The 288,358-nt window shown below is 39.1% G+C and overlaps 3 protein-coding genes and 1 pseudogene across 9 annotated transcripts; 2 read left to right on the top strand and 2 right to left on the bottom strand.

The window, feature by feature from the left end:
* Nucleotides 1–84,074: 84,074 nt before the first annotated feature.
* CD4H9orf57 (chromosome D4 C9orf57 homolog) lies at nt 84,075–92,695 on the top strand. Its single transcript, XM_042964399.1, has 4 exons — nt 84,075–84,197; nt 84,407–84,465; nt 89,230–89,379; nt 92,262–92,695. Exons 2-4 carry the CDS (start codon nt 84,417–84,419, stop codon nt 92,384–92,386), a joined length of 324 nt encoding a protein of 107 aa, XP_042820333.1. The 5' UTR covers nt 84,075–84,197; nt 84,407–84,416; the 3' UTR covers nt 92,387–92,695.
* A 15,463-nt stretch (nt 92,696–108,158) lies between these two features.
* Nucleotides 108,159–214,637, bottom strand: CD4H9orf85 (chromosome D4 C9orf85 homolog). 3 transcript variants are annotated; one of them, XM_042964763.1, is made up of 4 exons: nt 214,585–214,637; nt 177,260–177,366; nt 150,324–150,437; nt 149,401–149,808 (listed from the first exon to the last, which is right to left on the bottom strand). In XM_042964763.1, exons 1-4 carry the CDS (start codon nt 214,627–214,629, stop codon nt 149,661–149,663), a joined length of 414 nt encoding a protein of 137 aa, XP_042820697.1. In that variant the 5' UTR covers nt 214,630–214,637; the 3' UTR covers nt 149,401–149,660. The 3 variants fall into 3 exon arrangements, with proteins under 3 accessions (XP_042820698.1, XP_042820697.1, XP_007077552.1); XM_007077490.3 differs by lacking the exon at nt 214,585–214,637 and adding an exon at nt 214,227–214,416; XM_042964764.1 differs by lacking the exons at nt 149,401–149,808; nt 150,324–150,437; nt 214,585–214,637 and adding exons at nt 108,159–108,250; nt 214,227–214,416.
* A 175-nt stretch (nt 214,638–214,812) lies between these two features.
* On the top strand, nt 214,813–267,924 carry ABHD17B (abhydrolase domain containing 17B, depalmitoylase). 5 transcript variants are annotated; one of them, XM_042963844.1, is made up of 5 exons: nt 214,813–215,413; nt 216,460–216,534; nt 259,260–259,729; nt 263,576–263,755; nt 266,374–267,924. In XM_042963844.1, the coding sequence occupies exons 3-5, from the start codon at nt 259,263–259,265 to the stop codon at nt 266,591–266,593; spliced, it is 867 nt and encodes a 288-aa protein (XP_042819778.1). In that variant the 5' UTR covers nt 214,813–215,413; nt 216,460–216,534; nt 259,260–259,262; the 3' UTR covers nt 266,594–267,924. The 5 variants fall into 5 exon arrangements, with proteins under 5 accessions (XP_042819778.1, XP_042819777.1, XP_042819779.1 ...); XM_042963845.1 differs by lacking the exon at nt 214,813–215,413 and adding an exon at nt 215,590–215,645; XM_042963846.1 differs by lacking the exon at nt 214,813–215,413 and adding an exon at nt 216,171–216,372.
* Nucleotides 232,225–233,846, bottom strand: LOC122233242 (annotated as a pseudogene).
* Nucleotides 267,925–288,358: the final 20,434 nt, after the last annotated feature.

The following is a 288,358-nucleotide window of genomic DNA, read 5'->3' as shown; positions in this document are numbered from 1 at the left end:
CTCCTCTCCCTGCAAAACACACACACAGTAACGGAAGCACCACAGGACCAAGGCTCTCTCTCTCTCTTTTTTTTAATGTTTATTTATTTATTTGGGGGGTGGGGAGGAGCAGAGAGAGAGAGAATCCTAAGCAGGCTCCACGCTGCCAGTGCACAGCTCATCACAGAGCTCGATCCCACCAACCCGTGAGATCATGACCTGAGCTGAAATCAAGGGTCCCACACCTAACCGACTGAGCCACCCAGGCCAACCAGAGACCAGGGCTCTTATGCCTAGAATGGTGCCTGGGGTTTCTTACATGTTTACTGAATAAATGTATGCATGTTTTTTTTTTGGGGGGGGGGGGGCAGAGCAATAACCTGAGATAAATATCTATTGTGGCTCTTACCTAAAGGATAAGGGTTTCTCATTTCAGCGTACGAGCAGGCTTTCTCTGAGTTGCTGCTATTATGACGCGGGGCCAGTTTACATAAATGATTCGTTCCCCTCTCAGGTCCTTCACCCTGAGGAAACTGTGGTCCCAGGACACTGAGGTGGCTGGTCACCCTACCAGGGACTCAGAATTAGGAAGCCCTGAAGCTGAGAGCATCGTGCTTGCCTCTTAAGGTTGCCACGTTAGTCCTTTGTCCCTGTCATTTTGTCCTGATTCTGCAGACTCGCACACCTTCCCTGTAGGTCCAACAGCCAGCACAGTGAAAACATCCTCTTGACTCAGGCTTGGATACATATGAACCTCAGAAGGAAAAGTGAAGAAAATGTCAGGATTTCTGTGTAAAAAAGGAGTCCATTCAATGTTTCCAGAAGAGGTACTGGATCCCTAAAACAGATACGGCTAATATGTTATTTGTAATGAAAGCAACCTGAGTGACCAACAATAGAGACAAGTTTACTGGAATATTATGCAGTTATTAAAAAGCAAGGAAATATTTAAAACAGCCACATGGCAATTACATAGAAGATGGTAAGTTTTTTAAAATATCATTTATGGGGTGCCTGGGTCGGTCTGTCATTTGAGCGTCTGACTCTTGACTTCAGCTCAAGTCATGATTGTCAGGGTCATGAGATGGAGCCCCGAGAGTAGCTTGGTGCTGGGCATGAAGCCTACTTAAGACTCTTTCTCTCCCTTTCCTTCAGCTCTTCCCCCACTTGATCTCTCCTCTCTCTCTCCCTCTCTCTCAAAATAAAATAAAATAAAATAAAATAAAATAAAATAAAATAAAAACGTCATTCATGCTATGGTTACAGTCATGAAAAGCCTATAGGCGTATATGCTAAAATTTAAAAGGTATACCAAAACAATGGATGTCATTCTGTGGAGGTAATGGAATTGCTAGGGAATTTTGTTTTGATGTTTGTTGACATCGTTATGTGTGGCTTCTGGAATGAGTAATGATTGTGTAGCTTTAAATACAGTTAATCTTAAATAGAAGGAATGGGGTGGGGGGGGGGCACCTGGGCGGCTCAGTGAGTTAAACTGCCGACTTTGGCTAAGTCACGATCTCATGGTTTGTGAGTTCGAGCCCCGCGTTGAGCTCTGTGCTCACAGCCCAGAGCCTGGATCCTGCTTCGGATTCTTTGTCTTCCTCTCTCTCTGCCCCTCCCCTGCTCACACTCTGCCTCTCTGTCTCTCTGTCTCTCTCTAAAAAATAAATACACATTTAAGAACATTTTTTTAAATAGAAGGAGTGTACCTAACACCAGCACTCCTCAGGGATTATGTCTTCCAAGCAGTACTGACTTCTGCTCCAATTCCCAGCCAAGCTGTAGGGCCTGTGCTTGGGATCCAGTACCCTCAGCTCAGCCAGGTTCGGGAAGTTTTGGCTTCCCAACTAATCTCATCTGTTCTCCATCCTCATCTTTTACGCTGCTGGTCCCCCTGCAGTTTTGACTCTCATCTGGGCTTCCCCACGAAAATGTTCTCAAGGCCACTGAAGTTTGAAGGAAGAAAGGAGCGCAGAACTTTCATATTCACCTTTGAAACGTAGACCAAGCCCATCACAAGACAGCTTCTGGTTAATATGACTATTGCCTGGCCAGGCAAAGCATGTGACCGATGGTATTTATTGTGCTTCCAAAGTCTCAAGGAAATAGCAGTTTTTTTCTTCAGTTCTTTCGATAGCCCACATTCATATTCATGCAGTATTAGAACTGAAGTTATTATTCATGTACATTTCACTGCTATTTTCTAGTATCACTATTCAGTTTCTCAAAAAGAAATCCAACAATGGTGTGCACTTTCAGAGTCCTACCCTCACATATCATTTCTTTCCAAAGAAAGGAGATGCTCCTTGGTATGGAGGCTTCCTGAAGCTCTCGCTGCTTCTTTGGGCTCTTCTCCTTCCGTATCCCACATACTCTGCGTCTACTTTGCTCACGATCTCTGCCTGAAGTGCCCTTAATGCCACATTACACCGCACTTGCCTTATTCCACTGCCCACTCTCCCTGGCTAAATCCTTCAGCCTAATCGCCCCTTCCCAACTCCCTCTAGAAAGCCTTTACACCTCCTCTCTGTCTCAAGTACTAAGTGCTCCTTCTCTGAGTTCGCAGGGTATTATCGTTATTCTTTTATTAGTCTATCTTCAGTAGAAGATTGTGTTCTCCTGAAGGACCGTATCTTCTTCCTTTCTTTCTCTGTATCCCCTTAACACAGTGTGTGGACAGTAGGAAGTACTCAATAGCCTTATATAAATGTTGAATTTCAAGTGATGGCTCTATTGCTTACATTTTAGTGATTAAAAAAATCTATAGAGGGCGTGTGCTAATGGCAATCAGTTCATTGGGAGTAAAGGTTAAGAAAGAGCTTTATTTTACTTCTTTAGTTTTCCAACATTTCATATGAAAATTTTCAAACACACAGAAAAGTTGAACAGCTTCCTTTCTTAAGATCACACTTCTTCTATCTCAAATGGAGCCAAGTGGTCTCAAAACTCCACAACCACTGAGAGGGACCAGTATATTCTAAACCTCTAACTGCCTGAGGCAAAGGATGGGACCATAGCACGATCAGTTTTACATTTTGTTCACTTTATTAGTATCATCATACCCACAGCTACTCAATCTCTCCTGCTAGATAGAACTTGACTGCTGAAAAAGGCTTTCTCTTCTACTTCCTTATTCTGAGCCTCACAACAAATCTATAGAGTAGGAAGTTTAAGCATTTAGGTATGGAGAAACCGAGGTTGGCATGCCTGTCTAGTTAGTATAGGATGGACGTGGGTCTCCACACCAGTTGTTCTCATACATTGCCTCCATACAGTAAACTGCAAAGAATTTTCCATTCAATTTTGTCATGACGACGTCACTGCATTGTGGGTTGTCATTTACAACTGTCACATTGTACATGATTTCCCAACAGTTGCCAGTGACACACAGATCTACCCTGAAGTGAAGCCAGTGGACCTTGAGAAGAACAGTCCAATCATCACAGGTCAGTAAAAACGATGCAGTGCGAATAACTCATGTTTTCATGAGGCACAGTGAAGGACAGGCGGGTTAAATGAGAAGTCACTTTCCTCTTCCAGGCAGGAGAGAAGTTGTCATTGCACAGTGAAATAGATGCCTGCCTATTTTATTTATTCTTCTTTTGTAGCTAAATCTATCAGTTTCCATGGTGCCCCATGTTCACCATGGAAACTCTGACAAGCTTGTTATGCTTCACAGAAGAAAAAAAAAAAAGCACACCAAAAATCCAAGATGGGATAAATGCAGTCCTTTTAAAATTGTGTTCTTCTGAGTAGGAAGACTTGAAAGATAGCAAATCATAATGATCTCGATTTTCCAGTTCTTAAGTCAGAAGGCAGGTTTGCATTCCCATCAAAGGAGCATCCTTGGCCCCCCAACTATTTTATCTGTGTAGCAGTAGTTATGTCTGTGACTGTCTCACTTCTGCATTTCCTGGCAACAGAGAGGTGGTTCAGTCCTCATTTCACTGATTTTTAGAAGAATATTGCGCTAGTCCCCATATATTTGTCCCGTTTGTCCATTCAGCATTTATTGGAAATCTGTATTAGGAGAGATGCTATGCTAAGCACCGTTGATAGGACAATATGTGAAACAGATCTTGTCCTGCCTATATGCAACTTACACAATTCTTTCTTGAATAAGGTTTTAGGCCAGGCTCATGCAGGAAGATTTTTTTTTCCTGGATAGAAGGCTTTCAGTATCATGTAAGTGGTTATCTCCATCACCTACTCATACTGTTGATTGATCCTCAAAATCAGGTAGTACCTTAGCAGAGTTTAGTTTATGCACTTTCTCTCCATGACAGCAAGCTCAAAGCAAATACTAATGACCTGCTGTTACTCTGTCTACATTTCTGCCCAACATGAATTATATTATCCAACATTTAATATCAAGGGATAAGCGCTAGATAGAATCACTATCTCTAGGTTCCTATCCAGCACAGCCACTAGCCAATGATGTCTTGGAAAGTCATTCCACCTCTTCTGGCCTTGGTTTCTTCTCGTGCAAGATAGATAGAAGGTCACATCTTACTACTGGTTCCATATTTCTTTATTCTCAAGGACTCATTTTTTTTTTATTTCTCCTACTCAAACCTTAAGTTTTAAAACATTCATCAAGACAAGATAGACACTTGATACAAGTAACTATTGAATGAATTATTTCCCCATTTTTCATGAATTAAAGACCAAATTGATTACCAATCAGAACTTGTCATCAATATGAACAGTCTAGTATCATCACGTTGATAATTAATTTAAACCTAATGCAGATGTAACATTTTATTTAGCCCATGCAACCTATCTCAAGTTGGACAAATTCTGTTAGGCTTTGTGAATTGTTAAAAATAGCTTAAGGAACACAGTTTTGAATTTGTAGAATAATCCTCCCGAGTATCCTGGTCCTGCAGGTTGATAAAAACCCAAGTATGGCAGAGACTCATTGACATGATTTCACATGTATTTTGGGAACTAGTTGTCCATTTTTCCACCTTAAACTAGAGGAGTTTACACACATCTAACGTGCCACACGAACAGCTAAGACCCAGAGGATGAAATGAATCCTATTTAGGTGTTAATTCTTGAGACCACAGAGGAGGGTTGGTTCTCCTCAAAGATATCGATGAGCAGCTCAAGTGGCCTGAGCTGGCATGGGTTCCGGAGTTGGGGAGACACTGGCTGCCACTAGTCACATGATAGTGGATGTACTGAGCACTGTTGAATGCATGGGGAGGCCACGGGAGCCATGCCAAATGTGAGCTCTACTCTCGCAGAAAGCCAAATATTATCATCCTTAGAGGAGCTACACAATTAGTGTCCTCAATCTCATCTGGGAATGAAAGTCTAACTGAAACCCAACTTAAATGACAAAGAAATGGTGTTTTTAAAGAAAAAAATAAGTTCTGAGGTATTCTTTTTTTTTATTTAAAAAATTTTTAATGTTTATGTATTTTTGAGAGAGAGAGAGAGAGAGAGAGAGAGAGACAGAGCAGGGGAGGGGCAGAGAGAGAGAGACACACACACAGAATCCGAAGCAGGCTCCAGGCTCCAGGCTCCGAGCTGTCAGCACAGAGCCCGACGCGGGGCTCAAACTCATGAACCGTGAGGTCATGACCTAGCCGAAGTTCGAGGCTCAACTGACTGAGCCACCCAGGCACCCCTGAGGAATTCTTATGGTGTTATTTAAATACGTAAAATTAAACATATTTCAGAAACTGTAACAGCCAAAAATTCCTTTCTCTATGCTTATTTCTAAAGGGATGATTTTTAATATCATGCATAAATGAAAGAATTTGTCATTTACGGAATATTCTTCCATATGACATGCAAAAGCCACTAATTATATTTGTGACAAAAAAATAGCCCTCATGGGAGGGGGAGAAGCAATTTTTGCTGTTGCTTTTATAAGTTTGGTTTGTGTTTTCAGAATCCCTTGTGCAATGGAACATAATGACTCAGTAAATATTAAAGGAATTAATGTTACATTATATACATTAGCCCCCCCACCCCCAATGCAGACCCATTCAGTTTTCCCTCTGGAGCATTAAAATTGCTGTAGTGTACATAATACTAGAATATTCCATGAAATGAAGAAAATGAAAAAATGTATGAGACTATGGGCTGAAAGTGGTAGAAGATGAGGTCAAATGGATTAAGCCAAGAGAGAATATACAACCTCACACAATCAAAAAAATCCATGGTCACACTACCTTGTGGCACAGCTTGCTTGCAGGTTAATCAATGCCAAAGCAGCCAGTGGTGCTCCCCTCCTGTCTCTCTCTCTCTCTCTGTGTATGTGTCTCCATCTCTCTCTCGCTCGTTCTCCCTCCTTCCATTCTCTGGCATCTTTCTCCTCGATGGCAGCAACCACTGTAGACTTTATACTCTCTCAAATTCAAGTAAGGGCAAAACCAAGCAACATGTTTCCCAAATTCCAGGAAAACCCAACACAAAAACTCATTTTTTTCCTTATTTACCCCAATTAAGCCAATGTCTTTTCCTCAAACCATCAGTGGAACAGACCAACATAAAATGCGATGTCATGACCTGAGTCACAAGCTCCATCAAGCACAGGAGCTGAATGTGGGGAAGGGGGTAGTTATTTAGACAAATTGAGATAAAGTGTCCTATAGAAGGCGAATGGATTCTGGGTGGCAAAAACAGCAGATTTTATTAAGGTGTGATGAGTACTAGTTTCTCTACTCAAAGTTATTAATTTAACTCAGTGAAATGGTAAGTGCGGACATAATTAGCAATATAACAGGCATGTGGTGCATCTGGGTGGCTCAGTTGGTTAAGCACCCGACTTCAACTCAGGTCATGATCTCAGGGTTCATGATTTCAAGTCTTGCATCAGGCTCTGGGCCGACAGCTCAGAGCCTGGAGCCTGCTTCAGATTCTGTGTCTCCCTCTCTCTGCCCCCCCTTTCTCTCTCTCTCAAAAATAAATAAAAACACTAAAAAAAGAAAAAAAGAAATATAAGAGGCATAAATATTGCAAAAGTATAATGGAATACATGATGCACTTGAAATAATTACAACATGTTTTATCTTCCCTGAACAAACTTTGTGCTTACCACAGGGAAGATAATGTGCCATGTGTTGTACAGGATATAAAAATAAGTATGGTATGGTCCCTGTCCTCACGCTAAGAACGACAAGTGTAAGGGACCTTTTAAAAATAAAGTGCATAGGCAGGCACCTGGCTGACTCCATTGGAAAAGCACGCAACTCTTGATCTTGGAGTTGTAAGTTCAAGCCCCATGCTGGGTGTGGAGATTACATAAAAATAAAATCTCAAAAAAAAAATTTAAATTAAATTAAAGTACATAGTAGAACTACTCTTAATTTTTATTTACGTACTGCCCTTACCTTAGAAGGACATGAAGACACAGATCTGAGTCACAGTTCAGCTCCCATGACTTAGAAAAAAAGCCATTTATGATTTGTGATACCAATAGGAATTTCTCCATTTGCCATGCACTTTACATTATGGAAATTATAGTCATTTCTAGATATGGAATATATTGATATAGTTATTTCAGTGGCCTAAAATACATAGCATGACAATGTCAATCTGATCATTAATCTTCACTGTCTTTACCTATCCTTCACGCCAACCTGAAGTTGGTAATAAAATCTAGTAAAGCTGCAAAATTTTGGTTCAAATGAGCCACCACAAGAAGCCCTGCTTTGATCATTTCTGAGGGTCAAATATTTACTTCTTAATCTTTTTCTAATTAAAAAAAATTTTTTAATGCTTTATTTATTTATTTATTTATTTATTTACTTTGAGAGACAGGGCGCGCACACATGCGCTAGCCGGGGAGGAGCAGAGGGAGAGGGAGGGAGAGAATCCCAAGCAGGCTCTGATGCAGGGCTCAGTCCCACAAACTGTGAGATCACGATCTGAGCTGAAATCATGAGTCAGATGCTTATCCAATTGAGCCTCCCAGGCAATCCTTTACTTATTAATCTTAAGATAAAGTGCTAGGAAGAGGAATGGCAGGCTATGCGTGGTTTGCATTTTTTTTTTTTTCATATACCTCAGGGTATTAGGATAGGGGGCTATGCTCATAAAAACAACATATGATGAAACTCATGGAAAGGTGCCGTGATATCAGTGTTTCATAAGACCTAACAAAGACTTAACTCTATAAATTATCCTCCTTCCTCAGTAATTAAATATGGTTGATTTTGCTGTTGTTGTTGTTCAATGAGCTGGGTAAGTTGCCACTTCCCACCCTTAGCCAATGCCCTATGCTCTCATTCATTTAGTCAGCAAACATTTGTTGAGCCCCTACTATATTCTAGGCCTTCAGTTGGGCCCTGGGAATCAAAAGAGTAAAAAGACATGGTTCTCACCCTTAAGAAGTTCACAAGATAGTGGTGTAAATAGGCAGATGTGTTAGCATTGCTAAACCATACATAGGGCTGCCTCTTCTCCCCTCAACCCCTGCAACCCCATCCACCCACCACAGAGCTCTGAGGACTGGGTCTGTCTCCTTTACCACTGTGGCCACAGGGCTTAACACAGCATCTGGCATATTGTAGATACTCAATAGATGTTTGTTAGATGCATCCAGTACACTGGTAAAAATACACATGAGATATAAATCTTTTCAAAACTTCTTATTGATTCCTGTCTCAAAAGAGTAGATATACATGGAGAGAAGTGGGTCTGGCGCAGTGATCCTCAACCAAGAGTCGTCTGCTCCCTAGGGGGCATTTGGCAGTGTCTCATGACATTTTTGGCTGTCACAGTGGGAGGTTCTGCAAACATCTAGTGGGTAGAGACCTGGGAGGCTGCTAAACACCCTACAATGCACAGGACAGCCCCCACCACAAAGAGTTATCCATCCAAAGTGTCACTAGGTCTGAGGTTGGAAATCTTTGTCTAGAATAAAATCTTCAGCCATAGGATCTTAAATGTCTAGTGATCTTTAAGCTACTGGAAGTTACATTTCAAAGTAAACTTCGAGCTGGAGGTTGCATTTCAAAATGTCACATAATTTGTCGTAGTTTGACTTTCTTGATTAAGAAAGAAGAAATCACTTCTATCCCACATGTCACCCCTCCAGGATTTGAAAATGGTGGTGATTGTCCTAGCCTTTTTTCCCTACCATGTTCATCATTCCACTATTCCTCAAGGCAATTAAGAATTGTAAATAAAGAGTATATTAAAAAATACAGGATATTAGCAATGGGTGGAACATAAGATGTGTTTAGATGATGGGTCATGAGATGATTTTAGCTATCTCACAGACACTGCATAAACAGCATTGAATTATATATAATTATAGTGAGAAAATTACTTCCATTTGAATTTTTCAATCCTTCCTAAGTCAAGAAGACCTTCTCAGGATGGTACTGAAAGGCTTAGTAACCCCCCAGGTTTCCCCTTTTTAACAAAGAGAGAGACTGCAGAGTTAGAACCTTCTAAAGGCAACAGTATCTAGGTAGAATCCAACATTATTTTGTTTATAATGTATTTATGTTTATGGTTTCTTCTTGTTTATGGCAAGGGGTGCTGGTTTTTCTTTTATAGATTTGGCTGGTTTCTCACTTATGGTTTTGTACACAGTTCTCTAGTTAAAGTTTTAAAAAGTGAGACTTCTTGAAAATTTAAGTAAATTACAAAACGGATACACAAATTGGGCAAAATCAATATAGACGCCATGTGTAGTATCTAAAGTTGGGGAAATTATGGCAAACTACAGTCCTCGAATCAAACAAATGAGTAGTCTGATCTTGACTCTACTACTTCTGCATTAGATGCTCTTGAGGGAGATATTTAGCCCTCTGAACTTCAGTTTTCTCACATTGAAATGGAGATGTGATAATCCCTAGTTCATTGAGTTATTGTATTAATTGAGGCAATGGATGTAAAATGTCTAGATAATAGTAGATGCCTAATAAATGTTAATTTACTTCTCTACTCTTACCCATATCAGCTCATTCCCATCCACACATTGTTCCCTTCTGTGAGTAGTGCCCTCTAAGAGCCTGGTGTAGTAGTGTGGATATGAGCTTTGGAATTACATCAATCTGAGATCAAATCTCAGCTTTACTGCAAACAACTTATGAAACTCTCTGACGTTCATTTGCTGCCATTTTCTTTAAAAGGGCTTCACTGGGATATTGTGGGTTTGGATGACACCTAGCACCTTACCTGGTGTGGGGGATAAGCTTAGGAATCCCCCGGGCTTGCACCAATGGGTTAACAAGGCATAAAAAAGTACAAAGTCATAAATGCTCTCACCCGAGTTTGGGTAAACCAGATTGGCACTCCAAGAATAGGGGTGTCCAAAGGCACCTCAAGAATAGGGAGGTGAGAAGGTGCCAGGAATAGGGAGATGCAAAGGCACCCCAAAACAGAGAGGGGGTGCAGAGCCCCCAGAATAGAGAGAGGCCAAGGCCTAAAATAGGAATGGTGCAAAGGTGCCCAATACATAGGTGTATGAAATAAACAAGATTAGATATTCAGGGTGGAAGCACCCCCAATTTAGTACAGTTTAGCAGAAAAGCTGCTTTCACAGGAGGATAGGGCCAGGTTAGGTAAATTGGTGAATTGGACTATGGACCACTGGGCTGCAGCAAAGCAGCCCAGAGGGGAGATGGTTAACAAAAGAAAAGGTGCCTTGTCAACCCTGAGGTTACTCCCCTACCTGTCTCATCCCCTAGGCTAGCTAACATAGACAGAGGTGCTGCCTCACTTCTGCCATTAACAACCATCTGCCCATCTGCCCAGCGCCAGGATTTTGTTTTATATTGACCCAAACCCCAAATACTGTATATCTTCAAAACCCCCTTTTTCACTCACGTCCCCAAGTTACCGTTAGCAGTTTCTTTGTCTCCTTGTACACGCCCATCATGTTTGTAAGCCTTCTGATCTGAATAAATATGGGGCAAGGACCCTTATTCGGGGCTCTTGTCTTTTCTGGACACCAGTCATCTCTTGCTTTAATCCTGCATCTGCTCTTTTGCTGGCCAAAAGAGAACTTTAGACTTAGAGTCTACGACAGATGGTGATCCCAACGTGACTGAAGGGAAGGGGACTATGGGCCAATGTGGGCAGAGAGCCGACGTTGCTAGGAGGTGCGACACCTCGACTGCAGGACACCGCGGAACAGTAAAGGAGCTCCAAGGGAAAAAAAAAAAAAAAAAGAAAAACGCACTGGGTACAGTCTCTACCTGACGAGGTAAGGGATAAAGGGAAATTATATTAGGGTTCGCTACCGCGGAACTTTTTGAGAGATCTCCCATGGGAAACTCCCTGGCTCCCTCCCCAGCCCCTGACTCCCTACAAAAGTGCTATATTCGAATTCTTCAGTCCCTAGGAGAGACAGCAGGGGCTATTCTAAATTATAAGGCTCTCCTTAGATTATTGGCTGTCCAACAAAATTGCCCTTGGTTCCCAGAACAAGGAACTTATGATCTTGAAGTGTGGGAATGAGTAGAAAAAACAATGAAGGCCAGGTATTCTAAAGAGGCTAATGTCCCCCCTAAAGTAATCCTCACCTGGTCCATTGTCTGCACTGCCCTTCCCCTCTTGAGCTTGGACAGTGCATACAAAGATGCAGAGTTATCTAAAAAGGAGGAAAAACCTCACTCCCCCATACTCAGATTGTGCCTCTGGCTCCTTTACAACGCGAAGATACTCCCCCTCTCCCAAAAGGGTGGGACGATATTGATATCAAGCCTCTGAAAACCTCATCAACAGGCTCTGATAAGGTCCTTACCCCAATACCAAAGTGCCTTAAAAAAGCCCATAAGCAATGAGAAAGAATGAAATATGGCCTTTTGTAGCAACGTGGATGGAACTGGAGAGTGTTATGCTAAGTGAAATAAGTCACACAGAGAAAGACAGATACCATATGTTTTCACTCTTATGTGGATCCTGAGAAACTTAACAGAAGACCATGGGGGAGGGGAAGGGGAAAAAAAAAAAAAGAGGGAGGGAGCCAAACCATAAGAGACTTAAAAACGGAGAATAAACTGAGGGTTGATGGGGGGTGGGAGGGAGGGGAAAGTGGGTGATGGGCATTGAGGAGGGCACCTGTTGGCTTGAGCACTGGGTGTTGTATGGAAACCAATTTGACAATAAATTTCATATTTAAAAAAAATAATGGAATAAAATAAAAAGCCCATAAGGCCGGTAAATTACAGCTGTTTCCTGTTGTCAAGCAAAATGGACAATATGTCCATGAAGGCCTGCCCTTCCAAATGGTAAAGGAATTACAAAAAGCAGCTCAGCTATATGGCCTTCATAGCCCTTTTACAATCGGCATTTTAGAAAATATTCATGGCACTCATTCTGTGTGTGCCTGGGACTGGGGCTCTCTTATGAACATCATTCGGAGCCCAGCCCAGTATGCTGTCTGTGCCCAAGAGTTTCATGATGTTTGCGTGACTAGTGCTATGCAGAACTTTGCCGCTGCTATTCCGGTGTCTTTTAAACAACTGTCTGACACAGGGCAGGATTCCCAACCAAGGCAGTGAGCCCAGCTTCCAATCATTGTCAGCAAAGCAACACCATGAAATAGTGCGGTGGATTTTACAGAGGGCATCCCTAATATTGGGGACTCTAACTCTCTCTCTCACTGTTTCTTCCTATACACTCTGGTTACTCTAACTATACGTGAGGGCTTCTCCCTCATTCCTTCCCTGGATTAAGTACTATGATGATGCTTAGAGCCAACTGTCTCTGGCTAGTCTACCTCGGGATAGAGATTTTAAGGAATATTCCCAAGCAGCTGCTGAAACTCCTTTTGTTTGGGGGAACTTCCCTGTCTTCTCAGGCCCGACATGGACCGCCTAATTCACTAGTGGAAAACCAAATCAAAACAAAACAAAACAAATAATACAAAACAAAACCAAAATCGGGATCTGCTCATCTACCTGAGCTGACAGACTTAAGGACCACGTGAACTCTTTTCTCTGCTCTCTGGGCCTCTGTCTGCCTCCAGGCCTCTAGGCTGTGGAGCCACCTCACCTCAGCTGCCTTCTCTCCCCCTCCTCTGGCTGCCTTCTCTCCCCCTCCTCCCGCTTCTGCACCTGGGGTGCGGCCTGCACATCTGACTCTTCAAAGCCTCAGACAGCACTCCCCTCCCCACCCTGTCAAAAGGCAAAAAACAAACAAACAAACAAACAAACAAACAACAACAAACTGAAACTCCTTAAACTTTAAATTTCCTCACTGGTGCCACGGGAAAAATTAACAGTGGTAGATTTTTAAGGGGACACAGGTAGAACATTATTAAGATAGGCATGTCTTTTAAATTATAAAACTTTATTCTACTAAAGTTGAGATGAATAAAATTCTAAATGTACACTGGTATAAGGTTAAAATTCTGCTTTTAAAAGCATTTCTCTCTGTTCAAAAAGCAAAGTTTTCTTGGACTGTTCTGCTTTTGATCAGACAATGTAAACAAAGGGTTTTGTCTTTCTTGTCTGCCGAAAAACCAAAGCTTTAGGTTTCATCTTTATCAGGTCTTTAATTGCTTAGTTAAAACTTCTCAATGTTAAAGGTGCTAAGTTTCGCTGACAACTATATAACGCTATACATTTGCCTTTAGGATCTTTTATTGCCATGGTGGTTAAATAAATTTTTAAGATTTGTAATGATTTGTAATCCCATTTAGGATGTGCTTTATAATAACTTTCTAAGGTTATAACAAACTTCCCAGGATTTAAATGATAAATGAAACATATTTGGTGTTAACTAATTTCAGTTTGTTGGGTCTGTCTTTAAAGTTATCAGCATTAAATATAAAACTTTATTCTACTAAGGTTTACTAATGGTCAAATAAATTCATGTTATCTCTGTTCCAATCTGTTAACAAAAGGTTGCCTTAAAGTAATGGTTAACTTTGTTTGCCTCATAGTTTTCTCGAGTAATTGTTAAGATAGCTTTCAGGGTCTTTGGTAACCTAAGATGTTAAAATTTTGCTTGCATGATAAATGAAATAAATTCGTTGGGTATCTACACGGTGAAAAGCTAAAACACTAATTACTAGATATGGGTCTGTGCTTTTGACTTGCTGCAAAACAAAAACAAAAACAACTAAGGATTTTTGGAACTGTTAAATCCATACTTTATGCTTAATGGATTCATAAGTGTACCACCTAAAAAAATTTTCTAATACAACAGACAGTTCACAATTGGTTACTACCTACTTTTTTCACTGGAGACTAAGGTTTCTAAGAGTTAAAGTTCTGCTACTGAAAGGGCGGGCCTATGCCGGCTGACTCCATCTTGTTCTGTGTCCTTCACCTTGACCACACCTCCTCCCCTTGGGTAACCCCCCCCCTTCACCTGCCTAACAGGAGGACCCTTCCCCAGCCAATCGCCTGAGGCCATACCCATTATCTCACCAACTGCCCCTAGGCCCCAATAAAACCTTTGTCCTTTTGAAACTCGCTCTCTCTCCCTGGTATCTCACCGCTGCGTAGGTGCAGGTAGGGGATTGAGCTTGAGCTAGCTCGAATAAAGGCTCTTTTTCTTTTACATCAGACTCGGCTCCCTAGTGGTCTTTGGGGATCACGAATTCTGGGCATAACACTACATGTAGTTAAAACATAAAATAACAAAAGAAACTCTGTATGTAGGAAAGTGGGAGATATAAAAGAAAGATATAAGAAATGGTAATATATTTTTGTTGAAGGTAAAAGAAAGTAATTTTGTCCTAAACGAGACTGCTTATTTGGAGAAAAATGGCTTGGGACAAAATCTAAATGCAAAGAAAAGTTGTAGAAGGTTCGTGAAGGAAAATCTTTAAAAAGGAATTTTATGTGTGGTCAAAATGGACCAAGGTTAAGATAAATGGATTTTAAAAGTACACAGGGTTAAGATTAAAATTCTTCCTCCTTTGGTCCAGAGGCTGGGAAAATGATGGCAATACTCTTGGTGCCAGCCTCCGAATCCTCGTTTGTGTTGTTCTGTTTGGCAAAAGAATGGATGCCTCTGCCATATGAGGGATGGATAATATATAAAGCGCTTTTACTAAGATACATGGAAGCCATTTTACTAAACTTAGCCCATTGTATGTCTCAAATGGATATCCACATGGCTAAAACATATTTATATGAACATTACTGAAAAAAGGAGAATAGACCTTGAGTTTGGCCCTTTAGCTCCCTCCCTCAACGGCCAATGATCAATATGTATGTTACTGCTGAGCAAAAGTAAAATGAGTGCATCCTACAACAACCACAGAAAAAATACATTTTTGCTAATGGTAATAAATAAATAAATAAATAAATAAATAAATGGAATTTTAACAAAACGGGTAAAACAACAGGACAACATGCCCTTTTAAATTGTTTTACGTAAGCCTTGGTTGGAATTACCCATTCTTTATAATCCACAAGGCCAAACAATTGTATAATGAGCATATATTACTCTTAAAAACATGTGAAAAAACAAAAAGGGGGAGATACCCCTGGTTGTCTGCATTGCAACCTCAGCTCCTTCTTGATCGTGCTAGGATTACTCTTAACTTTTTAAATCCCAACACTCAAGGACTAACTGCAGCTAAGTTACATTCTTCCAAGTCAGATAAACCCTCTCACCCCATGGTGCTATGCAAAACCTGTGAAGGGGGGCCCACCCGGACTGCACCCACTCAACTTCTCACCTGGGGTAGAGGATATGCTTGTGTTCTTTCAGATTCCGGACTTCTGTGGATTCCCTCACTTTTGGTAAAGCCTTACCATGGCAACATGGAGACCCCCAGAATATCTTACAGTGAACCAAGACTGCCAGACCATGAACCATGACTCTGAGTGAGCGGCTACTGGCCCCTCTCTTCAACATGGAAGAAGCCTCTTCGTGGACTCCTCATCCTGAAGCCACTCTACAAACACAAGTCCTTGTCCCTGATAGAATATGGGGAAGCCTTAAATGCCCGTCTAACCAGGTCAGCATCCTTTTACAACACAATGATATTGCGTATACCCCTAATTCACATCTGATGGCTATAGTTTCTGCCATTAACAAAAATTCAATATGTGTAAGCCTAATTCTACTCCTTGCCCTCATTTGTCCAGGCCAAGCTCAATATTCATATTGGGCTCATCTCCTTAACCCACCTCTATTTGATAGCTTCACACTCAAGCCCGGGATATTCCTATTAGCAATAATGACAGAGTTCATGGAAGGAGCCAATCTTAACCCGCCCTTCCAAATGGAACAAGAGCATTGGCTTTATGTGCCAAGACCTCAATGGTGGCTTCCTCCAGCACCTCCTGTGTGTGTTACTAAACTCAACAACTTATACGCTTGCCTTAAAATAAAAATCAACTGGCTTTTACATATACAGCCCAAAACCTCTACAAGACCAGACAATCTTACCTTTTTCTCAGCTACAAGCTTTGATATACCTCAAAAAACAAGTATATCTCACACTCTTAATGTTGTGGCTTGCTCCAGTCTCAAATATTCAGACCACCCCTGGAACATCATTCCCTGGACAACCTGTTATGGAGAGACGGAGCATAATCTTCACTGGGGTAATTGGACCATTATTGACAGCGGTCCTAGAGGACATGGTGAAACAAATACTCCAATAAGACCATACCCTTTGGCCAGCCTAGTAGGCTTATCTGGCCCTATAATTTCTGCACATAAAGGGAAAGTAAAAGGACCTTGGCTTCTTAATATTTGGAAGCTGGGTCTTCCCTTCTTCACTCGTATTATTAGCCATGGCGAAATTTACGTAAAACGACATATTAACCTCCTAATTGGGGCCTCCCTGCACAATAGACAATTTACACGGACCACTATTTGCGCCCATTCTCCCTACGTTCTCTTTGCTACCTCCACCTTACAGATCCAACAACTAGGAAATAATCATAATATCTCTATCTCTCAGGGCTGGTTTATGTCCTGTGTAAGTAATAATAACATCACCCAATTAAACATCTCCTCTTTATTAGTACTTAGCGTGTCTTAGCCTGGGTTCCTGTTAATAGCTCTGAACCCTATATGCATCGATCAGGACTAGGTGCACTTTCCAAGCTTGTTTGACACTGGCACTCTGCTGCAAGGTGGAAAAGATTTGTTGGCCTGTTAATCAGGGGCATCCTAGCAGCAGTAGGGATTATCGCCTCTGCCACTGTAGCTGGAATCAGCCTGCATCATACTATCCAGACAGCCCATGTCCTTAACAAATTTATGGCCAACACAACCAAAGAATTTGTAAGCCAAACTTCCACTGGTAGACAAGTTTTGGCCCACCTTGAAGCTCTTGAGGCTGCAGTGGAATTTACTGGAAAGAGACAAGAGGCCTTGTTCCTCCACTCTAAACTGCACTGGGACCCTAACTACCAGCATATCTGCATGACTAGCATTCCTCATAACCACTCCCAAGTTTGGGATGGTGTCCAGACACACCTTCGCAGTGTCTTTTCTTCCCACCTCTCTGACAATATGGAAGATTTAGATAGGACATCGTGCCAACAGCTACAATATGCAGAGGATCAGCTTAAAAATGAATGAGCTGATTCCTGGGAAATGTGGCACGACCTAAATCCTTTCTCACTTATGGCTAGCACCCATCTCAAATTCTGGATAACTATGGGGAGCAGAATCCTCCTACTGTGCCTCTTTTTATGTCTTTGTAGAATCACCCTTCAAGCCATCCAAAAGCAAAAGAAGGACCAGGAGCTCGTCAGGACGGTCCTCGAACACGAAGCTAAAAGAACCAAGAAAACGAAAAAGGGGAACCAGGGAGAATAAGCTTAGGAATCCCCTGGGCTTGCACCAATGGGTTAACAAGGCATAAAGAAATACAAAGTCATAAAATGCTCACACCCAAGTTTGGGTAAACCAGATTGGCACTCCAAGAATAGGAAGGCGTGAAGGTGCCAGGAATAGGGAGGTGCAAGGGCACCCCAAAATAGAGAGGGGGTGCAGAGCCCCCAGAATAGAGGGAGAGAGGCCAAGGCCTAAAATAGGAATGGCGCAAAGGTGCCCAATACACAGGTGTATGAAATAAACAAGATTAGATATTCAGGGTGGAAGCACCCCCAATTTAGTACAGTTTAGCAGAAAAGCTGCTTTCACAGGAGGATAGGGCCAGGTTAGGTAAATTGGTGAATTGGACTATGGACCACTGGGCTGCAGCAAAGCAGCCCAGAGGGGAGATGGTTAACAAAAGAAAAGGTGCCTTGTCAACCCTGAGGTTACTCCCCTACCTGTCTCATCCCCTAGGCTAGCTAAGATAGAGGTGCTGCCTCACGTCTGCCATTAACCACCATCTGCCCATCTGCCCGGTGCCAGGATTTTGTTTTATATTGACCCAAACCCCAAACACTGTATATCTTCAAAACCCCCTTTTTCACTCACGTCCCCAAGTTAATGTTCCCAATTTGTCTCCTTGTACATGCCCATCACATTTGTAAGCCTTCTGATCTGAATAAATACGGGGCAAGGACCCTTATTCGGGGCTCTTGTCTTTTCCCGGACATCAGCCATCTCTGGCTTTAATCCTGCTTCTGCTCTTTTTGCTGGCCAAAAGAGAACTTTAGACTTAGAGTCTATGACAATCTGGTACATACTAGGTCCTCAACAAATGTTGTCTCTGTTGCCTCTTACAGCCTGGTCAATACCTCATTTAAAAGAAAACCCCTGGAACTGTTGTAATATTTTTTTAAAGTACAACTGATGCTGAATACCCTGAAACTTATCTTCCTTGATCTGAACAGAACACTTCTATTAATACAGTCTAAGGTTACATCTGCACTACTAGGAGCCATATTCTTTTGTTGGGGTAGACCATACATTTAAATCCTTTCTGTGCTGGGGGCGCCTGGGTGGCTCAGTCAGTTAAGCGTCCAACTTCCGCTCAGGTCATGATCTCACAGTTTGTGAATCCGAGCCCCGCTTCGGGCTCTGTGCTGACAGCTCAGAGCCTGGAGCTTGCTTCAGATTCTGCGTCTCCCTGTCTCTGCCCCTCCCTTGCTCACATTCTGTCTCTCTATCTCTCTCAAAAATAAATAAAGATTTTTTAAAATCTTTTCTGGGCTGTGATTAGTATGAATTGTAATTGACTTCCTGAACCTAAATCCAAGGCTTTACATTATCTTTAATGATGATCACCTTGTTTAGTTTTAATACAATGCATCAGTAATTTGTCAATATCTTATGCCATTCAGAGATTTGTTATGTGCTAAACAAATCAATGATCCAAGGTATTGTTAAGAGAGATGAATAGGTCAGGGCAATGACAGAGCCCAGGAGCTTATCCCTACAACCCCACTCCACCTTGACCTTGACCATTAGTCAATACATTTTAATATGGGGGCTCAATCCATTCTGAATTCTCCATACTATACTGCCATTTACATTATATTTCTACAACTCTCCTTCAAAGATTTTATGAAACATTGCTTGATACCTTACTGAAGCTGAGATATACCACATATTCTGTTATCACTTTTATTGCTTAAAAATGGATGTAATGCTAAGTGAAATAAGTCACTCAGAGAAAAAGACAAATGCCATGTGATTTCAGTCATATGTGGAATTTAAGAAATAAACCAAATGAGCAAAGGGGGGAAAAAGAGAAAGAGAGACAAACCAAGAAACAGACTCTTAACCCTAGAGAACAAACTGATGGTTTGGGTGGGGGATGGGTAAAATAGGTAAAGGTAATTAAGAGCACACTTATCACGATGGGCACTGAGTAATGTATCGAATTGCTGAATCACCATATTGTACACCTGAAATTAATATAACACTGCATGCTAGCTCTACTGGAATTAAAATTAAAAACATCAAAAAGGAATGATTTAGATTTCCCAATGTAAAAAACTAAAGGGGATATTTCCCCCTCAATTTGTAAAAACGTTTTATTTCTATGAAAAACTATTATGGTAATCATTCATTTCAGTCATGTGGGCCTCTCAGTAATAGCTTTTATAATATTCATCCAAACATTATATGGGGCTTGATGAGGACAGATACGACTCCATTCATCTTGCCATCCCCAGTACACAGCACACCTTCCTCACTGTAGGTGCCCTTAGGTGCAGATAGGAGAGCAAAGGGATCAAGTTCCTGAATTTGGAATCAAAGATGCATCAGAATCCTGGATGTGCCACTATGGAGATGCAATCTTGTGCACGTGGTTTCATCTTAAATTTCACTTTCTTACGGTAGAGATGCAAACACTGTCAGTTTCACTATTAAAATTTAGTGAAATAGTATACATATAATTCTTAGCATAGTAGTTGGAATAAAGAAGGCGCTCAAATATTACCGCTATTTTTTTTTTATTATTTGATCATGCGATTACTTGCTTTGATTAAAATTGAAAACACATAGTAAAAAGCGTTAGTCATAATGTCCAGGACTATACCTTAATTCCTTCTTGAGTAAATATATATTTATTCAAAAGACGACGTAAAAATGTGCCAATCTTGCTAATGAACAGCTAATTGTGGATGTTGATGTGGAAGGAAACAAAAGGAATCGAGTAGGAGCTCTGAATTCAGCTGACCTTGTCTTGCCTGAATTGTAGGATCTTGTGTTTCCAGAGAAGTGTTGCTCAACAGGGAAGTAACCAGCAAGAAACCCAAACTGTTGCAAATCATAGACTGATGTGATCTGGACCGACCACCTTCTTTTGCCAGTAAGTAAGCCGACTGGGATATCCTCATTTCTGTTAGAGCAGTGTCAGGATTGCTATCGGGCAGAATTGTCGAGCAGAAGTTCCTCTACTTGATACGTCTCACAAATATTAATTCAGTTCTATGTACTTTTTTGTACCCAACTTCTTTCCCAATAGGTTTGGAGGCACAATTTATGCATGCTTATAAATCCATGACAACCGTCAAATGCCTTCCTGGAGTATCGTCTGCTCATTGAGAGTCTTCAAAAATATAAATGGGGGCCTCACAATCAGTAAGGGAGGTAGGCAGGGCAAGCATAGTGCTGTTAACCTCAAAAATAAAACTGTCAGTTACTTTAATGAGTTTATTCTGGAATAACAGAGAATAACAACTCAGGCATGCAGGGTACGACAAAACCATGGGTGAGTCTGGAGGACAAAGGAGAGGAAAGCTTTTTTATGGAGGAAAGTGGGATGGGGCTGTTACAAACAAAAGGTCCATTGGAGTAAACGGACCTGGAATAATAGTGACTTTTTATTGGCCGAGTTGTGACAGTCTCTCGTTGGCTGGGCTGCTGCAGGGGGAGGAGAAATCTTTGTTCCTCCAGCTGGGGTTGCCAAGTGTAGACTTCTTCCTGTTGAGAACGTACAAGGTGTGTCTTTTCCTGGTGGGGTTGGCAAAGGGCTTCCAGGCATGGTAGGGTGCGAGAGCTCTCTCTGCCCACCTCCCAACCCATTTTAGATGAGGCTTCCTTAATTCAGTTTCACACTACTTTGCAGTTTTTGGATGCATGGAGATAAACAAACATTAAATGCCATGTCCAAAATCACAACACTGGTTCTCTAAGTTCCTCAGAGTTTGGCAATTAGTTCAATGCTCTTTCTATCACCCTATTGGTCTTTTATTTTATCAAACTGCTTCAGCCCACAACTGGTGTGAATCTCTATTTGTGGAGGCCATTCCCTTTCCTCTCCACTTGTTTTCTTTTTCATGGTCTTCCTGCTCCCTGTTATACCAACGGTATCCACTCTTGACAAGGAGTAAAGAGAGAATCTGATAGGTTCCTATGTAATAAATGAGAAACACAGAGAGAGTTCGATGTGTGACCCGAAGGACCAGATTGTTAAATGGCCAACGAAACCTGGTAACACACTCCTGTGATAGTTCAGATTCCTGTACTGGAGATTGGTATTGGAGATTGGTTTCAGTCCTCACAGTAGGCTCCCTAGCCTTACATCTTGGACCTTGCACTAAGGTGGCACTGCATTAATATAGAGGGACTATTTTGGGCCCCATTCAAAAACTATGGCATTGATTGATTGATAGATTGATTGGAGTGGTATTTCTAGCATTGTTTGGAAGAATATTTCTAGGAAGTCAGCAAGTATAAGAAGAAATGAAGGAGCTTTCCTAATTTTCCTTAAATTGTAACCAGAATCAATGTCTATCATACCTATGGGAAATCAGAATGATAGAAGGCCATAGAGGTTAAGAATAAATGACCAGGGAATAATTTCCATGTGGCTTGAGGTCACTTGGCTAATCTAAAAGCAAGCATTCTCAGCTCTGCATTCCCAGATACAATGCTCATATACACAAGCGATGCCCAACCAGTATCCAAACTATATTGCTGATTTTTAAAATAGAACAGAATTCACATAAAATAGCTGATATGCTGGAGCCTGCAAATCAATAGGTAATATAGATTGAGGCCAGAGAAATGAAAGCTCAGAGATTGCTTCCTAAGCAAAAATTACTTCTTGTTATCAGAGAATAGTTCTCCTGAAATTGATTATCATGCAAGGTACAGACAGCTGTCTCCTTTTGTTCCTCTTGCTCCACTTTGTCCTTGGAAATTATAAAGGTCCCATCTCACAGGTGCAAATATCCAGGGGCTGCCCTGCATAATGGGCTCTCATAAGTCAGAGCCACAAATCTGGACCATGAGGTCAAGTACAGGGATATTGTTCTGGTTGGGGATGAGGTGGTGGGAGGGGAGGGCACTCCAGGAACTCTAACTACTTGGGTCCAGCAGAACCATCAATGGCCCGAAAGTCTCTTGGTGTGTCTGCACTGCCGGGTCCCTGTTGGACATTCTTGGAGTATTATTCCTCGCACTAATTTGCATTGTCTTGATTGATTTGGAGACCTCCAGAGTGATGTAGCAATAATAAAAATAGACTGAGATTGCTGCACTTGTCATTTACTATCAAATCGCAAGGAAGAAGGGGTGCCAAATGCCTTCTTTCCTTTCTTCATTGTGTAACACTGCCATGGTGATTCCATCATTTCTACCTCACTTAATATGGGTCATTGCTTCTTCCCTGCTTGTAGGAGCCATCCTGCAACATGCTCACACCCTCTCTCAGGTCCTTGGAAGGTATTATTACAACCTGTATCATGGGAGAATGCTCTCATGTTGGTAAATTCTGTTGTATCCAAATTTATCTTCCACTCACCTTTGTCAGGCACCCTCAGAATCCAGTCCCAGGCATACTGTCCCAGTGGCTGGTGTTGAAATTGGACTCAAGGAAGATAGTTCATCTCCTCCCTCAGTAGTCCCAGCAGGTCCTTGGCAGAGCTATTCTGTGACTTAACCCCCGTAACTGATTTGGTGGTCAGGAGGGGATACAAGAGACGTCCTGGATAAAGTGCATAACATCTTGCAGAGGAGAGGTCTCTCTACTAAATTCAGTGTGTGTGTGTGTGTGTGTGTGTGTGTGTGTGTGTGTGTGTGTGTCTAGCCCTTAACAGAGCAGAGGAGTGGACCATTTGTGCAGAGGACTCAGGGTAATCTGGAGATATAAAATCCTTAGAGGGAGGTCGACACAGATGTACCTATCCCTTGTGTCAGGGGCCCAACTGCCCAATCTTAGCATAGCAGACCTGCCTCAACTACTCTTACAATTAAATCCTGTCCTTGGTCCTCTTTTTGAGCCCTTCCCATTTTAAGAGATGAGAGCCTCATGGTGTGTTTCTAGGGAGGCCCTCTGGCCTTCTCACTCAGCATTTAACTGCTGATTTATCTCAGCTTTTTGCTACCCTTTGCCAGGGCGTCTGTAAAGCTTAACAGCCAGGTAATTCACTGTCCTTATGATTACTGTTTCCCTCTTATGTCCACCTACCAGGGACAGCATCCTCACTGGCAGCCAGGAGATGGTGGTCAGCTCCAAAATCCCATCTCAGTGTTGTGCTTGTGGACCAGTCTTTGTACCTACTGTCACGGGTTGGGATCCCTGGATGCAGATCCTGAGAAGGAGCTTGATGAACGCTCTTGGGATCAACACCTGTGGAAGAAAGCAGGCTTAGGCATAGGAATAGTCTGACTTTCCATGAAGTTCTTGTGTTGAGATGGCTCCCCAGGTTCAAGTCAGAGGTTACAGGCAGATCTTTATACTTCCTGGAATAGTAAGTCATTAGATGAAGTTTGTCCCAGAAAAGTCATGATGCGAGGCACAGTTTTCTTCCAACACAGTAGGAGGCTACCAGCTAAGTGCTATCTTTTGACCACTGGGAGAATAAATCCTCATTCTGAAGAGGGATCAGGGTGGCACATCACAGCATACACCAAATATGCTGATCTAATCACTATAAAAACATGCTGCAGCTTTTATAATTACTGCCATGTTACTCATAAGGAAACTGAAGCACAGAAAGGTTAAATAGCTATTATCTCAAAGACAAAGTTTTGGAGGCCATACTATCTTTGAAAAACTACTTGATTCTGCTATCGTAACACAAAAGCAGCCACAGGTGATACTTGAACAAATGGATGTGTCTATGTTCCAATAAAACTTTATCCACAAAAACGGGGGGGGGGGGCTGGATTTGGCTCACAGACCATAGCGTTCTGACCCCTGGTTTAGCGGGTACCACTAGAGCGAGGCCTTGAAGAACGAGTAAGGTTGTTTTAGAGTAATAGACAAAGCACACTGCAGCAAAGGGAAATTGCAATGCGTGGTTAGGAATGGTAAGTAGGTAGCAAAACCACAGCACAGAGCTCGTGAGGCAGGGGTGTGGTGGGACGGGGTTACAACATTAGGACCCTGGTTATGAGTGGGGATGAGAGGTGAGGATGGCAGATGAAAACATTGGAGAATCTCGGGGTGTTTACCCATATTAAAGAACAAAAATTCAACCGAGTAAATTTAAACATCCAATTGACTTTACTCAACAATTTATGAATCGGGCAGCATCTCTTCTAACAAAAAAAGGGTTAAAGAATTTGCACAAAAAGGAGTTGTACAAAGGGAAGAATTTTAAAGGCAGAAACTGGGTGGGACAAGGAAGTTACTGGTAAAGGAAAAGATTGTTTCAGGCAAGGTCACTTCCTAGAGAGTCTTATCAGGCAAGTTACCTCTCTAAAACTGATCAGGAAAACTCCAGCTGAATGGCTTAAAAGTCCACTCATGGAAGAGGTTGACTGCACTTAGGTTAGGTATTAAGTCTTGGTAGTGCTTAACATAAGTGGTTCCATTTTGGGCCCGTGGTTTCTTTTTAACACTAAGGTGCTTTTTAAACTGCCTGGAACATTGCCCCACGTCCTTTGACTAATTAAATTCTACTGACCCTTCACAACTCAACTCAAGCAAGAATCATTTCCACAGTAAAGCCTTCAAGGACCTGAGGCTGAATTGAATGCTTGCTTTGTTATTCCTATAACTCTTTAGGACCTTCCATCATATAAAACCATACATAATCATCTGCTCACATATGTCTGTCTCATTACACCAGTGACTTTCTAGGCCAGCTGTACATTTGGAATTAGAGCTTGGAGATACACACACACACACACACACACACACACACACACACTCCCCCCCCCAAAAAAAAATGTGTATATATATATTTTTTTAAGTTTATTTATTTTTGAGAGACAGAGTGCGTGTATGCATGTGAGAAGGGGAGGGGCAGAGACAGTGGGAGAGAGTTTTAAAAGCTCTCCCATGATTCTAAACTGCAGCCAGGATTGAGAATAACTGCACTATATACTGTGAGTTCCTCCAGAGCAAATACCTCCTCTAACTTGTCTTTTATCTCTAGCAACTAGCACATAATAGAGATGCTCGGTAATGGTGATGAATTAGGGAATAAATGGAAGCTCAAGAATGCCATAATAAGGAGTTCAGACTCAATGTGTGGAGGCCATTTTCAGCCTCCCTTGACCACTCTCAATAGAAGTATATTCTATTTCTTTGGATCAATGGGTAGAATGTACAACACTATAATTGCTTCAGAGAAGGTCTCCTCTATTGGACTGTGGCTTCTTGAGGGCAGGGACCATGTGCTTTTCATGTTGTGTCCTCTGGGTTGGGCCCCATGCTTATCTCAGCACAGGTGCTCAATAAATGTAGAATGAAACAAAATGAGATTGTCCCATTCTTATAAGTTATCCATTAACCAAAATCTCCAGGTCTTAGTATCATTATCTTCTCATAGCTCTGTTTTTCCCCTCATGTACTTGATGTGGAGGTATTGTGCTTTAAAAAAAAAAAAAAAAACTTAATTAATTAATTTAAGAAATAGCAAGTAAGCAAAAGCTGATGTCGTTTAAGTAGTAGAGCAAAATCTACAAAAAAGCCTGGCATGAGAGGAACACCTGGGTGGCTCAGTTGGTTAAGCATCCTACTTCAACTCAGGTCATGATATCATGGTTCATGAGTTTGAGTCCCTTGTTGGGCTCTGTGCTGACAGCTCAGAGGCTGGAGCCTGCTTTGGATTCTGTGTGTGTGTGTGTGTGTGTGTGTGTCTCTCTCTCTCTCTGCCCCTCCCCCACTAGCACATGCGCGCTCTCTCTCTCAAAAATAAATAAATATTTAAAAAAATTTTTTAAAAAGCCTGGCATGAGAGCTGCCAACCAATTCTAGAAGAATTGCAGAAATGGAGATGTTCATCATGGTCTTCCCTGCACCTTATGACCTTCCATTGGGATTCCTCTTAAGTCCACTCATGGCTCATTCTCAAACGAGCACTCCTTTCCATTCTGCTTCTCTCTCAAGCCAGAATTCGCTTACCCTTATTTGGGTAATGGGAGAAAAATAAGCTGTACTTAATTGTTTAAAAAGCCTTGGACAAGGGTTGAGAAAGCAAGTGTGCACTTTGCCCTTGGCCTCTACCCAATTGCTTGTGTTCAGAGCTGTAGGCCTCAGCTTCTTCCTATGTAAAGTTCTTAATCATCATTTTCTATAAATCAAGCGTTAGACCTCACCAAGAAATTACTCATTCAAGTGCACCAAGCTATGAATATTAGGTAGATTTAAACCTCCTGGGAGTATCTGTTTTTTAAAACAGCTCTTACCTATGTAAAGAAGCCATTAAATGGCACTGAACCCACCCACTTCCTCCATTTATTTTGGCTTACTTTAACATGTCACCTTTATTCTCTCACTAGACGAATAAAAGAAAATTACTTGACATTTTATTTCAGAAAAATGATGGGTTCCTAATGTGAATGTAGAGCATTCTACGTGTATGTGCTATAGGGATTGGTGTTTAACTATCTTTCTCTTAGTGCCTGTTCAGTGAAGTGCACTGGAGAAGGTGTCAGAGACCAGGGGAAATATTTCTAGTGTCATCCAATGTTTTCCACCAGGCACAAGTGATCTCCAAGGCAGGAAATTTCCAGAGGGAGGAAATGCTCTGGCTCAGGAATTTGCCTTTTCCCATCTTGGTAGCAAAAGTCCTCCCAGGCAGATATAACCTGGGACTTTTTAATGGTCAGCTCGTTCTGCTAGCTCTCCTGCCCTGCCTTCATGTAACCAAGTAACCCTCTGATGAACACTTAGCCTCTCATATAGATTCCACCGAGCAGGGATTCTTTTCAGCAGTTAACATTTCTCATTGTCACTGTTTAACTCTAGCATTTTAGGTTTTACATGGAGTCTGTTGTGAGCTAAGTGAGCATTAATCTGTCTCCCTGTATCTGGAAAGTTCTGGGACTCTAGCAGTGATTGGAGCTGTAAGATTGAAGTCCAGAATATGAGATGTGAAAAATATACTACAGTGGATGCCATGAGCCCTGAGTGTGTCCCACCAGTACATTTTCCTCAGTGATTCCCTAACCTCATCCTATGTGCTGCTAAGTCCTAACTTGGTCTAAAAACAAGGGGGTGTTGGTTAACGCTGTCTGAGGACCGTGGACACAGCTGGAGAATACCCAAAGGTCTGGAGGTAAAGTGAGGAAAATACACTCAGTACGCCATGGCCAAAATGCCAGGAACGAAGCAGCCAGTGGAGACTACGACCCTGCCTGGCTTATTCTCTGGCTTTCTCAGGGAGAGAGGCTGCTGGCCTATTCTTTCAAAAGCTTGACTAATTTCTTAATCAAAAGAAAGCTAAATTGGTGTAATTTTATTTCATCTCTCACCGCCAGGCAAGGACATACATCAGACACCCTAAAAGAAACTCCAATGAGATCTCACCCAATCTGAGGAGTGAAACTATATTGCTTTGATTGTATTGTTGTTCACTATTTTATTTATTTATTTTTACCATGTATTGCATTCTAAAAATAAGTTAGGTGCTAGGCAAAAAACTGAATCAGGCTCAAGCCCTGCCTAAATAAAGATGCTGGCTGCCAGCCTGTCTCACAGGAATCCTATGAGGGTTTTGAGCTGGTAAAGAACTCCTACGGAAGGTTGTCAAAATGCTAATGCAAATAACCAATCCACTGTAATCACATCAACGTGTTGTGTGTGTGTGTGTGTGTGTGTATCAATCTTCCACTGTTATGAGAAAATGGATATAAAATGCCTAGTACATGGCAAGTACTCAAAAATGACAGTAATAGTTTTTATATTATTTTCACTATTACGACTACAGTTAGAAAAGAGATTGCCCATGGAAAGCAGATTTTTTCAGAAGAATGGTAAGAAAGTCATCTAAACACACTTCCACCCTACCACACCACCACTCCAGTGTTTGAAGCCCTTATTTAAGACAACATAATATGGTGAATGAATATATTTGACATTTGACATTCACTTAGTTATGGAGATAGCTTTGTAAATACTTCAAAAATAATACGGTGGTAACAGGCAGGTAGAGAAGTAGTCATAAACCCTTGTTTATTGTACCTTTTCCTTTCCATGCCAATTACATTCATCTCCTGATATGAATTGATTTTCCATTTATCATAAGTCCCTTTTCTGTGGGGATCTGGATAACTAATGACAAAAATCCAGTAAACCATGGGGTGCCTGGGTGGCTCAGTTGGTTGAGCAGCCAAATTCAGCTCAGGTCATGATCTCACGGTTTGTGGGTTCGAGTCTCACATCAGGCTCACTGCTGTCAGCACAGAGCCTCTTTTGAACCCTCTTTTCCCCTCTCTCTGCCCCTCACCCAGTTGCACTCTCTCTCTCTCTCTCTCTCAAAAATAAATAAACTTAAAAAAAAAATCCAGTAAACCACTAAACAGGAAAATCTGGAAGTATATGGCTCAAATGAAACCACCAAACAAAATAGTTGATGGAATTGAGCTAGAATTCAAAGTCCTCTCTAATAAATGGCTTATAGTCACACAAAGATAAGAAAAAGAGCAAACAAGCCAAAAGCAGAAGATAAACAGGTACATAACAATTGAATGGGGAAAACCATCTAACCTCTTTTGGAGGAAATGACTTGGTAGGTCATGATGAGTTTCTTATTTTGGCATAGAACAGTACAGCGTACAAGGCACAGTCTCATACATCATTTCACTCGATCTCCACCATGAAAATGTAGGCAGATAACCTGAGAGAATGTCCAAATTTCCAAGCCCTAGCCTGGAAGGAAAGAATAAGTCAATCTACAGGTCTCTGGTAGGTTCTCCCAGGAAAGACTTTCTTTCATATCTTTTTTCTGTTTTTCATTTTAGAAGAGATTTCTTTTCCCATCAATTAATTTAAACTTAAAAATTAGTTTTGATTCAATTTGGTTCAAATGCTGTTTTTTGTTTAAGGATATAATTATATTCCACTCTAAGTGAAGCAGTGCCATTAACTATAACAAGTGTCATGCAGTTTTAAAAAGACCAGGCTAAGTCAACCTGGTTGACTTAAACCATAAAGAATGGACATTTGGAATGCTACGGATTTCCTCATTTTGAACCATGCAGATGGCCAATTTGAATCATTAGGGTCACAGGGAATTTTCTTCTTGTCAATTTCCTAGGATTGACTTTGTATGCTCTCCTTGAACGGATCTGAGTATTGCAGACTGACAGTTTGCTCAAAGAGAGACAAATACTCTCAGAAAAGCTCAGATAGTTAGGATAAACTTGAAATAGGGATAGAAAAACTAACCAGTTCTGCAATATCTCTTTTCAGTTCCTTGTACACCCAATTCTTGTCTTGTTCTAACTGGGCAAGCAGATGTGGTCAGACTCAAAGATGAGATCACATTTGCCTGTCACTACGGGCATAACCGTTACTCAACATCTGGCAAGTTTGTGAGTCACCAACATTTATTAGACACCCCAGCATAGTGACTAGAGTATAGCAGATGCTCAAAAATGTTTGTTTGGCGGATGGATGGAAGGATGGATAGATGAATAGATGGATGGATGGATGGATGGGTGGATGGATGGATAGATGGATGGATGGATGGATGGATGGACGAACTGATTAATGGATAAACAAACTAGGTACCAAGGTTGAAAAATAAGTTAAATATTTATATTAAATTATAAACTTATATATAGAATTTTCCTCTATGTAACTGTTGAAGTAGGACAGGGACATAATTAGAAGTTTCTAGGGTCTAGGAAACATGAGAATAGAGTCCATTCATTCTTAGAAGCCAGATAAACCTATGTGCTCTGAATCCAAGACATTACCCTACCTTGAAATATCTCTCCCACCTTCACCCTGAGCAACTCTAACATTCATAATTCTGCCATAACCTGTTGCTGTATCATGTTGTTGAATGTGTTGATAAACATCTATATCACTGTATCACTGATTTTCTTTTACTATTCTGATAACAGTATGCCATATAATTGGTCTCCTTTGTAACTCTAAATATGTTATCCTATACATATAAAAATATTATTTTAAGAAAGAGTCCTTAGACTTCTAGTAGGCCACCAACAGTGTACGGAACAAAAACCATTAGAAACCACTGCTTGAGGGGCGCCTTGGTGGCTCAGTCCACTGAGCATCAAACTTTGGCTCAGGTCATGATCTGGTGGGTTCTGGCACCCGACTAGGGCTCTATACTGACAGCTCAGAGCCTGGAGCCTGCTTCAGATTCTGTGTCTCCCTCTCTCTCTGCCCCTCCCCTACTCACACTCTGTCTTTCTCTCTCTCTCAAAAATAAACAAACATAAAAAAAAAAAAACACTGCTCAAAAGGCAAGTCCCTAATCTGCACACCTCATTTCTGTTCTCACCCAAGTGGCAGAACTTAGTCACATGGTCACACCTCCCTGCAAAGGAGATTGATAGATGTAATCATTAATGATGAGTGCTTTGAGTCCTCTCTCTCAAATTATCCAGGATTGAAACATAAAATATCAGATAGCACTGAAAATAGTTTTCATTTGTTTTAAAAAAGGTCATGACTATTTTATTATATTGGTTTTAGTACATTGGTATATCAAATGACTAAAACCCTGCTCGTCAGTGGTTTCCAAAAAAGGCTCATTACCAGAATCAGTTGACCACTTTAACATATACATATTCCTGGCTTCCATCCTCAGAGATTCTGTTTCAGTAAGCCTGGGGAGAAATCCACATACATACATTTTAAATTTTCTGCAGTGATTCTGATGATCATCAGATTTGAGAAACACTACTCAATTATTGTTTACTGAGTACTAATCTTCCTAAAGCAACTAGTCCTTCTTAGTGAATAATTTATACTAATTACTCTGAGTGATACCATTAATAAATAGTAAAAGCATAAGAGACTCTTAAAAACTGAGAACAAACTGAGGGTTGATGGGGGGTGGGAGGGAGGGGAGGGTGGGTGATGGGTATTGAGGAGGGCACCTTTTGGGATGAGCACTGGGTGTTGTATGGAAACCAATTTGACAATAAACTTCATATATTGAAAAGAAGAAAGAAAGAAAGAAAGAAAGAAAGAAAGAAAGAAAGAAAGAAAGAAAGAAAGAAAGAAAAGAAAGAAAGAAAAGAAAAGAAATGGAAAAAAATAAAAAAATAAATAGTAATATGTATAAAATTTTGTGAAAATTCAAGTTTTCTTTTCTGTTTTTCAAGTTTCAATCATTTTTCCTCTCTCCCTTCCTCTGTTTTATTTCTGTCCTCTCTCTCTCTCCCTCTCTCTCTTTCTCTCTCTCTCCCTCTCTCTCTTTCTCTCTCTCTCCCCTTTATAGTTTTTGCTCCATAACAAATACAATATTGGAATATTAAAATAAAGAACATAACATCATTTTCTCATTTGATGAGGTGACAGGTGGCTTGCATAATACTTATGAAAAATAACATGCAATAGTATAATAGTATCCTTAATTCTATATATCTTTATTTGTGTAATTTCGCTTAAAAAGAGAAAGACTATGCATGTGTGTGTTTTTGTGTGTGGTCAGTAAGTACAGGTAAGGAAATGGAGGCCCAGAGAGATGAAAACCCAGAGGTACATGGTTCTAGGCAGTGGCACCAGGATTCATGTCTAGGGATCTGAGTCTAGATAGGATGCTCTCAATACATCACTACTCTACTTCTGGACCTGTGGGACATGTTAAGTCAGATGTGAATAGACAGCAGATATTCAGGTCTGAAGGTCAGGATAGAGACCTGGGCTCCAGATAGAAATGTGAGCTTTATCAGCACTTAGACATAAAGCCATGGGAGTGGATGAAATCCCCAAGATAGTATTCGTGATGAAAGTATTTGTATTTGTAATAAAAAGAAGACAGATTGGAGGAATTTCAACACATAAGGGACAGAGAAAAAAGAAGAAACTCACAACCCCAAAGACAGATTAAATGGGAGAAAAACTCACCAAATGGATGTTTTATGAAAGTCCATAGAAGAGAATGTTGCAAGGAGAGAGCTGCCAATGGAGTCAAAAGCTGCTGCAAGTTAAGTTCTGGAGGTGACTCAGAAGATTCTAGGGCTCTAGAAACAAGAAGGTAATGGACAACGTTGGCTGGAGTGGTGTCAGTGTTGTTAGGCACACGCTGAGCTGCAGTGGGTTGAGGAGTGAGAAGTGGAGATGGAGAGTGAATAATACAAGTCTTTCAGGAAGTTTGTCTATGATGAAATAGAAATTAGGTCCCAAAGAAGGGTTTTCAGAGATGAACAAGCACAGAGTAACAAAGTGGTCAAGATACAATCCTGTAATCAGACAGAATTCAGTTTGACTCCCTTATCTGCCACATCCTTGTCGCATGATCTTAGCTGCTGCTCAACCTTCCTAAGCTTCAGTCCCTTCATCTGCATAATATGGAAAACAGCACTGAACTTGAAGAGAGGTGGAAAGAAGTAAGTTCATAGATTTAACAGCCTCTGCCTCCACTCCCGTACAGACAAAATGCTTAGTAGATGGGAATCGCCATTTTATTGATGCTCTTCACGTACCGTCCAAGAGGATATTGAAATGCCCACGGCTGAAGTCAGAAGCTGAAGACACAGGAAAGGGGTCTAATGTATGGAGTACCGTTTATGGGAATGCCGAGGGAAGATGAAATCCAAAGCACAGATTGACCACAGAGAGAAGAGTGGATTGGCAGGTGGTAGGGTAGGTAAGTTTGCAGGCTAAGTGGTGCCAAGTAGAGTCATTTTCTGTCTGTGTTTCCTCTTTTTCTGAATAATGCAAGTGTTGAGGTCATCATCCCATCAAGGGACAGGTGCTAGAAGCATAGGTTTGATAAAAGGAGAAAAAAAACTTTAAATATCTACCCTGGAGAACCCAGGGAGCTACTTCGAGGTTGCTGATAAACATGGTGGACCTTATAAAACCCTGTTTCGGAATTTGAATCACGTCTTAGGGACAATGGGTTTACGCCCGATACTATGTGTATCAAATGTGTCACATTAAAAATGCCATGCTTTGTGTTTTCTGAATCATTTGCTTTCTCACCAACAATGATATGGACTGATGGAAAACAAGACAAGACGCCACTGCTTCTAAACAGCCTCTAATCTCATTCAGTTGCATAAAGATGCCATTTTGCTTAGTTTTTTTTTTAAAAAAAAAAAACCCACACATCTTTGAGAAAAGTATTGCTGTTGCTCATAATTATTGACATGACTCACACATCCTATTGATAAGTATGCTTGCGCTGCTCTTTATATGGCACTGGCAAAGAAAGAGAAGCAGGCAAGCAGCTTTTTAAAACGTTAAGTTGCTGTTCTTGCATAAGAAGCATATGAGGTTGAAGCTTAACTTCAAATATAATAGAGTAAATTTTGAGGGTCAGAACTGGAGGATGTGATTCTACAATTTACACAGAAATTTGTGACTCTTTTTGGTAATCTTTAAAATATCATTTAAAAACATGTATCTTTGCTGGAGGAATCACAATGGGAAAATATCCTACAGTCTGTCACAAAAATACCAGGTAATGGGTTCTTTATGCTTTAGCTTGGTTGATAAAGAGTATATATTTATCAAGCCACCATTATGAAAATAAAATAATGACATGTGATTGGGAGTAATCAAATGGATATTTTTTTTGAATCACTCACTTAAAAGAACATTTATTCTTCTCTTCCTTATTACAAAAATAATACATGTCAAGTATAAAAAAAACATTAAAAAGAACCAGCTATAGAACCATCATAATGAAGTAATCACCGTTCACATTTTCTTGTATGTATTTTCAGCATTTTTCTAAGCATTTGCATGTATCCATGGAGTTAACAAAAGATATCATGCTATTTTGAAAATTTTCTTGGTTTAATAATATACATTTATGAATGTATGCAATGTTATTAAATAATCTTCAGCAGTGTTTTTTTTTATTAGCGATTGTCATCTGAATGTGCTAACATTTAGAATACTAGTCCCTTATCGCTAAACATTATTTCTCCACTGACATTTTTTGTTGTTGTTGATGCTATAAACTACAATAGAATAAACATCTTTATAGATAATTCTTGGTATATAACTGTTATTTCTTTCATATATATTCCTAGAGACTTCAAAGTCAGGTAAAAAAGCTATGCCTACTTTTTAAAACACCTGTTTATTACTTCGAAAGATGTTTAGTGACCATCAATAGATTAGATACATATTTACTGAATTATTAGGTAGAAGTGTAGACAACAGGAATACTCAGTAGAGCAAATACAGTTTCTATGCCCAACGACCCTAAAGTCTAGCGAAGACAGAAAATAAACCATCATTTGTAACATATTGCTAAAATGACAACTAGAAAAAATGCAGCAAGTTACAATCCTATTTCCTTATACATACACAGACTTTTAATACTAAGCCTAAGGAAAAAAAAAAGTCAGTTTGATGAATGACAACGTTTCTCATGCTAATTTACATTTCTTTGATTACTAGTGAAGCTGAATATTTTTTAATATATTTATACTGCTCTGACATATTTTGTGGAAAATCCTGCTTTAAAACTCTGTGCAATTGTATGGCTTTTCTTTGCTGCTCCTAAAGTTTCATTTTTCCTTTTTATAAAATTTCTACAGCTCTTTAGAAATAGAGTTGAAATCAATATTGTGATAAAAACTTTTACTTATGGCATACGACTTTATAGAGCTTATTTATCTTTATAACACCATAAGGAAGAATGAAGGAGGAATTTAAAAAATTTTTTTTAATGTTTATTTATTTTTGAGAGAGAGAGACAGAATGTGAGAGGAAGAGAGGCAGAGACAGAGGGAGACCCAGAATCCGAAGCAGCACCAGGCTCTGAGCTGTCAGCACAGAGCCCGATGCAGGACTGGAACTCACAAACTGCGAGATCATGACCTGAGCCAAAGTCAGATGCTTAACCAACTGAGCCACCCAGGTGCCCCAGAAGGAGGAATTTTTATATTGCACATATAAATGCACATTATCATAAATTATAAAGGTATTTGATGGTTCTAAAGAAAGGAATTAGGAACCAATTTCCCTCTCTATGCCTGAATTTACATTCTTAATATCTTTCTCCTACATGTATATTTTTACTTCTATTTATGGAACCAGCATTTTGTTCAGCAGAAAGACCCCTAAGAGCAGTCTGACATAGTGGACCTTAATGATTGTTTATTGACAACTACCTCTGCCCCCCTTCTTTTGTGTTTGCAGAACCGAATTTTGTTCTGTTTTCCACTCCTAAGTGAAGATAACCCTTAACCCCGCTCAATGGTACATCCTAACCAATCATGATTATTCCATTCCTTTTGCTGCGGTGACTGGTTTGGGTCTCAGCACGTGATACACTTTCAGCCAATGAGCTGAAGGAGAAATCTGCTAGTAACCTCTGAGAAATATTTCCTCACTTTTACAAAAGATAAACACAGAGAGACCATCTCATATTGTCAAACACTGTCATGTCTGCTTATGACCATGGCTGCCACCCTGAAACCAAAGCTACCCAGATGAGAATGGCTAAGCAGGAAATACAGAAAGAATCTGAATCCTCAATGACATCACTGAGTCACTGAAAAATATCAACCCTGCATGGGAGCCCTTCTTCATGACTTCCTCATAGTTGTCTTTATTGGTTAAGACATTTCATTTGAGTTTCCTGGTTCTTTTTGCCCACGATATCCTAACTGACATACTTTGGTTTGAATTTACAATGTAAACTTTAAGACTGTTAATTCACCTCTTTGAGTTCAGTTTCTTCATTGGGACAGAGAGAGAGGGAAACAGAGGGGGAGAGAGAGAAGGGTGGGGAGAGAGGGAGAAAGAGTTGTTCTGTATATCTCAAACCATCATTTTATAAAAGCAAAAGTCATTTTAATATAAAAAAATAGAAAAGATGTGATCTTAGGGAAAAATTTTGGAAGTTAAATTAACTAAACCTTAAAAAAACCAGTATTCTATCTTTATCTTTCTCATTTCTTTGTGGAGTGAAAATTCCTCTAGATTCTGACTGAGAAATCATTTGATAAGAAAAGTCATATATTCATAAAGTAAATAACGGTATGAATAAATTTTTAGTTCTATTTAAGATAAGATTACTGAAAAATCAGAGATTCTGGAGAAGAGGAAGCCTGGGGAACCTTAATAGAGGTGTGAGGCCATGAGCCATGTGGTTAGTACAAGTTAGATCAGTTTCTGAAAAGAAAGGAGTAGAGCATTCTAGGCAGTAAACTGCATGAACAAAAGCTCGAGGCCAGGAACAGTTATGGCCAATGAACAGGCGTGGGGGAGCACTCCCGCCTGACTAGGATGGACGTTTCATTCAGGGTGATGGATCCTAAAATCAGGACTTAGGGACCTTCAGGATTGTGTAGGTCTTCTCAGATGTCTTTCAGGTTGGTATATGTCTTCTCAGATGTCTGAGTTTTCAAAGACAATTTTTATATTTAATGTTTTTGTTTTAGGGATATTCTAAAACATTAGTGCAAGTATTCATACATCATAAGGATGGCCACTTAAACCTAGTCACTTCTACATCATTACAGACCAATTTTGGTATTCATATGTATGATCTGGTTCATGTGAGAACTCCCGGTTCGCTAAAAAGAAGTGACTTTTTTTTCATAATGAGGACTATTCTGCTATGTATTTCTTGTTTCCTTTTGCTTTTTTTTAACACACAGCTGGATTACATTTACTACCCTCTCTTGCATTTGGATGTGGCCAGGTGATGATTCTGGCCAGTAGAATGTTGCCACAAGTTATATATGCAATTTCCAAGTCAGACCCATGTAAGCACCCACCCCACGTCCCCTCCGGCACATAGAGCTCCCGGGTGGCTCAGTCAGTTAAGCATCTGACTCTTGGTTTTGGCTCAGGTTATGATCTCATGGTTTCGTGAGTTTGAGCCCCACTTCAGGCTCTGTGCTGGCAGCGTGGAGCCTGCTTGAGATTCTCTCCCCCTCTCTCTCTGCCCCTTCCCCGCTTGCACTGTCTCTGTCTCTCCCAAATAAATACATAAACTTTTTTTTTAATGTTTAAAAAAATTTGGCATCTGAACATTTCTCATGCCTTGTAATTATTAGTAACATTCTGAACATTACATTTATGTGACTATCCCATAACTGCAGACTTATTACCTATAGTGGTGCCTAGTAGATATTTTTTGGTATTTTTAAAGCTAATCTGGGCACTTTTGTTTTAGCAAAACAGCATCTTCTGTCATGTTACTGCTACTAATTAAAATTCTATTGTTTTTTTAATTTTCTTGGTGTTTAATTTGTAATGGAGTTTGACTTTATGCTCATCTAACAACCATGAGCATAAAAGAAACATGTTTTATACCTATTGAAGCCTCTGGTAATACAAATCATTTATGTCAACATTGTGAATCCACATAAGCTGTTTTTTCTTAAAAGACATAGGCTCATCACTCAAGTTTGAGAAACACTGGACTATATCGAGCCTTAATTGTCTCTTAGCAGTGTAAACTGGGCATTAGGAACAAAGGGTCTGCAAACTGAGGGCATCTCAGCTTGAGCCCAGAGGTCTGTTACTTACCAGCTACATGGCTTTGGGCCAGTTGTTTAACCTCCTCAAACACTGTAACTTAACAGAAAAGTTAGGATAATAATTATTGCCTTGTAAGATTACGCTGCTGGTAACGTATTGGCACACGATGAAGAGTAGCTATGGTTGTCATCCTTTGAAGGTTTACTCATTTTCAAGCAGTTCAGCCTGGTGGAGTTGTGATTTACATTTGTACAAATTTCTGATTCTGTCAAATTTGTATCATATTCAAGATCAATGACTCAGGAGGATTGCCTGTATTTTAAAAACCTGTCATATTTTTTTTTAAGTATAAATTAGTGTTCCTAACACATAGCCTCTACATATAAAAGTGGACTTAGGTGAATCTCCACTTGGAAATACATTAGACCGAATTAATTCTATTTCTTAGATGCAAATTGTTTTTAAAAGGTTTACTTAGTTTTGGGAGAGCACAAGCGGGGAAGGGGCAGAGAGAGGAGGACAGAGAATCTGAAGCAGGCTCTGTGCTGGCAGCGGTGAGCCCAGTGTGGGGCTTGAACTTGCAAACTGCAAGATCATGACCTGAGCTGAAGTCAGACGCTTAACCTATTGAGTAACCCAAGTGCCCCTAGATGCGTATTTTGAAAGTGTTCTTTCTAGCACATTAAACTATATTTCTGAGTTTTTGTTAACTCTGGCTGACCTCCCTCATAACCAGCCCAAGTTTGTAAATCATGCACATTGAGAAGTCTGCATTCAAAATGTCCTTTGTTTTGTGGGGTGCTTGAGTAAGTTCTGTTGAATTGATATTCTGTTAATACACCAGTAATGGGCAAATTCATTCTCTCTTAATCTGATTTCTACAGAAAATAAATCTTGCCAACACTGGACTGAAACTAATTAGAGACTTCTAGACATAGAGAGTTGTCTTAGCTGGAACAGGCAATCCTTTAAAGGAGTTTCTGTAGACACGTAGACATCAGGAGGCATTGAAAATAAAGAAAGTGCAAAAGAAAGGAACAAACTGTCCCCTAGAGTGGTGTGGAACCCCATGAGCTCTTGTCCATCTGGAACTTTCAGCTTTACACTCTAGGGACGCAAGGCACTCTTTCTCAGCTAGAGGAATAATCACATATAATTTCTCATGGACAGCATGAGCATCCTGATGCTTAGTCCTTTTAGGAGCTCACGATGAAAAGCCACCGGCATCAGTAAAAGGCTTCATACCAGAAAAAGGTTATTAAGAAGTAGCAGGGGGGTCCTTTCCTTTGAAAAAGGGTGTTCAGAGCCATTAGAATGCACAGAACTGGTTAACTGAGGGCACTGGACTTCTTACAGAGACAACATAGTGGAAGTCACACTGTGCCACAACACATTTGTCCACTATGGAAACCATCCCTCAGGGTTGGCCTCCAGCTCCCTGCAGCTTACTCCATGGTGACGCCAGGCCAAACTACAGGAGGATTTTTTTATATTATTTTGAATTTGTCAAACACAGGCAGCTTCAACTAGGGTCTCAAGGATCACCTGACTCATTGGGAATATTTGGCACAGGTGTGTAACTGCTGTGGCGTGAGAGATGGATTGGTCTCATCCCAACTGAGCAACTAAGAAACTCTGTGATGTTGGGTAACTTACTTAACCTTCCACTCAGCTTCAGTTTCCTTTCCAATAAAATGCAGATGAAAATATCTATGTGGTAATTTGGGGGGGGGGGTAATTTTAATAACAATAAAGAGCCAGATGATGGTAGGTACTTGGTAATTATTCATTTCTCTCCCTCATGCTTCTCTCCCCCCTGCTCTTCCTCCTTTCCCCACCCTGCTTCTCTCTCCCTCCCATTCCCCACCCCTTTCTTTTTCAGAATAAAACTGGTATATTTAGGCTAATTCACTAGTTTTGGGGTACCTATTATGTGCCAGGCACCCTGCTAGTAAGGTGTAGTCAGGGAGGGTTTTGTGTGAACGAATGTAGCATCATGATTTACTGATATTCTAGTGTTGTGTTATAACTTAATAGGCAAATTTAAACTACATAATGTCTTCTTGACTAAAGGCTCAAGAGTTGGATGTGAATTTCTACCCTTAAAAACTAATCCTCCTCTTCCTTCTTCGCTCTTCAAAATCCTGGCCCAGTGATGCAAAAGTCTAGATTGTCTGAGAAGGAATGTGCTCCAAAGTTGGAAGGAGAGGAGAGTGGCCCAACTTTGGGAAAAGCTGGACTGCCCAAGCCTGTAAGAGAGAGGGTGTGGTTCTACCAGTGGTGAGGACCTGCTTTCTACTCTCATACGGCACCCCAAAGGTGAATGTCTCCTTACTATTATGTCCTTGAAAGCCACAGCCATGTCCCAGGACTGCATAGGACAGAGAAAGAGTGTGCCTACAGCAAAAAAGCTGCCTGCTTCTGAGTGGACCAGAGCATCACAGGAACCAACACCATGGCCTTGTCCCACAGTGTAGATTGGGCAAGTTAGGGGTGTTCTCCACAGGGAAGAGAAGGGAATGAACGATGAAAAGCTAAATGATATTGTATGTCATACCTACCAATGCTGGCTGGGGCAGACTCTGGGAAGGGAAAGCCAAAATTAACTTTATTTCAAAAAATGAAGAAGCCTTGGGGTGCCTGGATGGCTCAGTTGATTAAGTGTCCAAATCTTAATTTTGGCTCAGGCCATGATCTCACAGTCATGGGATGGAGCCCTGCATTGGGCTCCACGCTGGGTGTGGAACCTATTTAAGATTCTCTCTCTCCTTCTCTCTCCTCCCCTCCCCTTCTCTAAAAAAATAAATAAGTAAATAAGAAGAAGTCTAACATCCTGCATCCAAGGTTTATGAAACAACTCAAGCCATTCTCAAAAAATCATTCTCGAATGTATTGCATGCTATACAGTAGGAGGTTCAAAGTATCAAATTGAAACCTATGAAATTGCCATTCAGTAATTTCCTGTGGTTCAATCTAATACCATGGTTGTTCAGAGAAGGACATGACCAAAGCAGAGATGGAAAACTGGTGCCCCACTCTATCTGGCTTGTGTTTGGTTTGGGCCTACAATATTTTGAAATATCAAAACTCTAAATACATAAAATTGGGATACTTCACTTCTAATACTGATCCCTGGCTTCTCTGGAATAGTCAGAATATTTGGAAATGAAGGGCCCATGTTCCATCATGGCAACAATTTGCCGAAGCTGAATACTGAATGACCTTCTTTAGCACACGTTCTCCAGTCTGCCAGTCTCCACAACCCCCTGTTCTCTCTAAGATACTGAGGTCAATGATCAATAGCACTTTTTTCCCTTACACCTACCCCACCTCATTCATTCACCTGACAACCACAGATACTTGCACCTGCAACTCCTGGAGACAACAAGGAAAGCTCACAAAATGGAGACAATCGCGTAGACAAAGTGGGAAAGATACTACAGAAAGAGGGAATGGCATTGTAAAAGCCACAAATGCGTGAGAACATCTGTCATGGCAAAGTGAAGCTGGGATGGGTAAGAAATGGGACCGGCGGCACACCAGGGTGGCTCAGTCAATAAGCATCTGACTTAGCCTCAGGTCATGATCTCACAGTTCATGAGCTCAAGTCCCGCTGCAGGTGAGCTCAAGCCCTGCTGCGGGTAAGCATGAGCCCTGCTGTGGATAAGCCCACTTCTCTCTCTCCCTCCCTCTCTCTCTCTCTGCCCCTCACTCACTTGTGCCCTCTCTCTTTCTCTCTGAAAACAAAACAAACAAACAAACAAAAACAGAAATGGCACCTGTAGATGATGCTGGAGAGACAGGATGAGTCAAGACTGAACAGCATTGTTCATGATACTAAGAAGTTTACATATGAAACGTGATGGGAACCAGCAGAAATTCTTAGGCAGAAAAATTAAACTGTCATGTATAGAATCTGAATTAATCACTCAGTTGGCTGTGAGGCAGATGAATTAGAGCAAGAAGAGGCTGGAGGCAGGGAGGCCAACCTGAAGACCGCTGCCAAATTCTAGTTCTAAGCATGCTAAGGATATGGACTGCTGGCCTCTTTCTTCATTTAAATAATACACAAACCTGGGGCGCCTGGGTGGCTCAGTCGGTTAAGCGTCCAACTTCGGCTCATGTCATGATCTCACGGTCTGTGGGTTCGAGCCCCGAGTCGGGCTCTGTGCTGACAGCTCAGAGCCTGGAGCCTGCTTCGGATTGTGTGTCTCCCTCTCTCTCTGACCCTCCCCATTCATGCTCTGTCTCTCTCTGTCTCAAAAATAAACATTAAAAAAAAAATTTTTTAAATAAATAATACACAGACCAGATATTCTGCCCACTTCTATACAGTGGAAGACTCTTAAAAATGAGGACGTGATTAATGACTTTCTTCCAGTGACAAATGTGTTGCTGCAAGGGAGGAAATGGAACAAATACAAAAACTGGGTTTAGGTATGTTGGAAAGAGCATGGCAGACAGCGTTAGTTAACAACCCAACAGACATTCTCTCTTTCCTGGTTACCAATTTTGCTTAGGTCTCAAAGTGCTCCACCTCATCTGAGGACTCAAGACTGGCTTAAGTCAATTATGACAATCCCAGGGGCACCTGGGTGGCTCAATTGGTTGAGAGTCTGACTTCAGCTCAGGTCATGATCTCACAGTTCGTTGGTTCAAGCCCCATGCTGGGCTCTATGTTGACAGCTCATAGCCTGGAGCCTGCTTCGAATTCTGTGTCTCCCTCTCTCTCTGCCCCTCCCCTGCTTACACATTGTCTCTCTCTCTCACACACACACACAAATATCTTTTAAAAAATAATAATGCAAAAAAATTACGAAAATCCCATATCTCTCTTACAGTGACTGGTCCAGGGGCATGCTAGTACTCTATTTCTAGGCATTGAAACATATGAAGTTGGCTGAGGTCTTCTTAGAGATTTTCCTCCTGCTAGGAAAAGTATATGTGGATAGAATCATTCCCAACATCCTTTATTCTTGCTTTGGTCATTGCTATATGACAACGTGATGCTTAGAGCAATGGCAGCCACCTTGTGCTTGTGAAGGAAAAGCCAGGAAAATTGCACAGATATTCATTTGCTCATTCAGTGAATATTTATTGAACACTTACTATTGCTGGGCGTTCTAAGATTTGGGGATACACTAGTAAATAGAACAGTCTTACGTTGGATGTTTATCCAGAGCATATTATGAAGCCGAAAATATTAGCATCACTACTAAGACACTATGAATTAATATTGTGTTACTTTGCAGCCCAAAGTATTCTAAGTGATACAAAAGGTTCATTATTACTAATATTAAAAAAGTGAATGAAATATATAAGCTGAACATAACTTCCTCAAATCCCCAACCCCAGATATTTATTTGCATTTGTCACTCAGTATGCAGGACTTATACCCTATCCCACCCTCAAACACATACAGAGAAAGAAGGCAGGGAGGGTTTTCATGCTCATCTGGGATAGAGAAAAGAGTGATGTGGAACAGAAGGAGGAAAAGAATCTGCTATCCACCCCAACTCTCAGGGCCTCCTTATAGAGAAGCAGGGGTTATAAGTGAAAGAAAAAGCATTATGATTAAAGACTCTTAAGAAACTCTGCCTACGCAATAAGACTAGATGCCATATTGCTACTTAGAGAGGAGAAGGGCATGACCCCAATCTCTGCACACCACAGGGGGACATCTGGCAGGAATCTAAGGGCAGCTGTGGAGTGGGAACGCCAGGAAACATTCCCACTGAAGATCCTCACCGAGATGGCTGTGCTGCAGAACTGCAATACAGTGGCTACTAGCAATGGACTTGAGTAATGATACAAAATCAGGACATGTGTGGACTTATTCCCGAGTCCAAGTGAGATACTCATGAAATTGCCAAAAAACTGGAGATGAGCTGAGGTCCTGACATATGGCAAAGAGGGCTGTGAGGCAGCTAAATTCAGACCTTATTAATGTTCTTCATCTATGCCCACTGGTTGGGTTGGTAAGCTAGGAACATTCAGGTTACATTGCAATATTAAAATCAAAAGTTTATTTATTTATTTTGAGAGTGAGCGCGCACACGCGTGCACGGGTGCGAGCAGGGGAGAAGCAGAGAGAGAGGAAAAGAGGGAATCCCAAGAAGCCTCCACTCTGTCAGTGCAGAGCTCACAAACTGGGAGATCACGCCCTGAGCTGAAATCAAGAGTCAGACGTTCAACCCACTGACCCACCCAGGTTCCTTTGCAATATTAAAATTAAGAAAAATGACTGCAGCTCTCTTTCCTTCATTATTTTCCAATTTACAGATAGCTTTTTTTTTCTGTTCCTTAATATAAAACTCCCTTTCCACCCCCCCAAAAATAAAAATTTATCAAATTTTAGATCTTGAGAATCTCAACAGAATTTAATCTTTTTCTTAGAGAACAGAAATACAAGTTTTTCACTTGAAAGTATGGGACACAGAAAATTTATTTAAGGAGGATGCTCTGAAACACAGTATTTTTTTGCGGTCAAAGACTTCTAAATTCATTGAATTGGTCATCCCTTTGAAAATCTGAGGACACTCTAAACTTCTCTGCAGATAAAGCCCATTGGCATGTGTTCACTTGAAGCCGGTCCGTTCCCTCCAATCTTGGAAGCCACAGGATCCTAAGTTAAAAGCTTATATCAGGTCTCAACTTCTAGCACTTCTGTGGTTCCCTGTGGGAGTTAGAGTGTAATGCTGCTAAAACAAAGCCCATGAATTTGGCCCACCTGCTAGCCAGTTAGCATTATTGGAAGCCCCAGTACACCCCTGAACCTTATCAAAATCCATCAAGTGTAGATGATTCAGTGCTGATGAATCATCTTTCCAAGTAGGTGTTCTTCCTGGTACAGGTAATAATTTGATGTTCCACTGTGTCCAACGGAGAGCTTCCTCTTCCAACACAACTGATCACCACTGGACTGACGGTTGCAAAGACTGACACTCTGTACTCATAAAACAGTCCTCATAACAATGATCTAAATTAAAGGCACTTCATCGTACACTTTAGAAACATTATCCCTTTCCATCCTTCCCGGAGGATGAGACTATGAACTATTACTCCCATTTTACAGGTAAGAAAACTAATGTTAAATGTCATGACCAAGGTCACACAGGTAATAAGTAGTAAAACACATATATATCCCAGTTTTATCTACATGTTTGTGTCCTCCTCAAGTTCATATACTGAAGTCCTAATTCCCCATGTGATGGTATTAGGAGGTGGGACTTTGAGGGGGTAGTTAGGTTTGGATGAAGTCATGAGGGTATAGTCCCCCCATAATGGGATTAGTGCCCTTATAAGAGGAAGAGGAGACACCAGAGTTTCTTCTCTCCACCAAGCAAGCATGTAGCAAGAAAGTGGCTGTCTGCAAGCCAAAAAGAGAGCCCTCACCAAAACTCAGCCCTTGCTGGCATCCTGATCTTGGACTTCCTGGCCTCCAGAACTATGAGAAATAAATGTTTGTTGTTTAAAGCCACCCAGTATATGGTATTTTGTTACAGCCGCCTGAGCTAAGACACCCAGGATGTCTGAGCCTGTGCTTTGCACCTCTGCTTTTTGCATTCCAACTAATATGAACATTATACTTTGTAATAATTTTAGTCCCAAGTGTCAACCCCAAATTAAATGAGTTAATAAAAGCTCAACATAAATACTCCTAAATCTCCTGAAATAATTTCAATGGAAGAAGATTGACTTTTGAGAGACAACAACATGTACAGGCATTGAAAAAAATAAAAAAAAAAGTCTTTTCACTTAATTGTTAAAAATCCCCCATCTATATCCTGCCCACATAATTCTCAACTAATAATAGCCTATTTCACTCAGTGTCAGCAAAGAATACAAAATGCTGTAATCCACATGTGTGTTATTTTGTTGTACATGCCTGCAAACTATAATTAGCCGATATCTTCTTCAAACATCAAGTCAAACATTTTTGAGAGTTTTTTCTTGCTTATAGAAAATTCAGTTGCAAACAGCCTAGAAAAACATTTTTTGTTCAAAAAAGAAGGGCAAGAAAAACAAACCCTGTTCTCTCTTCTATCACGATTTGATGTTGAATCTATCATCACATTTGCTCTTTTTAAATCATGTCTGAAATCGGTGTGACTTGAAGCAAAGAATACACCCATCGTAATATGAACATCAAAGAAAACACATCAAAGAAGATGACAGCAAGGAAGGGCCATATAAGAAGAGAACTAAAAATGAATTTTTAAATTGGATTTAAAGGTATCTTATTTAACATACTGGTGACCTTGGCAAGAGTCATTTTGTTATTGATGAATGTGGGAACACAACTGCAGTGGCTTCAAACAATTATGGCACCTCTCTCCAATGGTCTGTTCTGCAGTGGTCACACGATCACAGTGCTAAATTAGCAACACATCTATGAGAAAACCAAGTCACCAAACAATAATAGTGTGATTTCATACTTGTGACAGTAAAACTATCAGTTATAGAAATGTATGTAAGGGTGGCTTAGTTGGTTAAGCATCCATCTGACTCTTGATTTTGGTTCAGGTCATGATCTCACAGTTCGTGAGATCAATCCCTACATCAGGCTCTGAACTGACAGCCCAGAGCTTGCTTGGGATTCTATCTCTCCCTCTCTCTCTCTCTGTTCCTCCCCCACTCATATGTGTGCTCACTTGTTCTCTCTCCAAAAATATATTTATAAACATTTTAAAAAATGTATGTAGGTATGGATATGGATAGCCTTATTTGTATATTTGTAAATACATGAGAGAATTGTCTGAAATGGCACATTATTGTGCCAGAGACCTGTTTCAGCCACAGGTGTGGTAGATGATGCCACACGGGCTCAGATGCATGCTGATTAATGTCCCACCAGAAGAGCACGACTGTGGTCTTTCCATACTCTGTGTTGGGGACTGCTCAAAGGAACCTACTGGGTCTTGCAAACAAGAGTCACCCCAGAGGGGCAGGTGAGTGAACACCCCTAGAAGCAATACTCAACCAATGGGGAATAAGAGCTAATGGATGAATGCCCCAGACTACCCACCCCCTTTAAAAAGACAAGGTTGGGAGTCCTTCTGCGTATTATGTGTGTGGTAAAATATACATAACATAAAGTTACCATTGTAACTATTTTCAGTGTACAATTCTGTGACATTAAGTACATTCAACCTGTCATGGAGCCATCACCGCTAACCATTTCCAGAATGTTTTCATCATCCCTGGTTACACCTGGGAATCAGGAGTGGAAAAGGGGAGACGTTGCCGTTTTGAGCTTTTGTTCCTGTGTCACTTTTGTCTTTTTGAATGTTTATTATTAAAAAAAATTTTTTTAATGTTTATTTACTTTTGAAGGAGAAAGAAACAAAGCGTGAGCAGGGGAGGGGCAGAGAGAGAGGGAGACACAGAATCCAAAGCAGGCTTCACGCTCTGAGCTATCAGTGCAGAGCCCAATGCCGAGCCGTGAAATCATGACCTGAGCCCAAGTAGGACGCTTAACAGACTGAGCCCCCCAGGTGCCCCTTCTTTTTGAGTGTTTAATATCATAAATAAGAATCCAGAGTACAGAGTTCTTGTGCTCTTCTGAGACATGTATAAATGACTCCTCCAAAACAAAATAAGCCAGGCTGATCATTCTTACAGCTTTGTGCCTGCAGAGCAAGTGATAGGGTTTTTAATTAATTTTTTATAAAGCTTTTAAGTTCTTGATCTGAGATGATGCTTTTGTGCTTAAGGCTGGATCCCTGAGGACTCTGCCTGCACTCTTATCGAGATATTAGGTATTGGCGCACCTGGATGGCTCAGTCGGTTAAGCGTCTGACTCTTCATTTTGGCTCAGGTCATGATCTCATGGTTCATGAGTTCAAGCCCCGCATTGGGCTCTGCGCTGGTGCAGAGCCTGCTGGGATTCTCTCTCCCTCTCTCTCTGCCCCTCTCCCACTCGCACTCCATCTCTCTCTCTCTCTCTCAAAATAAATAAACATTTTTTAAAAAGATTTTCAGTATGAATGTTCTCACCTCCATACTTCTACCAAGCCTGCAGTTTTCCCTCTTGTCCATCTAGACCCGTGTATTATGCCCTCCCGGCTTCATTTCCTTTCCTATTTAGTAAGACTCCGTGGGACTTTGTGTTACAACAATTATTATGCCATCCTTTTTTATTCCCTTGTTCCTGTATTTCATTCACTCTCCAACTTCTAACCTGGATTGGTCCGAACACTTGCCTCCAGGCTGCCGAGGACTGCTGGAGAAAATGACTTCATTTTCTCAACGATGTAGGAGTGGAGCAGCTAGTGGTTATGGCATCCGGTCTCGGCAGACCCTCACCACTATTTAACAACGCTATACTGTCTTGACCTAAGCTTTTTTCCCACTCCCCGTTGCTCTTCCTGACACCCACAGCCACACTTTCACCAGATTTCTTTGATCCATGTTTCACAAAGACGATGGAAATTATTCCATGTTTAACCTGTTTTGTTTTTTTTTTTTAATTTAAAATCATCCATATCCGAACATGTCTTTGGAGAGCTAAAATGTACAATGTGCTCACCAAGTGCCAGGTACTGCACTAAACAATATGATAGCTAACATTTACTGAGCGTTTATTATGATTATGTCGCACAGTAACTGGCACCTACTAAGCACTCAGTAAATGTTGGCTACATAATGACGGGTCCAAATACAGATGTTTATAAATATGGTGTCAGGAAGTAAAACGATCAGTCCAACTCCAGAGCGCATACCCTTAATCTCTACTTCTTCCCTTACGTCCTCCAAAATTTTGGCTGTAATCCTTACAACATCACCAACCCTAAAGACTTTTTGTTTTTTTGCACTACACAAGCAGATTCCAGAATTTCGGGGGGATGGGAGGATGGGGGGAACAAACAGGTAAGATAGCTAGGAAAATTCTAAAAAGACCAATGATAAAGGCAAATTAATGCTTATATTGTATGTGAAAAGACAGTATAAATCTACAAGTACTTGAAACAGTTTGGTAACAGTGCCTGAATAGACAGATAAATGGAACAGAATGAAGAACCCAGAAATAGGCTGAGATACATATGGGGATTTAGAATATGATAAAGGTGGCAGTTAAATTCAGTGCAGAAAAGATGGGTTATTCAATAAATAACAATAGTATAATACAACTGGTTAACCATCTGGCAAAAGTAAAATTGGATTCCTTCCTCATTTCTTATAAGAAAATAAATTCCAGACAGAAAATAAATTCCAAACTGAAAAATGAAATTATAAATGTACTAGAAGAAAATATGGGAGAACATTTTTATAAGAGTAGAGCAGACGTGACCTTACTAAGCAAGAAGCAAAATCTAGAGGATATTAATAAGCCTCCTGATATATTTAAAACATATAAATGAAACATTTCAGCGTGGAAAAAAAAATACTTAAAGACAGTTGAAAGTAACAGACCAGGGAAAAATACTTGTAGCACATTAGACAGGAAAGAGACTAATTTCCTTAATACCAAAAGAGATCAAATCAGTAAGAGAAAAATTCACTTTCCGATGGAAAAATGATCGGATAACACGAAGACAGTTCACAGAACAAAAACCACAAATGGCTTTTAAAACCGATGAAAAGATGAAAACTGTACACAAAATGACATGGCAATATGTTTCACTTACGGGTGGTGATGGGGGGCAGGTGTATAGAACACAGTACAGGAAATTGTTCAGGAATAGGCATCGTCACACCTTTTGTTGAGGAAGTGTAACATAGAACAAACTCTTCAGAGGCAATTTGATAACAGCTATCCAAATTTAGACCCACAGTTCTAGAAAGATATCCTACAGGTTTGTTCACACACGTGAGCAAATTTAGAATGATCGCCATTGTAGCATTATTTATGGTAGTACAGCCCAAAACATAATTAAATGCCACTAGTAGGATTTTACTTAGTGTATCACTTTAATGGGAAACCCTGCAGACATTAAAAAGGGACAAGACAAACCTATAATGACAGGTATGGAATGATCTCCTAAAACTATTTTATACAGAAAAAAAAAAATCATGAAACAAACCAATCAGAAACAATGAAGTATACTTTGTACAGGTCTAGTTGTTAAAAAAGAAAAGAAAAGAAAAGAAAAGAAAAGAAAAGAAAAGAAAAAAGAAAAGAAAAGAAAAGAAAAGAAAAGAAAAGAGAGAGAGAGAGAGAAAGGAAGAAAAAGAAAGAAAGAAAGAAAAGAAAGAAAGAAAGAAAGAAAGAAAGAAAGAAAGAAAGAAAGAAAAGAAAAGAAACGGGTGTGTATATGTGTCCATATATGCTTATTTATTTACATAGAATATCTCTTAAAGGTTACACAAGAAACTACTAACAACGGTTGCCTATAAAGAGATGGGCTCAAAACAATGATTTGTTTTCCCATTATCTATTCTCCAGTTATTCCTTAGTAAAAGAACCTTGGACTTTAGCTAAATTCAAGGCCAACTACATGACAATAAAGATGATATTTTCCTAGCTTTCTTTGCAAACAGATGTGGCTTAATTATGGGCAACATTTTGGCCATAAAGGGGGTTGCTCTCCTCTCCTCTCTCACTTCTTCCTGCCAGCCAAACTATGGAACTGCTTCCTGGAACTTAAGCCACCTACCTGCAGTATGAGAGAAAAGCCCCATTTTGACAATAGCAAAGCAACAGAAAAGAGTCTGGGTCCATGAGAACAGTGGCCTCATTACACCAGCCTGGAAGTGCTTGCCTTTGAGCTTTTGTTTTTGCGGGACAGAAATAAGTTTTTATCATGTTGAAACAATGGTCTGTGAAAGTTTGTGTCACTCATAGTTGAAGCTAACCACAACTGATTTGGGATATGGTGGGGTGGGTGACTCGGGAGTAGAAATGGGAGTAGATTTCTATTATTGAGTCCATTTTACAGTTTAGAAACATACCAGAGTATGGATGGTCTTTATAAAGGACTCTTATTTTCTCTTTTCTTCATCTCCTCTCCACTTTGAATGGCTGGTGGGAGCATCTTCATTCCTTAAGATTATCACGGTTTCAGGCTATTTTATTTTTTCAAAAAGCCTAAAAGCCCACATGATAGACCAAACAATTTCTTCCCAAGTATTCTAAATGTGAGAATCTATGAAAATAAGAGGTGTGTGTGTGTGTGTGTGTGTGTGTGTGTGTGTGTGTGTGTGCAGTGTGCAAAGAAAACCGAGGAGAATAATCCTTTTAGCACACCTCCATCTCAGCTGGGTACTTCCTCATTATAGACTTTCTGAGGCTGAGGCTTTTTATAGCATCATAAATTAAGCTGTTTGTTACTAGATCAATTCTTAGCTGGAGTCATTCCAATGCTGTGCTAGAAGAAGAGCTATTTTATTTAATTTAGGATGTGCTGGCAAGACTGCCAAACATCAATAAGAACCCAGAAACACTCTCAGGCAGAAGGAATGATACATAGCAATGATGTCAATATCTTTGCTTTCAATTTTGATTTATGGATATTGTTTTAGGAGAGTCAAAGGAAAGAAGGTAAATTTGGGAATGCCAACAAGAATGTTGAGGAACAGGATGGCTTCCCCTTTTCCTGTGGTTAGAACGAATTCTCTTCCTATTTCTGATTATATACTACTAGTGTCCAATCCTGGCTGAGCATGAGAATCATCCTGAGGGACTTTATTAAAATACAGAATCTCAGACTCCATATGTCCAAAATTCTGGTGCAGTAGATCTGGTTAAGCCTAAATCTCAACATTTTTAAAAAGTTGCTCTGGCAGCAACCTGGTTCTATATTTACAAAGACCTGTCATAGATCAATTTGATATTTTTAGATGCTCGCTATGTATTGTCTCATCAGACACACGGAGGTATGCTAATGGTCTCGTGGCTACAGGCTAGGGTACTGTATATGTCACTACTGTTGCCTTTTCCACAAACTCAGGAACACTGTGCTCACATCACTTTCACTTTCACCCGGCACTAGACTTCTCCACACCAAGGACCCGTGACTCCAAGAAATAACATCCAGACCCTCATCTTTGTTCTAATGGGTTCCTGAATGTCTGAGGGGACAAATACATTAGACCACCATCCTCTAATAAAAACTCCCAGGTCCCAAACAAAGATAAGAGTCATGGTCCTTTCCTTTCTGAGTTTCCCAGACAACTCTGTCTGTGTCTGCTCTCTCTATATATCTTCAGTAAAGTCTGTTTTCACCTCCTGCTGGCTCATGTTTGATTTCCATCCTGAATGAAGCCAAGGACCCTCTTGGCTGACCCTGAGGGATCCCCTCTGGGTCCTCAGACCTGGCCTGCCAGCATCAAAATCATACTCTTGTTTGCTATGTTTTTCCTGGTAACTTCCTCTAACTGGCCTCACCCCAACCCCAAACATCTTTTGTCTCTAGTTAGTATGGTATTTAAGGAGGTGGCCTGGACTATTTCTGGGATTTACTGAGTTTTTCTGAGTCTCCCCCATGTATACATGATACTAAAATTCTGTTTGTTTTTCTTCTGTTAATCTGTCTTAAATAACAGAGGTGTTTCAGCCAAGAACCTGCAAGGGTAGAGGGAAAATTATTTTTCCTCCCCAACAAGGGTCATGTGAAGATGGAAACAGAGTTTAAGGTGACACAGTTGCAAGCCAAAAAATTGCCAAGGATTGCCAACAACAATTAGAAGCAAAGAGAAAGGCAAGGAAGGATCCTCCTCTAAAGCCTTCAGGGAGAGGATGGCCCTGCCAGCACCTTGAATTCAGACTTCAAACCTCCAGAGTGGGAAAAGAATACATTCTTGATGTATTAAACCACCCAGTTTGTGGTGATTCATTACAGCAGGCCTAGAAAATGAATGCACATGTTCAATAAGAACCTTCAAAAGCCAGCAATAAATAATCTGTACTAAATGAATGATAAGAACACTACTGTGTTATGATACCTTGGAGGATGTCTAATAATGTTGCTGAGATCATATGTTCAAATTTACCTGTAAACCAAAGACTCTGGCAACATCTCTATTAGGCCACAGAACAAATCTAGTAAAAAGTAGCGAAATGTACCACCCCAAAATATGCCTCCTTGGCACAGGGATTATTTTGAGCTGATTATTTTGAGAAATTGCAGGCACAGAAGCTCTGAAAACAGAGTAGAAGTTACCCTTTTGTAAGGGAATTTATATTTATAAAAGAAATCTCCATTTGTGTCTCCAAGAGTGTCTCCTTCCCTGTACCAGAAAGAGAAAAATGACTAAATCATAAGAAACTCATCAATGCAGAAGGTACTTAAGTTGCAGAACAAACCTTATCCTTGTATACTATGCTTTTCCTGGTAACCTCCTATTGCTGGCCTCCCCACTTCCCACACACATCATTCTTTTGTCTTTAGCTGAATAAAGTATTTAAGGTGATAGCTTAGGCCGTCTTCAGGAGCTACTGTTCCCTGGTATTTCCACTGCACACATGACATATATATGTTCATAAATGTGTTTGTTTTCTCTTGTTAATCTGTGTTTTCTTATAGGGGGCCTCAGCCAAGGACTCAGAATGGTACAGGGAAAATGATTTTTCCTCCCCTACACCAGCAGATGGTATATTTTCATGCCACTTCTCCACAGAGAGTATCTTTGTGATGAAGTTGATTGTGGGGCTAATCCCTCCCACATCAGCCTAATAATGATGATTTGCAGCCTAGCTGTTACTCTCAAATGAAAAATTTTGGAAATTCATTGACTAGGATGCAACAGGAAGTTACTCAGATCGGAGGGCTGAAAGTTAACCGTGGAAGGGAGGAGGAGGAAGGGACAAAAGAAGAGAAGGAACATGGGGCTTTTGTGCAGGTCCAGCCAAGGCGATGCGCAGTTAAGTGTTTCACCTAGTAGCCCCTTTCCATGAGCCAGTTTGAGCCAGACTGAAGCTGAGCTGTCCTGAAGTCACCTTTAGTTTATTATAATACTAAGATCTATACTATAGATCTTATCTATACGATAATGATACAGGTGGGATTTTCCACCATTTTCCTGAACATACAATGTATGTATTAGAAGGTTGACATGCTGAGCATGTGCAATTAAACCAAGATGCCTAAGTAATAGAATATGTTTAAGTCCCTTAATATATATGCAAGCTCCCTGCCTCTGAATAAATACCTTGAATAAAAGCTAACACACTTAATAAAAGCTTCCTGTACTAACCCCATGGGAAGACAGTGCTTTGAGACTATCTCCCCGTTTCCCTACTTGCGGCACGTCATAAACGCTGTTTGCTCAAGCTAAATGGACTTGGGCCGATTTATTGGCTGAGGCACTCCAAGCAGTGAGCCCTTTGCATGCGGTGACAAACCTATTTTATGATGCACAATAAAAAATAAATACTCATTATCTTTATGCACTATTATAGTAGTAAGGCCAGGATACATGTTGTTTAATCTATTTATTGCTATGTAACAAACCAACCCAAAACACAGTTACTTAAAACAATTATTTACTATTTCTCATGATTCTGTGGGATGAGGATTTGGTCAGGGCTCAGCTGTGTAGTTCTTTTATTCTGTTAAAAGATAAACTGAGGCATATTAAAGCTTTAAAAAGTTTGAGCAAAAATTGATTCAATTTGGGCATCATCCAATCTAGTGAATAGACAGGAGCTCCAAGGAAATATACAAAAGAAAGAGTTTTATATGCATATGAGAGCAGGAACAAGGAAATCATACTAGGCAATAAAGCAGATTGGTTATTGGAAGGCTATTTTCCTTTAGGGGAGAGCAGGGGTCTATCAGGCAGATTACCTAATTAGTGCTGCAGATGATTCTTGAATGTCTGGTTTAAGATTCCATTTCTGAGAGAGCCAAAAGTTAAGTCTTCATCTGGTAACATGAGGCCTAGCATAAGCAACTTGATTTGGGAACTATTGTCTTGTTTTTAACAGTTCCATGTGGGTTGTTGACTCAACTATATTCATCCGTAGTTGAGCTGGGTCCAAAGGTCAATAAATAATTATTATATAATATATAATTATATATTTTTAAGTGATGAGATAAAATGCTTTTTAAATGGCTAGTTATAAGAAGAAGGAGGAAACGGTAAAAAGGACAGCAACAGAAGACTTCTATAAATATACCTTCTTTGGTGTGTTTGACTTTAGAACGATCTAAATATTTAACATGAAAACTAAAACAAAAGTAAATAATAAAAGCAGTCTCTGAATTTAAAAGCAATAGTAAACAAATGAACCTAACTATATTGTAGGTATTATAGTTGGTAGAATAATCAGAGAGAGAGAGAGAGAGAGAGAGAGAGAGAGAGAGAGAGAGAGAAGATACAACAAAGGATTTTAGAACACAATAATTGTATATTCCTAAGAGGGTACATTAGAGACATATTCTAAAGACAAGAAGAGCTGTGGAGAAAAAAAAGAAACCAACCATTTTCAGTAATCTTGTTGGAGGTGGTAAGTGTTAGAATTGCTTTCTGAGATGATTATGTGCATTGTATGGTAAAAATAAAATGTCTAATTAGGCTGGTGCCATAGAGAACTGAAATCCGTGTGTGTGCCATTACCCGGAGATACAGAAGTACAACTGATGAAGTTAAATAAAAATCTAGTTATAACTTGGAGTTGATAGTACAAGTATAAATTCATGATGTACTTCATCTTAACAACAACAGAATCCAGACACGTTCCCTAACTCTAACCACTGACAAGGCAAAGAACCAATGACTAAGTTGGTAGCAATGAGCACTCAAGGGTCCAGATTATGATCTCTAACTATCATTTCTCTCTTTAAGCAAACAGAGCCTCTTTGGAAAAATGATTAATTCTGGGTCTAGAACAAGAACTCTAAAAAAAAAAAAAAAAAAAAAAAAATACTGGAACATAGTGTTATTCAAAATAAGAAGGAAGCTACTGAAAACCACCAGGATTGTGTCAGAAGTAGTCAGACATCAACCTACATGAACTCTGCTGGGCTGAAATAGATCTGAGCATCAATGAACATAATAATTCAATGGCCTGAAATACTTTCATGTTTAAAACGATGAGTTTGTCATTATACTAAAACTAAACGCATTGGTCACCTTTGGAAATGCCAGGAAAACATCTCATTATCTTGAAATCTGATAAGTGAAGAGAAATAATCAAGCCACTCCTGCCCTTGAGGCCACGTTTCTCTTATAGAAGTATTCTAAAAAGTAAATAAAAAAGTAACGATAGAATATCACTATTTTGTAACCCCCAGTGAGTGTCACAAGACAAGAGACACGAAGACATTATTTTCCTCATGACGGAAAAACACACCTACAAAGTAGTGTTGAAAAAAATTTTAATGTTAAATAGGCTTCTAAATCTGTCAATTTATAGAAAATACAGCAAATAAAGGAATATTTTAAACTTAATATAGGGATGCAATCCAAAAATCCAAACTATGGAAGCTATGAAATAAACTACAACCAAAAATTCAAGAAAAAGAAAAGAGATGTAGGAGGATCCTATAGTTTAAAAGAGACTTTGAAAAGCTATCGACAATAGCAAACTATGGACCTTACCTGGATTGCAATTCAAAAAAAACTATACAAAAAAGTTTAAAAACAATTTTTTTAAATGTTTTTATTTATTTTTGAGACAGAGAGAGACAGAGCATAAGCAGAGAAGGGGCAGAGAGAGAGGGAGACACAGAAATCTGAAGCAGGCTCCAGGCTCTGAGCTGTCAACACAGAGCCCGACGTGGGGCTCAAACTCACAGACTGTGAGATCATGACCTGAGCTGCAGTTGGACGCTTAACCGACTGACCCACCCAGGTGCCCTAAAAAGGTTTTTTTTTTTTAAATAGAGCAATCAGTTCAATGTAATAATATTGATGAACTACTGTAAATTTGTTTCCATATAATGATAATGTATATCTGTATGTTAAAAAAAAGAGTCGTTATTTGTAGAGATACATACTGAAATATTTACAGAGGAAATTATATGATATTCAGGACTTTAAAGTAATCTCGATGAGGGGAGAGTTGAAGAAATATGGACAAAAAAGAGCTTGATCATGTATTAATAATTTCTGAAGCTAAGTAATGAACACATTAGATTCATTATACTATTTGCTCTACTTTTATATATATTTGAAATTCTCTAAAGTAAAAAAATATTAAACATCAGTATTTATTAAAGAATTAGATGAAGCCCAATTGGTAGAATGACGGAATTCTCTTAAGTCCCTCTTTTTACTATAATCTTTTCCCTAATGATTAGCTCACCCCAACTGAGGAACCAGGCAGCCCCATGACAATCACTTCTAGCATCAGTAGTAAACACTATTACTCTGCTGAAATTTGTCTAATCGCCTGTAAGTTTAGTAGGCTGCTGATTTCGTTCATAAGTGTTAGCAATCAAACAGCTCCTGCCAATCTTGCTGTGAGGAAGACTGGGCACATGCCATGTTAAATGTCATACCAAGGAGGTATTCCTGTAATGAGTCCCCATGGTAGCCTTTGTATCAAACCTCAGCCATTTACAGGCTTTTCTGCTCAAGGATCCTATCGTGCATTACCTCCCAGAAATAACTGAAGTCTTGGCATTCTTCTCCTTGCTGAAGCTTAGAGGCTTTGGCCAAATGCTAAGCTTCTGAAAGTTTTGCTCCTGACTCACTGAATTTGAGCACTGTGTAGTATACTGTGGTTAGGGGCAGGTAAGAGGAAATCTGTCCAGAACCGAAGAAAAAAAATACAAAAAAACAGAACCTAAATGTCAAATGATAAGCTATGTATGTGTTTCTAGAATTTTAAAAGGACGCTTTGATATCACTATTAAATTTGGGCACATTCGTCAAAATTCCTTATTCCTGGAAGATGTATGTGCGCTGGGATGCTGACAATCTAAATTTAGAAGAAGAAAACTTACATATGGGAGGAATGATTTGAATTTCTACCCACCTGAAGGTGAATTTCATGAACAAGAAATGGTTTGCTGGGCGTGAAACAGAGACATTATAAAGGCAGCCACCTCTGTTCCTGAAAGCCTTCACAGCAGCAACAGATGGGACCGCAGAATGCAAAAAACAGCAGGTCATAATTGGACATGTAATCGATCTGGTGACTTCGAGATATCAAAAACATCGGAAGGCCAGCCATTATGAAAAATATCTTGGCTTCCTCTTTCCAAGATACTCTTGGCCACTGAATTGATGTTCTTGTGGAAGACATCTGCTTGTAGGTGATGACTGAGAAATGGAATAAATATATAGCATAAATCTCTGCCCCCAATTCCCTACTCTGCCAGCCATTACTAGTACACGTAGGTGTTAATTTGGTAGCTGTCCCAGATTTCAGAAAGGCAGAGATGGCTTCCAGCTAAAAATGGTGACTTGAGGATACATTTAACGCCCCTTTTTTCCATCCAAGTTTTCTATTGAAATAGCCTTTAGATATCATAAACAGGAAACATAGCGATGTTGGTAATTAAGAAATGAAGGTATCTTTGTTAAATATCATAAAGATGAGACCATGAAGAAGAGGCCTATCACTCTAGGTTACTTTGAAGTCTGGAAATTAAATGAAAAGAGACCTCTGCAAAATCTGACCATAACCTTCATTGCAGTGGCAAGGGCTAGAGGTAGTGATAAGTCACTGGTGACTTTGTCAGAGGCACATATAAGTCAGCCCCCACCTCAAAGGAATGCACGGTACGCCAGAGCCACAAAGAGCAGGAATCTTGGGGTACTTCCAAGTATCTTGCACTGAATGTGGATGGCCATGCTAGAAAAAGCAGAAAAAGGCTACCGCTATTTTCTCTGCATAAAGACAACTCTTCCGGCAGAAGAATATGCTACTGTCCCAGCTAAGCTCAGGCTCACTTGATCTGAAACTTCAAATCCCCATGATCTCTAAAAGAACTTAAACAACCAACACTGGATCAACTCAGTCCTCCTTCTCTCATTTAGCAAATAAGGAAAAATAGGAAAAGAGTGCAAGTCAAAAAAAAAAGGCACCAATCTGAATGATGATCTGAGTAATGAGATTGAACGTTCTTATATGAAACTTTGGAAATTCTCTGATTAGTTGAAGAGGATTTTGCATATTGGACTAGAATAAGCAATAATGAAACAGGAGAAGAGCTGACATTGAAAAAATAGAAAACCTGGTCGTCAAGTGACAAATCAGTGAATTAGAACCCAGGCCCTAAACAATCCTCCCAGAACTTGGAGAAAATGATAAATAAATAAAAAGGGTAAAAGAAAGGCTAAGAGCTGTGGAGAATAAATCCAGGAGATCGAATATGCATTTAATACATTAAATTTAACTGACTTTGTCAGTTTAAGAGATAAAAATGTAGGGGCACCTGGGTGGCATCCAACTTTGGCTCAGGTCATGATCTCGTGGTTCATGAGTTTGAGCCTCGCGTCGGGCTCTGTGCTGACAGCACAGAGCCTGGAGCCTGTTTCGGATTCTGTGTCTTCTTCTCTCTGCCCCTCCCCCACTCTCTCTCTCAAAAATGAAAAAAACTTAAAAAAATTTTTTTAAAGAGATAAAAATGAAAAAAAAAAAGATAAAAATGTAACTGTAACACTGGAGAATCTGGAAATATTTGATAAATTAACCCAGGGTTTAGGTTATAAAAAGACAGACAACTACTACAAACTACTACAAAGACTAAAAAACAAAATATTTTTTAAAAGTACAAGGTACAAAATTAGCAATCAGATTTGCAAAATTTATATGCAAACTTTACCACAGATTTGACATACATTATAACTTCAAAATCCTTTGTATATATTTGGTGATATATTTGAAATTCATAGAGGAAGATATAAAGTATAAATATACATATAAAATAAATAATTATAAATTATAAAAATTACTTCGAACATGGGAAAAACTTGAGTATTTAATTTTTACAAAAGAAACTTAAAAACAAGTAAAGCAACTTGCCCAAAGTTATACATCTTGTAAGAGGCAGAGCATGAATTTCAAATTTCACAGCATCTTAAAAAAAAACGTGTAAAGCTTCCCAATTTATATTAAGAACTCCCATAATGTTGATAGCAAACCTGACTGAAATAGCAAACACACACACACACACACACACACACACACACACACACACACACCATGTAGGTTATTTCTCTAAACATAGATGGAAAAAAGCAAAAATAAAATACCAGAAAATTGAATGCATACTAAAATAAAATAATACAATATAGCAATGTTTATTTCAGTAATGCAAGGATTATTCACTCTTAGAAAAAATATAGTATTGTATTAATATATCAAAGAAAAAAAATCCCATGATAATTTTGATAGGTTTGATATATCAATCAAAGGCATGTGTATAAATCAACATCATTTTCTGATAAAAACTCTAAGACTAAGACATTTTCTTAATACAATTAAGACTTTTTTTTCCTCAAAAAAGCAGTCAGGACCACAGTTAGGCAAAATCTGTATGTATGTCTGTTGAAGTTTGCAGTAGTTAATATTGTTCTCAGCAAGCAAAAAGACCAAAAAAGAAAGAAAGAAAGAAAATCATTTCAAAAGGGACCATATCCATTAAACTGGCACATTTTAATCCTCCCTCCTTCCCACGTTAGCTCATGTTTCTTACAATCTTTCACCCTTGTGAGACTTACAAATTCAGGACAGAAGACAGCTGTTAAATGAGTTTTGCTAAATTCCTGTGGCTCCCACTAAACACGTCAAGAATCAATTCCTATGAGTAAGAGTATAGAGTCCCTCCCACAGACTACAGAAGATACTCATCATACCATTAGAGTTTAACAATGGATCTTATATTTGGTTAAGGATAATATGACATAAAAGAAGAAAAAGTCCACATATATTTTTTTCTTCCTTGGTTGAGGTTGGAAGATGCAGGACAAGAAAGAGAAAAGAGAAAGACATGGTCAGAAGTTCACCTCTCCAAAATTTGTTCATTTAAAGGGATGGAGGGATATGAACTGAGGCAATCATGAAGAGCGGGAAGCTTGTTCCCTATCACCCTATTTGGGATTCTAAGAAGAAGCCCTGTAGGAGGCTGTATACCTACATCTAGCTGTCAGGTAAAATTGACACAGATAGAGCTTCTACAGTATTTTATCGAATCAAAGTCACTTTCAAACTGAAAGATGTAATAAAGTAAGATGCTATCAAACTATAACATGCTTATAAGATATATTCCAATTTCATAGATGATGCAATGTGAAAAAAATAATGCACAAATTGGAATCAACAAAATATGAGAATACCCCTAAGCTGTCATGTCTGGCATCTTAATCTCAGAAGCCTCTGTGTCTAAATCAACACTTGGCATATAGCAGATATTTAATAAGTGTTGAAGATAAGGGGAGGGAGGGAGGGAGGGAGAGATGGAGAAAGGGCAAAAGGGAGAGGCAGAGGAAGGAAGGAAGGAAGGAAGGAAGGAAGGAAGGAAGGAAGGAAAGAAGGAAGGAAGGAAGGGAGGGAAGCACGGAGGGAGGGAAGCAGGGAGGGAGGGAAGCAGGGAGGGAGAGAGGGAGAGAGGGAGGGAGGGAGGGAGGGAGGGAAGGAGGAAGGGAGGAAGGAAGGAAGAAAGGAAAGAAGGAAGGAAGGAAGGAAGGAAGGAAGGAAGGAAGGAAGGCAGGAGGACTTGATTTGTCCAGCATCTGAATACAGTCCTCAGAACTATACATAACCAGCTTCCCTCTCATACTTTCAAATTCCAAGTATTGGTTCATATTCTCAAACACTTCTGCTCTAACAAGCTTAGAAATAAACCAAGTTCTTCCTCCAGAGGATCTCAGCTTACCCCATTGTCTTAAGTCATCTGAGATCCTGTATCTATTCTCCTTACTTCTAATTTGGCCCTTTCTCCTGTCCAAAGCATGCCTCAAAATATTTTTGTCTACACTGTTCTAGAGGCCAATTATGGAAAACAGAAGAATTTCTGAATTTGTGAAAAACAGAAGAGAAAGTGACCTCAAGGAAGTTGTCTAGGAATAACCAGTACTTGAGCTGAAACTTGAGGGTAATAAGAACACACCGGCCAGCAGTAAGCCGGTGGGGGGTGGGGGGGCAGGTACAGCAGCCTCTCCCATGAACTCTAGCACGCTATCTCAAAGATGCAAAATGCTAAAAACCTTTGATTGTTCAAAAGCTAGCTTTTCGTAATTTTACATTATAATTTATGTTTCATGTGCATGAATGCACACTCTATTTTCTTCTTGCAGTTGGTTATAATTAAGCAAGATTTTCAAAATCAAGGTCTACATGATTGAAAGGTGCATATTTAACAGGTGATTTTCTAGCTATTTATAGCAGCCGTTGCCTTGACCGATAGACTTCCAAATTATTTCCACTCCTGGAAATTGCCAGTCTGTTTTTCCTCCTACTTCGCTTGCTTCTCCTTCTTGCTCCCTTTAACTTGCAACAGCTCCTCTTCCAGATTACTGAAATTTGAAGAAACCACTCAATTCTTTCCCTAGCTCTCTTTTCTTCTTTATGTCTCATGTTTTACTTAATTTAAAAATTTTGAAATACTAGATAAATTCAAAAGAATGCATGTAACATTTTTGCAAGTTATGAAGCATAAGAGTAAAACCAACAAGGACCAGGACTACGGTGGGGCAAGTGAGGCATTTGCTGTGGGTGCAAAATTTAAGGGCACCAACAAAAACACGAATACTTAGGATAAATAATATTTTAATACAATATTTAAAAATCAAAATTAAGGGGCACCTGGGTGGCTCAGGCGGTTAAGCATCCGACTCTTGATTTCGACTCAGCGCATGATCTCACAGTCTGTGAGTTTAAGCCCCGTGTTGGGCTCTGCACCTACAGCATGGAGCCTGCTTGAGATTTTCTCTCTCTGCACCTCCCCCACTTGCACTCTCTCTATCTCTCAAAATAGATAAATAAAGAAACTTTTTTAAAAATCTTAGACAAAAATCAAAATTAATGTGAAAATATCCATAGCAAACCAAACATGAACATTTTAAATAAAGACAGGATCTGACCAGGGCTCCTTGGTGACTCAGTTGGTTGAGCGTCTGACTCTCGATTTCCACTCAGGTTGTGATCCTAGGGTTGTGGGATTGAGCCCCAAGTTGGGCTCCATGCTGAGCATGGAAACTGCTTAGAATGTGCTCTCTCTCGCTCTCTCTCCCTCGGCCACTCCCTTCTCCTCTCTGTCTCTCTCTGTCTCTGTCTCTTAAATAAATAAATAAATAAATAAATAAATAAATAAATAAATAAATAAATAGCTAGCAGGATCCGATCCTGTAGTTTTATAACACTGCCTCAGTTGGCTCATTGTAATCCCAGCCTTGGTTCCAATATACTTATATTTTAAAAAACAGGTATCTAGCCTGAGGACTGTGGTTTGCCAATTTGATTTTTTTAAATATAGCATTAAAATAGGATTTGTCTTGATGAGGGGACCCCTTAGATTTGCAGCTGAGACAAGTCACGGTCCTGCCCATTGCCCAATTTATGAAATGGAAAATGCCCTTTAGCTTATTTGTAAACTTTATAAAACTAAAATGTAAACTTTAAAGAACTTGAATGCATTAACTGAAGCCACACTTTTTTCTTCCCTTAATGTTAAGTCTTAGAGAGTTCTCCATGCTTATGTGAGCAGCTATAAATCATTGATATTTATGGTTTTCCAGCATTCGATCCCATAGCTACATCTTTTATTTGTGTGTGTTCCTAATGACATGTGTGGTTTGTTTCTAGTTACTTGTCATCACAAACCTTGCTTCTGTGAACATTCCTGTACATGTCTGCTATCCACAGTCTGACACATTCTCTGGACCCCCAAGTCTACTCCTGGGAAGAGAATTGCTAAGTCACAGGGTGTGTGCAAGTTGATATTTACTAGATAATGGCATATTATGATCCAAAATGCTGGCACCAAATTCCACTACTACCAACGAGAGTTTCTGCCCAACAGAATAGACCAACTTTTTACAACTTTTTAATTTTTGCTAAGCTAGAAGGTGTGACATGGGATCTCATTGGTGTTTTAACTTGTATTTCCATGATCAATAATGAGATTGAGCATGTTTTCATATTCTCGTTAATTATTCAGTTCCTCTTTCAGAATACCTGCTCACCTATTTTGCCCAATTCTATATTAGAACAGAATTTAATAGATATAGATATAATAACATATAGGGATATAATAGAATATGGACATATGTTTTGTTGGACATTCATTTTTTTAGAAACTCTTTATATACTCCAGCCATCAATCTTTTGCTGTGTGTGTTCCAATGTCTTCTCTAAGTTTTCACCTTGTCTTTTTACTCTTTATAATACCTTTTCATTCAAAAATTCTTAATTTTAACATAGTCAAATATATCATTCTTATCTTTTATTAGTAGTATATTTTGTTTCTTGCTTAAGAAATTATTTAGTGCTCTGCTGTCATAAAGATAATTTTTTTATGTTTTCTTCAAATAGTGTTAAAGTTTTGGCTTTTGCATGTAGGCCTTTCACTCATCTGGAATTGATGTTTTGGATATGATGTGAGGTAGGGATCTGATTTCAGTTTTTTCAATATGGATAACCTATTGCTCTGGGAGCATTTCTTAAAGAGACATTCTTTCCCCACTGATATGCAATGCAACCTCTTCCATATATCATGTTTTGATATATGTGTAGGCTAGTTTCTGTTTCATTGGTCAGTTTTTAAATCTTTGCACCAATGCCACATAGTTGTACGTAGGAGAGTTTTCAAATAAATCTTGATATCTAGCTGGTGGTATCTCATGTCCTTACTTTTTTTTTAATTAATTAATTTTTTTTTGAGAGAGAGAGAGAGAGAGAGAGAGAAGCCTAAGCAGGCTCCACGCTGAGCTGAAATCAAGAGAAATTAAGAGTCAGATGCTTAACCAACTGAGCCACCCAGGCGCTCCATCATCTCCTTACCTACTTCTTTTTTTTTTAAGTTTATTTATTTATGGGGGGGTGCATACAGAGGGAGAGAGAATCCCAAGCAGGCTTTGCACTGTCAGGAAAGAGCCCAACGCTGGGCTCAATCTCACAAACTGTGAAACCATAACCTGAGCCGAAATCAAGAGCCAGATGCTTAACCAACTGAGCAACAAAGGCACACCCCCCCTTACCTACTTCTTGTCAAGAGTATCTTGACTATTTGTCCCTTTTAGGACCAATTTTGTCAGGTTCAACTGAAATAATTCTTTGGGGATATAAGTATACATCGAATCAATTTGGCATTATAATATTATAATATAAGACATTATAATATTTGTCTTCCTTTGTACACAGTACGCCCCTCCATTTATTTGGTTCTTTACTGTAGTGGGATGAATGATGGCCTCAAAAAGATATGCTCATAACCCCTGGAACCTATGAATGTGACCTTATTTGAAAAAGGACTTTTTGCAGATGGAATTAAGATGCTTTCACCCCGGGTCTTAAATTTAATGGCAAGTGTCAGAAGACACAGAAGAGAAGGGCATGTGAAGGGGGAGGCAGAAATTGCTGTTATACAGCCACAAGCCAAGGAACACCTGAAACTGCCAGAAGCTTGAAGAGATAAGGAAGGATTACCCCTTAGAAACTTCAGAGGGAGTGAGGCCCTGCTGACATCTTGGTTTTGCAGCTCTGCCCTACAGAACAGGGAAGAATACATTTCTGTTGTTTTACACCACCAAGTTTGTGGGAATTTATTACAGCAGTCATAGGAAACTCCTGTGCTTTTAACAAAGTTAAAATTTCTTCACAATGATCATGCATATCTTGTTGCATTTATCCCCAAATTTCTTATTTTTTTAATGCTATTATAAATGGCATTTATATCTTAGAACCTATGTTTGTTGGTGTTTTATTGATATATACAAAGGCAATTCATTTTTGGATGTTGACCTTATTTCCAGAAACTTTGTTAAAATCTTTTTTTAATCAACATGTGTCAACATTTTGCTATAATCTTGTATGCAAGCAAGAAAAAATATGGCTCTTTGTATGTCAAATAAAACATTTATTCCTGGTAGGGAAATTTTCTAGGGAAAAAAAAATGGATTAGATAGAGAAAGAAAGAACACTCTGGTTGAAGGTCACCAGATTCTTAGCTGACAGCTTGATAGTCAACTGTGTGAGTCACTAGTTACCCAGAGCAAGTCTTCATTCCATCAAAATTTATTAAAAATTGACATAAGCATTTATTGAAAATGCTAATTTTTCTAAGAAGGAGGGTGTGATTTACAGCCTGAAAAGGACTGTGGCTCAGACCATTTTTTTCATTTCTGATAGTATCATTACTTCAACAAGTAGGGCTTCCTGCTTCTATTCTCCTTCATCCTGAGCCTGTAGCCTTAATTTTAATTTTTTTGACATTTATTTATTTATTTTTGAGAGAGAGAGGGAGAGAGAAAGAGAGAGTGAGCACGAGTTGGGGAGGGTCAGAAAGAGGGAGACAGAGGATCCAAAGCAGGTTCTGCACTGTGAGCACAGAGCCTGACGCAGGGCTTGAACTCACCAACCGAGAGATCATGACCTAGGCAGAAATCAGGAGTTGGCTACTTAACTAAATGAGCCACCCAGGCTCCCCTGTAGCCTTAATTTTAAAGCACAATTATAAATCTAATCATGCTATTCCTAAGTGCTAGTAAAGAACTCAGTGTTCTTGGAAAGAAGCCAAAGTCCTTAAATGGCCCATAAGGTACTGTAAGGTTTGGTCCCTCCCGGGAAGTCTCACCTCTTATCACCCTTGCCCTCGGGTTGCAAACACACTAGCTCTCTCTTAGCATTTGAGAATCAAAGTGCTTCCTGGCCTGTCAAGTAGTTGTATAAACTATTTCTCTACCTAAAATCCTCTTTTCCCCCACCTCTCTGCTGGCCGACTCCTCACATCCCTCATAGCTCAGCTTAGAGTCACTTCCTGAGTCTTCCCAGATCCTTCCATTTGAATAATAAATTAGAATCCCCCCCCCCCACACACACACACACCCCTTCCCTATTATTTCTTTTAACTCTCAGCATCTCTCCTGGCCAGCACCCATGGATTTTTTTCCTACTAATATTTTTAACTTACTTTTAAATTTATAGTCACTGAGGGGTACCTGGATGGCTCAGCCAGTTGAGTGCCTGGCTCTTGTTTTTGGCTCAAGTCATGATCTCATGGTTTGTGGGTTCAAGCCCCTCATCGGCCTTCAGGCTGATAGCATAAAGACTGCTTGGGATTCTCTCTCTCCCTCTCTCTCTCTCTCTGCCCCTTCCCTGCTTGCACCCTCTATCTCTCTCTCACTCACTCAAAATAAATAAACTTTAAAAAGGTAAAATTTATTTTAAAAATTTATAGTCACTGAAATTCACAAATGCATAGTCTTATAACCACTACCACAAATAAGATACAGAACAGTTTGATCACCACAAAAATCCCTCATTGTATCTTTTTGTGTCTTTAGTCCCCCCACAACCTGGCAATCACTGCAGCTTTGCCTTTTCCAGAATGTCATTTAAATGTCATTTAAAAACAGTATGGTACTGGCATAAAAACAGACACATAGATCAATGGAACAGAATAGAGAGCCCAGAAATAAACCCATGCATATATGGCCCATTAATTTACAACAAAGGAGCCAAGAATATACAATGGAGAAAGAACAGTCTCTTCAAAATTAGATAGTCATACACACACACACACACACACACACACACACACACACACACAAATGAAACTGGACCACTATCTTACACTACATACAAAAATGAACTCAAATTGAGCTAAAGACTTGAATGTAAGGCTTGAAACCATAAAACTCCTAGGGGGAAAAAAAAAAACATAGATGGTAAACTTCCTTAACATAGGTCTTGATGAATGATATTTTTTATTTTTAAAATTTTTATTTATTTTTTGGATGATTTTTAAAATCTGACACTAAAAGCAAAAGCAACCACCCCCAAAATAAACAAGTGGGACTAAATCAAACTAAAAAGCTTTGGCTCAGCAAAGGAAACAACCAACAAAATAAAAAGACAACCTACTGAATAGATAAAATATTTGCAAATGATTTATCTGTTAGAGTTAATAGCCAAAACATATAAAGAACTCATACAACTCATACAACTCAATAGTAAAACACCAACAATACAATTTTTAAAAAATGGGCAGAGGATCTGAATAGACATTTGTCCAAAGCAGACATATTCATGGCCAACAGGTATAAGAAAAGATGCAGTGCATCACCAAACAGCAGGAAAATGCAAATCAAAACCACGATGAGATATCACTTTGCCCCTGTCAGAATGGCTAGAATCAAAAAGACAAGAAATAAGTGTTGGCAAGGATGTGGAAAAAAAGGAACCCCATGGGGCACCTGGGTGGCTCAGTCAGTTAGGTGTCTGACTTCAGCTCAGGTCACCATCTCTCAGTTCATGAGTTCGAGCCCCACATCCAGCTCTGTGCTGACAGTTCAGAGCCTGGAGCCTGCTTCAGATTCTGTGTCTCCCTGTCCCTCTGTTCTACCCCTGCTTGCTCTCCATCTCTCAAAACTGAATAAACATTAAAAAAATTAAAAAAAAATTTAAAAAAAAGGAACCCTTGTGTACTGTTGGTAAGAATGTAAATTGTGCAGCCACTATGGGAAACACGATGTAAATTTCTCAAAAACATTAAAAATAGAACTACCATATGACCCAGTAATTCCACGGCTGGGTATTTATCCGAAGAAAATGAAAATACTAACCAGAAAAGATATACGCACCACCCTGATCATTACGGCATTATTTACAACAGCCAAGATATGGAAACACCTATGTGCTCATGGATAGATGCATAGTTAAAGAAATTATATTTATCAAAAAGAATGAAATCTTGCCATTTGCAACAACATGGATGTACCTCGAGAGCATTATGCTAATAAGTAAAATAAGTTAGAGGAAGACAAATACCATATGATCACTCTCATATGTGGAATCTAAAAATAAACAAATCAATAAATAACCAAGCTTATCAACACAGAGAAGAGATTGGTGGCTGCCAAGAGATTGGTTCTTGAAAATAAGTGAACAGGTTTTTTTTTTCAAGTTTCAATAAAGTGAATATTTTTTAAGAAAACACACATATATACCATTTTATGAATAAAGTGGGCACCACTGCAACCATCACCTAGGGGAGGAAAATTTCCTCATGCTATTTTTTTGTAGTCGGTCCTTCCCCTCCCCCTCAGCCTGCCAACCACCCAGTTTTGCCTTTTCCAGAAGGTCATGTACATGGTACCAAAGCATAGGTATCATTATGGATATGATTTCTATCATTCAGCATTATGCAACTGAAATCCATTCATGCTGTTTGTGCATCAAGAGTACATTCCTCTTTATTGTTGAGTAGGATTCTATTGCATGGAGGTATTGCAGTTTGTTAATTCCATTCCCCAGTTGAAGGACATCTGGATTGTTTCCAGTGTGAGGCAATTAAGCATAAAGTTGCTATAAACATTCATGTGCAGATTTTTGTGTAAACATACATTTTCATCTCTCTTGGGTAAATACGTAGGAGTGAGATGGCTGTGTCATATGGCAAATGTATGTTTACCTTTATAAGAAACTGTCAAACCATTTTCCCAACACACTGCCACTTTGCATTCCCACAGCAATGAATGAGAGAATTCCAGGGGTTCTGTATCCTTGTCATAACTTGGTATTATCAGGTTTCTTTTCACCTTATTTTATCCATTTTAACAGTGTGTACTGACATCCATTTATGACTACAGTTTGCATTTTCCTAATGACGAATGATGCTGAACACCTTTTCATGGTTTATCTGCCGTCTGTGTATTTTCTGCGGGGAAATGTCTGTTCAAATCCTTCGCCTACTTTTTTTTTTTTTTACATCGGGCTGTTTGTTTTTTATCATTGAATTTTGAGGGTTCTTTATATTTTCTGATTACAAGTCCTTTTTTCAGACATACGATTTACAAATATTTTCTCCTCGTCTGTGATTTTTCATTTTATTCTTGTAAACATCCATTGGAGAACAAAGGTTTCTAGGTTGTTTTTTTTTTTTTAATGTTTCTTTATTTTTGAGAGAGAGACAGAGAGACAGAGAGAGAGCATGAGCGGGGGAGAAGCAGAGAAAAAGGGAGACACAGAATCCGAAACAGGCTCCATGCTCTGAGCTGTCAGCACAGAGCCCAACGTGGGGCTCGAACTCACAAACCGTGAGATCATGAACTGAGCCGAAGCCACTCAACTGACTGAGCCACCCAGGCACCTCTAAAGGTTTTTAGTTTTGATGAACTTCAATTTATCAGTGTTTGGGGTTATTTTTTTTTTCTTTTGTGAATCATGTTTTTGGTGTCTAAGAACTCTTAATTTACAATCACAAAAATTTTCTCCTATTTTTTTTCTGGAAGATGTATAGTTTTATGTTTTATATTTAGCTGTATGATAAATTTCCAGTTAATTTTTGTACAAAGTATGAAGGTTGGGTTCAGGCAAATTATTTTTGGCATGGATACATAATTATTTCATTGCCATTTGTTGAAAAAAAACTATCCTTTATCAGCCTTTACCAGAAATCTATAGACCACACACATGGGTTTATTTACTCTCATTATGGTGAGAGAACCTACTTTGTCTGAATTGTACTCTTTCAAAATTTTAAGATGCATTTTATGAATCATTATGCGGTCTGTCTTAGTGAATACTCCAATTGCACTTGAAAGAATTCGAGGTCTTCTATGTCCTTGCTGATTTTCTGTTTACTTATTCTATTTATTGCCAAGAGAATATATCTCTTGGGGCAATTGTTGTAGTAGTTACTATAGTGATTATAATACACAAACCTTCTCTCTCAATCTGCTTAGAGCTAATATTTTGCCACCTCAAATAAAACATAAAAGGCTTACAACCACGTTTGGTTCCCTCACGCTTCCTTTTTGATTTTATAGTCATCAGTTGTACTACATTGAAAACCCCACCAGTAATATTATCCTTTCTGCTTTCAACTGTCACATGTATTTTAAATGGCATAAGAAAGGAAAAAACAGTCTATCCTATTTACCATTTCTGTTAGTCTTCCTTTGTTCATGAAGCACCAAGGTTCTCCCGGATATAATTTCCATGAAGAGCTTAGAACGTCACCATTTCTTCTAGAATAGCTCTGATGGTTGACAGTTTTCTTACTTTTCCTTCACCTGAGAATGTCATCATTTTCCTTGTGTTCCTGAAGGATATTTCCTTTTTCTGGATGCAGAATTCAGGGTTGACAATTCTTTTCTCTTAATACTTTACATTGTTCTACTGTCTTCTGGCCATTTGTGGTTTTTTGATAGGAAATCCACAGTATTCAAATCACTGTTTTTTGCATTTTGTTTTTGCTTAAATAATTTTATTATACATTTGTCAATTGTATTAGTATTTTAATTTTTAAAAATTTTTTAATGTTTTATTTATTTTTGAGAGAGAGAGAGAAAGACAGAGTATAAGCTGGGCAGGAGCAGAGAGAGAGGGAGACAGAATCCACAAAGCAGGCTCCAGGCTCTGAGCTGTCAGCACAGAGCCTGATGCGGGGCTTGAACCGTGAACCATGAAATCATGACCTGAGCTGAGGTTGGACGCCCAACCGACTGAGCCACCTGGGCGCCCCTATTATATTAGTATTTTTAAAGAAAGGATCATTGTATCTTTCTTTTCTATTTCATTTAACTTCCGTTCCCATCTTTACAGTTTCTTCCACTTCCTTTGGATTTATTCTGTTTTTCTCTTCTTCCTTTCTTTCTTTTTCTTTTTAAGTTCATTCATTTTGAGAGAGATAGAGAGAGCAAGTGAGGGAGGGGCAGAGAGAGAGAGGGAGAGAGAGTGAGAGAGAGATCCCAAGCAGGCTCCACACTGTCAGCACAGAGCCCAAACTCATGAACTGCAAGATCATGACCTGAGCAGAAACCAAGAGTCGGACACTTAACCGACCGAGCCACCCAGGCGCCCCTCTCTTCCCCATTTCTAAAGTTGAATGCTTATCTCATTTCCAGTCTTTGCCCGTTTCTAAAATAAACAGCTGAGGCTATACATTTCCTCCGAGTAAAAGTTTTAAAGGTAAATCTGTAGTTATGTAGCATTCTCATTACCAGTCAGCTTTAATTTCTGATACTTGATACTTGATATATCAATTTAGAAGTCTAATTCTTAGTGTTCTAATACATGTTTTTAAGTTAGCTGTTTGTTTCTGACTTTTTCCTTAAATGCATTGGTAAAAAAAAAAATCTATATGATACTGATTCTCTGAAGTGTGTCAAGATTTACTTCAGGCCTAAGAAGTAGTCCACTTTAAAAACAATCTAGGGGCACCTGGGTGGCTCAGTCGGTTAAGTGTCAGACTTCGGCTCAGATCATGATTTCATGGTTTGTGGGTTCGAGCCCCATGTCAGGCCCTGTGCTGACAGCTCAGAGCCTGGAGACTGTTTCAGATTCTGTCTGTCTGTCTGTCTGTCTGTCTCTCTCTCTCTCAAAAAATAAACATTAAAAAGATTTTTTAAATGATCTGGGTATTCTTGAAAAGAGGTATATTCTCCAATTATTAAGTACAGAGCTCTTTGTTCTTTAGATCAAGATTTATTTTTAATCTGTCAAACACTGAGACATAGGTATTAAAATGTTCTACAATAGTATATTTGTCTATTGCTGCTTTAATTTAATCAGTTTATTTATCACATATCTATTATCTATATGCTTTATATATTTGGAAGCTAAGTGATTAGAAATATACAAATTTAGCACTATTTGAAAAATTCAGTTCTGTGCCATTATATATAATCCTTTTTATCTCTAGTATTATATTTCTTTCTTTAAATTCTACTTAGGCATACATATAGATGCACCAGATTTCTTTTGGTTATGTCTACTTTGGATATCTTTTTCCATTCTCTTTTTCCTAACTTCATTTTGTCCTTGTAAGTGTATATCTTATAAACAATATACGCATGTGTTTTTGAAAAGCTATTCTGAGAATCTATGATCTTTAACTGTAGAATTAAGTCCATTTAAATTTATTGTGATTACTGATACATTTGGGTTTATTTTTCCATCACATTTCAAGCTTTTGTTTTTTCCTGCCCCTTCTTTCTCCCTTCCTCCACCTCTCTCTCTCTTCCTCCCTCTCTCGCTCTCTCTCCCTCCCCTTTTCTCCTTACATTTACACTGACTGTAGATATTTTTTCTCCTTCCATTTTATCCCTTAATTGGTTTGGAAGATATACACCTTATTTCTATTCTCTTAGTCACTAAACGGACACTCAGCTTAACAAAATATAAAGTTAGTCTTTACTTGCCTCACATACAATATAAAGATTTTGAAATGTTTTAGATGTAATTACCTTTCTCTTTCATATGCAATTATGACCCTACGTTTTAGCTCTATCTTAATTTTAATGCCATAATTTAAGCATTATTAGCATTTTAGAATATCAGTATTTGTTTATATAGTCCTAGAGAGTTTACCATAATCTTTACTCACTATTTTGTCTTGTGTCTCAAACCATTTTGGGGACCATTTTCCTTTTCCTTGAAGTATACCTGTGAGAGATTTCTTTGGGCATATTTGGGTTTTGGGGGGAAGTAGACTCCATTTTTTTCTTGTATTGAAAGTTCTTTAATTAATCTTCATTCTTCAAGTACAGTTTTTCTGCATACACGTTCCAGGTTGCTGGTTATTTTATCTCAGCACACTGAAGACACTCCTCTGCATCTTCTGGGTTCTACTCTTCAGAAGTCAAGTGTCAGTGTCATTGCCAGGCTTTGTTTATGAAGTGTCGTTTCTCTCGGGCTACTTTTAACATCTTACTTCTATAATAGGAATCTGAAAAACCATGACTCTCATGAAGTTATCAGCCATTAACTTTTGCAAGTTGCTCTTCCTACTTTTTTCTTTTATCTCCTTTTGTAACTTCATCTTTTACACCCTTGCTATCACTTAATCTGTCACATTTTTTTCATGTCTTTGTATTTCTATGCAGAATTCTGTTCTTTATTTTGTGGTGGTGGTTTTATTTCTTTGTTGATTTCTGTGTTGCTTCTTTAGATTTCTTTTCTACTTCACCAGTTCTTACGTAAGCTTGCCTGCCCTCCAACCCTTACACTATATTTAAATTTTAGTTATTGCCCCATCTAGACACTGAGCTCTATAAGGTCAAATACGTTTGCTTATTTTGTTCACTGCAGGAAACCCAACCACTAGAGGAGTGCCTGTTTCATGACAGGTGCTCAACAAACATTTGTTGATAAACTATTAAATGTTGTATTCTTGTAAATTGAATTTGCTTTTTTTTTCCCCCCATCTATTTGCCCAATTTGGTAATCTTTTATTTCTTTTGTTAGGTTTTGTTTCTTTCTTTTATTTTGGTAAGCACTAAAAAAACTCTTTTGTATCCTGTATCTAATAATTCCAAATTTAAATATCTTGCAATTCTAGTTCTGCGTATTGTTTCTGCTAACACTTGTTCAAAGTAACTTATTTCCTTATGTGTTTTAAGCTTGCTTTAACTTTTTGGGATTCTTTGAGGCCCAAGATGAAGGAAGAGTCCTCCAAGGAGGATTTGTGCTGGTTTTACTCTACCTGAGGACACTAGAGCCTACTTTAAACTCTAATTCCCACAGGCACCTGGCTGGCTCAATTGTTGGAGATGTGTGACTCTTGATCTTGGGATTGTGACTTTGACCCCCACATTGGGTATGGAGATTACTTAAAAATAAAATCTTTAAAATTAAAAAAAAAAAAAGAAACTTCAATCCTTAACCTGTAGCTCTTAAGACCACAGAGATAATATAAATTCAGCCAAATCTATGAAAGGGATTCTTAAGAGGAGGCATTTCTTTTCTTTTACCTCCTCCTAATAATACCAAAGCCAACATTGAAGTCTGCTTCTGAGGGGCGAGTCTTCTTTTTCTAATTCACCCTTCACCCAAGGACACAGCTTTTCCTATGTCCCGGATTTGTATAAGGTGGTTACTATGTAAGGTGGTAAATCTATGTCCTGCACTGACCCAAGAATTTGCCTCCAATATCCCTAATGCTCCAAAGCTGTAGGTCACCCACAGCCAGTGGCTTTAATATATGCAAAGGATTCAGGGTTCACTTACTGTCATAGTCTGCTCAGGCTGCCAGGACAAAATATCACAAATCAGGCAGCTTAAACAATTTATTTACTCACAGCTCTGAAGGCTGGAAGTTCAAGATCAATATTTTAGTAAATTTGGTTTGTGGTGAAAATCCTCTGCCTGGATTGTAGATGGCCACCTTCTCCCTGTGTCTTGTCTTCATGTGGACCTTCCTTCAACAATTGCATGCTGGGGGAACTAGGGGGAAGTATGAGGTCTGGTGTCTTCTTATAAAGACACTAATCCTATCAGATCAGGGTGCCACTCTTATAGCCTCATTTTACTTTAGTTAGTTCCTTAAAGGTCCCATCTCTAAATACAGTCACACTGGGGGTGAGGGGTGGGGTTAGGGCTCCAACATATGAAATTGGGGGCAGGGAACACAAATATTCTGTCCATGTCATGTACCTCCAGGTTTTCCTATACCTCTTTATTCCTAACCTCAGAGGATTTCCATTAGTTTCTTAAAGGGCTCATCAGATTATCTCAAAAGGTTTTCTTTTTTTTAATTGTTGTTGTTGAGTATTTTTAGATGTCACGTAGCAGACATGAGTTTCAAAATCTCTAGCTTTTCGTATTGCCAGAAAAAGACATCTCTTCTCTATGTATAATCTTGCAGTAGGCAATTCTATCCAATCTCGTATACATGCTTCAAATAACACATCAAATTTATATTTCCAGCCCTGACTTCTCTCCTGAGATTGAGACTCACAGCCAGCTGCTACTTGACATCTTTACTTGGAAGTTTACAGAATATTTAAAACCTAATGTATCCCAGTCAGAATTCAAGGTCTTCCTCTCAAATTTTCTCTTTCCCTAATTTCCCTATCTCAGTAAATATCATGATAACCATTGAATCCCTCAAGCCAAAGAACCTAGACATCAACCTTGATTCCTCATTTTTCCTTTCTTCCCACATGCAATACAAGAACGAGTCCCGTCTTCCCTATTTTAAACACAGGCCCTCAATCTGTCCACTTCTCTCCACCTCCTTTTTTACCACCTTCGTGTAGCTCATCTGGCCACCTCTACTGCCTCCTAAGCAGGGACCTGCTTCTATACTAACCCTCCTACAATGAGGCACCACAGAGCAGCTAAAGTGATCCTCACATCACATCTCAATAACTTAAAATTCTCCATTTGCTTTCCATTACACTTACAATAAAAGTCGTACCCTCATTTCACAAGGCTTTAAATGCTCCAATGACTGTCCACCTCTCTGAGCTGATCATGTACATGCTCCCCTGAGCTCCTCACACTATGGACCCTCTGGCTGTCTTCCTGTTTCTCAAATATACTAGTCCATGCCCACCTCAAGTCTTTTATTCTTGCTGTTTCCTCTGTAGGAGCACACTTCCCTATGATATCTGCTTCACTGAAGTTTCAGCTCAAATGTTATCTCCTCAAAAAAGATCATCTCTAACCACTGCTAACTATTTTCTATTTGTTCCTCTGGATCCACCATCTACCTATACCTACTCTGTTCACTAGAAAGCTGACCTTCGTGGGATAAATCAATCAGGCCTCCTTGATCTCTCTTTCCATTGGGTTTTGCCAATGGGGAGCCATGACAGAAAATAGAAGGACAGGAGGAAAGAAAGATCTGGGTATTTATTTCCCTGGCTCCCCCGACACTAGGTTGCTGGTCGGTGGTGGCCATGTTCCTGTACCAAAGTTTCTAACAGTTGGCGACTTTTATAGGCATAGCCTCCCATAGGGCTCCACTAATGGCTCCTTTCCCTCATCCCTCCAGGCCCAGGTGTAACAGTTTCTTCCTATTTGGAGGCCTGGAATGTTTCAGCATCCATTGTTAGTTTCCCTTCATTACATTCTTTTTCCTCAAGCATGCCATCTGTTTCCTGGTATATCGGTTTCCTAGGGCTGCCACAACAAAGTACCACAAACTGGGTGGCCTAAACAATAGAAACTTATTGTCTCACAGTTCTGGAGGCTGGATACCCAAGTTCGAGTTGTCAACAGGGCTGTGAGGAAGAATCTATCTGTTCGATGCCTGTCCCCTAGGGATCGGTGGATTGCTGGCAATCTTTGACATTCCTTGGCTTGTAAGCGCATCATCCCAATCTCTGCCCTCATCTTAACGTGATGTTCTCCCTGTGTATGTGTCTCTGTGTACAACTTTCTCCTTTTTATAAAGACACCAGTCTTCTTGGACTAGGAATTACTCCAATGACCTCATCGTCGTAAACTACATCTGCGATGACCCTATTTCCATTCTGATGTATAGGGGTTAGGACTTCATATGAACTTTGGAGGGGCACAATTCAACCCATAACACCTGCTGGAATTCTAATAGAGATTCCCTATCCACTATCACTTTCTGTCACACTTATTTATTTTCTTATCTTTTGATGTCATTTTATTTATTTTTATATGTGTATATATTTACTTTCTGGTTTTCTTTCTCTCTCAGTAGAATATGGGGGCAAGCTGATGTTTACCTTGTCTTTTGCTGTAACTGCATAGCACCAGATACAGAGTAGGAGACCAATAAATAATTACTGAACAAATTAATAGATGGAAATATCTAAAGTTTGGTTAGGATCTTGAACTGCTATAGACTCTAGTTATTAACTACAATAAACTACAATATTCACATTCTACTGTGACATCTCTGTAACCCTTAAAAGAAGTTCAGACTAGCAGCCTCATGAATAATGAGGACACTTTGGTGTTTTTTGTCCCAGATCTCCATCTATTCATTGTGTCATGTTAAGGAACTCTTATAACCTCTTGACCCTGAATCTCCCCAAATGAGAATACAAATGTTTCCTATCCTTAATATCAGAAGGCTTTTTAAAGGTTAATTATGGTCCCATGCTTTGTGGAATGTGGGGTGAGAAAGAATTGCAAGCAATTATTATCTTTATGGTGATTATGGTTACTAGTGAGACACTCTTCAGATCCCAACCTCCTGTCAAAGATATCAAGAAACACTGAAAAGGAAAAATAGCTGACTGGTCAAATGAATTCAGGCAAGATCAGGTTAAAACAACTCAGTAATTCTCAGAAGTTCTGCCAGTGCAAAGTATATTTAAGTTTTCTATAATACAGAATCATATACATTTTTTTCCAAACTTATCTGACCATGCAACACTTTTTATTCAAAACATCATTTATAGGACTAAGGGTGGAGAAATGATAAATTAGCAACTTCTGTCTAAGCTAAATAAGTCAAAGCCACTTAAAAAGTACAGTAGACTTTTTAAAAAATTATTTTAACGTTTATTTATTCTTGAGAGAGAAAGAGAGAGAGAGAGAGAGAGAGAGAGAGCATGAGCAGAGGAAGGGCAGAGCGAGAGAGGGACGCAGAATCCAAAGCAGGCTCCAGGCTCTGAGCTGTCAGCACAGAGCCTGATGCGGGGCTCGAACTCACAAGCCGTGAGATCATGACCTGAGCTAAAGTCAGACGTTTAACTCATTGAGCCACCCAGGCGTCCCAAGAGTAGTTGACTTTTAAACCAAAACAAGAAAGAGGAAAGAATATTCCACCTCTGGATGCTGCAGGTGGCTGGCAGTGTTTTCTAGCTCCATTGCAATATAATTCAGCATTAGCCCTCAGCAGAGAATGGGATTACATGGGCTCCACAATTAAATCACTCCTCTTACCATAAGTATTAGAGCACTTTTGAGTCCTGCTCTTATCCTCCTCAGCATAAAGCTAAAATGATGCTCCTTCACATTTTTCCTCATCACAGTATATACCAGAAAACAGGGAAGCATCCAAAATGTGACTCACTAGTGGTCCTGTGTCCACAGGACAGGCACCAGCCCATTTACGTCATACACACTCCTCTTACTGTAGGTAAGAAATCAAGGTTTGTAGAGTATAAAATATCATTTGCTTCTACTAAGGATGTTTTGTCTAAGCTGCAGGCTTAGAGTTCCTCCTTCTGCTCACAAACAACTGGAGGACTGAAATAAAGCTACCAAGTTTATGAGCTGAGAGAACTACAGAATATTATAATCAAGCCCCTTCATAACAGAGTGGAGAAAATTAAGGCCCAGGATGAAGTGAATTACTTAAGATCATGCGAAGTCTTTGTATTATCACAGAGGTGACCATCCAGGGAGGCAGACAATCCTGTCCTGATTTGCTTAGAGAGAGCTCTCCCGCGGTGTTTCAGCCTATCCAACTTTAAAGACCCTGGACTCCCAGCTAGCTTAAATTCTAGGATTTCATTCAGAAGGTGACATCCTAGAGGCCAGCAAATTCTTCCTTCTAAGTATCAGGGGAGAACTATCTAAAAAGATAGCAAAACAACCCTTAGAAAAAACTAGGGTTTGCTCGTGCCCTTAGATCTTAAACACCACATGGAACTTCAGCCCATACCAGCCCAAGAAGATCCAATCTCATTGCTCATCCTTGCCACTTACCCCTCTCACAGTCTTTTGACCTTACACTACTCCTGCATTCTTTCCCCTGATCTTCCTGCTGCCAAAGATATCTCGTTTCCCAAACGAAAAGGTTTTACCTAGCAAAGAAAACCATCAACAAAACAAAAAGGAAACATACTGAATGGGAGAAGATTTTTGCAAAGTATATGCCTGAGACAAGGTTAATCTCCAAAATATATAAAGAACTTATACAACTGAACCCCAAAAGACCAAACAATCCACTTCAAACATGGGCAGAGGATGAGTATAGACATTTTTCCAAAGAAGACATCCAGATGGGCAACAGACACATGGAAAGATTCTCAGCATCACTAATTGTCGGGGAAATGCAAATCAAAACCACAATGAGATATTGTCTCATACCAGTCAGAATGGCTAGCACCAAAAATACAAGAAATAACAAGTGTTGGTGAGCATATGTAGAAAATAGAACTCCTGTGCATTGGTAGTGGGACTATAAATTGGTACAACCACTAAGGAAAACAGTATGGAGGTACCTCACAAAATTAAAAACAGAAATACCATATGATCCAGAAATTCTACTGTTAGGCATTTACCCAAAGAAAATGAATACATTTATCTGAAAAAGATATATGCACCCCTATGTTTATTTTTTTAATGTTTATTTATTTTGAGAGAGAGTGGCAGAGGGGCAGAGAGACCGGGGGAGAGACAATCCCAAGCAGGCTCCGTGCTGTCAGCACAGAGCCCAATGTGGGGCTCGATCTTACAAACGATGAGATCATGACCTGAGCTGAAATCACAAATCAGACACTCAACTGACGGAGCCACCAAGGGCCACAGTACCCCTATGTTTCTTGAAGGATTATTTATGATAGACAAGATGTAAAAGTAACCCAAATGTCCACTGATAGATAAATGGATAAGAAAATGTGTACACACACACACACACACACACACACACACTCACACACACACACACAAAGGAATATTACCCAGCCCTAAAAAAAGAATGAGACATTGCCATTTGTGACAATATGGATGAACCTAGAAGGCATTATGCTAAGTGAAATAAGTCAGACCAGCAAAAACAAATACCACATGATTTCACTTGTATGTGGAATCTAAAAAAGTAAAAAAACTGAACAAACAAACAAAAGAAAACCAAACAGACACTTAAATATACAGGACAAACTAGTCGTTGCCAGAGAGGAGGTAGGTGGGGGAATGGGTAGGTGAAGGAGATTAAGAGGTACAAACTTCCACTTAGAAAATAAATGAATCACAGAGACGTAAAGTACAGTGTCACTAATACTATAATAACTGTGTATGTGACGAATGGCAACTACACTTATTGTGGTGAGGACTGAGTAATACATAGAACTGCCAAATCACTATGTTATATGCCTGAAACTAATTGCATGTTCACTACACTTCAATAATAAAAAAATTGAAAAATAAAAAGATATTCCATTAATTGGCACACATTTACCAAGCACCTGCTATGTGCCAGGCATCCTGCCACAAGCTGGAGATACCAAGACAGCATTTCTTTGCTCAAGGGCTCGCAACGTGGTGAGGAAGAATATAAAGAGATCATTGTTTAACACGGTGTTGAGTGATGTGCTAAAGTAGAAAGGTTAGAACTAAGCTGTTCCCTCACACACAGACCAGTAGGTTAAGAGACTGTACACACAGCCCTTAGCATGTCTCTCGTTCATTTCCTCTTTCCCATCCCTTCTGCTTCTGCTCTAGTTCCAGGTTTTATCGTCTCTTAACCGAACTAGTGTAACATCTTCCTAACTTTCTCCCTGCTTCCAGTATCACTTTTGCCAACCTAACTTTCACTCTTCTACCAGAATGATCTTATTAATGGAAACCAACACATCTGGAATATAGTAGACATGAATAAATACCTTTTGAATAAATAACATCAGTCCGCTAATTTACAATTTAGTAAATTCCTAATTCACATGGGGGTACTTGCAAACTTTCCCACTGACTTGCCCCTATAAGAAGGGAAGTGAAGACACATAAACCCCTGAAGGTATTTTTCATTAAAATGCACAAATGCAAGATGTACGGCTCGATAACATTTTACATTTGTGTAAACATATGTCCACCATTCCGATTGAATATAGAACATTTTCATTTCACCCAAAGAAGTGTTCTCGTGCTCCTTCTCAGTTCAGCCTGCCTTCCCAGAGTTAACCACTATTTTATCTTCAGTCGCTATACATTTGTGTTGCCCCTTCTTGAACTTCATATGCTCAATGCAATCATATAGTTATCTACTGTGATTTACTTGAGTATCATTATTTTATATCCAGTCACCTTTCCTTGAGCATCTCAGATAGAAATTTCCATCCCTGAGCTCCAAGACACCCAGGGGCCACTTTCAGGACCCCACAATCCATACTGAACTCTTTGCTTTCACCAAAACCGATTTTCTACAGATATCAATTAGAAAAGAATATGAAAAACAAATTCTCATTAAAGGAAAGAAGGTATAGATACTGTATATCAAGGAAAATAGTCTCATGATTACTACCTAAGAGGTTATACCTATATAAACATAGCTTTGAGGACTGACTAATCAGATAATGTCATCTTGATTCAAGGAAATAATTGCCTGCCACTGCGCCATCAGAGCCAAAGACGAGCTCATAATAAAGATACGTAAGCAAAAGGAAAATGTCCAGGAGGAAAAGAAAAAAATAAGCAGCATCCACTGAGAGTTTATTATAGTGTAGGCAAAGTGCTAGCTAACCACTGGGGATTTGAAAATGAATATGTCACACATTGGTCTAAATTGGTATTTTTTTAAAAAAAAATTTGCTGGGGCGCCTGGGTGGCTCAGTCGGTTGAGTGTCCGACTTCAGCTCAGGTCACGATCTCGCGGTCCGTGAGGTCGAGCCCCGCGTCGGGCTCTGGGCTGATGGCTCAGAGCCTGGAGCCTGCTTCCGATTCTGTGTCTCTCTCTCTCTCTGACCCTCCCCCATTCATGCTCTGTCTCTCTCTGTCTCAAAAATAAATTAAAAAATTTAAAAATTTAAAAAAAGTAAAAATAAAAAATAAAATAAATAAAATAAAAAAATTTGCTAATGTGTGTCAAAAGCTTTAAATAAGGTTTATGTCTTGGTCCTAGTAATTCCATTTCTATAAATTTATCCTAGAGAGATATTCAAACATGAACAAAAATATGAGAAATACCCAATCTGTGAAAATTATTAAATAAATTATAGTAAATCCATATGGTTAAACATTACAGAACCTTTTTTGTTTCGGTTTTGGTTTTGGTTTTGCTTTGTTTTGTTTTGTTTTTTAGAGGGAGAGAGAGCGCAAGTGGAGGAGAGGCAGAGGGAAAGAGAGGATCTTAAGCAGGCTCCACACTCAGCATAGAGCCCAACATGGGGCTCAATACCACAACCCTGAGATCTTGACCTCAGCCAAAACCAAGAGTCAGATGCTGAAATAACCCATGCACCCCATAGAACCTTTAAAAATATATATCGCATCTGGCTGGCTCATTCGGTAGAGTGTAGGACTCTTGATCTCCAGATTGCAATTTTGAGCCCCATGTTGGGTATAGAGATTATTTAAAAAAATAAAATACCACAGGATTTCACCCATATGTAGAATTTAAGAAACAAAACAAATGAACAAACGGGGAAAAAGGAGAGGCAGACCAAGAAAATAGACTCTTCTTTTTTAAAGACAAGGTTCAAGAATTTTTATTTATTTTTTTATGTTTATTTAATTTTTGAGAGAAAGAGAGACAGAGTACCCGAAGCGGGCTCTGCACTGACAGCAGTGAGCCCAATGGGGGTTTGAACTCACAAACCAGGAGATCATGACCCGAGCCCAAGTCGGATGCTCAACCAACTGAGCCACCCAAGTGCCCCAAGAAAATAGACTCTTAAATATAGAGTACAAACTGATGGTTACCAGAAGGGAGAGGGATAGGTGAAATACATGATAGGGATTAAGGAGTGCACTTGCGATGAGCACCAGGTGACGTGTGGGAGTGGTGAAGCACTGTATTGTACGTCAGAAACGAATATAACACTGTGTGTTAACGACCGTGAATTTAAATAAAAAGCTTTAAAAAAAAGATATCCAACATATTGATAATGTGGTTACATTTGGGGAAGCTGCGGGGTTTGGTGGGAACGTGGTCAAGTGGGATGTTACTATTCTTGGTATTTTGTTTCAAAAAGAATGCATTAATTTGGAACTAAATATTCATTTAGAAATAAACATTATTTTTTAAAATCAAATGGCTTTCTGAATACACCAACTAAGTTCTGCTATAAAGATTATATGGTATTTTTTTTAAAACAAAACCAACTAATTTATATAATGAAGAAATATATGCCCAGAAGGCTCTGTACATCTGAACTAATATATAGCATAGTAAACATAAAAATCTTTAGCCAAATTTAAAGTTAATCAGTTTAAGTGTTGACTTAGTCTTGTATTGATTTTATGAGTAAGGAACTTAAGTTCTGTAGACATAGGCGTGCTCAAGTGAAAAAGTTCCTGTCTATTTCCTTGGACTTGGATGATTTTTACTGTTTAAACTGTTTGGAATGTAGTAGATCAGGAACTTGCCTTGTTGGTTTCAGTTACAACGGACTTCATTACGTCAGAAATTTTACTCGTCATTAACCTCTAAAAAAATTCAAACCTAGGAAAATTCCCCAAAAACCTTCAAGAAGGCAGGTAGGTCATAAATGAAAAGGTCAAAAAATGCTATTTTTTAGCCAATCTATTTCTTTCCCATAATTTCATGTCTTAATGAAGAAAATAAAACTCAGCTAGTTATTTCCCTTTTTATAATAGCTAACATAAATGTGTAACTTTATTACTTCCTCCCCAGGAAAGATTTAATGTGGGATGTATCTTTCCTTCCATTTTCTTTTTTTGGCTAGAAATCAAAGAATGAGGATTGTCTTCAGTGATGTTTTTACCTTACTCTGCCTCTTGGATGGTAAGTCATTAAGAAAGCATAAATCAAAAAGAGGGAAAATTATCTAAGAGACTGCAGAATTACAATATCAGTGGAAGATGACCTTAAATAAGGTAATTAAGGTGCTTATAGCAAGGCCTGAGGAAGCACTTTTAAACAGCTAGAGCTAACACTTATTGAGCATTTATGATATGCCAGGAACTGGTTTAAACATCTCATTTGTATTAATTCATTGAACCCTCACGACAACCTATGAGTTAAGTCCTGTTATTTCCCATTTTATAGATGAGAAAACTGCACTGCTAGATGCCGGCCCCATGTTGCTATAGTTATCACTAGGCTGGAGCTAACCAAAGGAGGCTGGAAGCTGTTATAAAAAAGGCAAAGAAAATTAATTAAATTGAATAAGCATAGACACGGGCCTTCTAGCACTTTGCCTGTTAAATGTGCTCTTCACCATCTTCCTTCATTTATAAAAGAACCAATAAAGGAGATAATAGGGCACTTCCAATTCCTTTTACAGAATTCCTAGGTCTCCTCAAATTATTTAGATATGTATGAAGGTAATACCTCCCAACAGGTACGTTCAAGCACCATCATGGGGATTCTCCCTCTAGTAAAGCGGTAAGATGATAACGAAGACAATTGCTCTATGCTGCACCCAGGGTTCTTTTAAAGTCAACAAGATTTAATGGATGAATGAGTCACCTGGGAATCTCGCCAAAATGCAGGTTGGGGTGGGGCCTGAGTTTGCACTTCCAACAAGCCTCTAAGTGATGCTGGTGCTGTTGGTCTGGAGACCACATGTCAGTAGGGAGACTCTAGAACACATCCCAGAGATAAAATTCTAAGATTGAGACTTGGAGACCATGAGGAGCAAATACTGGGGTCACCAACTGAAATGCCTAAAGTGCTTGGTCAGCTAATATCTCTCTTGCATTTTACGTCCTTATACTAGTCTCTTGTAAAAAATGTGGACAGGAGCATATGAATAGGTGAAAGACCACATGAGAACATACCCAGTGTCTTGCATACCATGAAAAATGATTTACGGAGGGGACCATGTTAATTTTGCCAGATACACAGGGAAGTTGTGAGGATAAAAGAAGAAAATTCTGCATGAATAGAAACCTTGAAGTAATGGGTGCCAGGAGGTAAGGAGTGGTTATTTAAAAGGATCATTGCTGGGGCACTCGGGTGGCTCAGTAGGTTAAAGGTCCGACTTCAGCCCAGGTCGTGATCTCACCGTTCATGAGTTCAAGCCCAGCATCGGGCTCTGGCTGACAGCTTGGAGCCTGCTTCTGATTCTGTGTCTGCCTCTCTCTCTGCCCCTCCCCAGCTCGCATTCTCTTTCTCTCTCCCTAACTCTCAAAAATAAAAATAAACACTAAAAAAATTAAAATAAAAAATATCACTATCATCATGATTATAATATATATTTAAATAACTAGATATTATTTAGAATATACCTTTAAATAATCATATGGATGCTATAATAATATAAGCAATAATATAATTATAAAAATAATTACATATAATATATTACATATTATATAATTATATTTATATAATTTGTATTATAGATTATTTATGTATAATAATATAATATATTTATATTTATATAATCTATATTCATATTTTTAAATTCTATACTTTATATAAATATAAAGTATATATAATACATACAAATATATAAAGTATATATACTCTAGAACTTTATATATTATATAAATATGAATATATATTTACATTTATATATGTACGTAATTTAATATATATTTATATTTATATAATATACTTACATTTTTTAATTTTGTAATTTATTTATTTAATAAATATATATAAAGTATATGTATAATACATAAATATATATAGAGTATAAAATACATATAATATAAAGTATGTATAATACATATAAACATATATAAAGTATATATACTCTAGAACTTTACATACTATATAAAGTATAAATATGAATATATATATTTATGTATGTAATTTAATATATAATATATATTTATGTAATATACACTTATATTTTTAAGTTATATAATTTATTTATATAAATATATAAAGTATATGTATAATATATAAATATATATAAAGTATATGTATAATATATAAAAATATATAAAGTATATATAATATATAAAGTATACATAATATATAAATATATATAAAGCATATATACTCTAGAACTTTATATATTATATAAAGTATAAATATATACATTTATATTTTATATATATAACTTAAATTTATATATAATTTAGATATAAATTTACATTATAAAAATTTATATACAATATATATTTATATATTTTAAATAAATTTAAATAAATTTATTTTATTTATTTATATAATATATATTTATATACTATTTATATATGTCATATATTATGTGATTGTATTTATATAATTTATATAAATAATGTAATCTATTGGATGTTTCCTGTTAATAAATAAAGTCATAAAATAGTATAGCATACTTCAGAATTAATCATTAAGGAAACTATTCATTTTACATTTAACCCAAAGCTGTAAATTTAGTTGTCAAAGACATATATTTATGTGCTAATGTTAATAAAACCAACAATAAATTTTCAGATAAAAAAGACACTGGAATAAAGGACATGGGATCTGAGAACATATTTATAATTACTCAAGCAAATGAACAGATACAGTCAACAAAAAAGCCTAAAAGCTAAGGTTTCATCTTCAGCTGTAAATAACGTCAGAGCCAAGGTTTTAGGAAGAAGATATGGATGCTGGGTGGGGGGATTAGGAGGAGGAGGGACTATGTGAAAGGGAGGGAAAGAAGCCAAAGCAGAACTCCCCCAGGAAAACAGTCCATGGGTATCTGGCAAGGCAGAGAAAGAGCTGTCCACCACGGAGGAGCCCCTGGCACCACAGTTCTGAGCCAGGCAGTGATCTCGAAGAGCAAGGGGTGAGACTCAGAGGTCACAAGTGCAGGAGGAAAGTTATCTCAGGCATGACTTAAAGATCCAAGCAGCCCTAGTATTCTGGGCAGGCAACTGACTCAGAATCTACTAAGAATCAAAACATCCAGAAAGAAGAGGGCAAGATCAGGACGTTTGGGATACAAAAAAGGCAGGCAGCTCTAGGGACATGGGGTGCTTGCTTAGAACAAGGGCTTGAGATTCCAACAGACCTTTTTATTTTTTTATTTTTTACATTTTTTTTCAATGTTTATTTTTGAGAGACAGAGCGTGAGTGGGGAAGGGGCAGAGAGAGAGGGAGACACAGAATCCGAAGCAGGCTTCAGGCTCTGAGCCCTCAGCACAGAGCCCAATGCAGGGATCAAACCCACGAACTGTGAGATCATGACCTGAGCCGAAGTCAGACGCGTAACTGACTGAGCCCCCCAGGCACCCTCCAACAGCCTTTTTTAAACTCCTGTCTCTGCCACTTGTACGAGCTACTTAAAATCTTGAGATTTAGTCTTCTTTCATGTGAGACTTGAGCAGTTTAGTACTGGCTTCGAAGGCCTACTGTGAACAATGATGGAGCTAATGCATGTAAATTGCCTAGCAGGGTCCTTGGCATAAGCTTAGTTCTTAAGAAAATATTTGTTGATGGATTGTTGATTATGGATTGAAAGTCTGCCTCGCTCAGAGAGAGAACCAACTGTGAAACTTCCAAAGTGTCTTGAGATGAGAATAGTCAACAGAGGTTAATTAGCCTCATCAGCCGACTATTTTCTCTTAAAAGTGATCTTTTCTAACCCTGAAAATGGCAGAGGGAGATGGAAAAAATACAAAGTGCAAACTGTCTAATAAACCCTTCGGGTCATCAGTGAATAAGAGTGACGTGGCAATGATCTTCCTATGTTAAAAGATGAAAACTATGCACACTGAGGCAGATTTGGACTCAATTTTAGAAGAATCTTTAACAGGCTGAGGTGTTTTTAATGGTGATGAGCTCTCCATCACTAGCCAAGGCTCCCTGTAGAAATTATTATAAAGGCGCTGCCTGAATTCAATGGAACTAGTGGTCCTGAAACACTGGTCTGGACATCTATGTCCCAATCACATGCCCTCCACTGTTTCTGCATATCTACAATACAGATTTCTGAGCCTCACTTCCTATATATTCTAATACAGGTCTATAGGGGCTCTGGGAATTTGTGTTTATTGTATTTTAACTGTTTACGTAAATGAGATGCACAGTCAAATTTGGAAGCCAGTCCTCTAGATAATAGCTAGCTTCCAATCTTGCTTATGCTGACTAAGTTTGAGAATCTCTGGGCCATTTCTATGTAATCAAAATAAATAACATTTTAAGCCGCTGGATTTGAATGCTGGAGATAACCTGTATGTAAACATTAATCAAGCAATACACAGTCACAGAGAACCTACAATACATAGACATTGAAGTGGGGGCCGCCTAATAGTGACTATATGGCTGAAATTCAAATTTCTGGCTAAATAACTGGTTTGATTTAATTAGGTGCTGAGGAGTCGAGTAAATTCTTCCCAACTAAATTGTTTAGACCACCTGGCCTCATTTCTAATTAGTATCTGTTCGGGGTGCTTCCAATTGAATGAATGTAGCATATGCTTTGAAATTTCTCCCACTCTCGAAATAAAAATAATTTTAATTTATAGGAGTTTTTAGAATTCTTTTTTTAATTGTTGCTTACCTTTTCCAGTTGAAAATCACATTTTTTTTCCCTCTCCCTTTGTCTCTTCTTCTTTTTTTTTTTTTTTTTTTCCCCTTTCTGGTCGTCACTTCTGTTTTGCCTTTATTTATTTATTTATTTAGTTAGTTATTTATCTTCTGTACCTGGAGGTGCTGGAGGTGTGATTTGTAGATTATGCAACCTCTCAATCCCCTTCCATGGATGTCTTTTGGATCTTGGAACCTGCAAAACAAAACCTGGTCAGTACTGCGTAAAAGAGATTCACGTGAAAGGTAAGTCTTGACACTTAAAAAAAAATATATATGAAAATGACGACAGGAAAAAATCCTTATATAAAAGCAAACATCAGTAAACATTTACTATGTGCCAGATGCTGTCCTAAGGGCCTTAACCTGGATGACATTATACCAACAAAACAATGACATGGGCTTGATCTTGTCACTACCCCCATTTTAAAGATGAGAAATCTGAGGCATTGGAAGATTAAGACATGTGCATGGTGTCACACAGCTGATGAGTATTGGAGGCAAGATTCAAATTCAAGTGAATGTCTATACTGCCTCATTCACACCACTCACATCCTCACAAAAAATTAGTAATAGTTTGCAGGGCCCTCCTAAGCACAGAGCCTGTACAAGTGCACAGGTGACATGCCTAGGAAGCCAGCCTTGTCTGCAGAGGTTAAAGGGTAAGTGCAAACGTCCAAACGATGACAACATTAGAAGAAAATACCGAAGAAGACTGAAAGAGAGGAGGCCTCTTGAACATCCAAAAGACCTACGTTGTAAAGGAAATGAAAGATAAATTTGAATACTTCAATATTTTAAGACCTATAAAATGAACGACAACCCCCAAACTTTAAAGATAAAGAATAAACTGGATGAAAATAGTTGGAATATAAATAACAGAAAAAAAGATTCCAGTGATAATTTAGATTAGGTTAGCAATTTTTTAGACAATTTGGGAATTTCCATTGAAATTTTAAATGAACACAGCCTTCTACAAAGCAATTGTATTTCTTGATATCTACTGCAGCAAAATATTCACATGTAACACAAAAAAGAATGATTATCAAGGTTATCCCTCAATATTATATTTAATTGTAAAGTAATGGAAATGACCTAAATGTTTATCTATGGACGAAGTGTACTTCAAACTATGATGCAAGGATGCCTGGGTGGTTCAGTTGGTTGAACATCAGACTCTTGATTTCAGCTCAGGCCATGATCTCAGCGTTGTGGAATCAAGCCCTGTGTCGAGCTCTGCCTTGGGTGTGGAACCTGCTTAGGATTCGCTCTCCCTTTCCCTCTGCTCCTCTCCCCAGATTGGGTACTGTCTCTCTCAATAAACAAACAAATAAACAAACTGAGATGTATATTCAGGCTATGGAATGCTATGCAACACTTACATGAACTAGATTCCTTTGTTAACATGGGAACAATCTCTAAGACATTCTTGAGCAAAAGAAAGGCAGTTGCAGAACAGTAGGCATGGAATACCAACCGTGAATAGACATCTCCACAAGGCAAAACTCTAAATTCCTCCATGGAGTTGGAAGGAGAAAAGAAAAAGTTAGAGATCAAAGTTAGTTGGGAGAGAGGAAGAGAACTTGGGGGTCCCACGTGATGGGTTTTGGTATTAAGAGGGTTATTTGTGCTTATTCAGTCCACTCTCTAAGCCCCGTGTTCCCTCTGGCTCATGCCTCTGCCGGTCAGAGCCCCTTCCTTCTAGAAGGGGAGAGGTGCCAGGGACCCCTGGAGCCATGAGATGCTGGCTCCCGGTGATTGCTCTTGTCTTTCAAAATGTGGACACATACTCACTCATCAAGGCAGCTGAACTTCAGAACAAGTGCCAAAGGTCTCTGCACATGAGTCTGGAGGCTGATGTGTCAAAATATTGACAATGGCTCTTGACCGGTCAAGGACCTAGTCTGACTCCAGTGTCGTGGGCACAGCAGTTTCCTAACTCGCAAATTTTGTCGTGAAACAAATAGAACTGGAACACTTTGAGAGCTTTATTAACAGGGTTTCTCACCCTTGACACTATTAACACTTTGGCAGGATAGTTCATTGTTATGCAGGGCTATATTATGGACCGTAGGAGGTTTAGCATGTCACTCCACGCAAGTAAGATCTTCCAAGTTGTAACAACAAAAATGTTTCTGGGCATTATCTACTGTCCAGGGGGTGGGAGGCAAAACTGCCCCTGGTTGAGTGACTACTGTTTTGAGAAGTTTCCAACCATCACACGTTTGGCTGCCTTTGGGGAACTGCTCCTTCGTGTTCTCCCTTCATACACGTGGAAGGCGGTGGTGGGGGGGGGGGGGGGGAGGCTGGGCAGGATTACAGGACAACACTATCCCTTATTTTGCACTTGTGTTTATTTTTCACATTTTGTGCAGTGAACATGCATTACTTCCAAAATCAGGGTGAAAATTAAACGAAGTCAAGGACACACTTCCCTTTCTGAGAAGCACTTACACATCCAAATGATCCTTCTGTGGATTAAGCCCTTTGAATAACTCATGACCTGGGTTAAGCTGGGGAATGATAATGGAAGCTAACACTTCAGAAAGTTTTACAAGTCAGTGGCAATTGCATGGGTTTTATCATCTGAAATTGAAAGCTATTTTGCTTTCAAATTTGAAAGCTACTGTATTGCAATGTAGCTAACTAGAATACATTTAGGTGGGAGTTCTTAAAGACAAAATGTATCTTCATAAACCTAGAAGTTTTGCTTTGTCTTTGTTTCTTTTGTTTGTTTGTTTGTTTGTTTGTTTATTTTTGAGAGAGAAAGAGAGCCCACGGGAGGGGCACAGAGAGAGGGGAACAGAGGATCTGAAGTGCACCCTGTGCTGACAGCAGAGAGCCCAAAGCAGGGCTCAGACCCACAAACCCTGAGATCATGACCTGATCCGAAGTCAGATGCTTAACCGACTGAGCCACCCAGGAACCCTGTTACTTTTTTTTTTTTAACCTGTTAGTTTGAAGCATCTAAGTCAGGTAGGTTGCACTTCACAAGGAATTTCCTTACCCCTACCCCCCCCACATGGGGCTTGAACCCCATGATAGATTTACAACCCCAAGATAGATTTGCATGTTGTACTGACTGGGCCAGCCAGGCACCCCAACCCTACCTCTTTTGTTTCCCTCAGGTGGAATTCAGTGGTATTCCATTCAAGGTTGCACAGAGACCCAAGATGAGTGCTTCAAGAGAGTAACAAAGCCTTCTGGAATTCTCTCTACTCACTGTTGCCTTTATTCCTTGTGCAATCTTTGAGCCAGTGGCCCATTTCCAAGTTGTTTGACTGATCAACTGCCTCAGAGTCTGATCTGGTCATCACAAGACAACAGGCTGCCATTAATCCACCCTCTGCAAAACACCTCCTATCTCTGCAGGTCATACGAGTTGTGGTCTAAAACCAGTTCTGGTTTTCAAGGTGCCCCCCTTCTTCCCCACCACCTCCAACTTCTCCCAGAAACATCCTTTTTCAACACTATGTCTCTCCTCTCCTCTTTCCGCTCAGTTCCCTTTCTGGTGACTTCAAAGCTACAAAGAAGTAAAAACGTATTTCCCTGAGGCAAATAATGCATATCGTCTCTAGTTTACTGGTTTCCTTAAATATTTCCGCATTCCGAAATACAGTTACAAATGGATTGTATCACAAGATACCAAGGGACCTCAGAATGTTCATTTGGCTTCCAAAGCAAACTGCCTTGTTTTGGGGGAGTAATTTATGGCATAGGAGGAACTGATTTAACAAATTCCATAGGAAAAATAAGTCACAAATAAGAAAACCAGGCCTGTGAGATCTATGAACCCAAATGCAAAGAGTATCTGGCAGGGGAGGGGCAGAGAGAGAGGGAAACACAGAATCCAAAGCAGGCTCCCGGCTCTGAGCTGTCAGTAGGGAGCCAGATGCGGGGCTCGAACTCAAGAACTGTGAGATTATGACCTGAGCCAACATCCCACGCCTAACCAACTGAACCACCCGGGCGCCTACACTTATTTTTCCGGTCCGTATTTGGATCTGTCCAAATGCTGGATTTCCACACCATAGCCACGTCTCCGTGCTTTGGCTCTTCTAACATTGGCAGGCGAAGCAATTCATTTTGAGCAAAGAACAGGTGCCCATCCACAAGGAATGTTAAAGGACTGTGAATACACTTTGGCCTCCATATTGTACCACATATTCAATTATTCTCACTCAGTGCTCTACTTAAGCTGCCTCCAAGTTACTTCATTTAAAATGTTAAAGTTGTTTTTCTCTGTGTTTTCAGGAGTTTGAGAAATCCAAATGGTAAATAATAAATCGCCACAAAACCTTCTTTGTTGTCTTTTCCTCAGAACCTAAAGCAGTATCTCACATACAGCTGGCCATCAATAAATGCTCTTCTATACCCTTTGAAGAAAAAGAAGTGTAAAAAAAAACAGCGGGGGCACCTGGGTGGCTCAGTCGGTTGAGTGTCCAACTTCAGCCCAGGTCCTGATCCCACGCTTTGTGGGTTCCAGCCCCACATCGGGCTCTGTGCTGACGGCTCAGAGCCTGGAGCCTGCTTCAGATTCTGTGTCTCCCTCATGCTCTGCCCCTCCTGCACTCTGTCTCTGTCTCCCAAAAATAAATAAACATTTTTAAAAAATTTATAAAAAAAAAAAAAAAGCCCAAGGATTTAGACCATATTTATGAACTAAGGAAAAAGTTTCTTCATCCTAAGATTTAAGTTCATTTGCCATTATTCTGTCACCTTACACATTAGCCACATTGTTAAACAGATTGGTGAACTTCATGGAGACACGACTTTTAGTTGTTTTTTTATACATAATGTTATTTACCCAATGTCACAGGAGGAAAAAAATGACAAGCTCAGGCAATCGGTGACTAGCTCCATAAAGCTTCCCAAACTTAACTTGAAATCCCAGTGATGTAACGAGAAGAAAAGAAGGAAGCAGGTACCCTTTTTTTGTGCCACTAACTGGGCATTGACCTTGGCAGGTCACCTTGGAGTCTCTGTACTTCATCCTCCTCACATACAAAATGAAAAGGATTGGATCACATAATCTCTCAGATCCCTTCAAGTCCCCATACTTTATGACTTGACATTGACTCCTCTGGTGCTGAAGGTCTAGGAGACCTTGGTTACATGGTCAGCACTCCTGTAGCACAGTGGAGTCCAGGAAACCTAAAGGAGAAATGGAAGTCATGACAAGCAGTGACCATCACTGGAGCACTTGACTGCCTGCATGCCAACATGACCCAAAAGTCACATAGAACAAAAATAATTTTCACATCCTTGATGTGGTATGCTGAACGATGCCTCTCCAGAGATGCCCACATTCTAATCCCTGGAAGCTGGGAATATGTTATGTTATGATGGCAAAGGGGACTTTGTAGATGAGCTTAGAGATTTTGAGATTAGATTTTCCTGGATTTATCTGGGTGGGCCCAATGCAATCACAAGGGTCTTTATAACAGGGAAGTAGGATGGTCAGAGAGGGATTTGCAGACGCTCCATGCTGGCTTTGAACATGGAGAAAGGGGTCACAAGCCAAGGAATGTGGGAAACCTCTAGAAACTGGAAAAGTCAAGACAACAGATTCTCCTCTAGAGTTTCCAGAAGAAACAAAGCCCTGCAGACACATTTTCAACCTCTAACACCCATAATGGTAAGATAAATTTGCTTAAAAAAATTTTAGAGGGGTGCCTGGGTGGCTCAGTTGGTTAAGTGACCGACTTCGGCTCAGGTCATGACCTCACGGTTGGTGAGTTTGAGCTCCTCGTCGGGCTATGTGCTGACAGCTCAGAGCCTGGAGCCTGCTTCGGATTCTGTGTCTCCCCCTCTCCCTACCCCTCCCCTGCTCACACTCTGTGTCTCTCGGTCTCTCAATAATAAATAATTGTTAAAAAAAATTTTAGAGATAAGTGACATGTAACATATTCATTTTAGGTGTGAAACATAATTATTTGATATTTGTGTGTATTACAAAATGATCACCACCATACATGTACCTTAACATCCAACACTATACACAGTTACAGAACATCTGCTTTCTTTTTACATGATTTGTTATAGTATTTGTCATGGGAAAAAAATACATTTGATCACGCACAGGATGATATGGTGTCTCCCCTCCGCCCAAGGTTTACACACCCAACACTTGGTTTACATGAATCTGATTTCAAGAGAGGTATCTCAGTGTCCTATTATGTCCCTTTCATCCTAACAATTTCTCAGTCATGATTTCCCTTGAAACACACAGATGGCCTATTGACATGTGATCACATCTTTCCAGCCTACACCTCCCACTCAAGCCTCTATCCATTCAAGATAAAAGTCTATTCTTTGCTTATCCCTCACACCTAAAGACAAAGTGATAGCCTGATTTTTATCAGTTTATAAGACATCAGACTGAGGGGTCAATGGATCTGAGGACCTCGCTTGATCCTCTGAATACGAGGTTGGCTTCCTTGTTAATAACATTCTTTCCTGCAACTGAAATAGAAGCTTCAGTGGTGAATGCCCCATAATTTACTTATGAGAAAAGCCTTTGCAATCAATCAACTGGGGGCATATAGAAGATGTGGCAGGGAAGAGACAGAATTTATTCCATTAGCAGAGGAGGGATAGGATGTTTTGTCCTGCTGGCACTCAGTTACAAGATTTTCAGAAGTTCCTGTGAGAACACTTTATAAGTGAGATGGCCACTGCTGTCTTCCCCAGTATACTGATGAGGAGTCTGAGGCCCCATAGCTCATAGGTGGCGGGAGGGGGGGGGGGAGGCTTGTGGTGTGATGTACTATGTGATCTTCTCTCCATCACAAATGCCAGGCCCCGGGGGAGCCATAGAAGCAGACAAGAAGCTGAGCCAGCGTGATGATACAACTGACTCCTTGGCACAGCTGTATGAGACACAAGACTTGGGGGTCTCTGAAAGAAGCATAAGAGTGAAGAAATAGAAGGAAATGGGATGGTTGATGACTGACCTCTTGAGTTTCCAAAGCAACTCTGAGTCTGACTCAGGACTTTGGACAGAAAGAAAAATTTCATTAGATAACAATGGGAAAAATCCGGAGCCCTGAATGTTGCACGCTATGTCCACAGGCAGTCATCTTTTTTTGTTTGTTTTAATTTTCTTCAGTAGAGGACTCCATGTGCTGATACTTTTCTGGTTAAAACTGAATGCTGGAGACATGGGAAACACCCACATCCTTGGGGAGATCGGGGGCCATTGCAGCACTGACTGATTGTCCAGAAGAGTAAACATTCTCCCTCTAAGGCACCAACTCATATTTCTGAAGGTCCTAGAACTAAAGGCACTAGAGGTGGCTGTACTCGCTGGTGGACACGTTTCTATCTTGCATTTCATTGATCTTTGCAGACCACCACTGGTAAGTCATGCTGTAACCTCTTTTGGTGGCACCTCAAATCCTAACACTCCAATTAACAGGACAGATCCAGAAAGGCAGCCCCATAATCTATCCTTCCCATAACTTGGTGGTGTGAGTGTATTTTCTACCTTCTCGGGCCCACAGACAGTGAATAAAGTCAAGAGATCTGCCATCAGAAATTATTGTGTAGAAAGGAACTTCCAGACAGAGCCATAGCTAGCAATTTTGGTGCCAGGGCAAGCACAAAATATGCCCTCAAATTAACTTTGGAATTCATGTCTTGGCTCCTATATTGGTGTCATTGATAATACTTACCATCTGGTGGTTTCCTGTTTCAACTAATTCTTGCTAACTAGGTATTTTTTTTTAATTTTTTTTTAATGTTTATTTATTTTTGAGATAGAGAGAGACAGAGCATGAACGGGGGAGGGGCAGAGAGAGAGGGAGACACAGAATCGGAAGCAGGCTCCAGGCTCTGAGCCATCAGCCCAGAGCCCGACGCGGGGCTCGGACTCACGCGAGATCGTGACCTGAGCTGAAGTCGGACGCTTAACCGACTGAGCCACCCAGGCGCCCCTGCTAACTAGGTATTAAGCTCAGTGATCCTACATGCATGTGCTGTTGGATTAATTGCACAATCATTTTTAAAATTGACACACTGCCGGGCGCCTGGGTGGCTCAGTCAGTTGAGCGTCCGACTTGGGCTCAGGTCATGTTCTCGCAGTGTGTGAGTTCGAGCCCCACATCGGGCTCTGTGCTGACAGCTCAGAGCCTGGAGCCTGCTTCAGATTCTGTGTCTCCCTCTCTCTGCCCCTTCTCTGCTCATGCTCTGTCTCTCTCTGTCTCAAAAATAAATAAAAACATTTTTAAAAAATTAAAAAAAAATTGACACACTGTAGATTTCAGAGCCCTGGGGCAATAGTATAGTGGCCAGGTAGAGTAACAGCTCTGATTATGCAGAGAGAAGAGACAGCAAGAACTAGTAGTCAGTGACGGTAGGAATGGGAAGCACAGAGGACTCTTTAATTTGATAAATATTTACCGAGCAATTCCTACACGTCAGGTACAGTGGAGGTGATGAGGATACATCAGTGAGTAATTTAGATGTTCACGCAGTTACTTCCAGTATGCGGGAAGAAATCACAAAAATAGGCACTTGTCATATAATATAGTAGGTCTGAAATATTAATAATTACAGGATGATATATGGAGTTCAAAAAGAAGGTACCCACCCCAATGATGGTCACAAAAGGCTGTCAAAGCAAGTATGACTAAGCCAAAATCTGAACGGTGGGGAATCAACCAGAACAGCTGGCAGATTGGAGGTTTCTGCTGCTTGAGATCCAGAGTCCTGAAGAACACAGAATCTCCCCCAGAAAAGCCTAAGGGCAGTGGATGAACAGCTTTTCATTTTAGGAAAGTCAAAGTGGCTTCAGTTTGGAAAATAAGTGGAACTAGAGGCTAGGAGAGCATTTAGGCTTTTGCTGCAAGCCAGGTGAGAGATGATGGTGTGCCTACAATAGGTAAGTGGCAGCGGGCATCTAAGAAGAAGTATTTCTTGCACTTACTAAGTGCAGGAAGCCTTCCAGGTTCCAGGGATACACCAGTGGACAAGTTCCTGCTTTTAGACAGCTTACCTTGTAGTGGATCTTACGTTGTAGTGGAACTAGCAATAAATAACCTAATGTCTCATAACTTGATGTCAAGCAAATACCATGGAAATAAAGTTAGATGGGTTAAGGTGATGATACATGCTCTATTTTATTTTATTTTATTTATTTTAATTTTTTTAACGTTTATTTATTTTTGAGACAGAGAGAGACAGAGCATGAACGGGGGAGGGTCAGAGAGAGGGAGACACAGAATCTGAAACAGGCTCCAGGCTCTGAGCTGTCAGCACAGAGCCCGACGCGGGGCTCGAACTCACGAACTGTGAGATCGTGACCTGAGCCGAAGTTCTACCGCTCAACCGACTGAGCCACCCAGGCGCCCCTACATGCTCTGTTTTATACAGGATGGGTAGAGCAAGCCATCTCTAAGCGGAGACCTGAAAGAGATAGAAGGTAAATCATCTACGACGTGGAAGGTGAGCATTTATAGGCAGCAGGAACCTCAATGTTCTCCTCTGGATATATTAAGCTTGAGATGCTGATTAGACACCCCTATGGAGATGCTCACATGAGGTCAAATATGCAAGTCTGAACTCAAGAGAGAGGTCTGGCTGGAGAGACAGAAATTTGAGGTTCATCAGCAAAAATACGTTATTAAATACCTTTGACCTGGACGAGACCACTTGAGGAATGAGTGTAGGTCTGAACCCTGGGACCCTGGGAAATTTCATGGTAGAAGAGAAGAGAAAGAATGGCCCAACTTCTGCATTGGAGAAGTCCACTTAATAGAGGCTGGAAGAGATGTTCCAAAAGAGCCCTTCCACAGAATCTGCCACAGTGACGGAGGTGGTCTGTAGAAAAAGACAGTGGGAAGGAAGGCCAAGAGAGAGTCCAGCTTATTGAATTTTCAGTTGCATTCACCTATGAAAATGGCACTAGGCGTTTGGGCATATGGATTTGAAGCTCAAGGGGGAAATAATAGCTGGGGATAGATTCGTGCACCCAGCATCTAGGTCAAAAAATAAGGTCAGTATAAAGAATGAGAAAAGAGAAGATAACTTTTAGAAAGACATTCATCAAATGTGGTTCAGCAAGAAATGAGAAAGCAATGTATAAAGGCTTAAGGCTAGGTTCAGGTTATTGCAGAAAAGGAACACATGTTAGGACTTAGCATATGAAAAGTGGCTAAGCTTCAACCCTGGGGTGAAGTGGAATAAGGTCTATGTTACAAGAAGAGCAGAGTCTCTGAAGCTAAAAAATACCAAGGCTCTAAGTTTCAGTTCTACCATTTACTAATCGCGTGACCCTGAACCGTTTACCCAACTTTCTGAACTTCAATTCCCTTCTTTGTAAAACAAAGTCAATGACATCTACTTTACTGGATCTTACAGAGGATCTGGTACATGATCGATGCTCACTACCTACTCCTTTCTCTCTGCCCTGAAAGTTTTCATCAAGAAGAGCAGGGCAGGATAAGTAGCAATACTAAAAATGGGAGTGTCTGGAGGGGCAGCTGGTGGCTCAGTCGGTTAAGTGTCTGACTTTGGCTCAGGGCATGATCTCACAGTTCCTGCATCGAGTTCTATGCTGTCAGGACTGAGCCTGCTTTAGATCCTGTATTCCCCACCCACCCACTCTCAAAAATGAATAAACATTTAAAAAAATTAAAAACTAAAGATCGCCATTTAATTCCATGATGAGGAGGGATCACGGAAGAAGAAAGGGCCATGGTACAAAGAGAGAAACAGATCCATGAAAGGGGAATGCAAGACAAAACAGCTGTAGAGAAAAGGAGCAGAGCAGTGGCTTGGGAAAACACACTGCTACCGAGGAGTCACATGATCTCTGTCAAGGACTTGATGTCACAGCCTCCCTTCCACCATCCAGAAAAGACAGGACTGTTTTATAGTCCCTGAGAGTCTCACAAGCACCCACTGCTGATGGTTCCCAATGGGTGTGGGGGTGGAGGAAAGCAATCCAAGAACTTGGAGAAAAAAAATTATACCTTGATTCCTTTATTTTCACTCATCTGTAACTGAAATTGAGCACTTCCTTCTATAATGAATAAAACCAGCATGTCACGATAGTAATAGAGGTAACTGTGACTTTGTTATCAAAAAAGTAAGATATTTTTATATTATATTTTTGTTTTACAGACAAAAACTTTTGTTATGCAGACTATCTCCAGATATCACTTATGCTCATCAACGCTTAGAAATTTGAGTAGTCATCATATCCAGCACTAATATCTTAATAAAGAAGCACATGTATTATCATTTATTGGAGTATTTCATATTTCAATAGTCCTTTGTAATCCTACATATTTTATTTGAAGCATTTGGAAAGAGTATTCTGAAAAAGGGTCTATTTGTGTTATCTGTTCCTATGTAACAAATCACCACAAAACTTCACGGCTTAAAACAACGATCCTCTGATTATTATTATTATCTCTCATGGTTCTGGGGCTGACAGCTCCACTGAGGAATTCCTGCTTGCGGTCTCATGGAAATACAGAGTAGCTGGGACTGGAATGATCCATTTACGTGTTTAGCACCTAGGCTGGGAGGACCTGAACAGCCAGGGGCTAGGACAGGGCAGAGCTCATTCAGAATCTCTAATTTTTTTTTTAACTTTTTGAATTTTTGCTTATTTTTTTCATCATGATAAATGTACTCTTTAATTCCCCGCGCCACCTCTGCCCTGAATCTCTTTCAGAGAATTTCCACGTGGTTGAACATGGCAGCTTCAGGGTTGCCCAACTTCTTACAATGGCAGCTCAGAGTGTCAAGAGACAAAGCCAGACAGAAGCTGTACCACCTTTTATTGCTTATCTGCAAAGTCCTGTGTCACTTCACCCTCCTCTATGAGTTGAGGCAGCCACGAAGACCCACGCAGGTTCATGGGGAGAGTCCACAGACTCCACCACTTGGTGGGAAAGAAATAAGCTTTTGGGAAAAAATGAGACCCAAGATATGGTTGAGGCCATTTTTGTAAAACATAGTCTACCACAGGACCCATACATTTCACCAGCCTATCAAATGGGTTCGTTGCACTGGGGGAACAAAAAAAGTGCTAAGAATCCCCTTCTAGAACCTCATCACAACCGAAGTTCACTCACGTTCCATAACTCACCTTAAGATACAAATCATTTCTTCTGGATCTTGTCTGCTGATCACATCTAGTCTACTGTCTGGTTCATTTGTTCATTTTCTGTGTTGATCGTTTCTTTGAAACTATCTCTTCCAATGACCCCCCACCTCCAAAACATAACACAAGCGTACACGTGAACACACACACACACACACACACACACACACTCAGACACATACTCTTCTAGATTTCATTTTCTGGGCATAAATCCTCCATCAGAACCCCAATGAGCCTGTTTGAAAGTCATCAGAGGGACAACTGGGTGGCTCAGTCAGTTAAGTGTCTGGCTCTTGATTTCGGCTCAGGTCATGATCTCCCAGTTTGTGAGTTCCAGCCCTGCATCAGGCTCTGTGGCAGAGCCTGCTTGGGATTCTCTCTCTCTCTCTCTCTCTCTCTCTCTCTCTCTCCCCCTGCCCTGCTTGTGCATGCATACTCTCTCTCAAAATAAATAAAGCTTAAAAAAAGAAAAGAAAAGAAAGTCACCAGAGAATCCTATTCTCTATCTTTCTGGATTATATTTGTCTAAGCAACTGAACGTCCCTGGTGAAAACAGTGTTAACAAACCCTTCGGCCCTTGGCTCTCAAGCCTGGAGCCGGACCTCAGCGCACCAGAGCCTCCCTGCGGCTGCGCTGCCCTGGACGCCTCTGCCATCTGGTGGCCAACAGTGGTATAACCGCGCCCTGCTAGTCCAGCCAACCAGCCTCCTGCACTCCTTTCTCCTCATCCATCAAGCCAAAATGCCCTAGCTGTAATCTCTAGTTTCCAGTGTCCTGCACCAACGAATGCAGAGGCAAGAGCCTTGCGTTACCAAAACACATGTGATCTTTGTGGCTAGTAAATGCGCCAAAACCTGGAACAGTGCCTGTGTAGGTGATGTGATGTCCAATAAATACTTGGGGATGAAAAAGAGAAGAGGAAAGGTAATGCTTGGAGCATAACGAATCAATCGGTCCAGTGGGTTATGTAACTGTGAAGTTCAAAAAACCAGTGAGAATCTTCTACACATTGCTGAAGACCACAGGTGGATTCCATCCTAGCTGCCCAACTGGCCAGCTGTGGGCAAGTTATCTAACTTCTCTGATCCTTGGTGTCCTCATCGACAATGTGATTATAACATTTACCCGGTACAGTTATTCTGGAAAGTAAATGAAATACCTTATTAAAAACACCTAGCCTAGCGACTAGCAGGGAGAAAGTGCCCCGTCACTGCTTTAATTAATGTTTCTATAAAGATGGTTCAAAATGTCAGAATCTTTTTTGTTAAGACTAGGCAAACACTCATGTGCTTCTGGTAAGAAAGCGATGCTAGAAATTTAGAGGGGGGTTAGATATGCAGAAAAACCTGAGAAGTTGGGACTAGGACTTTTTAACTCATGGAGAAGCCATTTACAACCTTTTTTTTTTTAAATAAAGGCTTTCTCATGAAAAATGGTAATGGGCCACTGTCCCACCTCATGTCCACTAAAGGAAGAACTGGAGGGAATGAGGCCAAATGGTTTGTTAGTAATTATGCTGAAACCAGAAATACCTCAAAGAATTTTATGGATCCTTTTTATGATTCTACTCTCAAAAGAATTATATTTCTCCTTAAATAGAATCAAGTCCCAGCTATAGACTGGCAGAATACGGTCTGAAGTGTCACCTCCAAAGTGGAAAAGGCCTAATGTAATCAACCTGCCACCAAGCAGCTGGCTGATGTCCTTCAGACAGCATACCCTACTGAGGGTGTGATTTCCTTCTCTGACGCTAACATGCTGGAAATTCAGCATTGGCAGTAGCCAGTGGCCAACAGGTTGCCTTGTGAGAGGCAGACCATTCTTTTGGGAAAAGGCAGAGCCTCCATTCCTACCGGTATGGCCAACTCCTTGCTCAAGCAATGGGTGGCCAGGGAGAGATATTGGCTGCTATTCACTGAGTAGGTCATCCTGTCCACCTGGTTATTGAGCATGCCCCTGGAGCAGATGCCCTTGTGCCCACTCCTATAGGTCCACCTTCATGTCTCCAACCTTCCAATCTTGCTAGTTTCATGTCCCTGACTAACTAACCAAGCCATCTGTCCCTGCCTGGAAACCTATGTGTATCCATATCACTGCCCACTTCTCCCCTACAAAGCAAACAACCAAGTGCACCAGTTGTATCTCTGTCCACTAGGAGAATTCCCTTCAGCCTGTCCTTGAAAGTCAATATTGAATGACTATAGTGTGACAACTGTCCATCTTCTTCCTCCTCCAATACACTGATGAACCAGACACAAGAATTTTCCTCTCCTACCACTGGATCATCTAGAAGCTACTGTGAGATCATGTGCATGAATTGAGGAAAAGGCACTAGTGTCACAAAGGTGACACTCTCTAGACCTGCTTGGACGTGACCTTTATGAACCATTTCATCATACGATGGATTGTGGCAGCTCCTGTGACTCAGTGGTCATGATGATGTCCAGCCCATGGTGAGCAACACTATTCTCATCACTATGATCAGTTACTCAGTCTTTACAGAACCTCTTTTCCTATGGTGAGTGGTTCTCTGCTACAGAAGGCATGATTATGTCCAGAACCCTGTAGATCTGTGCTGCAATTCTCCTAGTGGAGGAGGTCAGAGACTAAACACTAGATATACACATACATACATCTAGCACAGATACATCCTAGCATGACTGGATCTGCTGGATCATTTAGCACAAGTTTGGGGCAGATTGCTGTATAACCTTAGCCTACGGTAAAGTCCTCCCTTGTTCTGCTCTCCACTCAAAACTGGTTATGTCCCAAATCCAAAGAGACCCAATAAGCATTAAGCCTCCCTCTTAGTGGCTGAGGGCACAATGTGCTAGAATTTGGTTTTCTACTGAAAGAAGATATCCCAGCAAACCCCAGGCAATTGGACCTCTAATAACTGTCCCAATATGGCAGCCCTCTGAATATTTTTCATTTTATCTTTCATCCTTTGGAGAACATAACTCTAACTAAAGCATATACAGTATATGCTACTTTCTGTTCACCAGGTCAAATTAATATTATATCAATGCTATAATGGATCAACATGTTATGTTGCAAAATATCGAGAGGGTCAAGGTCCATGGAGATTATTTTGTGTCAGCTATCAGGAGAGTTAATATAACCTTAGTCCAAGCCAGTGAGTACATCACTGTCTGCTCTATGTTGTGAACACCTTGGACATCTGTTACTGACAGAATTGGGGGGAAAAAAGAAACTACATTCCCCATATGGGGAGCAGCCACTTATGGCATACTCCAATAGCTACATATGGAGGAGCAGATCTGTAACAAATAGATGCCACATATATTACAGCAGCTATCATTGGGGCTACCTTTGTTTAAGTTGATACAGCCGACCTTTATTGCAACCATCCATCTGGTTTTTGCAAAGGTTATGCAACTGAATTGAATAGGAATATAATGGGGAGCCTTTAACATTTTGAGCTCAGACCCTACGCCTATATGGACAGGGCTCATAGGAAACTTCCCCAGTGTGGACTTCTACTGGGGGGAAGAACTACAGGAATATGTACTGTATTTACTTGCTGGAGGGTGGCAGAAGCCTACCTTCAGGGACCCACCCCCCCTTTCAGAAGGCTTTGTGTGTCAGAACTACTGAAATATGAAAACCGGAAGAGAAATCATTTATAGTGGAAACTGACATCACTCTTTGGCTCATTAAGTCTTATTTTCTTTCTGGTTATAGTAATCAAGCATTCCCCAGTTGGTGACCCATTTGTCTCAGCCTCGAGAACACCATAGTCTATTAACCATCACTGCAGATCCTTGCATCCAAGGCGCTCTGCCTGACACTCCTCTTGCTGGTCATTATAATATCTATGTCTCCCTTGCGCCTGATGCTTACATGCTGCCACTGGTCTCTGTTATTCTGAAATCTTACTGCTCCCATCGACACCAGGAGGATCATTTCTGCAACGGCACCTACTACCGTCAGTCCCAGCCTACAAAGGCAGCCACGACTGACACTTTCAGTGATTCTGGTGCCTCTTGCTAGTGCATTCCTCATCTCCTTTATAAAAGGGGTACCTTCCGAGCCCTCTTTGAGAATCTAGTCAGCAGGCAGCTTCCCCAATCTTATCTAATAAATCTATTCTAGCATGCCCACCTCTCTGAGCATAGGGACCCCGTCCTCCATATGCTTCTACATCATGTTTAAGCTTCACGCAGCCACCCAGAAGGATATTGGAACCAGCTGCATGTTTCTTTGCCAGGACATTTCATCCTGAGTCATGGGAGAGTGTTCCAGAATCATTTCACTGTCCCTAACGAGCTCTATATTCTGTTCCTCCACCTCCTCATCCACCTCAACACAGTCAAAATCCATTCCTGCACATGCTTCCTTGGTTCTACACAGTACAGACTAGCCATGCCCTGAGATTATTTTGGTGAACATCTATTTCTATCACAGCAGGTATTAAACCTCCCCTCTTGGGTTATGCTGAGACTTGACCCTAGTTATTGGTCTGGAAGCAATGAGCTGGAAGGTGGGGATGAGAGTGTCAGAGAGTGTCAGATCTTGAGAATAAACATCATCTTGCAACACAGCCATCTTAGATAAGGCTTTGCATGGTCTCCAGGGAAGGGAGGCTGTTCTCTCTCCTCTAGCAAGGAGGACCACTGCTTCTGCCAGCTAGGTGGGTTCAGAGGAATACGGGGAGGGCTCCAAGGTTCTCAGACACATCCTTGCAAATTTATTTACCCTGGAACCCTGACTTTAGCATGAGAGACTGGTGGAAGCTGTGCATTCTAGTATTCTTTGCAGACCTGCCACCTTATTATTAAATTGAGAGCCTGCTTGTTAGCACAGGCTGCCCTATAGTTACAAGAAACAAGATCTCCACATATGCTGCCAAGCAAGCCTTCTGGCATTTACAGCTTCCCTTGAGTTAATAGTTGGCTGACTTGCATCTCTTCTTTTCCTTCAGGGATTCCAAGGCAGACATCCAGCCAACTCCACCATCTTTAGAATTACCACTGCCCCATACCACTCAAGTTCTGGGCCTCTGACCAACTCAGTGCTTTCCCTTTCGTTTATACCTCATCCCAACGCATACACCAAGAGCCTTAGCAATTGTGACGCTATAGCATTGCAAAGGATTAACACCACCCCACTTACCACTAGCCATGACATCAGTAGGTAAGACATTTCAAGAGGCCCATTACAATGGTCTGCTTTCTAGAGCCAGATCTGGTACCAAATGTCTTCATTCAGATTTTCCCTAAAGCAGAACTTGAGACTAGCACTTGGACTGAGGGCAGGTTGTTTATTTGTGAGATGATTCTGGGAAACAGGAGTGGGGGAAAGTGAATCAGGGAAGGAAGAAAAGCCAATATTAAGAGTGCGTTGTCAAGGTCACTCCTAACTTGACCCCTGGTACCTCCTGAAAAGTAGAGTTGTCCATCTGAAGGATGGAGGCCTGGAACATTTATTCCCATTGGTTGAGGGCTGTTCCTGAAGCCATTAACTTCCCTCACTTCCAGGCTGCACTTGGCAGGGTTACCCTTGGATGTTAATTAAAGTAATAATCTATAGAAATAGTATAACCTCATGAATTCTGAGCCCTGTGGACATAAATCCTTTCTTTAATAGAAAAGACCCTCATAATCACAGGCTGATAATGTTCATACAGTTTTGGGTTTTGTTATAACTGACTCATGGCAACACTACCTATTTACTACATGGATTCATTGAAATAGATTGTTTTAAAGCTCTATTTCAGTTCTTTTCATAAGACTGGAAAGCCCTAGGAAAATAAGCAGTGGAAACTTTAAAGGAATTCTTAACAAGATTAAATATAGATAACCAATTTGACTAAGATTTCAGTAGGTCTATTATGCCGTAAACTTATTGTCTAAAATGTTAATTATCTTGGCACTGACCTTTAGATTTCAAAAGGTTGTTCCTTGTACAAATTTCATGGTGATTAAATGCTATAAAACTCCAACGTGAGAACATAATAGTCATTATAAATAGTCCCTTCAACATCAAACACACACAAACACATACATATGCACAATTACATTTGGTAATACATTTGGAAGAATTTGACTGTTAGGAAATAATTATAAGAGATATTTAAGATTAGTGAGGAATATGTAAAAGTATTCAGAGAAATAAGACCTGAAGAACTTGTGTACGTGCATGACCCTGGACTTCTCTTGGCCAAAAACCAAAGTCCCCATAAGTCTCCTCTTGGGAGATATGAAAGATAATGAGTATCGAATGGTCAGATCATTGAGGAAACATGAAAAAAAGAAGACTGACTAGCAGGTCTGGTGCAATGCACACAGAATGAGCTTCCCTCGAAGTCGTTTCATGCACCTGTCTAGTTCCCTGGTGGTTGTTACTTTATCTACCTCTGCCTTGTAGGAGAAGTTGGGGCTTTGGGCTTTAAAATCACATTCTCAGTCATCACTTCTGGGAGGGTCCTGCCCCTTAGGCCTTATGGCCCAACTCCCCTCTCAGCAAGACTCCAGAGCTACTTTCTTTCAATCCAAGCGTCTCAGTGGATTAATAACAAGAACACCTGAAATGCTCAGTTCTGAGCACCGCACTTCTTCGGATTGGAAAGAGCCGCTACTCAGTCCAGTCTGAGAGGGCTCCTCCTTGGGGATACTAAGAGGTAGTAGAATGTAAAGCAAAAAGCATGGATTTAGGCATCAGGCACATCTGGATTTGAGTCCCAGCTCACTGAACAACATCGGGGAAATTACTCAGAGTCTCCGCACTTCTCTTATCTATCAAAGGAGGAGGCTAATAATGGCCATCTTTCAGGGACATGTCATAAATAATTTGTGTAGAGTTTCCATACATATTGTCCACTCAATAAATAGCAGCGTGTCATGGTTAAAAAGTGTGGGCTCTTGAGTTCTTGCCACCTACTTGTTGAGTGATCTTGGGCAAATTATTAACTTCTCCATGCCTCAGTTTCGTCATCTGCAACATTCGGATAATGACGATACCTTCTTCGCTGGCTTGCTGTGAAGAGAAAAAACATTACTGCTCTTAGTACACTGACCTCTTCCTATTCATCAAACATGCCAGGCTTATTAGTATCTCAGGAACTTTGTTCCTGCCCTTTCCCCTGCCTGTAATTGGTGTGTGTGTGTGTGTGTGTGTGTGTGTGTGTGTGTAAGCATTTAGAGCAGTGCCTAAATGGCACTAAAATGGCACCTAGTAAGTGTTCCATAAAATTGAGCTACTGCAATGTCACTATTACTCTTTAATTCTATGGAACTCTGAAAATCCTGAGGTCAGCCTCTCTGGAACTAGTTCCTCTATCTCCCAGAAATTGTTAACCTCTTCCAAAGCAAGGTGCACTTCTGCTTCATATACTAGCCCACTAAGAAAAACACATTCCCGGGGTGCCTGGGTGGTTCAGTCAGTCGGGCGTCTAACTCTTGATTTCAGCTGAGGTCATGGTTTCATGGTTTGTGAGTTTGAGCCCTGCATCGGGCTCTGCACTGAAGGTGCAGAACCTGCTTGGGAGTCTCTCTCCCTTTCTCTCTGCCCTTCAACTTCTCATGCTCTTTCTCTCTCAAAATAATAATAATAATAATAATAATAATAATAAACCTAAAAAAATAAAAGAAAAATCTATTTAAAAAAGAAAAAGAAACATTCCCAGGTATGCCTGGCTGGCTCAGTCAGAAGAGTGTGTGACTCACGGGTTCAAATCACACGTTGGGTATAGAGTTTACTAAAAAAAATAAATACACTTAAAAAAAAAAAGAAATACATTCCTCCTCAAAAAATTAAAAATAGAATTACCATATGATCCAGTAATCCCACTACTGGGTATTTTGAAAAAAATAAACCAAATTGATAAACCTCTAGCCAGGCTTCTCAAAAAGAAAAGGGAGAGGAGCCAAATAGACAAAATCATGAATACAAATGGAATTATTACAGCCAATCCCTCAGAAACACAAGCAATTATCAGGGAATACTATGAAAAATTATATGCCAACAAACTGGTCAACCTCGAAGAAATGGACAAATTCCTAAGCACCCACACACTCCCAAAACTCAAACAGGAAGAAAGAGAAAATTTGAACAGACCCATAACCAGCGAAGAAATTGAATCAGTTATCAAAAATCTCCCAACAAATAAGAGTCCAGGACCAGATGGCTTCCCTGGGGAATTCTACCAGACATTTAAAGCAGAGATAATACCTATCCTTCTCACGCTGTTCCAAAAAATAGAAAGGGAAGGAAAGCTTCCAGACTCATTCTATGAAACCAGCATTACTTTGGTTCCCAAACTAGACAGAGACCCAGCAAAAAAGAGAACTAGAGGCCAATATCCCTGATGAATATGAATGCAAAAATTCTCAACAAGATACTAGCAAATCGAATTCAACAGCATATAAAAAGAATTATTCACCACGATCCAGTGGGATTCATTCCTGGGCTGCAGGGCTGGTTCAATATTTGCAAATCAATCAGTGTGATACATCACATTAATAAAAGAAAAGATAAGAACTATATGGTCCTGTCAATCGATGCAGAAAAAGCATCTGACAAAATTCAGCATCCTTTCTTAATAAAAACCCTCAAGAATGTCGGGATAGAAAGGAACATACTTAAACATCATAAAAGCCATTTATGAAAAGCCCACAGCTAATATCATCCTCAATGGGGAAAAACTGAGAGCTTTCCCCCTGAGATCAGGAACACGACAGGGATGTCCACTCTCACCGCTGTTGTTTAATATAGTGTTGGAAGTTCTAGCATCAGCAATCAGACAACAAAAGGAAATCAAAGGCATCAAAATCGGCAAAGATGAAGTCAAGCTTTCACTTTTTGCAGATGACATGATATTATACATGGAAAACCCGAAAGACTCCACCAAAATCTGCTAGAACTGACACATGAATTCAGCAAAGTCACAGGATGCAAAATGAATGTACAGGAATCAGTTGCATTCTTATACACTAATAATGAAGCAACAGAAAGACAAAGAAACTCATTTCATTCACAATCTCACCAAGAATCATAAAATACCTAGGAATAAACCTAACCAAAGATGTAAAAGATCTGTATGCTGAAAACTATAGAAACCTTATGAAGGAAATGGAAGAAGATACAAAGAAATGGAAAAACATTCCATATTCATGGATTGGAAGAATAAATATTGTTAAAATGTCAATACTACCCAAAGCTATCTACACATTCAATGCAATCCCAATCAAAATTGCACCAGCATTCTTCTCAAAACCAGAACAAGCAATCCTAAAATTCATATGGAACCACAAAAGGCCCCGAATAGCCAAAGTAATTTTGAAGAAGAAGACCAAAGTGGGAGGCATCACAATCCCGGACTTTAGCCTCTACTACAAAGCTGTAATCATCAAGACAGCATGGTATTGGCACAAAAACAGACACATAAACCAATGGAATAGAATAAAGACTCCAGAATTGGGCCCACAAATGTATGGCCAACTCATCTTTGACAAAGCAGGAAAGAATATCCAATGGAAAAAGACAGTCTCTTTAACAAATGGTGCTGGGATAACTAGACAGCAATATGCAGAAGAATGAAACTAAACCGCTTTCTTACACCATTCACAAAAAATAAACTCAAAATTACTGAAAACCCATCAAAACCCTAGAAGAGAAAGCAGGAAAAAACCTCTCTGACCTCAGCTGCAGCAATTTCTTACTTGACACATTTCCAAAGGCAAGGGAATTAAAAGCAAAAATGAACTATTGGGACCTCATCAAGATAAAAAGCTTCTGCACTGCAAAGGAAACAATCAACAAAACTAAAAGGCAACCGATGGAATGGGAAAAGATATTTCCAAATGACATATCAGATAAAGGGTTAGTATCCAAAATCTATAAAGAACTCACCAAACTCCACACCCAAAAAAACAAATAATCCAGTGAAGAAATGGGCAGAAGACATGAATAGACACTTCTCTAAAGAAGACATCCAGATGGCCAACAGGCACATGAAAAGATGCTCAACGTCTCTCCTCATCAGGGAAACAGAAATCAAAACCACACTGAGATATCACCTCACACCAGTCAGAGTGGCTAAAATGAACAGATTGGGAGACTATAGATGCTCGAGAGGATGTGGAAAAACGGGAACCCTCTTGCACTGTTGGTGGGAATGCAAACTGGTGCAGCCACTCTGGAAAACAGTGTGGAGGTTCCTCAAAAAATTAAAAATAGATCTACCCTATGACCCAGCAATAGCACTGCTAGGAATTTACCCAAGGGATACAGGAGTGCTGATGCATAGGGGCACTTGTACCCCAATGTTTATAGCAGCACTTTCAATAATAGCCAAAGGATGGAAAGAGCCTAAATGTCCATCAACTGATGAATGGATAAAGAAGATGTGGTTTATATACACAATGAAATACTACTTGGCAATGAGAAAGAATGAAATCTGGCCACTTGTAGCAACGTGGATGGAACTGGAGAGTGTTATGCTAAATAAAATAAGTCAGGTAGAGAAAGACAGATACCATATGTTTACACTCATATGTGGATCCTGAGAAACTCAACAGAAGACCAGGGGGGAGGAGAAGGGGGAAAGAAAAAAGTTACAGAGAGGGAAGGAGGCAAACCATAAGAGACTCTTAAATACTAAGAATAAAGTGAGGGTTGATGGGGGTTGGGGGGGGAGGGGGAAGTGGTTGATGGGCATTGAGGAGGGCACCTGTTGGGATGAGCACTAGGTGTTGTATGGAAACCAATTTGACAATTAATTACATTTAGAAAATTTTAAAAATAAAAATTAATTAACTTAAAAAAAACAAATGAAACACTAATTTGAAAAGATGTATGCACGCCTAAGTTTATTGCAACATTATTTACAATAACCAAAGTGCCCATCAATCGATGAATGGATAAAGAAGATGTGATACACACACACACACACACACACACACACACACACACACACACAATGGAATATTAGTCATAATAAAGAATGGAATCATACCATTTGTAACAACATGGTTGGATCTGGTATAATGCTAGGTGAAATAAATCAAAGGAAAACAAATACCATATGATTTCACTCATATGTGGAATTTAAAAACAAAATAAAGTGGGGCACCTGGATGGCTCAGCCGGTTGAGCCTCCCGCTTCGGCTCAGGTCATGATCTCACAATCTGGGAGTTCAAGCCCTGCGTCAGGCTCTGTGCTGACAGCTCAGAGCCTGGAGCCTGCTTCGGATTCTGTGTTTCCCTCTCTCTCTGCTCCTTTCCTGCTTGTGCTCTGTCTCTGTCTGTCTCTCTCAAAAATAAATAAACATTAAAAGAATTTAAAAAAAAAACAAAAAAAAAAAGAAAGAAAGGGAAAAAAAGGGAAACAAAAAACCAGACGCTTAAATACAGAGGACAAACTGGTGCTTCTCAGAGGGGAGGTGGGTGGGGGGATGGGTGAATAGGTGATGGGGGTTAAAGAGCACATTTATCCTGATGAGCATTGAGTAATATACAGAATTGTTGAATCGCTATGTTGTATACCTGAAACTAATATAACGCTGTGTGTTAACTCTTCTGGAATTAAACATTTTTTTAAAAGAAAGAAAGATATACATCCCTCTATGACATTCATTCCCAATTCCTCTGTCATGTACCCAGAATGTGCACAAAGAAACACCACATCACACCCCTATTCTCATCCTGGCCATTGTTTCTACTTTGTGCTCAGCTGCGGCTGGAACATGATGCTGGACTTGGGAGTTTGAAGATTCAGGTTTCAGGCTCTGCGTAGTGTTTTGGTCAGTGACCTCTGGATCCAACCTATAACTTTTTAGTGTTTTTCCTTCTTTGTTTTCAAGTACCAATTACCTGGTGATCTCTTGAGACGATTAAATGAGATAAGTAATATAATATAATTTGTGTATATGTAAATAATATGGGGTCACTCACCTGCTTAGTGGCTCCCCTTTGTCTTTAGAACAAAATTTAAACTCCTTAGCATGGGCTTTGCCTTCAGATCTCACCCCCACACCTCCCTTCCCCTCCCTCTGCTCCATGTACACTGGCCTCTTTCTATTCGTGAAACACCACATTTACTCGTAGCTCTGCAACTTTGCCCTGTTTTCCCCTGCTTGTAACGTTCTTCCTCCAGACCTTCCCAGACTGTGTACTCTGTTGTGTGCGTCTGTCAAATATCCCTCTTGGAGGCTCACACGGCCGGCCTAGTCTGGGTTCCCTGCCCCCAATTGCTACCACATCACTCTCTGTTATTTTCCTCATGGTACTTATCATCATCTGAAATTATCTTGCTTTATTCACTTAACAGTTTTCTCTGACAGCAGGGGCCATGTCTGTTTGGTTGACAGCTCTCCCCACCCAGCGTCTACAAACGGCACCTGGCCTAAGAGAGATGCTCCTTAAATATTTCTGCATGAATACATATCGACATGCTCCACAAAGGTGTAGGGATGCAGGTGTCCTGGGGGAGGTACTGCAGTGACTGGCCATGGCCAAGAGAGCAGAGGAGCTCCACACATCCCAGAGTCCTTCTTTCTTAGGGACATTCTGAAGGAAGTATCACTTTAGACCACACCATGTGGCACGGTGTGGGGAAGTCCTTTTGTGAAGAGGAGGGCTGTGAGCCCCCAGACAAAGGAGAGAAGCGTCACAGCACCCATAAGAAGGCAACCATCACTGAGAGGGAAGCCAGACCCAGGAGACACCACGTGGAAGATGTCAAATACGGAGTCAAAGAAGAAGGAGCAAAAGGGCCTCGTGAACTGGATTTAGAGCCGAAGCGGCAACATGCCAGCGGGGCTGCTGTGGGGAATGGTCTGTCCCAGCAAAACAGGACCTTGTATGCAACTGTTAGGGCATTGTGATCATAAAAAGCAGATTGGGGGCGCCTGGGTGGCTCAATCGGTTAAGTGTCTGACTTCAGCTCAGGTCACGATCTCGCGGTCCATTAGTTCGAGCCCCGCGTTGGGCTCTGGGCTGATGGCTCAGAGCCTGGAGCCTGCTTGATTCTGTGTCTCCCTCTCTCTCTGCCCTTCCCCTGTTCATGCTCTGTCTCCCTCTGTCTCAAAAATAAATAAACGTTAAAAAAAAAAAAATTAAAAAAAAAAAAAGCAGATTGACTTTGGGTCTGCTCTAGCTCTGTTTCTCAATTATGTGTCCTTACCAAAAGATCCGCTCTCACTTGGGCCTCCCTCCTGACTCTCCATGTTATCCCTACAGACTGTGGGAATTGGATCTTGCCACTGTAAATGGAGCATCAGAGAGAAAGTAGCTCGGTTGTTGCAAAAGTACTCTAAAAAGGCAACAAAGTAGGAAATATCCAGCAGAATGTAGAACCCAGTCTCCTAGATGGCGTAAAACTCACTGTGCTTACCTTCAACTTCTGGGCCACTCACAATCTGGGTTTGGCTCCCACTCTTACAGTACCTGTGAGCCAGAAGCTTGATCCAGAGTCAATTCTACTTGTGGTTTGTGGCTGCTGGTCCCTCCACCAGTTTTCCTAGCCTCGGGGCCTTTTCCCTTCCTTCTTTTTACCTGAAACAGACTCTTCCCCAAGCTTCCCACGGCTTCTACTTATCCATGGCTTGCTCACATGTTATCTCCTCAAAGAGACTGTCCTACTAGAAAATAATTTCCTTGATGGGGTGCCTGGGTTAAGCATCCGACTCTTGATTTCAACTCAGGTCATGATCTCATGGTTCCTGAGTTCAAGCCCTGCATCGGGCTCCGTGCTGATAGCCCGGAGCCTACTTGGGATTCTCTCTCTCTCTCAAAATAAACAAATAAACATTTTTTTAAAGAAGAAGGAAAAAAGAACGAAAGTAACTTCCCTGAGAGCAGGGATCTTGTCTGTCTTATTCACCCCCTATATCCTCTCGCTCCTAGAAAGTTACCTGCCCCATATGAGGGGCTCAATAAATATCAGTTTGCTCATGGAGTGGCATATGAGTTCAGGTTTTTTGCTACTATGTTTAGATTCACAATTCTGCCCTACCAAAGTCTCTACTACTTATATATTTTGTCAGTGATCAATTTAGCTTCAAGTTGACTTTGGAGTCAGCCAGATCTGGATTTTAATCTTTTACTTTGACACTTCTAGCTATATGATCTTGGGCAAATTATTTAACCCCTCTAATGCCTCTATTATTTTACAGATATCGACACTTTTCTCATCGGCTAATTTAAGAATTAAATAATGTATGTAAAAGGCTTAGCACAAGGCTTAGCACATGCTAAGAACTCAATCAGTGTAACCCATTAATATTATAGATTAATGTTATTATTGTTATTTGTGCTATTTTTACCATGTATGCCCTTTGGGAACAGTGTGACTTAGCAAACCTGCCCGCTGGTGGCCCCGCCTGATCAAGTGCATAGTCTATACTCTACAGTTCACTCCCAACGTGTTTATTGAACAGTCAAAATAACAGGAATAAGTAAGACCCGGAGAGGCCACAGATGCCCAAGGGAGGGCATTTCACATTGAAAGGGACTGCATGGAGGAAGACAGGTGGGACATTCTAGGAACAGAAACTAGTTCTACATAACTAGACTATGGGTTACATTCATCCATGTATTCACTTGGAAACCATTTTCCAATCACCTGTTGTTAACCAGGCACTGTGCTAAATGCTGGCGGATAAAAAGGATCAGAATGTCTTCCCTGCCCTCCAGTCTAGAGAGGGGACTCAGTCGCTAACTGACACACAGTGAGAGGTGTTGCTGTAGCAAAAGCTACGCGAGCACAGAGGAAAGGAAACAACACTTTTCTGCGTGAGGAAGAGAGGGAAAAGCTGAGAACGGAAAGGGACCCGTGGCAGAGGCACCGCGGACCAGCTGAGAGGGCTGTTTAAGCACAAGCACCGAAGGTAAAGGAGTGATAGGAACGCCAGAACTGGAAAAGTACATGGAACAGTAAATACTCAAATTAAAATTCTTGAGAGCTTGGACTTCTATGAAGAGAAGAGCAATATCCATTAATCAAATCAATCCAGAGCCTCCAAAACTGACCATGGTAGAAGTCTCTGTGCGGGAAGGGACAGATGGGCTTGGAAACCCTGACTTTGTCCCCCTTTCCCCTGGAGAGGGATCCTTTTCCATGGCTGCTGTGACCACAGGGCCTCCAGAGGGCGCTGTTCTCCCTCAGTTCTTAGGCGCAGTAGTGGGTCTCCACAGGAGCCAGCGTCAGAATGCCCCGGGGAGGCTGGACACATCCCTGGGCCCCACCCTGAATTCGGATTCAGTTTGTCTGGGTGGGATCTAAGAATGTGCATTACTGATGATTTCCCAGGTGGAGGCTAATGTTGCTGGTACAGACCAACTTTGAGAACCACTGTGCACAAAGCATCCGAGACCCTTCTTTGTATGATCAGAAGTACAGAGAAAACAAAGCCGGAACATTGCAAGGAGGCCTTGCTTAAGGCTCTGGAGGAAAACAATCAAACAACAACAACAACAACAACAACAACAACAACAACAAATCACAGAGCTCCTCCCAGCCATATATGTGGCTTATACTTTGTAGCTCTGAGTTTTGAGAACCCTCTGAGTTTTAGCTTTCTGGCTGAGAGTGGCCTCTCTTCCCCAGCTCCTTCCTTTAGGGCAGATGAACATCCCCTATAGAGAGAGTAACAAGTTTTATCCTCCCCCGGCCTTAGTAGGAATAAGACCAATGAGCAATAACACAGATTACAACACAAGAAACACATTAATCTGATTAACTGAAATACATATGAAATAGAAAATCTTTATTTCCTTAATAACAGTGGCTTATTTATTGTAGAGCTCCTTCCAATTTCTAGAACAAAGCTTTGTCCCTGGTGTGTGCCTAACAAATGTCTGAAGTTAATGGAATTATGGCTCACAACATCTCTTCGTGCACAGAAATACAGTCTACTTTGCTAGTCTTACTCGTTTGTTCTTACCCAGCTATATTTAGCCCAAGAACTTTGAATCATTTATTATTTTTATCATTTATTGCAACAGCTTTCCAGATAGCACACAGGCTCAATAAATACAGGTGTATTCCTCTTTATCTCTGTACTATGTCTTTCTTGGATCATTATCTTAGAGATCTGTGCTTAATTACTAGTCTTGTATTTATTTGTGTCATGGCTTGTCATGACTTTGGGTTGTTTTTGAAGAAAAATATGCATCACATTTTTTTTTCCTTACAGATAATCAATCCCTAGCTACTCTTTGATGTCCTCTATGATCCTCTTGGGAACTAAAATTAACCGCCCCCAATTATGTTTCCCTTTTTATCTGTTCATTTGCAGTTGTGTGCCTCTTGCAGATAAAGGGCTGGTAAAGCTCTCTCATGTTTTCTTCCACAGAAATATTTCCAAAGACTTAGGGGGTCTTTAAAACATAGACTAGGGGTACCTTGGTGGCTCAGTCAGTTGAGTATCTGACTCTTGATTGTGGCTCATGTCATGATTTCCATGCTGAGTGCGGAGCCTGCTTAAGATTCTCTCTCTCTCTCTCTCTCTCTCTCTCTCTCGCTCTCTCTCTCTCTCTCTCAAACAACAAGAACAACAACAAAAACACAGACTACATCAAGAGTGGGGGCAATGAAAAGTCACAAGAAAGATGATCATAGCATCTAGACTCCCATTAAAGCATCTCTTTGGACATCACTGGGTTCCAAATGGAGGACAGGATAGAGAATGGAATGGACAAAAGAGTAATAGAAAGGGTGCAGAACAGGCTCCACCAGGGGCAGCCACAGACCTACCAGTCTTCTTCCCTCCCCTGCCCTGTCAGGCCTCAGGCAAAAGCCTTGCAGTAGACTTTAAAAGAATGTGCCAGGGAGAAAGAGGAGTCAAAGCAAGTCTGAAGAGAAAGAACAAAAGGGAGTTATAAAGAGTGTGAGAGCCAGAGCAAATGAGAGAGAGGAAGATGGAGAGACCAAGAGAGAAAGACAGAGACAGAGAGACAGAGAGAGACAGAGATGCAAAGCGACTCTTCCAGAAGGATAAATCACTCTTCCCACCAAGCTACACACACACTCCCAAAACACCTCACAGGTCCCCCAACCTGGAAGTACAAGCCTCAACAGGCTGAGTCACCACCCTAGCCCTAAATAAACTGCTTGACCTGGTTCTGAAAGGGATTACTTTTTGCCTTAGTCACTGTGGATTATTCCTTTGTACTTGCAGTGGCCACCTGTCTTATCTACCCAAGGTGACTAATGGATTAAAGTCATTTTCCTGACATCAACTTCATGCAACCATGTTTGTTTTTAAAAGACCAATCAGAGGCTGAATAAAACAGAATATGGCCTCAGGATTCTCATCCAGATGCCAACAAACTGGAACTAGACCAGGTTAGGAAACAAAACCAAAACAAGAAAACAAACAACAACAACAAAAAAAAATCACAGTAAATTAAAATGTGGCAGCTGTTTGCCAACTCTCAGCCAAAAAGTAATCTTTCTTGAAAGAATGGCCTCCTGGAGAGCAAGTGTTACACTTGCATATCTTTGTGGAATGGCGGGATTTAAGAGCATTTGGACTGATGGTTCATGGCTGAAGACAACTGGTTTACCACATTTGATCCCCATTAATGGCCCAGTGAGGGAAATGGATTCCATTTTATACATGAGGAAACCGAGGTTCAGATACACCAATGATCACACAGTAACAACCAGGAAGTAGAACACAGTCCTCCTAACTAGGGCTCTAGGGCTCTAATAAGTATGTATGGGACCTCAAAACTCAAGACAAAGAAATATGTCCTTACTATAGTAGTCAACACTATTAAAAGTCCCCCAGGGGCGCCTGGGTGGCTCAGTTGGTTGAGCGACCGACTTCAGCTCAGGTCATGATCTCTTGGTTTGTGAGTTCAAGCCCCACATTGGACTCTGTGCTTATGGCACAAAGCCTGCTTGGGATTCTGTCTCCCTCTCTCTGACCCTCCCTGACTTGCTCTCTCTCTCTCTGTCTCTCAAAAATAAATTAAAATAAATTTAAAAAAAAAGAATTAGGTGCTTAGTTCAAAACAGTAGCAGTAAAAGCAAGTCTTTTTTTATCCCTTTTCTCTTAATCTCCCTTCACAGAATGTGCTGTTTGTTAAGAATCAAGGACAGCTAGGGGCGCCTGAATGGCTCAGTCAGTTAAGCGTCCGACTTTTGCTCAGGTCATGATCTCACGGTTTGTGGGTTCGAGCCCCGCGTCGAGCTCTGTGCTGACAGCTCAGAGCCCGGAGCCTGCTTCAGATTCTATGTCTCTCCATCTCTCGGCCCCTCCCCTGCTCATGCTCTGTGTCTGTCTCTCAATAATAAATAAATGTTAAAAAAATAAAAAAAAAAAAAGAATCAAAGGATAGCTATCATTTGCTGAAAGCAAGTAGGAAAAATACAGAAAACATGTACAGAAGAAGAATCCAAAGAAAACAGGTATAACATATGAAGCAAAATATACTCTTTTTAGATATTATCATTATTTTCAGCAAGATGAGAGAATATATTTCACGCATAAAAACTAAACAGGGTGCTGGGGTGCCTGGGTGGCTCAGTCGGTTAAGCAGCCGACTTCGGCTCAGGTCATGATCTCGCGGTCTGTGAGTTCGAGCCCCGCGTCGGGCTCTGTGCTGACAGCTCAGAGCCTGGAGCCTGTTTCAGATTCTGTGTCTCCCTCTCTCTGACCCTCCCCCGTTCATGCTCTGTCTCTCTCTGTCTCAAAAATAAATAAACGTTAAAAAAATTAAAAAAAAAAAAACTAAACAGGGTGCTATGAAAAAAGAATAAAAATTTTAAAAAGTTCTGGAAAAATCAGAGTTCTTAAAAAATTCAGTAGAAAGGCTGGACTACAAAAATTAAGCAAATCTCCCAGATAGTAGAACTATAAAAGAAAAAGATATGGAAATAAGGGAGAAAAGACAATAAACTGAGAGAAGAAATCATAGATACCTATCAGGTAACTCATAGCAGTTCCAGAAAAAGTGGACAGATAAAATGGAAGGAATAAAATTATCAAAGAACTGAGATTAAAGAAAAAAGTCCAGACTAGAAGAACATAGTCTTCAGGGTGAAACTGCTCACCAATTGCCTGATTTAAATAAATGAAAAAGACTCCCAGCATACAATCATAAAATTTTGGAGAAACAACATAAATTAAGGATTCTCACCACTTTCAGAGAGGAAAAACAGTCACAGACAATGTCCCCATTAAATGTCAAAAGGACATTTAATTCTCAAGGGCAATACTGAAAGGTGTTAGGACGTTTATTTACAATGTTCAAGGAGGCATGCCTGCCAAGCTCTATATCAAATTACAAATCTTGTATGAAGGTAAAACAAAGACATTTATAGATATGCAAAGGCTCCAAAACTATATCTGACATGCTCCTCTTTAAGATGCCACTGTAAAGCGGGCTTCACAAAATAAAGGAGTTACAACAACAACAAGAACAACACAGGGAGCAGCATGGGATACACAAAAGATGGACCCTACAAAAGGAAAGGAAATCACAGAATGAGTGCCAGGCTGGAGACGCTCAACCACAACCATATACTCCCTACAACTTTTCCTCCTTAAAAAAACAAAGACTAAGATTGCTTATCACCAAATGACTCCCTCACTAGGGAAATGTTAAAAGACATTCTTAAAGATGGAAAATGAGGGCTGCCTGGGTGGCTCAGTCGGTTGGGCCTCCGACTTGGCTCAGGCCATAATCTCAGGGCTCCTGAGTCTGAGCCCCACCTCAGGCTGCTGTCAGGCTATCAGAGTAGAGCCTGCTTCACGTCTTCTGTCCCCCTCTCTCTGTCCTTCCCCCATTTGCGCGTGCTCTCTCTCTGTCTCTCAAAAAATAAATAAAACATTAAAAAAAAAAAAAGATTGAAAATGATCACAGGAGATAGAAGAAAATAGGGGGAGGAGGTAAACAAAATTGGTAACACATTGGTAAGTATAAACAAATAGAGAGGCTCCTGGCTGGCTCAGTCAGTAGAGCATGCAACTCTTGATCTCAGTATGATGAGTTTGGGAGCCATATTGGGCATAGGGATTACTTGAAAAATTAAAATTAAAAAATAAAATTAAAAAAAGAATTCAATTTATTCACTAATTTATAGTTAGAAATAGAAGGCTCTGGAGCTTGCAGGTGCTGTTGACAGAGTTATTAGTAAAACACTCAAGAATCTTCAAGATTTTTTGAACTGTTTGCATTCTCAGAGATCAATTGGTTTAACTCTGTTTTATTGGAAGACTACATAGTAGAGTGAAAAGAGACACTGATGCATAGACTGTCAGGAGCCTGTGTAACCATCAGCAGATAATTTAATATAGTGGATCACTTTATTTATTTTTTTGTTTTGTTTTGTTTTGTTTTGTTTTAGTAATCTCTACACCCGATATGCGGCTCAAACTCATGACCCAAAAATCTAGAGTTGCATGCTTTTCTGACTGAGCCAACCAGGCACCCCTCTCTTTTTTTCTTTTTAAGGCAGGAAAGCATTAGCAATTCACTTAAGTCTATTTCAAAGATCATGAGAAGTAGAGCAACATTATAGCATGAAAAAGGGAGCCCTGGTGAGGTGAGGCTACTAGGTGGAAGCTCACAATGAGTTATTCTTTTCCACATGTTTGATGAGACTCCAAGTGGATGAAACACTAGGAGTAAAGAGTTAACCCTATCAGATGAGATTGGGTGAACATCAGTAAGTAGGTTAAGCAGACGAGTCTTCCTTTGTCCCTTGTCAAACATCTATCCCCATGTTCTCAAGTACGCACCTGCCAGGAGGGCCGGATGGGAGCTGTAAGAGCGAGGCATCTGGGTCTTTAAGCTTCTGGTGATCCTGACACACCCCCAGTTACAACCCACGGCCCTAGGAGATCACAAGTTCAGGGAGACGACGCTTTCTAGTTTTTGGTTCTCCTATAGCCATTGTTTCTTAACTCAACAAAGAACAATCCAGTAAACCATTATATTATTTACAATTATTAGCACACCAACTTCTAGACAGGTCAAACCAAAAAATGGATACAACTTCCAGGGGTTGGCTCTAAAACCTGCTTCTAAGCTCTTCCTGGTTACGTGGGCAGCTAAAGAACCCCGGCTGAGTCATCCATCTGGCTCCCCTTTAAAATGCTCATGGAGACATAGTTACAAAAAGAAAGTCCCAACAAGACTTCAAAATAAAAACATCCGTCATCAGGTAGGGCAGATCCCAATTTTCAGTAAATTATCATGTGACTGAGAAACGAACAGGGTCAAGTTATGACCTCTGAAACTAAACTCTGTAGCCAAGAGAAAGTAGAACAAAGCCTCTACTGGAGGTAGGGGCTCGGGTACAGATATTAAAAATATTTAACAACCGGAGCAAATGGTCACAGATCAATCAGCACAGGGGCCAGATGCAAACCCCTGCTTGTGTTCGGGCATATGAGCAAGAAGGAGGTGAATGTCGGACCAGCTTCCTCTATTCTTTTTTTTTTTTTTTTAATTTACATCCAAATTAGTTAGCACATAGTGCGACAATGATTTCAAGAGTAGATTCCTTAGTGCCCTTTACCCATTTGGCCCACCCCCCACTCCCACAACCCCTCCAGCAACCCTTGCTTTGTTCTCCATATTTATGAGTCTCCCTGTTTTGTCCCCCTCCCTGTGTTTATATTATTTTTGTTTCCCTTCCCTTATGTTCATCTGTTTTGTCTCTTAAAGTCCTCAGATGAGTAAAGTCATACGATTTTTGTCTTTCTCTGACTAATTTCACCCTCCAGTTCCATCCACGTAGTGGCAAGTGGCAAGATTTCATTCTTTTTGATTGCCAAGTAATACTCCATTATATATATATACCACTTCTTCTTTATCCATTCATCCATCGATGGACATTTGGGCTCTTTCCATACTTTGGCTATTGTTGATAGTACTGCTATAAACATGGGGCTGCATGTGTCCCTTCAAAACAGCACACCTCTATCCCTTGGATAAATGCCTAGTAGTGCAATTGCTGGGTCGTAGGGTAGTTCTATTTTTAGTTTTTTGAGGAACCTCCATACTGTTTTCCAGAGCAGCTGCACCAGCTTGCATTCCCATAGCTTCCTCTATTCTTACTTTCCCATCCACCACAGGGAGAGTCGGGGACAAACCAAGAGGTCACCCCAAAACTATAGGCTCTCTTCTGAGGCAGTTAGGGCCACTGCCACACCCCTAAATCCAACTATTACTCTCTACCCATTCTGAATCCACAAATCCTAGAAATGCAACATGACCAGTGATGATACCTGATGCTGGTTGCATGCTCAGGAGAGCTCTGGAAGCAAGTGCTGATCCCTGGGCATTGTAATTTTTTTATGCACTGCTTCTGGTCAAAACAAAACAAGAAATCACAAACTGATTCAGATTATCCAGGAATAAATTCTCTATAAGGTTAAGTGATGAGATATTAGGTCCAAAAGAACAGCCAGCCTTAATCCAGGAGGACTGAACTTGACCACCTGAGAAATATTTCTGGCTAAAGCTAAAAACAGCTCTCCACTGATGACCAGAGAGAAGTCCAAAAGTCTCCCAAGTATGGAGAAGGCAGGAAAGACTGAAATCTGGAAATTAAGTTGGAACCATATCTTACACCTTACTCTAAGAAAATTCCAAGTGGATCAAAGACTTAAGTGTAAAATGTGAAGTTCTAGAAAGAAAATATATGGGGGGTGCCTGGGTGGTTCAGTCAGGTAAGTGTCCAACTTCGGCTCAGGTCATGATCTCACGGTTTGTGGGTTTGAGCCCTGCATCGGGCTCTGTGCTGACAGCTCAGAGCCTGGAGCCTGCTTGGGATTCTGTGTCTCCCTCTGTCTCTGCCCCTCCCCCACTCACACTCTGTCTCGGTTTCTGAAAACCAATAAACACTAAAAAAAAAAAAAATTAATGAAAACATATGGGAATGTTTTCATATCTTTGAAATAATGAAGACATTACTAGATATTTTTAGTAGTCATTAAAAATTGGCTAATTGCTACATTTTACTACATTTAAAAAAAGCAAAGAAAAGCTTCTGCCACGTGGGGCTCAAACTCATGAACTGTGAGATCATGACCTGAGCACAATCAAGAGTCAGACTGAGTCACCCAGGCATCCCTAAACTTTTATTTTAGAATAATTACAGGGTCACAGAAACTTGCAAAAATAGTAGACACAATGGAGTCAAGTTCTCCTGTAGACTTCATCCAGTCTTCCCCAATGATTACCTCTTATGTAACTATAGTGTAATAGGGGACAATAACAAAATCAGGAAACTGACATTGATGCTATGCAATGGCATAGTTCTATGCCATTTCATCACATGTGGATTCATGCAACCCTACTGTAATCAGGATATAAAACTATCCCACCCCACAAAGATCTCCCTTGTGCTACCCCACCTTCTCCCCCAGTAACATCCCTAACTCCAGGCTGTTGCTAATCTGTTTTCCATCTCTATAATTTCATCATTTTGAGAATCTCACATCAATGGAAAGATATAACATGCGGCCTCTTAAGATTCACTTATTTCCATTTAGCACAATGCCCTTGAGATCCATGAAGTTGTTGTACCAACAGTTTGTTCCTTTTGTTGAATAGTATTTGATGGTATCATTGTACCATGGTTTGTTGAATCATTCCCTTATCAAGGGCATTTTGATTGTTTGCAGTTTGAGGCTATTACAAGTAAACCTTCTATGAACATTTGTGTGCAGGTTTTGTGCAAACATGAGTTTTCATTTCTCTGGGATAAATGCTCAGGTTGTACGATTATAACTCATACATTAAGTGTGTGTTTAGTATTTTTCTTAATTTTTTTTATTTTAGAGAGAGAGAGAACACAAGTGGGGAAGAGGGACAGAGGGGGAGAGAGGGAGAGAGGGAGAGAGAGAGTAAGAGAGAGAGAGAGAGAGAGAGAGAGAGAGAGAACCTCAAGCAGGATCCATGCTCAGAGCAGAGCCCAACACAGGGCTCGATCCCATGGCCCTGGTATCATGACCAGAACTGAAATCAAGAGTCACATGCTCAACTGACAGAGCCGCCCAGGAGCCCCAGTACTTTAAGAAACTATTTTCCAGAGTGGGTATCATGTTACCTGCCCAACAGCAATGCGTGAGAGATCTAATTACTCCTCACTATTGCCAGCATTTGGTCTTGTTACTATGTTTTATTTTAGCAGTTATAACAGAAGCATAGTGATATCATACTGTGGTTTTCATTTGCATTTCCTTAAGGGCTAATGATGTTGGACATCTTTTTGTGTGTTCATTTGCCACCCAAACATCCTCTTCAGTGAAATGTCTCTTCATATTCTTTGCCCATTTTCTAACTGGATTGTTTGAACATATACTGGTAAAAAGTTTATGGATTTACTCTGGAAATGCAAGTTTATCGAGCAAGCAGGAGGGAAGTATGATAGGGCTATTTGATGACATTGCAGCTGTTTAAATGCAGATGCAGGAGACAGAATGATGATGAATGGAAGACAAATACTGGGGAAGTAATGTCAAGATGTGAACACAAAAGGGAGGAAGGTAGAGGGAAAAGGAGGAGGGGAGTGAGAGACAGTGGATAAAGGAAGAAAGGAAGAGAGGAAACTTAAAATGAATGAATAAATAAATAAATAAATAAATAAATAAATAAATAAATAAAACTTAAAAAAAAAAAAGAAGTTTTTGGTATTGTAAAATTGAATTGTAACCTGCAAAGTGGTGATGACTTCGACTTCCTTTAAACTAAATCTAAGCTTACTGCTGCTGGTGATAAGGGTGAAAGAGAATTGGGAGTCAAGGGGTATGATCTTTATCCCAGTTCTACCAAAGACGGGGAGCTCTGTCAAGCTCTTTCATCTGTGGAGTGGGAAATCGAGTCATCTGCCTCTCCTATCTCTTGTGTACATTATATATCCTATAAAACACTTACTAGAAAATACTTTTGCACTTGAAAGTTCTTACAAATAAAAACTGTGATTGCTAATATTATTATGACATTACAGTTAAATTCAAATACTCTATAAATGAAAATGTAACCTACATAAGTGTGTAGGACCACAGAGAATGAGGTGACGTGAAGGAGACAAGAGAGGCTCAAATTAATGACACAGGAGGTCATGAACCAGCACTGCCTTCAGAGGTGAGAGCCATCTCTCAACCCTTTTCTTCCTGTCACGGCAATGAGAGGAAGCCTGGGATCATCCAGCAGCTGGGGTGGGAAATTCCTGAGGTGGTTTCTCATATTCAACTTTCTCTTCTCAATCCCAGTTAGATCCCAGTTCAAAGAAATTCTCCTCTTCCCCAAAGCCACCACCCTGATCAAAGTCCGGAATTTCTGCATCAGCCTCCAACTCAGCAGAGCAGTATTTCCCCTAAACTGCTTTTCCTGATTTCACCATCTCAGTCAATAACACAGTTAGCCATTTGGTGTGAACTTTGCAGTTTCCAAAGTCTGAAGTCATTCCTGAATCCTCCTACTCATATCCAGGGCCACATTGTGACGCCATGGGCCCTAGGCACTTTGCCTTCGTGGGTCTCTTTCTCCATCAGAAAAAAACTATATGTAATTATATTCAATATATACATATATTTTACAACTGCATGATTACAAAGACGGATGTATATGATCCAAACTGCATTCACTTTATATATTCTTTTCTTTCATGTTGAGATAAATTAAAATTAAAATATTTTTTTAGACTCCTGAATGTACCATGGGTCCTAGACACTGTGCCTCCTGCTTAACTGGCAAGTCGGTCCTGCTAGTCACTAAGATCCACAGCCTATGGACAAAGTCCTAACTTTCTGTTCTGATGTTCATGGCCTTCAAAAATCTGACTGTTCACCATTAGAAGTCTTTTTGACTCTGCTTCCCCACAGGAATGCTTTTCCTTGGTCGAGCTGGCTTGTCCACTGTTTCCTGAATACAGCTGTCCCTGTCGCCATTTTGGAGTTGCTTCCCTCCATTTGCCTTCTCCTTTCCCAAAGCTTTACTTTGATTTATATTTGTCATATGAAGCCCATTTAAATCTGGCTTCAGAGACAGAGACAGACAGCATGGTACAGGCAAAAGAACACAAAGTAGATATAGATGGACTTAGGTTGCTTTTCCTCTCAGAGCTAAAGTTTCCTTACTTCTAGGGGTGCCTGGCTGGCTCCACTGGTAGAGCATGCGACTCTTGATCTAGGGGGTCATGAGTTCAAGCCCTATGTTGGGTGTAGAGATTACTTTCAAAAAAGGATAATGTTACCTGTCTTTTAGGAGTGACATGAGGAGTACGTAAAAGTAAATACAAAACAAAAAAACCCAGAAAACCCTAAAAAGTACCTGGCACACAGCATCCTTTCTTCCTTTTCCTTCCCACTTCTTGCTAACTGTGCAAGGTTTCAGTGATCTGTTTCTCAGTTGAAACCCCTGTACTACATGCTTAATCAAACCCAGACAATCTTTTTTACTGGATTGGATTATAAGTAAAAATATATAAATACAAATAAACAACTTTACTGAGAAGTAATGGATATACTACAGCTAGCATATATTTAAAATGTACAATTTGGTGAGTTTAGACCTATATATAAATCCATGAAACGCTCACCATGATCAAAGTAATAGACATACCCATCACCACCAAAACTTCCATGTGCTCCTTTGTGATTCCTCCTCCCAGTCCTCCCAACTTCCCTCCTATGCCACACAACCACTGATCTGTTTTCTGTCACTGTAGATTAGTTTGCATTTTCTAAAAATTGTATATAAATAAAATCATACAGCATGTACTTTTTTTATGTCACTCCTTTCATTTGGCACAATCATTTTGAGATTCATTTATATCGTTACATGTGTCAATAATTCACTCCTTTTTATTGCTGAGTCGTATTCAATTGCATGAATTGCAAAGTTTCTCTTTTCACCTTGTGATGGACATTTTGGGTTTTTCCCCAAAACATTGGGGAATGTTGGGCTCTTGTAAATAAAGCCGCCATGAACAATTTGGTGTACATACAGGCTTTCATTTCCCTTGGATAAGGACTAGGATTGAAAACACTGACCCATAGCCTAAGTGCATGTTTAACTTTTCAAGAGATTGCCAAAGTGTTTTCCAAAGTGGTTGGTTGTCTCATTTTACATTCCCACCAGCATGTGTGAGCATTCCAGTACTTCCTCACTGTTGCCAATACTTGGTATGGTTCGTCTTTTTAATTTGAGCCATTCTAGTGGATATTTAATAAATATATTATTTTAAAAGTTTATGGGTCAGTCATTTATAACACACAGGATACTCATAGCTGAATTAGTGTTCAAATTAGCTCTAAGCCCTTATTTTCTTTCCTTCTTCTTCTTTTTTTTTTTTTTTTTTTTTAATAGAAATCCTAAGCCTGAGACTCCTAAGTCCCAAGTGTCAACGTCTGGACTTCTGAAACTAAGCATTGAACCTTCTAGATTTCCTCTAAGCCCTTGTCTGATCAATGGAAGTGAAAGAGAAAATGAGAGAAGGCTAAGCTATTTGATTACTTATTTACTGTTTTTATCAAGTTCCTAATGTTTATTTATTTAGTTTTTATTTTAATTCCAGTTAGTTAACATACAGTGTTCTGTTAGTTTCAGGTGTACAATATAGTAATTCAACACTTTCATATATTGCCCTGTGCTCATGTTTTAATTTGTTTCTTGTTTTACACAAATGTCCATATCAGAGCTAAAGGCTGGCCTTTGTTGTGGGCAAGTGGGGCAGTTGGCAATGATGACAGCCAAATAAGGGGAAGTCCATATTGTTCAACTTATGCCTAGTTCTGTCCCTGCCATTTATGGCCACTCTGTGCATAGGTAGGCTCATTGAGAAAGCATCAGAGTAGCTGGAGAAAGAAATCAACTGGTATCCATGAGGCACCTGGAGGCTCAGTCAGTTGAGCATCTGACTTTGGCTCAGGTCACGATCTCACGGTTCATGGGATCAAGCCCCGCATCGGGCTCTGTGCTGACAGCTCAGAGCCTGGAGCCTGCTTGGGATTCTGTGTCTCCCTCTCTCTGTCTCTTCCCTGCTTGTGTTCTGTCTCTCTCTCTCTCAAAAATAAATAAACATTAAAAAAATTAGAAAAAAATCAACTGGTATCCACATGACAAGTTATCTGGTCAACCCACCTATTACGAGCATCTTCTGTAGTATATACTCTGTCTCTGTTCTGAAACATACCTTAACATACTTCTCCCGCCCCCATGCCTTCATGATACTATTTTTTCCTATATTGTTTTCCCCAAGCCCCTAACAAGCTGGACAATCTGTTTACTACGGTTTTTGAATCAGCTGAGATCTGAACAGTCTCTTCTTTCACACAAAGTGACAACCGGGTGTACTGTTCAAAGTTCTGCCCACTGGGAGGATTTCCCTTCCCCATGATCTTTCAGGGCCACCATCAAATGAAGCTGTACACCGGATGCTACAGATGCATATCAGAAGATCCTACCAGACCCATACTCCTTCATCAAGTGGTAATAGAAACCTTCCCAGGAGACCATGCACATGCAGTGAAACAGGGGACCAGGCAGTGTAGGAGGCTGAGTCATCTGCTTGGCAGTTCACTTGACCCTTGGATCTGCATGGGACTGACTGCATGTATCTCACTTCCATTTATAATGGATTGCTGCTGCACATACAGAGTTTGATGGTTCAGTGGAGGCTCCCATTCGTGTTGGGTAGTCTGGGTCACACACATACATGATGGCCCATGGCGAGGCTTTCAGTCTCTACCAAGCCACAGGTGCAAGCCAGAGCTGCTTTCAAAGGGTGATAGTTGCCAGCAGGCTATGAGTTCCCTACTAGGGATTGCCAGAGGTTCCATAAGGCAGTCTATCAGTCACAGACATTTTGAATATCATTGGGTCTGCTAGGCCATGAGGCTCAGGTGGCATGGAAGCTTGCACCATAGTCTGCACCTGCTTCAGAATGCTTTCTTGCTCTGGATCTTACTCAAACTACTAGCCTCACAGCTTGCTAGGTAGATGGGTTGGAACACCATGCTCCAATGTGGTATACATTGCTTCCAAAATCCAGAGAACCAACGTACGTTGCGCCTTTCATGGTGGTAAATGCAAGATACAGCAACTTGTCTCTCACTTTAAAGAGATGTGCCCCAGACTGTTGCACCCCTTCAAAATATCACACATGTGGCAGGCCCCTGAACTTCCACAGACTTTATCTCCTACCTTCTGGCATAAATGGGATTTACTAAGACGTGTAGGATACTTGCTACTTCACTCTCCCCAGGTCCAATTAGCATTATGTCATCATTGCCTTGGGTCAGACTGATGTGAAGTAGACTATCAAGATGACCAAAGTCCCTTTGGACTGTTTTACAACAGAAAGCAGGAGAGTTCACATGGCCTCGAGGCAAATCAGTACAGGTATACTGTTGCCCTGCCTTGCAAAGGCAAACTGCTTCAAAATGCTTCTCATTGTTATTAATGGTAAAGATGGGAAAAAAGCATTTGTTAAGTCAGTAGCTATAAATGGATACATGGGACTACATTGATTTGTTTTAGTAATGATACTGCAGCCAGGCCATGGTTCTGATGGGCATTACCATTTGTTTAAGTTTGCAGTGATATATAATCATCTCCATAACCCATCTGACTTTTACACTAGCCACACACACAGTGGAATGGGGATGTGATAGAATCATATCACTGCATCTTTCAAGTGTTTGGTGCTTGCACCAACCTCTAGAATTCCTCCAGTGACAGGGAACGGCTTTCGGTTTACTGTCTTGAAGGGGTGAGTTGTGTAATTGCAGAATTTTCGCTTGACCTTTTCTATACCAGTAACCACAATGTCATCTGCTCAGCAACTATAGGAGATGTGCTCTCTTCCTTCGAAAGCTTCCACCCAGGCTTTCTTATTATCCACTTAAGTTGGAAACTCACAGTTACGTATCTCCTTTATCCTCTATACAGTTTCTAGGACTATTAAAGGAAGCCAGATGGCTCCATGATCTATATAATCATTATTACTGTGAGAAGTGAGATAATTCCTTTTCAGAAATACCAAATAAAAGCAGTGCTGTCTACTTAACAATAGGTTTACAACCTATTGGAAATACGTGCGAACTCCCTAACCACAATGGAGTGCCAAGCCCTTAGACACTTCACTTCCTGGTTCTTCTTCCTCTCTCCACTTTGCGGGTTTATTTTTCACGGGCTTTGCGATGAGCATGCGCCAAAGAACTGAAGTCTCTGCGACACCTCAGGGAATGTACATTTGTTCTGGTCAGACTGCTTTTTGGCCTTACATGGAATGGGCATAGGCGACTTCTGGGTAAGGCTGTACCTCTGAACTACTCAGCCAATGAGGAATCAGAGGAGGGACTTCAAGCTAGGAGATAAATGGCCTACTGTAACCAACCAGAGTGTGCCTGTCCCTCAGACACCCACTCTTGCAAGATCCTTGATCAGCTTCACTGTGCTCTAAGTCTCTGAGTCCCTCCTTTGATTGGGTCAGTGAGCTTATTTCTCACATTACCACCATAATGAGTGAGTGCCACGCTACCTGATCTCCCAATGCCTTGCCCTCCTCCTGTGCCTTATCTCATACCCACGCAGTGATAATCTGAATAAGCATAATGCTGCTGTGTACCAGGGATTATGTGTCCCATTTTCCATTGGCAAATAAGTCATCGCAATGCTCTTCAAATAGATGGGCAACCCAAACTCAAAATCCCATTCTAAGTGTCTATTTTCTGGGAACACTTGTGAGAGCAATTTTTTATGTCAATCAAGATCTCAGGAAGAAAAAGATAACACACTAAAATTGGATAGTTTAGGGGCACCTGGCTAGCTCAGTCTATACAGCATGTGGCTCTTGATTTGGGGGTTGAGAATTCAAGCCCCACATTAGGTATAGAGTTTACTTAAGAAAATAAAGAAAAAATAAAGAAATTGGATAGTTTAAGGAGTATTTTAAAAAGAGACTATTTACCAGGAACTGAGTAGGGTAGAGGAAATCCACAAAAGCATAGTAGAGTATCCTGAGGCTAGAAAGAACATGACATCATTACCACCTCTAGACCTCAGGGAGCAATGAGAATGCCCTTCTGAAGAGAGAAAGGTTTGTATGTACAGAATCATCAGACTATCTCTCTACTTATCCTCAGCCTACCCATGGGGACCACACAGGAAGTGAGCCAGGGGAAGAATCTGGACTTGCCTTTCAGGGATCCCCATTACATGATTCCAATTGGAAGCCAAAAGGTAAGGACACCCATAGATATAACCCATACAATCAGCCTGCCAGGTCACAGAATAGGGTGCAGCAGGATAGAGAGTAAATCTAGGACAAATGGAAGATGGTCTATGGTTTTAAAAAATTAACTTGTGTATATTTATGTTCAGTTCCCCCAAGTAGATTGTAAACCCCTTGGGGCAGAGACAGCCTTACCCTTCCGTGGATCCTCCCAAAGCACCTGGGACAGTATGGCATGAGTGAATGAATGAAAGTACTTCAACGTTCATAGCCATGCTATAACATGTCCATAAACCAAGTTACAGAGCATAATAAAAAAAATTATCTGAAGGAAAAATCTGCCCTCTGTAGCCTACCCAATTCCCAAGAGATTGGTACATAGTGGAACAGAACATAGTATTACAAAATGACTGGATCAGATGAAACTCTGACAGCATTTAATATATTCCCAGCTGAACAAAGATTTCAGTTGTCCTTGAGTTATTTCATAGGTAGGCGACAGCCAGTCCAGCCCCTGCTTTTGATTAGCAGGGCTTCAGATGAAGTCAGATCACCCAGCTTGTGGCTTTTAAGTAATAGCTGAGTAATGGATAGTAATTTCCCATCTATTAGGCTAAGTCTCCCTTTCCAACAGGTTTCTGTGCATTCTGCTAAGTGACTCTGATTTTCATTTTTTCCCCCTGAATGCCCTTCTAACAAGCCTTGTTTTGACAGTCAATGGCTTAGTACAATTTGCCAGGATTTGTTTTTCTCTGCTACAGATTGATTCTTCTTATCTCACTTTGATTTGTTAAGGAAGCATTTGACCTCCTATCAGTGATAGGAGAAGCGTTGGTCTTTTTCTGAGGATGATAAAGAAGAGATCATTTTATTAGACTCTATTACAGAATTTGAAGAGTAAGGAACAGAGAGCAGTGGCTTGCTGTAAGAAAATCAATCACCCAAATGTATTCCTGCAGAATGTGTGCCCTGGACGCATACAAGAGTCAAAACAAAGAAGGCCTTTTTTTTTTTTTTTTTTTTTTTAACAATTTTTTTAAACGTTTATTTATTTTTGAGACAGGGAGAGACAGCATGAACGGGGCAGGGTCAGAGAGAGAGACACAGAATCTGAAACAGGCTCCAGGCTCTGAGCTGTCAGCACAGAGCCCGATGCGGGGCTTGAACTCACAGACCGCGAGATCATGACCTGAGCCAAAGTCGGCCGCTTAACCGACTGAGCCACCCAGGCGCCCCAAGAAGGGCTTTAAATACAGTGATCACGCCATTACCTTCTCAACTTGGGGCCATATAGATTGACATTTTAACTTAATATCAACATGAAATCAAAGTGCTATGTTCATCTCTCATGACTACAGATGGCACAATAAATTAATTGTGAGTGTTTAGTGAGTGATATTGGGCTAGTGTGCCAATTTTTCCCCTTGAGGATTACATTTCAATTTTTGTAAGTCTTTACGATTGAGGAATAACATACATACAGGAAAGTGCAATCTTAAGAGTATAGCTCAGTATACATCTATGTGTATTTATGTACCTAACTATCACCAGATCAAGAAGAACATTTCCAGAATCCTAGAAGTTTCCCTTGTGCTCACTTTTAGTCCTACCTCCAAGGGTATCCACTATTCTGACCTCTATCAACACAAATTAATTTTGCTTGTTTTTTTTTTTTTTCATTTAAGTGGAATCATACATTATTTCTATTTTGTGTCCAGTTTAGTTTTTGTTCCTCATTGAATTGTGAGATTCAGCAGTATTGTTGTGTGTTATCACTATTTTATTTACGTTCACTGCTCTGGAATATTCTATTGTATGTATATACCACAATTTATTTATTCATTTTATCATTGGTGGCCATTTAATTCCCCTCAGTAAAATTGCACAAGTCGCAAAGAAATATTTAACAAATTGTATTCAGATACAAATCACAGAATAACCTCTTACCAGAAATTAAGAGATACACTTTCCTCCTCTTATGCATTTCCATTGGCAGTTTTGAAAGTGCCTTTCTTTATCATAGCAACACCTAGTGGCTTAAGAAGGCTATAGGTCTGGATGTGTGCATTTACATTTGGAAACAGTGACTTTTAGTTGTAATAGACCTCGGATAGCATCTAGATGTCCATTAGAACCACGTAACAACGTCTGGGCCCCACTAGAAATCATTTAAATCAGAATCTTTGGCGGGGAGAGTCCAGGATTGGTAGGTTATAAAAGCTGCCTAGGTGATTTTAATGCGTAGCCAGGGCTGAGAACTACCAATCTAGAACAGTTTTCGCTAAACATCATAATTCCCTGGAGGGCTTGTCCAACCACAGATTGCCGGACCCCGCCCTGAGTATATTTCAGTATGTGTGGGTGGTGCTCCAAAATGTGGGTGCTATGTCTGTAACAAGTTCCCAGGTGGTGCTGATGCCACTGGTCCTGGGACCACATGATGAGAACCAATAATCTAGACCAACTCTGTTATTTTACACGAGCAGAAACTTCAGGGCGGGCATTTGAAGTAATTTGCTGGAGTCAAAGTGCCAGTTAGTGACAAAGTTATAATTAGAATGGAGCCTCACTGTCACTTTTCCTCTCATCTGATAGAAGTATAATTAGGTATCTCTGAAAGTTACATCATCTGAGTCTACGTTAAGAGACAGACTACTTCCCTCCAACAAAAACACAAAATAAGGAGATGTTTAAGGGGTGGGTGGGAGTAACTCTTTTCTATAAACCTCTTTGTAAGACTTAATCACTCCAAAGAAGTGAGGAGATCACACACTAAAGAACCAGGACTGAGAAGGCCAGCAGGGATGGGAAACAGAGTCAGCTTGAACTCTGATCCTTGCTCAGGAAAGGATGCACCTCCCTCCTTCCACCACCCCTCAGAGGTTAAGTTGCTGCAACCCAGAAGAGCCATGTGGTCACAAGTCACCTGATCAGGAATCAGGAGACCTCTCAGCCAATAATTTGTTTCTCCCACATCTCTCTCGTAGTACAGGAGAAATCTGTATTGCTGTATTTCCCTATGGCTCTTAAATGTCACCCACATTTGTCCCTTACAAAACAATGCTTCCAAATATGGCAGGCTTCTCCCTGACATTTATGGCCCACACCTGAGGTTTAGATAGCTCTGTGCCTAAGGGCCCATAGTACCATGTTGTCGAGAGGGGTGAGCCCATCGTTCCAGCCGTGCTAAACACGCTGTAATGACAAATGCACCCACAGCCTGGATGCTGGTCTGCCAAGCCATTTTGGCCTGCCTTACTGGCTCCCCGAACTACAATGATCATTATCAATACATCAGGAGAGCTTTGTCCAAGGGGCTAGATGATTAGTATTTTAAATACACACCACAGGTGATTCTAATGTAACCCAGGTCTGGGGACCACTGCCCAATATCATATTATTGAGGAAGCATTAATCTCAGTTGATGTTCTCGTGGGGGTGGGGGCGGGTTAATAGCATTATACAGTGATCTTCATAGCATCTATACTTTTGGGTACTGGACAAAATATTTTCAGCTCAAGATTCAAGCAGGAATGAGAGCACCTGGCTGGGTCAGTTGGTAGAGAGCATGGGACTCTCAGGATGGTGAGTTCGAGCCCCAAATTGGGTGTAGAGTTTAATAAATAAATAAATAAATAAATAAATAAATAAATAAATAAATAGGGGCGCCTAGGTGGCTCAGTCAGTTAAGTGTCCGACTTCAGCTCGGGTCATGATGTCGCGGTTCATGAGTTTGAACTCCGCGCTGGGCTCCATGCTGACAGCTCAGAGCCTGGAACCTGCTTCAGATTCTGTGTCTCCCTCTCTCTCTGCCCTTCCCCAACTTGTGCTCTGTCTCTCTGTCTCTCTCTCTCTCTCTCTCAAAAATAAACGTTAAAAAAAATAACAAACAAATAAATAACTAATAAAATCTTTAAAAAAAAGATTCAAGCAGGAACAAATTCATTCTACCAAATGGAAGAGACAAAAGAAACTGCATCAGCCAGAGACTGCAGGTATAGGGCATTTGCATATAAGATACAAAAAGGTATTTTCTATAAAAAAATAACTGATGCAGACTCATTTTTGAATAAAAACAAGCAAAGATATTAAGTATTCTCTGATGGGGAGCAAACAAGCAGCCAGTCCAGAAAAATCAGAGCTGATATGAGAATCCACATTTGACTTTTTTGGTTTGCTGAATCTACAAGTTTTCATTATTGAAGGTAGATCCAGTTATTTTTTCTTTCCTTCATGAAGACCCTAGTGGAACCACCCCCTTCACACGCGCGTGCGCTAATGCATTTACTCATTGAAATCCCACTTCAACTTAACGATAAATGAAGGCCATCTCCCCACATTGCCAGGGGTGCCGCACCCCACCCTCCCCAGTCGTTCGAGACATGCACATAGCATACCCACCACAGAAGAAAAACAGAAATTCCTAACAGAAAACTTTATCCTGTCTTACCTACTGAGGCAACGTGCTGGACTACATGCTCTCTACATGTCTTCCAATTCTAAAAATTTACTCCAACAAAACTGTGCGCACAAATGGTTGCTCCAAAACTTTCATAAATGATGCAGCACGTAGCTGGAGGTGCAGTAGTTTGTTAGGCTTCAGGACTCCAAATCTCCACGGCTACCAGATGGATTATTGTGCCTGCACACTATTAATTATGTAATGTGAAGGATATTTTTAAATTGAGATATATTTATCATATTTCATACATATAATATATATTTTAAAAATATATATATGTATATATAATATTTAATATATATATATAAAACAAGTCACAGACTGGCAGAAAAATATTTCCAAGTTATAGCTAGTAAAGGATTTGTATATAAAATATATACAAAGAAATCTTACAACTCACTAATAAGAAAACAAGACAATTTTTTTAAAAGTAGGCTCCAGGGGCGCCTGGGTGGCTCAGTCGGTTAAGCGGCCGGCTTTGGCTCAGGTCACGATCTCGTGGTCCATGAGTTCGAGCCCTGCGTCGGGCTCTGTGCTGACAGTTCAGAGCCTGGAGCCTGTTTCAGATTCTGTGTCTCCCTCTCTCTGACCCTCCCCTGTTCATGCTCTGTCTCTCTCTGTCTCAAAAATAAATAAACGTTAAAAAAAAAATTTTTTAATAAATAAATAAATCAAATAAATAAATAAAAGCAGGCTCCACACCCAATGTGGGGCTTGAACTCATGACCCTGAGATCACAAGTCACATGCGCACGAGTTGCATGCTCTACCGACTAAGCCAGCCAGGCGCCTCAACCCAATGTTTAAAGTAGGCAAAATAAGGGTGCTGGGCTGGCTCAGTAGTAGAGTATGCACTGGTTTTATTCTCAATTTTTTTTTTTTTTAATTCTAGTTAGTTAACATATAGTGTAGTATTGATTTCAGGAGTAGAACTCAATGATTCATCGTAAGTGTTCAAGCCAGTGTTCATCGTAAGTGCCCTCCTTAACACCCATCAACCATTTAGCCCACCCTCGCACCTCACTCCATCAACCCTCAATTTGTTCTCTGTTGTTAAGAGTTTCTCTCTCTCTCTCTCTCTCACTCTCTCTCACAAAGAGAATCTCAAGCAGGCTCCACACCCAGCAGAGTCCTACACTAAACTAACTGAGATACTCAGGTGTCTCTCATTAAGAGTCTCTCATGGTTTGTTTATTTGTTTGTTTGTCTTTAAAGAACTTTTTTAAAAGATTTTATTTTTAAGTAATCTCTACACCCAACATGGGGCTTGAACTCACAACCCCAAGATGGAGTCACATGGTCTTCCAAATGAGCCAGCCAGAAGCTACCCTTTCCCCCAACCCACCCCATGCAACCCTTGACCTTGGGTTCATTGAGCTGAAGCCTCACGTTGGGCTTAGAGATTACTTTAAAAAAAATTAAAAGTTAAAAAAATAGGCAAAGTGTTGAATAAACATTTCACTAAAGATGACATACAACTGGTAGACAAGCATATAAAAGGATGCAGAGTCAATAATATCAGTAGTCATTAGGAACACACAAAAACCACATTGAGACTCTAGACCCATTAGAATGGCAATAATCAAAATGGATTAATAATTACAAATGTGGAACCTTCTCAGTGGGGAACCCTCAACATCGATGGTAGGTGGTATAATGGTGTGGCTGCTTTGGAAAACAATTTGGTAGTTTCTCAAAAGTTAAACATAAATTTACCACATGACCAAGAGAGCTCACTCCTAGGTATATATACCCAAGAAAAATAAAAACATAGGTTCACACAAGGACGCACAAACGTTCACAACAGAATTATTCACAATAGCTATAAAGTGAAATTGAATGAGTAAACAAAATTAGTATGTCCATAGAGAGGGGTACTATTTAGTAAAAAAAGAGAGAGAAAATGATGAACTCCTGATACATGTTACAACACATATATATGTCAAAAATGTTATGTTATATGAAAGAAGTCAGACTTGGGGCGCCTGAGTGGCTCAGTCAGTTAAGTGTCTGACTTCAGCTTAGGTCATGATCTCATGGTTCGTGAGTTTGAGCCCCATGTCAGGCTCTGCGCTGACAGTGTGGAGCCTGCACGGGACTCTCTCTCTCTTGCTCTGGCTCTTTCTCTTGCTCTCCCTCTGTCCGTTCCCCGCTCATGCTTTCTGTCTTTCAAAATAAATAAATAAACTTAAAAAAAAAAAAAAGCCAGACTTAACAACTACATATTTTATGATTTCATTTATATGGAAGGTTCATAACAGGCAATTTTATAGACTCAGGAGATTAGTTGCCTGAAGCTGGGGGTGGGAATGGGGAATGACTAAAACTGGCCACGATAGATCTTTTTGAGGTGATGGGAATGTACTAAAACTGGATTGTGGTGATAACTGCACAACACTGTCAATTTACCAAATCATGAATTTTACACTTAAAATGGGTGAATTTTATGGTATGTAAATTATACCTCAAAGAAAAAAACATTTAAAAATTACATAGACGAAATTATCACTATGTTATGGAAGAAGCTTTCATAGAGTGTTACAGGATTTACAGCACAATGAGGCTGATAGTTTTATTAGTGGTTCCCAACCATTCCCAGGCCGAGAATCCCTTTTTAAAATGAAAAACAGGGGCGCCTGGGTGGCTCAGTCGGTTAAGCGTCAGACTTCAGCTCAGGTCATGATCTCGCGGTCCATGAGTTCGAGCCCCGCATCAGGCTCTGTGCTGACAGCTCAGAGCCTGGAGCCTGTTTTGGATTCTGTGTCTCCCCCTCTCTCTGACCCTCACCCGTTCATGCTCTGTCTGTGTCTCAAAAATAAATGGTAAAAAAAATTTTTTTTAATAAATAAATAAAATGAAAAACAGTGACAGCCTTATGTATTCTAATTGAACCTTTAGTATAAATCGAGGAAATACATAGTTTCAAGAATACTGTGAACTCAGTAATAATTTGAATTTGCATTAACTAATCATATTACTGCATATAAAAAGAGGAGACAGATATGCAAGACATATTATTATTCAGTCTACTAACAATGCTGAGTGTACATGTGGAATTCATGGGCTTCGTGCATAATGGCGGAGTCAGCGACCCCACAGTTGAAACTCCCTCAAAATTTTTTTGCCACCCGATGCAGCAGTGAATAAAAAAAACAAAAATACTACTTTAAGTTCAATTCCATGGCGTGTGTGGTCCCCTCTGCAGTCAGTTTACAGCTGGGAAGAACAGGATTGACTTCTGGACCGTAGGCTTGTCCCATGTGTGGGCAAAATGTACTTGACAAGTGGGTCCCAGAAAGAGAGGAAGTCATACGAATGGAAAAATACAGAAAAGTTGACTGGTCGGATGCTTTGTCCAAACAAATAACGGAGCTGCTTTGGGATTCCTGTTTTGTCTCCAGTCTAGCCCCCAGGGTCTGTTTCGTTGCAACCGATGTGTCACCACAGTTCTACAGCACTAACCCCATATTAATGACCGTGACCGTGCAGAGACAGCATGCCCCCACGCAGCTTCTCTCCTCTGGGATTTTCATTTGCTGGAGGATATCCTCTCAACTTTACTGACCGTAGCACAGCATCATTCGGTATTTCTGGAACCACCGACTGAGGACTTCCCATGTTTAAATCAATCACTTAACAGGATCTGAAATGTACTGTTTTCAATGCCAAGAAATGGATTCCAAAATCGTTTCCAAATTATTTATAAGAAACACTTGTTTGTTTCAGTAAGTCTTGTTTTTGTCACCGTCCACTGGCAGGCCACTCACGCTGCACCTGCCTTGTTCAGCTGGCAGTCACGAGTGTTGCAAAGGCGAGAAACATAGGAGAAACTTATTTTTAAACAGTGTGTAACTAACTGTTCAGTTGCACTTCCAAATACTATGTTCAGTATGCTTTGGGGTGACGCATAATAAATACACTCTTCTTCCTGTGTTACCAGATGTTCTGGACACTCTGTAGTTGTATTAATTATGTTTTTTTCCCCCCAGAATAACAATTGGATCTATTGCTTTAGAGTACTTCCCCAGAAAACATACTGAGTATACTATTTGAAAGTGTAAATAACAGAGTTTAAAAGTCAGCTTATCGTCTGTTTCCTGAGTTTGCGGACATGTTGTAATGTCCGCTGCTGAGAGACATCAGTTTTGTCCCATAGGAGAACGTCTTCCTAACCTCACCTGGTCCTGGCTTTCCTCAGGGCCAATTCATTTCCTATATTGGTCATTTAGGTCGTTGTTCCCCATGTTACCATGATTTTTCTTTATCGTGTTAAAAGAAAAAAAAACTCTCTTAGAGATTAAAGAAAATATTTTCCACAAATAAATCTGGGACTAGATTAAAATAAAAATAAAAAGTAGAACAAGGTCACCTGGGTGGCTCAGTTGGTGGAGCGTCCAACTCTTGACTTTGGCTCAGGTCATGATAAATAAAATAAACATTTTAACAAAAGTAGAATAAATAAGGTCATAATTACACAAAATTTATTTGTAATTTAAACATGCAAATTTACAATTTAAATAAAACTTCAGTGTAATGGAATATGCCTTTCCAATTAACATTCTTTTTCTTTTTTTAATTTATCATTGAGAGAGAGAGAGAGCACAGCTGGGGAGGGGCAGAGAGAGAGGGAGAGAGAGAATCCCAAGCAAACTCTGTGCTGTCAGCACAGAGCCCGACTGGGGGCTCAATCAATCCCCCAGACTGTGACATCGTGACTTGAGCCAAAATCAACAGTCAGATGTTCAACCAACTGAGCCACCCAGGCGCCCCTAACTTTCTACTTTTAATTCATTATGTAATTTCAAAATATAAAATTTTTGATCATTTGATTATCGAAGTTTCTCAGAAAGTTTCTCTGTGTGTGATATTATAGTTAGCATTATGCCATTACTGAGTTTTATTTATTTTGTTTTATGTTTATTTATTTTGAGAGAGAGAGAGAGACAGTGAGAGAGACTTAGCATATGCCGGGGAGGGCAGAGAGGGAAAGAGAGAGAATCCCGAGCAGGTACAGTGCTGTCAGTGCAGAGCCGTATAGGGGGACTCCAACTCACGAACCATGACATCATGACCAGAGCCGAAGTCAAGAGGCAGGTGCTTAATCAGCTGAGCCACCCAGCGTCCCCTACTCAGTTTTAACAAAGAAATGAAAGGCCGTTTGTAAACGTGTTACTGTCAGAAATATTATTTCTAAAGCCTGTCATTGTACACGTTTGTGTATGTTGTCACTGAAGGGTCTACCCCTTCTAAGCATTAAAAACAGCCAATAGCAGTTCTGACGCTTCTTGTACAAATGCTTTCATGGGGGGGGGGGGGGGGGTTGCTTCTTCTCTTTCAGTGTAATAGAATTCTGAATCAAGCTTTTTTTTTTTTTCTTCTTTTTCCTAATCCAAGAATTTCCAGCTTACCTACTTCTCACCCCAACACAGCCTCTTAGGATAATTTAAAAGAAAATCTCAAAACCAAAATTTATAATATTTATAAACATCATGAATGAGCACCTACTCTACCCAGGAGCTTCATGGATACTATATTTAACACTTCTGGAAATTTTATACTGTAGAAGTCACTATCCTTATTTTACAAATAGGTAACGTACACGTAAGGTAATGTCATAAAAGTAAGGCAGTTGGTCCAGGGTCATACAACTAGTAACAGGCGAGGTTGGGATTCAAACATCCTTCTGCCTCCAAGTCACTCTGCTTCCTACTCCCCTGGAGTTAAGATTTATGTTGCTTTACTTCAAGACATGGTTTTGACAACATTATATTATTAAGTGCTTTTAATTTAGTGTTACAATTGTATTCAATTCAGGTAACGTTTACATACAGTAAGTGTTGAATTTTACATTTCTATTTGGGAACTTATGTATAAATAGAATTATATTTGACTATTTTTGAACTTAGGTATAAATAGAATTATAGAATATATAATCTCATTGCGTTTGGACTCTTCTGCTCATCATATCTGTGAGCTTCATCAGTGGACAACATCTACCTTTTAAAATGTTAATTACAACTTAATGTTAATTTTGAGTTCAAAGACATTTGATTCGCTTTAACATAATGAAAAAACTTGGGGTCCCTGGCTAGCTCAGTCGGTAGGAGCATGTGACTCTTGATCTTGGGGTTGTAAGTTCAAGCCCCATGTTGGGTGTAGAGATTACTTAAAAAAAAGTCTTCGAAAAACATACTGAAAAAATCTAAGTAGTATTTAAGAATTTAAATATTTAATAATAAAATTTAATTTATATACTTCATATTAATATTTCTAGAGGTTACAGAAACTTCTAAACCAAATTTTGATGAAATATTGTATCACTTAATCAACTCTGAACACCTAGGGACTATTTATATTTTTACATTGAATATATATCTTAAAATCCTCCATATTAGTCCAAGTACTAACTATACATTTTATGATAATGCACATTTTGCCTTTGGAAGAAACCAATTTTAAGAGTATAAAATTTTTTAACTTTTAAGACTATATAGACATAAAAGGTACAACCTCATGTGTAATTATTATGTAGTGATATCTTTTTTTTCAATGTTTATTTATTTTTGAGACAGAGAGACAGAGCCATGAGCCAGGAATGGGCAGAGAGAGAGGGAGACACAGAATCTGAAGCAGGCTCCAGGCTCTGAGCTATGAGCACAGATGCCGGGCTCGAACCCACGAACTGTGAGATCATGACCTGAGCCAAAGCTTAACCAACTAAGCCACCCAGGGCCCCTGTAGTGACCTCTCTTGAAAGCTTGGTGCTTTAATTCATTAAAAAGTCTTATGTAAGAGATTTGGGATAGCATAATCATTTCCATCTGTATAATTACTAACAAAAGTATAGGACGCATTAGTAGAGAGCTGAGTATGTAATCCCAATACACATCCCTGACTCCAAAAGGGTTGCCAATAAAAACTATGAAAGATGGTCTTCCAACATCACTATTCCATGCAAATCTGAATAGCGTGAGTGACAAAATTCTAAGCCACAGCTATATGGAAGATACCTACACCTTTCTATTAAAAAATAATGTAGCTTTTGAACAGGGCAATCATTCAGTATACAACTAATGTTACAGGGGAAGGAAAAGACCTAGAAAGAGGGAGATAGTAAGGGACAGAGGGGTGTTCAAGTTAGTGATGTTACAAACTTCACTTAAGGAAAAAAAATGTTTAGGGACATGGAGTATGGGTAATTTTGGATAAATGTGGTTGAAATAATACAGGCTTTGGAGCCATATAGACTTGGTTTGAATCTTAAGTTTATTACTTATTATCTTTTTGACTGTGGCAAGTTAACCTCTGAACTTAGTTTTGCCACCTGAAAAGCTGAGAACACCTAACTCAGAACACTATTGTTTATCTTACATGATAAAATACGTACACATGTACCAAGTACATATAAAAACTTTCTTTTTCTTCTCCTCGTAATTATTACTGTACTAAAAGATAATCACTGCAACCTACTGGATAATTCTAATGCAAGATAATCCCAATACAACCTACCGGATATATTCAGAATTGCTTGCAAACACCTATATTCTTTCCATAACGCAAGCAGGTCTCACAATAAAGTGACATCACCTACTTAGAAAGATTACAGGTATTATGACTCAGATGTGGAAATAACAGTCACAGAAAGGAGTAGTATAAAAAAGTGATTTGAACTCAAGGGCGTCAGCAATGAGCACTCTCCAGGGATGCCTGGGACCCAATGGTTCTTTAGAAAAAAAGCTCAGGATTGTCTGAAATAATGGAATACGAAAGCATAGCGGAGGACTGTCAGCACAGCCCTGGAATAGTAATAGTATGGAAAACAGTGGAATTATCCAGTCAGCAATTCACATACTATCCGTATGCATACTAACCCTAATATCCAGAAGGGTTTCTGGGATCAGATGATTGAATAGGTTCAAAACCTAGGCCTGACACTTTTTGGTTGTGTGCCAAATTACTTTGCCTCGATTTCTCATCTGTAAAATGTGGACAGTGATTGTTAGCACTACACAGAGCCATGATGAACATTTGATGAGCTTATCATGGAGAGGGTTTAGTTTTGAACGGTACCAGGATACATTCCACACTTAATCCACATGCCTCTTGCCTTCCAGGAGGATACCCTTTCTTGGTTCTCCTTCTGCTTCTCTGGTCATTCCTTAGTCTCCGAAGCTGGCCACAGCCAGGGCACAAGCGAAGGAGTCCTAGCAGAGAACAGCTGCTGAGAGGCTTAGAGCCAGGCAGAGATGACAGAGGTCACACAGTGCTGGAGTCTGAGCTTACCCACATTAAGATCGCAGGAAATACATTTCCAAAAATAAAGGCCATACTTGAGGAATAAGAAGATAGGAATAAGGAATTCTAGAAATAAGTGCGAACGGAAACAGACCACCCCAGTAAAGCCTACACCCAAGTTCTGTTAGGACTAGGTTGATGTGACCAGTAATTTGTTTTTTAGAGGAAGCCTCTATAACATACCATCCACAATTTCTAGCATACAATAAAAATTATTAGATGTGCAAAGCAGGAGAAAGTGTCCAATAATCAAGATAAAAGAAATGAAAGTAAAAAAGGGTTTCTAAATAACTGTGATGAATATGTCAAAGAAAAAAAGAGGAAAAGATATGCAAGATAGGTAACATGGAACATTTCAACAGTTACAATCAGTAAAAAAAAGAACTGAATGGACATTTTAGAACTACAAAATCCAGTATCTTGAAATTAACAATTTACTAGCTGGGTTTAAAAGCACACTCAATACCTTAATCCTATTTATTTAGAAGACAATTAATGAATGACAAGAAAGGCTAATAGAAAACATACAAACTGGGGGCACTCAGCTGGCTCAGTCAGTAGAGTATGTGACTCTTAATCTTGGGGTCTTGAGTTCAAGCCCCACATTGGGTGTAGAGCTTACTTAAAAAAAAATAATTAAGAAAAATTTAGAAAGGAAAACCTACAAATTGATTTTTTTCCAAGTTTAAGGACAGTGACCAACAGATTTGAAGAACTAAGAAAACCTTAAGGCACGAACCAAAATTTCATAGTCAAATGGCTGAAAACCAAAGATAAAAAAGAAACCTCTCAAAAGCGGGTTTCACATGATCGGGCCATCCATTACCTCCCTGATGGCTTATGACTCTCCAACTTAATCCTTTCTTTCCTTCCTTGCTGTCCCTTGAACAAATCTGGCAAAATCTTGCCAGATTGTGGCTGTCTCCTCTGCCTGGGACATTCTTCCCCAATGTGTCACTCTGGGCACCTCACTTAAAAATCACAGCCCACTTCCCACCCACTTGTACACCCATCCCTAGGCTATCCAAGCTCTTAGAGCCCCAATCACTCAAGCATTCCTTATTTTTTCCCACAGCACTTTTCACCTTCTAATATAATTTACTTCCTACGTTTATTGCTAATTGTCTGTCTCTACCCACTAAAAAGTCATCTCTGAAATGATAAGGATCTTTGTTTTGTTCATTGTTGTACCCCACGTATCTTGAACAGGGCCCTGCACACATAGGTGCTCAACGATTATTTGTTGAACGAATGAATGTTATTATTATATTGTCATTATTCTAAGCCTTTTTAGTCACCAAGTAAGTTCATGCCATGTCCTCCATCTAATACAGTTTTCTCTATTTACCTTTGGAACTGCTTTTGAAATGTGATTAAGACTGGTACAGCAGCTCAGTAGTTAAAAAACAGATCCTGAAACCAGTTAACATGGATTTGCAACTAACAGGATTCCATATATATACATTCTGCATTCTCTCTCTGTCTATACACACACACACACACACACACACACACACACACACACACACATGGAATTTTTATATATATTACATTATAGATATTTATATATATATGCAACTTGCAGAATGTAGGCAAACAACTAAATTGCTTTCTCCATTATTAATAATTACTAATCCATTACCAATTTATACATATAATCAAACAGTAGCAATAATAGCATCAATTGCATAGTGTTCTTATAGGTTCTAGGCATTTCACATATTAATGCATTTAATCCTCCTATCAACCTCATGAAAACCAAGGCACAGAAAGATTAACTAGTTTGTACCATGACATACAGCTTAGTAAATGATACAGCAGGATTTAGACCCATGCTGAGTTCCAATGAAAAGAAATTTTTAGATTGTACAAAATACTTCCTAAAAAATATAAATGAACTAAATGTAACAATTAAGTTTATGTTTGCTTAAAAAAAACAAGGCAAAACCTTTCTTACCACTAAAGACAGAAATGCAGATATTAGGATATGTCACTAGGTGATGCTCTTTGTTAAATTTCTCTCCTAAGAAGGTAATCTGAGGATTTATAACTTATTCAGATGGGAAAGAATTTATGCTAGGTCTAGTAATTAATTTAGTTGGCTCTTTAACCACAAAAGTTACCTCAGCCAGAAAATAATTTTGTATGCAAAAAGGTAAGCCCACAAAATTATGGGAAACTTTCTGCAAAATTGTAACCTTAGAATACTGAGACTTCCTCACCATGAATACGGTATCTCTTTCTCCAGCATGAATACGGTATCTCTTTCCACTTATTTTTCTCTTCCTCCATTTATGTCTCCATTTTCCTCAACGTTTTAATAAGATTTTATATTTTTAAACAAAAAAATCTATTAAAAATGGGAAGAGGGTTTGAATAGACATTTTTCCAAAGAAGACACACAGATGGCCAAGAGACACATGAAAAGATGCTCGACATCACTAACCATGCACCATGACTTTGATGCAAATCAAAGCCACAAGGAGACATCATCTCATACCCTGTCAGAAGGACTACCCTCAAAAAGACAAACAGCAAGGTGAGGATGTGCAGAAAAGGGAACTCTTGTGTACTGTTCATGGGAACATCGGTTGGTGCAACCACTATGCAACCGTATGAAGATTCCTCAAAAACTAAAAAAATAGAAACACCGTATGATCCAGTAATTCCACTACTGGGTATTTACCCAAAACACTAATTTGAAAAGATATATGCTCCCCTATGTTTATTGCAGTATTATTGACAATAGCCAAGATGTGGAAGGAACCTAAATGTTCATCCATAGATGAATGGACAAAAAGATGTGGGGTGTGTGTGTGTGTGTGTAACATATACATGCATACCTATACATATAAATTATAAAATTAATAAGACAAAGACATATTACACACTTATCAAACTGACAGAAATGTAAAGATCAAGTGTTAGTTAAAAAGGATACAGAGCACTGGAACTCTAATAGATTGCTGTGGGGAAAGGAGATAACAATTCTTCTGGAAAAATAGCTTGGCATTATACAGTAATCCTGAAGATGTACATAGCTGGATGGCCTGTACCACTACTAAATATACATCTAATGGAAATTTATACCAAGAAACACACGTAACAATGGTCACAGCAGTATTATTTGTACTAGGAAAATTTTAAAATAACTCAAATGTCCCTCAGCATTAGAGAGGATAAATAAATTGTAGTATGTTAAGACGATGGAATAAAACACAGTATTGCAAAATGAACAAATTAAAGCTCTTACAACAATATGGATCAATTTCACATCCATGTTCTTTATTTCATTATAAAGAGATACAAAATAACATGCATGTATAAGTCTGTTCATATAAAGTTCAAATCCAATGTCTGCCACTTATTTTCGAATGGTTCAGGAAATAAAATATGTATCTAATACCTAATGAGATATAATGAAAATGTAACAGATCAATTGTGAATCTACGGGAAGAATACACAAGGTTTCATTATACTAGTTTGCTGTTTTCTTTGGGTTTGAGATTTTTCAAAATAAAAAGATAAAAAAGACTAAAAATCAGACAAAACTAATTTCTATTGTTTAAAAGTAGTTTCTTCATCTGGAGACAGATGTATTTTTCTTATAATTATTTATTAAATTACACATATGTATTTTATATATTTTTTTCTGTATGTATATTTCACAAAAGAAGAAAGGTTAAAAAATGTGACCCAGTATGTAAAAATACTTTCAAGAAAAACTGCTTAAATACACTTATTAAACATTATTACAAAAAATAAATAACAAGTCTTTTATAAGCAAACTTTAAGTAAAGGGACTTTGTTATGTGGGTCATTTACTTGGGATCAATGTATCAAAAGGTGCTGAGGACCAATTTTTGAAGCTTGCACTACAGTTATATCATCTGATTTTTCCATGAGATAGTTCTTACACAAGTAACAATTCTGAATCTTGTTTAGTTTGATATTAGGTAGCACATTCTTCTAAATAATTCCCTTGAACTGCAATATGATAACCTAATATTCACTTTGGCAGGTACTCTGGCATATGCTACTTAAAAGTGTATTATAAGAGGGGCGCCTGGGTGGCTGAGTCAGTTGGTGAAGTGTCTGATTTCAGCTCAGGTCATGATCTCATCGTTTGTGAGTTCAAGCCCCGTGTCGGGCTCTATTCTGACAGCTCAGAGCCTGGAGTCTGCTTCAGATTCTGTGTGTCCCTCTCTCTTTGCCCTCCCCAATTTGTGCTCTGTCTCTCCCTGTCTCAAAAATAAACATTAAAAAACTTTTTTAAAAAAATGTATTGTAAGAAAACACTACATGAAAGTTTCATAATTATCCAAGTATCATGCATAAGTTATATAGTCCATGTGTGAATTTTGCCTGTTTTCTATATAGGTTTTTGCTATTTTTCTCATTAGGATTTCACAGTATTTTTGTGTAAAACCCTCAAAAGTCAAAAGTTGTTCGGAATTTCATGTTTTCAAACTGACTTTGAATATATTAATCCCCTGGATTGTCTTTTGTGTCATCTAAATCAATATCAAAATCTAAATCATCATCACTTTCTTCTTCATTTCTTCTGCAACTTCTAGGGTTGGAACGTAGATTACTTTCAGGATTTTCTGTCTTTTCTGGTTCTTTATTAAACCTAAAATTGAAAAAAAAATTAAAACTTCTATTTATTTCTCAGGTTTCATTATTTAACTATAGAGTGACAAGAACTTCATACTACATTTCCTGATTAGGAGGAGCCTAAAAAAATAAGTATAGAGTAAAAGATCCTTGAAGACTCATATCAGTCAAGATCCAACCAATTATAATATTATTGTCAACAAAATAGCCTCAAAGAAATTAATATATGATGTCCACTAAAGAAAAGCAGTTATATAATGAATGAATTCTTCTGTGATGAGTGATGAATGTAAGCCTTATGGATAAATATTTCCATTTCCTAAAAATATAAAGTTTTATTTTTACTGTAATGATAGAAAATTTTAATGAATAATTAAGACTTTTTTCTTGTTAGGTAGAAGGAAAGAATCTAAACTGGTGTGATAAACTGCACCTTAAGACTCTTAGAGCTACTGAATGTTTCCTTGAAAGAAAATCCACTTATCAATTACTAAAAGAGTAAATCCCAGACATGAAAAAAAAAATACTCACGGAATAACAATGTCTTCTTTCTTTCCACATTTTGCACAAACTTCAAGTTCACAGGCACATGGTCTACACATTATGTGATAAGAATCTTTCACTGCTTTTTGTAAACATTTAACACTACAAGTGGAAAAAAAATCAAGTATTATTTTTTACTAATTTCCTAAGATTTATCTGCTGAAATGAGGGGGTGCAGCTAAATGTATAAGTGAAAAGCCTAAAAATCAAAACTCCTATATTTCAATCTCACTTATCTTATGTCAGTTTAGATTAATTATATAGCATTTCTAAATAACAGTTTGTTATTTTTTAAGTAAGCTCTAGGCTCAAAGTGAGGCTTGAATTCATGTCCTCGAGATCAAAATTACATACTCCACCTACTAAGCCAGCTAGGCACCCTAGATTTATCTTCTTTCTTAAAGCTTTTAAAAATGTCATCTGCACGGGCACCTGGATGGCTCAGTCTAAGAGCCTGAGTCTCTTGATCTCAGGGTTGTAAGTTTGAGGCCCACGTTGGGTGTAGAGATACTTAAATAAATTTTTAAAAATTTCATCTGCAAATAGTGACAGTTTTAGTTCTTCCTTTCCTATTTGGATGCCTTTTATTTCTTTTTCTTGTCTAATTACTCTGGCTATGACTTCTAGTACTATGTTGAATAAAAGTGGCAAGAAAAGGTATCTTCATCTTGTTCCTGATCTTAGAGGAAAAGCTTCCAGCTTTTCTCTATTGAGTCTAATGTTAGTTATGGGTTTATCATATACAACCTTTATTACATTGAGGTATGTTTCCTCTACCCAGTTTGTTGAGAGTTTTTATCATAAACAGATGTTGAATTTTGTCAAATGCTTTTTCTGCATTTACTGAGATGAACATAATATTTTCACCTTTCATTTTATTAATGTAGTATACCACATTGATTCACAGATGTCAAACTACCCCTGCATCCCTAGAATAAGTTCCACTTGATCATGTTGTATGATCCTTTTCATGTATCATTGAATTTGGTCTGCTAATATTTTGTTGAGAATTTTTGCATCTGTGTGCATCAGGGATACAGGCCAGCAATTTTCTTTTCTTCTGACATCCCTGTCTGGTTTTGTTATCAGAGTGATATTGGCCTCATAAAATGAGTTTGGAAGTGTTCTCTTCTTTTCTATATTTTGGAATAGTTTGAGAAGAATTGGTGTTAATTCTTTAAATGTTGGCAGAATTCACCAGTAAAACTGTCTGGTCTTGGACTTTTGTTTTGGGAGAGACTTTTGATTATTAATTCAATCTCCTTACTAGTAATCAGTCTGTTAAGATTTTCTATTTCTTTAAGATTCAGTCTTGAAAGGTTGTATGTTTCTAGAAATTTATCCATTTCTTACAGGTTTTCCAACTTGTTGCCATACATTTGTTCATGTAGTCTCTTAGGATCTTTTGTATTTCTGTGGTATCAATTGTAACTTCTGTTTTACTTCCGATTTTATTTGAGTCCTTTCTCTTTTCTACTGGGTGAGTTGAGCTCAAGATTTGTCAATTTTGTTTATCTTTTCAAAGAAACAGTTCTTAGTTTTATTGATCTTTCCTATTGTCTTTTTCCTTTCTATTTCACTTTTTTCCTGCTCTGTTCTTTGTTATCTCCTTCCTTCTACTAAGTTTGGCTCATTTGTTCTTCTTTTTCCAGTTCCTTGAGATGTAAAATTAGGTTAAGTTTTCTTATTTCTTGATGTAAACATTTATTGCTATGAACGTCCCTCTTATAACTACTGCTATATCTCATATGTTATGGTGTGTTCTCTTTCCATTTTCATTTGTCTCAAGGTGTTTGGTTTTGTTTTCTCTTTCTATTTCTTCTTTGACCCATTGGTTGTTCAGTAGTTGTTTACTTTCCACAAATTACTGAGGTTTACACTTTTGTTCTTGTAATTTATTTCTACTTTTATACTGCTGTGGTTGAAAAAGGTACTTGATATGATTTCACTCTTCTTAAATTTTTAAGATTTGTTTGGTGGCCTAACATAGGATCTATCCTGAAGAGTGTTCCACATGTACTTGAGAAGAAAAGTGTATTCTGTTGTTTTTAGGTGGAATGTTCTGTACATATCTGTATAATATTGTTAAAATGTCCACACTACCCAAAGCAATCTACAGATTCAATGCAATGCCTACCAAGGTTCCAAAGACATTTCTCACAAAAATAAAGTAATCCTAAAATGTAAATGGAGCCACAAAAGACCTCAAAGAGTCAAAGCAATCCTAAGAACAAAGCTAGAGGCATCACACTTCTTGACTTCAAACTATATTACAAAGCCACAGTAATCAAAACAGTATGGTGTGGACATAAAAACAAATGCATAAATCAGTAGAACAGAGTTGACAGCCCAGAAATAAAAGCACATATATATGGTCAATTAATTTACAACAAAGGAGGGGCACCTGGGTGGCTCAGTTTGTTAAGCGTCAGACTTCAGCTCAGGTCATGACCTCATGATTCGTGGATTTGAGCCCCACATCAGGCTCTGTGCTGATGGCTCAGAGCCTGGAGACTGTTTTGGATTCAGTGTCTCCCTCTCTCTCTCTGCCCTTCCCCCATTCACACTCTCTTTCTCTCAAAAATAAATAAACATTAAAAAAAATTTTTTTTTAATTTACAACAAAGGAGCCAAGAACAAACAATACTCTACACACATACATACCTACATACATACATAAGAAATGAAAATATAGGGGCGCCTGGGTGGCTCAGTCGGTTAAGCGGCCGACTTCGGCTCAGGTCATGGTATCACGGTCCGTGAGTTTGAGCCCTGCGTCGGGCTCTGTGCTGACAGCTCGGAGCCTGGAGCCTGTTTCAGATTCTGTGTCTCTCTCTCTCTGACCCTCCCCCATTCATGCTCTGTCTCTCTCTGTCTCAAAAATAAATAAATGTTAAAAAAATTAAAAAAAGAAATGAAAATATACATGCATACAAAAACTTGTACATGAATGTTGACAGCAACATTATTTGTTAATAGCCAAAAGAATGGAAACAATCTAAATGTCCATCAAGTAATGAATAGCGGCTAAATAAGATGCATAGCTCTACAGTGGAGTACTTAGTAATAAAAAAACAATTAAGTACTGATAAATGTTACCACATGCTTGAAAAAATTATGCTAGGAAGCCAGCCACAAAACACTGCATGCTATATGATTCTGTTTATATGAAATGTTCAAAATAGGCAAAGTGATAGAGCCAGAAAGCAAGAGTAGGGGTGTTTGGGGGGAAAATGCAGATTGACTACTAATGGGCATGGGGTTTCTTTCTGAGATGATGAAAATGTTCAAAATTGGTTGTGGTGATGATTGCACAACTCTATCATATACTAAAAGCAACTGAATTATACACTTCAAATGGAAGAGGATGGTATGTGAGTTAAATCTTCATAAAGGTATTTTTAAAAGTCAAACATAAGTGCTAGAAATAAATCTTGGAATGAAAGACAAAAGATAGCAGAAATCCACTTTAAACAGAAACATATAGACAGTTAAAAGTAGGACAAGGAAAAAAACCATGCAACTACTAATCAACAGAAAACTGGAGGGGCACCTGGGTGGCTCAGTCAGTTAAGCCTCTGACTCTTGATTTTGGCTCACGTCATGATCTCGAGGTTTGTGAGACTGAGCTTTGCATCGGGCTCTGTGCAACAGAGCAGGGCCTGCTTGGGATTCTTGCTCCTCTCTCTCTGCCTCTCCCCTCTCTCTCAAAATAAATAAACATATAAAAAAAAAAACAACCAGAAAGCCGTAGTCAATATATTATTATCAAAATATACTTCAAAGAAAATTGCCAGGTATAGAAATGGTTATTACATGACAATAAAGGGATCAATTTTTAAAAAACAACCAATAATCGGGGTGCCTGGGTGGCTCAGTCGGTTAAGCAACTGACGTTGGCTCAGGTCAGGATCTCACAGTTCGTGAGTTCGAGCCCAATCTGTGCTGACAGCCTGGAGCATGGAGCCTGCTTCGGATTCGGTGTCTCCCTCTCTCTCTGTCCCTCCCCTGTTTGTTCTCTGTCTCTCAAAAAAAAATAAACACTAGAAACAAAATTTAATAAAAACACACACACACATCATAATCTTAAATGTTTAGGCACCTAACAACAGGGTGTTAAAATAAATGAGGCAAACTATTGATAAAAAGAGAAATAGAAAAATCCATAAGTATAATTAGGGACTTCAACACTTCTCTTTCTGTAATTGATGGAACAAGTATGCAAAAAAATCAATGAAGTTATAGAACACCTGGTTGATAGAAGCCTGTATCAACCAAATTAACATTTATAGAACACTCCACCCAACAAGAGCAATATATTCTCTTTAAATACACGTGGAGCATGCTCCAAGACAGACCATATTCTCAGCCATAAATTAAAAAAAAATTAAAACAAATTAAAAAAAATTTTTAACCTGAAATTTGTTCTTTTACCATAATGAAATTAATCAGTACACAGAAAAACATCTGCAAAATGCCCTTATATCCAGAAATTAAACAAAACATTCCTAAATAACATGCAGGTCAAAGAGGAAGTCACGAGGGAAATTAGAAAATATTTTGACTGAATGACAATGAAAACACAGCACTGAAATTTATAGAACAAAGCTAAAATATTCTTCAGAAATTTATATAATTAAATGTTTATATTAAACAAGAAGAACTATCTGAACTTCTACTTTAAGAAAGCAGGGAGGGGGGCACCTGGGAAAAAGTGTAAACTCAAAGCAAACAAATGGAAGGAAGCAATGTCAATACAAACCAAAATCAATGAAATTGAGGGGTGCCTGGCTGGCTCAGTCAGTAGACCATGTAACTCTTGACCTTGGGGTCCTGACTTCAGGCCCCACACTGGAAGTAGAGTTTACTTTTTTAAAAAAATCAATAAAATTGAAAACAGAAAGAGAAAATCGATAAAACCAAAAGGAGATGCTTTTAAAAAATTAATATAATTCATAAACACATGGCCAGACTGACGATGATAAAAGAAAGGAGACAAATTACCAGTATCAGGAATGAAAGAAGGGACAGCACTAGGTAAATCTAACAGATATTAAAAGAACAATAAGAGAATTTGGCGAACAACTCGATGCACATAAATCTAACAACCTCTACTGATACAGACACATTTCTGAAAAGGCATACTATCAAAACAAGAAATAGCACTAGTTAAAAAAAAAAACTAATTACACAAGTCCTTTCAGAAAACAAAATAGGAAGGAAAAGTTCTCAACACATGTGATGAGGCCCTAATATTGTGATAACACAAAGACAAAATTACAGACTGGTATTTCTAATGAACATAGATGTAAAAACCTATAACAAAATGTTAGCAAATGAAATTTATCACATTTCAGAAAGGGTATACATCATGACCAAGTAGGCTTTATCCAAGGGCACGCAAGGTTGATTCAATATTAAAATCAATGAAGGGGCGCCTGGGTGGCTCAGTCGGTTAAGTATCGACTTCAGTCCATGTCATGACCTTGTGGTTAGTGAGTTCAAGCCCCACATCTGGCACTATGCTGACAGATGGAGCCTGGTGCCTGCTTCTGATTCTGTCTCCCTCTCTCTCTGCCCCTGCTCCTGCCCCGCTCACACTCTCTCTCAAAAATAAAAATAAACAGTAAAAAAATATATTAAAATCAATTAATATAATTCACTGAATTGATGTTCTAAGGAAGAAAACCCATTTATTGATCTCAATAGACACAGAAAAAGCATTAAAGTAACATCAATGCATGATAAAAACTCTAAGCAAACTATAAAGGAAACTTCTTCAAACTGATAAAAAGCATCTACAAAGAAATTACAGCTAACATCATATTTAATGATGAAAGAATGAATATCTTCCTTATAAGATCAGGAACAGGGAAAGAATACAGGCCCTCATCATTCCTTTTCAAAAACATACTGGGGGTCCTAAGCAGTGCAATAAAGGCAAAAAAGAAATACAGTAGCATACAGATTGGAAAGCAAGAAATAAAACTGTCTTTATTTTTTTAAATCATCGTCTATATAGAAAATCCCAATGAATTAACTAAATAAGTATTAGAAATAAAAAGTGAGGGAGCGCCTGGCTGGCTCAGTCGGTACAGAATGCGACTCTTGATCTCTAGGTTTTGAGTTTGAGTCCCACACTGGGTGTAAAGATTACTTAAAAATAAAATCTTTTTAAAAAGTAAATAAATAAAGCATGAGTTTATTAAAGTCATAGTATATATGGTCAGTAAACAAAAATAAATTCTGTGTTCTAGCAATGACCAATGTCTTTCTGTAGAAATTGACAGACTGATTCTAAGAGTTATAAGAAAACGGCAAAAAAAAACTATAACTGACAAAATAATTTTGAAAAAGAAAACCAGGTGGGAAGACTCATGATTGGATTTCAAGACTTACTGAAACACTGCAGTAATCAAGTCAGTGTAGTATTGGTGAAAGGATAGACACATGGATCAATGGGACAAAACAGAATCTAGAAATAGATCCATACATATACAATCAATTGATTTTCAGCACAGTACAAAGGGAATTCAATGGAGAAAAAACAGTCCTTTCAACAAATGATGCTATAACAACTGGATATTCATAAAATTAATAGGAAATGGTTCATAAGCCCAAATATAAAACCAAGAATCATGCAACTTCTAAAAGAAAACACAGGAGAAAATATTTGTGAGCCTATTTGTTAACTACAACAAAATCATGATCAAAAATTCCTGATAAGGGGCACCTGGGTGGCTCAGTCAGTTGAGTGTCCCACTCTTGATTTTTGGTTAGGTCATGATCCAAGAGTCGTGAGATGGAGCCTGCATCGGGCTCCACACTGAGTGTGGAACCTGCTTGGGATCCTCTCTCTCCCTTTCTCTCTGCCTCTCCCCTGCTTGAGCTTGCTCTTACTCTCTCTCTCTCAAAATAAATAACTGACTGTAATGGCACTGGGTTCAGAAATCAGGCCCTCTCTATTTTACCTATTCTTTTTTTTTTTTTTTAATGTTTATTTATTTTTGAGAGAGAAAGAGAAAGAGACAGAGCATGAGCAGGGGAGGGGCAGAGAGAGAGGGAGACACAGAATCCAAAGCAGGCTCCAGGCTCAGAGACCGACACAGGACTTGAACTCACGAACCACAAGACCACCACCTGAGCTGAAGCTGGATGCTTAACCAACTGAGCCACCCAGGCACCTCTTACCTATTCTTTTAATACCTGTATTCTTCTAGGGCACAGGATGGCTGTACATGTCATTAGGATGGCTGCCGATCTTAAGACTCCTGTATAAGGTTTCTTCCTAAATAACCAAGCATGATCCCTCAGTGAGCATAAAATCCAAGATACATCTGACCATGTGCTTTCCAAAAGGGACTGAGAGACTAAGAGAAAAATTACCAGGTGTACTCACAACTGCAAAGAAAAGACCCGCCCCCCCCCCCCCCCCCGCCATTCCCAAAACCAGCCAGGGCGTGCCCACTTGTAGTCTGACATAAAGGCGGGAACCAATCAAGTTCTGCTGAGTGGTTTGAAATAAGGGCAGGAACCAATCAAGTTCTGCTGAGCATTCAAATTTAAATGTCAACCAACAACAGCTCTGTAACCTCTAAAAAAATCCCTAACTTGTTTGTGCCTGTCTATAAAAGAAGCTGTAAGATCCTTGCTCGGGGCCTCTTAGCGTCACCGGCAATGAGTGCTCGGAGGACCGAGTTCGAACCTGCAATAAACAACCCTTGGAGCTTGGCTTTGACTCTGGACTCTGGTGGTTTGTTTTCGGGGGGTCTCTCGAATCGGGGCATATCAGGACCAGTCAAAACTATGACCTAGTTGGGGCACTCACACAACAGCAGACCACTCCCTTGGGACTGGGTCATGGACAAAGCTCATGAGAAAGTTGCCCAGATTAGATAGAAGTTCCATACTTTCATTTTTTTCATGTCTCAGATTTGTCCTTACCCATGGGCTGTTCGGTGTTCTTTGTCCTACTCTCAAGGGCTTCTAGCTTAGATATATGACACTCATTATGATATAAAATAACTGCCTCTTCTTAACAAAAGCCAGGACCTTCACCTCATCCATTTATATTAGATCTAGAGTCTTAGAAAAGGGATTATTATTGGTCGCCAAATACATCGACTCCCCCAAAACGGCAAGAGGCAGCCCCAATCTCTGTGGCGATGCAGTCCATTCACCAGCACCTATTGCAGTCTAGAATGCAATAAAGAAGCAAAGGAAGGTCGACATCCCTTCTCAAAAGTACAAAGGTGTCAGAGCGGTCAAGAAGAGGGACGCTGGCTGCCACTCTGAATCCCAGAACAATATTCTGGGCAATAATCCCAGGCAATATTCCTGATGAGAATATTCTGTCATTCAGAAGCAAAGGGGGATTTTGGCAATGGACTCCTACTCAGTTAATGTACTCTCCTCATTTTTGTAGGAATTAAATATGGAATCAACTTTCCTCAGTCCCAGAGGAATCTCCTTTGAGCTGTCTCCTAACACATTAGAGTCAATTTGGACAACAGGATTTCTAATCTACCTGGGAAAAGGCCTAAAAAGGAAGCAAAAACTGCTGATTGCCAGACTAAATGCAACCTCAGTATTGGGGAGACTTCTCCTGTCTTCCAAGGAAACCCATGTTGATTGAAAGGAAGGATAGGCAGGGGTTCCTTCTTTGGAAGGCATGCTAGGTCAAAGAGGTCAGCAGGTCAGAGATGCCCACCTACACCAGGGACAATAATTTGATGGTTCCAGAGAAATGTCCCCAGGGCCCAGACTATCCAAAGCAATGCTCTTGGGGATCAGCAGGGATGCCTCTAGCCCAGGAGGCTGTCACTATCTTTCCCATCCTCAATCCCATCCAACACTCCCTTGGGATACATCTTGAGAAACTGGAACCAATTTGACCCTGACACCTTGGATGCTTCCTTCCCAAGTCTGCTTACTTTTGAACATAGTTGGCCTCAATATAAACTAGAGGATGGGGAAATCTGACCGGAAAAATAGACCAAAACCCCATATGGTCAGCTCTTCATGGCCCTGTATCTGGTCTGTCCTGATTCCTTTAGAGGGCATGAGAACACCCATCTTCTCACCCTCTACTCTTCAATCCACCATCGGCTCACCTGCCTCAGGCCCTTCTACTTCTGTTAATCTGCCACATCACCTGTGTTCTGTCCTGTTCCCTATGAGCTCCCACTTCTTTCCTGTAAACAGGTTGCTGCCAAGATCCTGTACATGCCTCCCTCTGTTTTTCCTGAGTTACTCGCCTCCTCTTTGTTTGCTTCCTCTTCCATGTGTCAGATCTGGAATATACCTTGAGAGGACCAGATAAATGTTGCCTGACTCTTGTTGTATGTGAGGGTTTTTTTTTCCCTCGTTCATCTCCTGGATAATGGCAGCGATAACTGGAGCCAACCGTCTGGTTAGTCTACCTCCAGACAGGGGCTTTAAAGGAATATTCCCAAGCAGCTGCTGACATTCCTTTTGTTTCAGGGAGGTTCCCTGTCTTCTCCAGCCCTTCAGGGACTGCCTATTTTCACGTTTTGTTGTGAGAAAGAAAAACCGCATCTGTTCACCTGTCTGAGCTGATGAGCTTCAGGACCAGGAGTCCTCTTTCCGTGCCATCTGGGCTTTTAGACACCTCCAGCCTTGCTGGTGGCACCCCATCTCTTCTGCCTCCACCTCCCCCTCTACCTGTTTCTGCACCACCAGCTTATACAAGGGGCTCCTACACCATTTTCACTGTCCCTGGTGCCACTGGCTCCCACTTCTCCTGCCCTCGCTATCAAGGAGTGAAAGGCACTCCAACCTGCTGGGCCACCTCCGCATGAAGTTCAAACGGGAGCGCCTTCCCAGTCAACATGAAGAGGTCCAGGGACCCCTCCCTGGGCTGAAACCACCCACTTTACACAGGCTCCCTAGGTAAAAAGTGGCCGTGGGGAACAAATAGACTGACTTTTCAGGGGGCCCAAGTGCAACATGTTCGGTATTTAGACTAAATTTGTTACTTTAATTAAGACAGGCATATCTTTAAAGTTATCAGCTTTAAATATAATACTTTAATTCTATCAAGGTTTACCGAAGGTCAAATAAGCTCCTGTTATCACTGTTGCAATCTGTCAGCAAAAAGAGGACTTAAAACCTGGCTGTCTCGAAATTTTTGAGGGGTGCCTGGGGTGGCTCTGTCAGTTAAGCGTCCAACTCTTGATTTGGGCTCAGGTCATGATCTCACGGTTCGTGAGTTCGAGCCCCATGTCAGACTCCACACTCCTATCACAGAGCCTGCTTGGGATTCTCTCTCTGCTACTCTCTCTGCCCCGAGCGCCTGCTCGCTCTCTCTCCCTCTCTCTCAAAATAAATAAACTTTAAAATAATAAAAACAGGTAGGTTAAATACATAAAAAAGGTTTATTGCTTTCAAAATATTTGGTAACCTAAAACTTTGAAGGTTTGCTAAGTGAGATGATAAATAGGATTGAATCGACTGGATATCTAAATCTTTTCCAAAAGATATGGACTGCTAAAGCTTTGTTTACCAAACACAGGTTTATCTGCTTTGCCTTCTTGTTGCAGAGAAACTGAAGACACTTGGGCCTGTCGGGAAACATGCTTTATGCTGTATTGAAAGACTGTACTATGGAAAAATATCTGTTTTTAGAAATTATGAAATGTATTTATAAATTTGCCTATCTAAAGAATACTGGTGTAACAGTTCACAATCAGTTACTCTTTCATTTCATTGGAAACTAAGGTTTCTAACAGTTAAAATTCTGTTAAATATAATTAAGAATAATGGAATAAGGAAAGTAATTCTGTAGGAGATACATGGGAAAGACAGAAGGAATGGAAATACATTTTGTTGAGGGAAAACGAAAGTAATTTTGTCCTAAAAGGAGGCTGGTTATTTGGAGAGAAATGGCTTATGATAAAATTTGAATGAAAAGGAAAGTTGTAGAAGGTTTGTGAAGAGAAATCTTTGGAAAAGAACTTCATTGCGTGGTCAGGACTAAGGCTGAAGTGAATGGATTTTAAAAGTACACTGGTATAAGACTGAAATTCTGCTTCTCTCTCTGTTATAAAGACAAAAAATTTTCAGATTGTTGGTCTGCTCTTGATAAGAAATTGTAAACAGTTTCTTTTTCTTTATCTGTCCAGAAAAACAAAGCTATGTTTTGTCTTTTTCAGGTCTTTGATTACTTAAGAGAATTGAAACTTCTAAATATTAAGGAAGCTAAGTTTTGCTAACAATTGTGTAACCTTCTGTAGAATCTACTATTGCCACCTTTGGTAAATATATCATTAAATATTAAGTTTTATAATGGCCTGTAATCCTATTTAGGCACGTGCTTTAAAACTTTGTGAGGTTACAGCAATTGCACTATTAGGTATTTATCCAAGGGATACAGGTGTGCTGTTTCGAAGGGGCACAGGCACCCCCACGTTTATAGCAACACCATCAACAATAGCCAAAGTATGGAAAGAGCCCAAATGTCCATCAGTGGATGAATGGATAAAGAAGATGTGGTATATCTATACAATGGAGTATTGCTCAGCAATCAAACAGAATGAAATCTTGCCATTTGCAACTACGTGGATGAAACTAGAGGGTATTTATGCTAAGCGAAATTAGTCAATCAGAGAAAGACAAATACCATAATGACTTCACTAATATGAGGACTTTAAGAGAAAATAGATGAACATAAGGGAAGGGAAGCAAAAATAATATAAAAACAGGGAGGGGTACAAAACTAAGAGACTCTTAAATATGGAGAACAAACAGAGGGTTACTGGTGGGGTTGTGGGAGGGAGGATAAGCTAAATGGGTAAGAGGCATTAAGGAATCTACCCCTGAAATTACTGTTGCACTATATGCTAACTAAGCTGGATGTAAATTTAAAAAATAAATTAATTAAAAATTAAAAATAAATAAATAAAAGTTCTGACATTAACAAACTTCCTGAGATTTAAATGGTAAATGAAGTCTTTTTGACTAATTAGACTTATTTATTTGGTATGTTGCTTGGAAAGCACTGTCAACCTTATAATGATAAACCTTCTTAGGTTATGTTATATGGGTAAATGCTAAAACTATTCTAGAAAATATATAAAATTCCTTACGTTTTAATATGTTTAGCATAAGGTCATTGCTTGATATTCTGATTTTTGAAGTATTATGTGTCACAGAAGTAACTGGATTTCCTAGTCAGCTACATTACAATGAACTCTCACATCAAATCTTCATTTTTTTTATGAGTGAATTTTATTTTTTCATTTATTTTGAGAGAGAGAGAGAGGGCACCAGCAAGGGGAGGGGCAGAGAGACAGAGAGAGGAAGAGAGAGAATCGCAAGCAGGCTCCATGCTGTCAGCTCAGAGCCCAATCCGGGGCTCAATCCCACAAACTCTGAGATCATGACCTACACTGAAATCAAGAGTAGGATGCCCAAATGACTGAGCCACCCAGGCGCCCCTCATATCAGATCTTTAACCACATCCATTTCTGAGCTTTTTTTGGTTATTTATAGTTATTGTTCTAATGCTCTTGCAAAATGTGTTTCATCTTCAAAGAGACTTATGAAAAGGAATATGACAAATACAGGTATTTGATATCTTTAGGATAAAACTAAACTGTGTAAGAATTTCCAGAACTAATAAGAAAGCTGCATTCAAACAGAACAAAAATCACATGGGGCTGAATGAACTAAGGAAGATGATTATAGTTTTTATGGCTTTTGTTTGAAACATTGCTTGTTCTCTAATGTTTGCTCTCCTAGATTTAAGGAAACTTTCTCTTAAAATATCCATGGTTTACAGAAATATGATAAAGTATTCCCTTGTGAACAAATTGAAGCATTCAACTTTTCTCTTTACCTGAACCCTCTGAAATTCAGAAACTCAGTTGAGTTCTCTTTCTTCCATAGCCTATAGTTATTTGCGTAAGTTCAATGAGAATCTGTTCTTGTAACGGGACACCACTGAAAACATGGGTTATTTTACCACCAAAGCTTTAACCAGAACGTCATATTTGAGAGAGACATGCATAGACTCAGATATGATGAGACAGCTTTAAGGAATTAAGGCCGACTTTATGGAGCCAATGCAACCTTGGAAATGTTGGTTTGATACCCTGCTTACAGAGTTCCCGCAGCCTTACCAGGTGAATAAAGAGGGTCAATTCCTGGCAGTTGTAGGAACTTCAGGATATTTGGGGGACCTCAAGGAATACACCCAAATCTACAGGTATTGTAGCAGTCTGATGACAAACACTTAACTTGGCTCTGGCCTCAAGAGGCTCCTACAAGTTTCAATAATGCATCCTTAGAGGCATCTGGGTAGCTCAGTCAGTTAAGCATCCGACTGTTGGTTTCAGCTCATGTCACGATCTCATGGTTCGTGGGATGGATCCATGCATTGGGCTCTGTGCTTTCAGGACAGAATTCTTGGAATTCTCTTTCTCTGTCTCTGCACCTCTCCTGCTCATGCTCCCCGCCCCCAAATAAATAAACTTTAAAAAATGCATCCTTGATGATAGCCATAGATTCTAGTTGTTTTTGTTTATTTGGTTGTTTGTTTGTTTTTTTAAAATAGGCTTCACATCCAGTGTGGAGCCCAATGTAGGCCTTGAACTTACGACCCTGAGATCAAGACTGGGACACTTAATGGACTAAGTCCCCAGGTGCCCCACAGATTCTAGTTTTGATTAATTTCTTTAAATGTTTGTTGTTTGCCTAAGCTAGACAACTTGAGGTAAACTTCGAAGAGACTGCCATAATAGCTCATATACAGATAATCTTCCTGCTTGTTACTCTGAGGGGATAATAAAAGGGACCCCATGTTGTTCATACAACAAACATATGATTACACAGCTGGACAATGGGATGGACTCCCCAATAACTGTGTAAGTCAGTTGTCACCTTGATCAGTTCCTTGGGGTTAGGATAACAAAATTGCTCTTTAAAAGTCAGAGCACACCCCACTCCATGGGGTTAATTAACTATGAACTTGTACAAATAATGGATGGCCCCACCTTGCTTTTAGCTGGATTGGAGAATGCACTGGGGAATGCCCTTATCTCCCGGGACACATCCTCTCCCACTTGCCAATGAATCCTCATAATTAGAATATTGTTAAGACTAGACATCAGGCAAAGAAGGCTTCTTAATGGTTTTATCCCTTAGCCATACTTGTGCTGGAAGCCACCATTATTGACGTAAAAGTGAGAAATAGAGGCTTTAGCCAAGCATATAGCAGCCACCTTTAACCCGACTCAACACACAAGTCACCCATAAAATCAAAAAGTGGCCCTCCAAAACTTAATGTCCCTTGACATCCTGACTGCAAGATAAAGGGGAAGTTATTATGCTAATATTGAGATTAAATGTTGTGTGTGTGTGTGTGTGTGTGTGTGTGTGTGTGTGTGTATATCCCAGATGACTCTGCTAATGTATCCCAAGTTTTAGCAGATATACACATACAAACTAAGGTAATGTCTCACTCCTAGCCCTATCAATGTTTGGTTAAATTCTTGGTTGGGAATGGGACTACAGACTATCTTAAAGGGTCTTCTTATCACACTTTTTTTTAAGGTTTTATTCTTAAGTAATCTCTATACCAATTGTGGGGCTTGAATTCACAACCCAGAGTTAAAGTCACATGCTCTACCTACTAAGCCAGCCAGGCACCCCACACTTCTTATTTTTATTGTAATATTAATCCTAGTGTGTTGTCTCTTTTGCTTTATTCTCTCCTATTGTCGAGGTACAGGTAAAACTTCCTAACTCCTTCACCCAGCTGACAGATGATCCTTACTACACAAAACAGTCCTTCCTCAATATCCGCTCTGGACTCTACAGCAATGGGCTTCCATAATAGTTACTTGTAGGGACAGAGAGCAACCAGTTCAGTCCATTAGTAGGGACATCTCTACGGCCTCTGTCAGCTTGAAGAAGTTACAGCACATGGGCCCTTCAGCCTTCAACAACCTTAAAGATTTTAGGACTGAGAATTGGTCACAGAGGAAATGATGAGGGATAGAAGCAGAAAAATGTTCACTGTTAGCCCCAAAGGCTGACTTCTAGCCTGCATAGTTTTGATAAGGATCAAATAAGTGCTGGTTGCTACATTCTTAAAGGGTCTTATAACTGCCTGTGTATCTTATATCTCACCAATAGTTATATTGAACTGAATGATAAATACCAGAGAAATCTTGCAAACGTACTTTTACGAGTACAAATTCAAAGAAGATATTTATGATCTAATACTCCCTGCACATTCCACCCCCCTTGAGTACTAAGCGTGTAACCACCAGCTTCATACAACAAAAGTGCAATTCTTTGTGCCCACGGGTCCTGACCCCTGACCCCGTGCTACTTAAAAAAACCTGTTAAGTTGCAGCATACAATGTCTCATGAATTCTTTCTTGGCCATTGTGTTCAGTGACCCCGGACCAGATGGGAGTGACTACCCAGTTTTGGGGGTGATGGAACTGTCCTATATCTTAATTGTGGTACTAGTCTCACAACTGTATTCATTTCTCAAAATTATCAAACTGTTGTTAAAAACATAAAAGCAGGCCCAAATTGGACCAGCTTATGCTAAGCCCCAAGTCACCAAACCAAGACTTAATTCACTTTCAGCTCTGCCAGAAAGGGAATCCCACACCCATCAGGCATCTCCCAATCAGCACCAGTTAGGTCATCTGCCCGACAGCCCCCAGCCAGCCTCCAGGAGAGGTGCCTGCAGTAACCAACTGGCTTTTTTGTTTAGTAGAATCTCCTCGTTCCCACTCCCTTCTGCCTATAAATGCCTATCAATTTGTGTATCTCCTTGGAGACGCTTCCTATCTGCTAGACTGTATGCTGCCCAATTCATGAATCAATGACCAAAGCCAGTAAGATCATTAAAATTCACTCAGTTGAATTTTGTTCTTTAAAACTGTACTGCATACACATCATACCTTCAGGGACTTGACTGAGAAAAATAATTCAGAATTAAAAAAAAAAAACTAAAAAAAAAAACCCTCTTTGATATACAATCTAAGTGAAAATAATTATTACAATTTTCTTGTTAAATTATTTGGTATGTTTGTATTTTGGTTTTCTAAAAAGCTTTACTTATTCTGCAATAAAAAAATAGATTTTAAAAATGTGGACCATTAGAACACACATGGATAAAGTTCTAACAATCCAAATGGATTAGGAAACAGTTTCAGGTTTTCTTTTGGCTTCAATTTTATTTTTAAGGTTTGAAATAATTTAAAGAAAGTCCTTCTTGGTTAGGTTCATCAGAAGCTTCAAGGAAATTAGAACGTTTTCATTTCTATGGATGTGTTGTTTCATACGGAGGAGTCCTGGGGTGAGCCAATCCTTCAGTATTCAAATTGCTAATTCAGGGATAAAACTGTATTTACAGAACTGTTAAATGTTAAAATTTACATGTAAAATAGGCTTGACAATAGGATATCCTGTTTTGGAAGCTGGAGTCAAAAGATCCCAGAATCTACATTCTCTAACCCACTGAGTCCCCAAAACAGTGACTCTTAACACTGACTCGAACACCTGCATAGCTTATTAAAATGCAGATGTCTGGGTTACAGCCATTATTTACATACTCAGAATCTTGGGGATGGGTCCCAAGAATCTGTTAAGCTCTTCAAGAAATTCTTATGCACATTACCACTTGAGAACTCTTGACCAGATAAAAGTAATATGGCCTAGATGTGGGGCTTTGCCAGGGTTCCAACTGATGGTTGAGACCCTAATGGCCAATTCAAAGAAAAGAAGGAATTCTATTGCTGAAAGCAATTATGCTCTTTTCAAATTTAAATTTATTCTGAAAAACAGTCAGGTTTTATTAGGCTAATAACTGTGACTATAAATATACCCATCTTTTAAGGAGACACAAGTTTAAAATGTTTCCTTTCTATAAATGTGAAATGTTTGTGCAAATGTAATATAAATTTATACACTTACACCTACAACCTTCCAGTTTCCCTTGCACGTAAGTACCTTTGTGTGCCTTCTCTTTCAAATCTCTTAATCCAGGCTTTAGGAGTAGAATAAAAGATGGTCTGAAAGTAATTGAGTTTCTGCATTTTTTTTTCACCTCAAGACTGCATTTGTGTAACCAAAGAATGTTGATTTTAAGAATGAATGGTTTTGATATTATTTTAATGATAAGAGACACACATTCCAAGCTGCTATAAAATTTGTGAAGTATTTTGAAACATCTTTTAAAATGGCTGAAAATTATTTAATCACTCCTGAGTGTATTTTCTTATAAAATACACAGTAAAGAAAAACTTTAAATTTAACCTAAATACAAATTTTACCTATTTTCCCTTGAAAATGGCTCTATTTTAAATATTTTGTGAGCCCAACACTAAAAGAACTTCAGAGATGTTAAAATAAGGGTTTTGCCTTCTTTTTACTTCTCCGTGGAATATAATTCCCAGAAACATTCAAACAATCTTGACCATGCATATATCACAATTAAGCATTTCAGTGGAAACCACGGTCAAAAACACAGGTCACTCTATAAACCATGTTTATTGACAAAGGAGACAGTAGTATACTTAAAAAAAAAAAAAAAGTTGCCATACTTACTTTTTTACAATGAAAGACACAAAAGGAAAGAATAAATAATTAAAAGCTAAAATATATAGTACATATTTAAGGGTGAAAATCAGGACAAAGAGAGGGGCACCAAATTGTACTAGTAATCACTCTATTTGTCAACTCCTAAAACTCAGTTAAAAAAACAAAAATAAAAACTCAGTCTTTTTTAATGACATTGTTGTGATATTCACATGATTTTTTATATTGTATAATAAAACATACCGACATTCAGAAGATCGGTATAACTGAGTGGAATAATATTTTCCAAATTCATGATGTTACAAAATCACACGTAGGGATGGGGGCACCTGGCTGGCTCAGTGGGTAGAACATGTGACTCTTGATAGGATTTCTACAATTATCTTGAAAAAGCTATTAAAATGTACTTTTAATCCTTTTAAGACGTACTCTTTCCTTTTTCTTCTACTAGCCAGAAGAAATTTGTAAAAATGTATAACAATGCCACTTGTCTCACTAATATTTTTGTTTCAAAAGTTATTTTTCATAAAAATTATTAATCTTTAATGGGCACATGTTGTCTATATTCATATTATTTATTAAATAATTTTTAAAAAAATTCGAGTTCTCATAGCTAACACAATAAATCTTAATAAATACAACCCATATAAACCAAGCTTTCTCAGGTCCTGAGTAATTTTTAAGAGTTACAGAGGGGTCCTGAAACAAAAGGTTTCAGAACCACTGATCTAGACAAGAAATACCCAGCGAAAAAGAATTGAGCTTATATTTCTAGTACTTGCTAGAAGTAAAAGGCTTATTTTACCTTGCCACAACTTCTCTAGGATCGCTTTCATTTCCTGGTTATATTATTACACATTAACCTTTATCATAATTCAGCTCCACTTGTAATACCCTGACATGTGATGCCTAGGTGCTTTCATAAGCAATGAGCTATGGTACTCCACCCTTAGTGTACCAATCATAGAAACTTAACATTGACAGAATTCCATAAAGCCACACTTCCTGCCGTGACTCTAAGTAATCTGCTACGTAGAAAGTTTCTGAAACTATATTAAGGAATTACATCATATGATATAATTAGAAAATGCTTTTAAGGAAACAGTATCTCCAAACTCTAAGAATTTCGAGTAGAAAAAGTTACAATTCACTTCCTTGTGTCCCTAAATGATGTGTTTGAAAATAAGTGCGGGGGCGCCTGAGTGGCTAAGTTGGTTAAGCACCCAACTTCGGCTAAGGTCATGAAGTCAGCAGTTAATGAGTTCAAACCCTGGCATCAGGCTCTCTGCTGTCAGTGCAGGACCTCCTTCAGATCCTTGGTTGGTCTCCCTCTCTCTCTCTGTCCCTCCCCAACTTGCACTCTCTCTCTCTCTCTCAAAAATAAAAGAAATTTAAAAACTAAAAATAAAAAATAAGTGGAGAGATTCTACTATCTCTTCTCACCAACGTAGATTTGATTAGAACAATGCTTTTTTTTTTTTAATTTGAGAGAGAGCACGTCAACAGGGGAGAGGGGCAGAGGGAGGGAGTGGGGGGACAGAGAGACAGAGAGAGAGAGAGAGAGAGAGAGAGAGAGAGAGAGAGAGAGTCTTAAGCAGGCTCCACAGTCAGAGGCTCCACTGACCTGAGCCAAAACCATGAGGACGAGGTTCAATTGACTGAGCCACCCAGGGGCCCCTAAATTTGCTTCAAACAATTCTTAGAAGAGTACAAAGCATTCACCCTCTGACCAAGAGTAAATTTAGAAAAAAAGAGAAAATGGAAATTATTACACTTTAGAGCAGGCAATTTTCCATCAAAGTTTGCTGTATCAATCAATATTAATGTCAAAAAGTAGGTTTCATGAACAGGTGAACAACTGGTGACAGTCATGAAAACTCTCCACTTGACATTTAAATATTAAGGACCGAGGTTCTGGGCAAGAATAAAGCCAGGGTTTATAGTCACCATACACTTCGATATCCCATGAAAAGCAACCTGTGACCAAAACTCCACTCTAGGACATTTTAATACTCCTGGAATGTGGTTCCACAACTCTCATATCACTGATTAACCATCAGAGCCTCAACCTATTATAAGAAATGCTGGAGCTGAAGAATAGAAGCAAAGAACCCTAACTATATAGCTAATTGTCACACATTGTTAACATGAAGGGACTGATAATACTGTAGTATGTAACAATGTTTAGTCTTTTTTAAATTTTATTTATTTATTTATTTTTTAAGTAAACTTCACTCCCAAGGTGGGGCTTGAACTCACGACCCTGAGATCAGAGTTGAATGGCTCTACCCACTGAGCCAGTCAGCCACCCCTATGTTTTGTTTTGTTTTGTTTTGTTTTGTTTTGTTTTTCTTTAAGTAATCTCTATGCCCAATGTGGGGCTGGAACTCACAATCCCAAGCCTGAGTCTCACACTCCTCTGACTGAGTGTGAACCAGCCAGCTGTCCCTGAACAAATGACAATCTATGTGGAACCCAAAGACAATACTACATATAGAGATAGCTTGAGATTATCCGCATTATCTGTCAAAGGGAACATGGGATTCTTGTTCATTTTCCCTCCATTCTCTGGTGACTTCCTCACAGGGTTTCCTATAAGCATAGTTTACAGCACTCTTTTACCTTTAATTCCTATCTTTTCTAGATCTATCTCTCCTGTTTTCATTTTATTATTCCTCTGCAGTCTCACCGTGTATCTCTCACCTTTTACTTATAACTAGCCTTCTCACAATCTGCCCAAGAATTATTTGTAGGCCTGTCTCTCCTAATAGATCAAAAACTCCCTGGTGTTGGAGATTCATTTCGGTATCTTCTAGAGTATACAGCCCAGTGCCTTACATGTGAAAGGTGCTATTTAAAAAAAACTGCAAACAAATGTTGGCAAAGATACAGAGAAAATGGAATCCTTGGGCACTGTTGGTAAGACTGTAAAATGGTGCAATCACTATTAAAAAAAAGGTATGAAGATTAAAACAATTAAATTAGACCATTAAAAATAGAACTACCATATGATCCAGCAATCCCACTTCTGGGTATATATGCAAAAAAATTGAAAGCAGCGTCTGGAAGAGGTATTTGCATGATAAGGCTCATAGCAGTATTCACAACAGCCAAGAGGCAGAAGCAACTTAAGTGTCCGTCAACAGGTGAATGAAAAACAAAATGTAGTGATATACACACATACACCAACATTCAATGGAATATTACCCAGCCTTAAAAAAGAAGGGAATTCTGTCTCATGTTATAACAAGGAGCCTGGAGAACATTACGCAGAGATAAGCCAGTCACAAGAGGACAAACACTGTTATGATTCCATGTATACGAGGTATTTCAAGTAGTCAAATTCACAGCGACAGAAACTAGAAGGATGGCTACCAAGAGCCGAAGGAGCGGGGGCCGGAGGGGGGGGAAGAGGATCACTGTTTAATAGGTGTAGAGTTCAAACTTGCAAGACGAAATGTTTTGGATATCTGCCGCACAGCAGTGGGAACACGCTTCACTCCACTGAGCTGTGCGCTCACAAATGATTAAAACAGTAAATTTTACGTTATTTGTTTTTTACACCACCACAAAAATAGACAGATAGATAGATAGATAACTTTAAAAAGAACAGCCCTGCTGTACAAGATTATCTTGAAGGTCTTAGTTTGGCTAATTTGGTCAGAAAAAAAGCTTGGTGGCAAAGAGAAAACAAGCATATGGTGAGAGGAGCAAGCCAACAGGGTGGCTTGACCCGCCTAGGAGCCTCTCCTCCTCCCCCTTTTCCCCCAAACAGGGTTACTTTTCGTTTTCTCCCACAGTTTAGAGAACCTCATCCCCACCCCCACTCCCTCACCCACTACAGGAGCCATACAAAAGCAGAACTTCCTGGGGACAAAACTCCACTTAGGCTCCTGCTGCTGGAGACTCAACTCCTCCTGGCAGGAGCCCTTGAAACATTTATGTGAAATAAGCCTTTTTTAAAATACTAGTTTATCCAAACTCTGGGCCAAGGAACACATTTGAGTAGAGGTGACATAGAGGAGAATTCACTTATTTAATGCAATGAAATATGAAGAGTTAAGGGCTACAGTGAGGCAATAAATCTTAAAAGTTATCAATTAGATAATTTCTGCTAAAAACCTAGATGTGAGAACCAGGGGTAGTGACTTCCATTTAAAAGCAAACAGCATTTTAAGCACCCACGTGTCCTGAAACTCTTAGACCAAGACATCCCTAGAGCAATGCTGGGTGCAAGGCATGTTACACCCGTTCTTCCCCTCACTTAAAATATTTTTTAGGATGAAATCCACTTTTAAAATATTTGATTTTTAAGGAATCGCTACACCCAAATCTTCTAGTCAGACAATCAAAAACGACTCCAAACATTGCCAAATATCCCCTTGGGGGTAAAATCCTCCCCTCCCGGTTGAGAACTGCTAATACAGAGGACTTAGTCCACTTCTTTTTTTTTTTTAATTTTTTTTTTTTTAATGTTTATCTTTATTTTTGACAGAGAGAGACAGAGCATGAGCGGGGGAGAGGCAGAGAGAGAGGGAGACACAGAATGTGAAGCAGGCTCCAGACTCTGAGCTGGCAGCACAGAGCCCAACGTGGGGCTTGAACTCATGAACCGTGAGATCACAACCCGAGCCGAAGTCAGATGCTTGACTGACTGAGCCAGCCAGGCGCCCCATAACTCAGTCAACTTCTAAAGTCAGACCCCAATTTGTTGTGGCCTGTTGCTGTTTTATACCAGCTTCTCCCTCTCTTTGGTTACTATGGTAACGTTAAACATAAGCTCACACTATATTCTTGGTAAACTTTTCTGTTATGAAGAGAAAAGAGGCAGGCTACAGATTCTAACAGAAATATGGGTATTTACCTATAACGCTTCTAAATTAATAGCTGAAAAAGGCTTCTTGGTTACTTGAAACACAAGGTGTAAGAAGTTTCTAGATACTAAAATAGGCTTTTCAGTGCCTGAACATAAAATCTATTTGTCTAGATGCCTGGCTGGCCCACTTAATAGAGCATGCAATTTCTGATCTCAGGGTCCTGAGTTCAAGCCCCACGTTGGATATAGAGCTTACTTAAAAATAAATGAATGAATGAATGAATGAATGAGTAAATAAAGTTTTATACGTTGTATTCAGCAGTGGATAACATCCATAAACAAGATAGGTAACTATAAAAATTAATACAGCTTTGGGCTCAGATGAAGGGAAGAGGACTTTTTGAATGAATAATACAAGAATGAGAAATCACTGTAGGAGAACAGGACAACATGGCTTTGGAATGGAATCAATTTGCATTTGAATCTGAACTTTCTGATCTTGGGTAAAACATTTAATCCCTCTGAGCCCAGAAAATAGGAGGAAAAAAAAAAGCCTCTTTTGTTTCTTATCTTGAGGAAGGGGATAGTCTTTTACCTATCTGTATTTCCACTATACCTGGAAAATAATGTCAAGAAATGAATTTTAAGTAAAAAATGTCAAGACTCCTTTCTTCTTTAAGAAATCATTCAATATTTGTAAGACCTCTTGCCCTTCCAATAAGTCAGCTCCACACCAAGGTTATTTAAAGGATCCATGAACGACTTGGGACTGACCAGGCATGGTAATGAATAGGTTTCTTTTTCAAAAGTCAAAAACAGGGCCCTTGAACAATGAGGTTTTATACAAAAAGATTTAGACTCGTCCTCATCCACAATTCTTACATTTGTAAGTAATCTTTAAGCCTAATAAGAATTCTACCATTTGGGTATCACGGGAGATGTTGGTATAGCACCATAGAAGCCCTCCACCAGAGAGGAGCAAGATCAAAATACAAGCCAAAAGGAGTGGGGGATCCTTCCACAGAATCACCTTCACCTCCGATTGGCATAAAACAGGGTGGTGGTTAATCTTAGCTCTTTTACAGAGAAGAAAAGCTGTGAAAAGCTGAGCATTCTCTTTATGAGCCTTTCACTTTATTTCTATAAAGACCTGAAGATCTGAGTATTCAATGATAGTTAAAATTACCTTACATCAAAGGGTCGTACCAGTATGTTAACATCACACTAACAGGCAACCTACATTTTTATCCCCTCATCCCATTCCCCTCCAGCAAATACACAGTTTCAACTCTTCCCTCTTCTAGCTCTGGTGAGGACATCTAGTCTTTTCTGAAAAGTCTCAAGGAACAGCCCAGGGTCGTTTTCAGTAATTAGGAGAAACTGTCATAAAGAACATGCTTATAAAAGTCCCATAGCATATCACCTCACTGAAAAGGAAAAGGAAACATGAAACATTTTCTGCCAAGTGCAAATATAACACAATTTTTGCTTCCATCGTCAAAATAGATAACCTGGAGGAGTTTAGATGTCTAACTCTTTTTTGGGTCTAAAATTTGGGGTTAGATACCATGGGCAATGGAAATTTGCTAACTGTGTGCGGTTTTGGTAATTTACAAGTATAATGAATGAGATAAAAGGGCTTCGATTTTCCCAAAATTCAGAACACTACTTCATTCCAAAAGAGATGTCACCTATAAATTGCCTCCCTCTTCTTAAATTTTACGTTTGGTTGAACTTTCCCCTATGTACATCATTTGGTTACATAATCTGTGGCAAGGGACAGCTAGACAAGGAATATTCAACACTTTAACCAATGACAATGTTCAGGGTGCTGGAAAATGAATCTTTCCACAAAAGACACATCCAGTGTCAAAGAAAACCTCTTATATAGATCCTGACAAAGGACAAATTTAACGTCTAAGTGAGATCAACTTGAACAAAACATTCAAAATTTCTGAACAAGTTATGTTACCATGAATACCTTTCATCAGTGGACTTAAGTCACTTACAATGTTGGTAAAGTGTTAATATGCAGAGAAAAGCCACGTGGATATAGGTGAGTTATACTCTCTACGACACTCCCAATCCTGGGTTGGAGTCAGAAGGCTAGGCTTTCCAAAATGCCTAATGTGTCATGTGTTTGGTGTAATCTGAAATTCAAGATGTTCTGGGCCAGGCTGGTGACTTCCTACGGAACATGTTCAGACATTGTTTTAACTAGCAGTTTCTTAGTCTCTTATAAGTAATCATTTGTTCTACATTAGCTTGGGCTTCTTTATTCCTAAAGATCTTCCATTAGGCTTGAATGTCTTGTTATCTGTAATCAGGTATTTACACAGTAATATGTTTCCTTTATTTTGCACTCATCGTTAGCTATTCTGTGGCTAACCCCATCTGCCTTAGGGTGACGTGGAACAGCAACTCCTGAGGTCCTCTTAGCCTTCATCTCCTGACCCACCTGAAGTTTCTCAAAGGGCTCTGGGTCACTGTACTACCTAGGTAATGACAACATTATCATGAGTTTCCTTCACCTCAATGACTCCAAGACAGGCCAGAATTGCTAACCTTTGGGTCTAGGTGTCCAAATCCAACCATTCTTTTTTTTTTTCTTTTCCTTTTTTTTTTTTTTTTTTAAGATTTTTTTTTTTTAATTTAAATTTACTTAAGTAATTCCTATACCCAACTTGGGGCTCAAACTCATGACCCCAAGATCAAGAGTCACATGCTCTTCTGAATGAGCCAACCAGACGCTCAAAGTTACACCAACACTTAGAAATCACTTTTTTTTAAGATTTTTTTTTTTTTTTTTAAGTAATCTCTACAACCCAATGTGCGGCTCAAACTCACAAGCCTAAGATAAAGAGTTGCATGCTCCATCGACTGAGCCAGCCAGGTGCTTCTAGAAAGCTACAAATCTTATAGTAAGCCTATAAACTAAAACTACATGGTTTATAGCACAACCAGCTATAGAGAACATAGTAGAAAACACAGCTAATTCATTCATGGAAATTTAGCATTGGATAGTACAAACAGTTGCCAAATTCTCTACTGCTAATTTGGGCCAGTTAGCATAAAACTCATCGGATTTGTTTAAACGTATCTTCTTTTGGAAGGAAATGCTGAAGAACATGAGGAAATGACTGAAGAAGAGGAGAGAGAAGCTCATGTATCTACTGAAAAGGGGGTCAATTACACCCATGAACGACTTGGGTGTTCTGCTCTCAAAGAGTAAACAGGAAAAAAAAATCTAAATAGCTGAAGTCAGACTATCCTACCTAAAGGCTTTTACCTCTCAGTATTAAAAGGAGTATTTTATGCAAAATAAATTGCCCAAACTAAAACATTCAAAAATGTCAAATATTCTCAAGAAAACAATAGCTTGAGCCCTCCATACTTCAGGTAACACTTCTTCCCATAAAGGAAAAAGAAATGAATACATTGAAGGAACATACAACTACTGAATAGCTAAAAGAAAAATAAAGCAACAAGGAGCAAATGTGTTTCAAAGATCTACTATATAGACTACTAAATTAAAACTCATAGTATTTGTGTAAAAAAACTACTGCATATATTAATGTTAATTTTTATATTTAAAATAATCACTTTTCTCTTTTAAGCAGCAATTATCCCCCAGTATGATTCTTACTCAGTTGAGCTAAAGGATATAAGGGAGCAGCACCAGGATGTACATAGGCTGATAAAAGAGAATCCCAGAATTATAGAAAAAGGGTAAGGTACTGAGGGATGAGAAACAAAGTCCAGTACCTTTTCATTTGCACCCAAATCTTCAAAGAAATGAAACCATAGGTTATCAGTCTAGCAATTTATTTGATACTCGATCTAAACCATTTCAGTAATCTTCATGGATAGAATTAAAAGGTCACACCCCTGGGGCGCCTGGGTGGCTCAGTCAGTTAAGCATCTGACTTTGGCTCAGGTCATGATCTTGCGGTTTGTGAGTTTGAGCCCACGGTCAGGCTCTGTGCTGACAGCTCAGAGCCTGGAGCCTGCTTCTGATTCTGTGTATCCTTCTCTCTCCGCCCCTCCCCCACTTGTGCTCTATCTCTGTCTATCCAAAATAAATAAACATAAAAAAAATTTAAAGAAAAAAAGGACACACACCCCCCTCCCCGGGTGACAGATGAAAGCAACACTTGAGATCACAGCATAATGTATAAACTTGAGGAATCACTGCGTTGTACCCCTGAAACTAATGTAACATTGTGAGTCAGCTATACTCAAAACGTAAAAATAAAAATAAAAACATCAGACTCCTTTCAAGACTTTGGTCAACTTTGGTAAAGATGATCCACAATAAATATTATTACCTGGTTAATGGGAGACAGAATTTTGCAAAACAAACTCTCTCCTCTCTTCCCTAACCCATCTTTTATGAATAAGAACCCATAAAAATGGTACATTATTTATAGGAGAATGGGGTGGACAAGGATGAATCCACTTTATAAAGCAGGAATAAACTATGATACATATATTATTGATAAAGTAATTAAGAAATATAACTCACCATTTTTTAGGCTTTGACAATGGTTTATATTTGCTGTATTTTACACGCCATTCAAGAACTTCTTTACAGCGCTGACAAACTCCATCATGAAGCTTTGCATTAATTTTCTTAAAAACAAACAGAAAAACAAATTAAAAATTTCACTTGTGAGCCAGCATTGCAAACCCATGAAAAAGGCACATAAGAAATTTAACTTTTTTTTAAAATAGTAACCTATGGAGCGCCTGGGTGGCTCAGTCAGGTAAGCCTCCAACTTCAGCTCAGGTCATGATCTCGCAGTCCATGAGTTCAAGCCCTAACTTGGGCTCTGTGTTGACAGCTCAGAGCCTGGAGCCTGCTTGGGATTCTGTGTCTCCCTCCCTCTGCGCCCCTCCCCTGCTCACTCTCTGCTTCTCTCTCAAAAATATACATTAATAAATGAATCAATTAATTAATAATAAAATAGTAACCTAAATTTAATTGGTGTAATATTTTAAGATACAATAGGTGTATGTTTTTTTACACTATGTATTTTTACATGCATTACTCAAGTTGGTTCTTTTACAAAGGCAAAGATTCTTAATGAGGTGGAGCTCAGAATTAACCTTTTGGCAGGAGTATATGTTTTTAGATTTATTTATTTTGAGAGAGAGAGCGCAGGGGAGGGGCTGAGAGAGAAGGAGAGAGAGAGAGAATACCAAGCAGACTCCGCAATGTCAGGACAGAGTCTGATGCAGGGTTTGAACCCACGAACTGCGAGATCAATGACCTGAGCCAAAATCAAGACTTGGCAGCTTAACTGACTAAGCCACCCAGGCACCCCGGCAGGACTATTTTACAAAGTCCTCCCCATTGATTCTGATGTGCACAAGTGTGTGTGTGTGTGTGTGTTGAATGTTTATTTATTTACTTTTCAGAGAGAGACAGAAAGAATGCAAGCAAGGGGCAGAAAGAGAGGGAGACATAGAATCTGAAGCAGGTTCTGTGCTGATGGCGGGGCTCAAACTCACAAACCGTGAGACCATGACCTGAGCTGTAGCCAGATGCTGAACCAATGGAGCTACCCAGGCTCCCCCTGATGTGTACAAATGTTAAAACTCAAATTTGTACAGACAGGATATGTGCATTTTACTGCGTGTAGGTTATATTCAATGAAAATATAATAAAAACCTAATTCATATTTTAAGCCTACTGTTTCCAACAATTCGAACTTTACCACTGAGAAACAAGAAAATACGCTGAGAAATTATAGTCCCAAATTGTCAACCTGGAGGCGTGTGAGCAGAGACCAGGATACCTGAGAAAGGAGTGTCAGGGAGAAGCAGCTTGAAGCAAAAGGGTACTTAGTCTTCAGCTGTAATTCTGTATTCTCACAGAAAGAAAAAATGTTTTAGAAAACTGATTTCTAATCTGATTCCTTCAGAATAGAAAATAAATGTGTGCTGGGAATATCTGTGGTGGGAAAAGGGCTTTATGAGAGGGAAAAAACCCATTTTTATTAGGGTTTTCTTCTCAAAATGTGTTGGGAAGTTAGGAGGATGAAAAAAATTTTAATGTGTCATGTGTTCTCCCCACCAGTTTTATATTTTATAATATATTCGTGTGATTCAGGACCTAGACTCTATATTCTCACTAAGTCCTCTGAGAATTCTCTATCTTACTTTGGCTCTGCAGGCCTGGTCTCTGCCTATTGTTGAAACAATGAGAAGAGGTCATTTTATGTTTTCTTTGCTTCCTTTGTTTCCTTTTTTAATTTCTCAAGAGGAGACAGAAAAGCATCACAAAAGATGCAGAGTCTTTGGGAGGTTATCTGATGCTGAGTCAAAAGCACAATGTTTAAAGATCATCTGAAAAAAAAAAAAAAAACCAAACAGTGCTTGCTTGGTATTCTTTAAAGTTCTACATAAGAAGGTAAAATAATTTGACACAACATTTACTCAAAGAGAAAATATTTCAAGGGTATGTTCAAAAATCATAAATTAAGCTGTGAATACGTTTTGTTTGATTTTACTTCTGTGGTGAAAAACATATTCTGTTACTTATGAATTGTGTGTTGGGTATTCCTTTCTCCCAAACCTAGATGTAGAGTCCCTGGAAAAACAAATTCTGGGGGCACCTGGGTGGCTCAGTCAGTTGAGCGTCTCACTTCGGCTCAGGTCATGATCTCTCAGCTCGTGGGTTCGAGCCCTGCGTCGGGCTCTGTGCTGACAGCTCGGAGCCTGGAGCCTGATTCGGATTCTGTGTCTCCCTCTCTCTCTGCCTCTAACACACTCGCATTCTGTCTCTCTCAAAAATAAATAAACATTAAAAAAAATTTTAAAAAGAAAAAGAAAAACAAATTCTACATGAGGCTGTATTCTTCGCTTATTGTGGTCTGTTACCTGTTGCCAAAAAGAAGAAAATCTGTGTCCAATACTAAACTCTTATCAAACTCGATACTTAGCAGTCCCACATAAGGCTTGCTAAGGAATACCCAGAACTAAAGTTTACATCTCATCATTTGCTCTCACTGCCCTCTGGTGCCTGGAATTTCTTACTAAAAGCATTACTTATGGCGGGGGGGGGGGGGGGGGGGGGACGCCTGGGTGGCTCAGTTGGTAAGCAACCAACTTTGGCTCAGGTCATGATCTCATGGTTTGTGAGTTCAAGCCCCGCATCAGGCTCCGTGCTGACAGCTTGGAGCCTGGAGCCTGCTTCTGATTCTTGTGTCTCCCTCTCTGACCATCCCCTGCTCTCTCTCTCTTTCTTTCTCGTTCTCTGTCTCCCTCAAAAATAAACACTAAAAAAAATTTTTTAAAGCATTACTTGTATTTGCCCAACTCTAAGAGTCATGGGAACAAGCTAATGACTTGAATTATGACTACAATATGAATGTGATAGGAGCTTTCTAACTAGAATATTCTTAGAATGCAAAACATTTTGTTATTGCAATTTTATTATATATAACACACTCTGCTTGTTAATCAGGGAGCATTATTTAGTTTCTTGTTTGTTTCTGTATCCAATTTCTGACCAGTTCATCTTGATTTACAAAGCTGCACATTGCTGGGCAACTGGTTTCTTCAGGGTGGATCGGACAGTAGAACAAAACAGGTCTTTGTGGAAACTTGTCCTGTGAGGGATGTGTGAAGCAGTGTAAATGGAGATGTGGTAGAGAGTTCACATGACTAACAGGCACTACTACAAAATTAAACTTGATTTTCACGTGTTAAGAAATGAATGAGAGTAAGAATACAAATGCATGGTACTTTCACTTAAAAATAGTTGCAAAAAGAGAGAAAATTACGTACTTCTGTTTTACCATATTTTGGCAAACCAGAAAAAGTAAAATCCAGAGATTTGAACGATGAAAGCTAATCCTAGTTCTAGGAACCATTCTGCCTGGAGCAAAGATGACGATCTTACCTTACTCACACCTATGTTTACAACTAACCCTGTTTTGGCAATTAATTTTAGCATATCCCTCCTGGTAGAAATCATAGGTTATTAAGGTTCAGATTTATGCATGCCCAAATATAAAATCAAAACTTAGTTTTGTAAGTATAAAATCCTTTAAAGATCATTTTGTTTAACAAGCTACTTTCCAGATCTTTGAAGGAAGAAAACTTCATGAGATTCCACTGAACTTAGGTGGAACTTAGCTAAAGAAGAAAACCTTGTTTATCAACCTTTTTTTTTTTAGTCAGAATAAATTTAAGGTGTATCAAAAGACACTAGTAAATGTTATTCCTGCAGTAAACATTCTATTGTCAGACAATGCGTCTTTTGTAATATAATACAGCAATCTCAAGAAGAAATTAGATGAGGACATTACCACCCAAGAGGCAAACTGCAAATATAATATCTGTATCAACATGGTAATACTGAAAAATATTGTATAAAATATAAAGTGCCATTTAATAGAAGGAAGATACTATTATGGGAGAAAGGAATTTGAATACCACTCAAGAATAAATAACTAATAACTTTCATTAGGATTTTTTTGTACATCATATTTCTTTAAGAAATGCCAAAGGTAGGGGCGCCTGGGTGACTCAGTCCATTAAGGGTCCAGCTTTGGCTCAGGTCATGATGTTATGGCTCATGGGTTTGGGCCCTGCGTCGGGCTCTGTACTGACAGCTCAGAGCCTGGAGCATGCTTCAGATTCTGTCTCCCTCTCTCTGCCCCTCCCTTGCTCACATGCTCTGTCTCTCTCCCTCATAAATAAATAAACATCAAAAAAATGTTTTTTTAGTGTTAAAAAAAAGAAATGCTAAAGGTAAACAATGGTATATTTTTCTTCCCTTCATTAATTAAAAAAAAAGAATTAAACTATTTAAAAAAATTTTTTTTTTGTTTTTGTTTATTTATTTTTGAGACAGAGAGAGACAGAGCATGAGCAGGGGAGGGGCAGAGAGAGGGAGAGACAGAATCTGAAGCGGGCTCCAGGCTCTGAACTGTCAGCACAGAGCCCGACGCGGGGCTCGAACTCACGAACAGGAGAGATCATGACCTGAGCTGAAGTCAGATGCTCAACCGACTGAGCCACCCAGACGCCCCAAAATCTAAATTATTAAAAAGAATAACAATTCTAACTGCTGCTGAAAATCCATTTCCATGAAATGGCCTTGTTCTTCCCCGGCATTACCCCGTCCTCCAAAATAAGGTTGTGGTGCTAATATAGTTACAACAGTATTACTCCAGAAAACAGGATTTTTATATCCTATTTATATTTAAAAGTATATATTTTTAAAATTTTCTATTAATACCCCTTAGACAGGATTAATAATCTCTAGATTTGGGAGCAAGAACTTATATGACTAATAATACTAACATAAAAATGTGTCTTTTAGGTTGTGACTTTCAAATCAAAAACTGTTTTAAACCCTTTTAATAAATACGGCCAGAACATTGTTGGGCATACAGTATCTTCAAAATAAACACAACCAAAAGTAGGTGAGGGAATCAAATTACAGGGAAAGTGAGGGTAGACAGGGAAGATGATGAAGCCGGTCAAGAGCACAGCTAGGAAACGCACCATGAGTGATGGACCACAAGTGAGATCCAAGGTTTCTTAGCCAGAGCTTTCTAGCAGCCAGTAAAACATGAGCTCCACTCCCCTACCTGCTTCAATGTCTGTAACATGCCCAAAATCCAATTTCTCGGAGGTAGCACAACTATTCTTGCTACTGAAACCTAAAGTCTGATCTTTCCCAAAAAGGAACTCATAGGAATAAGCCACGGTCTCAAAAACACCCTTACAAGATAAAGCGGTTCACAGAGCTGTTTTCTACCAGGGTTCTCAAAGTAGTCTGGTGTTACGTAACGTCAAACACAGTGAGGTAAAAGTTATTCTCAGGAGTACAGACGCCTGATATCAATAGGATCTATAGGAATGCACTGCATATAATAAGGCCATCATAAATAGTATTTCTCTTAAATGAGTTCTAAAAACATTCACCTTTATTATGAAAAATTTCAAACATGCAGAAAATTTAAAGCAATAGTAATGCACAGCCACATACACATTATCTAGAGACAATTATTAACGTTTTTAACCTGTTTTTGTGTGTATACTCTTAAACTAAGTTGCAGACATCATGACCCTTTACCTCTTGACCATAATATACCCTAGAATACTTTCTCCTAATTAACCACACTGCTGTTACACTTCAGAAAAAATGAAAAAAAACTCTCCAATGTCATTGAGTATAGCCAGTCTACCTTGAAATTTCCTCACCTGCCCCCTGCTACCTAAATCAGTATTCAAGTACTGTTTGGCTGTTATCTCTCTTTTGTTCTAGAAGGATGTCCGTCTTTTATCCTCTTTTGCACTGATGTTTTTCAAAATTCCAGGCAAGCAAATTTGTCTGATTCTGGATTTATCTGATGCTTTATTCCTGACGTAATTTAACTCATTGTTCTTTCTACCATATTTCCATAAAATGTAAGTTAGGTTTAAAGGCCTGGTTAGATCCAGGTTTAACAATTTTTTGATAATGCTGCTTCTGCACAATTCATATTACTCCCACCAGGAGACACAAAATATCCAGTTCTCATGGAGTCAGGGATATGAAATTGGACTTGGATAAGATGGTGACTGTCCTGAGCACTTCAAATGATAAAGATTAGTAACAATCTACGTAGTCATATCAATATACTGTTCCACAATAACATTTCATTTCATGGTTTTAGCACCCACTCAAGACCCTTTGCCTTGGGACACCTGGATGACTCAGTCCACATTGCCAGCATGGAGCCTGCTTTGAGTTCTTCTTCTTCCCCTTTCTCTACCCTTCACTGCTAAAGCTCACGTTCTCTCTCTCTCAAAATAAATAAACTTTAAAAAAAATTTAAAAAGACCTTTTGCCCGAATCAATAATCTTGTTTATTTAGTAACCTCTATACTTACTTATTAAGTTATTTAATCAATCAATTAATTAATTTACTTATTGAGAAAGTAAGCAAACAAGTAAGCTCTATGCCTAATGTGGGGCTTGAACTCACAACCTTAAGATCAGGGGTCACATGCTCTACTGACTGAGCCAGACAGGTGCCACTGAATCAGTCACTGTAAATGCTAATTCTATCATTCTTTGTATACTCATTAAAATTTTTTTTTAATTTTTTATTTTTAAAAGTTTTTTTTTTTAAGTTTATTTATTTTTTAGAGCGAGAAAGCACAAATCGAGGAGGGGCAGAGAGAGAGGAGACAGAGAATCCCAGAGAGGAGACAGAGCCTGTGTCATCAATGTAGAGCCCAACGTGGGGCTCAAACCCATAAACCATGAGATCATGACCTGAGCTGAAGTCAGAGGCTTAGCCAGAGTGCCCCTTCATTAAGTTTGTTAAAAAAGGTTGCCAGCTGGGCACCTGGCTGGCTCAGTTGGAAGAAAATGTGACTCTAGATTTCAGGGTCATGAATTTGAGCTCCACTTTGGGTGTAGGGAATACAAACATAAATAAACTTTAAAAAATAATTTAAAAAATAAAAATAAAAAGGTTAGCAGCAGAAGTCAGCTAACCTAACTCACCTAACCTAGGTCAATTCTTCATTTTTTTCTTTTACATATCTTACTTTTTGTGTCAAATCTAAGAAGTCATTGAAGAATCATGAAGTTTTTCACCTGTATTTTCTACCAGAAGTTCAATAATTTTAGCTTTTAAATTAAGTCTATGATCCATTTTGAATTAATTTTTGTATGTGATGCAAAGCATTGGTAGAGTTCCATTTTAAATTAAACATGTATGTCCAAGTTCCAGCACCACTGATTTGCATTTGTACCTTTGTCAAAAATTAAGTATGTGTGTATCCATTTCTGGACTCAATATTCTATCACAGTAATCTATGTTTCTCCTCTTTCCCCAGTACCACCATGTCTTAATTGCTTTAGGGTCTTGAAATCAATACTGTGCATCCTCCAACTTTGTTCTTTTTCAAAATTGTTTTGGCTATTCTAGTCCATTTGCTTTTCCATATACATTTTGGAATCAGTTTGTTGATTTAAACAAAAAAGCTTGCTATGACTGTGATTAGGATTACACTGAAACTATGAATACATTGGGGGAGGATTGACATTTTTACAACATTGTATCTTCCAATCCATGAATACTGTATTCCTGAGATAAACCCCACTTATCTGTGACATGTTGTATTTTTATTTATTGGTGAATACAATATGCTAATATTTTGTTGAAAACTTAAAAATTGTCTAAGTTCAGTGAGAGATTCTAGTCCATAGTTGTTTCAGGTTTTTTCTTGGTGTCTAACTCAGTTTCTAGAGAATTCATATGCAGAGTATAAAAAGTTAAAATGGTAGTAAAAATTTTATATCTTGGAAGAATACTAGAATATTAAAAATCTTGTGGAGTCAGTGCAAAGCCATATTTTTAAATGTTTAAAAGCACACTTACATATTTAAAAGTGTTTTTGTCACAAACCTAGGAAAGAGAATTATCCTAACTATAATGGAACTCAAATTTCTTACAGTTATAACTAGCCATTGGTTTGATCATATTTACCAGAACACTTTTAGGAATAAATTTTTTAAGTGGATAAATATGAAATGGGGCAGGGAGGGAAGAGAACAGAGCTCAAACTTTATTTTTTTTAATTGGTTTTTAATGTTTTATTTATATTTGAGAGAGAGAGAGAGCATGAGTGGGGAAGGGGCAGAGAGAGGGAGACACAGAATCCAAAGCAGGCTCCAGGCTGTAGCTGTGTCAGCACAGAGCCCGACACGGGGCTCAAACCCACGAACCATGAGATCATGACCTGAGCCAAGGTCGTATGCCCAACCGACTGAGCCACCCAGGAGCCCCAAGAGCTCAAACTTTAGATAGAAATCCCTTTTGTATTCTGTCCAGTAGTCTGTAAACTTTGTTCATCTCCTTACTGCTTAGTTTTGCAACTACAGTGATTATTTCCCCTCAATACTTTTCCGCACTATGTATTAACAATGGTACACTATACTATACCATTTTCTTATGATAAGAATTACTTTTGTAGATGAAAAATAACTTTACTGATCAAGTCCCAAGACAACGTGCATTTACATCTAAATATTAATATTAGAAAACATTGTAATACAGATAAAGAGAAAAAGACAAGTCTCAACATTCAGAGATTCTATACTTTCCAGCATTTCAAGTATATTTACAAAAATTTGTGTTTTTTTCTGTCCATGTTGTTTTATAACTTGTCATTATTTTTTTTTTCATATTAATATAGACTTTGGAAGCTTGTTTTTATTGGCTGCATCACATTTTCTTGGAGTTAAGTATCACTTAACTTACCCTATTTCCTATTATTTGACAATTTGGTTGTTTCCAATTCCTGGCTGAATATATATTTAATGTTTATTTTTATTTATTTGTTTTGAGAGAGAGAGAAAGCGAGAGAGAGGCCGTGCGCACACTCGCATGAACAGGGCAGTCACAGAGAATAAGGCAGAGAAGGAATCCCAAGCAGGCTCTACACTGTCAGCATATAGCCCAATGTGCTATGTTAACTGCCTCAGATGCTTAACCGACTGAGCCACCAGGTGCCCTTATATATATTTTCTTAAGTAAGCTCTAAGCCCAACTTGGGGCTCAAACTCATGACCCCAAGTTCAAAAGTCGCATGTTCTACTGACTGAGCCAACCAGGTACCCCTGAATGAATGAATACACACACACACACACACACACATATGTGTGTGTGTGTGTGTGTGTGTGTGTGTGTGTATGTATATATATTCGTATATATATTAATGTATTACATTATAAATGTCAGGAAACTTCTAATGAACTTGCAAATTCTCATCACATTATATTTACACATAACAAGTTCTAGTCCCATTTTAATAAGAGGGTAAAACTAACAGGAATTTTCTCAGAGGTAAACACCTGCAGTAAAGAAGAATTATCCCTTTTTTTCTTTATATATTTTTTATCTTTTATTTAACTGTTTAAGAGAGGGAATACAAGCAGGTAGGGGGAGAGAGAGAGAGAGAGAGAGTGAGAATCTTAAGCAGGCTCCACCCCCAGTGTAGAGCCCAACGTGGTGCTCAATCTCATGACTGTGAGATCATGACCTGAGCCGAAATAAGAGTCGGCTTATTACATTAATATAATAATATATTAAAGTATATTTTTAAATTTTTATTTTAGGTAGTCTCCACACCCAAGTGGGGCTTGAACTCACAACTGCGAGATCAAGAGTCACATGATCCACTGACTGAGCCAGAGAAGTGCCCCTAATTATCCCTTTCTTGAATCAAGTATATAATTACATGGATATTATTAGGAAGCAAATGTCTGTAAAATTGTCTACAAAAATTTGCTTTTTTTAAAATCCAGGTAAAGATTTTTAAAAGCAAACATTGCCATTTTCCTTTTTCAAAAGGTAATTAAAAAACACTCTTGCTATAATCAACTTAATATCACATTGAGACCATCACTACTATATCATCCAGGATATCAATACTGAGTTCTACTCACTTCACACTTTCAAACCTACAAAATCTCTTTTTAACGTGATAAAGAACAGTCTGAATGTCCATTAGTCTCAGAAATACCTTATTTGGATTAAGTTACTGAGTCTTACTATTTTTATGTATTATTTCACAAAATGAGCTGGTCATGTAAATAGCCTAGAAATACTTTTGAAGTGAGTTCTGATGGTGAAATTGGTTTTATTGTCATTTAAGGAAAACTGTAAAACCAAAGTTACTATAGGCTTACTTCTTTTTAGAAAATCATTGGCTCAATATAGCTCATTACAGATTAGCTGCCAACATTTACAACGATCTGTCACAAAAAAATCAGGCCACGTCTCCTTTAAGCAAAATAGTACCCTAGAGTCTAAAATACTTAGGCGGGTGCCTGCGTGGCTCAGTCAGTTGACCGTCTGAATCTTGATTTTGGCTCAGGTTGTAATCCCAGGATCATGGGATCAGGCATGGTGGCAGGCTCCACGCTGAGTGTGGAGACCACTTGGGATTCCCTCTCCCTCTGCCCCTCTTCCCCGCTCGTGCTCTCTCTCTTCCTCTCTCTCTCTCTCTCTCTCAAATATAAATAAATAAATAAATAAATAAATAAATAAATAAATAAATACTTGGTATACACACATATATCAAACACATGAATATTTGAGCTACCAATGGTTAATTTTTTACCATATAAAACTCTAATTAAAAGATACCAAAAGCATAGGGGTGCCTAAAGCATAGACTTCTGGCTCAGCCAGAAGAGTGTCTGGCTCTTGATCTTGGGGTCGTAAGTTCGAGCCTTATGCTGGGTGTAGAGATTACTAAAAAAAAGGAAACCAAAACAAAACAAAACAAAAAATACCTAAAGCATAAAATGAGGTCTATTTCTACTACAAGCTAAAATAATTTTCTTCCCCAAAGTCTACTCCATCTTCCATTCACTCTGTGTTAATCCTAAATCCTTAAAGCACCAATACCAAACTGAAAGAAGTGAAAATATACACAAGAAATAGTCAAACTGTTCCTCTTACTCAATATACTTACAACGTAAGTTTTTATAGTGAAGAAATAATATCTGATTCCCTCTCCCACTTTTTTTGTTACTGCTGGAATCTTTAACAAATGACATCTGTGAAAATAAACAATTGCATTTTCATCCAAAGACTGAATATAAAATGAGTCCTGATCATCCCAAACAGAGGACTATTATCTCAGTAAGTGGGTAGAGCAATTGTAGGTTACAACTATACAGAGAGGGCCTATGTACAAACTACCTACTGATTTCTTTCAGCAGCCAAGCAAACTACCCAGATTTTCACTGACAAACTTAATCCTAACACTTAAGTGGAATCACACCTGCCTACACGCAGAAACGTGCTGGTGCAATATCTTCTGGCAACAGAGAAACCTATTAAAAAACACATTTCTTCCCAAAGTATATTTATTCATTTACTCTAAGAAAAAATTAAAATAAGGTAGTGCTATGCATTTTTACAAGCAAATATTTCTAAAAGATACTAACAACCAAAACAATGCATTGATAAACTGATCACATCTTTAAAAAAATTTTTTTAACGTTTATTTATTTTTGAGAGAGAGAGAGAGAGAGACAGAGAGACAGAGCGTGAGCAGGGGAGGGGCAGAGAGAGAAGGAGATACAGAATCCGAAGCAGGCTCCAGGTTCTGAGCTGTCAGCACAGAGCCTGACACAGGGCTCGAACTCAAGAGCTGTGAGATCATGACCTGAGCCAAAAGTCGGACGCTTAACTGACTGAGACACCCAGGTGCCCCTAAACTGACCACACCTTTAAAAGGTGTGGTCAGTTGGATCAAAGAGCACTCTGGTATGAAGATTTTTAACTCTCTCCATTTTGTTCTAAATGGCACAATTTAGGAGGATATGTTATAAATGTTAAAAAAAAAAGATTTTTATGGAAGGACCCACAATGCAATGCTAAAAACAAACGATAAGCAGAACATTAGAAGGAATAAACTCCCGACAAGAGAAATTTTGCCTTACAATTAAAACATGGGCACTTAGTATTTTAAGATAATGGGCCGCCAATTATCTTTGAGCCATTTTCATTATTAAGTATGGGGCATTTTTAGTAAATAAATAACCCAAGAACAACCCAAGAAATATTTCTATTTCTAAATAGAAAATAAATAGCTTTACTATTGGAGCAGTTCCGTGGGAAGTAAGCCTTTTCTTCCTCAAACTTTTGCCGTAAATGATCAAAATGTCAATGGTTTTATCTAAGAATAATTTTTGTATTTCCTGAAAAAAGACCTCACAAAGTAAAATTGAAGCCCCAACTCCATTTGCTCCTTCTCAAGATCCTTTGCTAAAGCTTCTTCCTCTGCTTACCCCTTAAAAGTATCCATTCCCTAATATTTATTTAGTCATCCATTCACTCACTCACTTACTCATTCTCTGTCTCTGTCTCTTGAACCTAAGTGCCTGTTCAGCATTCCTTTCTTTTCACATTATGTATTTACTCTTGGTCAATAGAACCTGTAACCCCAGCCTCAACCATGAACTCAATGAAGATTATATGCAAAACCAATACCCAGTCCTACTGTCTCTCCGGAGGTCCCGCTCTCTCTGACTGCACGCACAATATTCACTTTCCTCCTCGTGGAAATCCTTGAAATATCTCAAATTCATGGAATAAATAGCAATCCCTATCTTAGCAGTAAAATCTGTTTCTCCTTTGTCCCAAACATTATTGTTAGAAAGTCTTCTTGTAGGCTCAGATTTAAAAAAAAATCTCAGGTCAGCTTTGACCTTTGACTTCTCCCTCTCCTTTTAGCAAAATGCCAATACTGACAAAATCAGTTTTCCCACCATGTCCCCAACTGTGTCTTCTACTCTACATCCCCCTACTTCCTCATATCAGGTCCTCATTTCCGATCTGAAGTAGCATCCCAAATGGAAGATGGATTAGGGAGAAGATAGAGAATGGGAGACCAAGCCACCAACAGTTAACATTTTAATGGACATCCCTCCATAACTCTCCGCTAGTCAGAAACCTACACTCTGTAACGGCATTCTAAGGCTGATATTCGGAACTCTCCACAATTTGATCCCTACTTTCCTTTCTGGTCCTACCTCCTCATTTTCCTCCCTGTCTACCTAAGCGCTCCCCAGTAAACAAATCTGGCAGGACAGAAACTGCACTGGGCCTCCTCCTGTCTTTGCTCTGCCTGCACTCTACCTCCTTTTCCTCAGTACTGGTGGACTGAAGTTTCATTCTTCATTCAAATTCCCGTTCTGCTTTCCAAGCAGTCATCCGAGATCCACTGTAGTATCTCCCACCTCATTCAATTCTGAAGATGTACACAACACCTACAATGGCCAGGCAATATTAGATACTAGATGGTATCTAATGTGATACAGGTTTAAAAAAGAGCCAGGTAAGGACCTTGCCCTGGAGCAAGTAAGCAGGCAAATGGAAAGACAGCTTTAGCACTGTGAATATTATGACAACAGATAGACAGATAGACCAAAAATGTTCTGGGATCATACTATGCCTAACAACGTCCAGTATACGAGGAAGACCTCATGAAAGCATGAGAAAGCTTATGGCCCTTCTGGAAAATGGCAAGCAGTCAGAACAGCTGAACAGGAAGGTGTGAAGAGAATGAGAGGAATGAGCTAAACTATCAGAGAAATTATTTACCAAGCTAAAAAATTTTGACTCTTATGCAGGGAAGGGACCTGATTGGATAAGATCCTAACGTATAACTTAAAGACAAGACTAGAGGGAAATAGGGAGATTAGTATGGAAGTTGCTACAGTCATCCAGAATTATATAATAAAACACTAAATTTGGTTGTGGTAGTGGGGATGAGAGAGATGGGCACAGGCATGGGAGGTAATAAAGACATAGAAATGATCTGGATTCAGCGCAGAGAACAAATGACTACAACAGAGTTAGAGCAAAGGCAAGACTCCAGGGAAGAGGGACTTTTAAATCAGTTCTCAAACTCTTGGGTACATAAGACTCAACTAGAAAGCATATTAAAAATCAGACTTCTAGGGACGCCTGGCTGGCTCAGCCGGAAGAGTATTTGTCTCTGGATCTCAAGGTTGTGAGTTTGAATCCCATGTTGGGTGTAGAGATTACAAAAATAAATAGATATAAACAAATAAATAAAATAAAAATCAGATCTCCAGGCCCCACTCTCTGAGACTGTGATTTTTTTTTAACTTGGGAGCTTCTGTGGCACAGATCATGCTTTGAGAACCCATGATGGAAGGATGGGTGAATGCTCTGGTACAAGAAAGAGCCCAGACAGAGTGGGCTTCTGAAATAAAACCCCTCCCACATTCCCAGTGTAGACTTAAATGTATAAACAGAGAGAGTCTGATCCTTGGAAAGCTAGTCACACGGACTAAAGTATGGGGGAAGGTAATTAGCAGAATAGTCTCAGGTGTGGTTTGAGGCCTAAAGAATGATGACTCGTGGGGGTGCCTGGGTGGCTCAGTCAGTTAAGCATACAACTCTTGAACTCAGTTCAGATCATGATCCCACGGTTCATGAGTTCAAGGCCCACGCTGACAGAATGGAGCCTGCTTGGAATTCTCTCTCCTTCCCCTTCCCCCGCTCATGCTCACTCTTGCTCACTCTCTCTCTCAAAAGAAATAAACTTAAAAAAAAATAAGAATGAACCTGGACTCAACCCAAGAACTACTGATTGAGAATTTCTGGCAAATGGGATTCTGCATTTTACATAAGCTTTCCAGATGATCCTTAAGCATGCCAAAGTTTAAGAAGCATTGCTGGAGGTAGCTGAAGCAAGTAGACATTTCTAGGGAAAAAAAGTATATTCCCTACCTCACCTCTGCTACTGAAAGTGCTACTCCAAGGGAGGTGATATACTTTTCCTTAGAAAGTTGTAATTGTTATGGTTGAGACATGATGATGATAATGAGAAATGACACTTATGTAGTGTCTACAGCTTAAAACTCAGTATTTACAGCTAAGTACATCATTTCCTCACAACTATGTTGGGGGATAAATAGTATTATTTCTACTTTACAGACGAAGAAACAAGTCCAGGCAGGTTTAATCACCTACCTACAATTGCACATCTACAAAATAATACCATGGGGGCTCAAGACCAAGTCCTCTGACTCCAAATACCATGTTCTGCCCTATTATTCCATATTGCCTCTCTTTTAGAAACTAAATCTTAGTTTGACTCCTAGTTTCACTGTTGAGAGCATCACTTCTTTGAGAATTTACACTTTGATTTCCAACCAAGTGAATGAAAGAAATATTTGAAACATACAGTGTTACAACTAGACTACTTGTATTACAGAATAATGCAGCAAATATCTGAAAGAGGCTCCAGAATGACCTCAAAACTGACAGAAAAAGCTATGTTGGAGACATAAATCAGGAATCCAGAAAAGCTCCAGGACACTTTGGTGGCTCAGTCAGTTGACTGTCCCACTCTTGATTTCGGCTCAGGTCGTGATCTCATGGTTCGTGAGATCAAGCCCTGCTTTGGGCTCTGTGCTAACAGCGTGGAGCCTGCTTTGGGTTTCTCTCTCTCTGTCCCTCTCTCGCTCTCTCTCCTTGCTCTCTGAAAAAAATTAACATTTTTAAAAACAAAGGAATCCAGAAAAGCTATTTTTTTAAGAAGCATTTCCAAAATTTTATATCAAAAGACATCACCTCAAAACATGTTTTATCCTCAATTCTCACTCATCTGTGTAAAGTTCCTTAATTCAGACATGGTCACACTGATACAGCACTATGCAGAAACCATCTGTTTTCCACCCTGATTTCCTCATGGTCTATACAAATAAATAGAATTTATATCAGTAGTTTCTGACCTTTATTCCTATTCCAGGAATTTAAGCTAAATCTAAACATGATGAAAACTGGGAAATTATTTCTTTATTCTTCCCTATTTTTTTCCAGTTTTATTGAGAAATAATTGACATACACCAGTGTGTGAGTGTAAGGCATAGGGCATGGTGGTTTTATATATATATATACGTATATATATATATATATATATATACGTATATATATATATTCTGAAATAATTACAATAGGGTCTGTTACCATCCATCTTCTCACTTAGATACAATAAACAGAAGAAAGAGGGGGGAAATCACCCCTGTTTTAACCCTGTCTTAGTCATAGAATCAAATGGCAGAACAAATCTCAATTAACGAGGGAATCTAGAATTAGAGACATCTAGGAAATCGTGTAATTTGTGGATCAGTGATTCTCAACCTTCCTTTCTGCCTCTACTGTTCACATCCCCCCGTTACCTGCATCATCAAATACAGGAAAAATCTTAATTAACAAGAGTTAAGAGTATTGGGGGGGAAGGACAGGGAAGAAAGATCCCGATACATTCCCTCCCAACACAAGATGTCTCTATCAGAATTAAAGGAGGTAAAGTGTGTTTCTATCTTCTCAGGAGATCTTCTTCTACACTTCTCACTTAACTCTATGCTTAGCTGTTTACAGTTCCTAGTCACTATTCTTTCACTTACTCAAGTCTTTGAATGATTTCACATGCAAGGGACATGTCTGTACTTTGTTCAGGTGTCTGGACAAAAGCATACTTAGGGAAGAGTTATTTGTTTATGTGGTTTATTATAAAACAAGTATTTTTGGTGTTCACTATAAAAATAAGGCCAAACTAAGTTTTACACAGAAGACTGCTATCATAAATCTATAAATCGCATGTCTAATCCTTTATAAAGATTCTCTCTGCTGCTATTCTTAGAACATTCCTGTGGCTAGGGCAGGCATAATTATCTTCAGTTTGCAGATGAGAAACCTGAGGCTCAGAGAATTAAAAGATTTGCTTGAGGTCACACAATTAATCAGAAGCAGCAGAGACAGAACCCATAAAAAGATGCCTTTTAGTTTAGAGCATTCTACTAAAGTTACAAGTAGAAAGTGTTCTCCTACAACTTTCAAGGCATTCTACATATTAAAAGAAAACAAATTTGCAGAGTATACATTTCAATTTGTACTCTGTTTTGACTCAAATTCTAACATTGGTACATTGTTTTGCAAATATGGCCAAACCTGCTGGCTTATTTGTAAGGTAACCGTGCAGTATTATAAATCACTTTGTTTAAAACAAACAAAATGAAATTCCAAAGTTAAAAAAAAAAAAAAACTCGTTTAGGAAAGAAAATATTATCTTTGCTAAGCAATGTTCTAAAAGAGGAGGATTTACTTTTCTACCCTGCTCCTCGGAGATTTTCGAGGCACTGAGACCTAAACAATAAGGGTAACTAAGTGGTGAGCCACACGGACTAACTATGTACGACTGGAATGCAAAAAGCCTATTCAAGCAGCAATTGCGCAGTGTCATGTGGCAACACACGTTTTTATAAGCACTCATTAAAAGTTAGTCACAATTTAAGATCTTGTCCAACCGGTATGGTATGCCCCAAGTTAGTGATCTTAAATGAGACAAAAATGACTGATCATTGTTTAATGTGTATTAAACAAAAAAGAAGGATGGTATTCATTTCCTCTTCATAGCATATTTTGAGATTTTATGGATTTAACTCTTTGAAGCATAATAATTGGTAATGTCCACAAACCAAACGATTTTATCTTTTAAAATAAATCAACATTGTAAAGTCACTTACTTGGGGGCAGATCTACAAGGACAATTACTATATTGAAGCTGGTTAGTTCACTTCTTCAAAGATAGCCCCCTTGTTCTGGTCATACTAACATGTCGTAAGAATAACCTATATATATGCTGATAACTGATTCAGGAGCCAAGTCACTTACGGAAAATATGAGGTTTGTGCCGTGATTCATTCTGTTTAGAGCTCAATAGTCACATATGACTTACCTAACTTGAGTTGGGAACATTTTCTCATTCTTAAAAGGAAAACAAAGATGTTTTTGACGACAAGAATATAGAAAACTAAGGGATAAAATTAAGATATATTCTGAATGAAGGATGCAAATCACCCATAACAAAATACTACTACATTTTATTTCTACAGATTTTTAAAAATCTGAATCTGTCCTATAATCCTTCTCATTTTAGTCTCCTATCATCCCTGTGGGTAAGCAGGAAGGTGGTATTGTTATCCTAATTTGTAGCATTGATATCACTTACCTATGATCACAGACAGAGTGACTCAGTAAAGTCTGAAGAATACTCGTGTTGTCCTGACTCCAAGCTTAGGACTTCTTCCAACATGTCAAAGTATAAAATGTGTCATGGATTAGAATTAAATACAGCATGCATTCTGATTATCTCTCCACTGTCTGTAGAAACAATCCAAAAAAGTATGTGCTAGTATGTACTCGGCACTATGCCAGGCATCTCAAGGATTCAGGAGATTTATGATGTAAAGTCCCTTCTACGCAGTGCTTACAATCTAGTTGAAGAGACGAAAATAATGGGCATGAAGTAAAGATGGAGAGTAAGCAGTATTTGTGAGAGTTAAAATGGTGTTTAAAATAAGAGATTAACTGGCTGGCATCTTCCAACTGAGTTTCGAAAGACTTGGATTGAGGGGGAGTCACTACAGATCCAGTGCTCATTGGTAGACTTGCAGATTTCAAAACACTATCCTTTCATTTAGCCCCAACCCAATGAGACAAAGTGGGGAGTCATTTCTAATACTCTACTATTTCTACTACTTATGACAAATATGCAAAGGTGTCACAGAACAAGTATTGCATTTTATGTTTTCAAAGGCCATTGTTTATCTTAAGCAAGTCCTCAAGAGGTATCAGATCAAAAAAAAAAAAAAAACAAAAACCAATGTGTCATATCAAAGTCTAAAGTGATACACAGGCTAACTTAAACCCATCTTCCTTCCTTGTACTTCCATCACTCATGTATTAAAACCAGAAGTGGGGGGACACCTGGGTGGCTCAGTCGGTTAAACATCTGACTCTTGGTTTTGGGCCAGGTCATTATCTCATGGTTCATGAGTTCGAGCCCCACATCAGGCTCTGAGCTGACAGTGTGAAGCCTGCTTAGGATTCTTTCTCTCTCCCTCTTTCTCTGTCCCTCCCCTCCTCTCTCTCTCAAAAATAAGTAAATAAACTTAAAAAAAAACAAAAACAGAAGTGGGCTTCAGTCACTAGCAGAAGCAGGAGAGAATATGTGCAGGTATGCACACTGTGTTTCAGCCTTTCCTGAAACGTGACTTGATAATGGAACATTAAATCACCTAGAGAATAAGGTGTTCAAATAACTGCTTCTATGGAGAGGAGAAATACCACGTTTTTTGAGATTTTATTTTTAAAGTAATCTCTACACCCTACGTGGGGCTCAAATTCACAACCCCTAAAACATCAAGAGCTGCATGCTCCACCAACTGAACCAGCCAGGTGCCCCCAAATCCCACATTTTTAATACTAGATTGTATGAACAAATAATAGGCACTTAGAGTTTACAACTTGGATGTTGACACTGATTTTCCTTCTCTGGCTTTTCTACCACCTCAAACAAGACAAGATCTTCAGCTTGCTTTTATTCTTAATTCCCAGGTTTGGTTGAAATCGGCAACAATGGTATAGATTTTGTCTTCCAGAAAAATTACCTCCCTTATTACGTGATTCACAAATATAACAACAGCATTAACTTTTACCACCATCCCATCAATGGTTATTTAAGGTTAACTCAGTTTTATTAGGTTCTTAGTTCACTACTATTTCTTCTACTACATATCTTCTTGTATTCTGGAATACATCCTTAGGTATATACATATGTTTTTGACAAGCTTTTGGTTTGGATGATTCTTTGATCCTGGCAACTGAGTCACAGCTTAACTCTATAAAGAACTCTAAATTTAATATACTTCCCTTATAACCCTTTGTGGATCTTGTCCTATTTTTTTTACAAGTAGCAGATAAGAAGTTGATGCCTACAAAATTATAGTTGTTTTATGGGTAACCTCTTTTTTTCCCCCTCTCTAGAAGCTGGTAGGCATTTCTTTATGTTGTAGAGTTCAAAACTTTCACCAAGATATGTGTAGAACCCTTCTATCTGAAGGCTTATGATTTTCTTCAAGTTTGGAAAATTTGTGGGGGGTTTTTCCTTTACTTTTTATCATTGCTTCCTCACCCTCATTGTCTTCTGGATTTCCTTTGGAAACATAGAGGCTTTCCTACCTCCATCCTCCATATCTTAAATTTCATTTCATAATTTTTATCACTTTGGTCTTTCAGATGAGGCTGATCAAGCACTGGTTTGATCTCCCAAATCACAACTTAGTCTTTATTCCTGCCACACCGCTGTTTAGCCATCCCCTTAAGAAGTTTATATGTCTGAAACCACAGTTGCAGTTTTTAAGAAATGTCACAGGCAAGAATCTTCTACTTTTTTTTTATTTATTTTTATTTTTTATATTTATTTATTTTTGAGAGACAGAATGAGACAAAGTAAGACTGGGGGAGGGGCAGAGAGAGAGTGAGACACAGGATTGGAAACAGGCTCCAGGCTCTGAGCTGTCAGCACAGAGCCTGACGCGGGGCTCGAACCCACAGACTGTGAGATCATGACCTGAGCCGAAGTCGGATGCTCAACTGACTGAGCCACCCAGGCGCCCCTCTTCTACTTTTTTTTAACAGCAGCCTTTGTTTTATGGATTTTGAAAGCTTTTTGAATGATTAACGATGGGTAACAATTATAGTTTTTTTTAATCTTTACCTTTGAAAGAGATTGCAAGTGGGGGAGGGGCAGAGAGAGAGGGAGACACAGAATCAGAAGCAGGCCCCAGGCTGTGAGCTGTCAGCACAGAGCCCAATGTGGGTCTTGAACTCACAGACCTTGAGATCATGACCTGAGCCAAAGTCAGAACAATTACACTTTTAAAAGTTCTCTTCTGTGTCATATATTACCTCTGTTAACTAGGTACAGAAAGTAGGGTTTCTAGTTATGCATCACATAGTTTTGGTTTTCCTAATAGATTTTGTGCTTCTTAGTAGTAGTCTGCTCATATGAATAAATGCAGACATAGATCTGTACTGTATAATATGATAGCCCCTAACCAAACATGGCTATTTTGGTTGAATTAAAAATAAAATTTGGTTCCTTATTTGTACTGTCCGCATTTCAAATAGTCAATAGGTACATGTGGCTAGTGGCTACCATACTGGATAGCACTAATATAGCACACTTCCACCATCATAGAAAGTTCTTTCGGACAGTGCTCAGATAGAATATGGGATGGGTTACTAAAGCAGAATTGAGTATCGCTGTTGCTCTGGAAGTGAATTCAGATGTCCACTATATAATCCCTGACTCTGGGTAATAGAATGAAAATGAACATCTTGATAGCTTTTGCTCTAGTAAGCACAAGAAGTTTACTGCTTCCAAGTACAGGGGTTCCTTGTTACACTCTGGGACCAAAAATGATGAGGAATATTGCTCTGCTTGGTCTTTCATGGCATCTCCTCATTTTAGAGAGTTGTTCTTCTGACTTTATCTGGAGAGCAAATGTTAGAGAAAGCCACTTGATATAAAGGATTGGTACAGATCTTATTAATTCTGATGATGGCTTTATTCTAGAGTTTTACTGAAAAAATTCTGACTTCTATCTGTATTGTGTTACAGATTAATAAATTGTGTGCCTGCATCAGTCTAACCCTATCTACTTTACATTTTAATTTTCCTTAGTGTTCTTTTCTGTTTTTTCCGTTTTCTAATATTGTAGTTTTATTGTCTTCTGTCATTCCACTGAAATTTAGCAAATTGGGAAGATAAATGCATGTTTTGAGTCATTCTGAATTAGGGCCTTAGTAAAATTTAACTGATTTTTCTTACTGGGTAACAAAAAGACCTTAATAAAGGTAGCCCAGAGAATCACTAAGATTAGAATTAACCACCACAACAAACCAGAGAGTTTTTTATTTAAGTACACTAGGAAGCAGCTGACTTTAGAAATATCATATGAGAGGGGAGCCTGGGTGGCTCAGTCGGTTAAGCGGCCGACTTCGGCTCAGGTCATGATCTCACGGTCCGTGAGTTCGAGCCCCGCATCGGGCTCTGTGCTGACAGCTCAGAGCCTGGAGCCCGTTTCAGATTCTGTGTCTGCCTCTCTCTGACCCTCCCCCATTCATGCTCTGTCTCTCTCTGTCTCAAAAATAAATAAACATTAAAAAAAAAATTAAAAAAAAAAAAAAGAAATATCATATGAGGGTCAAAGGACAGCCCATGGTTCAAAGATAGAGTTTAAATGAAAGCAACAGCATCACATATGGTAAAAGTGACCCTAATATTCTTTTACATGTATAGAAAATAGATGACAACTTATCCCACAGGACTATCCTAACTTTATTAAAAACTAAATCTAGGGATACCTGGGTGGCTCAGTTGGTTAAGCAACCAACTTCAGTTCAGGTCATGATCTCGCGGTCTGTGGGTTCGAGCCACAGCTCTGCTGACAGCTCAGAGCCTGGAGCCTGCTTCTAATTCTGTGTCTCCCTCTCTCTCTGCCCCTTCCCCACTCATGCTCTGTCTCTCTCCATCTCTCAAAAATGAACACACACTAAAAAAAAAAACAACTAGATCTAGCATTACGCCTTATAAGCATTCAAATTGACGAGAAATATGATATCATATTACTATAATGTCTTGTGACAAAGGTTAATGATGGTACACAGAACATTCAGATATACAAGTATAAACCATGATGTCAAATATATTACTCAAATTGATGACTTCAGTGACATGAGTAATTTCAAAACAAACAAATCAGCCACCTGGTAAGAGAGGGCTGAGCATTTAATAATACATAAATCTTCACAGAATAACAAAGCATTTAAAATAATCACCAGCTTAGCTTGGTATTTCATACCCATGATGTTGTAAATGGCAAACACCACCAAATGACCTGCAAAACCAGACCTGATTAATATAAAGGTGCAATAGAATTCTACTGCTGATACACCATCACTGAAAATTATTACACATTTATAGTTCCATCACTTATAAGAAATACTTCCTTGTAGAAGCGCCTGGGTGGCTCAGTCGGTTGAGCGTCCGACTTCGGCTCAGGTCATGAACTCGCAGTTCGTGAGTTCGAGCCCCGCGTTGGGTTCTGTGCTGACAGCTCAGAGCCTGGAGCCTGCTTCTGATTCTGTGTCTCCCTCTCTCACTACCCCTCCCCGGCCTTTCAAATATAAATAAACATTAAAAAATTTTTAAAAATTAAAAAAAAAAGAAATACTTCCTGGTTAACATACAACTCAGACAAAACAAAAACAAAAAAGGAAGTCTATCGTACAATTTAGTTTCAAAAGACAATGTGAATAATTTAGAATGTAAACCCAACTATTCCAACTAGAAATGAACTTGACAAAATATCCAAGAAAATGACTACCACGAAGTTCTAAAAATGTCATTCAACCTCATGAATAAACAGATAAATTGGAAGAGACTTAGGACTGAGGCTGAAATAATCAGCCCCAAAGCTATGGGAAAGTTCAAGTTTACTACTGATATTTTTAAAAGTCAAATATCCAACAGGGGCCAAATTAATCACTGTTGGAAAATCAAATCACACCAATTTCTTTCAGCCCAAAAAAGTATTACATGAGGTTGTATTGCAGATTTAAAGAGCTGAGATGATCCATCAGGATGCTCTTCTACATCCACTACTACTATCTCTGAAAAGAGAGGATGGTCATCAGGTACCTCCAGCTTTCTCTCCCTTGCTTCCAAAAGCTGGGACTTCAAGGTTGTTTTAAAGTATTTCATATGCATCAAGACAATGGTTAAATTTGAGAAATAGGAGAGCCTGGGTGGCTCAGTCAGTTAAGCTCATGCATTTCAGCTCCCCATCGGGCTGTGTGCTGACAGCTCGGAGCCTGGAGCCTGCTTTGGATTCTGTGTCTCCCTCTCTCTGCCCCTCCCCTGCTCATGCTCTGTCTCTCTCTCAAAAATAAATAAACATTAAAAAAAAATTCAGGAGGAGAGTGGTAGTGACTAAGAGAGGTGAATAGCATTCTCTTGATCTGTGTATTGGTTACATGACTGTGTTCACTTTGTGAAACTTCACTGAACTCTCTAATTTTTGCACTTTTCTGTACATTTGTAGATTATACTTTACCAAGTTTATTAAGTGAAAATGCTCCATATTAGCCTTTTTCCACTTTTTAAAGTAGTTACTAGTGTAGAATTCCTGAATGAAGGATTCATATCCCACTCACCTTTTTGTTGGTGTTTGGTACATATTAGGGGTTTAATAAAGACAGGTGACTTAACACGGATCAGTAATCAGTTGTACAATGTCAACAAAAATAACTTGATTTCCATTCTCTCAACCCACATCACAGAATGGCTGCTACAGGACCATGAGTAGTTCAAAATGCTGAAGTCCCTGTCCTCTGAGACAGGGATAGTATTTTGTACACACGTGTGACAGAAAGGGAAAGAAGCCAAGCATGTATGCTAATAACCAGTATGACACGCACCCTATGTGTGGTGAGGGCCATAAATGCCTAGGGAAGGAGGGAGACATTCCAGTGGGACTAACCAGGAAAGGAATAACTGAAGGAGCAGCATGTGAGCACGATAAACATCGCTTAGTAAGATGAAGGACTGGACGAGCGTTTACAGAATGCTTAACGCTGCGTGCCAGGCACCATGTGAGCGTTCCCACAAACCTTATTCAACCCTCACAGTACGGCTAAGCCCACTAACAGCCTGATACACTGAAAACTTTGTCCAAGGCCACACCGTCAGTAAACGGCAGAGAATTTGACTTAAACTTGTGACTCCAAGATCAATGTCTTTCTTCTACACCATGCTGCCGCTGTCCTGAACAAGAGCTTGATAACTTTGGCTAAAAATCCAAAAGGTCACACATGAAATCTGACAAAAACTGACAAGGGATTTTTTTTCCTACCCAATGTATTCACTTCAAAAAATGTTTCATGTTTGTTTGTTTGTTTGTTTGTTTACAGACAGCATGGGAGGGGTAGGGAGAGAATTCCAAGCAGGCTCTGCACTGTCAGCACAGAGCCAGACATGGGGCTCGATCTCACAAACACCAGATCATGACCTGAGTCGAAATCAACAGTCGGATGCTTAACTGACTGAGCTATCCAGGCCCCCAAAATATTTTTACTCTTCGAAGTTACCTGACCAACACCAAATCAAAACAGACCACATTCACTTATAAGAATGATGGTCTAAATTGACAGCACTGAAATTTTAATTCACAGCCTGAGATCAATCCATTCAGCTCTTCTCTTTGGTAAAAAGATTTTAGCCAACCAGTTTTCTAGCCAGAGAGTTTATTACCTAAGAGTCGCTTTCATTCTTACGTTTTTGCCACCACGTGATAAGTATAAATACCTATTTATAATCTTACTTTAGAAAAAGACTCACAGACTCACAGCCTCTTCTTGCCCTTCTCTCTTCATTTTAAGATGATCTGTACATATTCACTCCAACATTACTGAGGAGTCTTCAATGTGTCAGGAACTCTTCCCTCAAAAATGAATAAAAGAGGGGCCCCTGGGTGGCTCAGTCAGTTGAGCGACCGACTTCAGCTCAGGTCATGATCTCACGGTTTGTGAGTTCGAGCCCCACATCAGGCTCTGTGCTTGTGCTGACAACTGGGAGCCTGGAACCTGCTTCGGATTCTGTGTCTCCCTCTCTCTCTGCCCCTCCCCCACTCATGCTCTGTCTCTCTCTGTCTGAGAAATAAATAAACATTAAAAAAAATTTTTTTTAATGAATAAAAGAGAAGCCTTATTTTCAAAAGATTTCTTAATGTCACAACGATTTTTACTGATCCTATTTCACTTTGTTCTGTTTCCAGATTAAACTCCCTCAATTCCTTGACCCACAACAAAGTCATCAGTACTCATTTTTCCTTTCCACCTTATTCCATTCTTCTATCTCTTTCCATTCAACTTCTCCTTCACCCTCCATCCCCAAGCTGTACTATCTCTTTGAGGGTCACACTGTATTAATTATTCTCTTTCCGTCCCTTTATTTCAGAATTACTATAGAACTCCCCTGTACTACCCTTGTTACAACATTTAATACGTTGCTAAAATTATTTATTTACTTCATTCAATCACCAATTACTTACTGAGTAATTCCTATATACCAACCCCTGGTCTAGGTATTGAGGACATAAAAAATATGTATTTGCCCGGGTGAAAATCATATTGCAGAGTGGACTATAAGCAAGAAAAACAAGTAAAAAAATAATATGCCAGAATGTAATGAGATTATAAAAAATTAAAATTAAACGGTTCATAGTTTTGTTGATAAATTGAAACACAGAATGTGAGAAAAGGCCAAGAATCAAGGATGATTCTTATATTTTTGGTGTGAGAACTGGATGAATGATGGCACTGTTTACAGAGTGGGGGAACACTGGAGGAAAAGGTTTGAGGGAAAAAGATTAAGAGTTCTGTTTGCCATGTTAAGCTTGAGATGCCTTGTTGATATTCAAGAATAGAAGTAGACGGTTAAATATGCAACAACTCCATGGCTCAGCAGAGAGGTTGGCCTAGAGCTCCAGATATGGAAGGTATCAGCATAAAGACAGTATTTAAGGCCATGGATTGAGCTGAATGAAGAAATTATTTCAGAATTCAGAAGAGTGTTCAAGAGGCAGGGATACTGAGTGATTGAGAAAGATGAGGACAGAGGATTATTAACCAAGGATTTGGCAACACAGACATCAACAACTTGACATGAGTGGTTTGAGTGGAATGAGGAATACAAAAGCTATTTGGATAGGGAAGGAAGCAATGGGATGTAAGAAGTTGAAGAGCTCTTCCATAAAGAGGAAGAAAGAAAGAGGGCAAAGCTAGGAAAGAATATGGGTTTTACCTAAGGAGGGTTTTTTTTTTTTTCTTAAGAAATTTAAATAACCCGTTGGAGATGGAAAGACTGATGATGCAAGACAAAGTGGACAACGGAGGCACCCTAAGCCTTTACGCCCTTAGGAAGGAAGGCAATAGGGACGAAGGTCCAGAATACAAGGGGAGAGCCTAGTCTTTGGGAAGGGCAGGCATTTTATCCACTGTCATAGGAAGGTAGAGTATACGGGTACTGATGCAGGTGGTTTGGTAGATGTGATGGTGGAATAATAGAAAACTGGCTCTAAGCAGGGATCCCATCAGGCAAGTACCACAGAAGGAAGAAGGATAAGGGAGCTGAGGTATATGGACAAAAAAAAAGAAAAAGGTATACTGATAGAACATGAACTCCTAGCTAGATAAGGAAAGAAGCACATGAATGAGGTACAGTAAAAAGTGAAAGGCTGGTGAACAGGAGCATCCAAAGGAGTTAAAAAACTATTTGAGACATAAGGAAACCAGGTAAGTAGATGGTGATTCATTTTTCTAAAAAGTTTATAAGTGGAGCAGTTCCCAGCACTGAGAAAGTTTAAGGTTTGGACCATGGAAGCAGATTTCTGATGTGGGTGGAGGGTGGTCTATAAGCTGAGAGATCAGATGTTGGACGATCCACGTGGATGTGGTGATCACTAAGTCTGATGACAGGAACTGTGGAAAGGCCGTGAGCCAGGGACTGATGAGGAGGTGTAACTAGGAGGCAATGACAGACCCAGAAGGGATAACAGTCTGACGGTGTGTATTTCAGAAGAGGCGGGGTTTCGAGCAAAAAAACAAAACAAAACAAAAAACTGAAGCAGCAAACGGGAGAAACGGGGGGCAGAGGTGAGGCTGAAGATGTGGGGTGAACAAACATCATAACTTAAGGACTATAAGGAAACAGAGTTCCTGGAAATAGTCAGGTAGGACAAGAAAGTAAACAGTTTTATTCAAGACTATGTCTCTATTTGATGATAATAAACTATCGATTCCAGGAGGCCAACTGGAAGGGTGAGGGGAGGGGGCACTGAAAGACCGGAAGACTATGTCAGCTTAGGATATGTGTAGAGCCGATTGAGGATAAATTTCCCAGTAATAACAGCTAACCTGGGAATCTTGGACACCGAAAAATCAACCAAAATAAACACCTTTTCTAAGTTTAATGAGAGTAGCTCAGTATCTTTCCAATACATTTTCTTTCTGTTTAAATTAGCAACTGAAGAATCCTGATGATAATCACCTACATGTAGCAGGCCTTGCACCCCTCTCAGAAGTTCAGAAAAAGAAATGTTTATTTAATTTGTTCAATACGTTCAAGGGCTAGTTGGCCTGGAGGGGAAAATCCCAGAAAGGAATCTCAGGCATGTCAGCTTTTCCTTTATCCCCTTCTCATTTCATTTCTTCCTTTCACAAAAGTCAGCGGAGAGAAAAAGAGCAACCACAGTTGAGGATGGCGTGAGCCAGGAGCAGGGTTGTTCCGAGGATAAGCAGGACTCTCCGCGCACCTACCTGCCTGTGACCTCACAGTAACACTTGTGCAGGTGTGGAAAGACTCCGGCAGCTTAAAATAACAAATACCACAACAGCCTGTAACTGTCAGCCCTGAGGTTCTTTGTCCAACTGCACGCCACTCCCTAGACAGTCCTTCTCTAAACAGAAGAATGTCCCACTTCGGAGAGAGTTCATATAAATTACGACTTTCTCGCCCTCAGATGAACTAATTTACCCGGATGAGGAATTCTGAGACTACTTTTTCTAACAGTGTGTATTCAACTTTCTGAAGAAGCAAGGGCTGTCCACATAATTACCAAGCTTCATAATCCAGTGGTGAGCATAGTACTATCCCCTAATACAATGGATCAAATCAAGACAAATCAATTCTGGTCATCACCGTACATAAATGAAATGTCTAAAATATATGACTGACATAGAAAAAAACCAATTATATTGTTACAGCCCTCATTTTAAGAAACATGCAGAATCACCCTATTGGCTTCAAGTGGAAGCACCATGGGAATACAGACATTCGGAATATCCCCGTATGAAAGGGAAAAGAGAAAATAAAATGTAAATAACAAAAACACAACACTTCTAAATACTGAAAATACCACAAAGGAAAAGTAAAGAGTGTCATTAGCACTATGACTTTTATTGAGCAATAAGATTCTCACATACGTCGCAATGCCCAACATACCATAGATTGTCAATTGTCACCTGGTCAACTGAAAAATCATGTTGAATTTAACAAATCAATTGGGGGGAGGACAGATTTAACATAAATCCATCTGATAGACAGCATTGGTGAAACCTATCAAAGAACATTTCCTAATTTGGAAAAAGATCAAAGGGAGTCCCAGGTGATCTCTAAGAGTCCCAGAGATGGTTAGCTAGAAACTACAGTGGATCATAGATTGTGTTATCTGCCCAACTGCAGATTTGTTCAATGGCTACCACTTGTTTAACCCTTCATTGTTGATACCTATTGACTGAGAAATAACATCTGTTCCCGTGACTAGCGCCAGATCACTCACAAGGAAATTATTCACACCAGGGATTATCTGAACCAATCTGGGACTGTGCAATATTGCACTACAGTGCAATAGCTCTGGGCTAGGGGAAATAGAACAAAGATCCCATACCACTTGATTGTAAGCTATCTGGACAAAATGAGACTTACAAATAACAGGACATCCTTTTCCACAGCAAGGTTTTATTCATTATTTAGTGATTTATTAATATGTATTCATACACGAAGTAATTATGATTCTATCCAAGAGTAAAACTAACAAAAAAATGATACCCAGGCTCAGTAATCTTATACACAAGGTCCACTTTGTAAAGATCATCTGTACTTTTCTGACAGAAAAAAGTAAACTCAAGGGTCATGACTAGCACTCATACATAAAGGGAAAATATTAAAATGTAATTATTAGAAGTATTTTAACCTGTGGTCAGCTAAGATATTCAATATATAAGAAGGTCAACTTTTTTGTTTTCTTTCTGGAAGAGTTAATCATTTTCTTTTTTTTAAAAGACTGGTATAAGTAGTGTTTCTATACCTTCCCCAAACAAAAGGTAAACAAGGAAGAATACAACCTCATGATATCAATTTTTTAAAGAAAAAGCAGTATTTATTTTTTCTTAAGTTTATTTATCTTGAGAGACAGAGAAAGCACATGCAGGTGTGCAGGATAGGGGCAGAGACAGGGAGATAGAGAATCACAAGCAGGCTCCACACTGCCAGCACAGAGTCGAACAAGGGGTCTGATCCCTGAAACCATGAGATCATGACCTGAGCTGGGATCAAGAGTCAGATGCTTGGGGCGCCTGGGTGGCTCGGTCGGTTAAGCATCCGACTTCGGCTCAGGTCATGATCTCACAGTCCGTGAGTTCGAGCCCCGCGTCAGGCTCTGTGCTGACCGCTAAGAGCCTGGAGCCTGTTTCAGATTCTGTGTCTCCCTCTCTCTCTGCCCCTCCCCTGTTCATGCTCTGTCTCTCTCTGTCTCAAAAATAAACGTTAAAAAAAAAAATTAAAAAAAAAAAAAGCAGCCAAACTGTTAAAAAAAAAAGACTTAAAAAAAAAAAGAGTCAGATGCTTAACTGATTGAGCCACCCAGGAGTCTTTGTAGTATCTATTTTTAATTAAGGTAAAATTTACATTTATGTCATGCACAGATTTTAATGTCCAATCCAATGAGCTCTGATAAATGTTTTCACTCTTGTGATCCTCACGTTTCCATCATTCCAGTCTCCTGAGCCCCTTCCAGTCAATCCCCCCACCAGTGAAGGCAACTGCTGCTCTGATTTCTGTAGATGGAAGAAACACCCGGTTCTTCCCTCCACGCATTTCTGAGATTTGTCTACAATGCATGCAATATATGCAAACGATGCATGTATCAGTAGTTCATTGTTTTTTTTTAATTGATAGAAAGAGTGGGGGAGAGGGGCAGAGGAAAAAGAGAGAATCTTTTTTTTTTTAGGTTTATTTATTTATTTGGGGGGTGGGAGGGGCAGAGAGAGAGTGTGAGAGTGTGAGACAGAGAGACAGAGAGAGGAGAGAGAGAGAGAGAGAGAGAGAGAGAGAGAGAGAGAGAGGATGGCAAGCAGGCTCCACACTGTCAGCACAGAGCTCAATATAGGGCTTGAACTCACGAACCTTGAGAGTATGACCTGAGCCAAAACTGAGAGTTGAAGGCTTAACCAACTGAGCCACCCAGGTGCCCCTAGGGAGACAGTGACTCTTAAGCAGGCTCCATATGCAGGGCTCAATCCCCAACCCTGCCATCATGACCTGAGCTGAAATCAAGAGTTGGACACTCAACTGAGTGAGCCACCCAGGTGCTCCATTTAAAAAAAATTTTTTTAAGTTTATTTATTTTGAGAGAGAGAGAGCACGCATGGGACAAGGGGAGGGGCAGAGAGAGAGAGAGAGAGAGAGGGAGAGAAAAAATTCCAAGCAGGCTCCACGCCATCAGCAAGGGGCCCGAAGAGGGTCTTGAACCCCACAAACCATGAGATCACGACCTGACCTAAAATCAACAGCCAGGTGCTTACCTCACTGAGCCACCCAGGGATGGTGCTTTTTTAATAACAAAGTAGTATCCCAATCGATGACTGACACAATCCATTTATCTACTCTCCTGCTGATAAATATTTGGGTGTTTTGGTTTTTTTTCCAGTCTTTGCCTATTGTGAATAAAGGTGCTTGTAAACACAGAATCCTGTTCTGCTGTAAATGTAATCATACCACCTTAAACTTAAGATAGCCTTCCACCCAACCAGAAGCTGAAGGATCTGACTCTATTGGCATTACAGTGAGAGGGAAAGGACCCTTACCTCTGCCAGAGCCCTGGCTGAAAAGATGAGACCCACTCCAAGCAGCCCATACTTGTGCTATGTCACACTACAGTCAGCTAAATAAACCTTGTGAGGAGAGCCCTTCCCCTGGAACATTTCAAATAGGTAGTAGTTAGGGGCAGTAGCAATAAAGCGCATCTCTATTCTGACCCTAATGTGGTGTCACAGTGTTTCTATTACACGCAAAAATACAGTACTAAAAAACAACATCGGGGTGCCTGGCTGGTTCAGTCTATAGAGCACCGGACTCTTGATCTCAGAGTAGTGCGCTGGAGCCCCACATTGGGTGTAGATCACTTAAAAACAACAACTGCAACACACATACACAAAAAAGGGGCTTTGATTTACTTGTCCTTTGAGGTCTCCTAACAGAGACATCACCTAATCAGCGGATAGCCATGTGCTAATTATGTAACTATCACTAAGTCCTAACTTCCCAATACACAGAACGGGATAATTATAGCATCTATCTTAGGGTCATTTTGAAGACCAAAATTAGATGATGTATATTAAGTATGCATAGTGGCTAACACATTTAAGCACACAAATATTAGCTATTACTAATAAAACTTTTCTTCCAAAATGATTTAGAGAGTATAGCCTCCAATTTTCATTTGCCTCCAATTTTCATTTTCCTTTTCCACTTCAAGATAAAGACCAGAGTTTCCCAAATGAGTTTCTTGCTCCCGAAATAAGTTCAAGGTCAGTAGGTATTATGGAAACCAAAGGGTTCCATAACCAAGCAAGTTTTGGTTAAATAACTTTATTTTAAGATTGTATTTTTAAGTCATCTCTACACCAGTGTTGGGCTCAAACTCACAACCCTGAGATCAAGAGATGCACACTCTACCTACTGAGCCAGCCTGGTGCCCCTAAACAACTTTTTTTTTTTTTTTTTTTTAACATTTATTTATTTTTGAGACCGAGAAAGAGAGAGCATGAACAGGGAGGGTCAGAGAACGAGGGAGACACAGAATCCGAAACAGGCTCCAGGCTCTGAGCTGTCAGCACAAAGGCCGACGCGGGGCTCAAACCCACAGACTGTGAGATCATGACCTGAGCCGAAGTCGGATGCTTAACCGACTGGCCACCCAGGCGCCCCCCTAAACAACTTTTAGAGAGCGAAACATCTTAGTGTTGTATGCCAATGCACACTATGACCCCTAACAGTGAGATCCGGTATATACTTATTTCCAAAGTAATTTGACCACGAAACTAACTCCTGCCCTATCGAGAAGATAGGATCCTGGGGCACTTTGGGAAATGCTAGTAGAAACAACACTAACTACACATATAAAACAAATAGTATTCTTATCAAAAAGATATACACTCTTCCTATTTCATTTAGTTAAATGCTATCCATCTGTCAGATCTCAGGGAAGCCTTCTTTAAGCCTCCAAACTTAATCAAGACTTCCTGCTTGATACTCAGGTTCCCTGAGACTTTTCCTTCATCATCCTTACTGTGATTTGTATTAACATACTTGAAAGATTGATTACTGCTTTCAACTCGCCCACCAAACTATATTACGTTCAACCCTATCTCTCTAGCATCTAGCACAGTGTTTGGTGCTAGATAATAAATGTGAAACACATATGTGAATCTAAGAATTTCACTGCAGCTTTGTCATGGTGAAAAACTGAAAATAACTCAAGCGTTTACTAACAGGAAAGTAAGGTAGTCTACATTTATATTATACAGCCATTAATTTTTGTGTTCTGACATACCCACCTTAATTGAATGAGGAAGAAAAAATGTTCTTTTATTACATATATACCATATTGTGCATAGATGTCTAAAAACACATATAAACTATTAACAAAAAAAAATTAACAGTGACTACACTTAAAGAGGAATAGGATTGGGAAAAGGTAATTTTACTTTTATACTACCCACATTTCTCCATTTTCAGTATTCTCCAATAAGTGTATTTCTTTTCTAATTAATTTGCTTTGAGTATGTCTACATAAATTCTCATCTGCTTTATGCTCAGTTTGTATTTGTATACTATTTCATAAAGACATTTTTGTAATGATCCCTATGGCAATCTTGAGAGACAAATAAGACAAGAGATAGTATTAACTCCATTTTGCAAATTAAAATCTAGGTAAACTGCCTAACATCACAAAGCAAAATAAACAACAGAGGCTAAAATGTAGATCCTTTTTCTTCATCGATGTTCTTTTCATTAAACATCACTGCCTTTCCAGGGACACAAGGCAGTCCTGATACAATCAACATTTTAGCATGAAATGACTAGAAGAGATTTAAACCTATTTCCATCTCAGCAAGTCATGAGAGGACACTGCAGACCAATGGCCATAGAGGCCTCTCTTAAATAATCCCAAGAAAGGGTAGGTTACAAAATCCTAGTGCATGTTCTTATCAGACAACTCTCTTATATTAAGCTGAAATCTCTCTCTGTAACATTGACCTTTTGGTCCAAGTTTGGCCATTTAGAAAACCACAGAATGAGCTTCTCTCTTGTTCTGGAATATGTTCAAGCATATGAAGACAGCTATCACCTGGGTCCTTTCGAGAATGAGTCCTTTGTTTAGACAAACTTCCCAATAAAACATCTGTCATTATTCAACTTCTAATCCCAGTCGAGTCTTGACAAACCGGTTGGCAGAAAAGGGAAGCTATCGTGCAGGACTCTTACAAATGAGGTACAAATAAGCAATTGTCACTACAGTCCCTTAAGGAGAGTTACAGACAACCATGCACTCTCACCACCCTTTTGTTGGATGGCACTGAATCAAGTAGCTTTTTGGTATGAAGCATAGGAATGAAGACAGGGTCAGATGTTTCTGACAAAATCTTGGCTTTAGATAGATGTACATAGCTGGATCAAGAGAATTTGCTACGAACACAGCCAATTATTACTCCTCCATTAGATGAACAATCAACCTAATGGCCTTTCATCAGTAAAATATTTCTTCTGTTTTTGTCAGATTCTCCAATAACAAAACACCTGCTCATTCTATCAACAGACAAGTGAGACTTCCTCGTGATTTAAAAGAGGCAAAGAAATTAATGATAAAAATTATAAAATGAAACTTAGTGACTGAATTTGAGACTCATGGAAAGATCTAATGACATGGTTGTTAGAGAACATCAGGAAAATGAACAAAGAAAAGTACAAGGAGTCTAGGGAGAAAGGCTAGCACAAGAAGTACAAGTCCAAGAAGTCTCATACTTACAAGAGGTATAGTAAGCTACACTGTAGCTAAATACTTACTAAAATTGCTTTTTATCATCTCATGAAAAATAATCAGAATTAAATGCTTGTACAAAACCTTACAGCAAAAATACAGGACAAGGCAGACCTCTACTCGGAATAGCATAGCTTTTTATCCTGGTTTACCTATTAACAATGAGCAAAAACTTGCAAAAGTCTTCTCAAATGCTGCTTCAGGTTTTCTTTCTGAATTTGAACTTAAGTAAGGGAAAGAAGTCCATTGAGCACCCAATTGAAACTATCCCTCCTGGGAGGCCTGCATGGCTCAGTCCGTTGAGGGACCAGCTCTTGATTTCGGCAGAGGTCCTGATCCGAGGGTCATAGGATTGAGCCCTGCATCGGGCTCCGCTGAGTGTAGAGCCTGCTTGGGACTCTCTCTTCCCTCTACCCCTCTCCCCTACTCCCGCACATACTCTCTCTCTCTCTCTCTCTCTCAAATAAAAAATAATAATGAAAAAAAAATACTCCTCTTTTCTTACTGATCTTTTATTTCATCAGAATTTATCATAATGATATATATCATATATATTATTGTGCTTGCTTGCTGTCCAATGATGCAGAAAACTATATGATCCCTGAAGGCAGAGTCAACTCTTTATAACACTGCAAATATATGCACATATGGCTTTGTACATGGAGGGTGCTCATTAAATATCTGCAAGGTAAGTAAGTGAAGACAGAGAAAAAGGAAAGGAGATCACAGGTGACCACGAACAGTTTACTTTGCTTTCTTAATTAAGGTTGAGACACTTACTATGATCCAGACCAATTACCTACATCATTTAGTTTAGCCTCACAAGAAGCCTAGGAAGTTTCCATTTGAGACAAAATAAAGCTCAGAGAATTAAATATTAAATGACGCAAGCCACACACTTAGTAAATCCAAACTCTCATTTATGTGAAATCAGTTTTATCTAATATGATGGCCGCACCCAAGATGCCCATGACTTCAATTATCTCCTTTCCATAAAGCTATGGGAGAAGAGGGAGATACCTACAGCAAATTAGTTGTGTACAATCCAAGGCCTCTGGGCATCTATAAAAAGTCTGAATTTTCTCCCAGGTCACAAAAAATCCTCCTAAATAAGTAAAAGACTGGGGCAGCTGGGTTGTTCAGTCAGTTAAGCCTCTGACTTCTGCTCAGGTCATGACCTCAGGGTCCATGAGTTCGAGCCCCGTCCCCTCCCCCAACCTCCTGTCAGGCTCTGTGCTAACAGCTAAGAGCCTGGAGCCTGCTTAGGATTGTGTCTACGTGTGTGTGTGTCTCTCTCTCTCTCTCTCTCTCTCTCTGCCCCTCCCCCACGCATTATCTCTCTGTCTCAAAAATAAATTAGCATTAAAAAAAATTTTTTAAGAAGTAAAAGACTTATAACCAACAAAACAAGCGTTTTTACATTAGCCAAATACTTTGATCCTCAATACAATCTTGCAAAAGAAACAGATGCTCCAATTATGTTGGGGAGGACACTTGGGGCTAAGAGCACTTAAGCCTTCACATTCTTCCTACAAACCTATGGGCTTGGAGCTTACACAAAGAAATAGTGGTGGGCGTTTGGGTGGCTCAGTCGGTTGGGAGTCCGACTTTGGCTCTGGTCATGACCTCACAGTTCTTGAGTTCAAGCCCTACATCTGGTTCTGTGCTGACAGGTTGGAGCCTGGAGCCTGCTTCGAATTATGTCTCCCCTCTCTGCTGCTCCCCCACTCGCTTGCTCGCTCTCTCTCTCTCAAAAATAAACATAAAAAAAAATAGCGGTTGTATAAACTTGGTGCAAACTTTGAGAGACACTCGTGACATTATCCTCATTTCCCACTGCAAATATGTAATCGACATGGGAACCCTTCAACAACTCAATTCTCCACTTGCATTTTAGGTTCACTGTGCAACTGGTTAATTGTTGACCGCCAAATATATTTAGGAAGAGATAACACGTCCTGGTCAAAGAAAGGGCGTGGGAAAATCATTTTAGAAAAGGTTGTATTGCAGCCAAAACTAACTCTGGGCGGCGGTCCACAATCGCTCGCGCCAACTCCTCGCATTTCCTCTTTCCCCTCCACTGAACCATTCCTTTCTAGAGTCAGATTTGGTGCAACAGGCAGGTTCCTACCTTGGTCTGAATACTCTTATCAAACTTGTCATTTTTGAAGCTAAACGTATTCTGGTGCCTCTGAGGCCTGGAACGAGCCACGTTCCCTTTCTGGGAGCTCATCGTGGAAACCACAATCACCTCGCGTTGATACGAGGAAGACGCGGAGCGGACCAAGACGCCAACAACTACTCAGCGGAGTCCACGCTTCTGTCACTGACCCGGAAGGAACTTATCCAGCCTTTCCGCCCCGCCCCCGTCAGCCCACGTGACTCATCAAGGCGGTCAAAGGACATCCTCTGGTGCCTCAGAACCCTCAAGGTTCTCCCATGCTAACCAGTCTCGACCCATCCCCCTCCGCGCAACCTCTCTCTCAAACCTGGCATCTGAATCCCGCTTCCTTCGAAGCGACTATTCCCCCCATTGGTCCGAACATGGCAGTCCATCAGGGCGGAGAGGCGGAGAGCATTTGCTTCTATTGGCTCTTCTTTTCCGCAATCCCCGCCTCCTGCCGGCTAAGCTCAGCCTCTCCCGGAGCCCGACTCCGCCGTGCGGCTTGTGATTGGCGGAAGCCCGGCAAAGCTGGGCTGCGTCCCTCCCCCAGCCCGCTTGGAGGCTGGAGCCCGGGTCAGCTTGGCATCTCCCTCCAGTCAGTGACCAACTCCTGCTTTAGCGAGGCTTCTGCTCGCCCCCCTCGGTTCCCTTCCAGCCTTCCTCCCGCCACCAGACCTAGCCCCGCGGTGGCAGGCTGAGGAGGAGCGAAGAAGGGAGGATTAAAGAGAAGAAAGACCTCGCTGGGTCTGGGTGGTGTCTGCAGTGCCAGAAAGGGAGGTGGCGGCGGCGGCTGCGACCACGGCCGCGCGGGACGTGAGGCCCGAGAGCAGCCGACGGCGGCGGCCGCTCCAGAGCCTCGCGCCGGGGCCGTTAGTCAGCAGAACGCGAGCCCGTGTGCGGGAGCTGGGCCGGCGCGAGGCGAGACTCCAGAGCGCGAGCCGGCCCCTTCGGGCGCCGCCGTCCCTCCTCGTCCCGGCGCCGGGGGCTGCAGCCCTCGTCCCCCCCTCTTCTGCCGCGCCCGCCCGCAGGCCGGGAGAGTCCGGCGGTGGCGGCGGCAGCAGCGTGGGTCGCACCTTGTGGAGGACAGCGCGTCCGCACAGGCTCTCTGCCGGCCCTTTCTTCCCGACACCTTGGCCGCGGCCCCTCAGGTGCAGGTGCGTGGGGCCGCGGCGGGCCGGGCGCTGCGGCCGGGCTCGGGGAGGGGGCGCTAGGCCCGGAGCCGCAGCGCGGGAGGGCCGAGCCCGGGCCGGGAGGGGGGAGGGGAGCGGGAGGCGTCTTTGTTGTTGGCGACCGGGACCTCTCTCGGCGCCGGCGAAAGGCGGGGAAGCCACTTCGGATCGGCTCTGGTTTTGAGAGGCTTCTCCGGTGGTTCCGGGAGCGAGAGCGGTAGGAGAGTCCCTGCGATCGGAGAGGCTGCGGGGGTCTGGGGGCGGGAGAGACACGGACAGACCGACCGGGAAAGGTCTTGGGTCCTCCTTGCAGAAAAGGGTCTCGTTTCACTTGCTTTGCTGGTCTCCCTGCGGACCTCAAGCTAGGGTCAGGTTCACGTTCTCCTCCCCGTCTCCCTGTGAGGTTGGCGATGCCTGTAAGCTTTCTCCTGAATGTCCTCGTGTGTGTGCCAGCCTCGATCTGAGATCGAATCGGCCCCGTTCTCGAAGATTTGTGTGTTCCCGGCGGGCCGTCGTAGGGTTCTTTTTCTCTAGGTGGCTCAGCTTGAACTGTTCCGAATTCTGTTTTCGAGCCCTAGGGTAGGCTCATCAGTAATTGCTTTGAGTTAGAAAATGAGAGGTTTTGTTTGGATTTTTTTTTTTTTAACCCTGAAACGAAAGTTCTGTCGAGTTACAGTGTACGGTTGTGAAGGCTTTTTTTTTTTTTTTTTTTTTTTTTTTTAAGAAGAGTGAGTTTAACCCTCGCTTCTTGTTTTAAAAAAATAAAGAAGTTAAGAGCTCTGATCCTTGGGGAGATTTCTGCCAATGCCAGAACACGGTTGGATTTTTTTTTTTTTTTTCACGGTGCTTTGATTTCAGTCTGCGTGAGGTGGGTTTGATAAGCAAAAAAGAGGAATAACGGAATACAGAGAGGGTGACCTTTAAATTTGGCTGTTTATGAAAAGGTATTTTTCTGTTTTAATATCTTTCGTAGTATATGTGTATATAATACTTGATGCGCAAGATGATTCATTGATTTTTTTTTTCCTAAGGCTCCAATAAAAAGAATTTTGGAGAGCTTGTGTCAGCATTTGGAACTGCCTAATGTGTCTGAGTAAAAAAATCAGGTACATGTTGTAATAGTATCTCCTTACGTTAACAGGAAAACTTAACAAAAAATGAACTTTTCTCCATAGTTTGTCTCTTTTATACGTTGATAGCATAAACTGATTTGTGTAACATATCTAGTATCTAATCGTAATCAGTATTTTAATATTCATAATTATGCCTAAGTCTTTGCTTGTTGGTTAATTTTTATTGTGAGAATAGAGGTGGGGGCTTAAAGAACAGTGGAGATAGCCATGTTCCTATTTACAAAGGAAATAAAATCCCTGTTGTAAAATAGTTGCTGTATTATTGGAGGTCCATGAGGTAATGAATAGCACCCGCACCCATATTTTGACCTCTCTTTTCTCCTACTCTGGTATTAATAAGGTTAATTGGGAAGGATAGGATTAGATTTGTAGCAGGCTAGGCAGTTTTAATTTTGTCCCTTGCTGTGCAGGACTGTACTGGGTAAGTGGCTTGTTTCCTTGAGTATCTTTGCCTATTTTGAAATATGGATGCAGTGGTATCTGACAAAGAATTTTCTGTATCCTGTGACAAACAGAATTATCATAAGTCATCATGGCAAAATAATGTTTTTGGTAACTTAATGAACACAGAAGTACTGGGCAATTAGTGTCTGTTCTAAGTTCTGTCACTGAATTGGTTTAGGACAAGCAAGCTATCCCACATCTGAATCAGTTTCTCCATCTGTGATACAAGGCTAATCAATGTGCCACCTGCTCACTTTGTAGAGAGGGCAACGAGAACCAAGTTACTTTCGTTATATGGCATTAATTGTTTTAGTTTAATAAGAGTACTTTTTAATGCAGTTCTCTTATTTTGGTATCCTTGAAGAATTAGCCTAAAGAAACAGAATTGTAATAGGGAGACTGTCTACCCTTGGGCCATCATCTAAGAATTGATAACTCAATTGCTTCCTTGTTAAGATTGGTGTTAATATCTTTAGAATCAGTAATGACAAGAACATGGTGACAAATTTCTTGCTTTGTTGGTTTATTTACTGGTAGATTTTATTTCTAATATATCCAAGGTTTTGTTCTTCATTCTCAAAAATTACTCCTTTTCCTACCTTGTTAAAAAATTCTCGTATACATTGCTCTGTGTTTATACCTTTCAAGCTCAGCCTTGTGAGTTGGGGAGGACAAGTGATGTTTTATGACATTTTTACAGATAAAGCCCAGAGAAGTTAATTCTTTGAATTGCCTAAAGCTACATAATTTTTAAGAAGCAGAACTGAGACTTGAACCTGGGTTTTCTGACTTCTAGCCCTGAATTCTTTGCTTTGGAGTAGTGTTTTCCAAACAGCTGTCTGGACCCAACAGTTTTTGCCAATTCGGATGAAATGAGAAATAGCACAGCGGTTTTAAGTATTGGCAACATATGATATCATGAATATTCATGCACTCATTACTCAGTTGAAGAAACAAATACAAAATGAAACGAAGCTTTCTTTGTACTCTGTACACCCCTCTTAAATCCTCCTTCCTCTTTCCCCCACTCCCAGCCACTGACCGGAAATTAAAATATATCCTTCCTATGTTTGTACTTCACTACATGCCTTTATGTCCATGAACGTATATAATATTTCTTTGATTAAGACTATTTAAATATGTTTGTATTTGTAGTTTGTTTTCTAAACTCAATTTTCCAAGATTTATCTATGTTTATTCAGGTTACTCTAGTTTATTTTTACTGCGGTAATGGTATGTGTTCCATTATGTGGCTGTCACATTCCTTTGGTCATTTTAGTTTTTTCCAACTGCTTATTAAACACTGACGTAGGGAATATTCTTGTATATGTTTACTTGGGTTCACGTGCAAGACTTCCTCTAGGGCAGTGGTTCTTGAGCCTGTCTCCCATTTTTATAAAAGTATATTATAGCTTGAGGTGCCTAGGTGGCTCAGTCAGTTAGGCACCTGACGTCAGCTCAGGTCATGATCTCAAGGTTCCTGAGGTCAAGCCCTGCATCAGACTCTCTGCTGTCAGTGCAGAGCCTGCTTCAGATCCTCGGTCCCCTTCTGCTGTGCCCCTCCCCCACACTTGCACACCTGCTCACTCTCTTTTTCAAAAATAATAAATAAAAAAATTAAAAAAAATATTTTATAGCTTTCCCAATACTGCCCTAAAATGAAATTCAAAATAATACACTCATTTAAAATTTAAATGACTTTACAAACTTATTAGTAACATTAAAACTTGTAGTAAATTTTACATTATATTTTAAAGTAATGCTCTTACTAAAATATGAGAACTTATAACAAAGTAGTATATTTCACTGTGTAAATGCTCAGACCAAACCACACTCTAATCTTGCTACTGAGGGTGATAGTAGACTAGCAAATCAGCTTTCTGGGAGCTTGTTAGAAATCAGAATTTCAGACCCTACCCTACTGACTGATGCTGAATTTTAACAAGATTCCCAGGTGATTTGTTTGCATGTTAAAGTCCAAGAAGCACTGCTAGAAGAAACAGTAGTACCCAGATACTTTGCATCCATGTTAGTATCACCATGAATAGAGTAAGCTGCTGATGCAAATTACGATAGGTGTGTTGAATGGGATTAAGTACCGATGGTGGCACTATCATTGATAAATGAGTTTCTGAAGTAACTATTTTTGGTAAAGTTTGGACAAAAATAAAAGTGCGGTCTTCTCTCTTTATATACTGGTCACATTCTTTAAAATCTTCATCCATGTTAAAGCAATACAAATATACTTTGTGTTAAGTCCTGTTTATAAATATCTGACCTTATTTCCCCCACCCCCTCCTCATCCCCTTAAATGAGTGTCAAGCAGAATATTCAAAAGTCACAAGACATGGGGCAGCATTATTATCTGTATGCACCAAGAGTGCCTGGTGTCCCTGGCAGCTGTTCAGTAGTGCCCCCCATTTGTTAAACAACTAAAAAGCCCCCATTGAGGAAGATTGCCCTGAGATGTAAATCTAATGGTAGAGTGCTAGAACAAAGGGTAGGAGTAGCTTCAACTTTATTGGATAACAACCAGTTTTCTCTCAAGTGTTTCTATCAGTAATGGATGAGAGGGTCTATATTCTCACCTTCCAGATAACTTTATTAGACTCCTTATGGTTTGCCATTCTGAGGAGTATATGAAGAGGTACCCCACTACAGTTTTCGTTTGCATGTCACCAGTTAGTCCTGTAGTTGAGAACACTTTCATTTATTTTTTGGCCATTTTTTTTTCCATTCATGTTCCTTTTCTGTGAATTGTTTACTTGGGTTTTTTAAGTTTTATTTATTTACTTAGAGGGAGAGAGAAAATCCCCAGTAGGCTCCTACTGTCAGCACAGAGCCTGATGCGGGACTGGAACCCACGAAAGCCGTGAGATCATGACCTGAGATCATGACCTGAACTGAAACCGGGGGTCAGACGCTTAACCGACAGTCACCCAGGCGCCCCTGTGACTAAACATTCTTAATTCTAGTCAAATATATTATTTTTTAAAAAAGATTTATTTATTTAAGTAATCTCTACACCTGACATTGGGCTGGAACTCAACTCAGCGACCCCATGGTCTACCAACTGAGCCAACCAGGAGGAGCCCCCAAATATTTTTTTTTATGATTGTGCCTTTTCTCTTAAAAGGAATTATTTTCTATCCTGAGGTTATAAATATTCTAATACACCTTTTTAAAGTTTTACATCTCCATATTTAGATCTTAAATTCACATGGGACTATTTTTATATGAGGTGTTTGTGAACCTAAATTTACTCAATAAAATCACTACTCTCCATAGTGAAATTATGTCATTGCTTATGCTAATGTGTTCTGATGAAATGAGTGATAGTAGATTGTATTTAGTTTTTAATAACTTTTGTGGCAAAATTAAAATTTGGGAACTCTACCATTCCAACTTTTAAAAAATTTAGGGGTGCCTGGGTGGCTCAGTCGGTTGACATCCAACTTTGGCTCAGGTCACGATCTCACAGTTTCGTGGGTTCAAGCCTTGCGTTGGGCTCTGTGCTGACAGTTGACAGCCTGGAGTCAGCTTCGGATTCTGTGTCTCCCTCTCTGCCCCTCCCCTGCTCATGCTCTGTCTCTGTCTCTCTCTCTCTCTCTCTCTCTCTCTCTCTCAAGAATAAATTAAACATTAAAAAATTTTTTTAAATAAAAAATAAAAATTTAACTGGTTTTTGAAATTCTTAAGTTTTGGGAACCACTGCTGTAGAGTACTCTAATTCCCATGTTCCATTCTGTCTTACATTAAGCTTCTGAAGCATCATAGAAAGTGAGCAGGCATTCATTAAATACTGATCTTTCATCGTCATTTACACCCTACACACTTTGGTTTGTTTTACATGTGTTTTCATCACTTTGTATTTGGGCTAGAATTTTTTTAATGGTTATTTATGACCCTAATTTTTAAACAATTTTAGACTAAATTTAAATATTATTTTAATGTTAATTTGGCTCAGATATAGCTCTTAACTATTTTGTTTTCCCTAGAATTGGAAGTGAGAATGGTTACACAAGTTCTTGGATACAGTGAAAGGTGAAAAGTGGTAAAGGGAAATTAGGTTAGTGTCTGTTGTGTATTAGTTTCTATTACAGATTTTGGGGGTACATCTGTAAACAAGCAAAGATCCCTAGCTTCCTAGGGCTTGCCACCTAGCAGAGGACCATAGGGAATATACAAAAATTTTTAAATATCTAATATTTAGAAAGTGATAAGTACTTCTAAAGAAAAAGTAGTGAAAGGTAAGGAGAAATCAAAAGGAGGCAGTTTGACACATTAAATAAGGTGGTTAGGGTAAGCTTCACTGAGAAGGGGAGCACGAGCTGAAATGTGCAGCCAGGGCAATAGCCATGCAGATACTAGCAAAATCTTGGAAGAATGGACAGAATATAGTCTTCAGGTTAAACATGTATCCCTGGTTCTGCCACTTAATAAGTTGTGTGAACTTGGACAAATTAACTGAAGCCTTGATTCCCTCCTGTATCAAAGGATGATAACCTGAGAAAAGTATTATTAAGATGAGAGGAGATAACAAGTGAAAACACCTACCTCTTGCCCCCACCTGGTTCTCATATGGCACTCTGTACTCTAGTTTCATAGCATTTATCACCATGTAATTATCTGTCTCACCAGCTGATAAATTTTATCCCACCTATTCTGAAATACAAATGGGAAGAACAAGTCAGTGTCATAATATATTTTATTAACATACATTCATTTGTAAACTACCTGTAACCCTTTTTATATGTGAAAATCCTCTCAGCTTGGTTGAGAAAGTGTTTTGTATTTATAATGTCTTTGTGCTAGAGCTTCAAATTGTATTACAGGCATTAGCTCATTGATCACCACGTACCATCTTTGTGATGGAGGCAGTGGGTATGTATCCTCTTGCACTTGGAAAGAATTGAAGCTGCTAAATGGTATAAATGACACAGAAATTCAGGGAGAATTTGGATGAAATCTGATTACATTTGGTTACATTTTCCCTGTGCTCCTTTTTTTTCCTTTCTACAACATTGCTAAAACTGACTGTATAAAAGCAAAAATATGTAGCTTATGTTATATTGTTAAACCGTGGCCTTTGGAAAATCATTAGGACACAAACAATATTCTAGCTATGACTTTATTTTCAGTTTTCTTCCATGAAGCTTCTCGTAGTATCTAAGGATGTGTTATTAGAATTGGCACTTGGGTGGCTCGGTAGGTTAGGCATCCAACTCTTGATTTCAGCTCGGATCATGATCTCACTGTTCGTGGGATCAAGCCCTGCTTAGGGCTCCGTGCTGGCAGCGCAGAGCCTCCTTGGGGATTCTCTGTCCTCTCTCTGTCCCTCTGCCCTGCTTGTGCTTTCACTCTCTCAAAATAAATAATGACAACAAAAATAACTGGCAGTAGAGGTCTTTACTCTTAAAAATACATACTGCTAAAGAAATTCAAACATTATGGTTGTCTTAGATTATGAAACATTTATTTTTAAGAGGTAGTCACATTAAAAGAATAGGATTAGGGTAATAAGTATATGCTTAGTATAGGTCAGGGTGAAGAAGAAAGGGGGTTGAAAATAACCTCATTAACTTGGTGTAGTAAGCAAGTATATGTTCTCATCTCAACAAACCCAGAGTGAAACAAGAATGCCTCTAGGAACAAAAATAGAAGACATTATCATTTTATCACTTGCACTAAACTTGTTATGCTTCTGAATTTAGATTGTTCTTAAATGTGTTTTTAAGTTAAAATCAATGGAAATAATTCCTCTAATAAACCTTTCCCAAAAATACTATCCACTGACTGTGACCTAGATACTTTAATTTTTTACTCTGTAGCTTAGCCATCCCCACCCCCAAAGGTATATATTCTCTGCATATCAGTTATTTGGTAACTGGTTTGGGCAAGCTTATAGCGGAAATGAAATGTACTACAAGTACATTTTGTTCAGAGCTTTTTAACAGATTTTAATGTTGCTTTTTATTAATAAAGATTTAGGGCAGTAAAGTTATTAAGAGTGAGAATAACTTTTTAAAATTATACATTAAGGACATTCAGGTATAATCCTCTAGGGTAATGGTTTTCAATTTTTTTGTTAGAATACATAAGAAAGACATTTTGCTTCATGACTTGATACATGCATATGCACACTCAGAAAGTTTCACCGAAGAGAATCTATCTGTCAGCATGAACATTGTTCAAGGGAGATTTTTTCCCCCTAGGGAAAGGAGTAAAACTTAAACAGGGGCTTTAAAACAGTAAAAGTTGTTTCATTTATTTGTAGGGGAAGTGATTGAGTTGGTGGGGTCGGGGGGTGGAATCAGCCAACAGAAAAGAAACAGTATGCACAAAGGCATAGAGGGAAGAAAGAACAGGTCTGTCATTAAGGAATAGTATGATGTTCAGTAGAACGGATGAATAGGGAAATGCTCAGACATAAGGCTAGAGACTGGGAAAACAGGATGAGGAAATGCTGTATGACATACTAAAGAATTTATTCAAGAAGGCTTGTAGGGCCCATTGAAAGATGTTAAACAAAAAAGTAACATCACCTGGCATCAGTATAGAGTGTGGATTAGAGGGATATGAGATAGATTTTAGTGAGTGATTTTCTAATGTTAAATGAAAAGTGATTGAGCAAAGGGGCACCTAGGTGGCTCAGTCTGTTGGCATCTGACATCAGCTCAGGTCATGATCTCACCCTTTGTGAGTTTGAGCCGCACATCAGGCTCTGTGCTGACAGCTCAGAGCCTGGAGCTTGCTTCGGATTCTGTGTCTCCCTCTCTGTCCGTCCCCACCTCCCCCTCCCCGCCTGCCCCTCTCTCTCTCTCTCTCTCTCTCTCTCTCTCTCTCTCTCTCTCTCTCTCTCTCCTCTCCCAGTAAATAAACATTAAAAAAATAAACATTAAAAAAATTTTTTTAAAGTGATTGAGCGAAGATGTGGCTGAGGGAGTGGAGAGAGATACGTAGGAGATGATGGGCCTTGATTGAACGAGAGGAATGAAGAAAGAAGGGAAAGGGAGGAGAGGGCTATACAGATGGAAATGTTCAGGGTCTGTAGCTTAGGGGAGATGTCTGTGCTAAAGATTTAAGTTTTTAGATTTAGGCCTTGTTACTGTGTAAGAAGTAGTTAAAGCCACGGGTATGATTGAGATAAAAAGACTGGAAGACAGGGGCGCCTGGGTGGCTCAGTTGAGTGTCTGACTTCGGCTCAGGTCATGATCTCAGTTCGTGAGTTCAAGCCCTGCGTCGGGCTCTGTGCTGACAGCTCAGAGCCTGGAGTCCACTTCTGATTCTGTGTCTCCCTCTCTCTCTGTCCCTCCCAGGCTCACACTTACTCTCTCTCTGCCTGTCAAAAATAAATAAACTTAAAAAAAAAAAAAAGACTGGAAGACAAAAGACCAAAATACTATTTAAACCCATGGGTTCGGGTGAATTAAACTTAAGGTAACTAAGGTGTGGGTTGATTGCATTTATGTCTAAATCTAAAGCTTAGTACTAAAACTTTTTTTTTTTTTGGGTCAAATTTCCCCAAAAAGGAAAGAACAAGAAGAGGCTACCAATTTAAGTTTTGAAATTACTTCAAAAAAATTTTTTGACGTTAGTGCCTGTTACAATTTTTTACATAAGTTTTCTTTTTCACAACAATGTGTATTTTAACAAAAATAGAAAGGACATAATGTCCAAATGGAAGGGAAACCTTTAAAATCATTAAGCCCACTACTCTTGTCCTTAGTTTTTCTCATTTCTCCAAAGAATGATAACTTTATCATATACCAGTACCAGTCCTCAAACAACCCTTCCTGAAAGACTTCTGAGATGACAATTTTATACACAAAAATATAGTACATTGTTACTGTTGTATAACAAACTTCAATTGTTATAGCTGAACACTTATGTTAAAAAAGAAAAACTAAATATTGTATTTTTCCCTTGTTAGAAACTCTTTCATATTTTGTTTCGCAGTAAAGTTATTCCTCATTACCAAATTTCTAAGAAATTAACAAAATTTTAAACTGAAGCAACTCAGAAATACACAGCATTAATTCATGAACTATTTCCTTTTGTTAACTTACTAGATACTTCTGGGTTTTGTTTATTATGACTTATTTTTAAAATTGCCAAAAGTCATTGTAAATCCAATTGTTTTTATTATTCTTTTTAAGATTTTATTTTTATGTAATCTGTACACCCAACATGGGATGGGGCTTGAACTTTCAACCCTGAGATCAAGGGTTGAATGCTGCACGGACCAGGCCAGCCAGGTGTCCCCAACTGTTTTTAGAAATAGGGCATCAAACTGCTCTAACATACCACCGCTTACTCTCTTACCTTGTCCTGGTTTGGGAATATTCTCCTGTATGCATAAACTTATTTGCTTATAGAAATGTAGCTATTGCCTAGTCAGCTGTAACAGCACATCTTTAATGAACACATTTTTGGGGGTTCCTACCAAAGTGAAGAACAGAGCTAAGTAGGCTCCATGTTCTTTAAATCTGAAGTTCTGCTTCTGCCTTTAATAATACTGGAAAGCAATTAGAGTAATACAGAAAAAAATCAAGGTTCAGAGGCTTATAGCCGCCATTCTTGCCAGTATTCTCCTCCCCTAGGTCCTGAAGGGTATGGACATGGTTAGCAAGACATTTGCTGATATTCCCTGATGTTGATGCTAAAAAAGGAAAAGGGAAGGACTCGGCTTCTTACCGTCTGGGTATCCTGGTCACTGGATAGTCTACTTTCAAATTTGAGTGAGGGTAGTCTCTGCCACCTGAGGCCTTGGGCAGCTGTCAGTTGACTACCCTAAGTAGATACAAGGCAAGCCGCCTTTAAAGATAAACTTGCTGTTTTTATGGGTGTGTTAGGGCATTGCTTGGTACCTTAGCATTTAAAGACAATATGCTGCACCTGGGGGCTACAGGAACAAATCATTTATTTTAAATGCCTGAACAATTTAAAAATGAATACTTCAGTGTCCAACTCTTGAGTACAGTTCACATCATGATCTCACAGTTCACTTCATGGAATCGTGCCCCACATTGGGCTCTGTGCTGACCGTGCAAAACCTGCTTGGGATTCTCTGTCTTCTCTCTCTCTCTGCCTCTCTCTCAATAAATAAATAAACAAACGGTTTTAAAAAAATGAATGCTTCAAGATGTAAATCCTTCTTGTTAGCACACATTTTATATCAAAAGAAACCCTCAAACGTAACAGAATGTTGTTCCATTTTTGCCAAAAGGAAACTTAAATTATCTCTTCAAAATAATTCATGAGTACTAGCCTCTTTACAGTGGCCTCCCAAATTAATCAATTGGGAAGCATTTCAACTTTTTTTCTTTTTGGCCAGCCATCAAATAATCCTTTAGATAAAGTATTTCCCAACATTTTCAAAAGACACTCATGATATAACTTGATATATAAAAATATTACAGCTTTATAATCAGGAAATTGATTTGCTGTGTTGCATTTAATGGGAATTGGCCAGATAAAACATCTTTAGCTGGCAAATTAGTAATTTGTATGTGCAGTAATTGTCCTCAACTTAATGGTCTGTTTATTTAACTGCCTCTCTTAAGGATTTTAAATATATCAAAAGGTGTTTTAATGCATAGAGTGCAGTGTAAATAGAAATACAGTTTGCTAATCATCATGATTTCCAGAAAGATTCAAGCCATAAGTTACATTAGTGTTGTGAATCCTGGTTCAAAACAACAAAATAAAATCTATTTTGATTATATTTAGCATGAACTCAGTTTATATTCTATCAGGTCTTTAGGTATAACTGTAAGTTCTTATTTTCTTTACTCTTTTTCATTTAGATTGTTATTGATCAGGTACTTCCTGTGTAGTGCTAGAGAAAACACATGGTCACTGACCTCATAGTAAAGGCCATAGGCATTTATCGAGTAAGCCCACAGGTGAATACACGACAGGGACCACAGTTTTCAACTGAAATGGAAAAGAACTGGGTGCTATGAAAAGGAATAACCTAACTTACATTTGGGGTTGACAAGATCTCTCTGAAAAGGGGGCATTTGAGATTGGAATAATGAGAAATCAGGTAGAGAGTGTGCAAATCCTGAAGTGGAAACAACTTTCATGCTTTTAAAGAAACGGAAGGTGAGGAGAGCATCCACAACCATAAATGATGAAAGGAGAGGTATCAAAATAAATTTGGAAAAGCTAACAGAGGCCTGATCCCGTAAGGTCTTTAAGAACCTGTGGAGGGGCGACGGGGTGGCTCAGTCGGTTAAGCGTCCGACTTTTCGGCTCAGATTATGATCTCATGGTTCATGAGTTCAAGCTCGGGGCCTGGAGCCTGCTTCGGATTCTGTGTCTGTGTGTGTGTGTGTCTCTCTCTCTCTCTCTCTCCTCCTCCTCCCCCCCTGCTCACACTCTGTCTCTCTCTCAAAAATAAATAAAGATTAAAAATAGACATTAAAAAATTAAAAAAAAAAAAAGAAGAACCTGTGGAGAAGTAAGATTTTCTTGGAAGTACTGAAGGAAGCCATAGAAGAGTTCCTAAGCAGGTTATCACCTTGTAGGCTGTATAGAAAAGAAATTGTAGATTTGGAGAACATATGGGAGAAATTCACAGTTACTCTCAAATACTTTCCTTTTGTTTGTTTACTCACACATTTTGAATTCCTTCTGTTGTCTTATTCTACATAACCCTGGTCAGTCCTTTCATTTGCGAAAGCTGGGAACTGTAGTAAAGCATAGAAAAGTAACTTAATGAAGAGAATTGTGTGTCTTATCCACAGTTAAGGATAATAGAAATTGAATGACTTCTCCATTGAACTCTCTTTTTTGTATTTTTACTTTAAGCTATGGAGGCCAGTGTAAACTTCTTGCTATTTGATGCTGTTTTGACTTGTATTTAGTAATGCTCCATAGGTTTCCTTTTTTTGGAAAGTCATATTTAGAGACTATTTTTGTATTCTTGGTATTATTAATAGAATGTACAATCAGATTTCTCTTTCTGTGGGGGCAGTGAGGGGAAGAGAACGGTATTTAGTTGTATAAAGAAAGATATGTGAACATAGGATATGATGCCAAAAAAATCCAGGCAGATTACAAAGGAAAAGCTTCCTTTTCCTTTGGGATTCAATATAATAAAATATTCTTGGGGTGCCCGGGTGACTCACTCAGTTAAGCATCTGACTTGGGTCCTGATCTTGCGGTTCATGAGTTCAAGCCCCTCATCAGGCTGTCTGCTGTCAGCGAGGAGCCGACTTCAAATCCTCTGTTCCCCCTTCCCCTCTGCCCCTTCCCTGTTCATGCTCGCTTGCTCTCTCTGTTTCTCTAAATAAATAAATAAGTAAATAAATAAATAAATAGAGATTTAATAAAATAAAATATTCTTGCTTGGAAAGCTCCAGCTCTCATTAAAATTGACACACTTAGGGATATAAGAATTCATTTTAAATAAAATTATAACTACAACCTGATTGGTATGTAACCCAGTTAATGAAGGATGAATGGACTACCCATCTTTAATGCTTGCTTTCTCTTTCATCCTAACAAGTATTTACACCAGAGGTATACTACACATGTAGATCACCAAAAAACTAGCTATTGGATACTTCTCAAATCAGATATCAAAGATTTGCTCCAGCGGTTTTTTTGCAAGCCTCTGTTCCTCTTCTCTAGTTGCATTACTTGGCATTAAGCATCAGAAATGTTGTTCTCTGTCAGCTTTGACTAAGACTTTGTAGATGTCGTGTAGAAATTGTCTCTAAAAGGAAATAAGTCTGGAATAGTCACTTGTTTCTTTGCTACTTGCCTCTTTAAAAAAAAATACAAGATGAAATTTTTATTAACAGAAACATCCAGTAAATCAAGATTATCTTTATTTTGCAGAGTAGATATATGTATTACTAATGTGAAGAAACATTACTTTTAAATGTAGTCAAGTGTTGGGGCACCTGGGTGGCTCAGTCGGATGAGTGTCCGACTTCAGCTCAGGGCATGATCTCACAGTTTGTGGGTTCAAGCTCTGCTTGGAGCTTTGTGCTGACAGCTCAGAACCTGGAGCCTGCTTCACATTCTGTGTGTGTGTGTGTGTGTGTGTCTCAAATAAACATTAAAAAAAATTTTAAATGTACTCAAGTGTTGATATTTAACTGAAGGATGTGGTTTATATATTTTGCAATATGATAACCATTTGTTGATTTTCTACCTTCCTAATAGTGTGTTTCACATGCCACCATGTAGTAGGTTGAAATATGTGCCTTTTTGAGGCTTCTTTTTGAAAATCTTAAATTTGAAATCTTAAAATTTAAATAAATTCTTGGGGTGCCTGGGTGGCTCAGTCAGTTAAGCATCTGACTTTGGCTCAGGTCATGACCTCACGATTCATGATTTTTGAGCCCCACATTGGGCTCTCTGCTGTCAGTACAGAACTTTGGATCTTCTGTCTCTCTCCTCTCTGTCCCTTCCCCGCTCACACTCTCTCTAGTTCAAAAATAAACATTATAAAAAAATGTAATTCTTCAGCAGTACCATAGTTACCAAGTCACTGTGCTCCGCTTAAGTCATCGGTATGTAGGCTTTTATGCAGTTGCCTAAATGACTGTATCATTCTGTCTAATGCATGTGTAAAGAACTACAGTCGTTTCTATACATTGTTGAACAGAGATTTGTTTCTAAATTTTAAGTTTTTAAAATGTTTTCATTTATCTAATTCTTCCCTTTTCCAGTTTTTTCCCCCTCCTTTCTACTATGCACCCTTTGCTTTAGTTCTTTCTTATGATCGTACTCTTACCTGTATTATTCTCTCACCCCGGAGAGTTTTTTCTCTGCTTTTGGAAATCACATCCTGGTCTCAGTTCTAACTTCACAAAGTTTCTCCTAATTATTGATACCTATGTTTGATTTCTGAAGCTTAAAATCTACCCCATGTTCTACAAGTACTTAATTTTTTATAAGATGAAAAGAGCGTTGATTTATTACTAATAAATTATACGTATCATTCATTATAATGCGTTTAATATATTGACTACCAATTTACAAAAGAACACATGAATTTAGGATAAAAAGAGACTTGAATGAACATGAAACTAGTTGCCATGTTTTCAACTGAAGAAAAAAACCTCAGAGCCATTAAATGATTTACCAAAAGTCTGAAAGAATTTAAATTGACTCTCAATTGATCAGGTGTGCTGTTGTTTTCTTTAATTAGGCATGTAAACTTTTTTTTTGAAGTAATTATTCTAGTTCTTGTTATGTACTCCTTAAGAAAATGTACACAAAAGGTAAAATTTTCATGTTTGAAGAAACATTGACAAAATGTTGATTTGTTGAGATAGGAAAGGTATTAAGCACAAGTGAGGGTGACAAGTGGTGATTACACATTTTCTAGGAGTAGTGGTGTTTCTTCAAATCTGTACTTACTGATGCGTATAGCTAAGGAAACGCAGCTGGCAGGAAGAGGAAAAGGAAGTGGTGGAGATGGCAGCGTGTATAGATGGCCAGACTGTTGGTAGACCGACTGAAGGCCATATTAGTGAGGACTGACCGACTTGTTACAGTCTGTGTAAAGAGGGGCAATGATGTTGTTCAGGAATACTACTCTTGACCTCATAAGTGCCATAATCCCTCCCTGTATCCCCACTAAACATAGAAATTATATAGATGGAGAAGGGACTGATAGACTAATAGGAGGAATATACTTACATGCTGCTTATCATGCAGTTCTGTTGTTCTTTTTTCCACATGGTTGATAAAAATACCTTTTTCAAAATGAATATTTGGAGGGACAGTTGAAATTCTACTCTCATCCACTCTGTGGATCAAAACCATCATGTCATTTGGTTTGGTTTTGCTTCTTATTTGCCAAAACAGATTTATATCTGCTCTACTGCTTTATTGAATAAATGGTAGGGTAACACTGACTTAATGTAAATAACTGAAGTTTCACTCCTTCACCGAATAAACATTTTTAAGAGGTTATCTCAGAACTGGCCTAGTGAAAGAGCCTATTCTTTTGAGAATTAATGTTTAATACATAAATGCTGATTTGGACCACTTCCATTTTCAGTCTGTCCAATAATAGAGAAGAATGTCATCAAAACAAGGCATTAGAAATTTCTTTCCTTTCAAAAAGGAGTCTTCGGGGGGCCGCCTGGGTGGCTCAGTTGGTTGAGTGAGTGGTGGAGCATCCGACTTGGGCTCAGGTCATGATATTGTGGTTCGTGAGTTCCAGTCCCGTGGACAGTTCCAGCCTGTGCTGGCAGCTCAGAACCTGGGGTCTGCCTCAGAATCTGTCTCTCTCTGCCCCTCCCCTGCTCACACTCTGTCTCTCTCTCCCTCCATGTCTCTCTTCCACCCCCCCCCCGTCTCTCCCAAAAACTGAATAAAAACATTAAAAAATGTTTTTTCTTAAAAAAAGGAGTTTTTGGACAAAATGTTAAAGTAGAAGATAAAAGCTAAAGAAACTAAGGGAAAAGGTAACTGTCAGAGAAAAAAAGATAAGACCCTAGGTACATTTAATAAGAGGAAAGTCCAAGAGTCCAAAAAACCTTTTGGAATGAATAAATTATTACTTTGTTCCCATTATATTCAGACACTTACTCCATTAGTCGTTCTTAGCTACTTTATACTTACATTCAAGATTAAGAGGCCTGTATCCTAGAATGTAATTTAAGTGCCATTGAATTCAAGCCTTTGATGTTAGAGATAAGGAGGCTGAGATCCAGGGAAAAGGGACTTCCTTAATGTCTCAGAGCTAGTTAGTGTCAGAGTAGGGAATAGAATCCAGCCTTTCTCATTCATAGACTAGAGTTCTTTATACTATACCACAGACCAGTTATGGAAAAAAAAAATTTTAAAGGCGGGAGGATGAAACCTGATACGTAGTTAAATTCACAGTAGTCATTGTGTATACTTTTATATGTTCTTCTGATTTTTAAAATAAATGATAGTTGACATTTCTTCCTCACTGTAAGGAGAAGCTCATGATTTTTTCCAGCCCTTGACATTGTTAGAGGTTTTATGTCTTAGGAAGTAGTTTCTTTGCTAGATGATTTCATATCCTATATAACAAGGTTACAAGAAGTTAATAATATGGATCTGTTAAAGCCCTCTAAGCCAACTGTTATTAATTTTACAACTTATTGGAGCTCCTCTTTATAGGGAGAAAGAGAGCTGTAACTTTTCTTGGATTAATCTTTAGGTAAGAAGGGTAAATCAATCTATTAGCATTAATTGGCATTTAAAATTATTTCTAGTTATAAATTTATGTGTCTTCCATAAAAATTTTCTTATTCCCTACTTTGTGGAGTCTACAAGTAGATATCCCAAGCCTTATTTTATTCTAAGAAGTTTTCCATATAACAGCCCCAAAGCTTCTGGAAGATACACACACACACACACACACACACACACACACACACACACACAATATTCCTAACCCAAAAAGAACCCTTTATGTATCAACATGAAAATGTATACATAGACTTGATGAATTTTCTCTTTTCTAGTTTTCTTTTTAATCATGACATTTGCCTTTTTCTTCTTTAACAGGCTTTAATTATCTTCTTTCTTGTTTAAGACTATGTGGTAAACACAACTGGAGCCTGTGTCCTCTGCACAGAGACTCTGGTGTGTGTCTTTACAAGATGGTCAGTGAATTCCTGATAGGGAGACTTGATGAACATTCTCTTTCCAGAGGTCAGGGAGGGGAGACAGGTGTAGGTCTTGGGAATCAAAAGTGGCCTTGGTGAAGTTGCCCGGGTGGCAGGGCAGACCCTGGCTGGCGTGTAGCAGTCGTCAGTACTGTCATCGTCCGTATCTTCTTGGGCTCAGGGACTGAGACAGTGCCAGTGCCCCTGAGGCTGAGGATGAGACCGACCAGCACAGAGCAACAGCAGCTGCTCACCCTGCATGGGACAGTGTGGGGCCTGATGATCTTGTTCCCCCAATCACCTCACCACACAGGTCACTGGAAAGCTTGGCGGAGATTATGGCCTCACTGATAGCAGTGGTTACCTCCCTGGAGCACTTAACACCCAGTTAAGTCCACAATGGACATGTCCGTTGTCCTCTCCGATGACAACAAATGCCTAGAACCTGGTCCACTGGGAGTCTGCTTTTGTGCCAACATAGTCTTCAAAACCTTATCCTTGAGGGATGCCCCCAGGAAAAAGTCAGTAATCTCATATTCCTTGGTGGGCAGGGAGAAGAGATAGATCTCCTCCAGGAAGTGATCTTCATGTCTTTGACCAGGCGGCACAGCTTGGTCATGAGGATCCACTCCTTTTCCTCAGCCTTGCCTCTGTGAGCTCTGTGGTCTTGGTGGCTTCGACTCCCACCACGACCCTGACTCCTGGATGCTGCTGTAAAAGCTACCAGAAGCTACGCTCTGGCCTCCCATCACAGGACCCTTCCACAGCACTGGTGTCCTCCACCATTTGGTGTTTTCTCTTTTCTCAGGGAAGCACATTTGCCTTTTAAATAAGGTGGGGATAAGGGTGTCTGGGTGGCTCAGTCCACTAAAGCCTCTGACTTCTGCTCATGTTATGACCTCAGTGTTCACGAGTTAGAGCCCAAGCCTTATGTTGGGCTCTGCTGACAGCTCAGAGCCTGGAGCCTGCTTCAGATTCTGTCTCCCTCTCTCTCTGCCCCTCCCCGGCTCACACTCTCTCAATAAATAAAGAAACAAACATTTAAATAAAAGGTGGGGAGAAAGTGATAGTCCTTTGTCCTTAGAAAGGAGTTTGTGTATGTCTTTTAGGAGAAGAGAAATGTGTATATCCCTGTTTCTTCAGTTGATATTAGCGTGATGATTTTAGTACCTTTTTACAGATCTTCTGTGAAAAGCTGGCAGCCTTACTGTAAAACTCTGGCATCTCGTTATATTCACAGACCAGAATTCTGATCCTCTCCCCTCCCCAGTTATCTGTAAATCTACCTCCAATAAGGGCTCAAGGTATTTTTTTAGAAGTATAATATCTTGACCAAGTCCTCTGGAACCTCCACTGGGAAGGTGAAAGAACTAGGGGTATTCCTTAATGGCCAGGTGAAGGCATATCCCCAGACCAAGAATAAGAAGTCAGCTACCAGAATTGTAATTTAGTTTGTGTGCAGTGCCAAAAGAGAAAAAAGAAATTGAAGTCAGGAGTACAAAGTAGAAATTCCTGCCTAGAACTGAGACTATTAATCATATGAGAAGTAAAGTTTGGGACAGAATGAGTATTTACAGAATCAAGGTATAGGTAGGTTAACATCCAGGTTGGTTTCTTTTGTGACGGAAAAGCCTCCGTGCAACTTTGGAGATCTCTGTCACATACATGCAAAAGGGATGAGTTTTTATAGCTTTTCAGATACCTCTATAAAAAGTAAGATGCCATAGTCATTCTAGATTGGGTGCATGGTAAGACTTGAGGATAAAATGAATATGTAACAGAAATCTTAACTGAAGAACTTCCAGACTTTTGAGAAGATTGTTTCCAGGGCACTCTGTTATTAAATGTTTTGGATGCTGCTTCTACAAACTTTGCATACAGTTTTGGCAGTTCTAGAACCACAGATGTTCTTTTTCTTTTTTTAATGTTTATTTTTGAGAGAGAGACAGACAGACAGAGCATGAGCAGGGGAGGGGCAGAGAGAGGGAGACACAGAATCTGAAGCAGACTCCAGGCTCTGAGCTGTCAGCACAGAGCCTGATGTGGGGCTCAAACTCAAAAACTGTGAGATCATGACCTAAGCCAAAGTCAGATGGTTAATTAATCAACAGAGCCACACAGGAGGCCCTCTTTTTTTTTTTTTTTTTAATGTTTATTTATTTTCAGAGAGAGAGCTAGTGGGAGAGGGACAGAGAGTGGGAGAGATAGAGAATCCCAAGCAGGCTCTGCTCTGTCATCACAGAGCCTGAAGTGGGGCTTGAACTCATGACCTGAGCCAAAATCAATAGTTGGACGCTTAACTGACTGAGCAACTGAGGCATCCCCAGATATTCTTAATAGTGGTGGTAGCTCAGGTGATTTTCAGGTTTGACCCCAAGCTGATAACATACTGATTTCAATTTTGCATGGGATTGATTATAAAGAGTACCTAGCTCAGAACCATCCACATAAGGGTTTGTCCAACGTCAAGTCTGAGAGCAGTATATCACTGTATTGCCATTTGGGGTAGAGGATGTTAATAAGAAACAATTTATTAAGCATTAGAGTATTGACTAGATGGCATGGTAGAGGCTAAAAGGCTTGATACATTCTTCAGATTACCCACACTTTTCAAAGAAAGGTAATGTAGCACTTTTCTACTTTACAGATCAACATTGGCTTATAGCCTTCTTTTTTGTTTTTAAGTTGTATTTATTTACTTTGAGAGAGAGACAGAGAATCCCGAGCAAGCTCTGCCCCGTCAGTGCAGAGCCCAACATGGGGCTCGAAGTCATGAACCATGAGATCATGACCTGAGCCAAAACCAAGAGCTGGTCACTTAACCGACTGTGCCACCCAGGTGCCTCTGGCTTATAGCCTTCTTTTCTTAATGCATCCCTAGTTCAGTCAAAGCTGGTCTAAGAGGGCAGAACAAGCAGCAGTGAGAACGGTTCCTGAAATGTCACTTAAAGTTGGCAGAGCTGAAATTTTCCACACTGCTCTTCTGCAAAAAGCAGGAAAATCTTGAGTAAGATGCAAAAAATAGTTAATTCAGCCCTGAGAGACAATATGCCCATTTGACCAGGACATAGGCCTTAGGCATGTAATTAGGTCTAGTCAGTCCTTGAAGGGTTATAGTATCTTGGCTTCCATATCTAAGAACACCTTCCTGATGGCAACCACTGAAACTCAAATTGTTGTTGACATGGTGGGGGAGACAGAGGATAGGACTTCTAAGCAATGTGTAATCATGGGGTTGGTGATTTGTACTTGGCCCCACAACTGACAGAGAGTAAAGGAGCAACATAAACACATGCTGCTCCTCAAAGCCCCTGTCAGACGTCTAGGTCAAAGTTCCTGTGTAACATCCTTGTGCATTTATCCACCTACTTTCCCTTGATAATGATACTTCATTGGATAGGGATGACTTTTGGTCTCACTGTGAATGTGTCCATTGGGTAAGTGCAAGGTCTACCAAGCTTTCCATTGCTCAGGAGTCTACCATATCCATGCCTCCTAATAATTCCAAGAGACGCTATTCTCAGGGAGATGAAAATTCTGAAATGAAACATAAAAAAAGAGGGATGGATTTGGATCCAGCCACCCTAGGTTTTTTTCCTGTTTAGAACTGAGACCTTTTAGGTGGCCTACCTTTGTTAAAATGGTCTGTCACCCTGAAGCACAAGCAGAATTGTCATCAGGCTTCCTGCCAGTAAACTCAGTTATCATATACATTGCCTTCAGATCTTTTTCAGTTACAAGCCACCCAGGGTCCCCAGTGGACCCAGTGGCTCTCAGACTGGGGATTAGTCTGCCCTCTCACGAGGTACACTGGGCAGCCAGTTTGCCTCCCTTTACAGTGAGTGCCTTCTGCACATTATTATCTTTAGCCCCCTCTACCCAAGTAGAAGCTTGGATTTAGTGTAGGGGTTGGGTGGATGATTTATGTGCTTGTAAGCATGGAGCTAAGAGTGATTTGAAAGTGAAATAAAGCACATAACCAAGTCTTAAAAATTGAAGGGAGAATTCAGGCATAAGGAAACTGGACAGAAACTCAAACTTCTATCTGAAGGTAACAGAATAAAACTCAGAAATATCAGACTAGAGAAAGAGGGCTCAAAAAGAAAGTAAAATATAGGGGCACCTGGGTGGCTCAGTCAGTTAAGCATCCAACTTCCCTCAGGTCATGATCTCATGGTTTGTGGGTTTGAGCCCCGCATCAGGGGGGCTGTGCTGACAGCTCAGAGCCTGGAACCTGCTTCGGATTCTGTGTCTCCCTCTCTCTGCCTCCCCCATTCACACTGTGTGTGTGTCTCTCTCTTTCAAAAATAAATAAACATTAAAAAAAAAAAAAGTAAAATGTAAAATCCTGAAATACAACAACAATGGCCACAAGTACCTTAGTGGGAAAGGAATTATTCAAGGGCTCCAAAGTGGCTCACATTCCAAGCTGGTTTATGTATCACCAATACCAATTCCGTCTCTATTTCCATGCTAACGCATAGCCCAGGGAGGTTGCCAAGCTTTCATAGAAACAAATCATTCAATAGCACATTTAAGGCTTGGAGATAGAATTCTGGTACCAGTGACTGATTGGATCTCAGCTCTTAGTGTTTCTTGAAACAGAAAACCTCTCAGTTTGAATTTCAGATTTGTGTTAGGTCTTGCTTATTTTACTTAATTCTCAAAGCAACCCTGTGAGATAGGTAGTATTCCCATTATACATCATTGCAAGGACAGACCTCTTCATCTGTCCTCAAGTAATTGACACTGAATGGTGAATCTATTAATTCTAAAAGTCTAAATATCAGACATTGTTCAATAGACTCATTATATTAGCAGTTTCTGTGCGGTAGGTAGCATTGTTTTGTGAGGTATCATCCATTTCTCTGACTTCATTGGGGTAGACCGCTACTACAGAAGTGTTTGTTTTTTAAATACTTTATTAAGGTGTAATTGACCATAAGCTGCACATATTAAAAGTACACAATTTGATTTTTTTTCAGTTGAAGTATAGTTGACCATAAGTATTTTTAAAAAGAGTTAAAAATAGAGGGAAAAGATAGTAAGAGACAACAGATCAAAATACTTTAAAACAAAAAACACGTTAGTAAATCTAATTATTGACTATAAGAAAATACAACTAATTTTTCTTTAGCACAGAGAGAACACTCCCCAACTAAATTATATGAGGTTAACATGTAATCTACAAAAACCTGACGAGTATATGAAAATAGACCATGAAAGGCCATTCTCAATCATTAAATATAAATGAAAAAATTCTATGTAAACTAGTTTATTAGCAAAGTGAGTCTGGTAATACATTAAAAAGATTTACATTATCACCAAATTAGGATTATTCCACGAATGTCAAGTTGGCTTTTTGGAATTTATCCTGTTAAAGCTCTGAAAAACTAGGAAAGAAGGAAACTTCCTTAATCTCTAAAGGACATCCGTAAAAATTCTGTAGGAAAAGTTATCCTTAGAAAAAGAATACCATCAGTGTTTCAACATTAAGAAAGTGTGCTGGAATTCTGGTAGTAAAGTGCCGTAAAAGAAGAAAAAACAATTAGAGAATAAGAATTTACAAAAACTCACGTGTGTACTGTCAGTACACAAAAACATTGCATTTCTATACATCAACAAAGATAAGAAAGTAGAATTTTTTTTTTTTTTTTAATTTACATCCAAGTTAGTTAGCATGTAGTGCAACAATGATTTCAGGGGTAGATTCCTCAATGCCCCTTACCCATTTAGCCCCCCCACACACACACACAACCCCTCCAGTAACCCTCTGTTTGTTCTCCATATTTAAGAGTCTCTTATGTTTTGCCCCCCTCCCTGATTTTGTACTATTTTTGCTTCCCTTCCTTTGTGTTCATCTTTTCTGTGCCTTAGAATCATATGAGTGAAGTCATATGATATTTGTCTTTTTCCAACTGACTAATTTCTCTTAGCATAATACCCTCTAGTTCCATCCACGTAGTTGCAAATAGAATTTTTAAAAAGATGTAAATAGGGATATCTTGTTCAAGAATATAAATTGTACACTGAAAGATTTCAGTTCTTCCCAAATTAATTTCTAGATGCAGTACATGTCTAGATGTTGACATCTTAACAGAGTATCACTTACATTCATTAACGTATCAAAGTTAATCCAAATGACAAATCCCCATGGGTTGGTAGTACCGATGTTACTACAAACTGATACCACCTTTGAGAACAGTTTGGTGGTCCATTTAATAATATTGAAGGATATATCCAAAGACTTGTGAAATCCTTACACATTTGAAGCTCACTGAAATAATATTATTTTCACATAATAAGTAAAATTTGCCCTTTTTATTTTATTTATTTAGTTAGTTTTTAGTTTTATTTAAGTAATCTCTACACCCAATGTAGAATTGGAACTCACAATCCTTGGTTTAAGAGCCACATGCTCTTCTGATTAAGCCAGCCCCAAAACGCTCCAAAATTTGCCTTTTTAAAAGAGCGACCTCAATCTTCAGGAAAGAGCAAGCAAAGCTGTGAATATATAGATACCAGTTCAGATTTTACTTATTTTTTGCCGTCTGGTAACCAAAACCACTTCCTCTTTCCCCAGATACATTCTCTCACATTCTGAACCACTTATTTTCTTCATCCAGTCTTAGTTTTTTTTAATGTTTATTTTTGAGACAAAATCTGAAGCACATTCCAGGCTCCGAGGTGTCAGCACAGAGCCCAATGCGCGGGGCTCAGACTTAACGAACCCTGAGATCAAGACCTGAGCCCAAATCGGGCACTTAACCAACTGAGCCACCCAGGTGCCCCTGGATTTTTTTTTAACTTAATATTTGTTGGGGTTTTTGGATATGAAAAGGGAAGGTCTTTCATCCTTATTTTTCTTCTGCTGCTGGATTTATTATTCTCTCTCCATGTTCACACCATAGCAAAACGTTTCATTCTTACACACTAATTTAACTCTGTGATTAAAGAGCATGTCCCCTGGACCCAAACTGCTGAATATGAATACTGGTTTTACTGTTTACTAGCAATGTGATCTTAGAAGATTTAAACTTCTCTGTTTCTTCTTCTCTAAATTGCACCAGGGGGAGGATAATGGCATCTGTCTTACAGGGTTGTTCTGAGGATTAAATAAGGTTAATACTTAGGAAGGTTTTATAGGATCTAGCTACATATAATTGTATTTTTATAAATGAACAGTAGCTTGGCTTTCATAACCTACCACAATTTCAAACCTGCAAATTTAGATTCTTCAGTGTGAAAGTTAGTGATAATACTATTTGATTTGTCTTGTTTTATGACCTTAAGCTCAGCTAACATGGGCTTTTGAGTGACTTCTGTGTGACAGCCATTGCGAGAAGTAGATATACTTGAATGTTAAGTATATGAAATGAAATATGTATGTAATAAGGTTCAAAACGTTGGTAATTTACAAAGTAGTCAGTTGGCTAATTATACAAAAAAGAAACATTTTTAAGCCCAGGAAGTCTAGCTCCTTGAAACCGGACTTCCTGGGCCCTTCATATACATTTCCATACTTTAAAAAATTTTTTTTGGCATTTATTCATTTTTGAGAGACAGAGACAGAGTGGAAGCGGGGGAGGGGCAGAGAGAGAGAGGGAGACACAGAATCAGTAGCCGGCTTCAGGCTTTGTGAGCTGTCAGCACAGAGCCGGACGCAAGGCTCAAACTCACGAGCCGCGAGATCATGACCTGAGTCGAAGTCGGACGCTCAACCGACTGGCCACCCAGGTGCGCCATACATTTCCATACTTTCAGAAGATACTTTTCTGAAAGGTGGCTCAGTCGGTTCAGCATCCAACTTCAGCTCAGGTCATGATCTCACGGCTCCTGAGTTCGAGCCCTGCATCGGGCTCTGTGCTGACAGCTCGGAGCCTGGAGCCGCCTTCAGATTCTGTGCCTCCCTCTCTCTTTGCCTCAACCCGCTTGCATTCTGTCTGTCTCTCTCTCTCTCAAAAATAAATAAACATTAAAAAAAATTTTTTTAAATAAAAAGATGTATGGAGTGGAATTTAATTTTTTAGTGATAATTCAGTGTACTGTAGATATAAAATGTTCAAAACTTTTTAAACTTAGAGAATTTGCAGGGTAAATGTTTAAATATAAATTTAAACTGGGTGGGTCAGTTGGTTAGGTGTCCGACTTAGGTCCAGGTCATGATCCTGTGCTTCATTGGTTTAAGCTCCGTGTCCGGCTCTGTGCTGACACCTCAGAGCCTGGAGCCTACTTCAGATTCTGTGTCTCCCTCTCTCTCTGCCCCTCCCATTTGCACTCTGTCTCCCAAAGATAAAAATAAATATTAAAGAAAAATTTTTTTAATTGAAATACATAAAGTTTTATTTTAGGACCTTAAGTATTGTTGTTGTTGTTGTTGTTGTTGTTGTTGTTAAGTAAACTCCACCCCCAACATGCAGTTTGAACTCAAAATCCCAAGATCAAGAGTTGCATTCACTCCCGACTGAGCCAGCCAGGAGCCCCAGGAACTTTTTTTTCTTTTTTTGAATACTTGAGAGCTCACATAATTTTAATGTATCATATGTTAAATTTTTAAGTATATTTAACTCCAACTTTAAAATTTACTTTGAAATATTAGCCAGTTTTATTTAACTATACAAGTTGCTGGATGTGACATCTCTTTGTTTTTGATTGATGGAAAGTAAGAAATAATTCAAACAATAAATCTACATTAGAGTAAAACTAAAAATATTTTTATGCTTTTCAAAACATTATTCCCTACCAAAAGAAATGAAATCAGAGACTGTAACAGATGTTTATTCACCCATGTTCATAATAGCATTGCTCTCAGCCAACAAGTGTCCGACAGATTAATAAATAAGGAAAATGTGGTATATACATAAAGTGGGATATTATTCAGCTTTTAAAGGGAAGGAGATTCTAACACATGCTACAATGTGATAAACGTGAAGATATTATGCTAAGTGGAATAAGCCAGTCTCAAAAGGACAAATAGGATATTTTATATGACAAATATCATATGATCCAGCTGATGGTGATGAGTGCAACATAATGTAAATGTACTAATGCCACAGAATTGTACACTTAAAAATGCTTAAAATGATAAATGTTATGTATATTTTACCACAATTTTTAAAACTAAGCATTGTTTCCCCACAGTGGCCAGGAGATAAAGAAATCACTAATTTTGGAAAATAGTTATAAGATTCAGAAATCTCTCTCACCCCCTCACAAACACCTGCACATTCCTCCTCTACCTTTATTACCTCCCCCTCTCCCAAATTATGTCATTAACTATAACTTGCCTAATACAAAGTAATGTCCTTGAGGTGCTTTGTTTTTAGTTGTTGGGGGGAAGCTTTGAGCATATCTGAAGTTTGTCAAATTATAAATTTCTTTATTCTTTTACATGCTACAGAATATTGAATGAATCAGAAGTGAGAATTTAAAAGCATCTTAGTCATAAAGTTGCATAAGGAAGAATCCTTAATATCTAGTCCAAACTTCTCATTTTATAGAAAAAGAAAATTGTATATAAAGAGCTTAACTTTCCTAAACTCCCAACTTTTTAGTAGTAAAATTAGAACTGAAAGCCAAAGCCAAGTCTCTTAATTGTTAGCTTAGTGGTTTCTGGCCCACCCTGTACCTGTTAGAAGCCCTAATTGCATTACTAGATCAAATAGTTTGAGCTAAACTATTTTGTGTCCTTGAGTATTTGTACAGTATCTTCTATTCCCATTAGGCATGATAAACAGAAGACACTTGTTTGTGCCATAGGCAGAGATAGATGGATGGTGTGTGTGTGTGTGTGTGTGTGTGTGTGTGTGTGTGTGTGTGTGTGTTTGTGTGTGTACAAGGTGTATGTGAGAGAGAGATTTGAGACTTGAGTCCTATTCTCACATAAAGTAGTATATCCCCAGAAATCTTCCTTATTTTATTAGAATGAACAGTGAAGAACCAATCCCACAGCATGAAAATCCAAGATGAACAGGGCAACAAACATTATCCAAAAAACACAGATGGACAGAACAACAAAAATCTGTCTACATTAATATTCTAAGACAGATTTGAGAGGATGATATTGCACCCATAAAACTAAAACAGAATCCTAATGTTAGAATTGATTCTACACTCTAGAATATTAAAGTAATGATCTGTAAGATGAGCTTACAAAAAATTCCCTGGAGCACAGAGCTGAAAGAGATGGGAAAAGGAAAGAAAAGTAGGTATAATAGATGATCCTAGGAGTTTTAAATTGGAATTCCTAATGGAACAGAGACAGTAGAGGAAATAATTTTTTAAAAAATAATAGAAGGAAAAGTCTTTGCTAAATCAAGTCCTGGGGTTTTTGATCAAAAGGACCTGCTAAATGCAAATAGAATGGATGAAAAATAACACACACGTTGATTTCAGAGCTAAAGAAAGATAAAGGAGAATCTTGTCAATTTTTTGTGAGATAGAGATGGGCATCACTTCAAAAAACAAAAATTAGATTGGTGTTACACATCACCATAGGATGCTAGAAGATGTGAGCCAATAATTTAAATTTTGAGGGAAAGTTTTAAAAACAATCTATAATTGTGAAGCATGCCTACCTAGTTTCTCCTAGGTATGAAACCAAAATAAGAGCTTTTTGAAAGTATGTGTGTAAAAATCTGGTTTTCTTCCCCAGGTCCTTGGGAAGAAGGCAGGGCAAAAGACTTGGAAATATATTCCAACAAAACCAAAGAATCTCACCAAAAGGTTAAAATGTGAGATTAAGAAACAACACAAATATGTAATGAAAAATGAAATTCTGGGTAGACCAACAACTGTGCTATGTACTGGCCCAGATCATAATTGTTTCAGGTTAAAACAGAACTCACTGGGGTCTGCGAATGTCTTCAAAAACAACATGGATTCTGTTGGCACAGATTCCAAGAGTAAGAAGTTAGAATGTGTTAAATATGCTAAAAAGCTTGTGGGGTAAAATTAATCTCTTCAGAAAGTCCAAATATGAAGCAAACTGACATGTGCCTTATTTTTGAGCAATTACCTGACTGTAAACACCTTAACACTTGGAATTAAGTGACCTAAAATAACTATTCATTCTCTGGGTTTTGTCGCACTGCTTTGATGGCAGTGAGTAATATTATAAATAGTTTTTGTTGCTACTCAATTTTTAAAAATCAACCTAAAGAAAAAACATAGGAAAACATAATAGTTGTAAAACAAGCTGCAAATAAGATAAAACTTAGGTATGTGAGTACATGAGGAGCCAGTGGAAACTTCCTAAATTTGATGGAACAAGAAGTAAAGGTTCAATTATATAAATATAATTATTTATAATAATTAAAGTTATTAAAATAACCAATGAAAACTACAAATATACAGAATAAGCAGAGATGAAAGAAAATAGGGTAAATTTTCTGAATCTTAGAATGAGGATACATCATAATAAAGGTTAAATGAGTATAGTAGGAAACACCAAAACTAAAAACAAATGACCCAAAGTCATAATTTCTGGATTTGATTTGAACCCAGTTTGGGTTTGAACTGGAATTAGGAGATTTCTTGTCTTAAGTTATTTTTTTTATTGAATTCATATAAGCACATGGTTAAGAAGCCGAATGATTTGTTAGTTATGAAAATTGGCAAGCCCAGGCCCCCGTTCTATCTCTTTGATATATCCTTTCCCAGGGCATGTACTTATTTTTGAAGGATTCTTTGTATGTTTACCTCTGTATCTTTAGATAACGGTATTATATCACTATTTCTTACATATTGACATCTGCTTACAGAAGAGGATCTAGCTCTCCGTCACCGTGACAACATTCATGCTTCCCATTCTCCCAGTGATCCATGGAACCTCCCATATTTCTGGATCTTTCCTTCAGATTAGTCTAATAGTTCCTCCAGTGTAACTTCTGGTCTTCTTAGTTGGGGAGGATATCTAGGAAACTGAATTTTTCAATTGACTTTTAACCAGTCCCTATTTTAGCCTGGCAGTGAGCCTTATTTTTTTTATTTTTTAACCTCCTGTGTGGTTTGAATTTTTTTTTTTAACTCTTAGGAATTCAGTTGAGATACCAGTAATATGAGTCTTCTTTGTGAAAAGATTGTGTTTATCATTTATAGTCAGCAATGAAGTAGTCGTTAATTTCGATTACTAAATGAAGTAGTCATTTAGATTTTATCCTACTATAGATGGGTATTATATACTGTGGAACACATTGAGTAAGTGTTCACCTGAGAAGTTTCCCAGAAAAAGATCTTACTGCTTATAAATGGAGGAGAGAGGGGCTCCTGTGGCTTAGTCAGTTAAGCATCTGACTCTTGATTTCAGCTCAGGTCATTATCTCACAGTTGGTGAGGTCTAGCCCTGCATCAGTCTCCGTGCTGACATTGTGGAGGCTGCTTGGGATTCTCTCAGCCCCTGTTCCACTCGTGTATACGTGCTCGCTCTCACTCTCTCACTCTCAGAATAAATAAATAAACTCTTTAAAGAAATGAAGAGAATAATATGTATTTGTGGAATAATACATATTTGTGGAATATGTATTGGTATATAGTACCAATGTATTATGAAGCTTTTCTATGAACTTTGAGGATAATCATGTTTTGGAAAGTCTTTCAGGAGTGGTGCCAAAAACTGATGATTAAGGGGGGAAAACATGTGCCTGTTCATGTTTTAGTTTATGCTCAGCAACATGTACAGGTGTGACTTTGAAAGCTAAGCTATAATTCATTTTCCAGTCACCAAAAGCTTTATAGGAATCTGTGATAATGACATATATAAAAGTCAACAAACTATCTTTCTACTTAATTATTAGGAAGGCTTGATTTGCTTGTTAGGGCTTTACTTAAGTGCATCATCAGGATTGTAAGTGTTTAGAATATTGGATGGACTACATTCAGAAATAAACATTAAAAAAAATTTACTTGGCATATAATCACAAATGTTTTTATAGTTTCTTATGGTTTGCTGGCAGTTCCAGCCCATGGAGAACCTTTCAAGAATGTGAATCCCTTTGATACATCAAAAACATGCATTGAAATGTATAAATGTCTTAATTGATTTGTATTGATCTTTTTTTTCTAACACACCTTTTTCCCAAACGTTTATTTTGAGAGAGTGCGTGCAAGCAGGGGTAGGGGTAGAGAGAAGAGAGAGAGAGAATCCCAAGCAAGACTCTGTCAACGTGGACCATGATGTGGGTGGGGCTTGATCCCACAAACCATGAGATCATGACTAGGACTGAAATCAAGAGTCGGACACTTAACCAACTGAATCCACCCAGGCGCCCCTCATTGCTCATTTTTAATAAAATGGCCTTTACATTAAAATTGGGTTTGATGCAAAGAATACAAAAATACTAATTCAAAGGGATCCATGTACCCTGATGTGTATAGCAGCATTATCTACAGTAGCCAAATTATGGAAATAGCCCAAGTGTCCATCTACTGATGAATGGATAAAGGTGTGTGTGTGTGTGTGTGTGTGTGTGTGTGTGTGTGTGTGTGTGTACGTGTACGTGTACACATACACAGACACAATTACTCAGCCATGAAAAATAATGAAATCTTGTCATTTACATGGATGGAGCTAGAGAGTATAATACTAAGCAAAATAAGTTAGAGAAAGACCCAATACATAATTTCACTCATATGTAGAAGTTAAAAGCAAAACAAATGAGCAAAGGGGGAAAAAAAGAGAGGGGCAAACCAAGAAAAGACTACCAGAGAACAAACTGATGGTTACCAGAGGGCAGGTGGGTGGGGGGAGGGGTGAACTAGGTGATGGGGATTAAGGAGTGCATTTGCTGTGATTAGCACTAGGTGTTGTATGGAGATGTTGATTCACTATATTGTACACTTGAAAACCCCTATTACACTGTATGTTAACTGGAATTTAAAAACTTAAAAAAGAATTGGGTTAGATGTTGTAATGTTTTTCCCAAAATACATTCTTCTAAAACAGTATTATGTAGGTAATCTCATTTTGTTGTGTGACATTTACGGTATTCAATAGGATCTACAAAAATTGCCCATATATACTTTGGTGGACAGGCCAGGAAGGAAAGCTCTCCAGCATTTCAAGCTAGTATGGATAGGAAGCATGTAAACTCTCATTCTTGATTGCCTGAGTTTGAAAGATTCTAGTTCAGCAGTGCCCAATAGGGCTTTCTTGCAGTGTTGGAAATGTTCATTCTTCACTATGCATTTTGGTAGGCACTAGTCATATGTGGCTAGTATGACTGAGGAACTGAATATTTAATTTAAATAGCTATATATAGTTAATGGCTCCTATATTACAGTAAATATTAAGAAACTGAGGGAGAACATAAGTATAGAAGTGGTCACATTGACTTACGTTAGGATTTCTGGTCCAGATAAGTTTGTTTGGAATAGTTTATAGGCTCTGCAACTTCCTCACTTCTGATCTTCCAATCCTTACTGCCTGTTTTGTTTTGTTTTCTTTTGTTTTTTAACTAAAAAAAAAAAAAATAGGTTCATAACGAAATGCTAGGATTGAGACTTTTGGTAACTCTGGTAGATTGTTGTCACCTTCACCTCAACTTTTTTTGTGTGTCTAACCCCAATTCTTCTCACCAGTGGGAAAGGAATCTTATTTTGTCACGACCTGGTAAGTTTTTCCTATAAACTTTTCTAAACTCACAGTTAATTAAGGCATCTATTCCATTTACCACTAAAATTACATTTCCTAGGGTGTTTTCAAGTGACTCATTGACCCAGTTGTTCTCCAGGTATTTCTAGAATCTTACTAGTATTTAAAAAGGATAACTCTCCTGAAATCATTGTTGTACTGTATGCCAATTTGGATGTAAATTAAAAAAAAATAAAATTAAATAAATAAAAAGTATAATTCTACCTTAAAAAGTAACTGACATGATTCCTTTTAAAAGAAAATCGTTTTACTAAAATTTCTCCTTTCGATTTGAAATAAATATAGTACTTCAAAAAAATTTTTTCCTTAAGGTTTCAAGTTTCTATTCCCATGTTAGTACAGCCCTTGTAAGGTGTCTTTAGTCAGAGTTGAGTTTTCCTACCAAAGTCACCTCATCGAGTCCTGTGATCTCAGACAGGGGAGTGCCTTTGCTGCTGAATGCTATATAAAATGGTCCAAAAAAAGAAGGAAATGCAACCTACACCCCCAAAAACGTTTTACAAGCTGTATTTCCACATAAGACTTATACAAATAAGATAGAAAATGTGTTTGAAGAAATATCCTAAACACCTAGTTTCTAAATTACACTTATTTTGATCATCATAAGTATTTTGGATGCTGTCTTGACTGAAAAAGGAGCATGTTGCCAGACTCATTTTTTATTTTTTTTTAAACGTTTATTTTTGAGACAGACAGAGCATGAACGGGGGAGGGGCAGAGAGAGAGGGAGACACAGAATTGGAAGCAGGCTCCAGGCTCTGAGCCATCAGCCCAGAGCCTGACGCGGGGCTCAAATTCATGGACCGAGAGATCATGACCTGAGCTGAAGTCGGACACTTAATCGACTGAGCCACCCAGGCACCCCTTGCCAGACTCATTTAAAGGTGAATGAATATGGGGCACCTGCATGGCTCACTTGGTTAAGCGTCTGCCTTTGGCTCAAGTCATGATCTCATGGTTTGGGAGTTCAAGCCCCACGTTGGGCTCTCTTCTGTCCGAGCAGAGCCTGCTTCAGATCCTCCCCCCCCCCCCCCAATATAAATAAGTTTTTTAAAACTTCAAAAAAATAAAGGTGAATGAATATTCCACATCTTTGTATGCACTAAAGTCTGTAATGTATACATTATAACATTCGTAGTTTCACTTGCTGTACTTTTTGTAAATGCTGCTACAGATTACTCACTTGGTATCCTTGAAGTTGAAGTTCAGTTTCATTTTCCTTACTTTGGGGTAGTGATCACACCCATAAGGCTACTGACTGTTACATAATTAACCACCTTTGCATGGTATCATTGTGATTTCCTTTGGATCAGTCTGTTGGGATATATTGGACTCATGGCCCCATTGAACAGAATTGACCTAAAATCTGATTTTTCCCTCAGCTTTTTCATAGTTAAATAGTTTTCTTTCATCACTTCTGACTTTAATCCATTCTGATCTTTGCTGCCTCTTGCTGTTAATAATTAAGCATCCACTTCATGTGTTGATTTCTCGTGTTAGTCAGGGTCTGCTATAAATCTCATTATTTTGTTTTTTTCTTTCAGTGTATCTAAGAAAACATCAGGCTTTAATTTCTGTACCCAAGGATAAGCATCCAAAATGGATTGGTGGTTTTTTGTTTTTACGGTGGCAAATGGACCAGTCTTTACATTTTGTGCAGACTTCTCATCTTCAAATATTTTTTTACTTTTGAATGCTCAGGGATTTATTTAAAAAATTATAAGCTCTAAGAAGTGCTGCTGTTTAAGTGGCTTATTATATACCTACCTACACTCTAAATTGGATGAGACTTTAAATCAGCATATATCCTATTTAGAGCATAGTTGTCAAAATATCTCTCAAAATGAAGAAGAGATATAAGCATTTTTAAATGTTTTTAAAAGTTTTAAAATGTTTTAAAAGTTTTCTTGTGTGTGCCTGGGTGGCTCATTCGGTTCACTGTCCGACTTCAGCTCAGGTCATGATCTCATGGTTTGTTCATGGGTTTGGAGCCCAACGTTGCGTTCTGTGCTGACAGCTCAGAGCCTGGAGCCTGCTTCAGATTCTGGGTCTCCCTCTCTCTGCCCCTCCCCTGCTCATGCTCGCGCTCTCTCTCTCTCTCTCCAAAAAAAAAAAAAAAAAAAAAAAAATTAAAAATGTCTTCTCGGGCGCCTGGGTTAAGCTTCCAACTTCAGCTCAGGTCATGATTTCACAGGTCCTGAGTTTGAGCCCCACATGGGGCTGGCTCTCTGGTCAGCACAGAAGCCCGCTTCTCCCTTGCTTGCGCTCTCTCAAAAATAAACCTTAAAAAAAATAAATAAATAAAAATGTTTTCTCTAAAAACACTTAAGTACTAGTTCAGTTCATCACAACATCTCAAACCCAAAAAGAATCAGTTGGGGGTGCCTGGGTGGCTCAGTCAGTTGAGCATCCGACTTCGGCTCAGGTTGTGATCTCGCAGTCTGTGAGTTCCAGCCCTGAATGGGGCTCTGTGTTGACAGCTCGGGGGCCTGGGGCCTGCTTCAGATTCTGTGTGTGTGTGTGTCTGTCTGTCTGTCTGTCTGTCTCTCTCTCTCTCTCTCTCTCTCTCTCTGCCCCTCCCCCGCTCATGCTCGCTCGCTCTCCCTCTCTCTCTCTGTCAAAAAAAAAAAGAATCATTTGTAGTTTGTAGATGGTAGTAATGTGAATTGATGTGTGTTACCAAGAAACTGTTACAAAGGAGATCAGGGGTGCCTGAGTGTCTCAGTCGGTTCAGCGTCCAACTTCAGCTCAGGTCATGATCTCGCAATCCGTGAGTTCGAGCCTTCATCAGGCCTTGTGTTGGCAGCGGGAGACTGGAACCTGCTCCTGCTGGAATCTATGTCTCCCTCGCTCTCTGCCCCTCCCCCACTCATGCTCTGTCTCTCTCACTCTCAAAGATGGGTAAATGTTAAAAAAAATGTTTTTAAAAAGGAGATCAATCAAAGTGAAATTTTTTTCAGTCAACTGTTATTACATCAGGAATTGACAGGAGTCACTTCAATAATTTCTTCTGTGAAGAGAGGAAGGAGATATAGTAGGTCATTCTATTTAAAGACATTTTTTAACATTAGTCTTCCTGTTTTGCTGAGAAGGGACTCAGATGTTCATCTTTTATCCTTTGTCATCAAGCAGGAAAAACTTATCAGGAGAAGCAGGTTCTGAAATTATTAATTCATACAATTTTAGGAAATTCCTCCGGCTATAAGTGAAATAACTTTAAGTCTCCTGCCAAAAGGAAAACCTTAATTTTCACAATGGACCATCTGTTTAACATTCAGTTGACCTTTTATTTTGAGAGGGGCCAGACTGCCTCCTCCCCAGAAGAGTGCCCTGTTGTGTGCTTCATAGTGCGGTGACTGATTTGGTTAACTAGCTGTGCTGTTCCCTCCTGCACTCCCCACCCTAGCTCAGGTTCCTAGGTTTTTATCACACTGGTTCTATTTTGCACCTATACAAAAAAACCTAATTATCACAAAACATTTGCTTTCTTTTTTAACATATGATTTAGTAAACCTTTTTTCCTTTTGTGGGAGTTTCTTAGGTGCAGAGAATTGAGTTAATCTTATTAATTTACTAATAACTCATTCATCCAAAAAATATTAGAAACCCTGTTATGTGTCAGGTGTCCTGCCTTGGCACTAAAGGTCCAGTGATAAGCAACCAGATGGGATTCTTGCCTCTGGAACTTGTAGTCTAGTTCATGGCACATTATCATCATTGATCTGTGAACATAAAACCTACTTTTGTTTTATTAACTTTTTTTCTTCTTTGCCTTCAACCTCTTTACCCATTTCCCCTCCACAAGCATCCACTCAAATACACATGTCCTTAGATATATAACACTTAATGTATGTGTTTAATTTACATTAATGGTAGTATAGATCTCAGTTTATTCCTTACTTCTTCACCCAGTACTATATTTTTAAGCTGTAACCATCAAAGTCACTACTTCAAACTGCATAATATTCCATTGTCTGCATCCGACACGTTTATGTATTCATTTTCCCGATGATGGAATCTATGTTCCTTCCTGTACCCTGATACAAATAATGCTGCAGTGAGCAAGCACCCCATACATATTACCTCAAGGACCTCTGCAAGTATTTCTTTGGAGTACTTACCTAAGAGTAGAATTCTGGGTCATTGGTTAACAGAATGGCTTATCAAAAAGTTCACAAAAAGGTTCCTACTTTCCCCTATTCTCACCAGTACTTCATATTACTCAATTTTCTACTTTTTATTTTTCTTACACTTTTGAAATGATATTTCTTGCATTTCTCTGATGGTTGGTGAGAGTCCTTCATATATTTGATAGCCTTTTAACCCTCTATAAGTTGCCTGTTAGTATCTTCTGCTCATTTTTTCTCCTGAGTTTTTGTTTGTTTTTGTAGAAGTTCCTTGTACTTAAGATATCAATTCTGTCAGTTTTGGATGAAGAAATCATTATTCCCGAAGCATTTTTCACTGAATAAAAATCTCTATTTGAATGAAGATAAATCGACCAATATTTTATCTCTTGTGGATTTTGGTCTCTTAATAAGCTCTGTATTCTATTACTACTAGGTGTGTTTGTTTGTGTCAGCATTAGTTTGTCTTTATGACTTTCTGGCTTTGTGTTGACTGTCTCAATACCTGGGAGGGAAAATTCCCAGCTACCCCCACAAATACATACACACTTGAGCTCTCGGCAAAATTACCTTAGCTTCCCATTGACTTAGATGGGATGGTAAACAGCTTTCTTTTCTTTCTTTTTTTTTAAGATATATTTTTTTAAGTTTTTTATTTATTTTTGTGAGTGAGAGAGAGAGAGGGAGGGAGAGAGAGAAGATAAGTGGGGGAGGAGCAGAGAGAGAGGGAGACACAGAATCTGAAGCAGGCCCCAGGCTCTGAGCTATCACCACAGAGCCCAACATGGGGCTCAGGGCTCAAACATACAAGCTATGAGATCATGACCTGAGCTGAAGTTGGACACTTAACCAACTGAGCCACCCAGCCACTCCTGAAGATTTTATTTTTAAGTAATCTTTACACCCATAATGGGGCTCAGACTTAACAACCCCAAACTCAAGAGTCACATGCTCTCCCAACTAAAGCAGCCAGGTACTCCAGTAAATAGCTTTATTAAGATATAATTCACATACTATACAACCTACTCATTTAAAATATGCACATCAGTGGTTTTTAATATATTAATAAATCTCTGCAAGTATTACCCAAATAAATTTTAGAGCATTTTTATTACCTCCAAAGAAACTCTATACTCTTTGGGCCATTGCTTCCCAACCCTTCCATCCTCCCTAGCCCTAGACAGCCACTGATCTCTTTCTGTCTCTTTTGATTGCCTGTTCTAGATACTTCATATAAATGGACTCGTATAATAAATGGTCTTTTGTGACTGGCTTTCACTTGGTATAATTTTTTCAAGATGTATCCACTGTATAGCATGCGTCAATACTTTGTTCCTTTTTATGACTGAATAATATCCCATTATGTGGATATACCACATTTTGTTTAGCCTTTCATCAGTTGACGGATGTTTGGGGTGGTTTCTACCTCCGACTGTTACAAATTACACCACTGTGAACATTCATGTACAAGTTTTTGTGTCAGCATAGGTTTTTTACTTCTCTTGGGTATTTGGTTATTGACCCAGGATTGCAATTGCTTGGTCAAATGTTAACTCTGTGTTTAAACTTTTTAAGGAATTGCCAAACTGTTTTCCAAATTAATTGCTTCCCACTAACAGTGTATAAAGGTTCTAATTTCTCCATATCCTTGTCAGCTTTGGTCTTGTCTGTATTATAGCCATCCTAGTGGATATGACGTGGTATCATGGCTTTCATTTGCATTTCCCTAATGACTAATGATGTTGAGCATCTTTTCATGTTAGCCATTTGTATCTCTTTGGAGAAATGTCTAGTCAGATCTTTTGTTCATTTTTTAATTGGGTTTTTTTTTCTTTTATGTTACTCAAGAATTTAATGCATTTCATCAAACTTACTGTGTTTATTGACACAGTATTTTTTAATTTAGAAATTATGTATGTCTTTTCATTTAGTATGTTAGTTTTTTGCTTATCTCTTTCTCTTCATCAGTCTTGTGTGGGTACTCTTTTTACAAAGCAGTGGTTATGAGTTCAGGCTCCAGAATCATTCTGCCACATATCAATTCTGTCACTTTCTAGCTGTGACCTTTGGTAGGTTACCTAACTACTCTGTGCCTTGGTTTCCTGAAATGGAAAATGGGTGAATTGATAGTCTCTACGTCAGAAGGTCGTGAAAGGGTTAAATGAGTTAATAAATGAAAACTGTTCAGAATAGTGCCTGATATAACTGCTCAGTTAATGCGAGTTGCTATTGATAGTGGAAGGTTTTTCTAAGAGTCAGCTTTTGGTTCTGTTAATATCTATTGTTTTTTATTCTCTATTTTGTTGATATCTGTCCTTTAATTCTTATTTCTTTGTGTTTACACTTCTTGAGTTTAACACACGGACAAATATTCAAAGCTGGACATTTGTAATGAATAACTATAACTACTTCAGATGTATCCTACAACCTGTAATTTTATGATGGTATATCTGACTTCTTAATAGTCATAGGTATGTTCTTCCATGTCTGAAGTTTATTAACATTTATACCATTCTGAACAAGTCAAGTGACAAGTACCTCAGCACATTTTTCACTTTTAAATCCCTAACTCTTTCCAATTCTCTCTATATTGGTATTCCCCAAAGTTATGATTCTGGATTGTTTAGGGGTATACTTTGCTGCTTTTTTTCCTCCATTGCTTGCTTTAAACACAAATACACACACACATTATATTAACTGTTCTTTATCATATCTGAGATATTTCATAGAATTCCCTTGGATTTATTTTGTCCTTGCTGGAGTTTCTCAAAGAGGGTCTCAGTTTGGTAAGCCTTCTGAGTTTTAGTATGCTTATAGCTAAATTTATTTTATTGTTTTATTAAAATGGTATTTTATCTCTGTAAAATTCTAGGTTCAAAGTTTTGTGCGTTTTTATTCTTTCTTTCTTTAAAACTATCTCTCCAGTGTCTTCTGGTTTCTAGTGTCAGTTTTGCAAAGTCAGATGTTCATCTGATTCTTGTTCCTTTGTAGGCAATCTGTTCTTTTCTGGAAGCTTTCATATTTTTGTTTCTGGCAATCATAATATTTACTATAATTTGTCTATGAAAATTTCCTTAAATACCTGTTTGGCACTCTGAGCTATTTCAGTCTGGATTTTTTTCTTTAATTCTGAGAAATTCTTAGATTCTTATCTTTGTTTTCTCCTCTTTTTCTTCCCTCTGGTACCCCCAAAGTATTGATACTGGTATTTCTACTTTTGTCCTTCTTAAAGTTTCTTTCATATTTTCTGTCTCTTCATCCCTTTCATCTTAAAAAATTCCATTTGGGAATTCCTCAATTGGATTGTCCATCTCACTAACATGTTTGTAAGTTATTGATTCTTGTATCCAATCCATCAGGTTCTTTATTTTAGATACTGATTTGTTTATATCCGGGATTCCAGTTGGATTTTTCTTTAGGACACTTTTGCATTTCATCTTTAAGTACTGTCTGTCTGTCTGTCTGTCTGTCTCTCTCTCTCTTTTTGAGAGAGAGAAAGAGCACATGCCAGGAGGAGGGGCAGAGGGAGAGGGAGAGAGAGAATCTTAAGCAGGCTACACACCCAACTTGGAGCCCAACGCAGGGCTCAGTCTCAGGGCTGTGAGATCATGACCTGAGCTGAAATCAAGAGACACAGCCCAAGTATTCTTTTTTTTTTTTTTTTTTTTTTTTTTTAATATATGAAATTTACTGTCAAATTGGTTTCCATACAACACCCAGTGCTCATCCCAAAAGGTGCCCTCCTCAATACCCATCACCCACCCTCCCCTCCCTCCCACCCCCCATCAACCCTCAGTTTGGTCTCAGTTTTTAACAGTCTCTTATGCTTTGGCTCTCTCCCACTCTAACCTCTTTTTTTTTTTTTTCCTTCCCCTCCCCCATGGGTTTCTGTTAAGTTTCTCAGGATCCACATAAGAGTGAAAACATATGGTATCTGTCTTTCTCTGTATGGCTTATTTCACTTAGCATCACACTCTCCAGTTCCATCCACGTTGCTACAAAAGGCCATATTTGATTTTTTCTCATTGCCACGTAGTATTCCATTGTGTATATAAACCACAATTTCTTTATCCATTCATCAGTTGATGGACATTTAGGCTCTTTCCATCATTTGGCTATTGTTGAGAGTGCTGCTATAAACATTGGGGTACAAGTGCCCCTATGCATCAGTACTCCTGTATCCCTTGGATAAATTCCTAGCAGTGCTATTGCTGGGTCATAGGGTAGGTCTATTTTTAATTTTCTGAGGAACCTCCACACTGCTTTCCAGAGTGGCTGCACCAATTTGCATTCCCACCAACAGTGCAAGAGGGTTCCCATTTCTCCACATCCTCTCCAGCATCTATAGTCTCCTGATTTGTTCATTTTGGCCACTCTGACTGGCGTGAGGTGATAATCTGAGTGTGGTTTGGATTTGTATTTCCCTGATAAGGAGCGACGTTGAACATCTTTTCATGTGCCTGTTGGCCATCCGGATGTCTTCTTTAGAGAAGTGTCTATTCATGTTTTCTGCCCATTTCTTCACTGGGTTATTTGTTTTTCGGGTGTGGAGTTTGGTGAGCTCTTTATAGATTTTGGATACTAGCCCTTTGTCCAATATGTCATTTGCAAAGATCTTTTCCCATTCTGTTGGTTGCCTTTTAGTTTTGTTGGTTGTTTCCTTTTCTGTGCAGAAGCTTTTTATCTTCATAAGGTCCCAGTAATTCACTTTTGCTTTTAATTCCCTTGCCTTTGGGGATGTGTCGAGTAAGAGATTGCTACGGCTGAGGTCAGATAGGTCTTTTCCTGTTCTTTTTTTTTTTTTTTTAACAGGTTTATTTTAATTTATTTTAAATTTTAAAAATATTTTTAAGTAGTCTCTGTACCCAACGTGGGACTTGAACTTAAAACTGTAAGATCAAGAGTTGCATGCTCCATTGACTGAGCCAGCCAGGTACCCTATTTTAAATCTTTGTTATGTCTGGTCTAAAAGTTCTGCTCTAAATTACTTAATTTGTTGTTTGTCTTTTATGGCTGTTGTGTACTCTCAGATGTTTATCATTATTCACTGCTTTGTCTCCTCAAGATTTTGTTGCCAAGAAATAACTGGCAAATGATACATTTTTTACTCAGATGATTTTTACATAAAACACACTGGACTTAAAATTATCTAAATTTAGCAAGATATTTCAATGATTTTTAAAATTCCTATCAAGAGGGGCTCCTGGGTGGCTCAGTTGGTTAAGCGTCCGTGACTCTTGATTTCGGCTCAGGTCATGATCACAGTTTGTGAGTTTGAGCACCGTGTGGGGCTCTGTGCTGGCAGACCAGAGTCTACTTGGGATTCTCTCTCTCCTCTCTCTGCCCCTCCAGGCTTGTGCTCTCACTCTCTCTTGAAAATAAGTTAAGAAAAAGTAATTTTGAAATAAATCTGGGGATGAACACCAAAGGAGAGAAGCAGGAGAAAAGGTGCAGTGCCAGGGTCTAGTCTAATGAAAGGACAACCTGACCTTCTTAATGGTGGTGGCAGAAACTATTCCTTCCTCTGCTGCCCTAAACCAGATAACTGGTATCCACCAAATAACTTGCAAATTACCACTTTTCTAATAACAGGAATGAGAGAGCAACATAGACTTCCTTAAAAAAATGTATAAGTAAAACAAATAACCTTAATATAATCAGAACTAAACAAATTACTGAGGAAAAACATTTTATTCTTGATAGAAATTTAAAAAAAATTTTTTTTAATGTTTTTATTTATTTTTGAGACAGAGAGAGACAGAGCATGAGCAGGGGAGGGGAAGACAGAGAGGGAGACACAGAATCTGAAGCAGGCTTGAACTGTGAGATCATGACCTGAGCTGAGGTTGGACACCTCACCGACTCCAAGGTGCCCCCAACCTCATCTTTTTGTTTTTTTCCCTAGGTTGTCCCCTCTCGAACTGACCCTTTGAGCTTTCTTTCTTGCCATCCTCTTCACCAGGTCCTGTATCCTCATGACCAGGTTAATTCATAGCCGAATTCTATAGTAGACATAACTAGTTTATTACACGTTCTTTGCCTACCAAGCCTTGGGCATGCCCTCAAAATGCTTCTGAGTACAATATTTCAGGGAGCCAATTAGAGCTACCACTAAAGATGATACCTCATTGTCATTTCTGTTCTATCAGACTATTTTCCCTTCAGGCTTTATTTGTTTTGAAGGTTGAAAAGGAAATAAAGGTAGAATAGCAAGTAAAAGTGTTTTCTAATATCCAGCAGACACTCTTCTGCCCTTCTCTTACTCCTCTTTTAGAGAGCTTTTTTTAATCTCTCCTATCCTTGTTTCTCTATCTGTGCTGTTTCTTATTCTCTCTACCTAATTAGTTTACACTGGGAAATTAACACATGTATATTGAGCATATGGATTAGATTTTGGGAAATCAGTATATTCGTATTGAGCATATAAACTAGATTTTGAATTTTGATTGAGTAGTGGATATAAAGGTCATTTCTTTCTTTCTGAATAGTCTCACTACTTTAGTCAGTCTCTTGAGGTAATTTCTTCTCTTATGTAATTACATTTGGCATAATGGTATGGTAGACATTTTTTTCTGTCCTTATATTAGATTTTTTTTTGTAAAAAATTACGTGTCACCAGATCTCTGGAAGGTGTTTTGAATGCCTTCTTCCTGGAACTAAGCAATGGTCACCTGTTGCTAAAAAGGATAGGAATTTGAGAAAGGACAAGATAGAAAGAAATGCTGGCAGGGAAACAAGTATTAATTACTCTAGTTTTGTTCCTGGCTTAATATCAGCTAGAAACTTTAAAAATATTAATATTTTAAAAAGACAGGGGAAGGTGGACCATCCTTAAGTGTGCCACCTATATCTGTAGTAAAAAAAACTATAAGCATTGTATTTGTTCTTCACAATCACTCTGTTCAGTGAAGGTATTAGCTTCGTCTACTTATGAAGACAGTGAAGGTTGTAAAATAAATAATTTACCCAAGGGCAAACAGCTAGTAAGTGATAGAGTTGGGATTCCACCCCAGCTCTCTCTGACTTCAAATCTTATACTCCTTCCAATCTAACCATAGAAGAGGAGAAAATTTTAGCAGATTTTACCTTTTTTCCATAATGGACTTTATATTGTAGCCTTTTAAATTTGGGCAGTAATTACATACAGACATATTTCAAAGTCTTATACATGATTTGCGCCCCTGGCACCATGACTAAAACAACAGGCTTCTGAGACATAGTTTTCTGAGCCTCTGAGGCAGTGTAGCCCAGGGTGAAAGACAGTGGTTGAGTCTGGTGTCAGATCTGGGCTGCATGAATCTTGTATAGGTTTCTTAGATTGACATACAGAGTTGTTTTGAGAATTAAAACACATAGAATATGTAGCCCATGCCTGACAAATTGTAAGCACTAAAAAGGAATAATACATGCAATATTGTTATATCTTCACTCTATCATGTTAAATATCTAGCTTCTCCCTGAGATTCTGAGAATTTTCACTAAGTTAACCCAGAAATTGTGCGCTACTCTAATGATACTTCACACCTCCTATGTTGTTATCGGTGGAGAAGTAACAAATATCACCTCTACTCTTCATATTTTCATGTTTTGGTTAAATATTATAATATATAATAACTACTATTTGAAACATCCTATACTGTTTGAGTGTCTCCTGGTCAGGAAAATTTGCCTCACCACAGGATTTAAATTATTTCTAGAAAGATGCCAAAAAATGTGTTTGGGCAGAGGATTCTTGAAATAATAGTAGACACTGAACACCAGTAGAATTTACTGGTGTCTCTGTTTTAACCTTCTATTGTATGCAAATGCAGAATCCATATTTAGTAATTAAAACATTTACTGTCTCCTTTTCTTTTTCAGAAGATGAATAATCTTTCATTCAGTGAGTTATGTTGCCTCTTCTGCTGTCCACCTTGCCCTGGGAAAATTGCTTCAAAATTAGCATTTTTGCCACCTGATCCAACATATACACTGATGTGTGATGAAAGTGGAAGCCGCTGGACTTTACACCTATCAGAACGAGCAGACTGGCAGTACTCTTCTAGGGAAAAAGATGCTATTGAGTGTTTCATGACTAGAACCAGTAAAGGCAACAGAATTGCCTGCATGTTTGTGCGCTGTTCACCCAATGCCAAGTACACTTTACTCTTCTCACATGGAAATGCTGTTGATCTTGGTCAGATGAGCAGCTTTTACATAGGACTGGGATCACGGATTAATTGTAATATATTCTCATATGATTATTCTGGATATGGCGCAAGTTCTGGGAAACCAACGGAGAAAAACCTCTATGCAGATATAGAAGCTGCTTGGCTTGCTCTTAGGACAAGGTAAATGGTGATTGGGAGTATTTTCCACATTTATTATGATGTTTAATTGAAATTGCTTTATATAAAAAAAGAATAAAAGTAGTTTTTATAACATAACATGTTTTGAAGTAGTAAATAGAGATTATATGTACCAAAATATACCTGTGGAGAGTTAAGCTCTTAGAATGTAATTAAAAATTTTTACAAACAGCGTAAAGTTTTTACACAGATCTAATTTGTGTCTGTTAGTGCCCGTGGGTGATTTTCTTTAAAATTTAAGCCAATGACAAGTTTTGGTTTTATAAACTTACTAGAGTGTGATATAAAAATCTTTATTCAGAGTAACCTGGGTGGCTCAGTCAGTTGAGCGTCTGACTCTGGATTTCAACTGAAGTCACAATCCCAGGGTTGTGGGTCAAGCCTCACATCAGGCTATGTGCTGAATGTAGAGCCTGCTTAAGATTCTCTCTCTCCCTCTGCCCTTCTTCCCTGCTTGCACTTTCTCTCTCTAAAATAAAGAAAAAATGTTGATTTGAATAAACACTGATTAGCTAATCATTTACTTAAGAGTGTAAGAGACTGGATTGTTTTGGTGAATTGTAAGCCTGAGTCCTGAGTTTGCGTTATTTTCTATAACAATCTCTTAGACAATGTGACTCAAAGATACCTTATTGGAACTATTTTTAAAGTATTCATTCTGTAAAAGTGAGATTTTTTACTTTACATTCTGGACTAATAAAATTTGGAGAGATGATCTTAAGCTAAAAAAAAAAAGGTAATGTTATGATAAATCATTTAAGCAGATTTTCTTATCATGTCAGTTATTCCTTGGTTATAACAATACATTTTTGGGAACTAGAAATTGCTTTAATCTTTCCTAATCACCAAGATACTTAGAAATTTTTCATGAAATACATTGCAGTTTTGTAGACTTAAGGTGTTTTTTTTTAATCAAATGGTTCATGTACAATAAATAAAGATACCTGAGCTCAAGTTATTCTTCATATTACCTCCTGAAAAGCTGCCTGACTTCCCCAAAGTATTTTAGACTAAAGCTAAAGGACTTAAAGAAAATTTACCATTTCTAATTTAATGTTTAAATATTAATGGTTTCCATTAGAACCTCAATTTTGTTAGCAGGCATAACCTTTGTTAGAAAATACCTTTAGAAACATTTATTCCTTGGGACACCTGGGGGTCTCAATGGGTTAAGCATCCAACTCTTGGTTTTGGCTCAGGTCATGATTTCATGGTTTGTGAGTTCGAGCCCCATATCAGGCTCTGTCCTCATGGCACAGAACTTGCTTGAGGATTCTCTCTCTCCCTCTTTCTCTGCCCCTCCGTTACTCGCTCATGCTCGCTCTCTCTTGCAAAATATTTAATTTTTTTTTAAAAAAAGAAACATTTACTCTAAGATACAATAAAACTATAGTCTCTGAGGTCCATATAAAGGGGATTCTTAAATCATTTGCAATTATATGAAAACATACCTGACAAGTAGGAAAAAATAGATAAGTAGTATAAGAAATAAATAGTTGGGGAGGGGGCAGGGAATGATAAAAATTTATAAACTTAAAAACTGCCTTAAATGACCAAAGTCAAAATCGTCTCAGTCCTACAAACCAAAATAAATGAGTGCGCACTTTCCAGACCCAGCCAATTGAATGGAGTATAATACCTGTCAGGAAAGTATGATAATAGATATTTTTAATAACAGATTTATTGAGATATAACTCTTTTAAAGTACAACTTCAGTGGATTAGTACAATTTTTAAGGATGCTAAGTTAAAGCAGATAGCCTTTATTGTTAGTGCTTCTCAAAAACATGAAAAGATAACTTATTCAACCAAAACACACTAGAATCCAATAGAGTGTTCTCTGCCTATGTTAAAAAAAAAAAAATCCACTCTTGTAAGTGGTTAACTTTTATTTTGCATCTTGTCTGATTTCAATTTGAAGAAATATTTATGAAATGATTTCTAGTCTTGATTAATTAATCTTTTTAAACATACTTAATGATTGAAGCGCCTGGGTGGTTCAGTTGGCAGAGCATCCGGCTTCAGCTTAGGTCATGGTCTCACAGCTTGTGGGTTCGAGCCCCCGCGTTGGGCTCTATACTGACGGCTAAGCCTAGAGCCTGCTTCAGATTGTGTATCTTCCTCTCTGCCCCTCCCCCGCTCACTTTCCGTCTCAGAAATGAGTAAATGTTAAAAAACAATTTTAAACATACTTAATGATCATGCATACTTGATGAATGAGGAACAAGAGCAGAATAGATACATTTCTAAATAGTCCAATAGTCTTTGAATTCATTATCTGCGTGCTATAATGGAAAAGGCACTGGACTGAGAGTCAGGGTACCTGGGTTCTAATTATAGATCTGCCTCTGACTTACTCTGACTTTGAACATCTGCTCAGGAAGCAGCTGAACTAGATTAAATGGTCTCTGAAGTCCTTTCTAACTTGTACTGTTCTGAAATTCTGTTATTGCTTTGAATTCTCTGCTAAACTGGCAGCTGCTTCTACTCTGGAGCCTTGCCATTGCTAGCATTAGTCTAAAATCCATAGTTGCCACCAACAGTGCTGCGATTCAGCTAACGGCAGCCTTACAGCCTCAAGAGTTAATGCTGTGCTGCAAATGTTCATTTTCATAAAATTTCTTCACTGTTTGAAATATGTGCAGCTAGGTCTTGTTAAAGAAAAGGGTTTTCTGAGTTTATTTACATTTGGAGTCAGTCTGGAGTAGATATGTCCAACCTCTGGGACATATCCAAATGCTTACATAGGACTGATTGGAAGAAATTATGGATGGTCATTATTACCTGGATGATTCAGAGTCTTGCACCCCTGGAAAGGGCCAGAGGAAGCACGTAGGGTTTGTCTTGCTATTTTTTTTGTGTTCCGATACTTGAAAAGCTCCATTACCTTTTCAGAAGACCAGAGGCTGTTGTGCAAGTGGCCCTTCCCATCCAGAAGTGACTTCTTTCAGATTTCTAGAGTGGAAGGGCATGTTTGATCTCACTCTAACCCTTAATTCTGTATTTATTAGCTCCCGTAGCACCTCCACTCTGCTTGGAGTACTTTACAGTTGGGACAATTGTACTATAGGCAGTAAACAGTGCTTGAAGCATAGTATATACCTGATACTGAATCAGTGAGTTGATACATTTAAATCTGCAGCATTTTTAAAGGGGGTAAGGCAGTTCTCTTGAGGTTTTAGCATGAAGTCTATTCATAATTAACTGAATCATAAGGCATTTGGAATTCTCATTCATCTGTTTATCTTTCCAATCATTAGTCCATTTCTATGAGCAAATAAAGGCAAATTTCAGGAAAAGTAGTAATTTGCTTTTGGCTAAAATGATACATATTTTTTATTCATAACATACAGTAACTGTATGTCAAGATTTTCATCACTGTGACTGGCTTCAGAAAATAAAATGAGCCACTTTTAATATCTAGACAAAGAACTTTTTGTTACTTTGAATGGAAGATAGATGGTACATGTCTATGAAGTGTCAACCCATTAAAATATCAATGATACAATATGTTCAGCATTTAGTAAAAAATACGCCACATTGAATTGCATAAATGATATAATGAATTAAGTTTAAAATTTTAAAAGACCTCAGCCATTATTTTTCTAAAAGATGAAACAGATGAAAAATGCTAAGAATACAGATATTATTATAGCATTAAATATGATAATGATGGCTAAGAAAGTGTATATTTTAAATATAAATTTGTTGACATGGTCTCATTCTGAGTCATTCTATTATAAGATTAAGTCCCTAGAAAATGATTGAATATTTCATACCAGTCCAACTCTCCACTTTATTTTTTTTTTTTAACTCCTGAACTTTGTAGATATGGCATTCGCCCTGAAAATGTGATTATATATGGCCAAAGTATAGGGACAGTACCATCTGTGGATCTCGCTGCTCGGTATGAGAGTGCTGCTGTTATTCTTCATTCTCCTTTGACCTCGGGAATGCGAGTCGCTTTTCCTGATACCAAGAAGACCTACTGTTTTGATGCATTCCCAAAGTAAGTATCGATATTCCAAATTAATTCAAAGAAATCTTGCGGGAATTTTTTTCATCACTTAGGAATCCATAATATGATTCATTCAGCCATGAGCTTCTATTTTACACATATTATAGAAATTGTGAAAAACTAGTTTTTGAAGAGGATGGTGGCAGGAGACCAGTCAGGAGGGTGTAATGTTTGAGCAGTTGTAACCCTGGTGAAAAGTGCTAAGGGCCTCACACCCCAGAGAGTGGCACCAATAGTATTAGAGATAAGGGGATAATTTGAGAAATAAAATTGACAGAACTGCATGTCACAGTGAATGTAGGATGCAAAACAAGAGAACTTGAATTTGATTCCTAAGGTTCTGACTTGAGCTGCTAGTGGATGATACAATTCAGTGAGACATGATACTGGAAGAGTGGAAGTGTAGAGGAGAAATGAGACACGTGTGCATAAAAATTAGTGAATGATGTCTAATTAAGGATAGCTGATTTACAAAAGAAGTGAATTGCAAACAAGTTGAGTCTTAAGAATAAAGTATTGCCATCCTAGAGGCACCTGGGTGGCTCTGTCAGTTAAGCGTCCAGTTGGCTCAGGTCATGATCTCACCGTGAGTTCGAGTCCCACATTGGGCTCTGCATTGACAGCACGAATCCTGCTTCAGATCCTCTTGTCTCCCTCTCTCTCTGCCCCTCCCCAGCTTGCTGTCTTTCTCTCACTCTCTCAAAAATAAAATAAAAACATGAGAAAAAAAACAGTATTGGGGCACCTGGGTGGCTAAGTCAGTTAAGCATGGACTACAACTCAGGTCATGATCTCACAGTTTGTGAGTTCGAGCCCTGCGTCGGGCTCTGTGCTGCCAGCTCGGAGCCTGGAGCCTGCTTCGGATTCTGTGTCAGCCTCTCACTCTGCCCCTCCGCTGCTCGCATTCTGTCTTTCTCAAAAATAAACACTAAAACAATTTTTTTTTAAACGTGTTGCCACTGCATAGTCTGCAAACACACAGTATTATACAAATTTGAAAGAACTACTTCTGCTTCTCAAGACAAGATAAATGGAAATTCCTCCAGCTCCTCTTAATAATTGGGAAAAAATGGATGGCCCTTTTTTCTCAGAGGGCAAAGGCAAGAAGTGAGAAGCTGGCAAATTTCAGTCTCGCTTCTTTTCCCCAACTGGCAGCTATACAAAGAATTTTTTTGTGAATGATAGATGGGCCCAAGGCCAGAGTCCTCACTTGCTTCTTCATAAAAACAACGAAGGTCATTTCAAAAGCAAATTTTTCATCATTAGCCAGTAAGGGGTCATTTTTGTAGGGAAGCTAATGATGGGAGCATAAGATCTTATCACCAGAGCAAGCTGTGAGAGGGTTTTGTTTTTACATTAATTCAGGGTTTTTGTTTTAGAGAATAGTCTATTGGAAGGTATGTGCATTATATTGCTTCTAACTGAACAGTAGGAATGGTAGGGAGTATTTGGGGTAATGCTGTTGCCAGCTTATATTCTCTGTCCAGCCCTCTCTTGAATTTCTGCTACACCAACAAAGAAAGCAGCACTTAACTGCAAACTGTCTGAAAAAGGTCATAATTTTAAGTTTTAAAATTTGTTTGTAAGAGTTCTTTGTGTAGCTTATGTCTCAATGTTGCCTTTTTAAAATTGCTTTGATCTCTGATATTTAAAATGTTCTCTGATATCTGATAATTCTTCGTTGTCTGTTCATGTGTAAGAGAGGAACTAAAGAGTGGACCTGAAGCAGGTGACAAAGGCTTGTTGACTGAGCTTAACTATACAGGGATCTGTTCATATCAGTTAGTTGGGGATCCCACCCCATGTCACTATTTTCTGTATCTTTCCTCTTAAAGTGGATGTGGTCTTCAACAAAGATTCTTTCTAAAAGTCCCCTCTGGGTACACCTCAGTGGCTCAAGTCGGTGAAGCGTCCGACTCTTAATTTCGGCTGAGGTCAGGATCTCTCAGTTCAAAGGATCGAGCCCCGAGTCAGCCTCTGAGCTAAACAAACTTTGAACAGATTCTGTAGACTCCCATCACCTGCCTTCATCCCCATATCAATTTCTGACCTTCGGGTGTATGCGGTGGTATAAATTGGGTTGTGTCTTCACTTTATCTTCTATCCTCTTAAAATTGGTTTTCTCTTATACTTTTAATTTGTTACCCAGCTCCAAAATTATGTATTTTTTTATATTCTCCCTATTTCAGGGAGTTGATGCCACAAGACAAAAAAACATTTTGTTGTCATTTTAGTAGATTAAGAGGCAGAAAAAAATACGAGTGCGGGGAGGTATAAAGTTAGCATATGTTTGAATGGTCCTTAGTTTCCTCTTCTTCCAAACTAAGTTTTCTTTGTGCTCAATATTGTAGAAAGGTACAGGAGGCTAACAGTAACTATTGAATGATTCCCCTGAAACAGAAGTGCCTAAAGTTAGCTTCCTCAGATAATCTTAAGAAAAGGAGTATGTAAAGTGACTTCTAAATCTTATTTGAAATCCAAGAGGCATCTGTTTCTTCTGTTTTGATTCAAAGACTATTTTGGTATTCGGTATGGCACAAGAGAATTTGTTTTACGTTTCTTTTCATAGATAATTCGTTGACTTCCTTCTGCCTTCTCTTCTCTTACAGCATTGACAAAATCTCTAAGATAACCTCCCCAGTATTAATAATTCATGGGACTGAAGATGAAGTCATTGACTTTTCACATGGCCTCGCATTGTTCGAGCGTTGCCAAAGACCTGTGGAGCCTCTGTGGGTTGAAGGGGCAGGTCACAATGATGTGGAACTTTATGGACAGTACCTCGAAAGGTTGAAACAGTTTGTGTCACAGGAACTGGTAAATTTGTAAAATATTCTGTAAATTTGCATACTGGGTTTTCTTTCCTTGCTGAACTGCACTCTTTGGTAAATAACATAAAACCTGAAGGTTTTGTTTGCAAATCATGTCAGTTGCCTTCATAATTGTACAGGTAATGATTTGTTAACAGACTTAATGAAGGTTTTAATTACCAGAACTAGAAACTGGAAATAACAGTATCATGCAGTCAAGCTGTGTAATTTATATTTTTTCTGTGAATTTTTTTTTAAACATCAAAATGAGTACTGTATGAAATTTTAATTCTATAAAATCAAATGCTGTAAAAGTATTGCCAAATGCTTTTGCATATCAGAAACAGATTTATAAATATTTTTAAAACATCTCAATGTACTAAATCTTATCCAGGTATACAAATGTAATATTCTTTCAATAAAAAGCTGTATATCTAAAACAATTCAAGTACTCATAATAGAATAAACTGTATGAAAATGTGCAAGTTCACTAGAGATGACCTAAGCCCTGTTGTACAGGGATAAAGGTTTAAACACTTATTTTATTGTAAAATACATTGAATTTTCTGTATTCTCTGGTTATCATACATTTTCTCCTTAAAAAACAAATGATGTAAGTCTTAATTTTTATGCCATCTATTAATTTACCAACTAGTTACCTTGTAAATGAGAAGTCATGATAGCACTGAATTTTAACTAGTTCTGATTTATAGGTTTGGTACTATGAGGCAACTACTTAAAATTCTCATTTTTGTTTTTTAAAAGGCATTTAGAGCTTCAAGAATGATTTTGTATGCAATGTTGTTTTAAATTTTGACTAATCTCATAGAATTGCTGTACTCTCCATTATAAGAAAACCTGAGAGTCCGTTCGTTAGATGTTCTTCAAGACCACAAACAGGCTGGCTATTTGGTCATTTTTCACTTTGGCTATTTTTAATAGGACCTGTTGTTTTAGATTACTATCTGAGAATTTCATGGATTCACTCCTGATACAGGAGATAAGAGAACATTTAATTCATAACTTTTATATTAACCAATGTAGTAAAAAACAAAGCTCACACACAAAAACTAAGTTGCCTTTCCTTGAATGAATCCTGCCTGAATAAAACAATGAAAGAAAAATAAAAATAAAATTAATGGTATGTAGTCTAATTTGTAAATGAATGAATATTGAAATAATACACACTGTGGATATATTTTAAGGCCTTATGTAGTTTTAATTGTTCTGCTTGTTCTGTGGTTATGTCTAAGACTATAGTATATGATTCTCTTCAAAGTATATCAAGTATTGTGAATGCTTTGGTTCAGATGTGTCAAATTAACAGTAAAACAACAAATATACCACCCAGCTGTGCCTGTTTGCCTTCTTCCATGTTTCCCATCCCTTACCATCAAGTCGGGAAAAAATTACCATTCATCTTAATAGAACGTAGTTCTGTAGTTTTCTAAATTTTATCATTACTTCTTTTTTTGGAGAGAATTTTTTGCTTCTCAAGATTGTTAATGGAGCCTGTACAATTCCTATTTTTGTACAACATAAACACCAAAGTGTAGCTAAGTGTTTTCTTTGATTACCTGTTAAATTTAAAATATTGATCATACCAATTCAGTATTCATTCATTCATTCAACAACTGTTTATTCAGTCATGTAGAACCCTGTGCCAGATAAAGATGGAAGTCAACCATGTCCTCATAGACTTCATGGTGTATGTAACCAAGGACACAGACACCTTATTGCACAAGTATTGCTATTTGGATAAGGGCTGAAGGATATTTGTAGCTTATATATAATAGGTAAAAGGTACTCTTGGGAGGGGAACATGGTGGGAAGGGCAAGGAAGAATTTGACAAAGAAGTGATCTTTGATCTGAGCTTTAAGGATGACTAAGAAATGATTAAACATGGTGGCCAAGGGAAATCCTTGCTGCCTGAAGGGAACAGTATATGGAAGCCTAAAGAAAGGATAGTGCATTTAAAATGTAAAAAGACTGCCCAGAGGGCAAGGGGAATGGATGGCATAAAGATGAGGCTGGCAGATTAGTTAGAGGCACAATCATACATGGTATCATGGGCCCTGATCATTACCCTAGACACAATAGAAAGCCATTGATAGGATTATGAAATTGGATTTGTCAGGAGTTTATAGATGAAAAAAAAAAAAACCTGGATATTTTTAGTTTGCCAGAAATAGCATGTGAGCCGGTTATAATTGGCTGTAATCTTAGGATGCTGAAAAATCCATCATGGGAAGATAATCTCATACAAAATGCCAGTCAGGCCACATCTGTAAATACTAATTTCATTTCAGGATCCAGTGAAAGGATATTCACAAACTAGTGCAAATTCTGGAATGTTTTACCAAGTTGGAAACAGTCCCACAAACTAAAGCACAAACCATGTAACTAAGGAATGATAGCTATGTTCAAGTATTTGAGAGACATGTATAATTGATTCTTTTTGACTCAAGAGTAGAACTAGGTAAAAATTGCAAAATGGCAGGTTAGAGCTCAGCATAAGAAAGAACTGTATGGTCGTTTGTCCATGAGGGAAAGGGATTGCCTCCTAAGGTCAATGAGGATCTTCCCAAAGGAACAGAGCAGAAGCCGAATGACGTCTGTCACAGTGCTGCAGAAGAAATTCCAGATTTACATGTGAAGCTGAACTAGATGGACCATGGAATGTCCCCTTTAATTAAAGATTTTATATTCCATTTCTATTTCTCCTACCTTCTCAGTATTGCCCACTCTGTGATATCCAGAAGACAGTATCCTGTAGAAGAATTGACAATCAGATCTGGGTTCTCTTCTCAACTGATACCAATTGGATCTGTGCCCTTGCCAAGTTACTTCTTTGAACCACTAGAAGTTTCCTCACTAGAAATGAAGAGATGGAACTGATTGATGTAATCCCTTAAGATTTCTGATATAATGAAAACTTCAACCCCGTTCATCTGTAATGACCCCTCTAAAAAATTTTAACCTGTAGCCTCAGATAATTCAGTTTGATATTTGGCCTGGTGCATACCAATGTGGTACAATCTGGATGATAACACTAATCCTGGGGAAATGGTCAGCAGTGTACCTAAATCCTGCCAGGTAATATGTACTTGAGTACATAAAGCAGATCAAGAACTTTAATAAGTTGGTTTATCATCTATACACTTTTCCAGACTTCTAACTTAAATTTACCAGTTCTATATCCTACCTGAGAATATATTGCAGTTTTTCTTGGTGATATCTATAAATATATAGGTATTGCTCACTTTACAAACGCTTGGATAAAGAAAATTTTTTAAATTGTAAACTGACATCTTATTGTCCTATAAACAATGTTCTTGGTGCATTTAGATATTCTATATGACAAAAACAACTTTTCAAGAACAAATTATGGAAAGCCAGATGAACTCATAAAAACTAGATGTGAAGTAGCTTAATCCCTTCATTTTACAGACAAAGAAGCAAACCCAAAGAACAGAAGTAACTTTGCCAAAATCTACAATGTAATTGTCATTAGTTGTACTCCTTATCTTCTCTTCATCAAATTTATCTGCACTAATGTACCAGTGAACCTTTTGAATTATATTAAGTTGGTAGCTTGTGCCTTTCACATTTGTCAAATTAATGATTTGTATATCTTAAGTATTTTAATTCATTTCACTAGGCTCAGTAACAGCTATTTGGTTGTTACAACCTAATGAAGATGGTAACTTTGGTCACAGGAATAAACAGGTATTTACTATAAGCAGCACATTTACTACAAAGTATAGCATTGAGGAGAAGCAGTTACATTGAAAAAAGGATCAAAGCAGTTATTACAGATCGGTGATGGGTGGGCTTTTATTTTTTGCTTTAATTTTAAAACAGGCATTATATTCAAATACTGTGGTAGCATGCTGCATTCTAATGATGGTAAACATGCCAAATGCCCAGTAACCAAAAAACTATGCATTTAATACTTGAAATGGTGTTGTGAGTTACAATATGCAGAAAGGAGAGAGAAGACATTTGTCTACTACATTGCTAATAGATTGTGCATCTGACTCAATAGTTGAGTAATGCTAAGGAAGGAAGCCTGGGAATGACCCACTAGACCTGAGTTTAAAAAAAACAAAAAAAAACAGGAAGTAAAGCCTAGAGTCTTTATAAATGTCCATGAACTAAAAGCTGTTAAACTGGTTCTTTCATTAGAAACCAGATGGACTTGAAATTATTTTACTCCTCTTTATCTTGTAGGCCATGTACTAAATTTGCATAACACAATTATAGTGCTTCTAGAAAAATGTTTCAATAGTGTGTGTGCCTTAAATGAAACCCTTATATTAGAAAAAATAAAATCATGGGGAAATGCTGTTTTTAAATTATTGATGGTGTTTGTATTTACTGATAAAATGCAAATGTCTCCAATTGTCCTAGATTAATTCAGGATTGAGGGTTTGGGGATTTTATTCCCCGCCATCCCCCCTCAAAATTGCTACCTACAGCAGTACATTGAAATGAGGAGGTAAGGGTAGCCGGTAGGTTTATGGATATAGGAGTATCTGAATTTTAAATTTTTAAATGTACCTGCTGTATTCCAAATTATCCAAAGTATGGTGGATTCATGGACTATAAATCAAGACATTCAATTACCATTTTACATTATAAATCTTAGATGAAATGTGGGTTTGTAAATACATTCAAATTTAAAACTGGCAAAGTCAGAGGTCATATAGATTGCTTCACCGAAGTTAAAGATTTTGTTTTGTTTTGTTTTGAAGTCTGGGCTTCTGAAATCAGGATCCCATGATAAACCAAAGAGAAGTAACTCCAAATAAGGTTTTGGGCTGGCTGTCAGAGCAGCAAATAAAAGGATTCCTTGCATTTGGATGATGTTTTCTGGGGGGTGGGAGATGGTGGTTTGCAGGGAATATAACAAACTGAATAGTATCTGAAACATCTCCATGAGTACCAAGTCTAGTAACAAGTATTTTCTAAGCAGTGTCTTCATTTTACATCTGTTAATGTTACACAATGCATTGTTAACAGTTGTTACTTTACCATCTGTGGTCATTTCCTCAGCTCATTACAGCTTTGCTGGCATTCACCTCATTTGTGCTGTTGTTGGCACTTACACATATATTACACTTCCAAATGTTATAGGCCCAGTAATAGGTTACAGTTGACCCTTGAACAAGACAACCATGAACTGCACAAGTCCATTTTTTGCAGATTTGTTTCAATGAATATAGTACCTTATTTTCCTTATGATTTAAAAAAATTTTTTTTTTTTAGTGTTTAGTTTATTTTTAAGAGAAAGCACAGGCAGGTGAGGGGCAGAGAGAAAGGGACAGAGGATCCAAAGTGGGCGCTATGCTGACAGCAGAGGAGCCCCACCCACATAGGGCTAGAACTCATGAACCACGAGATATGACCGGAGCCAAAGTCAGGTGCTTAACCAACTGAGCCACACAGGAGCCCCTATTTTCCTTATGATTTTCTTAACCTTTTCATTTCCAGCTTACTTTATTGTAAATATACAGTACATATACAAAATATATGTTAATCACCTATTGGTAAGTCTTCTCAGGCTGTCAGTTCAGTTTTTAGAGAATCAAAAGTTCTACGTGGATTTTTTACTGTGTAGGGAGATAGTGCCTGGTGTGGTATATGGGTCAGCTATATATACATATTTTATGAAATTGCTGTTTAACTTATTTAAGAAAATAAATGAGAAGAATATGCATTTATAGTTAACCAGTGTTCTCTGGTCTTGTGAATTTGTGTTACTGTCTGATATTACTTTCTTATAGTCTGAGGAATTTCCTACAATATTTCTTGTAAGATGAGTTGGCTAGCAATGAATTCTTTCAATTTCTGTTTATCCGGGAAAGTCCGTATTTAACATTCATTTTAAGATAGGTTTGTTGGATATTGGATTCTTGGTTAACAGTATTTTCTTTGAGCACTTTGAATGTTTTCCCACTGCCTTCTGGCTTCCATTGTGCCTGCTGACAGGTCAGCCGAAAACTGGATTCCCTTGTAAGTGATGCTTTGTTTTTCTCCAGCTTTTTCCAAGATATTTTCCTCGTCTTGGACTATCAGCCTTTTTATTCTGAAAGGTCTGTCTGTGGGTCTCTTCCTTGGGCTTCGTGGGTGTGTAGGTTATTGTTTTTCAATAAATTTGGGAAGTTTCTTGCCACATTTCAAACATTTTCATCTTTTTCTCCTGGTATCCTCAGTTCAAGGGCAGCAAGGATTACGAAATTAGTCATCTGCTCTTACGTTAGTAGGCCGCAGCCTGCTCTACTTTTTGGGTTCCAATGTTTGCTTTCCAGTTTCCTCTGTTGTCCTTTCACACTGTGAACTGCCACCACTTGCTTCTGTGAGCTTATTTCCTCTGCTCTAACTTGATTATTCCTGTGTTTCTACTCAGATTATCTAGGAAACCAGATAACTGAACTACTCAAAGTGTGTCTCAGTTAAGAGCAACGTGACTGTTGTTGAAGCCCTGGAAGACCATGCTATGAGCTACTGCCTGAACCAAGAACCAAGGCTACCCCCACCCTGAGGTAAGAATTAGTTGCTACCTGCTCAAGAGATCGGGTTCTGTCCAGAAGATCTGCATTTCCCTAGAAAGCTGCTAGGAGCCTGCTTCACCTACCAGATTCACAGCCATTGTCTTCTATGATTCTTATTTTAAAAAGTCATGATGTTCCAAGAAACAAAAACAACATACCATTTCCAATGTTGCCATTGAAACCGTGGCTTCTAAATGACAGCACCAATCTGAGTTACTTAAGAGGGGACATATGAAGTGGTTCTATGCATAATCAGCCTTCAGCTTAGCATTAATAACCATCATTGACCAAGATGATGGATTTGAAAGTACTCCTCTTGAGAATCATGAACATACAAAGGTATGCAATTGGCAATATCAGGGAATAGGAAATAGAATTTAGAGTGACCCTGAAAATGAAGGAAAAGGCTAATCCATATTAGAAAGAAGCAGAATAGGAGGAGATAATGCAGTGTGCTTTAAGACTAATGAATCCTTCCAAATACCCACAATCAGGAGAAAGGCAGATAGATGCAAATACAGCCCAAACATCCTGTCAATTCAGAAATATTTTACAATTCATGAGATACCTAGAACACAATGTTAAAAAGAAAGAAAGAAAAAAGCCTGGGTTAATAATTAATTTGAATATGAGTAAATAGTATGGAAATGTCTTTTAAATGGTAGAAATAGGCTATAATGGTGGCAGTCTGACCAGGGGTCAGTCTTGACTCTTCAGCACTTATTAAGCTTTTATTTACATTGCATTTGGTCTCTGCATTTTTGTGCTTCAAAACTGAAGAGAAATAAGCAACAAATAATGATTAAATAATATAAAAGGACACGTCGTAATAAAGCCTAACAGTAGCCAGTGGCTACACCAGTCTTTCAGGTCCTTCCCATTGCTTCACAGAAAACATCTACATGAAGCCCCATTCCAAGGTGGAATGAAACATGAGATATTGGACTATGTACGTTCTTAATGCTGCCAGTTCTAGGTACTTCTATAAAGAGTGTCCTACAGAGCATTGTAAAGAAAGAAGAACCTAAGAGACAGAAGCCTTTCACTTTACAGATTTGCCCTTCAAGACATTATATGCTATTTTATCTTAGATTGAGAAACTCTGAAGAGCAGAGAATGTGTCTTTCCCTATTTATACATCTTTACCCTTATCTTTCTTGGTAACTGAAAACTTCCTGACACTTGAATTAATATCAGGAGCAGAAAATGTTGTATTTTCTTTCATTATGAGGTAGGACTTTCCCTCATAAGTCAGAACTGTGACTTTATATTTTCCTTTTTTATCTTTAAATTATTAGAGGAAAAACCAGCAAATTAACAGTATAAGTGGGGTTGGAGGATGGGCAGCTTTTGAAATCTTAGACCTACTAATCAATGTCTTGGAGCTGAGGTTTCATTTTCAGTTAAAGGGTAATATTGACAGTATCCATTGTTGACCTTGGATGTTAACTATGAAGAAAATGATAATACTAAATGGAAATACTTTCATTGCTCTAAAGGAATATAAAAATGTAAGGGGTTATTTGTGTTCTAAAAGTGGATGTGTGTATAGAAATGAAGATTAGGGAGGCCTGGGTGGCTCAGTTGCTTGAGTGTCCAACTCTTGATCTCAGCCCAGGTCTTGATCTTGGGGTTGTGAGTTCAAGGCCTATGTAGGGCTACATGCTGAGTGTGTGAGACCTACTTAAAAAAACAACAACAAAAAAAGATGGGACACCTGGGTGGCTCAGTTGGTAAGTGTCCAACTCTTGATTTCAGCTCAGGTCATGATCTCACAGTTCATGAGTTCAAGCCCCACATCAGGCTCTGCTCTGACAATGTGGAACCTATTTGAGATTCTCTCTCTCCCTGTGTCTCTGTTTCTCTCCCCCTCGTATGTCCTCTCTCTCTCTCTCTCTCTCTCTCTCTCTCTCTCTCTCTTTCCAAATAAATAAATTAACTTAAAAAAACAAAAAAGGAAGGAACAAATGAAGATCAGGCCATGAATTAACTTTCAGATAATTTTTAAGGAATTCTTATTGTTGATAATGTGCCAATTTACTGGCAGATTTGCAGAGAACTTGAGTCTGTGCAACTCTGTGATAAATGCTGGCCCATTTCTTCCTTTGGCCATATTTATGTGACTTGTTGAATCTAAAGCAACCAGAAGTTCCTATCTGACATGCCTTAAAGTGTTACTCAGTCCGGGAAGGCAGTAACAGCTGGATGAACCATAGCAAGTGCGAGCAAATGCACCTTTTGTCTTGTCCAACCCTGCCTGCCATGCTCCCATGACGCTTTGGCTCCAAATGTGTCCTATTGTCCCTAAACATACTGCCTTTGTGTTCTTAGTTTTGAGAGTTAAACTGGAAAGGATGGAGGCAGGACAAACAAATAACACTGGAACAACTGAAATGAAAAACCCCATGGTTTTAGAAAGGATTTAGCCTGTAGTATCAAATCCCTAGTGCTCATTTTTACTAAAATTAAAATTTTAAATCCTGAATACATTTTTTCAATCATAGTGCTTCTCCACTGATAAAAGAATAATTTGTTAGAGGTTTGACATTTAACTTTTATTTTTATTTATTTTTTTAACCTTTTTGTTTTTGTTTTTGTTTTTTTTTGAGAGCAAGGGAGACACAGAACTCGAAGCAGGCTCCAGGCTCTGAGCTGTCAGCACAGAACCCGACACAGGGCTCAAGCTCACAAACCACAAGATCATGACCTGAGCCAAGGTCGGATGCTTAACCGACTGAGCCACCCAGGCGTCCCTTGATGTTTAACTTTTAAAACGTAACTACTACCATGTTAATAAACAATAAGATTTAATCCTTTTTATTGAGAATTTCAAAATGTAAATCCTTTAATTTCTTAATGTAATACCATACAAAAATATGGCCTACAAGGAACTATACCTTGACTGAGTTCTTGTCATAATCTGTGTTTTTCGTTTTCTCGTTATAATGTGTTGACAGCAGAGTCATTGCTTTAGCCAACCATGAATGGAAAATTCTTCAAAACAGCAATTCAACCAAGAAGAGATAATCTCATTAAAAGTGTGGTCCAAGCAGAGTTACCGTTCACTTAGCCACCCTGAAACACAAGCCAGTAAATACAAAACCTGCCTGTGACTGTCCTAGGATTCTCTCAGTACTCCCAGTGGCGGCTTCATTGAAATGAGCTCATTTTGCCAAAATTGGAGAAGGGGTAAGGAGGAACACTGGTTTAAACCACTTAATGAAAAAAATGTTCCTTCTGCATACTGTGACAAAATGTGTTTAAATGAACAAATTTAATTGACTTAAATTTCACCTATATGTGCTTTGTTGTTTTCTGATTACAACTAATATCTGCTTTGTATATTTTTAATGTTCCAATATGCTGTTTGAGCTTGTATAGTTCTGAGAAAAAGATGTTTAGATGTTCTCTATCACTCCCACCTCTTACAATTTCCGACTTGCATGCCTGCCCCCCCAAAAACGTTCTACAAATTCCCAAAATAAGGAAAATTGGAACTGGGAGGCTCAGTCGGTTAAGCGTCTGACTCTTGATTTCAGTTCATGGGTTCAAGCCCTATGTCAGGTTCTCTCTATCTCTCTCTCTCTGCCCCTCCCCACCTCATGTTCTCTCTCTCTCTCTCTCTCTCTCTCTCTCTCTCTCTCTCAAGATAAATAAAGTTTAAATTTAAAAAAATTTTTTTAGAGAAAAGGAGGGGCGCCTGGGTGGCTCAATAGGTTGAGCATCTGACTTCAGCTCAGGTCATGATCTCACAGTTCGTGAGTTTGAGCCCCGCATCAGGCTCTGTGCTGACAGCTCAGAGCCTGGAGCCTGCTTCAGATTGTCTCTCCCGCCTCGCTCACATTCTGTCTCTCTCTCTCTCTCTCTCTCAAAAATAAATCATTGAAAAAAAATTTTTTTAATAAATTAAATATTTAAAAGGAGATAAACTATACATCTTGCTTTTCTACCTGTGCAATGCTGCTTACTTCAAAGACCCATTTGATAAGCCTATGAAATGATAGATGTGAAAGGCCTCTTTACATTGTAATGCTATATTTAATTCTAATGATTATTTTTTATTAGGAAAAAATGTATGGTGACCGTGTATAAAATATTTCATTGATGCTTCCAATGAGGTACTGTTGGTGCCTCACATTCCCTCAGTCTTACGCTTCGTGCACTCAGGCCCAGTTACCATCTGCCAGCATTTGTATTTCTTTCCTTAAGAGCCATCTCTTGCTCTCTGAGCCAGCTTTGCTGTCCAACCAGCTGGAAATATTACAGAATAACATTCATTGGGAGCAACCTTTAATCAAAGACTGATGAGCTTACACTCTAGCTTCCTTGCCTCCCAGGTGGTATAACTCAGAGCCATGTGTCCTACACAGTCTCCTACTAGTTTTCCCAGAGGGATTAAGGGATTAAGCTCTAGTCACTCATTGTCCTAGCAGGCTTCACTTTATAGACTTTATTGGCTGTTTTTCCCCCATTTCACCTCCTCATTCCCCTCCTGAATAGCCTTCACCCCTCCAAATAAACTGCTTGCACTGAAAGTTTTGTCTTGGGATCTACTTCTACTTATGGGAATTCCTAAAAGATACTGCCATTGCTTAAAACATTTGCAACTCCTAGAGTCACTGAATCCTAGAAGTTACCTACATACATGGAAGGAATGTTAGAAAAGTAGTACAATGGGCAGAGAAGGGACTTTGGAGCAAAAATTATTTAGATTTAAATGTCTTACTAGCTGTATAACTTTTGCAATCCTTTCTAAACCTCACAATCCTCATCTATAAGTGGTTGTCATGTAACACTTGTCCAGTCTACATTATGGGTCTTGCCAAAGACTTAATTAGATAATGCAGTTAAAAGAGTTGGATGGATGGATAGATCAATCTATCAATAGGTAGATAGAAATTCATACACAAACTATTATTGTTGTAATTATTAATTGAGGAAAGCTTCAAGGCAACTGTTGAAATTAGGATAAATGAAGAAAGAAGGCATTTTAGGCCTGAGGCAGGTGGTTGGTTTTGGGAATAATGCTAATAGATCGGCTGGCCTTAAAACAAAATCTTGTTTACAGAATGGAGAAAAATAATGTCTAGTACTTTATAGATTTTATAGTTTCTTCCTTGCCCAGCCTGAGGAGTAGGGTTGTATGTGACAGACCATGGAAACTATTTTGCTGTAGAAGAGGTACAGAAGGAAGAAAGAGAGGTTAGCAAGATTACACTAGACATTGCCTAGAAGACAGAAAGGCAGGGAAACCCTGGAGAGCAATGTGATTTCCTGGCTTCTTTTCTCGGTTTCACATCTCCATACACGTCTGTGGGTTGGCTGTGGTTAAGCATAAGGCCTTATAGTTGGAGTCAATCTTCACGGACCCTAGCAGAGCTAAAGATTGATCCAATGTTCTCATTGCACAACCTGTGGAATTTCTAATGACCTCCCAAGATTTCTGTGAAGTCCTGGAGGTTATGCTCTTTAGTGACCACCCTGACTCTGAAATGGCTTCTACAGAATCAATTCAGTCATCTATTGTCTTTCTTTTCCATGTACAAAGTCTCTGTTTTGTATCTTATTGACTCATAGATAGAACTCAGCCTTTCTCCTTAATTTACATACACGCACACGCACACATACCTCACACACACACAGTCCCATGAGGCGATTGTACATATGTTAGATTTTATTTAAGGTTTGGAGGGTACAGGGGCTTTGGAGCTTAAAAAATTTAATTCTGAATATTAGATACCCCTCTCTGTAAAAAGGAATTTTTTTGCCATGTTCAGCCTGTGTCTACCTTATTCTTGATTCATGCCCCCAAATTTCTAATCCCATCCAGGTGAAAACGTGATCACTCTTTTATTGCTCTTTCCCCAGTGAGCTCATGCCTCAGGGTCTTACCTTGTACCTCACAACAGAACCTCCTGTATGTTTTTTAAAACTTAATTTTCCGAAACATGGCGGGCACCCCTCTGAATTCCCTTCAAGGGAATATCCTGCAGGACCACAGACCTCAGATATCTTCCAGCCACCATGCCATTGTCTCCACTGTGGCATTCACATTGAGTCTGTGCTTTCCCCAAGCAGCTCCCAGCCAAGGACTATACACAGTGAGTCTACTGGAGTGGTCATTCTTGCCTGACATGGGAGTCCTCCATGTGAGTCCCTGGAACTTTACTCAGGGACTCCCCATTGACCTGGCCAAGATTTTCTCAGCACTATGCTGCTTACCCTGCAAATTCCTCCTTTTAGTCTCATCTTACCACCATCAGATCTTCACCATAACTGGAAGGTGCTTATTGCCTGTTCCTCCCCTCTCTGCTTTATCCTTCACATCTTTCTCCCCAGTAAATCTATTGCACATATAATTCCATCTGCTTCTTGGAAGACCTGAACCAAAATACTCCCTAAGAAGGACCATGATGCCAGCATGTAAGATCATCATTTTTCTGCACTCAGCTACACAGGTGTAATTATGAAATCTCTTTGCTGATAGTATTATATTATGAATTATGTCTATTTGTATTTAACAGGTATACGTTTCTCCATGACAACCAGATTCGACTTGGTGTAAGGCCTAATAATTAAAATCAAACAATAGTCTTTAGAACTCGCTTTTGTTTCCTAAGCTAAGCAAGGAAGTCCTGATTCTCAGTCTTGCTTTCTCAGTGGTTGCTTCAGAAATCACTTTTTGGTCCATTCAAAGGTTAGCAATTGTTCTAGAGACTCTACTCTGGTGGTGTCCCATTAATAGAAACTTTGTTGGAGCCCTGCAGCCAAGGTACTTAGTACCTGGTCCATATAGGCATCCCTGCAATCTTTCCCATATGCAACCCATAAACTGAGTTTTCTGAACCTTACAACCTGCAGTTTTTCTCCCAATGTTTAGAAATATATCCATCTTCTAAAATGGGATTATTCTCTTCTACCTATGAAGTCCTCTTCCTTAATTTTTTCCCTTAATGAATCCATTGAAAACAAAGATCTACATAGCTGTCCTCGGGGATAAGCTCATCAGTGACACAAAGACTTGTTTATTCTTTTGGGACCAGAGGGTACTGGTGGATAACTTTTGGTCAAAGTCTGAGAAAACAAGACAGTGAATTCACAGGAAGTTACTTTGCCCTGTCAAATTCTTAATAAATCAACCTGCTACATACTTTTTCTCTGTTTTATCTCCTTGATGGTGGACATTTACAGCAAGCAAGAAAGAAAGGGAGGGAGGAAGGAAAGGAGAAATAAAAGAAAAAAGAAAAGAAAAATCTGATAGTATCATAGCTTTGAGTCCCATGAAGCCCCTCCTGGTCCAAATCCCTTTTTCTAACAACCACCTGGTAGGTGTTTGTTCTTAGCATTTCTGCCACATTTGGGCAGCGGTAGAATTCGTAAACAACAGAGACTGTTACATCCAAAAGAGACCTTGGTTGTTAAGTAGTTCATTGCTTCCAACTTTACAGATGAACAAATGCTGATCCATAGTGATCAGGTATCGGTCCGAGAATATACGGTCAATGTTATGGCGACAAACCGCTTTAAGTCTCCTAGCTCAAAGGTGTAGAGATATAAGCAGAAAGGACAGAGTTACGCAGAATTAGTTTTGTTTTTTGTTCTCTAGGAAAATTTGGACATGTTACTTATGTAACTGGCATCTTTTTTTTCCATCTTTAAACTTTGCATTTTAATAAATATCGAGTTGTTTGGAGGATAAAATAAATTGAAAATTGTGATGACAGTGGTGTGCCGGTAAAAGCTTAATAATCAGCTCTTGGAATTGATGGAGGAACCATGATTTGGGGCATTTGATAATGTTCAGAGCATAAATATTCCCCCTGTTGTCAATTTCAAGCTTCCAGCAGTTTAAGAAATGGCTGGCAAGATTCCTGAACACTTAACAATCGCCTCTCACAAGCACATGTGAGCTGGCACAGACTGGCTCCAGCACACCACTGAATATAAAACACTTGGCATGGAGTAGATACTCAATAAATAGTAGTTGCCCTCTCATCTTCACAAGCCACAGGTTCTTTTTACCATGCCATGTAACTATTGTTTCATGAACACTCTCTCTTTGACCTTCCCAAGAAATGAGTTACTGTTGTAATAATCTATGTAAATAAAATGGACTCTCTGAAGTGAAAAGGGCTGCACAACATCTCACTACTTTTGAGGGTGTATTAGAACTGCTGTTTCTAACAATAGACTATGAAGTGCCCAGAATTCACCTTGCAGGATTCTTGTGACTTCCCAAAGAGATGGGTTAACATTGTACAGACCAGATGAAACAGATCAATGTAAAGCCCATAGAGCAAAGGAGAAATAGTGACTTTAGGTAAGACATTTTAAATAAGATGCTTTGAACTGGGGGTTAAACGTCTGTCTCTTTATTTAGGTTTAGGTCATGATCTCACAATTTGTGGGATCGAGCCCCATGTCCCCCTGACAGCATGCAACCTGCTTGGGAATCCCTCTCTCCCTCTCTCTCTGCCCCTCCCTTGCTCATACTCTTGCTCTTAAAAAAAAAGGGGGGGGCCTTAAATTGTAATAGAGCTCTTTTTCACGTGAGTAATTATATATATATAGCAGAGTCCAGGATGAGTAGAAGTGGCACATTTATGTACTGTTTCTTAATGACTTCTCCTGAACAATTCCACATAGGGCAGCTATCCTATTTATTTGTTTGCTTGCTTTAAATATGCACTACGGAGTTTCATTTCTAGTCAAGAAGGACTAACTGGTTTAGAATTGTCCTTCCATTGTAAACAACTAGAAAATTGGACAACATTTATGAAACAGCTGTTTTCAGATATTGGGACCACAGGATGTTCAAAATTGTGATTCCTGAGATTAGAGAAACGATTGAATTGAGCCCCACAATTTTTCTGGTTTTCTTCCTCCAGTAGGGTTGCCAGAGAGAATACAAGATATCTAGTGAAATTTTAATTTCAGATACATAATGAATAATTTTTAGCATAAGTATATATAAAAATGCAATATTGGGATTTTGTTAAATCCAGTAACCCTACTGGAAGCAATTTTTAAGCTGTAATAAAGGAAGAAACTCATATGGAATGTGCTAATTTCTATAGGATGAGGAAACAAGTTCTATGGGGAGGCTGCAGTGGCTGGAATTTGCAGGGCAAAATACTATTAGGGAACAAGATGCATAGGGAAAGAGCCCCAGAAATGTTTCCAAGGGTCCTCTTGGCCTCTTGACTGAATATTACCCTATTCTGTGTGTGCACAGAGTGAAATTCCACAAAGCCAGGCAAAAAGGAAGGAAGGAAGGAAGGAAGGAAGGAAGGAAGGAAGGAAGGAAGGAAGGAAAGAAGAAAAGGGAAGGGAATGGGGGAGGAAAGACAGACAGACAGACTTGACGAGTTCACACAGACTTGAGGACATTTGAATTCCATTCATCTGACCCAGATGGACTTATTTGGATATTTGGGGTCATTAAGAGATCTGAGAAGGATCTAGTAGGAGGGCTAATTGGCCCTATAACAAAGGCAACACTGCACTCGCTATAGCAAAGCTTTAAACCAAACCTCAACAGAATCAAGGTGACTCTGCAGTTCTTGCAATTCCTGTGATCAAATGGGGCAAGGATGGGGAGAGAAAAACATTGGGGAAATGCTAACTGGCAGAACTCACTTGGATATGAAAAGAATGGAGAGAAAAAAAGGAGAAGAAGAAGAAATAGATGAAGAGGATAGTTTTGATTCTTGGGGGAGGGAAGGATAACAAATTGATACGTTCTTGTTACGAGAATTTCTAGTTGGGCCATTATGCTGGCTGGAGAAGGGAAGGGTGAGGTCTGACAACATCTATGCAAAGATTTACTTAGATTTTTTAACTGTTCACCAGGCTTCCAGTTGAAAGTATTTAGCAGTATTCTGGATATTAAATAGGGTCACATGATAAAGGAATTTATTTCTATGGTTTGGGAGTGAAAAATTAAAGAACCATTATCCAAAGAATTAGAACACCCAATGAAACCTCTGATTCCTGAGACTATCAGACGAAAGTTGATAATACACTCAATATGGCCAGAAATACAGCAAATGGCATGTTGTCTTTGTAATTGCTTGTTAAAGCATTTTTCCTAATAGTTACTTTAAAATCCTTGTCAGATAATTCCAACATCTGTAAAATCTTGGTATGGTATGCATTGATTATATCCTCATTTAAGGTGGAATTTTTCTGGGGGCACCTGGGTGGGTCAGTCAGTTAAGCATCTGACTTCGGCTCAGGTCATGATCTCACAGCTCATGAGTTCAAGCCCTGTGTCGGGTTCTGTGCTGACAGCTCGGAGCCTGGAGCCTGCTTCTGCTTCTGTGCCTCCCTCTCTCTCTGCCCCAACCCACTCGCATTCTGTGTCTCTCTCAAAAATAAATACACGTTAAAAAAAATTTTTTTAATAAAAAATTTAAAAAGGTGGAATTTTTCTGGTTCCTGATCTAAGTGATTTTCAATTGTATCTTGGACATTTTTCGTATTATGTTATGAGATCCTGGATCATATTGCAATCCTCTGTTTTAGCAGGCGTCCTGTGACACCACAGCAGTGGAAGAAGGGTGGTGATGCTTTATCACTGGCAGGTGGTGTAGAAGTTCAGATTCCCCACTTGGCCTCCATTGAACCTTGAGATTGGAAGCAGAAGAGCATCTCGCTGTTGCTGGGTGCAGGTAGGAGCTCAGGGCCCCCACTAAGCCTCTGCTGACACCGCAGGGGGGCGGGGATGCCTAGTTACCCCTGGCATGTGGTAAAAGTCTACGCCTCCCTCTCTGACACCACCTTGGCAGGGAGGGGTGCCTCATTACCACTGGGCAGAGCTGGGGTTCCTGGCTTCCCTAGTGGTCTTTGCTGACAACCTGGGGCAGAGGTAGGGTGGTCTCATTACTGCCAGGTGTGGATAAAAGTTCTGACTCCCCAGTTGGCCTCCTTGACACCACCCAGGCGGAGGACAGAGAAGTGTCTTGATATAGTTGGGCAAGGGCATAAGTCTAGGCTCTTAACTCACATTTTTTTCCATGTGTTTGGCTGGAGTAGAGCAGTTACTGTCCGAAAGTTAATCTGTTTCACTAGGCTGCCACTCTCCTTGTCTTTTAGCTAGAGGGAGCTGACTTTTCTTGCTGCTTTTTTTGTCTGTGACTAGTGGCTTCTCCAGCACCCAGGGTGGGCTTCAGGAGTCAGAAAGAAAACCCTGTCACCATGCTTCTTGGGTCCCGAAATCCCTAGCAGGCCTGCCCTCTCTCCACCTTTTATAATCTTCTTATGTCTGTTTTACATGCAATGTCCGGGGTCTCTAGCTGTACTTAGCCAGAGGATTAGGGAGGTATGTGTCTACTCCATCTTGTCCCAGAACTGGAAGCTCAATTTCAGATACCTGTGGTTCTGCTCTCACTGCCTTGGTACTGCAAGGCGATGGTTCCACATAGGAAAATGGACATTCAAGCCTATATGCCTTTCACTGCTAACACTCACCACCCCTAAGTTTTAGTCCATCTAGTTGGATGTAAAGGGTTTTAGCTCCACACCTGACACAATATAGTTTATCCCCTCCAGTGTCAGTGCAGCAGGAGAAAGTAAGATAGTTCTTGTGCCAGAGATGCAAATTTCCCAGATGTTAGATGGTTTGCCTCTGGCTTGGGACATACTCTTCTTCAGAGAACATACCTGCCAAGACAAGACTTCTCTATCATGGAGGCTCATCTGCTTTCACGGCATTTTAGAGCTTAATTGACTCTGTCTCTTGTGGATAAATTCTGTACTGGGTTAAGAGAAGGAACCGTCACTTTTATATATTTCAAACGTGCTCTCCAAAAACAGACACAAGCACTTCAAGGCTTTAAATCCTATCTGCTGGCACACATTTCAAATAGCCATTGGAGCTGCCACTTAAGGAAATGCAGTTTGTACATGGCACAGAGGCTCCCGACCCAATGGGACAACAAGGAGCTGAGATCCAGCCCAGGCTCTGCTTGCCAAATCGTGTACCCACAGGGCTGCATCACCCAGAGGGGGTGCCTTTTTCAAATTTGCACAAAGGCTCCCTATAAGCAATCAGCTGGTCTCTGAACCTAACAATAGCAGTATTGCAGCATCTCAAAAGAAATACTCTCTTGTATTCCATAAACTCGTTATACTTGAATATTCAACTGATGCTCATACATAATTTATATCACTTCAAAATAATTTATTTTCAGATTTTCAGGCCTATTAAAACGAGCTCTGAATCATCCGGGGTAGATAGAGCACATTGCAAATTTTGGCCGAGGTCAAATTGGCTTTTTAAAAGGAATTTCCATCGTTATCCCCCTGAGACTGCACCTTCCCATTAGTAACGTTTGTTAATTACCAGGTGCTGGGCAGATGAGTTAGGCTTCCTGATATGCACAATCTTCTGTCCCTTCGCTGTAACAAAAACCTTCCCCTGCTGCCCTACTGTGTGACAGCTCAGTATGTCCTTTCAGGCAATTCAAAATTCTTGCCATCTCGGAATGGCCACATCATTGATGAAGTCTGGGTACTGAAGGTTACAACAGGTCACTAAGCAGTTATGAGAAAAGGCCCATAACTCGTCTCCTTAGTCAGCTAGTGGCCACTTAGTGGATACATCTCTTCTCAGAATTAAAGCTTTAAATTCCTTGGATCAAATAGACTTTATAAAATAAGCCATTGGTCCTGGTCTTACTATAAACTACATGGTGATTTGGGTGCAAACATTTGGCTCACATCAAGACAAATAACAAAAAAACACCAAAGTATATCCTGGTTTCTTCCTTTTTTTTTTTTTTTAATTCCAGTATAATTAACATATAGTGTTATCTTAGTTTTAGGTGTACAATATAGTGATTCAACAATTCTATATATTACTCAGTGTTCATCACAATAGGTGTATTCTTTTTGTTTTTTAGTTTAATTTTCTTTTTTTTTTTTTTAATGTTTATTCATTTTGAGAGAAAGAGAGAGGGGAAGGGAAGGAGACAATCCCAAGCAGGCTCCACACTGTTAGTACAGAGCTTGATACAGGGCTCAGACTCACAAACCATGAGATCATGACCTGAGTCAAAGTCGGACATTTAACCCACTGAGCCACCCAGGTGCCCCACAATAAGTCACCTATTTCACCCATCCCCCCACCCACCTCCCTTCTGGTGACCACCAGTTTAGTTTGTTCTATGTGTTTAAGAGTCTGGCTTTTTATTTGTCCCTTTTAATTTGCTCATTTGTTTCTTAAATTCCACATATGAGTGAAATCACATGGTATTTGTCTTTCTCTGGCTTATTTCATTTAGTGTAATATACTCTACTTTCATCCACGTTGTTGCAAATGGGAAGCTTTTTATTTTGATGTGGTCCCAATAGTTTGTTTTTGCCTTTGTTTCCCTTGCTTTGGGAGACATATCTAGAAAAATATTGCTATGGCCGTTGTCAGAGAAACTACTACCTGTGCTCTCTTCTAGGATTTTTGTGGTTTCTGGTCTCACATTTAGGTCTTTAATCCATTTTTAGTTTATTTTTGTATATGGATTAAGAAAGTGGCCTAATTTCATTTTTTTGTATGCATACCCTGGTTTCTTAATTACCGTTTATTTCTCGACTTCCCCAAATATTAAGTAATATTTTTAAAAATACTAATATTTTCTCTCAACGCTACTGTACGACAGGGTTCATATCTACTGGATGAGGAGTTTTAGCTAGCTAAAATACTCTAATTTGTATATGTCCCAAACAAGTACAGTTTCACTGAATGATGTCCGTTTTTCCCCACTTTTTTCTTTTAAACATTTACTATCATTTTCCTAATACATTTAAAACTTTTTCCTCCTTCGTGTGGAAAGTGGTTTCCCATCTACTAAACTCTCCTTTTTCAAATGTACTCATTTCTAACAGGAAAAGCAGGAGTTTTTAAATAGCCACGACCTTTTTTGCAAAACACTATTATGCCACGAGGAAGACTTTGAAAATCCATGGCAAAGAAAAATAAAATCAGTTTTGGAAAGTTGCTATAAGTTTTCTTTATTTATTTTTAAGTTTATTTATTTATTTTGAGAGAGAGCACACACGCACAAGGGGTGGAGAGAGGCAGGGGGAGAGGGAGAGAGAGAATCTCTCCACAGGCTCCTCAATATCAGCACGGAGTCCAACACAGGGCTCGAATCCACGAACCTCGAGATCATGACTTGAGCCGAAATCAAGAGTCAGACGCTTAACCGACTGAACCATCCAGGGACCCCTATCAGTTTTCTTTTAGTAGTTCAGGGAGAACAGAAAAAATTCCTATTGTCTTCCCATATCACGTGTGTCTCATTGTGTAAAAGTGTAATGTGTAGCATTGTACAAGAATTACTATTTTTGAAAAAGAGATTAAATCACAGAACTTGACTAATACAACTCTCTAAAATATTTACCATAAGTCTACATCTTGCCATATGAATGGACTTGCGCTACTAAAGTGTTTAGTTTTGAAGTGTTTGGTTTGGAAATATTTATCCAATGTGAATGATTAAAACAAAACAAACTTCATTAAAATACCTTGATGCTGATCCTCATTCTGTCATAAGCTATGAGAACTTAGCTAAGACACTTTCCCTGGACCTTCGTTTCTACAACATCTGAAAAGTGACGAAGCTAAATTAGATGCTCTTTGTTTATAATATTTTAATTTTATTTTTAATGTTTATTTTTGAGAGAGAGTGAGCATGAGCAGGGTAGGGTCAGAGAGAGGGAGAGAGAGAATCTGAAGCAGGCTCCGCCCTGTCAGTGCAAAGCTCGACACGGGGCTCAGACCCATGATCTGTGAGATCATGACCTGAGCTGAAGTCGAACGCTTAACTGACTGGCACCTCTAAATTAGATGCTTTATTAATGGCTTATTGTCCTATAACTCTATATCAAATAGTTCTTGGACTATTCTTCGGAAGTCTCAAATTGTTAGAAGTGCCCATTTCTTTTTTCTTTATTTTTTTTTAATGTTTTTATTCATTTGTGTGTGTGTGTGTGTGTGTGAGAGAGAGAGAGAGAGAGAGAGAGAGAAAGGGCTTGAGCAGAGGAGGGGCAAAGAGCAAGGGAGACACAGAATCCAAAGCAGGATCCAGGCTCTGAGCTGTCGGTGCCGAGCCCAACGTGGGGCTCGAACTCATGAACCTCAAGATCATGACCTGAGCTGAAGTTGGACGCTTAACAGACTGAGCCACCCAGGTGCCCCAAGAACTAATCATTTCTAATTTGCAGA

The sequence above is a fragment of the Panthera tigris genome, chromosome D4, assembly GCF_018350195.1.
Source record: "Panthera tigris isolate Pti1 chromosome D4, P.tigris_Pti1_mat1.1, whole genome shotgun sequence".
Classification (NCBI taxonomy): domain Eukaryota; kingdom Metazoa; phylum Chordata; class Mammalia; order Carnivora; family Felidae; genus Panthera; species Panthera tigris.
The sequence above is the reverse complement of the archived record's forward strand: the minus strand, read 5'-3'. Positions and strand labels throughout refer to the sequence as shown.

Coding starts and splice junctions, on each gene's coding strand:
- CD4H9orf57 (XM_042964399.1), top strand. CDS start 84,417: ATGAGGATTGTCTTCAGTGATGTTTTTACCTTACTCTGCCTCTTGGAT. Junction 84,466..89,229: donor CTTACTCTGCCTCTTGGATG/GTAAGTCATTAA, acceptor TTATTTATTTAG/TTAGTTATTTATCTTCTGTA. Junction 89,380..92,261: donor AAAAGAGATTCACGTGAAAG/GTAAGTCTTGAC, acceptor TGTTTCCCTCAG/GTGGAATTCAGTGGTATTCC.
- CD4H9orf85 (XM_007077490.3), bottom strand. CDS start 214,328: ATGAGCTCCCAGAAAGGGAACGTGGCTCGTTCCAGGCCTCAGAGGCAC. Junction 150,438..177,259: donor TTGTCAAAGCCTAAAAAATG/GTGAGTTATATT, acceptor TTCCACTTGTAG/TGTTAAATGTTTACAAAAAG. Junction 149,809..150,323: donor AAAGAAGACATTGTTATTCC/GTGAGTATTTTT, acceptor TTTCAATTTTAG/GTTTAATAAAGAACCAGAAA.
- ABHD17B (XM_042963843.1), top strand. CDS start 259,263: ATGAATAATCTTTCATTCAGTGAGTTATGTTGCCTCTTCTGCTGTCCA. Junction 259,730..263,575: donor TGGCTTGCTCTTAGGACAAG/GTAAATGGTGAT, acceptor TGAACTTTGTAG/ATATGGCATTCGCCCTGAAA. Junction 263,756..266,373: donor TGTTTTGATGCATTCCCAAA/GTAAGTATCGAT, acceptor CTTCTCTTACAG/CATTGACAAAATCTCTAAGA.